This window comes from Anolis carolinensis, chromosome 1 (genome assembly GCF_035594765.1).
Source record: "Anolis carolinensis isolate JA03-04 chromosome 1, rAnoCar3.1.pri, whole genome shotgun sequence".
NCBI classification, from domain to species: domain Eukaryota; kingdom Metazoa; phylum Chordata; class Lepidosauria; order Squamata; family Dactyloidae; genus Anolis; species Anolis carolinensis.
The window spans coordinates 235,735,459-235,990,071 of record NC_085841.1 but is presented as its reverse complement, the minus strand read 5'-3'; the positions used below and the strand labels follow the sequence as shown (position 1 = coordinate 235,990,071).

Sequence of the window (254,613 nt, the reverse complement as noted above, 5' to 3'; positions counted from 1 at the left end):
TAGGAATTGTGGATTTTGATGTCCAAAACACCTGGAGAACTGAAATTTGCCCATGCCTGGGCTAGAGAATAGGTTTTGATAGTTTGTCTAAAACTCGGGAGGGATGGAGCCAATCTCTTGGTTGTTCTTGTGGTCAAAAGTTATGTGGCTTTTTAGATTAGTGGAAGACCTTTTTCTGTCAAAGTGTCCTTGCTTAGTTTCTTAGTAGGAAAATGTTTTGCCTGAAAAGCAGAACAGCTCATGATTTCTCCCTGTTGCTCCAAGCTCTTAAAGATCTCATGCTATAATTTCATGTCTTAAATTATCAGGCTTGTGTTGCACTATTTAAATGTCACAACTTTTATTTATACCAGTATAAATCTATACACCTAGAACACTTGGCAGTAACTCTTGCAAAGTAGTCCTATGGATGTCAAAGGCAAAGAGAGCAACAGATGAAGTCATGCCAACAGGACACAAGAAAATGTTTTCAACTTCATTTAGCATTTTATTTTCATACCCTCAACAAATGGAAGGTTATGTATTGTAGTGCCAGAACTGGCACATGCTTCTTACACTTTAGAATGACCATTTGGTTCCAGTTATGTCAAACTGAGATGGACTTCAGCTCCTATGGGGAGATATGTAAAAAAAACCAAAAAACCCTGGGATCCCAGAATTTAAAGGTCTTAGGCCACCAGTTCTTAACCTTTGCTTCTCCAGATGTTTTTGGACTTTCCCATTCTAGCCAACACAAGTTATAGTCTGGGGTATGGGAATATAAAGGTTAAGGATTTTAGACCTACCACCTTAGAACTTGAACCCTATTTTTCATATATAAAGGAATGTGTTGCTGCCTTTCAGAGGTCTTGCTCTGCTCTTTAATGTGTTCTATCGAACAAAAACAACCCTTAACATGTTTCAGTACTCTTCTAGTTTCTACCGATTCCTTTAAATATCAGAAACCTGTGTCTAGAGTGAGTCTATTAGATCCTCCTCTATCCTCCACTAATCTCTTGCTACATATTTGAGTGAATATAGCTTTGTTCCCTGAGACAGAGCTAAAACCCAAAGTTGAAATGAGTCTGCAGAAAGTAAGTCGCAGAAAAACATAAACTTTATTTGAACAAGTCACAACTCAACATTTATTCTTGTCCTTGCACCATCTATTCATCAGACTGTTCCCCACTTGCAAGCTTTGGGGTGGAAGAGGAGCAGCTTCATGGAGGTATGGGTAACTGAGCCTCAATACACCTCTTTGAAGAAGCTGCAAGCACAAAGAAGATGGTTTCAATGAAAAACAAGCAATTTTCATTTCATTTTAAAGCTCTTGGAGGGTCTTATCTATATAAGATACTCATTGTGATACTTTACTGTTCACTGCATCAGCTTTTCTGTACAGTAGGCCAGCTGTTGGGAATCCAAATGGCCAGCTCTAACAGAAGCAGCATGGCAAGGGAGTTTGCCTGTGGTAGTGCATTTTCTATGGTAGTGCATTACATAAGAAGGAACTTTGATGTCTCCAGCCAACAATTGCTTTAACATATAGTCCCAAAATGTGGCAGTGCTACACAAAGAAATGAAACTCTTAGCACGCAGTCACACTACTTGTGCTGCTGTTCTTAAATGCCCAAATGACCTCTGTGAAAGGAAGCAGGTATATGTCCAGACGGTCTATGGCATCAGTGGAACAAGGACACCGTATCTCTTCCTTCTGCCCTACTGCTGCCAGTTTGAACTGCTGAGTTAAGTCTAATAGCTCACTCACTTAGACTGGAAAAAGTCACCCTAACGGTGATGAATATGTGAAATAATTCCATCCAGCTACCTAACCATTGTAACATTTTACAGTTAGTCTATAAATGGAAGTGCAGGAATTTGAATAGCTGACTATAACCCTGCTATGTGACCCATATACCCTTTTTAACTCAGACAGCACAAGTGATTTTATCCACTGAGTTCTAGATCCATACATATTTTGGCAGGTATTCCCTTGTGTATAATGTGAGGCATTAATATGATCCGCCTTCCTTTCAGGCAAAGACAAAAACACAAATTAACAAGCGCAACCCTTGGCCAAACTGAAGTCTTTCTATATGCTGAAGTTTCAGTACTCTTCACAGAAGCAATGCCTGTAGGCTTCCTTTTTAAAGACCTGTGTTTCTATGTACTGTGCTGTATACAGTTATACATCTGATAGCCATGATTAGACCAGGATGAGAGGTGATGAAATAACCTCCATCCATGAATTGCAACGGAAACATTTCCTTCAACTTAAAACACCTCAGAATACATGTTTTTCTCTGTTCTTCTTGCTGCAGACCCATTAATATTACCTGCCATGAAACTTAACTGAAGCACCTGAGTGCGCCCTATATATCTCTAGACACAGTCAAGGCAACTACTTGCCTCACTAGCTTAGAACATCCACTTCAGTTTCAGACACTGGAGAGGGATCTGGCCGGACACACTCAATGCTAACAAAGAGTTCTTCTACCCCACCAACTTCTAGCTCTTCTTCTTCTAAGCTGGCTAAGAGGGGTAGTAGCTTGCAGTCCAAGTTGTGTTGCAAAGGGTTCCTCCGCACAACTTGAGTCGGCCACTGTGCTTCTGTACCTGAGATTCCTACTCCATGAGGCAGCAGCCCTTGGTCCTTGTTACCTGCCGAAACAACTGCCAAAGCCTCAGAAAACCTGCCAGTGTCATTTTCTAAGGCAGTCAATTGATGTCCAGGCACTGTCCAGTCGTCCAGCTCAGGCAGAGAAGCTGCTTTGCACAAGGCTGAACTATCATGACCTGGTTCCGCTGCCACAAGAGGAAGGGAATCAAGAACGGGGTTTGTCAAGAGAAGTCCATTCACTGAGCCATGAGTTTCTTCATCTATTTCTAGATTAGAAGCCTCCTGCTCCGTTTTTAGGGGTCTATCTTCAGACTTAACCAATGGCTGACACACTGACGTATCTGTGGAAGACCTGTCCTTTTCTTCATTTCCTGCAATTTCCAAAGGACTCTTTTTTTCTCCTAATGCAAGGCCTGATACATTTACACTACCTGGAATAGTGGTGCCTTGGGAGTCCCCAGGAGAATCATCATCTGCCAGAAGCAAATCCAACATGTGCTCCAATTCTCCATTTGAAGCCACACTACCATATTGTTCATCCTCAGTCAGATGTTCTAGTTCAAACACACTGAGTTCGTAAGAGGTTACAACACCACTGTCTGCTTCACCTAACACCTCTTTGCTTTTGTGCTCTTCCACCAGGTTCTTTTCACTATAAGGTGAAGCCTTCTGTTTTGCAGGAAGTTTAGGAGAGCTGGCTGATTCTTGTGCATCAACTCTTTCTGCCTTAGGAAAATGGGGCTGAGGCTGGGGGTCCTTGTCTTGCAAAACATACACAGTGTTTGCTCCCCCTGTGGGCTCTGTGAACGATTCCTGCACCACTTCCCAGCAGCTGCCATTCACAACCTTCCGGAGCTTCACCCGGCCAATCTGTCCTGCCTCAGGAGGAAGGTTAGAGCTGGCAGCTGGTTCGCTGACATTGCGCTTCCTGCCTTTAGCAGTCTTAGGAACAAGAGAGGGGCTCCGGAAGCCCTCTGAATGGCAGGTGTCTTCCCCCTCTTTAGTCCCATCCTTACTAGGGGGAATCTTCTGTCTCCAAAGACGCCTGGCAGACATTGAGGACTTGCTAGATGCTGTGGTGCTATGGTTTTTGGTTGTACAAGGTGTGGGTGAAAGCCGAGTTGAGAGCTTTGAGCGGCTGATCTTGATCTTTTTTGCCTCCTGGGAGCTAACTGCCTCTTGCTTTTCTCCACTCCCAGTTTCCTCTGTTTGCGAATTGTCAACCTCATCATTGCCTGATGTATTCCTTAACATACTTGCTGCACGTTTTTTGCCTTTTATTCGCAATGGATCAGTAGGAACTGTTGGGCCCTTAGGCATTTGTTGTTTGTCACAATTTAGAATTGCTGCCACAGGCTTTTGCTTCTTTGTCTCTTTCTGGCCAGCACCATTATTGCTATCTTTGGTGCATGGAAGTTTCGCTGCTGCACGTTGCTTGCGTGCAACCACCAAGGAAGTCAAGGAGCTACCATCAGAGACCGCAGGAGACTGCATCAAGCTTGCCTCCGGACTGAATACTGGACTGGAAAGCTGCAAGCAATTACGGTTTAACCGTGGGCCCAGTGACCTTTTGACTAACTTCCCTCCCTCCAGCTGAAGTGATTCGAGCTCTGACACCTGAAGCTGCCGCGCGGCTGCAATAATATCCTGGGCTTCCTCCCGAGACACCTCCATCTCAGAAGTGTAGAGGAAATCGACCAGTTTACGTAGTGTTCCGATCTTGAGGCCCCGGATCTCCAGCACCACTTTGTGTCCTTTGGGGGGCATTTCTCGCTCCAAGCGCTCAGTGAAGAAGGGGCTGCAGGCTGACAGGATGCAACAGTGTGCTGGAACAGCTTGTCCTGCAAACAACAGTGTCATTATCAGTTACTGTATCTACTGGTATTGCATCTGCTTTCAAAATACAGAATGTTCTCTATGGGCTGGCCTCAAAATGGTCCAAAATACTGTAGTAATTATATTATTAGAGATCATTTATAGTCTATGAGCGTGGGCAGTAGAGGTGTGTGCAGTAACCGTTTCTCCCATTCATTCATTCCTTCCTTTAATTTCATTTGGGAGCATGAAACGGGAGCTCCTCCCCCGGAAAAAAATAAGCCTGAGACAAAAGCAAGTGAGAGCGGGTACCATTGCTTTGCCTGCTTTTTATTAATCCCCCAGCAAACAAAAAGTAAACCCTCATTTACTTTCCTCTTCCAGGAAGTCATCACTCTTCCTTATCTGGAAGTGGGAAGCCTCCTTAAAATGCCTTGGAGGGTGTGTAGCGGCCATGCCCTTCTCCTCCCTCTTCCTTGGCTCTTGGAGTAAAGGTGCAAAGGAGGAAGAGAAGGGGGTCTGGAGGAGCCTTCTTTGCATGGGAAACTGAGGAGGAGAAGGAGAGGAAGGCGCCCAGCCAGGCAGCAGGAGCAGTAGTAACAACCCAAGGCGGCAGCTCCACGAGCCAAGGAGGAGAAAGGAGGAGAGGGCCTTGGTCGCCTTTTCCCAAGGAGAGTGCATATGTGGCGTGCAGGAGCACCCGCACCTACCAAGGCCTGCAACAGAGCTCCTCCTCTAGAGTAGAAACAGCAGGTAAAGAAGCTTCCTTAAAGTGCACGCCAGGAAGGGGAGCCTGGGTGGGAAGCCCCTCCCCCAAATCATAACGGGCTGAAAGAAAACAGATCTTTCGGACCCAGAGAGCTAAAATAGATATTTCCCCTCCCAATTTCGGGAGGCTCCCTAAAAACGGATCAGGGCCCCCACCAAAAGCAAGGACACTAAAGAGGTCAAGATTTACCCAAATGCACAACCCTAGTGGGCAGCTCAGTGAAACCGTTAACTCGTTTCTACAATTGCTCCTGAAAGTGCTATTAATTTAAAACACACCTCATTCTACCTCTCAGTTATGAAGACACTTTGCTTCTGCAATTCACTGGGAGGATAGGATATACAGTACTCTATATATTCAAGTATAAGCCTAGTTTTTCAGCCCTTTTTAGGGCTGAAAATGTCCCACTCAGCTTATACTCGAGTGAGGATCCTGGCTGGCTTATATTCAGGTTGACTTATACTCGAGTATATATGGTACATTTGTTATATTTGTCTATTATTACTGGTATATACGGTAATCAGAGTTGGACAGTCTTATCTTAAATTAAAGTTGTATGTAAATATTCAAAAATATTTATTCTACTGATACCTCAATTAATGCAATTTTATTGGTATCTATTTTTATTTTTGAAATTTACCAGTGGCTGCTACATTTACCACCCTTGTCTTATACTCGAGTCAGTAAGTTTTTTAAAAGCCCCCTTTGACTTATATTCGGGTCGGAGTATATACAGGTACTTTTGTTTGAGCACATGTGCATGCACAAGACTTTCCTCAGTACAAAATAAGCTCACTGTTTAGTGTAGACTACCTAGGGCAAATTTTTAATGGATTTGTGTTCATATTTGTGGACAGGTATGCTATAAGTCAAGAAATGTTTTTAATATACTAACACCATGTATTTATATACCCTGGTCTCCTCCAACTTGAGGCCCTCCAGAGTTGTTGGACTACAGCCATTATTCATATCTTGGGGATGGGGGCTGTCGCTCAACACAAGTGGAAGGTGCCATGTTGGGAAAGGCTACTCTACTAGTACTGGAGGTGCATATCATGTGTTAAAAGCCTAGGTATGGCCTAACCAAAGAAAAGTCTCACAGATTTCAACAGAACAGTTAAACATCCACTGGTCTGTTCAACTGAAAGAAGTAACAGGACTTCAAAGTTCTTAGGTTTGGTTGGACTTTGCCAGTTGCATCCATAACATACTCCTGTGTAACAAGATGGCCAATTGTGGCATTCCAGATGCTGCTGGACTTCAATGTCCATCAGCTCTACCCAGCATAACCAGAGGTATGAGGTTACGAGCGCCACACTCCATTGCAAACCTTCTGTGAAACCATCAATCTTCAGAATGCTGGGAGTTGTACTCCAACAGTAGAAGAGCCACAAAATTCCCATTTCAAGTTTTTTGAAAAAGATACCAGGGCCTACCTCTACACAAAGGCATACTCTTTGTACTGAAATTTCCTCCTTACTATCAGATGATTTGAAATGAGTGGCTGTTATCATTTGAAATTTAAAATCCCTTTAAACAATTCAAAGTAGGACCTTATAATGATGCTAAGGCATTTTGTGTTCTGTCCATTTGCAGGGAGTCTATTTTTGAAAAACCGCAATAACTTTTTTTAGGATTCATTATCAGAATTCTGAGTATTAAATGTCAGAATTCTCTTAAGATAATGAGCATGGAACAGAATTGATAAGCATCCAGATATCGGGTGTTTTGTAGCACCTTTAACAGGACTTCTTGCAGTTTAAAGACAATTACCTTCTGCTTGCAGGACAACATCGCAAAATAAATCAGCTCTCTGTTGGCGATGAAGCTGCAGAAACACCATGCGGAGCAGGCGGGAATTTCGGTACAGGATTTTGGGGCTTGCTGCCGGAGGGCTCATGGCAGCAGAGCCTCCCTTCCTTTGCCAGGGCCCAGATTTCTGTAAAGAAAACACAGTCTTTGGGATGTAGCCGTAAGCACTATTCTTCCCTTATATACACATTTTAAAGTTCCACTGAATAAAAAATACATAAATAAATAAGCATGCAGACCTGGTTATGTACTTTGAATTTAGACCTCAGCCTGCAAACTTGGGTACAGGAAAGACCTATGCAAGTTTTACTTTGTTGTTGCTAACTGCCTTCAAATCGACTTATGGCAACTCTATGAAAGAGAGGCCTCTAAGCTAACCTATCCTCAGCAGCCCTGCAGACTCAGGCCCATGGCTTCCCTGATTACAGCCCATCCACCTGAAACCCAATCTTCCTCTTCTCCTGCTGCCCTCCAAGGCTTACTCTGCCAAAGTATAACTCCAACAGCAGTACTTTTCCACCACATTTATCAATGAGACTTATTTTACTTTGTCTTGAATTAAATTGACGACCTGCAATTCAGAAGGATTTCCAAAAAGCCCAAAAGATCCAGAAGACAGTATCAGAAGTAGTGAAGTTTTATCTCATTCATTCTTGTATAAATGTAAGAAGACCACTGGAAATAAACAACTCAGTGCATGCTACCAAATATATATACATACATATATTTAGATTGTGCATATATGGAGGCTTCTCTCTCTCTCTCTCTCTCTCTCTCTCTCTATATATATATATATATATATATATACACACACAGGGTGTCTGTAAAGTCTCTTTACCATTTTAAAAATTTACTCTCGAGGAGTAGTCATTTCTAGGGGTTCACTTCATTTAACAGTACAGTACCTCTTTCATCAACAGGGTATCTGAAATACACTAATAATAATAATAATAATTTATTTATTTGTACCTCACCCTATCTCCCTGAGGGAACTCAGGGTGGTTGCCAACAAAAGTAACAAAATGGCAAACATACAATACCAAAAATAGACAATGATAAATCATATCAAAACAGTGGAGAAAACAGTATCAAAATAAACTTATAAAACTAAATAAAAATAATACATAATTAAACTTGATTTTTTTCAAAGCATTGGTTGCTTGCACAAAATGCCCACTTTATTTATTTGAGCTTTTTAATCACAAAGTGTTGAAAACTCTATCCAAATGCAATGTGTTCAAAAATTTTGGAAACCACTGAGTACATAGAACAAATTGCTGGTGGCGAAATGGGTTAAGGTCAGCAGTTCGAATCCAGGGAGTGAGGTTAGCCCCCATCTGTCAGCTCCAGCATCCCATGTGGGGACATGAGAGAAGCCTCCCACAGGATGGTAAAACATCAAACATCCGGGTGTCCCCTGGGCAACGTCCTTGCAGACAGCTAATTCTCTCATGCCAGAAGTAACTTCCACTTTCTCAAGTTGCTCCTGATATGAAAAAATGTAATATTTTTTAATGATAAAGAGACTGTACAGACACCCTGTATACTCACATAAATATATGCATACAGTAGACTCCCAGTTAACCGCAACTCAAGCAACTTGAACTCTCAAGCAACCAGCAAAAAATCAAAGTACTATAATACTTTAAATAAAAAAGCTGCTTTTATAATATGGGAAATCTGTATTACATTAAGTTTCTCTTCCTTTTTACTTCCTTTTAATCACGATTATTTAATATTAATATCAAGACAATACAGCATTTACAATCAAGTATGGGCTATAGTATTAGGCCTATTTAAATAGCAACTTTCAAGCAACCAGAAACAACATTGACCCTGCACCTACTAATCCTATGCCAGTTAACTGAGAGCCTACTATATATATGTATGATAGATATATGAATACAGGCTACGAAACATGTGTATACATATAACATAATATTTAACAATATATATGGAACAAAAATAAAACACAACATTATAAAATACATGTACATTGCAAAGCATAACCACATAAAAACATGTAAACCATCATTAAAAAAACATAAACTCAACAGCAACTGATACCAGTAGCCGAGGTCAGTAGATGAAGTCAGAACTAAAAGGCAAGCCAGGGCTTGTGCAGTATATTCCATATATGAATCCAGGCTACTAAAAGTGTGTGCATACATATAACATAATGTAAAAATTGTTTTGTATAAATAGATATATGAATACAGGATACTAAAAGTGTGTGTACATGTCATATAAGGTAATATTTTATATAGATAAATAGATATATGAATATAGGCTACTAAATGTGTGTGTATACATATAATGTAATATAATATTGTATAGATAAATAGATGAATACAGGCTACTACTGAATACAGGGGCCGGGCTGTGGCGCAGCTGTTGAGCAGCTGCCTTAAATCACTCTGACCATGAGGTCATGAGTTCGAGGCCAGCCCGTGGCGGGGTGAGCACCCGTCAATTAAAAATAAAAAATAGCCCCTGCTCGTTGCTGACCTAGCAACCCGAAAGATAGTTGCATCTATCAAGTAGGAGATAAGGTACCACTTATAAAAGTGGGGAGGCAAGATTAACTAATTTACGACGCTGGAATGAGGAAGTGCCGTCAGTGTGGATGATGAAGCAGCTGCTCCCCCCTGTGGCCAGAATCGAACATCCCCTCAGAAGAACGTTAACTTGCCTCTGCGTGTGTCTCTCAGTCTCTGTTTGATGTGTTTATGGGCATTGAATGTTTGCCCTATGTGTGTTATAATGTGATCCGCCCTGAGTCCCCTTCGGGGTGAGAAGGGCGGAATATAAATACTGTAAATAAATAAATAAATAAATAATACTAAAATGTGTGTATACATATAGCATAATATAATATTTATATATATAGACAGCTATAAGAATACAGGCTACTAAGAATGTGTATACATATAACATAATATTTTATATATACAGAAGTCTCACTTATCCAACATAAACGGGCCGGCAGAACATTGGATAAGCGAATATGTTGGATAATGAGGGATTGAGGAAAAGCCTATTAAACATTAAATTAGGTTATGATTTTACAAATTAAGCACCAAAACATCATGTTTTACAACAAATTTGACAGAAAAAGTAGTTCAATACGCAGTAATGTTGTTGTAATTACTGTATTTACGAATTTAGCACCAAAATATCATGATATATTGAAAACATTGACTACAAAAATGCATTGGATAATCCAGAACCTTGGATAAGCGAGGCTTGGATAATTGAGACTCTATTGTAGAAGAATAAAGGCTACTGAAAGTGTGTGTATACATATAACATAATATTAGATAGATATATGAATATAGGCTACTAAAAGTGTGCGTATACATACCGGTATAACAATATTTTATATATAGATATATGAATACAGGCTACTAAAAGTGTGCGTATACATACCGGTATAACAATATTTTATATATAGATATACGAATACAGGCTACTAAAAGTGTGCGTATACATATAACAATATTTTATATATAGATATATTAATACAGGCTACTAAAAGTGTATACATATACAGTAGTGTCTCACTTATCCAACATAAATGGGCCGGCAGAATGTTGGATAAGCGAATATGTTGGATAATAATTAGGGATTAAGGAAAGGCCTATTAAACATCAAATTAGGTTATGATTTTACAAATTAAGCACCAAAACATCATGTTAGACAACAAATTTGGCAGAAAAAGTAGTTCAATACGCAGTTATACTATGTAGTAATTACTGTATTTACGAATTTAGCACCAAAATATCACGATGTATTGAAAACACTGACTACAAAAATGCGTTGGATAATCCAGAACGTTGGATAAGTGAGTGTTGGATAAATGAGACTCTACTGTAACATAATATTAGATAGATAGATAAATACAGGCTACTAAAAGTGTGCGTATACATATAACATTATGTGTGTGTATATATGTGTGTGTTATGTGTATACACACTTTGAGTAGCCTATATTCATATACAATATCTACATTATGTATTCATATATCTATAAGCTATATTCATATCTCTATATGAATGACTTGGATGCCCTGTATCAGGCCAAGGGGCAGGGGATAAATATTGCAAAGCAGGAGCAGCATCTGACTTGAGGCGCGACACTTCCCGAGGCAGGCAGGCAGATGCGCTGCCCGTTGGCTGCTCCTGCCCTCTCGGCCCGCTTCCCTCCCTGCCCCAGTGATTTTTTTGGGGGGGGGGGGACCTGCGCGCGCCTCTTCCCAATTTCCCCTCCGGATTGGCCGAGGAGGTCCCAAGCGCGTGCGCCTTCCCACACCTTGGCTGCAGGGCGGCTCCCTCCCTTCTTTCTTCCCTCTGAGGAAGCGACGCTCCTGGTGCTGCTGCTGGGCCACTCGTAGCCCCACCGTCGCGCGGGCGGACGGGCGGGTGCCTTCCCCCTCCCTGGAAGGGACGAGCCTCGCGCGCTCTCTCTCCCTCCCTCCCTCTCCTCACTCGCCCGCGCGTGCGCACCACGCCGCCTCTTGCAACGTCTCCGTCCCCCGCACGCGCCGAGCACGCCTGCTCTCCCCTCCCCGCGTCGAGTGTCGGAAACAGCCCTCCCGTTGGCTGAGGCGCCGACCAATCACAGCGGAGGACGGCTTTTGGCGGGAGGATTTGCCATCTGGTCCCAAAAGGGGAGGAAAAAGACAGGCGGAGAGGTTTTCAGTCTTGTGTTGTCGAAGGCTTTCACGGCCGGAATCACTGGGCTGCTGTGAGTTTTCCGGGCTGCATGGCCACGTTCCAGGAGCATTTTCTCCTGATGTTTAGCCCACGTCTATGGCAGGCATCCTCACAGGTTGGTGTGTTAGAAACTAGGCAAGTGGAATGTCCAGAATGGGAGAAAGAACTCTTGTCTGTTTGAGGCAAGTGTGAATGTTGCAACTGGCCATCTTGGTTAGCATTTAATGACCTTGCAGCTTCAAAGCCTGGCTGCTTTCTGCCTGGGATAATCCTTTGTTGGAAGGCAGGCCTGTAGCTAGGATTTTGTTTGGGGGGGGGGGCTGGGATTTTGGTTTGGGGGGGGGCTGGAGCTGAGTCTGAGCAAACCTTAGCAAATCATTTGTATTGTTATCCCAATACCCCCATGCATATGAGATATTTTGAGCATGGTGATCAGATCATGATATGAATAAACGTAACTGTTTAAATAATAAATGTAAGGCCTTCTCGCGGACCACCCTGAGAATTTCGGGGGGGGGGGGGGCTGAAGCTACATGCCTGATGGGAGGTGTTAGCTGGCCCCCATTGATTCCTGTCTGGAATTCCCTTTTTTCTGTGTGTTGTTCTTTATTTACTGCCTTGGATACCACTCAGAAAACAGAGGAATTCCAGACATGAATCGATCAGGGCCAGTTAACACTTCTCAATAAAGGATTCCCCCAGGCAGGAAACAGCTAGGCTTTGAAGTTGCCAGGTTATTCAATGCTAATCAAGGTGGCCAATTGCAACATTCACACCTGCCTCCAACAGACAAGAGTTCTTTCTCCCACCCTGAACATTCCACAGATATGTAAACCCCACTTGACTAGTTTCCAACAGACCTCATAACCTCTGAGGATGCCTGCCATAGATGCAGGCGAAATGGCAGGAGAGAATGCTTCTGGAACATGGCTATGCAGCCTAGAAAATTCACAGCAACCCAGTCTTCAGCCTTCTCTGCCAAAGGAAGCTGATGCCTCTTAACTGCAACTCCTATGATTCCATAACATTGAGCCAATGCAGTTAAAGTGGTGTCAGACTGCATTAAATCTACAGTGTAGATGCACCTTATATCTGTCCCAGTGTCGGAAAGTACGCATTATAAGGTAGACTACAGCTAAGGGAGAAGATTCAATCTGTTTACTGTGGTTTTAATGGGCTATGGCTGGCTCTGTACTGCAGAGTTAATGCAGTTTGACACGACTTTAGCTTCCAAAGCTCAAAGCTATTGAATCCTGAGTGTTGTAGTTTGATGAGGCACCAGCTGTCTTTGGCAGAGAAAGCTAAAGACCTTGTTAAACTACAAATCCCAGGGTTTCAAAGCCATCGCAGTTTAAGTGGTGTCACACTGTTGTGTATTTTCAACCATTGTTGTCTGCCTTCAAGCTGGACCCACCGGGGGATTTTCTTGCTAAGATTTGTTCAGAGAGAGCTTACCTTTTTCCCTTATGAGGCTGAGAGAGTGTGACTTGCTAGTGGGTTTCTATGCCAAGCAAAGATTTGAACCTTGGTTTCTTTCCCAAATCACTATTCCACACCGGCACTAATTCACACACATGTGAACATGTATAGGATGCACTTAGAGCTCTAGTTAGTCAAGTCTTCCTGAATAGGAGTCATTTCCCTTTTCATTTTTTCAGATGTTGTTTCGTGTCAGTTTAATAATAGATTCATAGCAGAAGGCATAACTGTTGTGAAAATTAACACAAACAAATTCAAATGTCACTCCTTTTTATTTATTTTAATGTGTATTAGACGTGAAACCATTCTAACCTTGGCTTTCTTTTTTCCTATCTCTGCATGTGTCGTTTACAAAACAAGGTATATTTATTATAGTTTTCACTCCAAATTGTTATCTTTATTTATTGTATACCTCTATGGAGTCATGGGGGCTGTAGTTTACAAGGTCTTGGGCCTTCACCAAAGAATACTGCTGTCTCACCAAACTACAAATCCCAGCCTTGTGTAGCATTGAACCATGGCAATCAAATAAGAGATGACTTCCTTCAAATAAGTATATTATTAAATTGGAATTTAACCATTGAGGGCTATAACCTCTTTCACAGAAATAGAACAAAGGGGAGAGGAGGGGGAGTAGCTTTATATGTCAAAAACAGTTACGTTGCAGAAGAAATGCAAGACTGTAATCCGGGAAACCATCTGGATAAGAATCAAGGGAACCAGGACTCAAAAAGATCTTGTCGTGGGTGTCTACTACAGACCTCCGAGTCAGGATGAAGGACTTGATGAAGCCTTCTGTCAACAGCTGACCAAACAGGCACAAAGAAGAGATATAGTAGTCATGGGCGATTTCAATTATCCCGATATCTGCTGGAAAACAAACTCAGCCAAGAGTACAAAGTCCAACAAATTCCTCACTTGCCTTGCAGATAATTTTATGGTCCAGAAGGTAGAAGAGGCAACAAGGGGATCAGCAACTCTTGATCTAATCTTAACAAATGTGGAAGACCTGATCAATACAGTTGAAGTGGTTGGATCCTTAGGGGCAAGTGACCATGTGCTCCTGCAGTTTGCAATACAAAGGAATGCTGAAACTAAGACAAGTCAAACACGCATTCTGGACTTTAAGAGAGCTGACTTCCAAAAAATGAAGGAATTACTGAGCGGCATTCCATGGACGCCGATATTAAAAAAACAAGGGAGTTAAGGATGGATGGGAGTTTTTCAAAAGTGAAATACTCAAGGCGCAAATGCAAACAGTGCCAACAAAGAAGAAAAATAAGACAAGTGCAAAGAAGCCAGAATGGATGTCCAAAGAACTTCTAACTGAGCTAAAGCTCAAAAGTGACATGCACAAGAAGTGGAAAAGGGGAGAAATCACCAAAGAAGAATTCAAACGTATAGCCAACACCTGTAGGGAAAAGGTTCGCAAGGCTAAAGCGCAAAATGAGCTTAGGCTTGCCAGGGACATAAAAAACAACAAAAAAGGCTTTTTTGCTTACGTTGGTAGAAAAAGGAAGAAAAAGGAGGTGATAGGGCCATTGCAAGGAGAAGATGGGGTGATGGCGACAGGGGACAGGGAAAAGGCAGAACTACTTAATGCCTTCTTTGCCTCGGTCTTCTCAGAAAAAGAAAGCCATCTTCAACCTCAGCAACACGGAATGGACGAAGGATTGGGGGAAATCCAACCCCAAATAGGGAAACAAGTTGTCCAGGAACACTTGGCCTCTAAACGAATTCAAGTTCCCAGGGCCAGATCAGCTACACCCAAGAGTACTGAAGGAACTAGCGGAAGTTATTTCAGAGCCACTGGCAATTATCTTCGAGAGTTCTTGGAGAACGGGAGAAGTCCCAGCAGATTGGAGGAGGGCGAATGTGGTCCCTATCTTCAAGAAGGGAAAAAAGAACGACCCAAACAATTACCGTCCGGTCAGCCTCACATCAATACCAGGCAAAATTCTGGAAAAGATCATTAAGGAAGTGGTCTGCGAACACTTAGAAACAAATGCGGTCATTGCTAATAGTCAACACGGATTTACCAAAAACAAGTCATGCCAGACTAATCTGATCTCTTTTTTCGATAGAGTTACGAGTTGGGTCGATACAGGGAATGCTGTGGATGTAGCGTACCTGGATTTCAGTAAGGCCTTCGACAAAGTCCCCCACGACCTTCTGGCAAACAAACTAGTAAAATGTGGGCTAGACAAAACTACGGTTAGGTGGATCTGTAATTGGCTAAGCGAACGAACCCAAAGGGTGCTCACCAATGCGTCGTCTTCATCATGGAAAGAAGTGACAAGTGGAGTGCCGCAGGGCTCCGTCCTGGGCCCGGTTCTGTTCAACATCTTTATTAACGACTTAGACGAAGGGTTAGAAGGCACGATCATCAAGTTTGCAGACGACACAAAACTGGGAGGGATAGCTAACACTCCAGAAGACAGGAGCAGAATTCAAAACGATCTTGACAGACTAGAGAGATGGGCCAAAACTAACAAAATGAAGTTCAACAGGGACAAATGCAAGATACTTCACTTTGGCAGAAAAAATGGAAATCAAAGATACAGAATGGGGGACGCCTGGCTTGACAGCAGTGTGTGCGAAAAAGACCTTGGAGTCCTTGTGGACAACAAGTTAAACATGAGCCAACAATGTGATGCGGCTGCTAAAAAAGCCAATGGGATTCTGGCCTGCATCAATAGGGGAATAGCGTCTAGATCCAGGGAAGTTATGCTCCCCCTCTATTCTGCCTTGGTCAGACCACACCTGGAATACTGTGTCCAATTTTGGGCACCACAGTTGAAGGGAGATGTTGACAAGCTGGAAAGCGTCCAGAGGAGGGCGACTAAAATGATTAAGGGTCTGGAGAACAAGCCCTATGAGGAGCGGCTTAAAGAGCTGGGCATGTTTAGCCTGCAGAAGAGAAGGCTGAGAGGAGACATGATACCCATGTACAAATATGTGAAGGGAAGTCATAGGGAGGAGGGAGCAAGCTTGTTTTCTGCTGCCCTGCAGACTAGGACACGGAACAATGGCTTCAAACTACAGGAAAGGAGATTCCACCTGAACATCAGGAAGAACTTCCTCACTGTGAGAGCTGTTCGACAGTGGAACTCTCTCCCCGGGGCCGTGGTGGAGGCTCCTTCCTTGGAGGCTTTTAAGCAGAGGCTGGATGGCCATCTGTCGGGGGTGCTTTGAATGCGATTTCCTGCTTCTTAGCAGGGGGTTGGACTAGATGGCCCATGTGGTCTCTTCCAACTCTACTATTCTATGATTCTATGATTCTATATGATGCCAGAACAACTAGCTAAATCCAACCTAAGAGAAATAATATTTGCTGGAAATGTAATGCAGCAGTTGACTCCTTTTTCCATATGTGGTGGTTATGCCAATCAACTAAAAATATTGGAGAAAAATACACAAAATAATGGAAAATATATGAAACATCCAAATAATTTTAGATCCAGAAATCTTTCTATTAGGTCTCATTCCTAAACAAATTTCGAAAGAATATGAGACAATTTTCCAATATATGGGATCAGCAGCCAGGATGTTAGTTGCTAAATATTGGAGACAACAGATAACTGGAAAAATGGAAGACGAAGATCATGGAACTTTTCGAAATGGACAACCTGTCCAGACGGCTACATAATCAGGATGTAAATACTTTAAAAAAATATTGGGAACCATTAACCGTTTATTTGGAAAGTCTAAATATACCAACGGCTGGATTACTAAATTACATAAAGAACGTTGAACTGACAAAGGACATCAGTTGATGGAAAGTATCTTCTAACATTATTCAGAACACAATAATGATATTCTAACCATGAACATCAAGTTTCCCATCTTTTCTATTCCTATTTTTTTGTAAATTGAACAATATATTGAAAATAAATAAAAATAATATAAAAATAGGAGCTCCAGGTGCTCATGAAGCAGTTTCCCCTTTTGCTTTGGCTCAGCATTAAAATTATTATATTATGCAAATCTAATGCACACCCACATTTTGGTGAAGTCATTTAGCCAGTAAAAGTGAGCATTAGATTCGAGTAAATAGGGTATTGTGTTATATGTGGATTATATATTGCTGACATTACCAATATTACTTGGAGTGGAAGGGTGGATTAAAAACACATTAAGAGAAAGATAGAATTATAAGAAAATCAGAACAAATCAGGACTCTGGGTGGATCTACGCTGTAAAATTAATGCAGTTCAACTGAATGCTGTGGGATCCTGGGGTTTGTAGTTTGCTGAGGCACCAGGCCCCTTTGGTGGAGAGGACCAAAGACCTTGTTAAACTACAGCTCCCATAATCCTGTAGCTTTGAGCCATGGCAGTTCAAATGGTGTCAACCTGTATTCATTCTACAGTGTAATACATCCTAAAGTTATCTAGGTTTGCTATATTTTAAAGCAGTGGTTCTCAGCTTGTGGGTTCCCCCCCCCCCCCCGGTGTTTTGGCCTACAATTCCCAGAAATCCTTGTCAGTTTACTAGCTGTTAGGATTTCTGGGAGTTGAAGGCCAAACCATCTGGGGACCCACAGGTTGAGAACCTGTGTTTTAAGGGGTTATAAGAGATATTTTCCACATTGTACAAAAGGACAATAATATGCAAGCAATTATTTCTTCCCCTGCTTCTGGGTTTCACACAAGCGCATGCCTTTGTGCATGTATACTTAGTATCAGATCCTGGTTTTAACCCTATTTTTGGAAAATTATGAAAGCTTAACATGTGTCTAAAAATTAGTAAGAAAATTTCAGTGAGTCAACAACAAACTCAACAACTCTGTTTACTTCGCCATACACATCAGTTATACGAACTGGCCCTTACAGGAAACTGTAAGAAGAAAATTCTCCTTATGTCAATACAACCAAGTTCCCCTCTTGCTCAATATGTGGAAATATGTGTGTGTTTGTGAGGAACCAATGCATTTCCTCTGTACATGTATTTCTGATAGATCGTAATAGTACCCTTTTCAGAAGTTGTCCTTTAAATATTGCTAATGTCGTGTACTGTATCCGTATTTTTTTTAGAGTCACATCATTTTCCAACTTCTGTCTCCATGGCTTATGCTATGATTGGACTTTGGGGCACAGTTCCAGGGTCCTGACACCTTAAAGTATGAGTGGAGACAACCATCAAAGAAGCCAGAGAGAGCAGATGACGAGGGATGCAACAGCAGGAAAACGGCTCTGTGTCAGGAGCCAGCATGGGCACCCAGAGACTTGGGCTGACACCTGTCATCATAAGATAACACCTTATTTCTTTTCTGACGTTGAGATGGGCAGGCATGCTGTGCCGTACTGTGTCTCCTGCCAAGGCACCTGTCGTCTTCACATGGGGACCTCCAGGTGCATTCTGGGGAGATCGATCTTGGAGAAGAGGCAGTTGAGAGAAGGGGACACGATGGCCATGTTTGAATATTTGAAATGATGCCACATTGAGGAAGGGGCAAGCTTGTTTTCTGTGTCTCTAGAGAAAAGGACACGGAGCAATGGATTCAAATGGCAGGAAAAGAGATCCAACCCAGACATTAGGAAGAACATCCTGACAGTAAGAGCTGTTCGAAGGTGGAATATGGTGCCTGGGAGTTTGGTGGAGTCTCCTTCTCTGATGGTTTAAAAACTGAGACTAGATGGCCATCTGTCGGGAGTGCTTCGTTGTGTAGTCCTGCATGGCAGAGTGGGGAGTGTATGACTTTTGGGGTCTCTTCTAACACTAGGTTGCTATGACATAACAAGACTTCCACTGCTCATCATATATACCTCAATAAAGATTAAGAAAAATAAAACACATTTGTTTCTCTCACCTCCAGGAAAGAAGAAATTGTAGGTTGCGGAAGGAAGTGGATCAACGAAGATAGCAGAGGAAGGGGGGGAAAAGAAGGTAGTGAAACATAAGAAGAGAAAGGCAGGTGCCAATTGCACAGAAGCCAGAACTGCCAGGAGGTTTGGCAGAAGTACTGCCTGTCACTCAATACCAAAAGTAATATTCCATTCTGTGGGACAGTAGGATTGCTACATGGAAAAGGGAGTATGCTGTGTAGCAGAGGGCATTTCAGCCAATGACCAGCCACACATGCCAAAGTTAATTATTCATCTTAAACATTAGGAAGAACTTCCTGATAGTAAAAGCTGTTCGGCAGTAGAATATGCTCCTGCTTCAGAGCATGGTGAAGTCTCCATTCTCTGGAGGTTTTTGAGCAGAACCTGGATGACCATCTGTCAGGACGGCTTTGATTGTGTGTTCCTGCATGGCAGAATAGAATTGAGTGGATGGCCTTTGGGTTCTCTTCCAAAACTATACAGTAGAGTCTTGCTTATCCAATGTTCTGGATTATCTAACGGAGTTTGCCTCCCACTCGTATCCACAGCTGTTTCTCAAGGCAGCAAGGACTGAACTTTTTCTTTTACAGATTTAACTTCCAACAATGTTGTTACTGTAAATTCATTTTATGCAATTCTATCTTTATTTGTAGTCAATTTTTTAATAGTCAATGTTTTTATAGTCAATGTTTTCAATACATTGCGATGCTTTGGTGCTAAATTCATAAATACAGTACAGTAATTACTACATAATGTTACTGTGTGTTGAACTGCTTTTTCTGTTGATTTGTTGTAAAACATGATGTTTTGGTGCCTAATTTGTAAAATCATAATGTAATTTGACGTTTAATAAGCTTTTCCTTAGTCCCTCCTTATTATCCAACATTTTCACTTATCCAACGTTCTGCCGGCCCGTTAATGTTAGATAAGAGAAACTCTACTGTACTATTCTTCTATGATTCTTCTACAAACTACATATTACAGAAACAGGAATATTGCCCCCGTTTTCACACATCCACCCAACGGGATAATGGAAGTTGCTGGTGCTGTAAAATTTGGGAGCAGAAAACCCTATTCTCCAGTGACGTAAACTTTTGCTTTTGGTCAAACAACTCCGATTGGTATATACTATATACATACTAGAAAGAATGGAAAGAGCTAAAGGGAAATGTTTGGTGTAAAAAGCGGACAGGGTGCCTGCACCTTTAATGACTGTGTAGAAGGAAGAACTTCAGCAGATGTGGCTTGTCATGCAGAGTTAAATTTACTGGCATTTCTTCATCATAGCTCTTGAAGGGAGAGGAACTCTGATCAATTTTGCCACACTCATTTTACAACAATATCCAGTGAAACACTGAAGCATACATAAAATAATGGGCAGGATCAGAGAAGTGACAATTACAGTTTGCACATGCCATTATGGCAATCTTTATTTTCAAACATCTTAATGTTTGTGTTCATGTCTTTAAAAGATACCAGTATTACTGGGAACAACTGTGACTCAGCATTAACGAATAACATGGAAGGGTTCAAACGTTATTAGTGATGTTGGTTCCTTTGCATTTACCAGAAATGCACATTTGTGATGTTCGCCTTGTTTTGTTTTCCTAGAACCTCAAGATTCATCAGCCAAAGCAATGCTCTTTTGCTTGAGATAAAAGAATCCTGATCCCAGAAATTTGATTTTTGAGTAGCAGGAGTGAATTGGGTTAATATCTAGTTCCCTGACTCCAAATTGTCCTTAATTTCAGCTAGATAATGTAGGGGGTTGCCAAATTATTTGCTGCTGCTATTATCAAAGAAGTGGATGCCAAAAATCCTTGCTGATAATAAGGCGAATCAGTTTACTGTTCCAAGTATAAACTACAAATGTAAGAACAAGGGAATACAAAAGAGATGTCATAAAAAGTTGCTTCTCATCAAACTGATGTATAATTCTTTTTTCATGTTTTAACTTTTGCCAGCATACCCACCAGTCCCAATGGCTAGAATGATGTTGTCTCCTCCCAACTAGAGTCTACTCTAAACCCATTAAATTAATTGTTGAATGGTGAATAAACATATAGATAAATCCCAGGTATTTATTGTGTCTATTCTAATAGGGATAAAATACAGGACTTTGTCCTATTGCGCAGTTTCCCAAGCATACTTGCCGTGTATTACATGTCTTGGCTGTTTCGTGTTATCCTGCCTCCTTGCTGGCTATTGTAGGATCATCCAGATTGTGCCTGTGTTTATCAGTCAATGGACTGAAGATTTAACCTGTGTCCTAGAGATATTTATTTCAGAGTAAGCCCAAATGGACCTAAACAAACTTGCCAATTTATGCATTTACATAATTCCACAACATTGAGCCATGACAGTTAAACTTGTGTTGAACTGCATTCTACAGTGTAAAATAGTTGGAGCATGTCAGATATCTAATGGTAGAGCATCCCAGATAATAGATAGCAACACTAAATGCTCTACTCTGAACAATTGCCAAGTACTTCAAGGGAACCACTGATTGCATAGGGAAGCTGATGAAGAAACACAACCTACAAACTACAGACCCACTAAGAAAATCCACCAAATGCTACAATCAATAAAGGACAAGAGAGATCCTCACACCTCTGAGGAATCTACCGTATTCTGTTGGAAATAGCAACCTCCCAAGCCACTCACTATTTATTTGTTAATGTACGTATTTGCTAACCTGTATTATATATATATGTATACAGAGCCGGCCCTAGATATTTTTCAAGTGTAGGCGAACAGAATTTTGGTGCCCCTCCCCCCAACCAATAAATGAAAAATAAAAGCATTGGATAAGCGAAAATGTTGGATAATAAGGAGGGATTAAGGAAAAGCCTATTAAACATCAAATTACATTAAGATTTTACAAATTAAGCACTAAAACATCATGTTTTACAACAAATCAACAGAAAAAGCAGTTCAATACCTTGCGGAGGCAGGCCGCAGGAGATAGGAGTTGCCTCAATGGTGCCCCCAACAAGATGGCACCACAGGCAACTGCCTAGTTGGCCTGATGGTTGAACCGCCTCTGTATGTATATATATATATGTGTGTGTGTGTGTGTGTGTTGATTTGCTAGTTTGACTTACCTCTTTGCTGTGGGAGGGGTTATAGACATGTGATTGTACTGAGCATGTTCAGACTCAAGACTCCATTTTGTATTCAGTATGTGTTTGATCTTCAATGAAAGCAGGTTGCTGTTTGGATTTCAGTGTTATAAGTCTGCTGCAGTGAAGGTGGGTGCATGTATCTATTTAGACTTCAGTGGATGCACGTTTGCTTATGGACTTCAGTGAGTACAAGTATACTTAAAAACTATGGACTATTAAGAATGATAACCCTGTATACTCAAAATAGAGAGAAACCAACATCCTATCTATAACTGAACTTTAATAAGAAATGTGCCTATACAGTAAATTAATACAAGATGTTTATGAGTAAACAAGACATGTTATTTTTCAAAGAAGACTTTTTAAAAATCTCTGAGTGTATATTTTAAACTAAAAGGTTTCAAGGGAGTGTATATTTTTTTGGGCAATTACAACTGCAAGTAAACAACCATCCTTTGCTAACCAAATTTATTTTTCTAGTGGCATGTCTTTATTCTTGGTAGCTTAAAAACATGGTTTTTCAGTTTAACAGCTGACTTACCTGTGTGCCATTACATGAATGCTTGTGAATATCACTTGTTCAAAGAGTTGACTTCTAACAGGGATTTTTGACTAGTGGTTTTCAAAAAGTGGTCTCCACATATTAATGGAGATTCACATTTGCCAAAGGATATGTGTCCAGAGACTGGGTGCAGTTATTTTCCAATAAATACCATGCTGTGGATAAGTCTACATAGGGACCTTCAAATGCAGCACCCAAACACGAATCAAGGAACATAAAAGAAGGCACTCCAGACTAATTCAACCAGAGAAGGCAACCATAGCAAAGCACTTGATGAAACAACCTGGACACAGTATATTATTTGAAAACACAAAAATGCTGGATCACTCTAACAACCACAATGTCAGACTACACAGAGAAGTCACTGAAATCCACAAGCATGTGGACAATTTCAACAGAAAGCAGGAAACCATGAAAATGAACAAAATCTGGCTACCAGTATTTTAAAAACTCTAAAATCAGGACAGTTAATAAAGAAGAACCCTCAAAAACAGAGGAATTCCAGGCATGAAACAATCAGGGACAGCTAACACCTCCCAACAAAGGATTCCCCCAGGCAGGAATCAGCCAGGATTTGAAACTGCAAGGCTTTTCAGTGCTAAACAAGGTGATTAATTGAGATCTTCACATTGCCTCAAGCAGATAAGAGTTCTTTCTTCCACCCTGGACCTTCCACAGTTATATAAACCCCACTTGCCTAGTTTCCAGCAGTCCTCACAACCTCTGAGGATGCCTGCCATAGATGTGGGTGAAACTTCAGGAGAGAATGCTTCTGGAAAATGGCCATTCAGCCTGGAAAACTCACAACCACCTAATTGTGAAGTAGATCTTCAGAGCATATGTTACAAACGGGCCAGTGCTTGAAGTATTGAGAGAATGCATCCATGTAACCTCCCAGTCTTCTCTTCATCAAGCTGAACAAGTCCAGCTACTCATCCTTTCTTCATATGCTTTGTTCTCCATACCTCATATACTTGTTGCCTTTCTCTGAACCTGCTTCAGCTGGTTGGATAACGTCTTAAAATTATGTGCCCAGAACTTAGCACAGCGTTCCCGGTCAGGCTTGACTAGCAGAGAATACTGTGGGACTATTACTTCCCCCAATTTGGAAATTATCAATGCAGGTTTTTGCCTTTGAGATCTTCCAGTTTGAAGTGCAGCCACTGATGATGACTCTTTGCACATGGTTTCCCAACTAATTATGGATCCATCTGACAGTCTCCATCTATTTCACATTTCATCAGATTGCTAATCAAAATATTATGGGCGATTTTATCCAATGCTTTGCTGACATTCTGATAAATGACAACCACAGCATTTCCAACATACTAAACTAGTGATATAGTTGGGAAAAAAATATTAATGTTAGTTGGCAGGATTTGTTCCTGATAAACCCACACTGGCTCCCACCAATCACTGCATTGTCATCAAGATACTTGCAGACAGACTGCAATATAAATCTTTCTAATATTTTTCCCATTGTTGAAGTCAAGCTGATTGATATGTAGTTTCCCAGATTTTCTTTTTAGACATTCTTATTCTTATTTAGTAGGAGATGGAATAAATCAAGGACTAATTTATCCAAAGAGAGTTTGCAACTGAGCAGTAAAGAACTAGTCTGGGTGCAGAAAGTCTCATATGGAGGAGGGAAATCATAGGGAGGAGGGAGTAAGCTTGTTTTCTGCTGCTCTGGAAACTAGGACACGGAGCAATGGCTTCAAACTACAGGGAAGGAGATTCCACCTGAACATTAGGAAGAACTTCCTCACTGTGAGAGCTGTTCAGCAGTGGAACTCTCTGCCCCAGACTGCAATGGAGGCTCCTCCTTTGGAGGCTTTTAAACAGAGGCTGGATGGCCATTTGTCAGGGGTGCTTTGAATACGATTTCCTGCTTCTTGGCAAGGGGTTGGACTAGATGTGCCATGAAGTCTCTTCCAACTTTATTATTCTATGATGGTTCATGGCTCAAAGAGAGAACAATTCCGAAGTGAAGTGCCTCTCCTATGGCAGGATTGTGGACTGCCCCAGATCTCATTGAAATTAAACTGCAATAATTACATTAGAAGAACATAAGAATTTAACCTCATGGGATTTATAACTCTAAAATGTGGAGAATCTAACATGGTTTCAACATGAGGAAGTTGAAAGAAGAAAGATCATGAGTATAGCTGTGGGAAAAGGGAAGAGTAGAAGACGGAATAGCAGGAAGAAGGGGAAGAGGGAAGAAAATAATATCTAGGGGAGAAGGAGAAAAATTATGAGAGTGGGAAATGGAGCTATTTATTTATTTACAACATTTATACCCCCGCCCTTCTCACCCGAGGGGACTCAGGAAAGAAAGAAAGAAAGAAAGAAAGAAAGAAAGAAAGAAAGAAAGAAAGAAAGAAAGAAAGAAAGAAAGAAAGAAAGATGAGAATAAAAAGGGAAAGGAATAAAATGCTAAGGAGAGCTGAAACATACATTCACACCCCATTTACTTATTTGCTTCTGAAAACATTGTTTTACTATTCAAAGTAGTGATCCATTGGTTGCTACTGCCACTCCCTGATCAGTTCCCAGAAAATAAAGAAATAGTGGAAGCCAATGGTCATAAATACCGTGCTGGTCCCAGGCGTAACTGGGGGACGGGGCATCAGTTATTTTAAAAAGCAGTGGTATAACCAAGAAATCAGAAGAAAATTAGGACCCAGAAAGGCAGCTATTAAGAAACCAGACAAGATTCTGAAGCATAAAGATATTTATTTATTTATTTATTTATTCCATGGAACTCCCCTGAAGGTTGGGTTGCTGATCTGAAGGTTGCCAGTTCAAATCAGCGAGATGGGGTGAGTTCCAGTCTGTTAGCTCTAGCTTGCGGGAACATGAGAGAAGCCTCCCAGCAGGATGGAAACACATCTGGGCGTCCCCTGAGCAACATCTCTGTAGACAGCCAATTATCTCACACCAAAAGCGACTTGCAATATGTTCTCAAGTCTCTTCTGACACAATTAAAAAACTCAAAAAAAAAGTAAATTAAAAAAAGGAAGTCACTCCAGAGCAGCCTTCATCTGTAGTGGTTGGCAGCACACAGCTTAAATAAATGTATTTCTTCTATTCTAAGACACCATTGATTGTAAGATGTACCCCAAACATTCACCTGCTAATGTTGCCCTATAAATGAATTAAGATTTTTCTGGGACCATTTAGTAGGTGCAGAGCTGATCCAACAATGAGGCGAATTAAGCGGTCGCTTTGGGCACCAAACATACAGGGGCGCAGTCGAGACTGCTTTTTCTGTTGATTTGTTGTAAAACATGATGTTTTGGTGCTTAATTTGTAAAATCGTAATGTAATTTGATGTTTAATAGGCTTTTCCTTAATCCCTCCTTATTATCCAACATTTTCGCTTATCCAATGCTTTTATTTTTCAGTGATTGTTTTTTTTTGGGGGGGGGGGGCAAAATTCTGTTCGCCTACATTTGAAAAATACCTAGGGCCGGCTCTAAGTAGGTGATACTGTTTGATAGATAGATATATATATATATATATATATATATATATATATATATATATATATATATGTTACATTCCATTGTGACACTGTTGTATTTTATTGTCTGATATGTTATATAGGCAGTCTCTGAGTTACAAACATCTGATTTACAAACGACTCATAGTTAAGAATGGGGTTGAAACAACAGGAAGTGAGAGAAATCTATTCCTTGGAAGGGAAATTCACTCCGGAAAGAGTTATCATGGGGAAAATGTGCCTCAACTGAAACTTTATTATCACCCATGTATGTTTCCACAATTTTTTTTTTCAAAATCCAATTATCACAGGGACAGAAAGAGAAGTGAAATCTTCTGAACAGGGGCACAGACAGCAAATGCTTGGGAATAAAAGGTATCTTACACATCTTTTAATTAAACAAATTTAGGATTTTTTCACTCCAACATGAAATCAGCTCGTAAAGGAAATACAAATGAAGCATATTTTTATATCTAACAAAAGTGTGCAGTTTTGGATGGCATTTCCGTTTCTTCTAGTGTGGATTCTAATTGTATTTTGCATCTGGCTGGGTTCTTCACTTGCTTCTCTGTGAAGCATACAAATACATTTGAAACAGCTCCTGAGCTTCTTTATTCTAGCCTGCTCAATCCAAAATAAGTCTTTTCATTTGCACTGAAGAGTTTTGGATCAAGGCTTCTCACGGATGAAATGGGGAAAGTTTGCCATTGGAAACAACAAAGAATGCATTATTCTCCACTTTGTCACGGCAGTCTAAAACCATTAAGTCATGGCTGGCGACAAGGTTATTAAAGTAAATAAGGCTCTGAAAGTCAGAATCACCATTATGTTTATAAGGTCTGTAAACCACCCTGGAATAGGACAAGGAAGAGGAGGAAGAGACTAAATGTGGAGATGTAAAATGTTGTGCAACACAATCTCTACACATTTCTGTGGAACTAACTGCTGTTATGCCGGGAAGGCAGAGTCAAAATTGTTAATCCAATGAAGAATAAGTAATTTGCTCAAGAATGCAACCAGCAGGGCAGGCCTAAAAACAATTCATCTGCCTGAGGCAAAGCAGAAAAAGGCATCTCCAAAAACCATTCAAGTCAAAGTGCATGGAACACTGTGCCAACTAAATTAATTGGGCACAAGGCAGAAAGTCCCATAAGGAAGTAAAAACAATACAGTAACAACACATCACTAACAAACTGCTTTCTTTTCAATACAATCAAACTCTGCTGCCTGGAGAATTCATATTACTCTACCTAATCGGGGCCCATTGAGTCCACGTTATCTCACGCCCTTGCACCTTCTACTTTGGAATATTTTATTTACGGTGTTCAAATAACACCTTTCATCATATCTACCCCAGGGCAGTTTACAGTGCGCATTCTCAAAATACCTAAAGCTTTGGGTAAGATATTTGTTGATTCCAAAGGTTAAATCTGAATCATGTTAAGACCCAAAGAGTCAAACATAGCAGAGAGGAACCAGCAGGTGGCACACTTCTTTGCTAGATATGGGTCACATTTCAAGAAAAGTAATATTACTGTGTTATATTGATATCCATATCTTAACTAGCTGAAGGTGAAGAGCATAATAAATACAAATATATACTATCTATTTAAACACTCCTTCAAGTCACCTGTCGATTTATGGCAGCATAACATATTTATAGAAGGCATGGGCAAACTTCGGCCCTCCAGGTGTTTTGGACTTCAACTCCCAAAATTCCTAACAGCCGGTAAGCTCGCTGTGATTTTGGGGAGTTGAAGTCCAAAAAACACCTAGAGGGTCGAAGTTTGCCCATGCCGGATTTATAGGGTTTTTTAATCCAAAGATTTGCTAGTTCCTTCCTCTGAAATATAGTGAGACTTCGTTCTTTAAAGCCACTTGTTACTTAATGACCAGTTTTCACAAAGGTATAAATTATGTCATGACTGAAATGAAATGAAACTTTATTTATAGCCTGCTCTATCTCCCCAAAGGGACTCAGGGCGGCTTACAACAAAATATACATAATGGCAAACATTCAATGCCGACTAGTTTCTTATTAATTGTTCAGCAGCAATCACAGTAGAAGACAGTGATCCTATGTGGACAGTTCTCTCTTTATAAAAATTAAACTAGACTTCCTAAAGAAGACAAACTAGTACAGTCTCTCCATATTTGTGGTTATGACTTTTGCAGATTTGGTTATTCACAGATTTGATTGAAATATTCTTTCTAGGAGTGCATCTACACTGTAGAATGAATGCAGTTTGACACCGTTTTAACTTCTATGGCTCAGTGCTATGGAATCAAGGGAGTTGTAGCTTTACAAGGTCTTGAGCCTTCTCTGCTAAATGGTGTTGGTGTCTCATATATATCCGCATGTGTGCTGATACGCATCAGTATATATATATATATATATATATATATATATATATATATATACACTGATGCGTATCAGCACACATGCGGATCTGTATCAGTGAATCTCATCTAGACTTCATTGTTTCCCAACCCTTTAATAAAATATATCTTTCCTTGTAACTCTTTGCCTATCTTGTATCCTTTGCTCCCTGCTTTACGCTTATATGTATTAAATCTATATTAAATAATATTTCTGCCCAAGCGAGCCACAGGGGTCATCACCTCCTTGCTGACCCAACTGAGGAAATTCCAGGACATTTGGGCTGAGCAAGCACCCTGGACAAAGGTGACAATCAAAGCCATTATACACACATCTGGATCAGCAGATGGTTTCTGCTCCTGATCAGATATCGCTGGTGAATGCTTGCACAGTTGATGGTTTCAATCGGACTGAGAGATGGCTGGCCGTGGAAATAGAGACTCCAAATACCCTGTTTCCCCGAAAATAAGACTGTGTCATATATTAATTTTTGCTCCCAAAGATGCACTAGGTCTTATTTTTAGGGGATGTCTTATTTTTTCCATGAAGAATTCACATTTATCATTGAACAAAAAATGAACATTTATTATATACTGTACAGTAGTTGTCATCACAAACCAGCATAACCAGACAAACTGTGAATCCTATCAAGAATTTCTTGTTACTACCATTACTTCCATGTACAACAATCTATGGTACATGCTCTGGTGTTCTATTTGGCAGGCATGCTTCCAAACAAAAACATTGCTAGGTCTTACTTTTGGGGGAGGCCTTATATTTAGCAATTCAGCCAAACCTCTACTAGGTTTTATTTTCTGGGGATGTCTTATTTTTGGGGAAACAAGGTATGTACATTCCTTAAAATCTTTTATTTGTGATCCTAGACTTTATTACAGAAGATTATCACCTTTTAATCACCTATACCTCACAACCTCTGAGGATGCCTGCCATAGATATGGGCGAAACGTCAGGAGAGAATACTTCTGGAACATGGCCAGACAGCCGGAAAACATACAACAACCTTGGAAAAGGAATAGTTTCATGGCACACAATAGGAGGAGAATTCCAATGCGTCCTTTGCCTTTAAGAAGCATCTTTCTGGACAGATTGCTAATAAACCTCTGTGGCTGTCTTCACCTAGTCAGTGTGTTCTTCAATCAGGAACTTCAGATTTTAGCATGAACACTCACCAAGCGTGGACCCTCTGTATCTGCGGTCCTGGCCGAAATTCAATCACAAAACTACAACTCCCATGATTCCCTAGCATTGGGCCATGGCAGTTAAAGTAGTGTGAGAGCTGCATTAATTCTAGAGTGTAGATGCAACTTAAGAATTTCAGCCTCCAATCATATTGGAGGGCCTAGAGATTTATAGAGAGACCACTTCCCTAGGAATTCCTAGATCCTCCAATGCAATTCTATGATTAGCCTCCAGCTGTTTTTGTCCACAGAATCATGCTGGAAAACCTAGAATTCCCAGAGAGGTGTTCTCCCAGGTTTAAAAAATAGCAATTTCTTTATTTGCGGTTTTTCACTTTCACAGGGGTTATGTGCCCCTAACTCTAGCCAGTATGAAGGGCTGACTCTATATAGCTATATAATGAGATAGGACTGTTTCCCATGTAAAGGTTGTTGTGGCTTCTATGTATAGTGCTTATTCCAGCCTAGATGCGATCCAGCCTTTATTATTTGGTCATGTTGCAAAGGGAACCTTAGCAAATCCGTACCAGTATGTAGAGAAAGGATGTAGAAAAAAGGTGTCTCAAGATTGTCATCAAAACCTTCAAAGATTCAATCAATTCCAAATTTAAATATTTCCAAGTACCAGAAAGACTGACTTCCCCAGAAACAAGATGGGAATGAAGATCATCTGTTTTGTGGTGCTCCCAATATGTCTGGCTCATTGGGCAATTTCAAATGGCATTGGCTTCCAGGTAACGGCATTGCAAATATTAAATTCCACTTCAGCAGATATCTGGTTGTTTGCCTTGCTGTTGTCATATAAGGTGCATCTACACTGTAGAATTCGTACAGTTTGGCACCACTTTAGTTGTCATGGCTCAATGCTGTGGAATCCTGGCATTTGTAGTTTAGTGAGACACCAACCCTCTTTGGCAAATAAGACTAAAGACCTTATAAAACTGCAACTCTCATGATTCCTTAACATCAAACCATCGTAGTGTACTTCTGCAGTATAGATACACTCCTAGTCATCTGCTGAAAAGTTATCTTACAACCTTGCAAGGAATGTGTTTTAAAATTATGGTTTTGGTATTACTCTATTATACATTTTGGCTGATCTAGACAGAGCAGAATATAAATACAAAATATAAATACAATTTTAGCAACAGTGGATTAATTCCAATTCTAAGTATTGCAGCCATATATCCATGTGATCACTGAATGCACTGCCCTAGAAAAATCTTATGTCAAGGCAAAATTAAATTGCAAAATATGTACACATACGGCTATCAGTAAAACATGCTTTACTTGCTATTAAGCCACAGTCTATTACAAAAACATTCCTAATCCAGTCTTAGAGAATGCTGGCATCTCAATCCACTGGGACAAAGTTTAAATATTAACAAAACAAAAGATAATAACAAGCCGGAAGTTCCATTTGTAGAGAATAAGAAACATGGAACAATAGCGATTCCTCTTTCCTCCCACCTCTTAAGAACACAGAAATAAGGCAAATATTGAAACTGCATCATAAATATAAAAACTGCCATTAGAATTGTTTTCTGCTTCTAAACGATATTGAAATCACTTAAAAGAAAGTCATTTCTACCATTTTGTCCCAGTGCAAAACAACAATTATGCTTCAGTTATAACTCTATACTAGGAAATATAAAACAATGTCAGTGTAGCTTGTGCTATTTATTTCATCTAAAAAAAGAGATGACTTAACCTGTGGGGAGATGGAGGCGGGGTATAAAATTATTATTATTATTATTATTATTAATGAGTAAAGCATACCTGTGCATGTACTTTTTTTAAAAAAAACTAAGCAAATTCAGAACAGGTTTTTTTTAAAATAAAAAAAACGCAGGATGGGGTAGGTTTCAAGCTTAATATCTTATGTTGATTTTAAAACACTTCTAGGAAGCTACGTTCAGCATGAGTAAGGCCTGCACTGAAAGTCTGAGGTATTCAAACCCCAATAAAGGCTGAAACATGGATAACTAAGGACAAGATTAGAACTCAGAGCGAAAGTAGCTTACATCACTCTGTGATATCATTTTTTTTTATTTTGGAGTGACTGAAAGTATGTGAGGGTGGGTGGGATGCAGAGTTGGATTTGCTCTGTATTTACAGCCAGTCTGTCTGATAAACATCCCACTAGGTTGTTGCTGATGAAATTGTTTTTAGGGACACACCAATTACAGCCAGAGATACAAACATTATTTGGACAGGGGTTATCTGTCTATGGGGTTAATTACTGCCAAATACATTGCCATAATTTCTATCTATTCGCAGATATGTTTTAGCATAATAATTAAAATATAGGGTTGTTGTATGTTTTCCGGGTTTCAAAATTATGGGCTACTAGCTGTGCCCAGCCATGCACTGTTACAGCGAAGTGTGGTGGTATGGGAAATAAAGTATTGGGGAATTAGTGTTAGTTAGTATATGCTATTTCCTAAAGCTTGTGGATATACAATATTTCTGGTTGTTCCTTTTTTTGTCTGTTGGAGGCAAGTATGAATGCTGCAATTAGCCAGAATGATTAGCATGTAATGGCCTTTCAGCTTCAAAGCCTGGCTGCTTCCTCTCTGGGGGAATCTTTTGTTGGGAGGTGTTAGCAGGCCCTGATTGTTTCCTGTCTGGAATTCCCCTGTTTTCAGAGTGTTGTTCTTTGTTTACTGTCCTGGTTTTAGACATTATATTGTTCTGTTTTATTATACCACAGTGATTTTTATATTATATTTATAATCTTATATTATTTGCTTTGAACTGGAATATATGAGGCCCCTTCTACATAACTGTATAAAACCCACATTAAACTGGATTATATGGCGGTGTGGACTCAAGATAGTCCAATTCAAAGCTGATACTGTGGATTATCTGCCTTGGCATTCTGGGTTATATAGCTGTGTGGAAGGCCCTGAGTCTACATTGCCATATAATTCAAATCAGATAATCTGCATTTTACAGGCAGTGTGGAAGAGGCCTAAGTGAACTCTCAGCCATTGTGGCTGAGGGGGTTGCTAGGACATGAAGTGGGCGAGGCCTAAAGGGGATGGGGCCTACCCTTCTGACTGGCAGCCAGGGGGAGAATGGCTCTTCCTCGTCCTCTGTAATGTGGAATTTATTTTTCTAGGTTGTTTTGATTGAAAGACATAGATTGGATGACTATGTCTTTTGTGGCCAAATTTGGTGTGGTTTAGTCCAGTGATTTTGTCATTTACTCCATGGGAATTATGCACATTGCATTTTTATATATAGAAGATAGAATACATTATACAAGGGTGCATTGTTGCAGAATGAATGCAGTCTGACGCTACTTTAACTCAGTGCTATCGAACCATGGAATTTGTAGTTTGGTGGAACACCACCACTCTTGGCAGAGTAGGATTTTTTGTGTGTCAGAAGCGACTTGAGAAACGGCAAGTCGCTTCTGATGTGAGAGAATTGGCCATCTGCAAAGATGTTGCCCAGGGGACGCCCAGATGTTTTGATGTTTTATCATCCATGTGGAAGACTTCTCTCATGTCCCCGCATGGAGCTGGAACTGACAGAGGGAACTCAAAGACCTTGCAAAATGCCAACCCCCATAATTCCATTGAGTCATGGCAGCCAAAGTGATGTCAAACTGCATTGACTCGACCGTGTAGATTCACCCTAAGACATTTCCTTGGGCTACTGAGATAGCCAGCATGATGCAGTGATTTGAGCACTGAGCTACAGCTTAACAGACCAATGTTTAAATCCCCACTCAAACATGGAGAATCAAACTCACTGGGTGACCCTAGACAAGCCACACTCTCTCTGCATCAAGAGGAAGGCAATAGCAAACCTATAAACAAATCTTGCCAAGGAACCCCACCCACTATGATGGGTTCATTTTATGGTTGCCAGGTGTCCAAAACAACTTGAAGGCAAGACAGTGTACTTCCTGATGCGATTGCTAATCTCCAGCCAAGCCATGAAAGCAGCTTTCATGGCACCTGAGGGCACTGTAGGGTGGAGAGCAAATTACCTTTCCCAATCATTATCATTCAGCCCTTCCAAGACATGAATGCTCTTATATAAGCATAAAGTGTGCATAGAGATTTGAACAGTGGACTGCAGACTCTGGAAACCAGGGTTTGAATTCCTGCTTAGTTATGGAAACTCACTGGGTGACCACCGCCAAGTCACACTATCTCAGCCTCAGAGGAAGGAAAAAGCACCCCCTAATCTTAAAAAAAAACCCAAAAACCTATGAAAAGGTCATCTTAGAGTTTCCGTAAGTCAGAAATGATTAAAAGGCACACAATAAGCACAAGGTGTACATAGACGTCCTCTTTATGTGTTCAGTGTAACTTACTTCCAAGTAGTAATGCAAACAGCCTTTAATAAGGTTCAACTGTAAAAGTCACCTTCATGTGTGTGTTGCTGATAATTTAGTACACATCTGATTAATAATTCCCAATGAAGAGCAACCACAAAGTTGTGGTGGTTCAGTTCTGCCTGAGAATTTTAGAAGGAGCTACTAGTCTAGGAGATGGCACTTAAGTACCGTATATACTCGAGTTTTTCAGCCAGACTGATAAAGCCCCCCTCGGCTTGCACTCGGGTGAGGGTCCTGGTTGGCTTATATTCAGGTCGGCTTATACTCGAGTAACAAATAACAAAATAACATTTGTTATTTTACTCTATTATTACTGGTATTATTGCATTTATTATTTTACTCTATTAATTATTATTATAGTTATTATTTTACGCTATTATTATTGTTACTATTAGATTTATTTTACTCTATTATTATTATTAATAATACATTTATTATTTCACTCTATTATTATTAAAAGGATACATAAGCACATTTACATTGAAGAAGATGAGAATAATGATCTAATCAGAGTTGGACAGTCTTATCTTAAATTACAGTTTTATGTAATATTCCAAAACATTTAACCTACTGATGCCTCAATTAATGTAATTCTATTGGTATTTATTTTTGGTATTAAAGACACAAGAAGGAGCAGGGCCTTTTTTTTAAGGCAGCAAGGAACAGCACACATCCATGTTTCTGATCTTTAACCTGTCAAAGAATCCAACAATCTTGTTCTTTCAACTTTGCTGGGTAGCAGTATTTTTGTTTTGTTCTTTTCTACAACTGAAAACAGTGCCATTGCTTCCTAATGGGAATTATAATTGTCTCTGCAGAGAAAACAAGACAGGCTCGCTTTCTGCTCCAAGGCGCACCACTGTCAGTTAAATTTGGAGCTGTGGTTCTTAACAGTGTGCTGCTATCATTATAAACATTGATGAATACAGAGAAAGTATCTTACTTCTCAACATGTATTTTCTCATCCTGCCAAGCTAATATAGGAGTGGGCAAAGTGAGGTGCTTTGAATGTGATTTTCCTACTTCTTGGCAGGGGATAGCCCATGCAGTCTCTTCCAACTATGATTCTAGGTCCATCACAGCAGTTTATCTGGCTCTTGACCCCTCTGGACTCACAAGAACAGCCTTTTTCTTCCTTCCACCAAAAGGGTGAATTTATTTTCTTCATTTCTTCAATACTGCAATTCACCTTTTAAAATATTCCAGCCCCCCTCCCCACATCATTTCACTTAACAATATAGGAGCCCCCGGTGGCACAGCGGGTTAAACTCCTGCGTTGCTGAACTTGCTGACTGAAAGGTTGGCGGTTCAAATCCAAGGAGTGGGGTGAGCTCCTGCTGTTATCCCCAGCTTCTGCCACCTAGCCATTTGAAAACATGCAAATATGAGTAGATCAATAGGTACTGCTCCGGCTGGAAGGTACAGTGTTCCTTCACTACTTCATGGTTCACTTTTCGTGGATTTGCTGTTTTGCTGTTTTTCTATAAACTCTAAAAGAATATTATAAATCATAAAAAATTACAATTTACAGCCAAAGGAAGGGAGGAAGGAAAAGCCAAAGGGAGTGAAAAGGAGCCCAAGCGGCAACGGAAGGAGAAGGAATCGATTTATCAACACACGATTGGTTGATAAAGACTTAAAATAGTGTATAACTACTAAAATAATGTATAAATATTAAAATAAATATAGCATGTGCATATTTTCACTTATTGTGGGTGTTCCTGGAACCTAACCCCAGCAATAAGTGAGGGAACACTGTAACGGCGTTCCATGCAGTCATGCTGGCCACATGATCTTGGAGGTGTCTACGGACAACGCCGGCTCTTCGGCTTAGAAATGAAGATGAGCACCAACCCCCAGAGTTGAACACGACTAGACTTAATGTCAGGGGAAAACCTTTACCTTTACCTATAGATTTTTCAAAGCCATTAGTTGACTTCTAGCTACTTTCAGATTTGTGTGTCATTTTTGTTTGTTTCTTCTTGCCATATGCCTTCAAGTTGAGTCCATTTTATGGTGACTCTGTGCTAGAGTTTTATAGAATCATGGAGTTGGAAGAGACCACATGAGCCATTTAGTCCAACCCCTTGCCATGCAGGAAAAGCACAATCAAAGGCCCCCTGATAGATAGCAAGAAGTATTCACAGGAGGTTTTCATTGATTTCTTCTAAGAGTGAGAGCGTTGGCTTGCCCGAGGTCACCCAGCGGTTTCCATGATGTGGTGGGGATTCAAATCCAAGTCTCCCAATGTCTTAGTGCAACAATCAAGCCATTAAACTTGCTGCCTTTGTTTCTTGGGGATGTTTCTGCCAGTATGTGTGGCTCCACTAAAACCGGCCTACTATCTGGCCGCCCCCTCCCATATTTGCCTGCGTGTGTCTTTCATAAAGAGGCAAACAGATTCTTATAAAATCAAGAGACCTCTTTCCCCAACCTAAAAGAGACATTGTTTTAATTCTTCTTAGAAAGATGACTGATCAAGCCTAAGAACAATGGTAGAAATAAATTGGTAACTACTCATGTTTATCTGGCAAGTGTTTATAGACAGCAATTAAAATCCAAAGCACTTTTAGGCCAAGAATACACTGATATTCATTGACTTTCTTTTTGCATCTGTGTCCCACTTGAAACCTATATTGATTTACCGATTTATACTAATACTGTTCTTTTCTTGAACAGAGGAGAATTGTCTCTTGAGTGTATTTTATATATATATATTCATCCCACAGTTCTTCACTTTCTTCTTTCAAGTGGCCTGCAAGATAGCAATAAAAGTAATAGAGAAATATGCTAAGTATAACATTAAAACTATACAAATTCATTCCAATTCTACACAAGTCACAGTATCGCTTGTTTGAAAACCATGAAGATGGAATGCTTAAGGATGGAGTATTGCAGAAAGATTTTTATAGCTTAGGAAATTGGTACTAGGCTAAATTTGTACCTTAGTCTATCAAGTTGTTCATTCAGGAGCCATTATTATATTGGGAGGACAGGATCATGTAACACTCCAGATATTAACTATAATTTCCAGTATGCCTCATCATCAGCTATGCTGGCTAAAGTTCCTGAGAGTTGCAAACTAATATGTTTGCAGCATGAATTCATCCCCCTAGCTTCAATCCAGTTATTACTCCCAACTAGTTTACTGTTGTTAATAATTGTCAAATCAGACTCACTATCTGATGTTCCTATGAGTGAGGGACCTCTAAGACATCCTATTGTTAACACCTTTGCTCCCATCTCCAAAGTCAGGGCAGCCATAGTTTCCTTGGATGACTCTATCCACCTGTAATGTGGTCTTCCCCTGTTATTACTCCCGTCACAACCTGGGGATCACAACCACAGTGAAGACATCTGCCCTTGCGCTTTGCTACTCTGCTGCTGAATATGCATGGCCATTGTGGAACACATCTCACCACATTAAAACAGTGGATGTGGCTCTTAATGAGACATGCTGCATTATCACAGGATGTTTACGCCCTTCACCACTGGAGAAATTATACTGCTTAGCCGGTATTGCACCACCTGACATCTGCCGGGAAGTAGCAGCCAATAATGAAAGGTCCAAGGTACTGACATCTCCGGTCCATCTTCTGTGCAGATATCAGCCAGCACGCTAATGCCTTAAATCAATAAATAGTTTTCTAAGATACTTGCAGGAACACCTCAGCAAGCGAGAGTCCAAAAGTGGCAGGCTAAAACCTGGAACCTCAAGCCATGGCTGATACTGAATGAGAGATTCCCTCCTGGGTACACAGAAGACTAGGCGACTTGAAAGGTGCTGAACAGTCTGCGCTCTGGAACCACGAGAGGCAGAGCCAACGTTAAGAAATGGGGCCACAAAGTGGAGTCCACAACATGCGAGTGTGGAGAGGAGCAAACCACAGACCACCTATTACAATGCAGCCTGAGCCCTGCCACATGCATTATGGAGGACCTTCTCACTGTGACACCAGAGGCACTCCAAGTGGCCAGCTACTGGTCTAAGGACATTTAGTATAATACTAAGTTTTTAACTTTGTTTGTGTTTTTAAATACATTACAACTGTACCTCGGTTTAGTATAATACTAAGTTTTTAACTTTGTTTGTGTTTTTAAATACATTACAACTGTACCTCAGTTTGCTTCTGACACAATAAATAAATAAATACTCCCGTCAACTTTATCAAGCATTATTGTATTTTTAATGAGTAATATTTTGTCAAATTATGATAGCCTCACACTAATTATTTTTACTTCCAAAGAGTATTCAGACTTAATTTGCTCTTGGACCCATTTACTTGCCAGCTTTTTGGTAGAATTCTTCAATGGCACATTTCAAATAAATAAGACTCCCTTCCTGTCAGCTTTCTTTATTGTCTGGCTTTCCTCTATCTGTAATAAATTGAAATAGGTAAGTTAACCCTTAATTTAAGTCTCATTGTTTCAAGGTTTACTTCAGTTGAGGACTAATAATTGAGCTTAGAGAAATATTTTGATCTCATGGCAAGAAGCCTTGAAAGATCCTTGTTGAAGATTGACAGAATGGCTCCTGTCACATAATGCTGAATTTGTTTCATGCAATAAGATCAATTCCCATACATCATAATTTTTGTCTGCAACAGTCCTTCTGCAGAGAACTCAGGAGGAATGTTCAAAATGGATAGTAAAAACAGATTCACAAAAACCTTTAATATAAAGTGAATGAGAAAAAATTATATGAACAAGTTGATGTTTGTTGTAGTTATCTAACTCTGAGGTATAAACTGTGCCTTTGGGTATACAGTAGAGTCTCACTTATCCAAGCTAAACAGGCCAGCAGAAGCTTGGATAAGCAAATATCTTGGATAATAAGGAGGGATTAAGGAAAAGCCTATTAAACATCAAATTAGGTTATGATTTTACAAATTAAGCACCAAAACATCATGTTATACAACAAATTTGACAGAAAAAGTAGTTCAATATGCAGTAATGTTATGTTGTAATTACTGTATTTACGAATTTAGCACCAAAATATCATGATATATTGAAAACATTGACGATAAAAATGGCTTGGATTATCCAGAGGCTTGGATAAGTGAGACTCTACTGTATTTGGAAAGTAAGCAAATCATTCTGAAATATATGTAAACACACACATACATTTCCCTGGAATGAAAGATGGGCTGACCTTTCTATAAAGAGGGCTAATTGCTCTATGGTTATTTATATTTCCCACAGAAATAGTGTTGTACATGAAGCTACATGTAAATTAGCTGTTACTAAGGGACAGGATCAAGCAATTACCCCTCAGGAAATGTTACAGTTCTTTGGGTGGCCACTTAATGGAATATCACCTTAGAATTTCAATATATCTACACCTAATTCACAGCACAGATAAAGCGGAATCAGGTTAACACCTAGTAACTAGTTCTTAAATGCTGATTTAGTTTAATCCCTTAAAACTAAACAAATACTAGGTCTCTGTACTCAGCATGAGAGTTTCAAATTATTTGGCTAGATCCATTTAGAATCTTATTCGTTAACAACCTGCAAATGTTATGCCTCAGACAAATCCATATGGTGATCACCTGGTTAGTTATTCCAATACCAATGTAAACTCAGAATTGTTCTTGTAGCATCTGCAAGAAATATTAAAACAGTAATCATATTATGAAGAAGAGTTTGGGCACTATGTAGGAATGCACTTTCCACTGTTTTTTTTAAAAATTCTAGACCAGTGCTTCTTAAACATTTCCCACTCGTGACCACTTTCCACCCAAGAAACTTTTATGTGACCCCCAGGTATATAAGTATATAAAATAGATATAAAAATAGACATTAACAAGTTACATATCAGCGCTTGCAAACTTTGCTAAACAGGCTGATTTTCTTTTTTTATGGAGTCCAGCTGAAGCAATTTTTGTCCACTGTAAACACTGTATGCTGTTGCTAACAGATTTGTGTAAATGGGTGTTGTTCAAAAACCTTTTTCTGTTGTCAATTTTTTCATGGCCCCAACATTGAGCTAAGGGGTCCCCATTTGGGGTTGGGACCCACAGTTTAAGAAGCTTTGTTCTAGACTAACTGACTTGGAAAATATGAACTAGAGAAGAATAGTCTAGGCACTATGAAAAGTATTATAATTACCCATGCTTTATCCACATTCATTTATTGCAATCTCTAGAATAAGGATAGTAAAGGTAAAGGTTTTCCTCTGACGATAGGTCCAGTCGTGACCGACTCTGGGGGTTGGTGCTCAGCTCCATTTCTTAGCCGAAGAGCCGGCGTTGTCCTTAGACACCTCCAAGGTCATGTGGCTGGCATGACTGCATGAAGCGCCGTTACCTTCCCGCTGGAGCGGGTACCTATTGATCTACTCACATTTGCATGTTTTCGAACTGCTAGGTTGGCAGGAGCTGGAGCTAACAGCGGCCGCTCACGCCGCTCCCGGGGTTTGAACCTGGGACCTTTCGGTTTCCAGCTCAGTGCATTAACGCACTTCGCCACCGGGGCGAATACTATGATTCCATAGTATTGAGTCATGACAGTTAAAAGTGTTGTCAGATTGCATTAATTTTATAATATAGACACATACTTAGATTCAGTTCTACTGTTTCAGTGCTTCTCAAGCTAAAGTACTTGGGATGGGTGAGCACCAATGGCATTTCTTCCTGCCTCTGGATGGGAACTGGAACCATTCTGGGCCCTTCCAGACAGGCCCCATATCCCAGGATCTGATCCCAGATTTTCTGTTTATCCCAAATTATCTGGCAGTGCAGACTCATATAATCCAGTTTAAAGCAGAAAACCTGGAATTAGATCCTGGGATATAGGGCCTGTCTGGAAGGGCCCTCAGTTACCGAGGCCATAGTTCTGGGTTTTGCTTCCTTGCTTTCTGGGTTTTGCTGTGGAGTGCCTATTGATGCTTATCATTGCAGTGGTTGAAACAAATAGTAAAGCTATTGTTCACTTGTAGAACTGGCAACACTCACATAGGTAGCATTACAGATCAGTCTCTTCCAGCAAGCATATTCAGATGGTTTTTAAATTGCAAGTGTTTAAATGATGACTTTAATATGTATGTTTTTAAAACTGATTATGTGTTGTAATTGGTATTCATGTTTTTAACTCAGTTATGTGTTTATTTATTGCTGTATTTTATTTTGTTGTTTGCTGCTTTGATCCATAGGGAGCAGTGGGTAAGAAATGCAGTAGAGTCTCACTTATCCAAGACTCGCTTATCCAAGGTTCTGGATTATCCAATACATTTTTGTAGTCAATGTTTTCAATATATCGTGATATTTTGGAGCTAAATTAATAAATACAGCAATTACAACATAACATTGCTGCGTATTGAACTACTTTTTCTGTCAAATGATATTTTGGTGCTTAATTTGTAAAATCATAACCTAATTTGATGTTTAATAGGCTTTTCCTTAATCCCTCCTTATTATCCAAGATATTCACTTATCCAAGGTTCTGCCGGCCTGTTTAGCTTGGATAAGTGAGACTCTACTGTAATAACATTGAGAATAATAATTGTTTAATGTTCTTTTAAGTATACATATTACCAGTTTTATAAGAAACATTGCATAACATTGAATGTTACAGAAATTATGCACAAGCAATGATAAATCCTGAAGCTCCGTTACTCACCAGTTTCAGTGCCACACCTTCAATGAGAGAATCCCAAAATGCTGGGATCTGCAAAGATCAGTTTTAGGAAACAGTTTTTATCACCGCCAGCAGGCCTTTTGTAAAACGAATGGGTCTTAATAGCCCTTTCAAGAGGAAACAGTCCCCAGAAACTTAGCATTACAAGAGGGACAGCTCACAACAATACAATGCTATTGGGAAAATGCATTTTATCTCCCAGCGACTTTCAGGGTTACAGCTGAGCAATCAAGAGGGAACAATGAAGGGTGGGGAAAGATGATCTACTGTACTTACCCTTGCTAGTCAGAAAGTCCTGATACAGTGCTCTAATCCTGTTAACCTTGGTTTGTGATGACAGATTTCTTAGCTTATATTACAGGGATGTACAAAGTTCATACTAAAGTGATGAAATTAGTTCCAAATGCAATTAAAAAGTTGGATGGCCCAAGTCTTGTGGCCGGCATGACTGCATAGAGCACTGTTACCTTACTGTTATATACAGATCCTAAAATAATTCTCTGCATATTTGTTCAGCCCCCTTCTGTTTAGGATTGTAGCCTAATATTCCATCCTGATTAGTTAAATAAATTGCAATACCTTGTTCATTGCTTCTTCCCACCTGCAAGAGGACCCTGTAAAGTGTTCTTATTTAGTCACGGTTGTATTCTTTTCAATAAAATATTTGCAAACAGGGATGCAATTCTACGCCGTTACTTGGGAGACAGCATGTCACAATTTCGCAGTGACCCTTCATATTAAACCTGTCTCCTTATTTTTTATTTGCTTTTAAAATTTCATTTTTTTCTTCCTCTAATTTCCTACCTTTGTTTTTGACTTTGAATTTCAACTGCTGCAAACTGAGTTCAAAATGCTAAAGTAGTTTGCTCTCAATCATGTCAGTGAGGGGAGCATGAGGAGGATTGCCCTTCTCTGCAGAGTCAGGCAAAAGCAGACTGCTGCAGCCTCTCAGAAATTGTGTGCTCTTCCTCAGTGAAAACTTTTGGTTTTTTGTGTGTGTCAGGAACAACTTGGGAAACTGCAAGTCGCTTCTGGTGTGAGATAATTGGCTGTCTGCAAGGACGTTGCCTAGGGGACGCCTGAATGTTTGATGTTTTACCATCCTGTAGGAGGCTTCTCTTATGTCCCCGCATGGAGAACTGGAGCTGACAAAGGGAGCTCATCCACGCTCTCCCTGAGTTGGATTCGAACAGGCAACCTTCAGGTCAGCAACTCCAACCTTCAAGTCATCAGTCCTGCCAGCACAAGAGTTTAACCCATATGCCACCAGGGACTTCATAACTTTTAGAAATCTGACCATATTCTGTTGTTGTTTGGCCATATGAATCCTATTTTCCATCTGCGAAACATTGGGAGGATATGGTGTTATGGTCTGAGTGTTGGGCTAGGACTCCAGGAAACCAGAGTTTGAATCTTTGCTCAACTGTGGAAATCCACTGGGTAATCTTGGGCCCCAGAAGAAGGTAGAAGCAAACCTTATTTGAATTAATCTGGCCAAGAAAAATGTTCAATAGAACTGCCGAAGTAGAAACAAACTGGAAGCCGTGAGATAACAATAACCTGAGAGCAAAAACTGTTATACGTATATTTCAAGCTTTCTCTTTGAAATATTCAAGGCATAAAAAACATTGATGATATTCCATTTTGAATTACCAGTTTGTTGTTACAGTAGTCTCACTTATCCAACACTCACTTATCCAACATTCTGGATTATCCAACGCATTTTTGTAGTCAATGTTTTCAATATATCGTGATATTTTGGTGCTAAATTCATAAATACAGTAATTACTACATAGCATTACTGTGTATTGAACTACTTTTTCTGTCAAATTTGTTGTATAACATGATGTTTTGGTGCTTAATTTGTAAAATCATAACCTAATTTGATGTTTAATAGGCTTTTCCTTAATCTCTCCTTATTATCCAACATATTCACTTATCCAACGTTCTGCCGGCCCGTTTATGTTGGATAAATGAGACTCTACTGTATTTACTTTCCAGTTGTTTCCGACTCATGACAACCCTGAAAGGGAACCTACCATGCGGCTTTCCCAGCAAGATTCGTTCAGAAGGGGTTTGCCATTGTCTTCCTCTGAGGTTATGCCTACAGTGGCCTAGTAGGTTTCTGTGGCGGCACACAGAAACCAGAACACCATACTGGCTCCTACTTCCCTGTACTTGCCTATAATTTTTCCCTGTACTTGCCTAGACAATATTTTGTGTTCTATCAATGCAAAATTAAAATTATCTGCTACCATGAGGTCATGAAGAGTCAGAAACGACTGCGCAAATGAACAAGAAGCTACCATAACAAAAAAGAAAAAGAAAAGATAGGTCTCCTGCAACTTAGGTAAAAGGTAAAGGTTTTCCCCTGACGTTAAGTCCAGTCGTGACAGACTCTGGGGGTTGGTGCTCATCTCCATTTCTAAGCCCAAGAGCCGGCGTTGTCCGTAGACACCTCCAAGGTCATGTGGCCGGCATGACTGCATGGAGCGCCATTTCCTTCCCGCCAGAGCGGTACCTATTGATCTACTCACATTGGCATGTTTTTGAACTGCTAGGTTTGCAGGAGCTGGGGCTAACAGCGGGCGCTCATTTCACTCCCGGGATTTGAACCTGGGACCTTTTGGTCCGCAAGTTCAGCAGCTCAGCAACTTAACAATTGCATATAAGAGCGCGCTGCAGCAAGCGTAACTTGCATGACAAAAACGACATGAGCTGAAAATCCTTCTGTGCAACTACTGAAGTTGCAACACTTTTTTCTCTGACAGCCCTATGTAGGCGAAGAACGTCCTAAGAAATGTAAGGGGTCCCCATTAATCGATGGATGACAATCATTGTGCATTCTTGGAGCCAAAATAAAAAATATCTAAACAGATAGTTCAAATATACTTGTCTTATTAGTGACTATCTATCTATATATCTATATATATACAGAAAAGAGGTGAGGGGAAGGTGGGAAAGGTAAATTGCTCATTGTAATCTTGAATACATTTTCATAATTAGATGCAAAATAAAGCCTGCCAGTTGATGTCCATTAACAAGGCTTCTCAGTTCTAATCAAGACTTGATTGCACACCACAAATATGCTATACTATGTCTCTAAAGTAATAAATCTGACCGCATTTATAAAAGTAATAATATAAAGGCTGTAGGAATCTAAACTGGTGTTCCTTTTATTACAGGCAGTATAGCATCCTCATTTCTTTCCTTCCAAAAACCAAGGATACAAAGGAATAAAAAATACGAGAAAGCAAAAATAAACATTGGGATTAAAATTAATAGGATGTTAGTTGATATTTTAAAGCTTGGACTCAAATGAAATTAGAACTATTCTTATTGGGGATTAAGCCAAAACTCTGGGGAAAAACATGAAATAATTTATATTGGATTGCTATGAGTTTTCTGGGGTGTATGGCCATGTTCTAGAAGCATTTTCTCCTGACATTTCACCCACATCTATGGCAGGCATTCTCAGAGGTTGTGAGGTCTGTTGGAAACTAGGCAAGTGGGGTTTACAGTGTTCCCTCACTTATCGCTGGGCTTAGGTTCCAGGACCACCCGCAATAAGTAAAAATATGCAAAGTAGGGACACTATATTTATTTTAATATTTATACATTATTTTAGTAGTTATACACTATTTTAAGTCATTATCAACCAATTTTGTATTGATAAATCGCCTCTTCTTCCCGTTGCCACTTGGGCACATTTTCTCTCCCTTTGGCTTCTCCTTCCTTCCTTCCTTAGGCTGTAAATTGTAATTTTTTATGATTTATATTAGTATTTTAGAGTTTATTGAAAAACCACGAAATAGCAAATCTGCGAAAAGTGAACCATGAGGTGAACACTGTATATATCTGTTTATTGCTGTTTTTAAATTGCTTAGATTTTAGCTGTTTTTGTAAGCCACTCCGAGCCCTGGGGGAGTGTTTTTAAGATGTTTTAAAGATGTTTTAAAATTGTTAGATTTTAGCCTGTTCTTGTAAGTCGCCCCGAGCCCTAGGGGAGTGGCAGCATATAAGTTTGAATAATAAATAAAATATGTGTGGAAGGTCCAGGGTGGGAGAAAGAACTCTTGTCTGCCTGAGGCAAGTTTGAATGCTGCCATTGGCCACCTTGATTAGCATTGAACAGCCTTGCAGCTTCAAAGCCTGGCTGCTTCCTGCCTGGGGAAATCCTTTGTTGGGAGGTGTTTCTGATAGTTTCCAACGGGGCTTTACAGAAGTTGGGTTGCTGTGCCTTTTTCAGGCTGTATGGCTATGTTCCAGAAGCATTCTCTCCTGACGTTTCGCCCACATCTCTTGGCATCCTCACCACCTCTGAGGACGCCTGCCATAGATGCGGGCGAAAGGTCAGAAGAGAATGCTTCTGGAACATAGCCATACAGCCTGGAAATCTCAGAGCAACTCAGTGATTCCGGCCATTTATTTTTTTGTGTGTCAGAAGCAACCTGCTTCTGGAGTGAGAGAATTGACCGTCTGCAAGGACGTTACCCAGGGGACGCCCGGATGTTTTGATGTTTTCCCATCCTTGTGGGAGGCTTCTCTCATGTCCCCGCATGGAGCTGGAGCTGATAGAGGGAGCTCATCCGCGCTCTCCCCGGGTGGGATTCGAACCTGGCAGCCTTCAGGTCAGCAACCCAATCATCAAGTCACAAGGCTTTTATCCCCTAGGCCACCGGAGGCTCCTATTCCGGCCATGAAAGCCTCCGACAACACATTTTTTACGGACGTTGCCTCTCCTTGCCATTCATTGCTCCTCTTTCTGGGTGAGTCCTGTCCCATTCCCATCCCCCCCCCAATGTTACAATGGTATCTCCTATTGGACGGCGGGCTCCCTGATTGATGCCTGCTTCCCATTGGAGCCGGGCGGGAGCTGACATCACTCTGGGAAAGAGGGGGGAGTCCAAGTCCTCCCTGCTTCCCTCCCTCTTTGCCTCGCCTCGCCTCGCCTCGCCTCTGGCTGGGCGCAACTTCCATTTTAGGTGTTGGAGCCGAGCGAGGGAGGGAGGGAGGGAAGAAAGAAGGAAGGGAAGAAAGAAGGGGGAGAAAAGAAAGCCAAGAGAGAAAGGTCCCGCAGGAAGAGGAGAAGGAGGAGGAGGAGAACTAGATTGCGTCCGCCTTCCCATTGTTTTCTTTTGCCTTTAAGGAGAGGGGCGCTTTAATTCTTTGTTAGGAAACTGCACGCGCGGGGCTTGCAAAGAAAAAAAGGAGCCCCAGTCGGAGGGAAGTTGTCAATCTCAACTGCAGAGGAGAGGGAGAGAGAGAACAGAGTTGGTGGCTCTCTCTCTGCAATCTCGAGAAGTTCCAGCGCCAAAAGGAAGGAAGATTAGCCTTTAAAGGAAGACCAGAAGCAAGAGTTGGAGGAGGAGAAGGAGGCAAAGGTAAGCCAAGCGCAAGGAGAAGGCGGGGAAGTAGTGCAAAGCCAACTCTGCATTGGCATACAGTGCATTTGGGAGTGCTTTCTGTGGTGAGTGTAGCGGCTGAGGGGGAAAAGGAAGGGGCCTGAGGCTGTGAGGAATGCTGGGAGTTGGAGTCCAAAACACCTAGAGGGAGGGCCCAAGTTGGCCCATGCCTGGTGTAGACCCATAGAATTCAGATTGCCTGCTCTTCGCATCCTTGGCTCTTGTGGGGCCCCTCCTTTTTCTTTTCTTTGGGGAGAGGACTGTAAAGGCAGGTCCTGAGGAAAAGAGAGCGCCTTGGCTTCCATAGGAGAGCAAGGAGGAGGGAGGGTTTTAGTTTTGCAAACTCTTGAGCCTTCTCTGCTGGTGCCTCCTCTCCAAGAGTGCATCTATCAACACTGGGGAATGAATGCAGCCTGAAACAACTTTGCTGTAGAGCAGTGGTTCCCAACCATTTTTAACCTGGGACCAGTCGCCACCATTAGTACCAAAAGGGTTACGAATCTTTTTGTGGTCAACTTCAGGTTCGGTTTGGTTATTTGGGGTGCCATTCAGACAATTGCATTGGATAGACCACATCAGCTCCAGCTTCTGATACAGTACCTATGCCATCCATTAGTCACCATCTGCAAACACACAGAAAAAGAAGCCTCCGGTGGCCTAGGGGATAAAAGCCTTGTAACTTGAAGGTTGGGTTGCTGAGCTGAAGGCTGCCAGGTTCGAATCCTACCCGGGGAGAGTGCAGATGAGCTCCCTCTATCAGTTCCAGCTCCATGCGGGGACATGAGAGAAGCCTCCCACAAGGATGGTAAAACATCAAAACATCCAGGCGTCCCCTGGGCAACGTCCTTGCAGACGGCCAATTCTCTCACTCCAGAAGCAACTCAGGTTGCTCTTGACACGGGGGGGGACGACGACCCACAGAAAACCATATTAATTATTTAGAGCTGATTCTCCCCACATGTCTTGCAGACCTTATTTTAGGTCTCGCAGCCCACCGATTGAGAACCAATCCTTGCCCAAACAGGAATCGAGGAACAGGAAAGGCACTGCAGACTAACTCAACCAGAGCAGTCAGCCATAGCAGAGCACTCGATGAACCAACCAATTATTTGAGAACACAGAAATGCTGGACCACTCTCACAACCACTATGTCAGACTACGCAGAGAAGCCATTGAAATCCACAAGCATGTGGACAATTTCAACAGAAAGGAGGAAACCATGGAAATGAACAAAATCTGGCTATCAGTTTTAAAAAAAAACCCTCTAAAATCAGTAGAGTAAATAAAGAACAACACTTAGAAGATAGGGGAATTCCAGACAGGAAACAATCAGGGCCAGCTAATCACCTCCCAACAAAAGAATAGGCTTTCAGACAGATCTTGAAGCTGAAAGGCTATTCAGTGCTAATCAAGGTGGCCAGTTGAAACATTCACACCTGCCTCAGACAGACAGTTCTTTCTCCCACCCTGAACATTCCACAGATGTATAAACCCCACTTGCCTAGTTTCCAACAAACCTCACAACCTCAGAGGATGCCTGCCATAGATGCAGGCAAAATGTCAGGAGAGAATGCTTCTGGAACATAGCCATACAGTCTGGAAACCTCACAGCAACCCAATAAGACTGGTAGTTTCGCAAGGTCTTCAGCCTTCTCTGCCAAGGAAAGCTAGCTGCAACCTTCTCCCCAGACTACAAATCCCAATAGCGTGGAGCCAGGGTGGTGTCAAACTGTGTTCATTCCACAATGTAGATGCACACAAAAGCAAGTCGGTGCTGGTGGCTGAGCCTCCCTTTGGAGGGTGTGGGCCTCCTAGCCTCAGGCGCCAGGATGTGCGGGTCACTTTCGGGGTCCTGGGGTGGAGCTTGGCTTCCTGCATTGTTTCCTCTACCAACTTTGAGGCTCTGAAGACTCTCTTGCTTTGTTTCCCAAGTCTGGAGAGTTTGGCTTAGGATGGGACCCTTGTGAAGAGGTGCTCCTCCTTGGTGGCCATTGAGCTGAGTGGTGTTTTGGACTTTAATTTCCACAATTCCTGGCCTCAGGCCCTTTCCTTTTCCCCCTCAGCCGCTTAAGTGGCTGAGGGGGAAAAGGAAGGGGCCCGAGGCCAGGAATTGTGGAAATTGAAGTCCAAAACACCCAAAGAGGTGAAGTTTGCTCATGCCTGCTCTGGTGAAAGGAATGGTCACTGGCTGAGGATAATCTGGGGGAGGGTGTGTGTCTATATTACAGAATTAATGCAGTTTGACATCACTTTATCTGTCATGGCTCAGTGTTACAGAATCCTAGGAGTTATAGTTTGGTGCAACACTAGCAGTGTATGGAAGAGAAGGCTAAAAACCTTGTAATACTACAATCCCATAGCATTGGGTCATAATGGTAGTGAAAGTGGTTTCAAACGGTATTCCATGCATCCCAGGATTGTGCCTTGAGCAGTGGGAAGCCCTGGCCAGCCTGGACTAGCTTGAGTCTTATTTAGCTTTAAACATTTCTAGCCTCAAAAGGTCCTCTTATAGTATTGACCTGTATCTTTGTTGCCTGTGAGATCAGCCCCTGGTTGAACTGTCTCCTTACGACCACTCATCTTGTCAACCTCACTCTCCCTTGAATTTTGGGCTGTGTCTTTGTTAAGTGCTGATGCGCTAATAAGATCTGAGTATGTTCTCAAAGCCTTTCATGGCTGAATCACTGGCTTGCTGTGAGTTTTCTGGGCAGTATGGCCATGTTCCAGAAGCATTCTCTCCTGATGTTTCACCCGCATCTATGGCAGACATCCTTGGAGGTTGTGAGGTCTGTTGGAAACTAGGCAAGTGGGGTTTATATATCTGTGGAAAGTCCAGGGTTGGAGAAGGATGAGTACTTGATGAACCAACCTGGACACAGCATATAATTTGAGAACACAGAAATGCTGGACCACTCTAGCAACCACCATGTCAGGCTACACAGAGAAGCCACTGAAATCCACAAGCATGTGGACAATTTCAATAGAAAGGAGGAAACCATGGAAATAAACAAAATCCAGCTACCAGTATTAAAAAAACGCTAAAATCAGGACAGTAAATAAAGAACTTTCAGAAAACAAGAATTCCAGACAGGAAACAATCAGAGCCAGCTGATAGTTCCCAACAAAGGATTCCCCCAGGCAGGAAGCAGCCAGGCATTGAATCAGCAAGGCTATTGAATGCTAATCAAGGTAGCCAATTACAACATTTACACTTGTCTCAAGCAGACAAGAGTTCTTTCTCCTGCCCTGGACATTCCACTTGTCTAGTTTCCAGCAGATCTCACAACCTCTGAGGATGCCTGCCATAGATGTGGGCAAAGCGTCAGGAGAGGATGCTTCTGGAACATGGCCATACATCCCAGAAAACTCACAGCATCAGATCTAAGTATCTTTTCCCGGTGTTTGGAGGTTTATTGTGAAAAACTGGAGTTCCAGCTTGGTATAGAAAAAGCAGTTCTAGTTGATTCTGGATCCTGTGGAAGGTGTTCCTGCCAGACAAAGATACAAAGAGCAAGGGGACAATGGTCACAGCCTGTGCCTTCTACCTAATATATTGCAGCAAATGGACAGAACTCCAAAAGGAGGGGAGAATTTAGAAGACAGCTGTTGGAAGAGCCGGCTGCATTCCTGGACTGGCTCCTCCGTGCCATTTTGTGCCTTCTCTTGTTCCAGCCCTAGTCCTCCGAGGTGGATAATGCTGTGGAATTGCAGTCATAACTCTCTCATAGGGCCATACCAAGCCCCTTACAAAAGAGCTGGCTGTCTCCCTCCGGAGCCTCAACACAAAGGCACTTCAAAAAGGAGCAAGGGGAGGGGTTTCATACCTTCGGGTCTAACAACAGCACAGTGTGTGGTGGGCAGGTTCCAGCAGTCGCCCGACAGCATAATAATGTTTTCTGAAATGTTAGAGATCCTTCATTTCTGCCAGTGTGAGCAGATATATCTAAAGAAACAATCTCCTCCCTTAACACAAAGGAAGCTTGAGATTGTCAGCCTGTGCCTTCATTCTTTTCTGCTCCGCTTTCTCTGATGAATGTCTGGATGTGAGGCTGGAAGTAACAGAGGGTTTGTCGTCAGCACTGCTAACTTCTCATTCTCCCTTGTCCCCTTTATTACCACCCGGATTCTGCCTTACCAGAAAATCATGAGGAGAATCTGAGCCTTTTTCTCTAAAACTCCCCAAGCATTGGAAGGAAGGGAGATAAACTGATGATTGTTGAGTTTCTTGTAGGAACAGACACTAATTCTCTCTAGTCCAGTCTAGGATGTCGTTGTAAACAGGCAGCGCAATCGGCTACTGAATGACTAGTTTTTTCCGCACCTAGGCAGCTGTGCCCTCTTGGGGTGCACTGTGCAGGTTGAGCATCTGTTATCTGGGATTCCACAATTCAAAATACTCCAAAAATGTCGACATGGATGGCTGACATAGTGACTCCTTTGCTTTCTGATGGTTCAGTGTTACACAAACTTTGTTTCATGCACAACATCATTTTAAAATATTGTATAGAATTATATTCAGGCATTTTTTATCATGTCAGAAGCAACTTGAGAACACATTGCAAGTCGTTTCTGGTGTGAGAGAATTGGCCGTCTACAGAGATATTGCCCAGGGGACGCCCAAATGAGTTACCATCCTACTGGGAGTCTTCTCTCATGTCCCCCTCAGCTAGGGCTGACAGACAGAAATTCGACCCATCTCGCGGATTTGAACTGGCAACCTTCAGGTCAACAATCCAGCCGGTACAAGGGTTTAACAAGGGGTTAAAAAAAAAACCTTTGAAGCCCCGGTGGCAAAGTGTGTTAAAGCACTGAGCTGCTGAACTTGCAGACCAAAAGGTCCCAGGTTCAAATCCCGGGAGTGGAATCAGCGCCCACTGTTAGCTCCAGCTTCTGCCAACTTAGCAGTTTGAAAACATGCCAATGTGAGTAGATCAATAGGTACCGCTCCGGCGGGAAGGTAACGGCGCTCCATGCAGTCATGCCAGCCACATGACCTTGGAGGTGTCTACGGACAGCGGCGGCTCTTCGTCTTAGAAATGGAGATGAGCACCAACCCCCAGAGTAAGACATGACTATGTCAGGGGAAAACCTTTACCTTTACTTAAGAAAAACCTTCAGGCCATTATGTGTATAAGCTGTATATGAAGCATTTTGAAGATATTTTATCATGGGCGTATATACTAATATAGATATTCCAATATCCAAAACACTTTTGATCCCAAGCGTTTCGGATAAGGGATACTCAACTTGAATTGCTAAGGAAACTTGGCAGTTGCATGCGTTTATGGCTAGCTTTTGAGGAAGCAAAGTTCAGCTCCTGAGTACTTGAATAGTAGATTGTTTGCTTGTACTATGGGGTGGGGCAGAGCTCTAGTCTGGATTCACTATGAAAGGACTTCCCCTCACCTCCATTTTACAGAAAGCCATGACTTCTCAAAGAATAGCTGTAAGTTGGAAGTAGAATGCCACTTATTTGTTGCGGCTGCAGCTCCAGTCTTCAGGGAACCTCTTAATAAACTTAACTACCTGTAATTTAGGAATTTCTAGGCCTTGATTTAAAAAGAATATTTCACTGTTGGAAGGCGTGGGTTCAGAGTGCCACTTAGCCAAGAAGCCAGCAATAAAATGTATTAGAAGCATTGCCTCTTAGCCAAATCTGCAGTTGTGAGAGTTACTTTCTGAAATCTTATCTTTCAAGCTTAATGCCAAAACCTTGTGGATACCACCATGGAGTCCTGGGAGAAGGTTTGGGATGTGTGATGAGCATGGTTCATTCCCAGACAAAACACTTCTCAGATGTTTCCAAAAATCCCGAAAGAACATAAGTTTAGCACATCCTGGCTTGTTGCTGCATAACTGGTCTCTCACGATATGCAAGTGTCAACAGGCCGCTGGAGAAATCTGGAATGAACTAGGAACTGACTTCTGTGCTTAGCCAGCTAGCATAGTTAAATACTTGAGATAGGACAGTGTGATGCAAGGCAGAACAAATGTGTCTTGACAGCTCTGTGGTAAAAGGGAGGAGGGGGCTGAACTAGAACGAGCAATAGTGGCAGAACTGGCTATGCTGCTTGGCTCCTGCCCTCACATTGTCTCTAGACAGGGATCTTTCATTTTCCCACATCTAAGCAGTGTTTCTAACATTATTCCTATTTTTTTTTCAGAAGTGGCAAACTTTGCCAGGATGGCTTTTCTATTGTCAGGTTTAAAGTAAACTTGGCAAAAGAAGTGATAAGCTTTGGAGATTTTGTACTTCCTGACCACACAAAATACATGTAAATACAAATGTGCACCTTTATTTCAAACATAGTAGACTAACCTCAGACATTGCCTGGTTCAGGTGTGTTTGTGCAATTTTTTTTATGTCAGGAGCGATTTGAGAAACTGCAAGTCACTTCTGGTGTGAGAGAATTGGCTGTCTGCAAAGATGTTGCCCAGGGAACATCCAGATGTTTGATGTTTCACCATCCTTGTGGGAAGCTTCTCTCATGTCCCCGCAGGGGGAGCTGGAGCTGATGGAGGGAGCTCATCTGTGTTTTCTCTGGATTCAAACCGGCAACCTTCAGGTCAGCAACCCAGCCTTCAGGTCAGCAGTCCTGCCGGGAGAAGACTTTAACCCATTGCGCCACTGAGGGTTCAATGAAATTTGGGGATGGAGATTGAATTTGCCAAAGCAACCTTTATCCATGTTTTGAACTTCTACTCTCAGAACTCCTGACGATTAGCGAGGCTATCTGGGACGGATAGAGGCTGAAGTCCCAACCCTCTGGAGAACTGTCGGGTGGAGAAGGCTGAACTAAAGACTCTTCCGGTTGTTTTTGTTTATTCCCTTGTATTGGAAATTGGTTTGTAAACAAACTTTCTGTGGGCCTTCCTACCTGCTCAGATTTTTTTTCCAGGACCCTCATGTTTGTCATAATCTGTGGGAGCTGAAGTTGCATTACATACAGTGGCGGAGCAAAATGGTGTCCCTTATATAAAATGGCAAAATCAAGGTTTCCTTTTTGGAGTTCTTTTGTTAATACATATTTTGTGGATGCAGAATCTGTGGCTACAGAGGACCAATTGCATTTCTAACCTCACTGAGCAAGCAAGTGCCTGAACTTGCTGAAATTATAAGACACCTGTTTCTTATAATGGTTCTGATGAACCATCCTGCAAGGAGATTCCTTCAGCTGTGTTGAGTTCTATTTTAAATGAGAAACCAGAATGCCTTTCCAAGCATAAGAATTAAAATACTACTTCTTTCTGTGAATTAAACAGGTGCTAGCATTGGGAGTTAAAAGGCCAGCTAAGTTTAATGAAACGATTACTAGAAGAAGCTGTGTATGGCTTGTGGCAAACAGACAAAAATGGATTGTGATCCTATAATATGAATCTGATTGTACTTCTAATCTTGTCATAGGTTGAAATAGTGGGATCCATGCAATGCAGAACAGTGAGGGATGGATTCTTGGATTGGACCTATTGAAATCAATTAGTCTTAAATTAAGCTTGATCATCTTTTGTTCATTGATTCTGCTCTAAGCACATCTACATCTGGATCCAAACCTTTGTACCTGAATTTGAATCATGCTTGTTGAAAAGCATTGGCAGAAAAAGTAGTAAACGATTGAGATTTTGTTCCTGGATGTTCTAGTGATATTCAAATTCCATCTGAGGATTACATTTATCAGTATTGCGAGACTGGAAACCTAGACCGGAAAATCTGTTGCAGTCAGTGAGGTCATTGAGGTCATTAATGCTAAGTGATAGTTATTTATGTTATCAGTGGTGACTTAGATTATTCATATAGGAAACAGGATGATTTAAGATCTGCTCAGGTATTGGCTAATCAAGAGACTTGTGAGCTGGTCACAAAACTATTCTGGGTATTGGGACAGGAAATGATGGGGTGGAGTGGGTGGGAGAGGACTAGATGTCATGGTTGCCATTACCTGAGTCATCAAAGCATGGGCCACAGCTGATTTCTCTCAAAATTCCCTTTTCTAGTGATATTTCCGATTTTGTGGCTTGTTTGCAACCACAGGAACTGAAAAAAGAAAGACAGCACACAGGTGTTTTTGGAAGCAGTAATAAAGTGGGCCAAACATCTTTCTAAATGATCTCGTTGAATATTCCTTTTCCTCTTTATCTTCCCAATTTTGTTAAAATTTGTATTGTATGCTGTTCCCCTTATTCCTTGGTTGCGTGAGAAATGGAAATGGCTATCTGTATACCGAGATCAACTATACAATTTTGTTGTGTGCATCTTTTAAACAACACCAATTATTTATTATTATTATTTATTTTTGTATTTTATTACTTTATATTATATCTATACCCCACTTTTCTCCTGGTGGGGACTGAAGGCGACTAACAATCACACACTTTGGTCATAACTTAAAAACAAAGTGAATACAAAAATTAAAAAACACAATTAAATAGCGCAGTGTAATTTAAGTTAAAATACAATCTTTTTTTCATGTCAGGAAGGACTTGAGAAACTGCAAGTCGATTCTGGTTGAGAGAACTGGCCATTTGTAAGGACATTGCCCAGGAAACGCTTGGATGTTTTGATGTTTTACCATTCTTATGGGAGTTTTCTCTCATGTCCCCGCATGGAGCTGGAGCTGATAGAAGGGAGCTCATCTGCGCTCTCTCTGGATTCGAACTTGCAGCCTCTTAGCAAGATGTCCCTTATCCTTCCCCAAATGCCTGCTGTCAGAGAAAGGACTTTACCTGCTTGCAGAAGGCAAGCGAGATGGGACCATCCTGGTCTCTCTTGGGAGGAACCACTGAGGATGATAATGAGATATGTGTACCCTTCATAAAATTATTTTTATTAATTGTATTTTGTAACATATCCAGACAAGTTAACGCATGTTAGTCCAGTTACAAATCTGGTAAATGGACTGCTCAAATGAATCTTGGCTAATTCATTAAGGCTAACTCTTCTATTAGGCAGATGAAAGGTTTTGCCTCAGGTGGCAAAGTACCATATCTCTTGCTCTGTGCCTCCTGAACTAGTCTGCTGCCTTTAGGTGTGGTATTGGATGTTGTCCCAGTAGGAAGGATGTTGAGGCTCCTTTCAGGTTTTGACCATGGAATGAGAGGATGTCGTCTTATTGCTTTGCTTGGACAGCAAATAGTGTTGTCCTTAGGGACTTTGGACTTTGGTCTTTCATCTAGGATTTTCGTCATGAAGAAAGGGTTTTTTTTTTGGTTCTGTAGAGCACTACTTGCTATATGGATGGTGAATGTATCTTTTTTGTCTTTATATCTCTGGTTTCTAAAGTTCTAAGTTAAGTCTGGGAAGGGAAGACAGCCAGAATAATGATGGTTGGAAGAACAAACGACTACTGACAGCGAGACCATTTGTTCTTCCTCAAACCTAGTTTCAGGGCAGATGCAAAGAAAATACATGTGGTGTTATGGAAGCGGGTTCACTTCAAAACAACGAGATGAACTAGTGGCAATATTCTTTGCTATTAGTAGAATCGGTCTGCTTGCCTTCCTCCTACTAGCAGCTTTCACTGCTTTTGTGGCTAAGTAGAAGCAAGTCCATGAGACACACCCTTGCGCAGTTCTTCAGTTCACAGCTACTGCCAGCACCCACAATCTTCAAACAAAGCCAAATGTTGAGTAAGGCTTGCCAGACAGTTCATATGGCTGCTGCAGTCTCTACAAATAAAAGTAAAAAACATCAACAGAACACGATCTTGTTGAATCAGTCTGTAGAACAATTGTAGGGAGCCTGTAATTATCTGGAAATAGTTGGACCACAGCTCCCATATACCTGGCCATTGGCTGAACTGGCTAGGGCTGATGGGAGTTGACGTCCCGTGACATTTGGAGGTTTTATTGATGTTGGTGTTTTTTACTGGGATAATTGTTTTATTGCTTTGTTACTGTTATTTGTGTGTTTTATCGGGCCAGGCCCCATGTAAGCCGCCCCGAGTCCCTTCGGGGAGATGGGCGGGGTATAAAAATAAAGTTGTTGTTATTATTATTATTATTATTATTATTATTATAGGTTTCTTCTATAGCAGAGTTTCTCAACCTGTTGGTTGCCAGGTGTTTTGGCCTACAACTCCCAGAAATCCCAGCCAGTTTACCAGCTGTTAAGATTTCTGGGAGTTGAAGGCCAAAACATCTGGGGTCCCACAGGTTGAGAACCACTGGCCTATAGAATGTGCCCCATATGAATCTTCTTTTCTATTTCAACTGATCATTCATAACATTCAATAAATTTACATTACTGGTTTGAGTTCCTACGCTGTTATGGATCTAGGATTTATTATCATCCCCTCCTGTGCATTCATTGAAGGCTGATCCAGACATACAAATGTTACATATGAATATGACCCATGGTTTGGAATGCATTTCCTTCGGAAACAGTCATCAACATTGGCAAAAATAGGTCTCTTCCAGGTAGAGCAGCACAAGAGCCGGAATAACAGAAAAACTGCAGCATCTTGTTTTTCCCCCTCTTAAAATTAATCTTCATTAGCCAGAAAGAGGGCAAAAGAAGATCCATTGTTTTGGTGTGGGCTGTCCTCATTTTACATTTTGTCCTTGACAGTAAATTAGTTCTACTGAAAAAGAGTTCCTTTCTTTCTCGTCTCTTTCACTTTCCTTCCCAATCCACTTAGTTCAATACTCTTTAGGGTAGAAAATCTTGGTGAAGAACAACCAGAAGCCAGCCTTGTTGCAACATGAGTTGCTGGCCTTGAATCTCCTCCTCCTGCTGTAAGGCTTTGCTTAGTAGAAAAGCAGCACAGCACAGTTCTCCTTGCTCATTGGTGGCACGCCCCTTTCCTTGCCCTCTTGAGTAGTACATACATTCTTCTGAACATGTCGTTGCATGTATGATTGCTGCCCTTGCCTTGCTGGTGGATCAGGTAAGCTGGTTTTGTCTTAAGTGAGGAAGAAGCTTGTGATACCTGCTTCTCGTTGGCTCAGATGTCTTGTTTGAGCCACTCCTTTTCAGGAGATGGGAAATGGGTGACTGGGGTAATATTTCTCTCCCCACCCTCCCCTTCAAACACTTGAATGGCTTTCTCAATCAGTGACTCATAAGAGATGTCACCCCGGTTGACTCAAATCCTTCCTTCTGGGTTGAATAATATGTCTGCGACAAGGTTTGTTTCCCCTAGCTAATTCACAACTCTTTGTCTGTAGTAATTCTGAAAATAACCTGGCTGATTTCTCATAACGTGGAGGCTGACATAAGGTAGCAGCATAGAGTTGCATATCTTACTCATCTACAGGAGCTGATATTTCATGAGCACCTACAGTTGGGGAACGTTAACGTCCCATGCCTAATAGGGCACAGAGTATTTAAAGGTGGGTTACTTTTTCAAGTGGGGAGCCAGTTTTCATTCTGATAGCAGACTTCACCACCCTATCAAAATGATCCTGGAAATGACATGAAGTCATTTTCTTTTTCAACCAGTTTCCCACTGTATTTTGAAGTTTTAGGCGAGTGTGGAAGAGCAAAACTGCACTTTTGTGATGGTGGTTTTGAATGGTTTTGAATCGCCCTTTTGTAAGTGTGTAGCCTCACCTGCCTTGAAGCTAGAGGGGTAGCTTGAAGGGCTTTAGTGCCTGCAAAAAAAGGTGTTGGGGTGCTACATGCTGCTTGTAGGCCACCCTTTCCTCACCCTTGCTTTTTCTTACCTTTTGTGCCTCAGGGAGTGGGACTGAGATTTGACTTATGTAAGTAGGGAATGCAGCCCCCAGTGGCACAGTAGATTAAACTGCTGAGCTGCTGAACTTGCTGACTGAAAGGTCAGCAGTTCAAATCTGAGGAGCGGGGTGAACTCCCACTGTTAGCCCTAGCTTCTGCCAACCTAGCAGTTTGAAAATATTCAAATGTGAGTAGATCAATAGGTACCGCTCCAGCAGGAAGGTAATGGCGCTCCATGCAGTCATGCCGGCTACGTGACCTTGGAGGCATCTTGGGACAATGCCGGCTCTTAGGCTTAGAAATTGAGGTGAGCGCCACACTCCAGAGTAGGAAAACCTTTAACTTTACCTAAATAGGAAATGGCAACAATTATAGTTCCTCTTGTATTTGTATTTCCCACTGCCACTGGATTTGACATTATGGTAGATTTTCTAAGAAGGCGGGGAGGGAGTAGAGTACATCCTGTTTCAAAGGGAGTTGTGCTCAGGGGAGTGTGATTTCCTCTTTAAAACAAGGGAGCATTCCTTTTTTCTGATTTTTTTAAAGGCATAAGTGATGTTTCTTTTCTCTTCCTGTCACACCTCTGAATTCTGGCGATGGTTTTGGGAAGACCTCATCTTCCAGTGGAGAGGTGAATTTAATCCCCTAGATCAGAGGTCCCCGAACTTTTTAAACAGGGGGCCAGTTCACGATCCTTCGGACTGTTGGCGGGCTGGACTATAGTTGGCCACTGAGCAATAATAATAATAATAATAATAATAATAATAATAATAATAATAATAAAGAGGGTTGGAAGAGACCCTTTGGGCCATTGAGTCCAATCCCCTTCTGCCTTTGTGCACTGAAAGCACAAGCAAAGCATCCCTGACAGATGGCCACCCAGAATCAATGTTAATAATAATAACAACAATAATAATAATAATAAATGTGCCGTGCCAAAAGATCTCAGCCGACATTTGGAAAAATAGACATTGACAAAACTACGATCTGCCAACTGCAGAAGGCCATCCTACTGGGATCTGCATGCATCATCCAAAAATACATCACACAGTCCTAGACACTTGGGAAGTGTTCGACTTGTGATTTTGTGAAACGAAATCCAGCAGATCTATCTTGTTTGCTGTGTCATACTTATAATAAAAAAGTGGGTTGAAAGAGACCCTTAGTCCAACCCCTTTCTGCCTCTGTGCACCAAAAGCACAAGCAAAGCATCCCTGACAGATGGCCACCCAGCCTCAATGTTAATAATAATAATAATAATAATAATAAAATGGTTGTAAGAGAAGAAGAGACCCCTTGGATCATTTAGCACAACCCCCTTCTGCCCTTGTGCCATGGGGGCCGGATAAATGGCTTTGATGGCCGCATCCGGCCCCCGGGCCTTAGTTTGGGGACCCCTGCCCTAGATCCACCAAAGTTGTCCAGCTTTGCTGTTTGTGAAAAGCACAGAATGGTATACCTGCGGTCTGGGTGGAACCGTTTTTATATATTGGGATATTAGAGGTGGGTAAGAGTGAAAATTAAGCTTCTCATTAAAAAGAGGGAACATTGGGGAGCTCAGTTTTGTGTCCCAGCTTGATGGAAACGGGAGGACATGGAGACTAGGGCAATATTGAATTGTTTGAAGATATAACTGTTCAACTTGTAAGAGGAAAAGTAGATTAGAAATTTTTGGGCAAATATTCATCAGTGTCATTGCTAAACTCTCTTGTAATTCCCTTTCCCTTTATACTTTGCCTCTGCTGTATTCAGGTAAGGTAACACTAGCATTTGGTATCAATCTTGCATTCTCTTTCCTGCAATTTTCTAAACAATGTCATTTCCTGTCCGACCAGGAAATGCTTGCTTCCTTCCTTCCTTTCTGCCTGAACAATAAAGGACTTAAAAATCTGTTTGGATGAGGCCATTTCCTCCTCCCAGCTATGTTAAAGAGATTCTGCAAGGTCCTTTAGCTTAGTTCTGTTTTGTTGCAACTGTAGCTTGTTTGTGTCTTGCATTATGTGGGTTATTGAGAGTAAAATATGGAATGTTCTGACATAATTGAGCTGTCATTCGGGAAATATTTTTTATACATGCATGTACACTTGAACCCAAAATGTGTGCTCACTGGATAAAAACCATCAATGCGTGGTAGATTATCTGCAGTAATACAGAATCTGAAGTTGATCATCTTACTAGTGTTTATTTTTTTGGTATTTTCTCCCTCTATTGCCTCTTTGTTTTGTTAGGCTTTGTGTGTCTAATTGATCCAAGAGGAATGTGAGGCACATTTGCTTATAAGAACAGTGGTAAAACACAGAGGTATTACACAGAAATATCTCTGTGTATGGTGCACTCTCAGCCTTTCTACCTTGAGAGTAGGCATATTGCAAGGATAGAGACCTGTCATAAATAAATGTGTATGCACTTGTGCATGAGACCCACATTATGCTTAAATTGCTGTGTTAGGTGACTCTAAAATATCGTAATCGCCACTCCTAGGACAAACATCTTCTCAGTTTCTGAACATTTTCTAGGATGAAATGAGTTTGAGTAACTTATCAGGTATTCTGTGGGAGTCTTGTAAAGAACAAGCTTCTGAAAAGAGATGTGGCTTCTGACTTAACCCTCTCTGTGTGTAATACTAGTACTTCTCTGACTTTAATGACATAAGTTAAATCTGGGGTCTTGTAATGAGAATTTTTTTTACTAATATTTGAGAACAGAATTAATTCACAATGCCTAAAGATTTCTTGATCTCTTGTTCTTCATGTAAAAGTCAAGGGCAGGCTTTGGGGCCATGTTTGTGGATTTTGATATGTCCCATGAATAAGCTAAGGGTCATTCTGTGGAGAGACATAAGTACCAGTGGGCACTTGTAGTAGAAAAACAGATGCGGTCTTATTGGAAACATCAATTCTGGTCAGCTTAATTCCTTTTCTTTCTTTTATTGGATGTTAAAGTATAAATGCAGTGAAATTGACAAAAAAGAAGAGGGATGTTGGCAACGAAAGACACATGTTGGCACATGTTGATATACTTAAAATAAGCTCAATGTATGTCCAAAAACACATTTACTTCTAGGTATCACCTGTAAAATATAAATTCATATGTGGCTGAAGTGGTAAGATCTGACCATTGGGTAAGGGGTAGTAAAATTGGACTTTTAGCTCTTGAAATACAAATCATTTAGCTCAAGTAATTGCATTCAGGATCCAGCCGTGTGACTATCAGTTGAATTTTAGGTTGCAGAAACAACAGTAACTACATTTTTTTGTGTCAGGAGCGACTTGAGAAGCTGCAAGTCGCTTCTGGTGTGGGAGAATTGGCCATCTGGAAGATCGTTGCCCAGGGGATGCCCAGATGTTTTGGTGTTTTTATCATCCTTGTGGGAGGCTTCTCATGTCCCCGCATGGAGCTGGAGCTGATAGAGGGAGCTCATCCGCGCTCTCCCCGGGTGGGATTCGAACCTGGCAGCTTTCAGATCAGCAACCCAACTTTCAAGTCACAAGACTTTAATCCACTACGCCACCAGGGGATCCTTGTCTACAAATATCAAAGGTATTTCTAGTGCAGAATTAATATATTGCACTGTATCTAGTCAACAAAGGAAGTATTGCTTATATTTCATCGTCAACATTAGACGAAGGGACATTCGAAAGAGATTTTTTTCACTATTCCAGGTTGGGCAGTTGATTACATAAGGCAAGCTAATTGTTTCTTCCATTTCTACTATTGACATAAACCCAGACTTTCCAACAAACATTTGAAAATTATGGTACATTGTTTTTTCTTAAGGTTACAGTTAGTGATTCTAACACTGAAATAACGACTGAGGTTAATAGTTCTGTTTAACCGATGATGGAGTAGACTATAGTCCCCACTCACTGCAGTGTTGTGTCTGACTTCATCTTGTTCTTGTGTGTGGGTCTTTTGGTAGCACTTGTTGTTCCAGACCTATGCTATGCTATTTTGGTTTGCTACTTGAACGTGCCATGTTGTCTGTAAGTTGTTTAGGCATTTCTTTGATTTTACAAACAGATAAGAAAAAGGGGAAATGACTTGGACTATGCAGGAATGACATGACAAGCATTGCGGGCTGGGGACATGGAGTTATGCCTTATGGCCTGGTGCCTTGGCTTCCTCTTAGAGAGAAAACCACGTCATCTTCAAGGGGGAAGAAGGGATATTCTTTGTCTGGATGCCAGGCAGGTGTTGAGGGGCAGTAGTACAGCACAGGCTTCCCATGCTGGAGGTCCCATGTTGAATCCTGATAGTTAAAATAGGTGGCTGAACAGCTTCCAAACAGCCCTGCTTGAACCACTGGCAGTCCAAGTAAACAAAACCCGGATAGATACCCAGGCTAGATCTAGATTGACATACACTGCAATTTGAAACTGCAGTATATGGTCAATGCAGTAGAGTCATAATTATGTAGTTGAACTGTGTTATATGTGTCTACACCAGTGGTTCTCAACCTGTGGGTCCCCAGATGTTTTGGCCTTCAACTCCCAGAAATCCTAACAGCTGGTAAACTGGCTGGGATTTCTGAGAGTTGTAGGCCAAAACACCTGGGGACCCACAAGTTGAGAACCACTGGTCTACACTGACCATATAAAGCAGTTTCAGACTGGCAGTCTAGATCCAGGCACAGTCAAATCTGGCTTAAGGCAGCATCCTGTCTTGCTTCCTCGCATAATAAGGAACTCTTATATGAATGAGATCAGGGCTATTGCAAAGCGTAGGGTTATTAAAACTATACCCCTCACCCCCTTGGTATATTGCAAGCATTGGGGTCATTGCTCTATACTTTATATTAAGTACCCAGTGTAAAAGGTGACTTTGGTGCACATGGAAATGGAATGCCTTTGAAAGTTACAGAAGCCCCTACTCTAATCACTGAAAATCCTAGTCAACAACTCTGCTTTATACGATTAAAAAACAATGCCCATATGCTTTGTGGCTTACCTCCACAACTGTAAGGGCCAAAGAGTTGCATCTCTATTTTTCTTCTTTAAACGTAAGCTGGGATTATCAGGAGGCTTGATTCTGTACTCAATTTCTGTCATACTTATAATTCTGTAAATAAGTTTAGAGGACAATTTTTAACTCTTTATTCTGCATTTAGAATCAGCTCTGTCTGGTCGTGCAAGATGGATGCTTCCCCACCCCCACAACTTTGAAATTTCAAAAGAGACAGGTGGTAAACCACAGAGGGTGTGAAGACTGTTTTTGGAAAGCAGTCATGAAGAGCAATAAAGTGTCAAATCACAGAAAATTGGAAGCCCCCCTCCCCCACATCTCCCTTATGTCTTCTGAATATTTTCCAAGTGTTGCTGTCAGTTCATATGTATTTTATCTTAGTAGCAGAATACTGGAATCATGGCTTTTTTATAATCTATGAAAATCAATTTGCAGGAGGTACAAGATTCTGTAGTTAAGTCATTCTAGATACCCCAGTAATTGAGTTTGAAACTGCTTGATATGGTCAGTGTAAATTATTTGTAGGATTCCAAAAGAGACTTTTCTTTATGCCTTGGTGTAAGAAGTAAGAGAGAAAAATACTCTAAAGGTACTGCTTTCTGTGGTTAATGGTAAGCTCTCAAAATGTGCACATTAGTTAAGATGGCCGTGTAGTTATGGGTTTCTATGACCAATACAGAAGGTGCAAAATAAGCACTGTTGTTGGAAATTGGTCTACATCCACAAACCAGCATAGCAGTGCCAAGTAATGCTGAGTTGGAAATGCTTTAAGTACTTATGTGCCACCCACACACACTGATGAAGTTGCTTCTGCACCTTAACCTTGTATTTTCTCTGGCTTATATGCTTTGAAGAGTCCTGTATGCAGTTGCATGGAACTGAGCTCTGTTTTTGCAGCTGAAGAAAGTGTTGCAATTGGGGTTTACTTTTGAGGAGACAGGCCTGGATTTCAATTGTGTTTTCGATTCATGAAAGCATAGAAACAGGGAATTTTAGAGTTGGAAGAGACCCCAAAGGCCATCTAGTCCAACTTGATGCCAAGCAGAAACACACAGTCAAAGCACTCTCGACAGATAGCCACCCAGTCTCTCCTTAAAAACCTCCAGAGAAGGAGACTCCGTCACACTCCAAACAGCTCTCACTCTTTGAAGTTCTTTCTAATGTTAGCTTGGCCATTTGGATATACTCTAGTACAGTGGTTCTCAACCTGTGGGTTCCCAGATGTTTTGGCCTACAATTCCCAGAAATCCCAGCCAGTTTACCAGCTGTTAGATTTTCTGGGAGTTGAAGGTCATAACATCTGGGGACCCACAGGTTGAGAACCACTCCTCTAGTACAAGCTAACTAATGGTATTAGAGGAGGAAATGATGAAGAATTTGTAAATAAATTGCGGCTGGCATTTGTGTATCTGGAAAGGAAGACAAAGGTAGATTTGAAAGTAGCCACAAAGGGAATTTATTAAGAAATAAGGGTAGATGCTTGTTAGATCACACATAGAGTGGTATCGGAGGTCTTGGGTGATGGGTTCACGGGTGTGGGGTAAAAGGGGTAGGGGTTTGATAAGAAGTGATAATTGTACAGTCAATAATATTTTGTATATGATTGGCATTAGATAGCTGTGTAACACCTTGTTAATATTTTTATGTATGTTTTTTTCTTTTCTTTCTTTCTGTTTTTTTTCATTTATTCAACAAAAGAATAAATAAAATTTATCTGGGAAAAAAGGAAAAAAATGTTTACATGAAAGCTTGTGTCCTGCAGTTTGAATCCATTGCTCCGTATCTAAGTCTTCAGATCAACAGAAAACAATTTTCCCCCTCCTCAATGTGACATCCTTTCAAATATTAAACATGGCTATCATGTCTTAACCTTCTTTTCTGCAAGCTAAACATACCCAGCTCCCTCAGCCGCTCCTAGCAGAGTTTGGCTTCTAAACCTTTGATCATTTTGGTCGCCCTTCTCTGGACACATTCCAGCTTGTCAATATCCTTCTTGAATTGTGATGCCCAGAACTGGAGGCATTTTTCCAGGTGACGTTAACCAAAGCAGAATAGAGTGGGACTATTACTTCCCTTGATCTGGGGCTTACTAATGAGTAGGTATTTACAAAAGATTCAACTGCCCTTGGGTGAGAAAGCTTGCCAGTGTTAGGAATCGGAGTTTTATTACCCACCTTGTATTCTTCCTTTACCCCCTGCCCGCCCCTGGAATGCAGACTTGGTGACCCTTTCCAAATAGGAATTCGACCCCCAGGCCAGGAAAAAAACAACCTTATTTTAAGCAGCAGTTAATTGGCCTTTTCAGGACTGTGCCACATGGGTGAAAGCAGGCTTGCAAAACAATGTCAGCACAAGATCCTACATGTACTTAAGCCAACAAATTTCAGGTGGACCAGTTATGGACTGTTGGGGAAAATAGGTATAGAAAAAGTAGTTTTTTCCGTACTGTAATATCTTGATCAATTCCCCAATGGATATCATAATTCAAAGACAAGGAAGTGAAGAGAAATAGTAGATTATCAGACGTACATAATGAAATGATACCATTTGAAGCAGTTGCTTCACCTCCCTTCTCCCTTGCAGACTTGTAGGGGTGCTAGGTTAATGCTGGACAGATCTGCCTTGTTCTATGTATTGTGCATAAGGGGTCAGATTAGATTGTAGAGGTGGAAAATGTGTAAAACAGGGCAACTGAAATGTCCAACGCCTTGATTGGAGTTGTGAATGGTGCTTCAGCTTAGAAAAATGGTATGTGTAAGTCTCTTCCTGCTTAAGTGGCTGAGGGGGAAAGGAAAGGGCCTGAGGCTGATAGGAATGGTGGGAGTTGAAGTTCAAAACACCTGGAGGGCCCAAGTTTGCCCTGGCCTGGTGTAAATGCACCCTTACATATACGGGTCAAGTGAGGTTTGAGTCTGGGGAGGCAAAACTTGATTTCCCAACTGCACCTTGACGTGAACAAGGTCTAGGCACCCAGATCTTTTTAGGCAAAGCGGAGGGTTCGTTGTGCTGGCTGCCTTTCCCTCCTCAACACTCCGTCTCAGCGTGAAAACAAAATCCGAGTCAGCTGGGCGTTGGCCAGAGGACCGATCCCTAGTGGCTGCTTCCTCTGATCAGTATCCAGGGCAGGCTGTGGCTCTCCTGGAGAGCGCTGCAAAGGACTTTGCTCCCGTGGAGCTGATAGGCCTGGCCTTATCTCAGAGAACACCCAGATTGTATTTGCTGTAAGGCTGTAACTGAAAGCCCGAGCTGGCTGGATTTTTCTCCCTTCCCTTTCTCTCTTTGGAAGTAACTGCTGAAACAAGAACACCTGCAGATGAGGTAAGACCTCTTTGCTCAGGGTGGTGAGGTATTGATGTCACCAAGGAGCCTGGAAACTATTGTAGAAGGGATATTTTTGACAACCTGGAATGCATCGCATTGGTGGGTATTTTTGTGGACTTCTGTAGTTCATTGCTCTGGCTCAGTGTTTGTAGACTTCTGTAGTTCATTGCTTTGGCTCAGTGTTTGTGGACTTTTGTAGTTCATTGCTGAGTATCTGTGTTGGTGGAGTTCTGTAGTTCTTCACCGTGCGTCTGTTTGTGACCGTTTCCTTGTAATTGGGCACCGACTATATGATTGCGGCCCCTCTCCTGCTATCACCTCCCCTCCTTCCTTGATACTTTGTCTGCAAATCCTGCCTGGAGTTGGTGGGGGGGATTGAGGAGTGAGGGGTGGGGAGCGCGACTCAGGAAGGGTTGTTTTCCCTCTCATATGATAAGGAGCTGCGCTGGGCGAAGGGGGGTCAGCTCTTGCTGCTGATTGGTGGCCCAGCTGCCCAGGAATGCTCTGGCCCGCTTCCCAGAATCCAGTCCTCTGTGTTTGTTTGTTTCTGAGCCTGAGGTCTGGTGCTACTGTGACAGGAAATGGGGAAGCTGGAGGGGGTGAGAGGAGAGGGGAGCTGGGGGTGGCGTGAAGAGAGAGAGAGAAGGGAGACGTCTGTGTATGTGCCTGTGAAATCTCTTTGTCCCCAGAGCTCAGCTGCAAATTCCCACAGAGAAAAGAGTGGCCTTTGTGTTGCCTCCAAAGGCTTCCCAACTTGTCCGGCTCCTGCGCCTAGAGAGGCTGGGAGTGTGAATCCAGGCGTTCTTGCCCATTTCCTCCATGCACAGATTCCTGCCTTTTAAAAAGGAAATTAGGGCAGAGAAGACGGCAGGCTTGCAGGAGAGGAGATTTCCTCAGTGGCATTTTTTTTTCTTCTTCTTGAAGCTGTGCATCACAAACTAAATTAGGGAAGCTCCTATTGGATGTCGGACGTTTCAGATTATGCAGGAGACGTCACTGGCAGTGTACGTGTGCAGGTGCTCCAGATACATACGGGATCATTGCAGGAGGAAAAACACTCTTGCAGCCTCAGCTGTAGTCAGTGTCTACATTATCCAGCTACTTTCCACCATAGAGATTTTCTTTCCTCATTAACCCCAGTTGTCTCAATGACTAATGCCGTTCTGGCTTGTGTAAACCCTCTTAATAGGCATCCTCATCCTGGTGTGTAAATGCATTTTTGTTACCGCAGTGACTGTGCTAATCTTCTCCTAGAGCTTTAGTTGAGAGATATTTTGCCTTCAGCTTCCATCTATCACAACTAGCATAGCTGATGCAATATAGGATTGTGGGAGTTGCAGTCCATAGCCCCTGGAACCCAGGAATTTCCTACAGTTGCTCTTCCTGACGGGATTGTACTTTGTGAACCACATCTGACCCCTTGATGACTGTTTCTTTTTAATGAATATGTATGGCTTGCTATGGCGCAATGGGTTAAACCGCTGAGCTTCTGAACTTGCTGTCCGAAAGGTCGGCGGTGAGGTCTTGCTGTTAGCCCCAGCTTCTGCCAACCTAGCAGTTCGAAAACATGCAAATGTGGGTAGATCAATAGGTATCGCTCTGGCTGGAAGGTAACAGCGCTCCATGCAGTCATGCCAGCCACATTACCTTGGAAGTGTCTATGGACAACCCCGACTCTTTGGCTAGAAATGGAGATAAGCACCAACCCCCAGAATCGGATATGACTGGACTTGATGTCAGGGGAAAACATTTACCTTTTTATGGCTTACTACTCTCAAGCAAGAGGTGTTTGTGGTGTCGGACATGTGGAGCTCTTTTTGTGTGTTGGCTGTAATATCTGTTCCTTGCTATCACCAGTTATTACTTTTATTCCATGCATTTTTTAGCTGCCTTTCTAGGCCACAGTTTTCCTGCTTCTTTTGCATAGTTCCAGGGTTACTCAAGCCATGTTGGTGCTCCTTAAAGGCGATACTTGTTTAGTTTCTGTATTGTCTGGCTCCTAGTGGTGTTCTTGACTCTCTGACTCAGTAACACAACCTTACTTCTCCCCTACAATCGAGGCTACATAAAACGTGGCTGTGGATTGCTTGTGGCCTCACAAGCATACCAGTCTTTCCTCCTCTTTTGACTCAAAAAGGATCCTTATGCTTCTAATATGGCATAGGATGGGATTTTACCACATTTGTTCCCTCTCTCCAGACTTGCAGGTCCAAGGTATACCTTGCTTTTTTTTGGTGGTCTTGGATGATAGGAGTGGCTGTGTCCCCTGTGTATGAAATTCAGCTCCTGTACCCTAGTGAGGCAGCCCTGCCTCAGACATGCACACACAAACCCCCCTTTGACTTCCCAGAAGGACAGCTGCCCTCCAGCCAGATTTCTGACATACCAGTGGAACAATCCCTTCTCTCTCTCTCTTCTGCTGCCAACTCGGCACCATTTCCTTTCCTGTTGTGTATATCCGCCTCATTCTCTCCCCCCCACTCCCACCCCACTCCTCCCCAAAATCTCAGGGCTGCTACTCCCTTCCTGAGGTGTAACCCTTGGTCTGAGCAGGCCAGAGCTCATGTTTCATGGGATTCTGGTGTTTGTTTGCCTTGCCATTGTTTCGGGGAAAGCAATTGCCCTGCTTCTGTGTCCCATCCCCCTGCAAAAAAGCCTGTTCTGTGGCTGATAATGGTAAATCTGTAAACATACCCGATCACTGAATTTTGAATAGCAGCAGGACTCCCATCAACAAGCGCAGCCAGCATCCTGAATACAGAAGGAAGGGTGAGGCAGAAATCTAGAGCAAAGACACAAAATGACTAGGGATTTGCATTCTCAATGTAATGCCGCTTGAATGTGGAAGAGTTTGCACACTTTTTGTGGTATGTTAGTTAGGCCTAACAACATTTTTTAGCAGCTTTGTTTTGGTTTTGCCCAGACTAAAAGATTTCTTTTCCTCACCTACCATTTGGAAATAAACCCTAAAGTCAGTACCTTCTCAGCTACTTTCCTAAGCATGGTAAGGTATTCATCTTCATTAAGGAATTGTGTTGAACTGTCCTTGAGGCTTGCTAAGGTCTTGATTGCATTGATCTTGATGCTTCCTTGCCCAGTGATCTCATGTCTTCCGGTCATTCTCTCCAGCAGTATAAATTTTAGCCCTTCCTTTCCCTTGCCACCCCCCTCCCCTTATCTCTGCGTTCTTATCTTCTTCTCCTGGTCGCTTAGCTTTCCCCTTATATGGACAGGTAAGGCAGTCATGGGTATAAGCTGGGATACTAGTAATGTGCAAGTGTTCTGCCTGATTAGGTGTGTAATCTTCATCCCTTGAGGGTTCGGGGGTTGGCTGTAAGTAGGATGGGGAGCCAGACGAGCCTCTTGAAGAGATCAGAACAACTCGCTAAACCAGTCTGGTGTATGTGACACATACTGTTGGGCGAAGCTTTACCTTTCTGCCTTGGGCCAGTTCTACTTGGGTGTGGGACACACCCTGCTTTGGCTCAAGCCTTTTCTTTCCCTTTTTTTTTCTTTTGCTGAAGGCTTGCTGGCTAACAGGAAGAAAAGAGAGGCAGCCTTTTGGAAAGGGTTATGTCTTCCTGCAAAGGTCTGTAGTGCACTTAACGTTCTTCCTTGTGCAGGAGGAACTTGCTGCTCTAGGGAGTGGCAAAATGTTCAAAGTCCACACAACGCCGTGAACAAAGCTATCAAAGTGGATTTCCCACCTCTTCCTCATTTGGCAAATGAAGGCATCTTTCCAGTTAGAGTAAGAATCAGTGTGTGCATATTGAGAGTACATATTGGGGTAAGAGACATGTGAATGAAATACAAATTAGTAGGAAGGAACTTTTTCTTTGTGGCTCTCAAAAATGCTGATGTCTTTCTTTTCTTCAAAGCACTTGAATATTTTCCATTTGTTTCCTGACCTCTCCTTTATACTGCATTTTTGTAGAGAAGGGTGTGAGTATCCTCACAGCCACCAGACTGCTTGCTAAACTGAACAGATGTTGTTAACTGAAATGCTATCTATAGTCTACATTATATTGCTATGAAGTACATATTCTGCACCTAGACTAGGTGCATTCAGCAGTTTTTAAAACATTTCAGCTAAAGTACATAGAAACTATACACAAAAGGATATTTCCTTCCACTGGTTAAGTGTGAAGCTAAACACTGAAGTCTAGTTTGTATTGCTATGTGCCTTCACACTTTTGCTCTTCCCCATAACAATACATTACTCTTTTTAAAAGAATAATTTATTACATAATCACAGAATACATACAGACCCACCTTAAGCAAGAGATAGGCACCTGCCAGCCACTTTGGCTATAGATGTTCCGTAATCTACAACAGAATCTTGACTACCTTGATTAAAAACATTTCCTCACTATGTGGCTTTAGAACAAGTCTTGAAACATCTTTGTAACTGTAGGTACAGCTGGTAGTTTCGAAGATGGCTTCTCTGCCCAAAGCCTGTATCTTTGAAGGAGGTGCACCTTGGCAAGAGGATGTAGGGCCAGAATCAATGAATGGGTGAAGACTCTCTGGCCTGTGCTTGCCCAACAACAGCAGGAGGGAATATATGAGTGTGAAGCAAGGTTTCAACTGAAGTAAGTCTGAAAGGAAGTATTGAGTCATAAAGGAATATAGGGGCAGAGAAGGGTAGGTAGTTCAGTGAAAAAAACAGTGGGCATGCTGTTGGAGGCAGAAGGCCCACTTTGATATGTGGCAGCACCGATGTGGGGTTTGATATGGTACCCCTCAGTGCAGCTGCTATTTTCTTGTACAATGAACATGGTGGCAATCATTTGCACACAGAGATAATTAAGTGTACATTTTTTTAACAAAGTACAGAGATAACTTTCAGAGTATAGCAAGGCTAGGGCGCTTAAGGTCCCTTTACATATTTACAGTTTCCATACTCCACAACTAGCACTTTTCTTGGCTGAGGATTGCAGGACTTGTAGCTCAACACATTTGAATTGTGTCAGGCTGTCTACTCTTAAAGTGCACAATTGAAAGCTAGGAAAGAGGAGAAAGTGTAGGAGATCACACAGCACTGCTTGTCATGTTGTTCCAAACTATCTTATTCTCACTTTCTTGGAGTGACATTGAGGACAGTCTGCACTTCAGTTGCTTTGAATGCAAAAGATTCCCCATTCAGCCCCTCTCCCTAGAATATCTGGGAAAGCCCCACTTGCGAGAAACCCCAAAGAATTGCTACCAGTCAGTGTGAAAAAAATTGTGGAAGGTGACTCAGTCATTTCATTTTGATCTAGGGCAGCTTCTTATATTCAGTTTTCTTTGCATCTGAAGCTGAAGATGCATATATGCACTGCACTCCTGCAGTGCATTCAGAGGTCATGCATAGTTAATATGATCTTTTGTGCATGATTGTAAACAGAGCAGGATCCCTGAACACAAGGAGTCTAAACTCTATCCCCAAGTTGTGATGGTCATGTCAAGCTGATGACAACTACATTTATACTCATTTCTTCATTTCAGAATCTTGGAACCTCTTTCCCAAATACTTCCAGTTGTGGTTTGAACTGTTACTGATTGAACTTTAATGTGAATTATATATATAAAAAAAGGTTCATCAATATGCTGATGACTTAATGCAGTATGTGAAAGAGCTGTTACTTTATTACTCTGCTTTAGAATAGAGAAGAACGAAAACTGAAAAAGTATTTCAAGTACAGTAGAATCTCACTTATCCAACATTCGCTTATCCAACATTCTGGATTATCCAACACAGTCTGCCTCCCTCCCAGATCCACAGTTGTTTCTCTAGCCAGTAAGGACTGAACTTTTTACCTATCTAATTTCCAACAATGTTGTTTCTGTAAGTTCATTTTATGCAATTCTATCTTTATTTGTAGTCAATTTGTTAGTAGCCAATGTTTTTGTAGTCAATATTTTCAATACATTGCGATGTTTTGGTGCTAAATTCGTAAATATAATAATTACTAAATAACATTACCATGTATTGAACTGCTTTTTCTGTCGATTTGTTGTGATGTTTTGGTGCTTAATTTGTAAAATCATTACGTAATTTGATGTTTAATAGGTGTTTCCTTAATCCCTCCTTATTATCCAACATTTTCACTTATCCAATGTTCTGCCGGCCCGTTTATGTTGGATAAGTGAGACTCTACTGTAGTATATACTTGTTTTCCCCAATCCAGTGTCCTTAATGTGTGTTGGACTGCAACTCCCTTCATCCCCTCAGCCAGTATGGCTAAGCTGGCTGTTATGATGGCAGCTGTAGTCAAACTAGGTTGTGGAAGGTTGTGTAGCTGAAGGCTAGCCCACAAAAGTTAGTAAAAATGTTCACAGAATGTAATGCTTATTTGGGGAGTACTTTGAAGACACTGATATCCTTCCTTTGTAGCCAAGTATTGATTTTTACGTCAAACTTTAACATGAGGCAGGAGGGCTTGCAGGGGTTGCTGCCAGTTGCCTAATGCTTGGATATCAGGGGAGATAATCTCAGGAATGCATAATGGAATAGAAGGCTGCAATAAATGCTGTTGTTTTACCAAACTTTTGGCAGTTGGAAATCTGGGAGCAAGCTTTTTTTGCATGTGCACTGTTTTATTCTTTTCTGTGACTGCATTTTTTGTAAACCTTCAGGGAAGCATTTATTATCTTTAGTGTGTTCGTGTGATAAATATTGCCCCTTCCTCATGGACTCCCAATTATATATTCTTAAAGAGAATTTGCTGAAGTTTTTGAAACATCATTTGAAAATCTGGTTTATTATTTTCAGTGGTGAGCTTACTAGGGTGATTTCCTTGTTAAAACGCACTGTGTAAATTAAACAGAATGCAGATCTTTTTGTAGGAGCATTTTTCCGTAGATGATGGAGATTAGAGACCCTTATGGGCATACTGTGTGGATTTAATAGCTCTGCAAAACTATCTGGATCAGTATAGCACAATATCTAGTGGGATATTGGTCTGTGAGATAGAGAGATTTTGCAGTTCAGGAAGTCGTCGTTAATAGCAAGTGTGTTTCTTAGAACTGCTAACAAACCCTCATGTGGTCTCCAGATGGGGTTGACAGGAAAACTAGGCTGGGGACTTGTCCTAAATATCTGTCTACTGCTGTAATAAATGTGGCTAATCCATGTTTTTGGAGTATGGCACACAATTTATCTTGTTTCTGCTTCCTTTGCGGCTCTCTGCTCTAAGGAGAATTTACTTAGGGCTATACATACTTCAGCTTTTGGAATCTGTTTTGTTTTTGTTTTTCTAGAACCCAGAGATTCATCAACTGGAGTTGGATGTGAAAAGAATCGGTTCCTACAACAAGACTTACTTTAAGTAGTACCCAAACTAAACTAAATTTGCAATCCTTCCATAGAGAAATTTGTTCTTGGTCAGTCCAAGTTTTCTTTCTTTTAGCAGAATAATTTAGTGTGATATAGGAATGACTTTGCTACTCCCAATGTTAAATAGCTGGGAGTTGGAAATCCTTGGTGATATGCTGCAAATGAGCCATGGATTTATAGTGGGCTGGAATCTACTTCCTGCTCACTGCTAAACTAGAAATTTGATAGTACTGTAGTATGAACTAGAGTCTGAGAAGTCCCTTAATTTTACATGAGAAACCTTAGGCAGATCCCTGTATTTTGTCCCCAGACCTTAATCTGTATGTGAGCTATAGTTGCAGTGACATCACATTCTCAGATTGTTTTAAGAATTTCTGAAGCATAGCTAAATAATTTGCATTGCTTGCTTTTGAATTTGATGGATAAAAATGGAATTTGGTGTCTTTATGATGAAGGGCTGGAGAGATGCCCCATTTCTGGTCAGATGTAGAAGGGAAAGTGTTCCTTTGCCTTTTGTCTGTCACTCTTAGCTTGGAAACTGGTAAATGTAACTGTTTTGTGTTTTGAATCATCCCAGTTGTGCTGCACCCTGCATGTAATATTAAGGTCTGTTATTTAAACATTTCTCAAACATGGCTGCTTTTCCTACAGAGAAGCAACTATGTGGATCTGGTTTGGGAGGTGCTTTGTGTGTCATCTACCTGGGTCATGTTTGCACCCCAATGTGCTGTTTATCATATGGGACCTCCATGAATAGCCATGGAAATGCAGTTTGATAACAGCACTTTTCTTTCCCCCCAAAATGAAGTTCATTGTGTTTAAAACAACAGGTTTAAAGTTTTTGTTGTTTGACCTTGATATACTGGATAAGGAAAGAGAGGACAAGGTGTTTAGAAGAAGTAGCAAATCTAATTCTTACTTTGGAACATGTAGCTAATTTATAGGGATGGGCTGGGGCAACAAAAAAGTGTGTCTGGGTTTCTTTTGGCATCACGGTTAGAGAATCTCCCTATCGGGGCTTGAGCTGATATGCCAAATCTTTGACTCCTCTATGTTTCCTCCTCTAACACTTTCACGGCAAATGTATACTAATTATTAATACCAAATTCATTAAAGTAAATACTGTTATGTACCAGTGTAGTGTAGTGGTTTGAGTGTTGGACTATGACTGTGGAGGACAGGGTTCAAATCCTCACTTTGCCATAGGAATCCACTGAGTGATCTTGGATAAATCACATATTCATAGACTCAGCTCTGATTAATACTTGGATGGGCAACCACCAACAAATATGAAGTGCTTTAGGTTATTCTATAGAAGAAGGAACTCGCAGAGTCATCTTTTGAGTATTCATTGCCTAAAAAAAAAAGTAAAGGGTAAAAGTTTTCCCCTGACATTAAGTCCAGTCGTGTCTGACTCTGGGGATTGGTGCTCATCTCCATTTCTAATCTGAAGAGCCGGCATTGTCCGTAGACACTTCCAGGATCATGTGGCTGGCATGACTGCACTTCCAAGGTCAGGTGGCTGCTCCAATTAATCTATTGATCTACTCACATTTGCATATTTTCGAACTGCTAGGTTGACAGAAGCTGCGGCTAACAGCAGGTGCTCACTCCGCTCCCCAGATTCGAACCTGTGACCTTTCGGTCTGCAAGTTCAGCAGCTCAGCACTTTAACACGCTGTGCCACCAAAACACTATGGAATTCACGGGGTCTTGATAACCTGACAGGTAACTTGAAGGCAGATATATACAGACACAAAGTGGTAGTTCACGAGATTTCATCATCACTATGTGAATTATCGAAAACTGATAAAACATAAAACATTTATTTGCTTAAATTTCTTCAATTCCTTTTAATGTAAATAGGCAAAAACTAGGAATTTAATAAAAAGGGTGTAATAGAAGAATAAAATGTTATATTAACTGTGTATTGTTACAAACAATTCTTGAGCAGACCATTAAGCAGACAGGCTGTGAGTACTTAGAAAGGAATGCTGTGATTACTAAAAGTCAGCATGGGTTTCTCAAAAACAAGTCTGGATTTGTAACTGCACCAAACCCAAAGAGTATTCATCAGTGTTCCTCTATCTTGGAAAGAACTGGCTAGTAGGGTGCCTCAGGGCTAGGTCTTGGGCTCATTTCTGTTTATATATTTATTAATTATTTGGACAATTGAATAGAGAGCATACTTACTACATTTGCAGATAATACCCTAGAGGACATGATTAGAATAGATTGGATCACTGGGCAGAAATTAACAGAACCATTTTCAACAAACATAAGTGCCAGATACTGCATTTAAGGAAAAAAAATTAAAGGCACAAATATAGGATGAGTGACACCTGGCTTGGTAAAAGTATACGGTAAAAGGAACTAGGGGTCTTAGTAGACCACAAGCCTGTTTGTTCATTATTTTTATCTATCCTGTTTCCCCCAAGACTGGGACTCAATGGGGCTCTCGAAAACACCAATGCAATGCTGGACTGCATCAACTGAAGTATCGTGCCCAGATTAAAGGATGTAATAGTACCATTGTCTTCAATTTCAGTTAGACCTCATCTGGAATAGTGTGCCCTGTTCTAGGCACCACAATTCAAAAAGGATGTTGACAAACTGGAAGGATTCAGAGGAGGGCAGCCAAGGTGGTAATGGCTCTGAAAACAATGTCCAGTTAAGGAGCAGGTTAGGGAACTGTGAATGTTTAACTTGGAGGAGAAAAGACAGGGAGACATGATAGCCATTTTTAAATATGTGAAGGGATGCCATGTTGAACATGAAGCGAGCTTGTTTTCAACTGCTCCAGAGACAGTGGATAAATTTGCAAGAAAGGAGATGCCACCTGAACATTAGGAAGAAGTTCCTCTCTGTAATAGCTGTTCCACAGCGGAATAAACTGCATCGAAGAGTGGTGGTTTCTCCTTCTTTGGAGAAGGTTGGATGACTATCTCTTGAGATTACTTTGACAGCTTTTCTCTATGGCAGAAGTTGGACTTGTGTAGTCCTCTCCAGTCCTAAAATGCTACGATTCTGTAATTGTAATATTTAAAAAAGTTTTTATTTTAAAGTCAGAGTCGGATTCAGTTATGTTCTGATTTCACCCAAAATTGCTTATGACTCCAGTTCCACAGCCCTGCTTGTAATAACACACAAATTGTGTTTTCCTAAATACATGCAGGAACTGCAAAATATGACTCCTACTTTTCTCTGACAAGCAAATAAAATGCCGTAGAACTCCTGGAAAACTTATTAGATTGGCAGATTCCTGAATTGCTTCAAATTGCCATATAATAATCACTGCTGGTTGTACTTGTTGGCATGCCAGATATTCACAAGTAAGCTCTAGTAATGAAGTTCAGACTTAAAAGAACTCTTCATATTTAGTGACATGGAACTCATAGGAAGACAGCGGGCTCTTCGATGGCTTACTCAATATGTACTGAGACGCAATCACATTTCACCAGAAAGTTTAGAGAGAAGGCTTTTGAGATTGTTCTGACCTCATCTTGCCATGTGTGTACTCTGTTCACCAGCTGTTACACCAGGAGTGCTTTTGTCTCCTTAGAGACTTCACCCATAGAAATGTTTTTAAATTTGTGCATTCACCCATGCTGGAAAAATACAATCATACGCTTTTCAGGGAGGAATTCAGTGAAATACTGCCCTTTCCTTGCTTTATAGTCCACAGAGCTTTTGTATTGAAGTGTACCTGACTGAACGTGTGTAGAGTTGAGCTGTGCTTTATATGCTTAGTTAGAAATTGTCCAAGTTGGTAAGAATCACATCTATCTCTACCTCTGCCCTTGACCCCATCAGTTACTGGAAGGCCATCCTCAAGATCCTCCCTGTCTTGAAAAGAAAAAAAAAACACCAACAAATCTGTAGATTAGAAAGAGTTTAGGACCTGTGAGCTTTTGGCTCATGAAGGTACCTGAAGCTCTTTAGGTGGAATGGGGTCATATTTTTGAATACCTCAGCATAGAGGTGGGCATCTTCTGTGGACTGGGTGGGCTATATTGTCTCCCATGAGTCATCTCCTGTCTAGCCATGCAAACTTTACACTGCTAATTTTGGGAACAGTGGAGCAGAGGGTGAAGATCCATGGGGCTGCAAAAAGTATTTGAGGGGCACACGTTATCCATTCTTGCACGATTGAAATGCAAAACATGGCCTTGGAATCTGGATCTGTGCAGAAACATGAAAATAAGGCTACAAGAACAGATTTGTAAGCCTACCAGTGGCAGAGAGAGACCCCACATAAGGTTCTGGACTACAACTCCCATAGGCCGAGCCATTGTGGCCAGTGCTTAGGCGCTGTAGGAGTTGCAGTCCCAAATACCTGGAGGGCAACAGGCTGCCTATCTGTTGTTAATGTGTGATGCAGCTGATCTGAAATTACCTATTGCAAGGCACATGTGCCTTTCTTGGCATCAATTATAAAAGCTCCAGTCGGCTGTCTTAAATTCTTCATGACAAGCGGCAGAGTATTGCGTAAGTAGGCTTGCCTGTTGAAAGCCTGCTTGTTTTTCCATTTTTAAATGGCAGAGTGGGCTTCAAGGTGCTGCTCCTTTTATCTCTCTAGCTCAGAGTCCCAGCTCAGATAATTTCAAGATACCCAGAGGGATCTGGGCTTGCTCTCTGCCTTTGATCCTGGGAGTCCAGTGTGGCGTCTTCAGCACAGGTTAGAACATGATTTGTCCGGGTGTGTTAGAGCTGGAGCATGACAGTCTTGCATACAAATTCTATAGTTCTCGGTTGGGCGATGTGAAATCCAGAATATAGAAGAGAGATTTGAGGGAGTTTGCATAGGGATTTGTATATGCACAAATGGCTGTAGTCACATTCATTTGTGATGGCCACTAGCAATATTTTCTACTGGGGCTAGTTGTGTCGATTGCTATAGTCATTCCTCCACATTTGTGGTTTTGACTTAGGGTTTTGATTATTCACAGATGTATTAAGTTCTCTCTAGAAATCTCTGTGACTCTGTGGCCAACATACTGGAGGACCTAAAGATTTCTAGAGAACATTTCCCTAGGAATTTCTAGGTCCTCCAATGAGATTCTGTGCTCAACTTTCAGCGGAAAGTGTTTTCTCTAGTTTTAAAAAAATCACAATGTTTTTGTGATTTTTCACTTTCATGACAGGACTGACTATAATTGCTATGACTCTGTTAACCATTGGAAGATTGTGTGTATTTCAAATGCCAGGGATAAACAAGATCTTCCTTAGTCTAGTTTGGACATACGTAGCCAACTCCTTAACAATAATAGTAGGCATTATCTGATCCAGCAGGACCAATCTCATCTAAGGATTGTGCTACCTTTCTGAAGTGCAAACTGGATTTGACCAGTTTCTGGCATTAAAAACGCAATGGCAAGAAAGGAGGAAGGTTGTTTCTTCCTGCCCTGTATTCAGTAATGATGGCCTTCTCCTAGGGGTGGTTATATGAAAACATACACTAGTTGAAAGGCTTAAAAGGCTATTTGAGTTTGTGGCTAGAAACCATGGCAATTTCCACCCTTGCAGCTTGCTGTGGGCTGCCCCCTCTGTTGCTACACTCTCAAAGTTTGATAGCAAAATAGAAAAAACTTTTAACACAAACAGGAAAAATTAGTTGCAGAGAGGTTTTGCAATTGGCCACAGAGTTTTGCAACAAACAAAGTCCCATTAAATCAGATTCAGGGACCCTAGAGATTGAGAAGAATGGCTTGGGGCAGTTCAGTCCCAGAGTCTGTGTGTTGCCCAACCATGTTATGCATTCTAGGTGAGTTGAGCTCTGTATTAGAATTTTTGACACTACTTTCTTAAACAGATTACCTTGGGCTGGGCTTTTAAGGGACATCACACCTGGTTGTGGTGTTGGAGAATGGCAGTTTGACACTTTCCTGTATCATAGAGGACTTTCTATATTGTGTGATGATGTGGCTTTCTTGCCAAGATTGGTTCAGGGGGATTTTTGCCTTTGTCTTCCTCTGAGGCTTAGTGTGACTTGTGCAAGGCTAGCCAGTGGGTTTCCTTTGCCAAATGGGGCTTTGCACTCTGGTTTCCAGAGTTGTAGTTCAATGCGCAGATCATTGCACCATGCCGGTTCTCGCTAATTAGAGATTTTACTATTTTAGATATTATACAAGTGATGTGAATATGCAATCACATTGACAAGTCCTGTCCTTTAGCCAAAGGTGAATTCTCAGCTACCTTCCTTGTTTAGATAAAGGTAAATGTTTTCCCCTGACATTGTCTAGTCGTGTCCAACTCTGAGGGGTGGTGCTCATCTCCATTTCTAAGCCGAAGAGCTTCAAGGTCATGTGGCTGGCATGACTGCATGAAGTGCTGTTACCTTCCCGCCAGAGCTGTACCTATTGATCTACTCACATTTGCATATTTTTGAACTGCTAGGTTGGCAGAAGCTGGGGCTAACAGCGGGACAAACCCCTCTCTCCAGATTTGAACCGCTGACCTTTTGGTCAGCAAGTTCAGCAGCTCAGCTGCTTAACCCGCTGCACCATCAGGGGCTCCCAACCTTCCTGATTTAGTCATCAGGAAAGAAACAATACTACCTGGAGAGTATTGCAAAAAGCAAAAAACAAACTTTAAATGTTGGTTTATTGGAGGGATTTTCAGGAAATCTTGGAGCCCTTGGAAGAAATATCCATAGATAGTAGTAGTGTAGGGTGCTTAAAAATAATACGGACAGTCCTCGATTTACAAATATCTGACTTACAAATGACTCATAGTTGAGAACAGGGTTGAGATGATAAGAAGTGAGAGAAATCTACCCCTAGGAAGGGAAATTCACTCCTGTAAACATTAACATGGGGGAAAGGTGTCTCCACTGAAGCTTTCACACCATTCCTTGTTTGTACAACAAGCCAAATTTTTCAAAATCCAATTATCATAGAGACAGAAATGAGGTAAATTTTCTGAACTGGGGCACAGACAGCAAAACAAACACCACAGCGGTGTTAATACTGGTGTTACACTCAAAAATGTACTTGTTCCGACTTACATATAAATTCAACTGAAGAACAAACCTACAGAACCTGTCTTGTTTGTAACATGGAGACTGCTTGTAGTTGGGATTAAGGGCTAAGTGTTTTTGGACTGTGGCTAACAGCAACCCATGGCAGCCTGGGCACTGGCCCAAGAATGATCTGAATTGGAGTCTACCAGTAAGGTCCCTTAGGCTTAGTTTTTATAGGATTCAGGCTTTCTTCTTTTATTGTACAGGCAGCCCTAGTCACAATGGTTCTAGCGTGTGAGTGGAAGGGTTCCTTCACTTTTTAGGAGTTTTCTGATTCAGTAGAGGAATCCCTGCTGGTAGAAGCGTGAGGTAGAAAGTATTACAGTGTTTTCTTCCCCCCTCCCTTTGATTCCCTGTGTCTCCTAGGATCTCCTTAAGCGGGTTGAAAACTTTTAGAATAGTAGAGGAAATGGTGCCATAGATAGAAGGATGGGCTGGATGAAATTCTTCCTTGTGCTGTGAGATGTATTTGGGTAAACCTCCTTGGAGAGGATTATTCGTTTTTGGAGAGGGTGCTGGGAGGGTGGATGCTGCTCAGCTGTCTCCTCATTTGTATTGCACACACGTGCCATCTAGAAGCAGAAAAGCAAGGCTCTATTGCAGGAGTGAAAATCAGGAAGGCAGCTAGCTCTCTCTCAATGCTATTAGATTGCAACTTCCAATAACCTTAGCCAGTCAGTGGTGAAGAACACTGGGAGTTGCAATCTATTTACATCTGTATGGTTGTTGAATTCCTGCTATATTGCACGAACATTATTCTCACCGCACTTGAGAAAGCAAAGTTGTTAGTGTCAGTTCTCTTTATTTTTGGGGATGTAGTGCTCCAGTAAGCAGTGTCTAGCTCTACGCAGTAGAATTAATGCAGTTTTGACACCATTTTAACTGCCATAGCTTAGTACTATGGAATTCTGGGATTTGTAGTTTGTTGTGATATTAGCACTGCGACAGAGATGGCTAAAGACCTGGTAAAACTATAATCCCATGCCATAGCATTGAGGCATTGCAGTTAAAATGGTGTTGGACTTCATTGATTATACAGCGTAGATGCACCCTGAGTCTCCTCACCCTCTTTTTAAAGGAAGAAGGTGACACAGTAGCACAGGCTGTATTCAGTCTCCGTTAATGCAATAGCTAATAATCATATATATCAAAGCAGGCTTATAGGAAATAAAAAGCAGCTTTCTAATGTGAATTTAGTGTCCGGCACCCTGCTCCCAGAGTAGAGTATATTGTCTGTGAGTTGAATCCTAGAGGCCTATTTTGAGATAGGGATAAGGGTGGGGTCCTGCATTTGGTGGAGTTTGCCCCATGTTGGTCAGTGGGAGGGACGCAGCTATTCTGCCAGGAGCAACCCTGGCCTTTCTCTCAGAAAGTATTTTTTTGCTCATTGCGTGCAAAATGTGTTCCTCTGCTGGAATGGGAGGATGTGGTTCTACCAGTGGCCTGGCATTGCCGGCCTTAAATGCCAGTGGCTGCAGCTTTGCTTTGGACGTTTAGTCAGTGAGGTGCTCCGGGGTGTGGGAGAGCCCTGACTGTGCAACAATGCAGCGTCATTGGTTTGGGTTGCACAATTCATTACTGCTGATGGATCTTCCTCAGAAGCCCTAGAAAAGAAAGATTAGGCAGTGGGTCTTGCCACTTCCAGAGCTTGGGTACATCCTTGTTACAGATCTAGGCAGATATGTTTCCTTAAAAAACAGAGGAAGATTGCAGGGTGGAGGCCGTCAGATGGCAGAGCATGTGGCCATCTAAAGCAAACTAACAATCTCTTCTGGGTCAAAGTCCTCCTGGTGCCAAGGTGTCTGAACTGAAGTTGAAAAAAGTTCAGTTGACAAGTAATCCGTTATTTGAACATGTGACTAAAATATGACACTATGATGTGTCTTATTGTTGCAGTCCAAAGTTGCAATGCCTCTAACGCATGAAATAATGGAAACCATGGAGCATAGAAGCTAAGAGTAGAGTCACTTCTTGCTTTGATTCTATGGTCCTGTTTGTTATTCTTATGTTTCATGTCCTATCAAACAAAACATTTTTAATTATTTTTCTTTGATCTGGGTAGTTATGAAGTTCCGGGGCCATATTTCAGTTTGACCAAGTGCTTTGAGGCACACACTTTTGAAAAGGTATTTGAAGCACTTTTTAAAAAGTTAATATAGAAGAAACTCTTGAGTCCAAAACCTCATTTCTCTGATTTCCATCCAGTCCAAAAATTGAGCAAAAATGTGACAATGTTTGGGCCTGTATTGCTACTTTTTTTCAGCTGAGAGGAATGGGAGGGAAAGGGGCTTTAAAATTAGTTGAAATTAAAAATTCTTCATAAAACAATATTGAAATCATTCCAACTTATATTTATTTCCACTTTTATGTGTAAACTAGGCATCGGTGCACATAAATTGACTTTAATACTATGTGGACTATTGATGAACTAAAAGGGGATTTAACTAATTACCCTGTTGTTCAGTTTCATTGACTATAATACGTTTCATTGACTCCAGCACGTTTAGCAGTCTGCTGAAGAGATTTGGCAAGAAGCCATACATGGTGTTTTTCTTTTTTTAAAAAACCATGCAGGTCTCTGGGGATCTAAAAAACCCTCCACATGTTGTGTGTGCGCGTGCGTATGTGTGTCTATGCATGCAGGGGTGCATGTGACCTCTAGGATCCATTGTTGTTCCATAGACATCTTATCAGTATTTTTAATTTGCATCAGCAGATGATCGCTAGGAAGGTATGCTGTGTGTGTGTTCGTGCTTTTGTCCTGCTTACATAATCATGGCATCTAATTAGTGGAACAAAAGAGTCTCTAGGATTTGTACCTGGCAAGGTTGGAATCATTCTTCATGATCATCCTCTGGAAGAATGTGACTCAGGGAACAAATCTCTAACAAGGAGAAAAAAAACACTCTGCGTGTATTGGAGACTTCAGAGTAACCCACAACAGCTCTCTCCTAAAGTCTCCTCCAGCCAACTTTTCAGTCTTGGGGTGGGTCTTGGCACATGTGTGTTTTCAGGTGGGGATTACTAACTGAAAGACTCCTCAGTGAAAGCTGTGGGTTGAGTATGTTGGATTACTTCAGAACGGGACATCGTGTTCCAGATAATGGTCATGGGATTCAGCTGGATTTCTTTCCCTTGCTTTGTTATTTCTGTGTTCTTCAAAGATATTTCCTCTCCTCCAGTGGTTATGCCTATGGCCTTTCACTTGTAGGGGATGGTGTGTCACCAGCACCGTGGGAAAGTGGGTTGAGACGCTATCTGTCTTGGAGGCCTGACTAGTCCAAGCACGTCATTCCTGTCTTGGTTTTGTGTTTTTCCTTTCGCTAAATTTTAAAAAAAACTTTCAGCATGTTTTGGCAAGTTTTTATCTTAGGGTGGGATGTAAGTGCTAGAGGGAGCAACCCCTCTTGACTCTATCGTCTACCTGGGAAATGTGAATACTTGAAAGGCCTACTGAATTAGGAACTTTTGAGGGGAGATTGTACATTTCCCACTTGCATTGTAAGCCTAATCTTGTAAAATTCCAGAATGACACCTATCCACTAAAATAATAAAACAATGGATTCAAATATGGTAAGTTCCTGTGGGAGCTGGCATGGTATAGTGGTTTGAGTATGGGACTGTGACTTTGAAGAGCAGAGTTGAAGTCTATTCATCCATGGAAACTCATTGGGTGATCTTGGGCAAGTTGCCCTCTCAACCTCAGATGGGGGGCCAAGGTAACCTCCCTCAGGACAAATTATGCCAAGGAAATCTTGTGGCACAGATCAGAAATGACTTGAAGGCACCCAGCAACAAAGGTATTGTAGAGCCTTGAAATATTTTTCAGATTCTTTTCTGTGAAAACAGAATAGCAAGTCCTGTTCTTGGAAAAGAGGCTCAGCCTCACAAAGCAGCCAGTGCTGCATGACAGCACTCTTATTTCCATCAAGCCCAAAAATTGGGCAAAATTGTGCCAGGGTTTGGGCCGGCATTGCTTAGTTTTCTCCAACTGAGAGGAATGGGAGAGAACGGGACAAATCAAAGTGCAGGTGAAGGGAGAAAGGGACCTTGCCTTGCCTTGTCTTTGCTGAAGGGGAAGGAAGAGCTAATTCCATCTCTGTTTCTTGGTCAGCATTGATTTGCCGATAAATGAAAACCAAACAGTAACAGAGCTAATGGCATCCAGTAAGTGAAGGCTTTCAAAATATGTGTGGTGGTTAGTCTTGCATTCATGCTGAATTTGAGTGTGTATGTAGAGTTTCTGTTTTGGAATTTCCCTTCTCTCTTCCCATGACCTCTTACTGGTTAATGAGTTTACTAGAGTTTTGTAGATGTGTTGCAAAACTGTACTAAATCTTGCATCCCCTTCTGAACAAACAGTGGAGATTCTATGGTCTTTCAAAAAACAAATACTGTTTTGAATATAATTCCTTCCTCACTTGCCCCCCTTTGCTGTCTGCCTTTTTAAACTCACACTTGTATTTTTTTATCTCCTCTCTGCTGTTTCTGCAGCCTTTTCTCTCCTGCTTCCTTGCTGTTGGTGGCTGGGCTGTTTCTCCCATGATTTTCTGCACTTAGACCAAGCTGTGCCTTAGCCAATCAGTTCAGACCGGCCTTCTTCCTCCACAGGTGTGTATAATACGGAAAAATCCGTCTTTAAATGTCCTGTTGTTCTCTGTCAGTCTGGGTGGTGGTTTCTATTGCCTCTTGACTAACCATCTCAACATGTTTGGAATTCCTCCTGTGGTAAGGGGAACAGGAATTCCAGGCACAGTGGAGAGGGGAGAGGGGGATATGCAAATATGGGTCTCCGTTTCTAGCTTCCTCAAATCCACCACTTTTATATTTGTGTATGTGTGGGGATTTTATTAAAACAAACCAGTTCCATCAATTCAATATAAAGGGGTTGTTTCTCAAGATGCTTCTGTTGAACATAATGCTAATGCCTTGTTATTAATGTACATTGGCATCAGCCCTAGATCTAATGAGGAGAATTGCAAAATTGCTTTCTCTCCTCGCCTATCTTATTCACTTTATTAGGATTGCTGACAAACCCATCAGGGATTTATAGCCCAACACCTGTGGTTTTAGATTGATTTTAAAACGAAGAAGGAAAGATTACTAGGCAGAGAAATAAGGAATATGTCGGACTGTAAAATAAATTCAAGTGCTACTCTATCCCACTTTAAATTCCCAAATACACTTAATGTACTTCTGCATTGCTTCTTTCTCTGGGCAATACATAATGAGAATTTAAAAATATAACTGTAAAATTGAACAAATGAAATAAATATAAAAGTCACATATAAGTAGATGCACAGCCAAGAAAATGACTATATTGGACCAACTAGATAAGATCAAAAACCAGTGGTGAATTGTAAATATGTATTACTGGGAAGAATATAAACATCCTCATGTGGCAAATCTTTAATGTATGCACATAACAACATGTTGTTGTAGCTTCCAACCACATGTGTTTGTGTTTAAAATAAGATGTTTGGTTAGTTAAACACCACACCTTTCTCTTTCCCTGGATAGGCACTTCACTTTGCTACTTGATACAAGCACCGCTTTTGTGGACCCAAGTAACTTCTCATCCTCAAATAACATGTCCTTATAGAGGTAGAGAGTGTTGCACTCTGACAGGAAGTGCATATGAACTAAGATGACATTCAACTTCGTGTTTAGGAGACAAGGCCTCGGCTCTAGACAGGCCAGTCAGATTTGGAAGTGCTGATTCAGGAGAATTTAGAAAGTGCAGCCAGTTTGTGCTAGACACATAAATGGCATACATTGAAGATGAGGTAGCCTCCTATAAAGTCTGCTGTACTACACATTGTGAAATAAGGATTAACCAGTAATTGTTCTGTATCTTACAACAAAGGTTACTTTGACCAGACTTGCTTACAAGAAGAATTTCTATGCTAGAGATGTAGTCCAAACTGCTGCTTCAAGGCAGATAATCCCACTCTCATCGATTACATACTAAAATGGCAGTGAGAATTAGAAAATTTCTTAATGAATCCAGTAGCTACTATCTCCTGTTTTTTGTGTTCTTTTACATAAGATAGTAGGATTCGAAAATATTTTTCATTCCAGAAGGTCATCCACATAATTTGAATATAGGTATTATTAGATTAATTGTTCAGAACCTTAGTTCAGAGGAAGTAGAGAAGTCCTTAGCATGCCTGAGATGAAATGATTGCTTGAGCCCCCAGTGTGGGTGGGTGATAAAATGCTTGGTATTTAAAATTAAGGGAATAGATTATTTCACCATGTAGATGGGAATACCATGGGTCTCTTCTGCCCAGCGTTTGCCCCCAAAGTGGAGAAGAGCCTGCCAAAAAAACCAAAAAACCACATTGTTGGAAGAGTTATTGATACCTTGCTCAGCATACCCCTTTTTCCGTTGTTGAAGGAGAACCCTTGTGAATAAGATTTTTCTTTCTTAAACATACTGCTTGCTGTATTTAAATCAGTTAGCATGTTGCAGTTGTTGCTTTGAGAGGCTGGTGGCCTTGTTTTTTCCCCTGATCTGTTGATTTGGTGAGGTTGGGGGATTAGGTATAATTGGGCTTTACGTTTAAAAAACACCTCTTTCTTTTCCCTGACCTAAGATCTTTCTCTCTCTCTCTCTCTCTTTCTCTCTCTCTCCCACTTTCTTCCCAAATTGTGTATGAAGTGAGGGGTTCCTCTGCCCCTCAACAACACCTTTCTTTGTGACGTCCTTTCCCACAAACCCTGTGGCGTCTCCCTGCCTTGCGCCCACTTCTCCCCCACGTGGGGCCTTCACAACCATGGATGACTCGGAAGTGGAGTCGACCGCCAGCATACTGGCCTCCGTCAAAGAGCAGGAGGCCCAGTTTGAGAAGCTGACACGGGCGCTGGAGGAAGAGCGGCGCCACGTCTCTGCGCAGCTGGAGCGCGTGCGTGTCTCCCCACAGGATGCCAGCCAGACCATGGCCAACGGCACCCTCACCCGCCGGCACCAGGTAAAAACGCCTCAGGTGAGGTGGGCAAGCCGGATACTTGTCTTCCTCCGATTAAATGGTGCCCGCCGGAGTGCCGCTGCCTTGTATGGCTGCTGTCAGAAATGAATATATGGAGCAGCTTAGTCCAAGGACCTCCTATTTTCTGTACACTGAATATCTGAGTGCTTGACAAAGTGTTCTTGGCTGCCCATTCGTTCACTGGCCCAATGCAGCTGTTTTGTTTAAGACTGTTGCGAGAGGCTAAATAACACATGCTTGAACTGGGATGGGCAACATCCAGCTCCAACAGCCATCGAAATTCAGCAATAATGCCCAAAGAGGAGAGGAAATGCTTCTCAGGCTTCTTCTCCAGAAACAAAGAAGATTTTCTATGCTTTCAGATAGCATGGCGCTATGGCACTCGATGGCACTCTGCCATAGAAACCTGTGCAGCCACCACATCTTAGTGGCAGTGCAGCTTGCAGTAGCTTTTAGGGTTCAGTGGATATATGATAATCCTTGGTTTGGGGCAATTTTATAATTCCTTGCTCAACATATATTTAGAGATCTTGTTGAATGTGTTATTACGGTACACCTGAGAGCTCAAAGCTAATTTTTGTGTGAAGGGAGTGCAGCAGGAAAATGGAGCTAAGCCATCGCAAGCCACTGCTTGAGTATTTTGCTGTGTGGAGATTATTCTGCATTTTAAAAAATGGTCCTGATTTTTTTTTCAAGCTGCTGTCTGCCAGTTCCGTACACAAACTGCTGTATTAGCTCAAACAGCAATTGAAGTCTCCTTCTTCAAGCGGTTTGTCATCTATTTGGCAAGAAAAGATCTTTTAAAAAAGATGAGGCAGACAAAATAACTAATAAACTGAAGAGAAGGCCAGACAATAAAATGAAGCCATCCTTGTTCATAACAGTAATACCTGTCTTAGGCTTCGATAGTAAAATGTCCTCAAGTGTGGCTGCCAGCTTTTAAATCTGCAGGCAAACAGGAATGAAGTATGACAAAGGAAATATCTCAGTAAGCTGTAGGCGGAACCTCAGATGACTTCTAGTAAGCTTTTAGGACAAGCTCATATTTCTTTTCCCTTTCTGTTTGGTTTCTGCTGCCTGTTTCTTTTCTTACTCTTTAGCGTAAAAGATACAGGTAAGAAAACAGGCAATATCAGAGTGTAAGAATAGTTGTTTTAAGTTTAAACGTAGAATGTGCATGCTATTGTGTGAGTCTGTTCAGATCAGGAATTCAGAATTCCTGATCCACTAGAGATGGAAACTAGGACATGTGAAGGAAGAATGCATCCAAATAGACATGGAAATGTCAATACATTTAAGTGCTTCACTGCAAAGACTCTGCATTTAGTTCCTTTTAACCAAGGATGGGCAAAGTTCTGACTTGGGGTCACACATTTTTGCCGCTCTGGATGTCTCCAGATTTCCAGGACTGTTTCTTTTCTGCCCCTGTGAAAGGGCGAATTATCTCTCCTGGAGGCCAACAAGGAATGCACTGGGGGTTGGGGTCTGTTTCTGGTTCTTAGCCTATCTGTGTAGCCACCAGATGCTTTCTGGGGCATTAAATTATTGCCCTGGACTAAGTGATCCTCTGCAGCTGCTCATCCCTGCTTTTTAGTTTGCGTGGTAATATATCTGCTCAGATGTCTCACCCTAGAACTGTGAAGTGGACATTTCCTTCATTCTCTGGATTGTGTCTTTGGATGCCCTCCTCTGAGCTTAAATCAACTATTGTAGTGAGAAGCTAATGTGCCTTGGTGCTGTAGGGTTGCATAGGATCTCTGAGTCATTTCTGGAATGTGCCATTTTGTTCCTACTAGGCTTTGGAGGGTCCTTAGGAGAACCTGTATATGCTTTTTAAGAAGGTCAGAGCAGTACAAAACTCATAGGAGCTGTGTACACCTGGCAGCCATTATGTACCATACCACCTTGGTATGTTCACTATGGTTCTGGACAAACTCTGTGCCTAGCTTCTCAAGTGTATAATGAACCAACCATTTCTATGATCCCTGTGCTCTTGCTCGTGGTGGGATGTTTTGACTAGTTGAGCAACCAACAGTGGATTCTTGAGCTTTAACCTGTTGTTTCTTGCAGAACGGCCGTTTTTTGGGCAATGCTGACTTGGAAAGGCAGAAATTCTCAGAACTGAAACTCAACGGACCACAGGTAAAAGGAAGAGACAAAAGGCTCCCCTTTAGCCAGGAACTTTAGCTTTCTTAAGTGGTGGTGGTGCTGCTAATTCTTGTTTGAATTGATATAATCCAAGTGTGGTTGATTGGATTATTCTGCTGATGTTGTGACCTGTTCTGAGAAGTCATTATAATAGGAATGGAGCCATGTGACCCTTGAAATGTTGTTGCATATGAACTCACAGCATTCCTCACCACTGGCTGTGCTGTTTGGAGTGTTGGGACTTGTAGTCTAATAGCATCTACAGAACCCATCAGAACTAGACAAAAGTGTTTCCTCCAGATGCTTTAACCGTATCTCTCAACATTGCCAATGACCAGTGCTTATGGAGTTGGAATCTAAAACATCTAGAGGTATACAAGGTCTCCTAGTTCTTTCTTATCAGAGATGTACATTTGAAGGAAAGGAATTGTGGGTGACTGTAGAAGTGCAAGATGTTGTGAGAGAGGGGAGTTCCTCAAACTTCCAGTATTTTAGACTTAATGTCACCTAGTATTTGCATCCTGGTCCATAAGATCATGTTGGATTCATACCTCTGATGTGAATTACAACTTGAATTTGAATGCTTTGACCAATGCGCTGGAACCATAGTTTTCATGTAAACGGTGTAGCTTTAGAGAATAAAAAAAAACCTACCTAAGGGCAAAGAGGGAAGGTTTTTTCTTATTACTAGTGTTAGGGATTGAGATAATTTTGCAAGTGGTGCTGGAGCAAAGTATGGAAAAATCTACACTTCTTTAGATTACAACTCCCAAAATCCCCCAGCCAGCATGGCCAGGGGCCAATACTGGTTTGGAGATCCTGAGAGTTGTCACCCACTTTTTTAAGCTGCCTGCTGGGGAGTAAGCCCTTTTAGCATTGACTGGTCAGATTGAGGCTGATGTGCTGCTCCTACTTCCATTTTCTAGGACCACAGTCACCTTATCTACAGCACCATTCCCAGGATGCAGGACCCAGGGCAGATTGTGGAGGAGACTTACACCATGGAGGAGGACCCAGAGGGTGCCATGTCAGTTGTTTCAGTTGAAACCTCCGACGATGGGACAACTCGTCGAACAGAGACCACAGTGAGGGACTAGAATGGGGTTAAAACATTTAATGCATTCTCGAGCATGCCTGTCCCATGGAGACAGGATAGGGAAGAGATGAGGGTTGTGGGCATTGGTAAAGAACCTCTGGTAGCAAAAATAAAGACCGATAACACAGACAAGTGGCACTTAACATTTTTGTCTCTGGCAGTGATTTGAAGCTATTGCCACATGACGATTTGTTCCATTTGTTATCAGCCCCAAAGGTCAGTACAGTCCTAGCACTGACAACTAATCTGCCAATAGAGAGCGGGCAGCAGCATCACAAATTCCTGCCTCTTTCCCTTCCAAATAATTTCTGAAGAATGAATTCTGCCTGGCTGGCCTTAGCGTTACTAACGGCTCTTCTGTTAGTAGTTCTGTTTGACATCAGGGAGAGCAAAGACGGGCTCTGTGGGTGGAGGCTGTCTTTACACACATCCTGCGCTCTCTCCCCTTAGCAGACTGTACACCATTTTGAAAACAAATGTGATATGACATTGCTTCCAATTGTGTTTTTACTGATCTTCAGGTGATTTTCTTACAACTTTGCTTGGGGGTTTCTATGGGGTTAGAAAGCTGATCAGAACAATATGCATTTTGAAGTGCTTTTTATTGGTTTTTGGCATTTTACTTGTGCAAAATCTTTTGCTGGAAAATATATATTTTTAAATGAGCAGGAGCTAAGGGGCTTGGGAGATTTATTTATTTATTTATTTATTTCTCACATTTATATTCCGCCCTTCTCACCCAAAGGGACTCAGGGCGGCTTACAACAGTGGCAACAATTAGATGCCCAAACAAACCAATATAAAACAGCACATAAAACAGTTAAAACTATTAAAATACATTATGAATTAAAAATATACATTTCAAACATAAAATCAGATCCGTTCTTCCTCATGCTTTGTCCATAGTTCAGTCCGTGTCATTTTCACCATTTATTTATTAAAAGCCTGGGCACACAGCCATGTTTTTAGGGCTTTTCTGAAGCCCAACAGGGTTGGAATTTGACGCATCTTGCTTGGGAGGGTGTTCCACAGCCGGGGAGCCACCACCGAAAAGGCCCTATCCCTCGTTCCCACCAGCTGCGCCTCTGAGGCAGGTGGGACTGAGAGCAGGGCCTCTTCAGATGATCTCAGGGATCTTGTTGGCTCATAGGAGGAGATACGTTTGGACAAGTAGATTGGGCTGGAACCGTTTAGGGCTTTATAGGTCAAAACCAGCACTTTGAATTGGGCTTGGTAGATGGGTTAGAGCAGATTGTAGTCGTGTTTTCCCCACACCTTAGATCAGGGGTCCTCAAACCTTTTAAACAGAGGGCTGGTTCACAGTCCTTCAGACTGTTGGGTGGGCCGACTATAGTTTGAAAAAAACAACCCCATGATTTTAATCAACATAAACATACCAGTATTTCAGTGGGAAGTGTGGGCCTGCTTTTGGCTGATGAGATGGTCAAGTTAATTAGGATTGTTGTTGTTGTGGTTTGCCTTCAAGTTGTTTCAGACTTTGGGCAACCCCAAGTCTAAAGTTTAAGGTGGGGACTTGGTAAATGACCTTGGAGGGCTGCATTTGGCCAATGTGCCTTAATTTGGGGGCCCCTGCCTTAGATAGAGTGCTGGGTGACCTTCTGTAAGTTGTTTAACTATATCTCTAGTAATCCCTTGCCATGGTTTTTGGTAGCAAGGTTTTATGGAAGTTGTAGTCAAGCAGCATCAGGAGGACTTAAGTTATCAACTTCTTTAGAGTTAATCATAGATGAGGGTTGTTTCCTGCTTCTCCAGGACACAGGCCAATGGCTTCAAATTACAGGAAAAGCAATTCTATTTAAACATTAGAAATAAAAAAAAAATTACTGTAAGAGTTGTTCAGCAGTGGAATAGATTGTCTCTGAGTGTCAGGAAGTCTTCGTCTTTGGATGTCCTTAAACAGATGTTGCATAGCTATTTTTCAGGAGTGCTTTAGTTGTGTATTTCTGAATGACAAAGGAATTGGACTAGATGGTCTTTGTGGTCCCTTCCAGCTCTAGAAATCCATTGTTCTATCTTAGTGAATATCTGAGACTTTGGCTACTGGGGAGCTGGGAAGAGAGAGGGTTCCTCTGGCATAAGGAGAAGTGAGCATATGATTCTGCAACCAATTCCCCCCCCCCTCCAATTCTTGATTGCTTAATCAATCTCTATGTTACATCATTCTGCATCTTGGCAGTGCATGGGATGTGTAGGCATGGCACTGCAGTATATATTATAGCGCAGGGGTGGGATCATGCAGTCCTCCAAATGTTGTAACACTTTTAATTCCCAGCCATACCTCCCTTTTGGGAGGGCTGCTGGGGATTGCAATTCAGGACCATGTGGAAGGCATCACCATCACCATCTCTACTGTGTAACTAGGTGGCCAGGAACAAGAGAGTTTCTGAAACTCTGTAAGTATGCAGTGGACAGCATAGTGAGCACTGCCTTCTGGAATGAATGGGGAAATACACTACAAAAAAAGTATTTATTGTGGTCATAGACCGGTTAAGCTGCAGGAAATGAACAGTGATCCAAGCTTAGCACTTTGACTTACTAAGTGAGGACCTTCCGGATGACTAATTGCTCTCGTTACATATTCTATAGGTGAAAAAAGTAGTGAAGACAATGACAACACGCACCGTGCAGCAAGTTCCAGTTGGTCTGGACGGGTTACCTGTGGATGGATCTCCAGTTACTAACAGCTACATCCAGACCATAGATCGGAACTTCAGGAAAAACACCAACGGCGGCCCCGGTGCCTACATGAGCCAACCTGGCACAGCTACCCTCCCACGCAACTACCACTACCCCGATGGCTATGGCCGCCCGTATGAGGACAGCTACCATGGCAGTGAGCACAACTATGGGAGCCTGTCTCGTGTGACCCGCATTGATGAGCGCTACCGTCCTTCTATGGATGGCTACCGGGCTCCCAGCCGGCAGGATGTCTACGGGCCTCAGCCGCAGGTGCGGGTAGGGGGAAGCAATATGGATTTGAACCGCTTCCACGCAGAGCCTTACGGGATGGAGGATGACCAGCGCAGCATGGGATATGATGACCTGGATTATGGCACAATGCCAGATTATGGTACAGCCAGACGGACCGGGACTCCTTCTGATCCTCGTCAGCGACTCAGGTAATAACAGCGTGGCCCATTAGAGCCAAGGATGCATTGGTGCATTTATGCCCTTTCCTTAGAAATATAATGGTGACGAGTATTGGTTGCTTCCTACTTTTTGATGTGGCATTGTAATTTTGGCTGAGGACGCAATTCTAGAAATCAAATTCTAGAAGTCCGATGTGAATTCTACTCTGGAGATTTAAGGAGGAGCAGAATCAAGAGGATTTTTTGTTTATGTAATTTTGAATTTCACTTTTTGAGAGAAAAATTGGTCAGCAAAATAAATACTAGTTCCCTTCCAACTTGTCCCACTTCCACCCAACCCACTGCAGCCTGAACTCTGTGAAGTATTTATTCTGTAGTATCACGTATTCTTTGCTGTTCTTGGGAATAAGTCAGATCCATATCAGGAATACAGGAACCTTAGGGGAGGGGGGGATGTTAGTTTTTGGTCACCCTGCTAAATGTTCTTTCCAGAAAGGTTTCCTTAAAGTGATTATGTACCCCACCCTATGTGTCCAATCATATGTAGCTGAGTAGTTGGGTATGTTAGATGGTACTGTGTCAGGATGTGAAACTGGGGTTGTTGGTGTTTTTGCTCATGCTTGAGGCTAATGTTGGAATGGAAAGTTCCACTGCTGATCTTGCCTCATCTGTACGCTTAGTAAGCAACCTTACACACATCCCTCACCTGTGCTGATTGAGATCATACTATCTTTCTCTTCACAGCTGGCATGCAAAATGTGCCCTAAAGTACCCGGAAGTGACATGACAGAGTACCTTTCTCTCTCTTCCCTTGTTAAAGGTGTTTAGAGCAGCCAGACTGGCTACAGTAGTAGAAGGGTATCCTGCCCTGGTTTGGCAGTGGTTACTGCCTATGAGGGTCACGGGTGGCATGGGTGCGGGAACAATAAATTCTGCTTCAGGCAGGTGGCACTGGGATGCTCACATCTGCTAAATTCCAGATCCAGATTCTTAACCAAGTGTGGGGAACCTGCAACTTTACATATGTAGCTAAACTGCAAGTCCCAACAGTCCTAGCCAACATAGACAATGCTGGGAGTTACAGTGCAACATCCTCTGGAGGGAAACTTGACTCCTACCTCCCTTGGAAACTAGGGATGGGACATTTTGAGCTCTCCAGATATTTGGATTACAACTTCCACGTTTTTTGCCATTGACTGTTCCTAGTTGGGGCTTTGGAGGGAATAGAATTCCCAATATTTGGAGGACCACAAGTTCTCCATCTAGATCTAAACTAGATCACCTAACTTAATTGACAAAATAATGGACTGTAAATATGTCACAATCTGTGGCTGTGGTAAGATTCTGGGAACATGAAATTCGTTTGATTTTTATTTTAAAAAGGCAACCTCCCTGCACACTTTCTAGCTTGAATGATGTGTGTGTGATTATTTATCAGCCGTAGAGATGTGAACTTGATCATTTTTCCTAAGCATTCAAGTGAAAGAGGATGTGGTCAACACTTCTAGTAAAATAGGACTGGACAGTGGCTATTTATTTGGAATCACTTCCCTCCCTCTTCTGTGGTCTCAGTCTGTCTTCATGCCAATTTGTGCTCCCGGTCTCCCCTTTGCCCAGTGCTAAGGTCTGAGCTTCTAGTCAAGTCAGTTTGCATTTTCATCAAACCAATGGCCACAGCAAATTTAACAAGTACAGGACATACCAGCAAGCATGACCAGCATTAAAGGATGTGAGTACTGATACTTCAGCGAGCATATATCAGAAATATATCTCTTATACTTAAACTGGAGAACCTTGACAGACATATGAAATCTTTAGAATTCATTTCACACAATCAACTTAAAAGCACAATAATACTAGACCAACAGATATCAAAATATATTTCTGGTGCTAAAATTGACAAGCCATAGCAGGTCCATAAAATCACTGAATTGATTTAAAAATAAAATGGTACATTTTAAAACTGGAGATGTGATTTACAGACTGCATTTTAACAGCACTTGCTGAAATGTTTGCAGTTTTTCATTTAACCACAGAATCACAGCCCTCAAGGAGGAAAAATCACATAACAATCAGCTGAGTGCCCTGCGTGAGGCCCCAGTAAAGGGGAATGTGCATCTGTATACAAAGAACAAAATAATATTAAAACTGGGCCACTGTTTCAGTATTTCTGCCTCCAAATACATACACCTGATTCTGGAATCAGATTTTCCCATTTTTAGCTTTCAAGTACTGCTGAGGAATAGCACATAAAGACGTGTTTGTTGAGATGGCTTTCTTTGTTAATTCACGATGATACCAAAACGTTCTAGTTCTGCCCACCATTTCTGCTTTACATTCTGCAACTCTAATGAAGCGCATGCAGATTAAAGATGTGCTAATTGACCAGCTTGTGTAATAGTCACTATTTGACTTGTTATCAGAGAGGAAGAATTCCACCCCCGCTCCCTTTGTTAATCCATAACATATGCATCTAGTTCAATAGAGCAGTCTGTCAAGATAGCTCTTGATGCCTTGTGTTGAAGTCTATGACGGCTGGCGGGTGTAGTCTAGAAGAGGTGAAGGCATGTCATTGTCTGATAATCTGTTAGCTTGCCTCTTGTATATATTCCACTGGTGGTTCTTTCATCTGAGTATTTACTGATTTGATTTGTATTCTTCTTTCCTCCCATGAATGGGACTCAAGGTAGCTTGTAGCCAATACATAAAACGAATACAGCACAACAGATTTAAAGCACTGTTTGACAGCACGCTAGTAAAAGAAAAAAAAAATAAAGCACCCATTCAGTTGAAAGTCCTTTCTGTAGCCAGGGAGGTCAGTGTAGTTTTCATTATTTATAGAGTCAATTTGACAATTATAGATAGCACCCACAAAACCATGCATGGCATGGGTCCAGACTACCTCAAGGACTGTACTCTCCCATATGCGCCACCTTATACATTTCTGTTTGGAAGATAGCAGGTCCAAAAGAAGATTGATGAGCTCAAGGCCCAGACAAATTCATATGGGAGAATGCTATTTTTCAGATAGTCTGGACCCAAACCATGTGGGGCTCTATGTGTGCTGACTACAATGATCAGATTGACTCTACAAATAATCAAGATGAAAGTTTACAACAACTGAAAAAATGACATTCTGATGCAGGACTGAAAACCTGCAAAGATACTGAATCTCTTATATGGGTCAGTAGATTACTTCCAACCAGCTTTGGTCCCGTTTTTCAACTAAACCAGAGGTAATATGAGACTTGTGTGGTTAGGATCTCCCTAAAGTTCTAACATTCTGTATTAGCTACACCTCCCCTCCCAGATCCTGTTGAGACTGGGTTTCCTGTTTTAAACTACTCCTGAGCTCATGTTTGCCTTGCTGGGGATTGGTGTGGCTAATCAGCATTTGAGTAACCTTTCCCCTGCAACAGGGGGGAAAAGTCAGCAATGTGGGGAAAGAGTGAGGATCTTAGTTCACCAACCTTGATGCACTTTTGATCTTAATTCAGGAGTCTGTCTGCAAGCTTTGACCTTTTTATGGCATGTTCTGATCATGGATCTCCTATATTGCATTGCATCCAGTGTAGCCATATTGTTCTGTTCAGAAGCCACACTATCAAGCCTCTCCCATCAATTGTCACCCAGCAACAGCCATTACGTCAGACTGGGGCAGAGGGAGTGGAAGGCTATGCTTTGCTCAGAAGCCACCTCAGCAGGTTCTGTTCTCTGCCATCTGCTAGCTTGCAGTTGCCATTGCGTTGGCTGTCGAAGAACATTAGCCAGATGCTAAGGGTCCACAGTCGAAAGAAAAGAAGAATTGTTTGCCAACATCATTGTGAAAGAGGACAACAGAACCACCCACAAGGAGCCTAGAGCCTTCAGTTTTTGGCTGTTCAATCTGGACTTGGTGTTGTTAGTCAGAGCAGTTGCCAACTGCCAGGAACGTACACCGCAAATCACTGATCAAGGAAGGCAACAGAAGGCTTGTGGCCGTTATCTCCTCCACCCGCTTCCCCCTAGGCTTCCTGAGCACTGCTGTGGTGAAGATTAGTGGTTTGTCCTAAGCTAGTACTTGCTTTTCCTCATGGCATATAATTGTGCATGTATTGTGTCCAGTTCTTTGGGGGAAATAACAGTGGATGCACTCCTAATGACTAATGAGTGGTTATACTGGACCTCTCAACGACATTTGATGTTATTCTGGTTCATGTGGCTGGGATTAGCCTTGGGGAGATACCATTGTACTGTGTTTCCAGGCTTGTGAAGGGCCACAGTTAACGCATACACCCAAGGATTCAGACTTGAAATTGGATTCCCTATTATTCTAGTATGCAGAGTCATTCCCTGAGGATCATACCATGATCATGGTAGCACCCGCCTTAGGGATAGGCAAATATAGCTTTCCAGATTTTGTTGGATTGTCGTTCCTGTAAACCCATGCCATCATAGCTAATCATAAGGAATTATGGGAGTTTCAGTTCAACGGTATCTGGAGGACTACAGTTGCTAAATATGCTTCTGTTGCATCTTCATTGAGTGGCTATAAAATTATCTTTTGGTGGGTTCACTGTCAAGAACAGTGAAGCCAAACTGACTAGGAGTAGTTATGGGGACCCCTGTGTTCAAACAGGTGTACTGGCTCCTAATTAATTTCTAGACATAGTTCAAAGTGTTGGACACGATCCTAAGAGCCCTGTGTGACTCACATGCTGGTTATCTTGGAGACAGTTTGATTTGATGGAAAGATGGGATACAAATCTATATTAAAAGAATTTGTCCCTAGACTCTAAGATCTAAATGCCCATCCTGAAAATAAAAATAAACACCTTGAGGTGAGATTGCGGCCTTTGTAAGAAATCTGCCAGTAATAATACCTCTTATGTTTGTCCAGAGGACTGAAAGATTAAACAACATGCTAGCCTTTGGCTGTAGTAGAAAAATGGTATTTGCTTTCTGTACTACATCAGCATGACCCAGAACCACATAATTAACACTGCTATAAAAACTGCTCTGAAAAGAATCTGCATGTGTGGATTTCGACCTCTTAACTTTCCAGTTGTGAAACTGCTGTGTCTTGTGCAGACTGATAAAGATCTCAGAAATCTGTGGAATCCATGTATTTGTTGCAGTTGGCTCCTCTATCTACTTAATTACCATCTTGACTTGAACAGTTCCCCGTGCCCCCAACTTCCATCCCCTCAAAACCTCCTTCTGTTTTTAGGGAAGGTAAGTAGGAACAGAATGGCTTTGTCTGCTTATGCTGACATAATAAGGTTAGTGTTGGTAAGGCTTTCCCTGGCTGGCCCTGTGACAACTAGGCCAGTATGGCTGCTCTCCTGTGACTTGGGCAGTTTGCCCTTGTGGAAGAGGGCCTTCCCAATCTTTTGTGTGTGTCCAGGATCCTCAGTCTTAAATGTGCCGTGAGGCTTGGAGAGGCCTAACTGTGAAAGTTTTGTATGCAAAGAGATTCGGGAGACAACCTGGTCTTGGTAGTAAATTTCTTGCGTAGAAGAGCCTTTTCCCCTTGCACTCACATTTTCACATAGATTTTGGATTGTTGTTGTTAACTGTTGCTACTCCTGCTTTGAGAGCATACAATGCATTTTGATGCAGTTTCTCAGAGTTGTTTTCAGACCCGAGTTTAAAAAGATCCCCTCACTTCAAATTCAGTGGAGGAAAGGGGAAGCCAGGAGGGGGCTAAGCTTGAACAAGTACCTCCTGCATGCTCTGTGATCTCAGAGATTAGGACAGGCAGGGAGCAGTAAGTGCGGCTTCAAATGCAAGCCGAAACTATGTGAATGTCTTGTATGAACACGTTTCCAAGATGGATAGCATTTGTAACAAATGTCATCTACCTTTGGAAGGCACCCAGGACACTTGGACAGGTAGTTTTGTTTGTTTCTTCAGATATCATTTTGTAGGACCAAATGGTTTCATAAGGAATGCTGTATGTTATAATTAAGGTGACAGAGGAATCCATTTGTAAGTCGCTGTTATTGTCAACTGAATTAGAAATCATTGCCAATCTACTGCAGCTCATGGAGAGATATGCCAATAGATCTGGATCTACATCCAATCTTCTTCTGCTTAAGAAAGAAGTGAATGCCCCTTCTCTCAGTCATGCATTGCAAAGAAGTGACGTAATGCTAGAGAGTGAAGGGAAGCCAGCCTGCTATCACATATCTATCTCTGATAAGCTTTCCAGGAAAATCAAATGTCTGACACATTATGCTCTAGTCTAGAACCAAACTGGGCACCATGCAGCCTCTGAATGATAGCCTTTTGAAGTGCATTCAAATAAATGCTTGATATACGTTAACAATAAAATAGCTCTCTGATTCAGTACAGACTGGAAATAGTTATAGAATCAGAATAAGGTTCTAAGGAGGCAAAATACATCCTCATAGCTCTCCAATAGCTTTGAAAGTCAAACAAAGGTCTTTTTGTAATTCACAATTGAACAGGGATCAGTAGAACAGGGATTCATCTGGAAACACTCATCTTTTTGGAGCTGATGGTTGGCAGGAAATAAAAACAGGAGTCTTAACTAATCTGCAGATAATCTGAAAGCAGAAAGTCTGGTGATCTGTTGGGTGAGGTGGTGCCCAATGAAAGTTTCCAGGGCTGTGATATTTTGTGTCCAGAGACTGCTAACTTTCTTGATTCTTCTTAATTCTGATGAACTCCTAAAACACTGAGGAATACATGAGGAGCCAGCCTTTCGTATCCTGATATATACCGAAACTCTAAAATGTAACTAAGTGTATGGTAACTGCTCTTTAAGACATGAAATACTGTATATACCAGCAGTCCAACACAAAGAGGTGGTGTGGCTCAAAGAAAGCAAGTCCACAAGCTGAAAATATTGTTATATGTGGATCTGTTTGCCCCACACCGCCCACCCCATCTCCAGTAACAACTGTTCATGGTTTCAGACTTTCCTGGAGTTAGAGGTGCCAAGACCTAAATGTGTGCTCATATGCGTGTAATACATCAAGATCATAGAACCACAGAGCTAGAAAGGGGAACCATAAAGGTAACATGCAGCAATATACAGCTAAAGCACTCATGAGAGATGCACATCTAATCACTGTTTAAAGATCTCCCCAAAGGAGTCTACTGCTTTCCCAGGCAATCCGTTCCACTGTCAAACAATTCATCTATCCAGGCATTCTTCTTAATAAACACATGTAATCTTTTTTCTTGCAACATGGATCCATTGGTCTATCTCCTAATCTCTGGAGCAGCAAAAAACAAACTCACTCATCTTCTGTGTGACATCCCTTCAGGTGTTCAAATATAGTTGTCAGTTTGCCTCTCCATCCTCTTTTCTTCACGCTAAACTTACCCCTTTCCCTAAACTGTTTCTTTTAGGTCATGGTTTCCAGACTTTATCATCATAGTCACCCAGGATGCATTCCAGTATGTCATTATCCTTAAAAAGTGGTGCCCAGAATAGGATACAACTATTTCAGTGAGATCTGACAAAAACAGAACAGTAGTGTCACTTCTTGTTGGTACATCATGAGTTCTCACATTTTAGTCCTCCAGATGTTTTTGCCTGTATATCACAGAAATTCCACCCATTATCATCAAATGCTCAGGAAATCTGTAAGTTGAAGTTGAAAACACCTGGAGAACCAGATTTTGGGAACTGCTGAATTAGGGGCTTCTTGGTTCTATAAGAGCAGTGGTTCTTATCCTGTGGGTCCCCAGGTGCTTTGGCCTATAACTCCCAGAAATACCAGTCAATTTACCAGCTGTTAGGATTTCTGGGAGTTGAAGGCCAATAAAATCTGGGGACCCCAGGTTGAGAATCACTGCATAAGAGACTGATAGCATGCGCTCTCTGCTACTGGGTTTTCTTTTCCCAAACTAGATGTCACAAGAACAGTATAATAATAATAATAATAACAATAACAACTTTATTCTTATATCCTGCCACCATTTCCCCGAAGGGACTCGGGGCGGCTCACATGGTTGTCGATCTTTGGCCTGCTAGATGTTTTGGTATCACCTCTCAGAATCACAGTCCATTGACTGTGTTGTTTGGAGACTGATCGCTGAAGGTTAAAACATCTGGAGGACAAAAGGTTGAAAAACATGAGACTGGGAGGGAATCCTTGCTTCTGTGCCGCCTTCCTTTCAGCCCAGTGCCCCTATGTACAGAACGGCTCCAGATGGTAAGCAGAGGAGGCTTTAGCTGTAAATTCATGGCACAGCCTCTGTGTGTGCATAAATTACAAGTCATGTAAATGTCCAGAGCACTTCCTGATAGCTAATGCTAGCAATGTGTGTGTGTTTTCCACTCGCATATGGAAGAGACCGCAGGGATGTATTTCCCTGGTGTCTCACTCTGTGCCTCCAAGCATAGAAATGAGTACATTGGCCAAAATGATTTTCAGTGTCACCGAAGAGCAGGCAAAGTTCGTTTTGAGGGTGGGGAGAAAAAATTGCAAAAAAGCTAGGCCATGGTTAGTTTTTCTTGACGTCAGCACACTTTTTCCTCTACACTTGTGATTGACTGGCTAGTATGCTCTGCATAGTAATGACTTCACTAGCTGCCTTTAAAAGTATGCAGTGCGATCAAGGATATGTAAGAACCTAGATTCTGCATGATCAAGTTTTGGCATTTAAAGGAGAGGAATAGACTGACAGCCCCTCCTACAAATATGGAAAGAGCACAGCTGAAACCTAGTACATTCTTCTCCAAAACAGTAAAATCTGTTTCTGGTGTCAATTAAATGGCTCCTTCTTCTGCGGCTTCCAGCAGTAAGGTTGAAAGAAAGTCAGAGGCCTCAACAGTGTTAAATTTGTGTTATCTGATCTCTGGAAAACCTAGCTCTGTCTTTTGTATGAATTAACCTCATGGAAAACCTTTTTCACAACCAGTGTACAATGGACTATAAATCTTGTGTGTGCATGTGTGTGAGAGAGAGACTGAGAAGGGAACATGAGAAAGAGGGAACACATTTCTTTGCACACTGAAAGCTTCAGTGCTACATGTTCCTGCTCCTGTTTAAGCATAGAAAATACTCACAAGTGTTCATCTTAGGTCTTTTTTCTATGCTTACAAGAACTGAAGCATCTATTGATCATTGTCTTGTAACTTTCTGTTGTTGCAAAGTTTGGTAATGAGAGTGGCTTCTGTTTTCTTTGGTGCTCTAAAAGAAAGGTCTTTGCCACCCTGTCCACTCCAAACAGGTCTTGCATTATTTCAGCAGCACTTTCAAAAGATGGATAGTCTGTTTTAAGGGTCTTGATACCCCCTCTTCTAAGAGGCAAGAGTGCCCAGGCAGGAATTCTTATGGCAGGGCAGAGTTTCCAGAACAAGCCAGGTGTTATCTGGGCATTGTCCTTGCAGACGGCCAATTCTTTTTGGCGATTTGACATGAAAAGAAAAACCTTTTCAGACTTTTTCGATGGGAGAAGGCCTTCATGGTGCCTGCCCTCAGACTTTGAGACTTCCTAGAAAGGCCAGGATGGCTCTCTCCTTGATCTCTTTTGGCCTGCAGATAGTTTAGTATGTTATCAGGCTCATAAAAACTGACCAGGGCTAGGCTTTTAATGCTGTGTGGTGCTGTTTTTATAAGTATTTTAATTAGTTTTAATATTTTTAACTTTGTAAATGGTTGGATTGCTTTTTAAATTTTATATTTATACTTTTAGTAACGTATTTGAATTGTTTTAATTTGTTTTAAATACATTGTTAGCCACCCTGAGTCCCTTTATTGGGGGAAAGGCAAGAGATGAGTTAATATATTATTGATGGTGGTGATGATGATGTTTGGATCAGAGGGACTGGGCTGGATGACCTTGGATAGCCAGATGTATTGTATGACAACTCCCAGCATGTCCAAGAAGTCTGGCCCAGGAAATAGTATGGATTAGGCATGAAATAAGAAGCCCCCGGTGGCGCAGCGGATTAAACCGCTGAGCTGCTGAACTTGCTGACCAAAAGGTCGGCGCTTTGATTCCGGGGAGTGGGGTGAGCTCCCACTGTTAGCACCAGCTTCTGCAAACCTAGCAGTTTGAAAACATGCAAATGTGAGTAGATCAATAGGTACCACTTCGGCAAGAATGTACAATGCCAGAGATGAGTACCACCCCCCAGAATCGGACTTGACTAGACTTAATGTCAGGGGAAATTTTTTACCTTTACCTAGGCATGAATTACACTAACCTGCCCCCTAGTGGCCAGATTGAAAACTATATTTTTCTAATGCTACTTAAACTTTGTTTCTGAAAGGTACTGTACTGGAAAAATCCCTCCAAAATCCCAAATAATAGGATATGCCCATTAAAAAAATAAAACAAAAAGTATTCGAAATTTTCATTCTCATCATTCTTGAGGATCAATTACTTTGTGCTTTGCTTAGCTACCTATATAAATGTCTCACATTTCTAATTGGCCATTTCTCATTCAAGCCCAGACTTGAGCAATGAGTTGATAGTCTAACCCTCTTGTGCCTCTAAATGCTTGACACATAAGTGAGAATGATGAGAAAGTGGCTACTCCCTTGCATGTTTTTGGATCTAGGAGAGAACATTAAAGTGGTTCAAGGGCTGGTGACTTATCATAGGATCAAAGAATAGCAGGGTTGGAAGGGACCCCATAGGCCACCCAGCCCAATTCTAGGCAAATCACCAACAGAACCAGCCTCTTTTGAAGTCTTGCTAGATAATCCTGGAAGTGCTGCCACCTTCTTTGTTCCCTAGTGGTGCTGCAGGAGTAATGGCCATAAGAATAAAACCCTTTTGATGTTATGTGTGCATTTGGAATAGCTGCCTCCTGTTTCCCTGATTGACTGACACATCTAGGACATTCTCCTGGTGCCTAGGGCTATGGCAGGAAGAATAAGATTTCCTAATTCTGCCCCAAATTTCTAAAACCAAAGCTTTGTACTTTTAAGCGGATAAAATCTCATTGCTTTCCTTATATAGTGGCAGTGCTGCCTTTATTTTTAAGTAGGGCATAATACCCTAAAGTCACCTGGTCCTGACTGCTCTTGGAAACTAAGCAAGTTCAGCCTGAATGGGAGACCACGAATGAATCCTAGGTGCTACAGACTATATTTCAGAGGAAAGAGCTGGCAAAATCACCTCTTGAGTATTTCCTGCCTGAGAAAACGCTATGCAATCTATTGGATTGCATAAATCAACAGGCAACTTGAAGGCAAATACACACGCGCATATTTATTGTTGTTTAAGAGCATGTCCTACTGTTGTAGTGATGCAGCCAGTGTCTACCAACAACACCAGCAGTAATGGTTTGGTCTACTCACCAGCTGCCTTTCTTTTCTCTCTCTCTCTTCCCTTGTTTGCAGGAGTTATGAGGACATGTTGGTAGATGATATGGCTAGGGACCAGTATTACTGGGCCCCACTAGCCCAGCATGAGAGAGGCAGCTTAGCTAGCCTTGACAGCCTGAGGAAAGGAGGCCAGCCTCCGGGCAACTGGCGCCAGCCTGAGCTCCCGGAGGTGATTGCCATGCTGGGGTTCCGCCTGGATGCAGTCAAATCCAATGCTGCAGCCTACCTCCAGCACTTGTGCTTCCGCAATGACAAGGTGAAGACAGATGTGCGCAAGCTGAAGGGCATTCCTGTCCTTGTGGGGCTGCTGGACCACCCCAAGAAGGAGGTGCACTATGGGGCATGTGGGGCCCTCAAGAACATCTCCTTCGGGAAGGACCAGGATAACAAGATTGCCATCAAGAACTGTGACGGTGTCCCTGCCTTGGTGCGGCTTCTGCGGAAAGCACGTGACATGGACCTCACGGAAGTTATCACAGGTAATCACTGGGAGAGCTCTGAATGTGGAGGGGTGAGCTTCTGGGAGTCTTCCCATGCTACTTTGGACTCCTGATTCATGATCTGCTCTCTGTCATAGGGACGCTATGGAACCTCTCTTCTCACGACTCAATAAAGATGGCCATTGTGGATAATGCCTTACATGCCCTCACTGATGAGGTGATAATTCCACGCTCTGGCTGGGAGAGGGAGCCCAATGAGGACTCAAAACCCCGCCACATAGAGTGGGAGTCGGTGCTCACCAATACCATTGGCTGCCTTAGGTAAGCTGGAACCATCTTGCAGCACACCTCTGTGCTCCTAGAGGCTCTATTGTCCTGTAGGAGCAATGTGATTTTTTCACTGATTTGTTTTTTGTGGTACTCCCTACTACCTGTAAAGTAGTTTAGACCTGGAAGAGAGTGAATGACAGGCTCGGGATTATCTGGTGAATTCCATGGCTCAGTGATCACTAGAACCTGGATCTTCTGAACCCATCACTCTTAATTATGGCACATGGTGGCTCTTTTATCGAGAAGAAGCACTGTGGAGAAATATTACAGTAGCTTTGGTAGGTCTAAGATGCAGTCCTGGACTGAAGAGACAGTGTTGGGGATAAATTTTCATGTCTGGACTCTTACTCTTAATAAGTCTAGTTATTAGAGAGGAACTACTGTTTGCTTTATTGTCAGATTTCCAACTGTAGGCCACTGGTATCCTAGATGCTGGTGTCTTTCCCTATAATCTGAGGCTGAGGAACAAGCAAGGCTAAGTTGACACTGCCTACCCGTTATTGCAAGCAGTGAAAATGTGTAAGGTGTGTGAGGGCTGCAGTGGCCCTGCTTCGATTAAGAAAGCATTTGACCAAAATGAATCACTGCTAATAGGGTATTGGGCAGTATTGGCTAAAATATCTATATTCAGCATTGTGGTGTTTGTGGAAGCTTCTGTAAAAGACTTCTGCTACATTATACCAAGTTTAACATGGCAGCGATAGAAAGCACTCCACACACTTCTACCCATCCAGCACCCTGGAGGCTTGGACATCTTAAAAAGGGAAATAGTTGTTTTGAAAAGTCTCACTGGTGTTTGTTATTGTTTGCCTTCTAATGGTTTTCCTTCTCTTATGGTAGAAACGTCAGCTCTGAGAGAAGTGAAGCCCGCCGTAAGTTGCGAGAGTGTGACGGACTGGTGGATGCCCTCATATATATTGTTCAAGCAGAAATCGGCCAGAAAGATTTAGACAGCAAGGTAAAAATAGGGAGCGAAGAAGGCAGCGTGATTCTTAGTATATCTTTTGGGCTGGAGGAGTATGTGTTGTCAGTGGGTTTTCTTCCACCTGAAGCTTAAAATTATCTGTTATCTCTCCTCTGATTAACATTTTTGGGACAGAGGAAAAGCAATGGATGGGCATAGAGCCAAGGATTTGTTAGCTTCAGGGATAATCTCTGATCTTTAGAGGTCCTTCATACCATATAGGTGTATTGTCCATTTTTCTGTTTCCTTGCCCTCAGATCATGCAAAATAGAAATAGCACAGGAGAGAAAATTGGATCTCCCCAGTATTCTTAGGAAAGTCTGCCTGATATTGGAAGAGGTTACCTATCCCTTTACTCTTGAGTACCCCTGGAAAAAATGGTTGTGTGGGAATATCCCCCCTCTTTAGGACAACTTATGCAATCGGTGACACAATTGGTTAAACACTTGTGCTGACTGGACTCCTGACCTGAAGGTTGGATTGCTGACCTAAAGGTTGCTAGTTTGAATCCGTGAAACGGGGTGAGTTCCCGTCTGTCAGCTCTAGCTTGCGGGGACAGGAGAGAAGCTTTCCAGCAGGAAGGTAACACATCTGAGCATCCCCTGGGCAACGTCTCTGTAGGCAGTCAATTCTCTCACTCCAGAAGCGACTTGTGGCATGTTCTCAAGTCGCTTCTGACACGATAAAAAATACAATATGGGTGTATTTTCAATTTCCCTGTTTCCTTGCCCTTAGATCATGCAAAATAGAAATAGCCAAGAGAGAAAATTGGACTTCCCGAGTATTCTTAGGAAAGTCTGCTTGATATTGCCTAATATCCGTTTACCCTTGAGTACCTCTGGAAAAAATGGTGTGTGGGAATATTCCCTCTCTTTAGGACAACGTGTATGTACCCATTTCCATCATCTCTACTAGCAGTCTCTCCATTTAACTGTGATGGATTGATAAAGGCTTCTCTTTCTCTCAGACACTGGATTCTATCCTGAGTGTCACCATTACAGTGTGTGTGTGTGGCTGTGCATCTGCACACTGTGGACTTATTGAATGCCATGGCTAACTTGAGGAACTATCTTGTCTCGTATCCAGCTTGTGGAGAACTGTGTCTGCCTCCTGAGGAACCTGTCATACCAGGTGCACCGTGAGATCCCCCACGCAGAGCGCTACCAGGAAGCCCCTCTCAATGCTCCCAACAACACTGGCCCTCATGCAGCCAGCTGTTTTGGTGCCAAGAAAGGCAAAGGTATGGTCCTTGGTTCCCATGACCTGCCTAGCCCTGCAAGGGAGTTTGGATGGGTGGTGAGACAAGAAAGGGAGGAAGAAAAGACAGTTTCTGAAGGCTCCCCCCCCCCCCCCAGCTTCAGAGCACAAGCAACTGCTGTTGCTTTCCAAGGAAGCATTCTGTAGCTGTGGTAACCTCTTGGCTCTTCTGCTCTTTATCTCTCAAGGCATAATGGCTTGTAATGGTGGGCTTTTTGTTTGGTGTGTCAGTCGTGGTGATGGATGGCTCTTCAACTAATTTGTGGCCTGTCTCCCCTCCTCCTTGCTTTCCCCCCTGTTTTCTTCCAAATGGGCTGTGGTCCTGCTGGCATCTCTTCTCTCTTGCCTCCCTCCTTCCCTGTCCTTCTCTCCTGCCAAAAAGACGAGTGGTTCGCAAGAGGTGAGTCAAGCTTTTTTTCTCTATTTTTTTTGGCATGCTTGTTTTCATTATACATATGACATAGCCTCCTTTCAAAATGTTGCTGCTTTCTTACCGCTGTGTTTCTATCTATCATGTATGTGGGACACATGCCGTTGTACTGTTTTGTCCTTTCTTGTGGGATGATGACCTCTACTCTCTTCTCACCTTTGTGCTCCACTTAGCAGGAAATGTCAGAATGACTAACCAAGGGGGAAAAAAGTAGTGAGTGTAGGAAGGATTAGTTTTCAAACCATTTTATGCACTACAATCTTTAAAGAAGTAAACCCAAAGATGTTGAAAGCATGTATGCAACAGGTCTGTTTTGAAATACATATATTATGCATGCATGCTTTTCAGGAGGGTTATTTTGACTACATTTCTCTGTTGGTAGCTCTGTGACAAACTTGGGTAATCCACATTGATAAGTCCATGTGAAATGCCCTTTATATGAAATCATGATGTGTGCGTGCCAGAAATAATGCCCATGAAAATTACTTTCTTGCAGTCTTGCTTGGCTTCCAAGGCTGCTTCCTATTAGCAGAAAGTCTTCTACTAATCAAAAGAGTTTCGGCTTATGTTTCCCAGTGTTTCCCCTGCCATCTTTGTTACCTCTCCTGCTTCTGACTTTCTGCCAGTTTGTGTTCCCAACCCCAACCCCCCAAACTTTAGGAAAGCATGACTTTGGAACAGAATAAATAATGCCAACAGAAGTAATGCCAGTTTGACCTTATCTTCGTTTGCTGTTATTGAGGTTCTTTGGATGCAGAACCCAAGTTGATCTTAACCCAAAGACTTTGCATGAATTTGCATGCTACATCTTTTGTGGTCTGGATGAGAATAATGATGGAATGGAAATCCTCTTTCCTCTGAACTTGAATGGGACAACAACAACCATTTGAGGGAAGGGAACTACACTGACCTTGAAACTCAAGGGGCATGGTTAAGGGTGAAGCAAGTAAGAAATCAGATATGTTCTGCTTGACAGTATAGAAAGACTACTAACCCAGGAACTTCTTGAGAGTCTGGGTTAAATTGGGAGAGGTGACCATCCAATGGCATGTTATGACATGTAAATACCCTCCATTCATGACTGTTATTTCCATTTCAAGAAATCTTGAGAAAGGCCTACATCTCATTTCCCCTTTCTCACTCAGATATTATGAGGGAGTCATTATCAATTCCCCTGTGGGATCCTGTGGGCAATGTGGAGCTTTTTGTAATTGATTTTCCTCTTCACTCACTCCTAATGTTGTTTGTTTGTTTCAAGGTAAAAAACCAACAGAGGATACTTCTGCTGATATTGTGGACTTTCCCAAAAGAACAACACCTGCAAAAGGTACTGTTGTGTTGCTTTTTATGCAAGAGGCAATATGATATCTCCCAGAAGATCTGAAAACATGGGAGGCATATGGTGCTTCAGATAACCTGAGACTGGCCTGTATAGGACTTTCAAAGGCTATAAGAGAGCTTCTCTATTGAAGGGCTCTTTTTTGCCCTGCATAAGCAGGGTGTGTGTGTTTTAGCATTTTTAAACTGTTTGGAATTTCCCCTGTCTGTGTGCCAGCATCATCTGTCTCCCTGCTGTTCATTGGCAAGTAAAAAAGAAAAATAATACGATACAGTGTTCCCTCACTTATTGCTGGGGTTACGTTCCAGGACCATCCGCAATAAGTGAAAATCCGCGAAGTAGGGACACTATATTTATTTTAATATTTATACATTGTTTTAGTAGTTATACACTATTTTAAGTCTTTATCAACCAATCGTGTGTTGATAAATCGCCTCCTTCTCCTCCTGTTGCCGCTTGGGCTCCTTTTCTCTCCCTTTGGCTTCTCCTTCCTCCCTTCCTTAGGCTGTAAATTGTAAATTTTTATGATTTATAATATTCTTTTAGAGTTTATTGAAAAACAGCGAATCCGCGAAAAGTGAACGGCGAAGTAGTGAGGGAACACTGTATTTATGTTAGAGATTCAGTGTAGCATGTTTCAAAGGTCTACAGTTAGTGCCTGTAATTAGAAAAAAAGATTTATTCTTTGAAAGTTTAGGTTTATTCCTTGATTCCAAGTAGGATGCAATAGCAGAGGAAGGGAAATTATCTGACACTTTGGAGAGTCATTGCCAGAATGGACAATGTCCCGCATGGTACAGAGACAGCTTCCAATGCCTCTAATGTTGGTATGGACAAACTTGGACCCTCCAGGAGTTTTGGACTTCAACTCACACAATTCCTAACAACCTCAGTCCCCTTCCATTTCCCCCTCAGCTGCTTAACTGTTAGGAATTGTGGGAGTTGAAGTCCAAAACACCTGGAGGGCCTAAGTTTGCCCACGCCTGTTCTAATGAGTGCCTCTTCCACTTCTCCTGGCCTTTTGGAGGCAGAGGGGTTAACTTGTTCTTTAACTACGTCACTTCTTGTTTGACTTATTGCATATACCTCCCTGTGTTCAGCCTTCAGAAAGAGAAATGTTTTGCCACAACACGTTTATTTGGGATTGGGTGGAGATGCGTATATTTTTTTCCAGCTTTAAAAACGATTCCAACTATAACAAAGGTGTGGCAGGCAGGCGTGTGAGGGAAGGAGTTTGGTTTTGTAGCTCCAGTACCTGATCTCAAAGAAATAGTTTCCATCATTGTATTTAAGTATTAAAGAAGTGGGTTGGGGGAATAGAGAGGAAGAAAGCATAATGTTTGTGTAGCACAACGGAAGCTGCGGAGTGAAATGAGAGACCTGCCAACCTATCAAATAAAAAAGAAGGGTTCTTTTGGATGGTGTATTATATTAGATGACTATCCTTGAGGAGCTACTGGATTTAAAACTTTTTAAAAGATCTGTAGCACTATTAAGCTAATCTTCTGAAGCAGTTTATGAAAATTACTCACACTATGTAAATAATAAGTGGGCCTATATCTTAATCTTACTCCCAGTTGGGTTTGTTGACTCAGTAGTGCATTGATAGATGTTTATTCATGTCAGAATCATTGATTGAGTGGGTCTCCTCTAGCTGAGTTTAGCAGTATGATTAACAATAGGCCATTAAAAGTATGTTACTAGTGTTTGAAAATATATATTCAGATACTTAAGAGAGTGAGAACATAACCTATTGGCACTGAACAGATATGTTTGGGCACCAGGCAGATTTCTGTGGAAAGGCTGCATACCATGCTTCACTGCAGATTGCATACCATGATTCACAAAGCTGAGTTTCTGTTTATCACCAATTTTATCTTGAATGAGAAATGGAAAGGGTCAACAAACGTGAATGAATTTCATATATAATGAGTGGGAATCCTGTGGACCTCCAGGAGCTGTTAGACTATAATTCCTGGCAGCCCTAGACACCTTAACACAGTGGTTCTCAACCTAGGGTCCCCAGATGTTTTTGGCCTGCAACTCCCAGAAATCCCAGCCAGTTTACCAGCTGTTAGGATTTCTGGGAGCTGAAGGTCAAAAACATCTGGGGACCCCAGGTTGGGAACCACTACCTTAACAAATTGGGAAGATTTGGAGGGCTGCATAATTTATTTTATTACAATATTTATATCCCGCCCTTCTCACCCAACAGGGGACTCAGGGCGGCTTACAATAAAACACATATATAAAAATTGTACAATGCACTATAAAACAGTTAAAAATTATTAACTTACATTGGATATTCATAAAACACATTCTAAAATACAGATGGGCGTGTTCAATTTTAAAGGACTGCGTCTGTTGATTGAGTTCCAGCGTAGCCCTCTGATCTGTAATGTAGTTTTCATATCATTTTCTAGGTTATGAACTCCTTTTCCAGCCAGAAATTGTCCGTATTTACATTTCATTGTTGAAGGAGAGTAAAGCCCCAGCTATTTTAGAAGCCTCAGCCGGAGCCATCCAGAATCTCTGTGCAGGCCGTTGGACGGTGAGTGACCATAAAAAAGAGAGGCAATGCTTGCAAATGAAGCATCTGTGATCTTTAAAAAACCCACTAATGTGTTGGGCATCAGGCAATGGGCAAAGCAGAAAAAGGGTTTCATTGTGTGTGCAGAGGCGGAAGCTCACATTATTTACCCTGAAGCATATGGAACTGGTGCAAACAAGTATGGGCCATGGAAAGTTGGGTTTGTTTCTGGGGGTGGAAAAGGAGAGAGATATGCAAAAAGAACAAAAAGTGACATTTTCAATAATGCAAGAGAATGGTTGGGTTTCCTTGCCCATTTCTCTGTGTCCCTTTGGGCCCACCTGCAATAAATTTTCCTTTGCCACTGATGTAAATGGATCTGCCAGTTTGTTTTCATTATAACTCAAGAGTTTCTCTTCATTTGGGCTCCTGTTCTGGTTGCCATAAGAGATCCAATCCACTTTGTGGCAATGGGGAAACTTTCTCATGTGGCCTCTTCACTCACCTGTGTGGGAGTTCACTGTCATTCACCACCTATTGCTTGCACAAAATATCTGTTTGCTGGGAACTGAAAGAAGATAATGGCCTGTACTATTAGTTATTCAGTTAGTTCTTTGATTAATTTTATTTCTCTTGTGGTAGAAAGGCGTGCTTCACTAAAAAAAAGTTTTCAAGGCAACTAAACGACTGAGCAGCAAGGCATATTGTTAGAAACACATTGTTCAAATAAAACCATAAAAATGATAATCTACTCCAAAGTGAAGCACTTTCTTGTTTATTTCTTGCTTTAAAAGCTTTTGAAAGCAGTATTGACAAATTGGAAAATGTATCGGCTTGTAAGATAGCTTCAAGAGTAAAATATTTAGGATTATGGCTATCAAAAAAATTATATTAAAATAATTATGAAAAAATGTGGAAGGAGATTAAAGAAGATTTGGAAAAACGGGGCAGGGTATAAATAAAGTTTTATTATAATATTATTATTATCTTTAGATGTTTTCTTTTTTGTTTTCTTTCTGCCATTAACCCACTCAATAAACACTTTTAAAAAATAAAAAAAGGATAGCTTTAGAAAGAAGGGACCTATTTGCAAGCACTGAGGAGAGTATTCCTGGTGCATTACCCCTCCATACAAGAAAAGGATTATGTGAAGGTTTCTGTCCCCTTCATTTCTGTTACTGTCCTCTCAGTGCTCCAGTGAGTCTTCCTCCTCAGTCTCCACATAATATACATTCCTTTCATCTTCATTCTCCTTCCACCTTCTGTTCTCTAACTTCAAAAGGTCACTTAGCTTAGTTTATTTATGGTTGCCAAGAGGTTCTAACAGTAGAACAATGGAGGGTTTTCCACCCTGCAATTGTGGCCAAAGACTGTTTGGGGAGGGAAAGAATGCACCAGATATTGACATCCAACTAAGGCCTGAAACATTTTTCACAGAAGATGGAGTCTGTGGCAGGCAGAGAAGTCAAGTCCTACATGGCAGAGGGTTGGATTGGATGGCCCTTGTGGTCTCTTCCAACTCTGTGATTTTATGATTCTAAGAATCAAGCAACTCTCTACTAATCTTTTCCCGTCACCACTCTGTTCACTTTCTTCCACAGTCCTAGCAGTCAGAATGTACATTCTGACTGCTTTTGTGGTTAGCATGTTGAGTTTTGAAGTCAGCAGCCACAGAAAAGTTAAAAATGAACCAGTGCTTCTTCCGTGGCTGCATAACCTTATGTCCCAATCTTCTCTGGATAAGATTTCAGATGGAGACTAAAGGTTTCTTCTGTCTCTCCTCCAGAGCCTTGGGGCAATGTGGAATTTCCGGAATTGAATACTGAAGTCAACATTGTGGTAGAAAGGCATGCAACTAGTTCTGTCTTTAACTGTAAAAATAGCCAACTGCTCTCGGGGAAAATATATATTTGCTGTAGCTTTGAATTGACTGGGGACTTTGGTTGTGGGGATTTGTATGGAAAAGAAACCCACCCTGTTAGGGACGTTGTAGGCAAAGTTGGATATTTCGTTTGGGCACCAAGAGCATATGGGGAAAAACCCCTTTCAAGCTGTGTTGTCTTTTTAACAGTATGGGCGGTACATTCGTGCTTCGTTGCGCCAGGAGAAAGGCCTCTCTGCTGTTGCTGACCTCCTAACACACGATGGAGAGCGTGTGGTGAAAGCGGCGTCTGGAGCTCTGCGCAACCTGGCAGTGGATTCCCGTAACAAAGAGCTGATAGGTGAGAAAAGAAAAGGGTGAATGTGTTGAGATGTCTCTGGTTTAAAGTGTGAGTAGAGCAGTGGTTCTTAACCTGTGGGTCCCCAGATGTTTTGGCCTACAACTCCCAGAAATCCCAGCCAGTTTACCAGCAGTTAGAATTTCTGGGAGTTGAAGGCCAAAACATCTGGGGACCCATAGGGTTGAGAACCACTGGAGTAGAGTGTCATTGAAAAGAGACCTTGGAAACATTATATTTTTCCACAACTTCCAGAAATTCCCCTGCATCATGGCTACTACCATGCTGCAGGGGAGTTTCTCTGTGTTTTGAAAATGGTTTTTTCTCTGTGTTTTGAAAATTGGCCATTTGCTTCCTGAGAAATTTTAAAACAGCAGTGGACAACTGTGGAAAGGCAGGGGCTACATTAGCTCCCTTGTCCCCCAGAGAGCATTTGGGAACAAAAAAAGTTGCTTTTTTGGTAGAAGCAGGTGGGGTGCATGGAGGAGACTCCCCTCACCACACCCGCTTCTTCAAAAATATCCCAACTTTTTTGTTCCCAATTGCCCTCTGGGGAACAAGGGAGCTAATCTTGATTTTAGTATTTTTAAGTTGCCTTGGGTTTCATATTAGACGCAAGAGAGCATATACGTGAGACAGATAGATGGATGGACGAATATAGAGCAGATGGCCATCCTTTAGCCTTCCATATGTTGTTAGACATATGGCCTTCCATATGTTGTGTGATTGATATTATGTATATTGTTTCCTCTTGTTGTAAGCTGCCCCGAGTCCCCTTGAGGAGAGGGGGCGGAATATAAATACAGCATCATCATCATCATCATCATTAGAATGCAGTTCCCAGGGTTTTTCGCCATTAACTTTCGTGGATATTGCTGTTCGTACTTACAATCTTACCGTAACTGCAGGGCTACAAAGTTATTAACTTTGAATTAAATGTCCCTGCTGTTGGCAGTAAATATTTTTATACTATCTACAACTTTCCTGATTGCAGATATTGCATTTTAGCTCTTGTCAAAAATGGCTCCACTTTTGGCAGGAGCTGCCTCCTATTCGAGGCACTCAGGCAAGATCTGTAGGTTTCATAGCTGCCTTGCTTTTCTGTCTTCTGCCCAACTCTATTCATAGTGTCCCCTCCAACTAACTGTAACTCTGATTTGCTCTTACTCCTAGGTAAACATGCGATCCCCAGTTTAGTGAACAATTTGCCGGGGGGACAGCAGACGCCAGCCAAGAACTTCTCTGAAGACACCGTGGTGTCTCTGCTAAATACTATCAACGAGGTTATTGTGGACAACTTGGAAGCGGCAAAGAAACTGCGGGAGACACAAGGCATTGAGAAACTTGTGCTGATCAACAAATCTGGGTGAGTGCAGCCCCCAAGTCGGGGAATGGGGTAGGGTGTGCCTTCCTCCATTTTTGTCCACAAAGATTCCCTCATGGATGCTTGTGGACCAGGTGGGAGTAGTTCTTCTGTCTTACTCTCATACTCTTCTGTCTTTCTAGGAACCGTTCAGAGAGAGAGGTCAGGGCAGCTGCTCTTGTATTGCAAACCATCTGGGGTTATAAAGAGTTGCGGAAGCCACTGGAGAAGGAAGGGTGGAAGAAATCTGACTTCCAGGTATTGGACAGGAGGGAATGAACAGGGGAACTGTGGAGGGGCAGTGATGGAGAGCATAAGAAGTTTGGAGTAAAATATGAGTTGGAGTTGGGCTTGATGACCCATCCGCACGTTATGCTATTAGATCTATCTTTGGATGTTCTTGGAAGTCATTTAAAACCACATATAAAGTCTTAGGTTTAGAAACTAGGCCAAGTCAAAACAGAAATGATTTTCAGTGGCTGCTTTGTGGAACCAGAGGATCATGTGAGTCCTGACTTCTCATTGCCCTTCTCTGTTGAAATGCATGAGAGTACAGCACTGTACAAACCTATTGTGTATCACATGTGTATCTTGCCTTTTCTTGAAGCAAGATACGTAACACACATCCTTTTTTTTCTCCTGACAACCTTGTGAAGTTGGTGAGGCTGAGTGAGAGACGTGCCCAGGGTTGCCATGGCTGTGAGGATCATGGCTGAGGAGTGATTTGCACGTTAGTTTTCCTAATCCCAGTGCAGGAATGGCCAAAGTGTGGCACATAGTTTGCATAAAACTTACTGGAACCCTCAGTGCACCCTTCCTAGTTCCCTGATACTCCAATGCTAGCAAAAATATGGTGCAATGATGGCCAGTCTTGCTTTGAGCTGGTACAGTCAGCCATGTAAAGGTAATACAGAATAGCTCCTCTTGTTTCATTTCAGTCTGCATCAGTCTTTAAAAATGGAAGCGAGTCTACTTTTTTTGAAAAATGTGCAGGTGCAGCAGCTTGCCAGTGCCTGGGGGAGGGCATAAATGGCCGTCCAAATTTGTTGACCTCTGCCCTGATTGCTCTACTGCACTAGCTCAGGATATTAGAAGGAACAAGCCCTGTAGATCCAGAACTTGAGTCGAGGGTCTAGTTTATAGCATCTTGTAATTGTACAAATAATTATTTTGTTGTTGTTGTTGTTGTTGTTGTTTCTTTTACCTATGCATGTGCTCCTAGTACCCCTCCTTGACTCTAAATGGCATTACTTGCTGCCATGTACCGAGAAAGTACCTAGCAGTATGTGCCCTGTATCTTGAGAATATAAGCCTCTGAAGAAATCCCTTCATTTCAGGTGAATCTGAATAACACTTCCAGAAGCCAGGGTGGCAACTCCTTTGATGACAGCACCTTGCCTCTCATTGATAAGAACCAAAAGGGAGGTAAGATGAGGAATGGCAGTTGTGTCTATCTGAAATCCACAGAGAGAAAGAGAGAGAAAGAGAGAAATAAAAAAACTAGGCTTAAGGGAAGAATTATATATAGTCAGGTGCCAAATGGTTGAGTTTATGAATAAGGTTTTTGTTTCTAACTGTTTTGATTTTTATACTTTGTCTAGACAAGAAATCTTCTCGAGAAGAGATCCAAATGGGCAACATGGGACCAGGTATGGGCAAGAGCAAAATAATATTTGGGAATTTTGACATGTTGAAGATGGGTGTTGCTGAATAAATCCCAACACCTCAGCAACAAACCCCTTTGTTCTGTATAGTTGCAAAATGGCACTACACCTGTATCCTAGACCTTCTCTGCCACAGAGCTAAATCAGTGGTAGGCAAGTGAGAGACTTCTGATATGTTTTGCCTATATAATTCCGATTGTCTCTAATCTGCAAAAGCTAGTGATGAAGAAGTATGGAATTTGCCATCCAAGAAGATTGGACTGTTGTTGATGCTGCTGCTTTGTGCATTCCAGTTGTTTCTGACTAATGGTGACCTTAAGCAGCCCTATCACAAGGATTTCAGGACTTGTTCAGATAGGATTTGCTATTGCCTTCCTCTGAGGCAGAGAGAGAATGACTTACCCAAGGTCCCCCAGGGGGATTTGAACCCTGGTCTCCCAGAGACTTAATTAAACACACAAACCACTGTATCACACAGGACTCTGTTACTCCTGAGATAAACCCTTTGTCTACATACTAGTAATACACTTCCAACCCATCTCCTTTCTGATTGTTACTAGGTGCTGCCCTGGCCAGCACTGCGAATCACGCAAGGTGCCGACTTTCCTGCAAGCCAGGAGTTTTGCCTGCCTGAAATAAAATAAATATGCCAGAGCCCTTGCTGCTAGAATGCAGGGAGATGTTGCAGCTTTTGGAACTGCTGCAGTCTTATTTTTCAATTTGCTTGCATTAATAGGTGGGCAACTATACAGCGACTCTGTGGAGGCCATCTTAGCCCCTGAAACCTGCTTATGGATACCATTGTGTGTCTAGGCACATGAAAAGTGATGCATGCCACTCTGACTGTCATTTTGGCTGATGTTTGCTCCGGAGAAGGATAATTTGTGGGGTTTGGGTGTGGCCAAAATTGCTGCTTTTGAGACTAGCTTGGGGCCACTTTGGGTAGTATTCAGATCACAAATGGCCAAAAAATGGGTCCAAACGTTTTTTTTAAAAAAAGAGGAGGGCCCTCTAGTGTCAACAGAGGGACTTTGGGGCTGGAAACTGACATTTGGAAGCTGCATTCATTCCATAGCCCATACTTTCTTACCTCAATCTAAATACTAAATAAAAACATATTTTACTATAAAAATGAAATCACATTATCAGTTATATGGAGAATAGTTGACTCCCAGGGAAGCCAAAGACCTCTGTCCATGATACAGCTAAAACCTTCAGTTGTTCCCCCTTTTGACAATACTAATTTCTCTTTCAAATGTCTACAGCTAATGTATACATATGATCCTCAGAATGAGATTCATTTCTTATAACCTTGGGCAGCTTTATTACACCCAGGACAGCATTTACAATTTTGGTGTGTTTTCAACTTTTTAATTCTACACCACTACCTATGTTAGAATGGATTGATGAAGGTATACTCTGAGGTTGTAAATAATTCATTAAAATAGTTCATCACCCCATATGTGGTTTAGTTGTCAGCAACCACTTTAAAAAATTGATAATTTTGTTAAAGTGCGAGGAGCAATGTCTCTGACAACCTTTAATGTTTCATGTCACTTTAGTTAACATGTTTGAGATAATTTCAGGCTTTTAAATGATTTGTTCATGATTTAACAAATCAGTTGATGAATTAATTTTCCTTAACAGTTCATTATGAACAAGCCAGTCTTTGACAATTTTTATGTTAATTTGTTAGTAGCAAGAGCATGTTTCCAAGCTGTGTTTGCAGTCCACAATCCTTGGAGGCACCAAGAGTGAAGAAAGGTCCCCCCCACCTTTCCTAGCTGTGATCTGTTTGAAATTTTCTCATATGAAATTTTCTTCAATTTTAGACAACTATTCAACACTGAACGAACGGGACCACAACAGGACATTGGAACGATCTGGAGAAGAAATGGACTCTATGAAGGGAGCACCACTGATGGTAAACAAATGGGGTTTCTATTGATTGAGCCTCTGAGATATTACTATACAGTATGAAGTAGCATGAAGCAGTGGGGAAGGGTAGGAAAGTCTTAAGTAACTGCTTTCTGTGATGGGAAAGCTTCAGAGACACTCACTGGCCAAAACTTTTGAAAAGTAGCAGATGCAGAGGGACCAATGCTGTTACTTGGGAGCTAATCTTAACCTTGTTAACTTTTCTGCCTTTAGTTCATCCTCTCTTTCACTTTTCCTGATGACTTTCTGTTTAGACTCCGTGTTCCCTTTCCCCCTTCCCTACGTCACATGCCACCCTTACTAACAATACCTATGTCTGCAGCAGGAGGAAGGGCAGGAATTCCTTGAGGAGCATGACCAGTTGCTTTATCCTCCTATGGTATGTCTTTGTTTTCTGACAGGGTTCTTCTGCTTCTGCATTTAGACTCGGGTGTGGTGGTGGTGGTGGGGGCGCAGGGGCAGGACAGAAAGGAAATCAGACTTATTTCTCCATTTGAAAATGTTGTAAGGTGACATCTGATTTCTTGCTTAATCAATCTGCTTTCCAAGACTTATGGCACCAAGATTGCATGATGATTCTCTGTTTCTGTTCTGCTTCTCTGTGTAGACCTGTTGTTTGTGGGAATTGTATTGAGCCCAACACTAATCATGGCTTTTTTTTCATCTCTCCACAGCAGAAGATTTAGCGTTACCACTGTCTGCCTTCTCTGTTTTGGGTTTATAACATACTACGTATAACTCTTTGTGGTGAAATGGACTTACTTTTTTTTAATCTCTTGGCACACAAGTCCAGCCACCCAACCAAATCGACTGGCCCCCTCTGCCCACAGAGCTTCACACCTCCCTGTGGATCGCTGTGCATCCAGTCTTCTGGGCACTTCCCCCACCTTTCTTTTTGAAAAAAAAAAATCCAACAGCAATTCCTGAAGACCAAATACGACTCATGATGGATCTCTCTTGAGCAACTTAGGCAGATGCTTGAAAAAAAGTAGAAGCTTCTACTGTGTCCACAGTGGAAGATAGAAGCCGCCAAGGCTAATGGATCTCAGCTGAACTCAACCATACTGGAACTAGGTTTTTTTCTCCTTTCTGGTGATGTCAGCTTTCTTCATAGAGAACTGGAAAAAGAGAACCTATCTCCTTCTTCTCTTAGCCTATAGAATATATTTTTGTGTGTGATTCATTTTCTTTCAACAAAGGATGCTGGAATACTGGAACATTCCTGGGGTGGGGGTGATGGTGGTGGTGGATGTGAGGGAGACGGGTGGGGATAACGAATGACAAAGGAGGGACAACTTGTAAGTGGCTGCGTCCAGGCCATCTGGATGCAAGATGGCCTTCAAGAATAGTGCCTCTTTGAGGTGACAGCCCTCTGTATCCTCATAAGCTGAGGAGGAATGTGTGGGTCTGCAGCTGTTTTCTCCATTTCTTCGTTGTTTCTTGAGGGTCTAAGATAGGTTAACTCCAAGTATGGGGAGCTATTTATTTGTGGGAGCCAAGCAGCTTGGAGTGCAGGGATGTGAGGGAAGGGGAAGAGGATGGAGTATGTTAAGTGAAAGTTGGTAGAGAGGGACAAAAGCCTTCAGACCTCTGAATTGGCAATTTAGTTCTCCAATGTGGAGGACAACACAAAGGTGGCAGGTTTTGGTTTGCTGACAGACAGTTTTGACTTCAGTGGTGGCTGCCAAGGCAGGCTGTATAGTTCCTGGTGGTGGTGGTGATGGTGACGGGGCTGATGAAGTGGGAAGCTTGGTGATGCGAAAGGTTGTGTGAGGGAAGGGAGGCCATTTGTAAATATTGCCCAGATCCTCCCATGCAGGCAGGGGAATCGAACGATTATCTGTCACTATTATCACGTGCCTTTCTTTGCCACTGTGAAATAGCTTGGTGCTTTTGCTAGTTCGAGTGAAGAAGGTTGATAGCTGCCTAAACTGGAGAGAGGCATTTTTGACGCAGAACTCATGATCTTCCTGCTCTCTCCCCATTCTCCATGTTGGAGCCATGTTTTGACAGAAGGTCTTGAGAAGTTTGTATTGGGAGCTGAGTGGGGGGAGACCAGGAACTCAGATCTGCCAACTCCTAAAAGGCTGTGGAGAGAGAGGTAGAGTTAATGTGGGGTAAGAATTAGTATGTGCACCTTAATGGCTCACCTCTTCAGGAAATGAGAGGATTTTTGGTTCTGAGAACAGGTTTTTATCCTTATCAGCAAAGCAGCCGTAAAGGAGACAGTAGTGACAAGCTCTGTGCACCATATTGGTGACTCCATCTTTTTCTGTACTGAAGAGGATTACAGCCTTGACCCTCATCTCTCTCCCAACCTCCCAACCTGTTTTCAGCCCAGCAACTAGAGGGAACTTTATCACCCTTGACTCCTGGGATGCTCTCCCACCAACAGTCCACATTGCGCAGGCATGAAGGCCAAATAAGACGGAATATTATTGTAATTCCTTGCGTGCTCCAATCCGAAGTGTTTTTTAAACCCCTTTGGGGGCTTAGCAGGAGGGATTGAAACATGTAAATCAGCCTTCTGAGGTCAGATTCACTCAACTTTTTCTAATATAAAACACTATTTCCTTTTTAAAATTCCGGTGAACCAAAAAAATACCCTTCCCCACTGACCAATTCAATGCTGTAGGAAGAACTAATAAACTCACTTTTTATTTTTGGCTTTTCCTTTGCACCCCTGGGGAGGGGAACATCCTGCTGTTCTTTGAGTCCTGCACTCATTCTGTAATGCTTTTAAATGAAATGATTTTTATATAAATAAAGTTTTAAAGTGTGTATTTGTTAAAATGGAATTGCCTTCTCCAAATCTTGTTAAGTATGTCTTTCATTCAAGAATTCTTGCTAAAAATAAGGTTCACTTACTGCTGTCAGTATCTTTGATGCATTTGTTTTCTGGTGTTTTGGGGGGTGGGTTTGTACTTGTCTGTATGCCTTTGAGTTCTGAAAAAGAGATTATCTAGCTAGCATGTAGCAGGCAGATCGCATGTCCCCCTACACAATTAATAAGCCCTTCCAAAAGCACCAGAAATCTTGAGAACTGGCATTATATTGTGAAACTAATTTTGTTTCTACTATCGTATTTGTCAGGGCAGGGTGGCGTTTTATACAGGATACTTGAGGAGCACGCAGCTTGTTTTCAAGAAGACACATTCATGGAAACCCTTTGTTACAGTTTTGTATCTTCAAGACAGCCTAAGTATTCTAATACATTACTGCTGTTAGCCTTCTTAAACCACTACTGTTTAAACTAGCAAGATTGAAATGACATTTTGCTCCTTAATTTCCCTTTTGTGTCACCTTAGCTTTGTTTTTAAATCACTTGATCGCGTATTTACACATAGCCCCCCTAACTTTTCTCTTTTGTAGTTCTCACAGTGTTTAGAAGTTCGATAATCGTTTTCTGTTTTTTGATGTCTCATATTTCTTGCATCCATCAAACATTTGAATGAAGATCATTTGCAGAATGCAGTGGGAAGCGAAAGAGAGCTTGTGTCCTGATCTTGGGAAGCTTAAATTCTCTGTAGCATTCTGTATAAAATATAGGTGCCATGCAAGCTGTCAGTGGATTATCCCTGGAAGTTTGCACGCTTTTCCCTCTCTGTTCTTTGCTTGCTGGTCTTCTGGTCCATTCCTCACCTCTTGAATGTTGGTTGTCCAAAGAGCTCCTAAAACAAGGAATCAACCCTGAAAAGAAGTGGGAGGAGCAAAAGCTATTACTGAAGCAGAATCACAAAACTTTTGTTTCAAAAATAGAAGAATTGCTCTATTTAGGTGAGGGAGGGTGTACAATGTGTGGCCATTGATGTAAGTTGCAGTTCCACAGAGGATCACAGGTTTTCCTCTCCCTCCTCAACCTCATTAGTCTATACCCTGAGTTGCAAAAAGCTTAATGAAGAATCTTCTGAGCTGCCTTTGGGCTTATTAAATGCGTTTCTTTGATCTTCAGCTAGCACTTCCTCCGGTGAGCACTTAATATCCTTTCCCTTGGGAAATAACATCAAATCATTTGCTGATAAAGCTTAAAACAGGGAGGAAGGGAATAGTCCAGCATTGCAAGCTATTTTATGTAGCTGATGGGCAGTTTTTTCCACAGCATGTCAGAAACCAGTACCATCCGTTGCTTGTGGACCAATAGCATTGACCCATGGACCACCACTTAAAATGGCACTGAACTTTACTAAAACTCTTCAGCCCCCAGCCCTGTGCCCCATCCCATTCACTCACAAACGTGTGGTCCCTAAATGAGTTACAGAACTAAGTTATACAATGAACAATGAGTCTTTTTATTGTCTTGTGAAGTTTTTTATGACTTGTGGGAGACCAGGTATGGGAAGGAGAGATGGGTTGCACTATTAGTTCAATAACATGACTACTAACCAACTGGAACTGCTCCAAAGTCCAGTCAGCAACCTAAAGGATAATTCATGCTGGCAGTTTCCCACTGGTATTTAAGAGGAGGGGGGTGGCAGCATAAAGGGAAGAGTGGAATCCAGATTTCCAGAACTGCTGCTAGTTAAACAGAAACAGACACATTCCATACATTCATCTGTTTTAATAAGGTCTTTTTCAGCCCTACAAATGTAAATATTAGTGTGAAGCTGCGAGAGAGCATACATACAAGCATGCTACCACATAGTGACTGGTAGCAAAAAAGACCTTTAATAAGTAACATGAGTTGGACAAACAAAACTAGCCCTTTGCTAGTTATTAAAGGGCAGTTGCAAATCTTGAGTTTGAGAATGTGGCTGGGTGTTTTACCTGAGAGGTGGCGTTCCAAAAATTGGGCTACTTATCCCATCTTGGAGCAGTGATGACTTAGACCCTTTCCACACCACTGAGTAAATCCCACATTATCTGCTTTGAACTGGAATATATGGCAATGTGGACTCAGATAACCCAGTCCAAAGCAGGTATTGTGGGATTTTCTGCCTTGATATTCTGGGTTACATGGCCGTGTGGAAGGGCCTTCAGCCAGAGTCCAGTTGCCAGAAGGCTGTTTGGTTGCTCACTCTCTTTCTCTTCGTGCTGTGGGTACCCCTTTGCCTTTCAAAGGCACCGGGTTTTAGGGCTTTATGTAAGATTGTGCAAAGAGCCTCCACACAAACTCCATTTAAAAGAAAGAGAACTACAAGTCCCACTTCAAGCAGCTTTTGCAAGGCCTGAGGACTACTTGTTCATTGAAGGACAAAAAACAATACACCCCTAAACAATACTTTTCTGAAAGATCCATTGGACAAAGAAGAATTGATTCAACTGTTACATCCTTTATTTGGTAGAAATAAGTTAAATGTTTAAATGTTTGTGGTTCATGCCAAATAACTCCAAATCAGCATTTATGTTGCAACACTGCATTTCAATGCTGATTGTATGCTTATTTGGTGAGGGGTCTGCATTTGTGAGTGCCTGTCGATACTCTGAAGTCTTTAGCAAAACACACACAAAGAAGAACAACATGGTTTTATTTGGGCTTTTTGTATCCCAAACCTGTTAAGTTCCTAATATTTTAGTTATGTCTACTGTTCAATGATGGAATTGCAGCTATGCTTCCTTAAGAGTTCAAAGATTCCTTTAACTGGTCCAGTGTCCAGCACTTTCCTGGTCCAGCGAGGCAGCAAGACACGCTGTATGAAGCAGTGAAGGAAGTCCTTCAGGGGAATCGAACAAAGACACTCAAAATTCTTGGAGACTGGAGTTGCAGATCAGTTTGAAAAACGATGACCCACAGAAGGACAAGCATTTTTCTGGCACCATCAAGCTCAAATCTGCTCAGTGGCCAAAGTATTCAGTCTTGTTGTGTGATCAGCAGCATTGTGGCGAGGCCAAAGCAGTTGACATCCCTCATATGGACATAGAGGGTCTGAAGAAACTGAATAAGAACAAGAAGCTGGTCAAGAAACTGGCCAAGAAATACAACATTTCCCTGGCCTCAGTGTCTGATCAAGCAGATTCCTCAAATCTTAGGCCCGGGACTGAACAAGGCTGGCAAGTTTTCTACTCTCCTCACAGTGAGAACATGGTATCAACGATGGATGAGGTTAAATCCATCATCAAGTTTCAAATGAAGAAGGTGCTGTGTTTGGCTGTGGCTGTTGGCCATGTCAAGATGACGTGAGGATGAATTGGTCTACAACAGCCACTTGGCCATCAATTTCTTGGTATCTATGTTGAAGAAAAACAGGCAAAATGTGTGGGCCTTGTACATCAAGAGCACCATGGGAAAACCCCAGTGCTTTTATTAATAATACAGTTGGTTTTGACTACCTAAAAAAAAGTTAAAGCTTCTCTGGTGACAATTTCCACAAATTAGATGTTTCTGTCTACTGGATGAATTTTACATTTAAGATAGCTTCCAGAATCTGGGATGTAAGGAATGTAATGGAAAAATGGGATAAAGGAGGAAAATGTGGAAATCAAACACATCACCTGTTCACCAACTGTTGTACGGATATTGCAGCATATTTTAAAGGGTCCCAATGGGGGAGCCAATCTAGCCCTATTACCCTAACTTCAACACCAAGTGTGAGTTTGAAATGCACATCCTTCAGAAAAGAAGTAGGTGCTTTGTATTCTCCAGATGCCCATTTCAGCAGATAATTCTTGTCCTTCTACAAGTCCTTATTTACAAAGAAGGTAAGTTTGACTCCAGCATACCAATAGATTGGCATGTTCATGCAGATAAGGCTGCAATGTACTGGTAGTGGGTAGGCAACAAAATAGGGACAGTTGGCGTGCCTGGGTCCTATATATCTTAGTTGAGAAGTTCATTTGTAAATTGATTGCTTGAAATATTTGAAATATGGAGCCAATTATAAGCCTGGAGGTGATGCCATCCCTTGGAGAGTGCCAAGACTGTCTAGATGTAAGAGGGATCTTTCTGCTTTGATGTGAACACAGCTGGAGTCTTCTTATCCCAGGAAAAATAATCTATCTTCATTTCAGTACATGCTGCAAGCTTAGCTAAACAAAGGATGTATCTCCCTAGAATGGATAGGATAGCCCCTTGTCTGTTATCTGTTCTCCAAAAGGCCTTCCTCTGTGATGATGTGTATATCTGTCAGTCTCCCTAAGTAGGGATTTCTATATTTTTGGGTTTCAATGATGCACATAATGGAAGATGTTCCTTTTGATGCAATGATAAATGGATATAATTTGAATTAATAAGAGTTAGGAAAATTTCGACTGGTACTGAATCAAGAAAAGGTCAGATGTCCTCGTAAGCAATGGAGGTGAACTTTTTAAAAACCTGGAGTTGCACATTGTAAGCTGGCTGATCAGTTTGTGTAGCCTGTTTTCTCTCGACTGCAGACATCTGGAAGAAGACACTTAGAAGAACGTATGCTGTGTTAAATTAAGGCGTGTAGTGCATGGTTCTGAGGAATTTTAAAACCAACATGGAAATGGAAATGGAAATAGAAATAGAGGGGAGCATTCAAAATGATGTCTGTGGGGGAGGGGGTTGGTCTCAGCCAACCACTACATTCTTCATGGCATCTAATACCAGCAATCCACAAAGTCTGACCACTAATTACATGGCCATTAGTGGTATGAGAGTGAGTGTGTATGGATATGGGCAGTCCCTCTTCTTTCCTTTATTCCCGTATCCGCTTTTTATTTTTGAAAATGGGAACAAAGGCAAAAATATCTGGAAACATTTTTTCCCATGGCAGGAGCAACTTGATAAACTACAAGTTGCTTCTGGTGTGAGAGAATTGGCTGTCTGTAAGGACATTGCCCAGAGGACGCTCATATGTTTTGATGATTTACTATCTTTGTGGGAGGCTTCTCTCATGTCCCCGCATAGAGCTGGAGCTGATATAGGGAGCTCATTCCCGCTCTCCCCGGGTTGGATTCAAACCAGCAACCTTCAAGTCATCAGTCCTCCCAGTACAAGGGTTTAACCCACTGTGCCGCCAGAGGCTCCAGTGGAAAGGTAGAAAACGTCACTACGGACCTTATCATGCCGAAACTGATTGTTTGCACATGGGATTCCAATCGTGTCTTTTGAAATACTATGGATTTTTCCATTGTTGAAGTGCTGTTTTTATGTGTGATCGGAAAAATCAGATTTCATCCTGTCAGCAACAATATGACTTGTCATTTGGATGCGTATTCAGATACAGAGTCTCATGATCACAGACGTTTCATGACGGAAGCAGCTGCCATTTCTGTTTTAGACGTTGAAGGGGAAAGATCTCAGGGATTACTGAAATTGGTAATTGCCACTTTACATCAGTTTTTTTTAAAAATTGCCAGAATCTGTACAAGTTCTTCCCTTGGTTGTATCTGTATGTGTAACATACGGGCAGTATGCAACCAAGTGTGTATTCATATAAAAAATACAGGATGCATACTGACTGAAACGGAATATTTCTTAAATGTGATGAGGTCCGGAATCATAATAAAAGTTATGTAAGGGCACAGAAAGCTCTCTTTGAACAATGACAATAGTGTTGGATAATATTATCGAAAACTTAAACATAGTATGAGCCTCCGGTGGCTCAGTGTGTTAAAGCACTGAGCTGCTGAACTTGCCGACCAAAAGGTCCCAGGTTCAAACCCGAGAAGCGGAGTGAGCGCCCGCTGTTAGCTCCAGATTCTGCTAACCTAGCAGTTCGAAAACATGCAAGTGTGAGTAGATCAATAGGTACCGCTCCGGCGGGAAGGTAACGGCGTTCCATGCAGTCATGCCGGCCACATGACCTTGGAGGTGTCTACGGACAATGCTGGCTCTTCGGCTTAGAAATGGAGATGAGCACCAACCCCCAGAGTCAGGCACGACTGGACTTAATGTCAGGGGAAACCTTTACCTTTACCTAAACATAGCATGCCTTAAATAATGGGTATACAGTACAACTTTCTATATAAATATCTAGTTATATATACAGAGATCGCTGTAACTGTAATTCCATAGTAAGAATAACAGGGAGATGCTTTTAAACTATTAACAAAAAGCTTGAACAGAGGAGTGAGAAACCTTTTGTCTACCAGGTGTTTTGGCTTATGACTCCCACCAACACTGCCACATTTGGTAAAATTCTAGGTCAACATATCTAGAAGGCAAAAAGTTTCCCATCCCTGAAACTTATATACTAGTTTAACGGCATAATGGAACATAAGAAGACTTGGACTGTGTCTCTGAATCTGGATGGTCTCCCAAGTTGCCCCAGCTTGCTAAGCAGGGGCAACTTGGATAAAGTGATATCTTGCTCAGTCTTTGGTCTGTTAATTGGAGATGCTAAAAATGGATCCTACCCATCTGAATGCATATGAGTAATTGACTCTGCCACAGAGTTTAATTTAGATTCTGGACATAATAGTTTAGTGGAAGTGGGTGGTGATGAGTCTTGCAGTAGAAATTACTTTGATGTTTGGGTTATGTTATTTCGTATCAAAAACATTGCATAAATTAGTATAAAACTGATAAAAATAGAAGAAGCACAAGTGGCTAAACTTCTTTTGACCGAAAACGGGCAACAGCGACCACATTATCTATAGTCCCAAACAATTCTTCCTCTGTATATGAGGCCGGACATTGTGGACAAGCATACAGATGCGGAGTTGTCTGTTCCGCTTCACAGTTGCACAAAGCTAATGATGTTTGGGTAATGAACAGCTGAATAGAAATGTCTGTGTGAAGGAATGGTCAAGGGACCTCCTGCTCATAACTTGTAAAGATTTGCTAGTAAACAAAGCTAAGTTAATAATTTCTAAAATAGATTTACTGCCATCACTCTTGAGACTTAGAGAAAAAATGTATGATTACATTGTGTCTGTTATGGAATTTGCTGTATTTTTGTAATGCATGACTGAAAGGTTGTGTAATATGAAATTTAACGTATGTGTAAACAATGTAAGCTAGTGTAATTGAAAGGAGACAGAAAAGTAGAGTAGGGCCAGATATAGTCAGAGCACGCAAGATTAAATTTTCATAACAATGTCTAGCCTTGCTTGGGGATTCTGGGAGTTGTAGTATGGACAAATAACATTCCAAGTTTTGAATGTAGTTCTTACCAATGTTTCCTATTCAGTACACACAATTTAATTCTAGGTATATCTACTCTAGAGTAAGTAAGTCTCAATGCAACAGCTGTTCCTTGCCTGCAAAGCAGAGCTCTGATCCATGCAAGAATTTCCGGGGCAGCAAGTTTCATGCATAGCTTCCCAGTTTTTAAATCGGGGTAGAAACTATATGGTCCATTGGCCAAATGTGACCCCCAACAGGGTAATTTAGGGCAAAAAATGTTTGATTCCAGGGGGCAGGGGCAGAGGACACTGCCTACATGATACTGTGCTTAGGAAGAGATCATATCAGTTCTAAGAAGCAAAGTGGCACTTAAAGCAGGGATGGGCAATTGCAAACATTTTGAGGAGCGATTTTCTGTTTCTAGTGCTCTGCAGAGACCAAAACACACTGAACAAACAAATAAACAAATATGGAAATAGCTGGAAGTCCATGGTTGGATTTGTAAGTGATTTTTAAATTGTCAATTTGTGCAGGACTCCCAATTGTCTCACAATCAGAGTGGGGTTCAGCTGGTATATTGGTCTGGGACTCAATAAGTTACTGACAGTGCCTCCCTCAAAGAAATCCCACCCAACCCCAGCACAAAAGCAGTGTTTCTTTTGGAGGCCCTGCTAGCAATCTAGTTAAAATCAATTTCCATGAAAATGTTGAGGACTGCAAAAACCTTCTTGGGGTTGTACTTTATCTGCCTGTTCTCTGAGGCATGCCAACTTGGTTAAAGATGTCCTCTGAATCAGTAGATAATCTTTACCACGGACGCAATAAATACAAGGCTACTTCTAGTCAGAAAGCTTCTAACACTTCCAGTGAAATTGCATTGTGACACTATTCCACCTTTCCTTTTAGTGGTAAACAGAAAGGTGGAGGAAGCAGCAGGAGACAGACAATGGTTTCAAACAACAACAAAGAAGTTTTTACTCTCTACACTCTGTAAAAGAAGTTCAAGTGGCTGCAAAATTTTAAACATGTCTGCAAGCACCCCAAGGAAGAGGTGATGGGCTTTTGCTCCTCCTCTTCCTCTTATCCCACCACCACCTCGTCTTCCTTTTCATTTCCTAAAGCAACTTTTGTGACTTTAATGGTTGCAGAAATCTGATATAGAGATAGCGTGCATAGAGTTTTCTCATTATTGAAAGTAAACTGATCAATCTGTAGTTGCCTGGATCACTGAGTGGCTCTTTCTTATAAATTGGAACCACAATGGCTTGCTTCCAGCTAACAGGAATTTTGCCTGTGTTATTGATTTTAGTAAATAGGATGACTATAAACATTGCCCACTAGTGTTGATTAGTTTTAATAAGTTAGCGGGGACATGATCAATTCCTGGGCTTTACCGTTCTTCAACTGGTGAATTAAGTTCAGAACAATGTCAAGAGACACTGGGTACCAAACAGGTGAGTCCAGAAAATTGACATCCTGGTCTTTCTTGGAATCTAGATTAAGGCAGCTAGTCTCAGTGAAGCTAGATCTAAAATGATCTTCCCATACCTGTACTGGAATTACACAACTTGGAGCTCTATTGTGAGAAAGTAGGACTCCTGATACAAGCTGCCAAAAGATTTTAGTGTTTAGAGAAACATTCAGCAATAGAGCCCAGGTGTTGTTTTCATGTTGCTGTTTCTTTTGCCCTACAAGGAACTTGTATTCTCTTTTTAGTTGAAAGAGGGTGCTGCTGCTCAGTTGTTTAGTCATCTCCGACTCTTCGTGAAAGAGGGGGTGGATAACTGGATCCAGAATTCCTGTAGCCAATGTAAGTATCTCTTAAGCCTCTTTTCTTCAGCTGGCACTCCTTGTCAAACCGCATAGGGCTTATTGACCTGTTTTTTTATTTTGAGAGTAGCTTGACTTGGGGACATAAGTTAGGTCTTCCTGAAGAAGATGGATTAGATCTTCGTATGCTGCCAAGATAAATGCTGCTGGTCGGTCCAATAGGATTATTTATCTTAATCTGGTTGCTGATTCTGACTTCATCTAGCTGTCAATTGGTTACATTCATCTTCTGACCACTTGATTCTTAACTTGAGTAGGCTCCCTGTGAGTACCCTTGATGCACAGGGTCATCTTTATGACAGGTGATCTTTATGCCCAGAAACAAGTATACCAAGAATCAGATGTTGGTGATCACTGTCTGTTCTAGTGCCAGTGCTAAAATGCTGAACACAGTGAATGGCATTTATGGAGGCCAAGGCATAGTCCACTGTACTGGAACCAAATGGGTTCGAAAAGGAGAGTTCATCCCATCTATCCTGGGGGCCAACCTATTAAGAATCAGAAGGTCCAATTTAAATTGGTGTTGTGACAGGCAAAAACTAGCAAAATTTGTTTTCTGGTCTTTTGATTTTTAAGGGGGAATGCCCTCTGGTCCCTTAAGTCTTGTAATGCTGGATACTTGTTCAGTATTATTGGGACCGATTCTTGCATTAGGATCATTCAAAATGTATAAATATCAGTTGGGAAATTTTGTTAGTAGTGGAAAGAGATACTCCTGTAGCTTTGGATTTAAGTGGTGGGATACAGACATTCACAATTAAAAGGCTACTAGCATTGTAACTTAAGTGAATTCCAAAGGCCAGGGGTTCACACTTGACTAAGGTATTTACCTTGGCCATTCATGACATTGACACCATGACTACAAGCCCCCCCCCCCCCCCCGCACATCCTTGTGTGCTTACCTTGGTAGCGTTTAAGGAATAGGTGACAAAACTGTTTTAAACAATAGAATCAATTGCACATGTTTCCTGCAGTAGGATCACATCGAAAGTAGAAATAGATTTACTAAAATAACTATCCCCACATTTATTTGCCTAACCAACAATGTTCCAGGAGATAACTCTTAAAAGAGAATTTTCCTGGGGCCACTCACATTAATCAGCAACACTAATCAGGTCTAAATGATACTCATGATCCCTCCTGGTGCACCCATTTGCTGTGGCTTTGGTTCTGGGGATCAACAGGGAAGAATCAAGATCTGGATCTATAATATTGTGAGGGGGAGTCTCAGTTTGCATAATAGCAGGTTTAAGGGGTATGCAAACCCCGGCGGGAGTTTAGGAGCTCCCATAAGGATTTTAAAGGGTAATGCAGTAGTGACATTAAGATCAGGTAGAATAGAAGATATCTCGAGTACCATGATAAAGGATAACGAGGTCTGGAGATTCTGAGGTGTAGTCTGGCCCAACGTCTTTGGAGTGCACTTGAGAATGATGTGGGTTCGGCAGGGGTTCAAGGGTGTGAAGTGTTCAGAATTCTGTCGCTTGGGATATTTTTGCTGGGGTAGATGAAAACTTGCTGACTGGCACTTTCGAGTTAATGAAGGCAGCCTTGAGGAATTGTCATGTAAGTGTGCCTCTGTTGACACCTTTACAGCTAATGAGGACTCAGGTGTAGGCTTTGTAGCCCAGGGTTTTTTGGTAGTGTGATTCCACAGCTGGGCAAACAGGACTGCAGGACCCCTTATTGGAATTAGTTGTCTGGTGCACGGTCTTTAAACACCCAAAAGCTCCATAAGCTTGCAGTTAGGTTCCCCCCCGCCCCCATTATCAGGTTGAGTATGGATGAACTGGTGAGACATAACTGAAGTTGTTTATAGCCAAAGCAGGAGCATAACAGTTTCACAGATGACATAGGGGAACAGCTGATGTTTAGTAGCTGTTTGAGGTTCAGATTTGCTCTTTGAATTGATCCTCAATAGGGTATTTGGCCATTCAAAGGGTAAACATCAATCACAACTTTAGATGACTATAATATCAGACTAGGGTTAGTCTGCCTCAATGTTTTTATCTCTGGACCCCTTGAATTAAGATCAATTATAGGATTTCTATGGTCTACAAAATGTGGTGAGTTTTCCAGGGCTTTTGTGGGGTCCGAGACTCCAGTTTAGATAAGTAGTTCAACATTGCTTCTGTTTTAGAGTTGATTAGCTGCAAAGTATGTGCCATTAGCAAGCAGTGTTCTGATAGTAGTTCAAATAAAGACTTAATTGAACTACCTCTGCAGGAGTCTACTGTATACCATGCAGCTGTGGACAAGTCTACATAGGGACAACAAACGCAGCATTGTCCAAACACGAATCAAGGAACATGAAAGGCACTGCAGACTAACTCAACCAGAGAAGTCAGCCATAGCAGAGCTCCTGATGAACCAACCTGGACTCAGCATATTATTAGAGAACACAGAAATGCTGAACCACTCTAGCAACTATCATGTCAGACTACACAGAGAAGCCACTGAAATCCACAAGCATGCAGACAATTTCAACAAGAAGGAGGAAACCATGAAAATGAACAAAATCTGGCTACCATTATTAAACAACTCGAAAATCAGAACAGTAAATAAAGAACAAAACTCTGAAAACAGAGGAATTACAGACAAGAATCAATCAGAGGCAGCTAACACCTCAGAACAACGGATTTCCCCAGGCAGGAATGAAGCTTGCAAGGCCATTAATGCTAATCAAGATGATTGATTACAACATTCACACTGGCCTCCAGCAGACAAGAGTTCTTTCTCCCACCCTGGACCTTCCACAGATATATAAACCACCCTTGCTTAGTTTTCCAATATACCTCACAACCTCTGAGGATGCCTAACATAGATGTGGGAGAAACGTCAGGAGAGAATGCTTCTGGAACATGCCTGTGACTGATTGTCTATTATATAGGACGTACGCTTTACGCCCAGCGGGAAGCCAGGGTGCCTAAAGAAAGGTTGTTGAGGAATTTCCCTGAAAAGATGGCCTTGAAGTCTTTAAAGAAATAACAGTCTTTATTGATGAACAAATAATAAATCTTCAAGGAGTCTTGTCCCCACGGGACAGGCGATTGGCTTTGAATAACTGTGAAAACCCTCTTATAACCTCTCCCAGGCTATCTATTATCTGGGCCTAGCTGGTCTGGGACCCACTGCCAACTCCAAGTGCGTCTGGTTGTCGAGTGGACCTACCAGCCAAGGCCTGCAGATGTTTCTGTGCTGTTGTTCTGTATCCTCGGACGGTCAATATCCCCGGTGTTCTGGTATATGAAGCTTTTTATGGGACGAGCTGGTCTACGTCCTATAGCTGAGTTTCCTAAGTGAGACTAACTTAAATATGGCTCCTTCCCTCCCAGAGCCCTGAACAAGGGGCGGAACCAAACTTAATGGTGATTGACAGGTGGCCTGTCCTATGATTGCAAACATTTGCAGCAAGAAAATAAAGTTGAAGTTTCTGGTACAGCTGTACCAGCACAATGCCCATACTGCCCGGAAAATGCACAACAACCTAATTAAAGACTTGTTAGCTGGCTTATTTTCCAGGGAACTCTGAGGGCAACTCGGAGAGCAATTGCTAGCGCCTCTAGAGGAAGTCTCCCTTTCCTCACCTTCCTCTTTAAAGGACCCAGACCTGTTTGAAGTCATAGTTTCACTATTTGCACCAGCACAGAGGGATAGCTGCATAATGAACTCATCTAGTTTACTCTGTTTGGAGCGAGGCAGACTTGTTGCTTGAGGGGAAATTTGTTTCTGCCGAGAAATGTATCACCGTTTGGATTCCAGCTGTTAGAGGGGTACAACCTTGTCCATAAAAGGGTATCAAACAACCATATTGTGTGTGAGTATGGGTGAGTACGGAAGCTCTTGCCCATTTTGAATTGTTCTGCTGTTGGAAGCAATAACTAGTCCTTGAGAGGGATATTTTAGAGATTGTGCAATACCCACAGAGATACTCAGAAGAATTACTATATAGCAGTATTACAACAATAACTCAAAGGGATCAGGGAACCTGCATCCTTAATGAGACAGGAAATTGGTTTCTGCACAATTTCTTTATCCTCAGGCTAGAAAATATGTATAAACCTACCTTTCAAATCTAGCAGCCTTACAGTATCTTTTCCTGCTGGTATTTAAAAAAAGCCTATCAGAGTCATTGGAGACTTAGCAACTTTGCTTGGCCTCCTTTGTTCGGCTTGTACAAGATCTTCCCATAGAGATCTTACTGCTGCTTGTGTGAAGTGACCTTTGGTCCTCTGCTTCTTGGAATCTGGAGGAGATAAGAGCTGCTGGGAGATGCTTGAATTTGAAGTTCCAGGAGTGTTTTCTCAATCAATTCTGTTTCCCAAGCCTCCCTTAATATTTTATACTTCCTGCCCTTCAACCTCCCATTCTCAACAGGCTCCAAAGTACATCAGGGTTCTCAAAGAGGCATGAATTTGTCTCGCAATACAAAACAGTCTCACAATAACTTCTGTTCTATAGAATTCTTGGGCAATTGAAAGTAAAGAGATTTTTCTCATTGTACATTTGGAATAAGGTGGTGCTTGGAGTTATGTATAGATGTTTGTTTGATGTTGTTTCTGTATATGCATATGACCATTGGTCGGAGCATTAATAAATTGACTGATTGAGTTAACCATTCCAGATGATGCTGGAAATTTGTGGGTTTTCAAAGCCCCATGGATAGCGGGGGATGCCTGGAAAGGTTTGCTAACCGCGGATGTTTCGGATCAGAAATCTCACCAGGTTGAAGGCAAACGACATATCCTTTATTCAATCTGTGCAGAAGGGACACTTGTACAACGATTGGTGCTCAAAGGGCACAAGTGTAAAAACATAATCATAAGCAAGCGTTTTTATACACAAGAGTTTTTATTTATTAACATTGCTACGTTTTGAAACTCTCTCCCTTTCCTCTGATTGGCCAGTGCCAGAAGCCAGCCAGCGTTTCCCAGGCTTTTGACTGGTCAGGAGGCAGGTCATAGCTCGTTCCCATTCATATGGCCTCCCGTCCTTGGGAAACTATAACTCCCTTGAGAACTGAATCATATCTCCTTTTCATTACGGGTGGGGTTGGGGGGTCTTCAATAACAAAAACAATGGACAAGAGTCCACATTCATATTGATTCAGATTAGTTTGAGTAATTGTTCATCTCACATAAACAGCGGATATTTGGGTTACGTACAGAGCTTGGAAAGCTGAAATCAATTCATTGTGCAACTCAGTGCAAAAAAACCCTCTATTATTTGTTACCATTAATGTGGGGGGAGATGCAATGCAACGGAAATACAATAATGTTTTTCAGATGGAATGCTGTAGAAAAGAAAGACTATTGCTGGAGCTCTATATATGACAAATGTATTAAATAGATAGCATCTTGTCATTATTACATGCCGTTAAGTCAACTAATGGTGAACTCTAATAGGGTTTTCTTGGCAAATTTTATTCAGAGGACATTTACATTGCCTTCCTCTAGAGCTGAGAAACTATATAACCTGCCCACTGCCACCAAGTGAGTTTTCCAAGGCGGATGGAGGATTCAGGCCTGGTCTTCCAGAGTCCAGTCCAACACTCAAGAGTATTTCACCAACCTGATTTGAGTGGTGACAAAGCATTATCTCTTTAAAAAAAGTATTAAGATTTGTAAGAGAATTGCAATGGAACTGGAATATTCTGCTCAAAATGACTAAATTTGCTATTTTAAAGTATCTTTAGAATTTAGGTGTAAAACATGAGTTGTTGAACCAAAAGAGTAACCTCATTCCCATTTATCACTGAACTTTTGAAACCTAATTTCATCATTCCCTGGCTCTCTGACGTAATGGTTGACAATTTGTGTGTAACTTGTTGCTTTCCATTGAACAACATGAGCCATAAACTGTATTAATTGCTCCATAGAAATAACAGTCTTACAGTTATTACTGATCAAAACAGTCTCTCTGTGGATGTAGATGTACAACAGTTTCCTCCTTGGTGGCACGGCATTGACAATAACACCACCAACTCCACAGGATCACATTTAGACTCAAACAACAAAACTTCTTAACAAGTCCCTTTGGGATTCTAAGTTATATTCAGAATCCCAAGAAACTGAAGTTTCACTCTGGAGAAAATGGAAGATATGTCTCACTTTCTTGTTCAGTCCTGAGAGGATAAATTCCACATTTGTCCCTTTTGACAAGTAGCATCTTCAAATCAACACAACAAAGAATAAAAGGGAACAGAGCCAAATTCTTTTTTTCTATCATTTTAGTTGAGTGATAAAATTGGGAATTATAAAAAGACAGGTATTGGTGATGTATTTGGATTTACAATGATAAAGCATTAAATAATCATTTTTGAAATTTTATTTTTTTCTTATTTTTTGGATTCAATAAATTCATAAGTGAAAGGTATAACCTTCAGTATTACATTTCTGAATTTTCATTTGTACTCATAAGGCAGATGCATTTTCTTTAGTATGCATTATTTGCACCATTCAAAAATCACCAAAGTATTTTAAAGTTGTAAATGCAGAACTGTAGGACTGCCTTTTTCAAAAATTATATGTGTTTGTCTGTGCAAAGCACGATTTATTTGTCCTTAGAAACAAATTATTCAATGCCGTATTATTTATTTATTTATCACATTTGTATCCTGTCCTCACTCTGAAGGGGACTCAGAGTGGCCTTACAAAGGCAACAATTTGATGTCACATATAGGAGGGTTGAATGAAAAGTAATGCCTCCATCTTCGTTACTTGGGTTTGGATGGGAATATTTTAATAAATCAAACACAGAAATAATCCTTAGAATGTGCTCTTTAACTATCACTATTGACATTTCCACATAATCAGCAGACAATTGGATACATTTCTGCCAACGATGAACAAGTTTTCTGAAGCCGTCACGGAAGAAGTCGACACTCTGTTTCCGCAACCAGTGTCTCACAGTTCTCTCAACGTCTTCATCAGAAGCATAATGATGTCCCCGCAGATCTTCTTTCATTATCGGGAACAGATGGAAGTCAGATGGTGCTAAATCTGGACTGTATGGAGGATGCTGTACGGTGGTGAGATCCAGTTCTGCTGTGGTGGCATGTAAAGTGTGTGGTCTGACATTGTCATGCTGCAGGAAAACATTTCCCTTTTCCTTCGGACCCTTGTTAGCCGTTGTTTCAAAGTTTGCAGCATTGTGATGTAACATTCTGAATTTATTGTTGTTCCACATTCAAGGAAATCAACATAGATAACACCATCTGCATCCCAGAACACTGTTGTCATGATTTTTCCAGCTGAGGGCTGTGTCTTGAATTTTTTTTCTGGGGCGAGTCTTTGTGTTGATATTCCATAGACTGATGCTTTGTCTCCGAGTCGTAATGGTGTACCTACGTTTCGTCTCCTGTCACAATTGAATGGAGAAAGACATCACCTTCATTCTCATAACATATGAGGAGTTCCTGGCAAATTTCAAGTCTGTGCACTTTCATTTCATGAGTCAGCATCCTGGGTACTCATTGTGCACCGATCTTCCGATAGCCAAGTGTAATGAATCTTACCTGGTAGGCCGGAAAGGGAGCCTGGATAACAGTATGGCAGGCCTCCATGTTGTGAGAGAATGCCAGCAAGGCAGCCATCTTGAGTGAGGAAGGTTGGAAAAGGGGAGGAGTGAGGAGGCTCCTAGGATTGGCCAGAGGAGTGGGGAGGGGCCGAGAGGAAGAGAAGAGGAGAAGGTGGGAAGTGGAGAGTTCGGAGAGAGCTGGTGTGTGAAGGTGTAGGGTTTAAAACAACTGGGTTCACAGGGAGAGAGTAGAGTGCTGGAAAAGATCAGCAGTTTGATTTCTTGTGAGAGTTAACACAAGAGGTTGACTCTCCAGGCCGGGTTAGTTAACAGGAAGAACTTTAAGGTAGAGTTAGTTAAGAACCCAGGGGGCTAACTAGATAGGTTAGTCAAATTCGTCATTATTCTCTGAAGTAGAGCGAGGGTTTTGTTAGTAACAGTTAGAACGGTTTGTTTAGATCTGTCTATAACAAAGTGAAGAAAACTGAACAAGCAACCAATTCAAGCTGAAGTGCTTTTGTAACAAATCACACTTTTTTTGTACCTCTCAGCAGTGGTTAGTTGTCTGTTTTAAAATAAATAAATCTTATTCTATTTAACTGTCAAAAGGTCTCTACAGCGCATCATTCCATCGTCAAGCCTTTGTGATAGTTCCAACATTAGTAACATCCAGTTACTACAGAAAAACCTCTTAATAAACAGTTGTTTGGGAGCCAGGGGTGAAAGCAGTGTTGGCAGGAGTGGGAGCAGTTTACCTCAAATATCTTGGAAAATTCCTAAAACCTATTAGGTTGGTGGCAGCTTTAATTCAAAAGAAAGTTTAAAAGACAAGCAGGGTTCACTTTACCCTAACCCATATCTATCACCGTCCTGCTATCATATTGTAGGCAGAGGTGGAATCCTATAGGTGTGTGAAGAGGTCTGCCCTGCCTTAATTATAGTTGTTCATGTCCATGATCTCTCTTCCCCTTTGTGATGCCAAGCAAGGCAATAATGTGACCCACACGTTCTTGTGAAATGCCGATTATGCTTGAAATTTCTCTCTGAATGATACGACGATCGTCCTGAATCAATCTATCAATCTTTTGTTTGTGAAACTCGATGGTTGCGGTCACATGTCCAACTCTTTGTTTGTCACGTAAGTCAGATGTTCCCACCTTAACATCTTTAAACTTACTTGCCAACGACACACAGTACTCACATCAACACAATCACCATAAACAGCTGCATTCTCTGATGAATCTCCTTTGGAGTGACATCTTCTGCTGTCAAGAATTCAATGACTGCACGTTGCTTAAGTCGCATTGACCGACCATCTGCGCAGACCTCCATACTTTGCACTTTAACAACACAACCGTTCAATGCTAAGGCTTCCCACCAAATGGAACTGTAGAGGAGAGTCTACTGAACAAGCCAGTACCTGCCGCATATCAGGACTGCCATCTGTTGAGTTACAAAGGTGGAGGCATTCCTTTTCATTCAACCCTCATACATATACATCAGTAAATAATTAAATATGTTAAAATCCAAAGTAATTAAAACATCAAACATTAAAACATCAATTAAAATCACACAAGCCAAATCATACTCCAGGGCCAATCCAAGTCGTCATTATGTTATTTTGTGATCTTTTATTGCACTGCTCCAATTTACTTGGTCCCAAAGCCATTTTTTCCTGAAGGTCAGAAGGGAGGGGGCCGATCTGATTTCATTGCAGAGGGAGTTCCACAGATGAGGGGCCACCACTGAGAAGGCCCCGTCTCTTGTCCCCACCACTCGCACTTGCAAAGGGGGTGGGACCAAGCAGGGCCTCTCCCAACGATCTTAACCTCCCAGGTACTGTATACCTTTGCCAATTGTTAAATATTTTTAATTTGGTCTCAATTGAAGTGCTTGAAATAAGATAAAAAAACCAAGGAATTTGAAATATTTAAAAATAAATAAATAAATAAATGTAACTAAGGTAATTGACTACAGAAATGCAGAGCCTGAACTTCATGGAATAGCACTAGTCTGGAGATCACCACTCTGAGTAGGACAGTTATTTCTAATCTTTGGAGTGAGGACATGAATTATTTCCCCAAATTTATTTTTGGAAAAGCTAAAATAAACACACCCAATTCAAGATTACCAAATGCTTTCAGTGTATCTAATGACAAAAATGCTTTTCGGTTTGAATAAGTATGTTGTAATAAACTTTACTTACTTACTTTACTTAGGCGATCCCTCGTCGTTCGAGGATGATAGTCTTCCAACCTTGGTATCTTGGGCGTGTGTTCTTAGGTGACTGAAGAGACCGATTCTTGACCCGCATATTCTCCCGCAGTGAGGACATCGGTTTCCAGGTGGAAGGCGGTCCCGGTCGGGGTTAGCTTGACGCTCCTTCCTCTTGGCACGTTTCTCCCTTAAGCCCTCCATTCGTGCCTCTTCGAACTCCGCAGCACTGCTGGTCACGGCTGACCTCCAATTAGAGCGCTCAAGGGCCAGGGCTTCCCAGTTCTCAGTGTCTATGCCACAGTTTTTAAGGTTGGCTTTAAGCCCATCTTTAAATCTCTTTTCCTGCCCACCAACATTCCGTTTCCCATTCTTGAGTTCGGAGTAGAGGAGCTCCTTTGGGAGATAATAAACAGAGCACATTAAACAGCCAAATTCCCCTCCTACTAAAACTGATTTGGGCTGGATTAACACAGTCACAAATGAATATATTTATGCAATGACTGACCAAAATATATGGTACTTTAATTTCAATCTTTCTCACAATATCATACTTATTTTAAAATAGCTTCCCCAACCCAACAAACAACCAATACAAACCGATAACTCTCTTTCCCAGAAATAAGGCAGCCAGTTATGGATGGAAACCATATCGATTGCAGACTCCAGTGGGAACCAAACTGACATGCTACTCTTTGCCTACTTCCAACTATTTATATTATACAGTAGTAAATAAATAATATCCTAAAGCCATAAGGTTTTACCAGCAAGCAAGACAATGATTAAATTTATTCATCTACCTGCTAACATTAACCTAGTATTTGCAAGAGAGTACACAGAACGTTCAAGACTGAAGTATTATTTAATTCAAAGTTCTCTATTGTTTTCTTCTTTTTCTTCTTTGCTGGTTTCCATCTTAGCAGTTTGCTTTTCATTCTTCTCTTTCTGCTGAGGATCTTTCTCTTTCTTCCATGCCTCTTGAGCCCCTTCCACACATCTGAATAAAATCCCACATATTCTACTTTGAACTGGAATATATGGCAGTGTGGACTCATATAATCCAGTTCAAAGCAGATATTGTGGGATTTTCTGCCTTGATATTCTGGATTATATGGCTGTGTGGATGGACCCTTGGAAGAGAGATGTTAAGCACTTCACAGAGAATTATTATTACTATCTTAGTAGATGCAGATAATGTTTTGCCCCCTGAGTGCCATATTAACAAAAAGGGCATTCCCATCTGTACTTTATTCCTGCCTTACAATGTAATTTAATGTATAGTTGTAAATCTTTTTTCCCTCCAAACTCTTTTCTTCCTTCTTCCCCCAAAATCTTGAAAGCAATTAAACGATCTTTATATTAAACTTTTGGAAGACTATTGAATTTGTTAAAGATAGTCACTTTATAGAGATACTTGGAAAATCTGATGATTATGTCTCTGGAGAAACTATGTTTGTACATCCTTGCAAAATCCTTATGAGTTATGTGTCACACAGGATCAATAGTTACCAGTTAAATAAGAAACATGATGAGGTTGTTCTTTTTCTGGAAAACCTATTATATGAATGTTAAGGCTACAAATTGCCATTTTTTTTTTACATCTTGAGGCCATGGTGGTGCAATGGATTAAACACTTGTTCTGCTGAACTGCTGACCTGAAGGTTGGCAGTTCAAATCCACAAGATAGGGTGCGCTCCCATCTGTCAAGCCCTAGCTCCTGTCAACCTAGCAGTTCGAAAACATGCAAACGTGAGTAGATAAATAGGTACCAATTCTGCGGAAAAAGGCAAAGAGACTCTCCAAGCAATCTTGCTGGCCCCATGACCAGGAAGTGACAATGCAGGCTCCTTGGCTTGAAAATGGATAAAAACACCTCCCCAGAGCCAGAGATGAGCACCATCTCCAGAAAGCCAGAAATGAAAGAAGAAGCTTTGCTTTTGTCTGTATGTCTCATTGTATTTGACTGTAAAAGGCATTGAATGTTTGCCTATGTAAATATTGTAATCCACTCTGAGTCCCTACGGGAGAAGGGTGGAATATAAACAAAGTATGCTGCTGCTATTATTATTATTATTATTATTATTATTATTATTATTATTGTTGTTGTTGTTGTTGTATGACACAGCAAACAAGATAGATATGCTGGATTTCGTTTCACAAAATCACAAGTCGAACACTTCCCAAGTGTCGTAATTTTGTCAATGTCTATTGTTTCCAAATGCCGGCTGAGATCTTTTGGCACGGCACCCAGTGTGCCCATCACCACCGGGACCACCTGCACTGGTTTCTGCCAGAGTCTTTTTATTATTATTATTTGAAACACATTTGCTGGGTGTTGAATTGGATCATACGCCGGACACTTCCCAAGTGTCTAGGACTGTGTGATGTATCGGCGAATAATGCGAGCAGATCCCAGCAAGGTGGCCTTCTGCAGCTGGCAGATGGTAATTTTGTCAGCGCCGATTATGTTTAAGTGCAGGCCAAGGCCTTTAGGTACTGCACCCAGTGTGCCGGTCACCACCGGGACCACCTTGACTGGCTTCTGCCAGAGTCTTTGCAGTTCGATCTTTAAATCCTCATATTGTGTCAACTTTTCCAGTTGTTTCTCCTCAATCCTGCCGTCACCTGGGATTATTATTATTATTATTATTAATCTTCCACATCTTCTTCTAAAGTATTAGGGTTATATCTTACAACCTTTAAACATTCTGTCATGTGCTACAACCTTGTCGAAGACATCACATTTGTTCTCTCGAGGTCATTAAAAGACCTTGACAGTTTGATAAATGTAGATATTTCTGTGTGCCGAGGTACTAGCACCTCTTGTTGAAACTCTTCTCTAAGCTGAGGATTGAATTGCCTGCCATATTTTCTATTTTAGGCCTGTTATTTTTTGTCCTCGTATCTTGCCCAGGTGCCACTGCTAATATTACTTTATGGAAAGATGTCAAGTTTTTATATTCCAAACCTTCAACCATCTCCTCTTCTGACTTAATTTCCATAATTCTTTTCATTCCATTTATTCATTATGATGATGATAGTGGCTTGGGTCACTGTAAAATTGAATTTCATAGGGCTAGGGTGGAGTTGGAGATTGATTGGTTTGTGCTGCGATTTCTTCGTGCAATGTGCCACAGCCCTAAGCAAAATTATGTATTTGAAAACCAGCTTTTAGCCTCTGCTAAATATTTAATTCTGAGGCTGGCAAGAGGTTTTTGATTGTCAAGAGAAATTAGCAAGCAAACAAACAGTCCCCTCGGGTGAGAAGGGCAGGATATAAATGTTGTAAATAAATAAAAAATAAACACCTTGCTTACCTATAGAATAACATTTAGGGCTCTTCCACACAGCCATATATCTCAGATTATCAAGGCAGATAATCCACAATTTCTGCTTTAAACTGGGTTATCTGAGTCCGAACAGCCATACAATCCAGTTTAATGTGTGTGTAAGGGACGTTAGATTATCTGGCCAAGTAATCTAATCTGACCTACAGGTAGTATCACCTATCCCAATCCAGTTTGCAGTAGAGTAATTTCACACCTTTGAAAAGCAGGAATTGGTAAGAACAGTGGAATTATGTTGTATTCAACATCCTAGTTGGAAATGGTGTCTGTATTGAATTCTAAGAGCTGTTTCATCAATCTCTGCCACAATAGAAGTCAAAGCTTTAATATGTACTATACCCTCATTAGAAGGAAGAGAAGGTAGAAAGAGATGAAGCAGTATTACCTAATGCAGCCATCTTCAACTTGGGACCTCATCACACTAGAGCTTGAATCCACTTTAAATCCACTTTAGGGAGGGGCCTTTAAACAACTCAGCCAGACAGGTCCTAGGCCTCACCAAACTACAAACCCCAGAATTCTGCAGGAGGCAGAAACCGGATTTAAAGTGGATCCATGCTCAAGTCCAGTGTGATGAGGCAGTTGGTCACATGGGCTAGGATTGGCTGCTGGTAGATATAATACAACTCAGCTGGAGGGCACCAAGATAGGGAAGGCTAACCTAATGGTTAATTTAATGATGAGATACTTTGTGATTTGAGTGCTGAGAGCCAAGCAAGCATCTGGGAGCCCATGGTAGTCTATCTTCCTTGCATGTCCTCTTCCTCCACCCTTTATTTCCTTCTCATATTTCTAACCACTTTCTGAAGTGCAACTTAACAGGTTGGCCTTTTGGGTGCATGTGTAAAGTTTTGTCCCAAAGTTTTGTACAATTGAGCTTGATCCATTTTCCAATTATCTTACCAAGGGATAATTGGCATGTAAATCTGTCAACCACTACCAGCATGCTGGAGCTCCCTAGGGTCCCTTGCTAGAGAGTTAGAGAAGCACAGCACTTTCCACCAGTGGCTCTAGTGCCACACCATGCCATCTCTGGTTGTCTCACTTTGTCAGCTGAGACAACCAGAGATCTGTAGTCAGATCTCGATTTTGGTTGTGTGAAAACTATTCTGGGCCGGTTGGGAAAGCAATGCTGAACGGGCCAGCATGTGGGACTAAATTCTAATCCTAGTAAAGCAAGAACTCGCTGAGGTTATGAATACATTTTTTCTCTCCACTTAAAGATCACCAACTGGGAAAATATTATTTTAATCTGATTTCTTCCTCTGTGAACTAGACTGAGCTAGGCTGGTGCAGTATAGCATATGAATTCTTTAGCCATTTTGGCAATGGCTAAATTTCAGTGTCTGGGAAACTGACTTTGTGATTTAAGGTAAGTAGCAAATATATCTCTGCATCACTGATCCTAGCTTCCTATGAGAAAAGTATAGCATGCTTATTTTTTTAATGACAGCAAAGGAAATTTTGGAGATGTGTAGGTAATCTGAATAGAAGGTTTGGAAAATCAGAGAAGTACAGTGTTTCATCACTTATCACTAGGGTTATGTTCCAGGATCACCCGCAATAAGTGAAAATCCGTGAAGTAGGGACACTATATTTATTTTAATATTTATACATTATTGTAGTAGTTATACACTATTTTAAGTTTTTATCAACCAATTGTGTGTTGATAAATCGCCTCCTTCTCCTCCCATTGCCGCTTGGACTCCTTTTATCTTCCTTTGGCTTCTCCTTCCTCTCTTCTTTGGCTGTAAATTGTAATTTTTAATGATTTATAATATTCTTTTAGATTTATTGAAAAACGGTGAAACATCAAATCTGCAAAAAGCGAACTGCGAAGTAGTGAGGGAACACTGTACCATACATGAGTATGGACATAGGGATATCTTCTTTCCATGGATATCTTTCTCATGGACTCTCATAGAGTCTCACTTATCCAACACTCACTTATCCAACGTTCTGGATTATCCAACGCATTTTTGGAGTCAATGTTTTCAATATATCATGATATTTTGGTGCTAAATTCATAAATACAGTAATTACTACATAGCATTACTGCGTATTGAACTACTTTTTCTGCCAAATTTGTTGTCTAACATGATGTTTTGGTGCTTCATTTGTAAAATCATAACCTAATTTGATGCTTAATAGGCTTTCCCTTAATGCTTCCTTATTATCCAACACATTCGCTTATCCAACATTCTGCCAGCCCGTTTATGTTGGATAAGTGAGACTCTACTGTAGTTATTAATAAAATCTAGTACAACAGCAGCTATAAAACTAAAGCTGTACATCAAGGTCTAAATTCAAGAGCTAGTCCCAACTAGAGTAATGTAGATCCATTGAATTAATAGAAACTTGGTGAGTCAACCATGCACATGCAATTCCAATAACTCAACAGGCTCAATCTAGTTGGAACTAGCAATTGGATTTAAGCCTAAGAAAACAACTGTGCATATTTTATTTCATTTGCTAGAAACTAAAGTAATTTTTGTTACACAGTCTGAATAGTTCTTTGCTTCAGAATTGTATGCCAAATGCATAGAAAATGCATGTTTGAATGTGATACACACATATGGGATGGATAGGGAATGGAAGATGGGCTTGATGTAACTTGGTCAGCTTTTTCAACCAGTGAATGAACAGAGAAGATAAGTGGATGGACGAACAGAGACGATGAAGTTAACTGATTCCAAGTATGTCCAGGGAGTTTCATCTTTAAGATTTTTAACTGTATTGCACATTAAGTGTGGGCTTCAAAGCCCTTTACCCCTCTACTCTAAACATTGGCAATATTGGCTTTAACTTCAGTAAAGCTTAATTCTTAAATAAGCTTAAATCTGCTTTAGATAGTGGCAGTGTTCTCTGTTGAGCAAACTGGAATTCCTAGGAAATGGTCTTTATACTAAGCCAAATTACTGGCTCATCTAACTGAGTATTATCTACACCAGTTCTTTAATCTAACTCAGTTATCTGATGTGGTGAACCAGCAATTTTATTCCTCAATACAACAGGAACTAATACTGTAACTATGTCATATTGACTCATGAACATAGCTCCCTCTAAAATGTTCATATACAGACAACAGATGGGTCATGGACTGATACCAATTCATGGACAATTGCTTCGAGTAACAATTATCTTTGCTGTCTAGCAGTAACTCTCCAGTTTCAAACAAGGACTTTTCTGGAGATTCAAGGAACCTCCTGAATTTTCCTTAGGATCATCTATGCTGTTTCTATGAGCGATAACCCTTCTCCCCGCATTAAAGACTTCAATTCTTTTAATACAAGCTTCAACTTTTTAAAAAATCTTATTCTTTAATTTTACGGGCCTACTGTCATTTCTTACTGATTTTAGTCTCAGAATAATGTTGATTTCTGCAAATTCTCTAACCACATGTGCCAATTCTCTGGAGAAATCTGCTACTTGAAATCAAATATCAACATTGGGAAAGTAATTTTGAGGTTCTAGAATGATAATATGTGAAATATTTTGCACAAAATCACTGAAACAAAAGGGAGATTGACATGGAGATTTGAATAAATCCTGTCTATTGTAAAATCCTGCTTACAACATCACAAGGTGATTGAGTGCTGTTGAATCAAGTTTGGACATCAAAATGATTCACACAACCATAATCTTGCTGCTGAACAGGTCCTGTGAAAATTTCAGCATTTGCCCACTTCATTTTGAAGACTATAAATGGGCTCAATACATTTACTATGGGAAGTATAAGTGAACTTAAATTTGGGCATGCACGCTGCAACAGTTTAGCATCACAAAATGACTAGAAGGCCAAACTGGACTGACTTCAGAGTCACAATATGTAAATATTGGGAATGAAGCACTAGTAAGTTCATTTATATCATGAGACAGAAGGATCAAATCCAAATATAGCAGTATATTCCAAGTATCCTTGATGTGCTTATTACATCTCTGTCCATTGGCAGGCAAAGGCCTTATTGTTTACCCAGACCTCTGATGATTAATTATCCATTTTAATTAGGGCAGACTGTATTTTTGTAATCAGCATTCTTATGGTGTAATTACTTTTTAAGCTGTTTATGTTTTTAATATGTTTGTAAAATTCCTTTTTAATTTTGTATCATCTAGGGTTTTAACTATATTTGGTTTTAATCTTATATTGTGAGCTATTAGGATCCCATTCTGTGAGAAAAGGAGAGATAGAAAATTGTGATGACTCATGGGCCTTGTAGTCCTGTTCCTAGTACTATTGTGGCAGACGAAGAGGAAAACATGGGATTTTCGCCGGTTCAGCAAGAGCCGGAGTCTCTTCACCTGCAGGATGTTGATGTTTGCCCTCAAGAATTCAGCCAAACAGGCCTTGGGCAGAACTCCCCCCCGTTTTCCAGGAGGGAAAATTATTCTAAAGATAGGGGAGTCAGGGAGGCTAATCGGAGAAGCCTGAGAATCGCTGCCAAACAAATGGCTGATTAGGTCTGCTTCCCTTGGGAAATTCTAAGGAGTCATGCATCTGGACAGAGTTGGGTTTCGCTTCTCGTTCTCTAGGGAAAGAGTTCTGTTGGCGGGAAAACGAGACCCAATATAGGTGTTTGGCGCGAGGGATTCTTTGCGGAGTCAATTGATCAGCTTGAGGAGAGAGATCGTGTGTGGACTTCGTAATCCCAGTTCCTTGCTTCCCGGATCAAGCCTCAAGCCTTGCCTTGTCTCACGGTTTTACCACGGACTCTGTTTCATGCTTCATGTTCGTCTTGCCTCCAGTCACGGATCTAGTCAAGAATCAAGTTTATTTCCAGCCTTGTTGTCAAGCTTCATTGGACTTTAAAGACTCTGTTATTTCCCCACACTATTGCTTGGCAAAGTGTGTGTTTCGGTCAAGTAGATTAAAACTTTGAACTCTAATATCTTATATTGGACAATACATTTCTGGACTATATTTGACCTTATCTGAAAGGTCTGCTTCTGAACTATATTCTTCACTTGTTTTTATTGATTTTATATATTTCTTTAATAAAGATATTAGATAGAGACTGGCCTCTGTGTAAGGTTATTGGTGCTCTGCAGCCAGGGTCCTGACAAAAATGTATGTATGTATGTATGTATGTATGTATGCATGTATGAGAGTGAACAGTGACTCTGAGTTGCTATGTTGTGTATTGTTCTTCGTCCTGCCTGAGGTCTCTTTTATCAGTCACACTTTTGTCCCATATGTGCTTATTCTCCTTTCCATAGTTCCTCCCTGCTAGGCAACACCAAGAATATGCTGAATGGCACTTCAGCTCCAGAATTCATCCTGCTGGGCTTCCCTGGGCTCCAGAAGTTCTGGTTCCTCTTATTCATCACTTTCTTGACAGCCTACCTCTTCATACTCCTTGGAAATGTTTTGATCATTATTATCATAAATATGGATATGGACCTACGTATCCCCATGTACTTCTTCCTGAGCAATTTCTCATTCCTGGAAATATGCTACACCTCGGTCACTGTCCCTCGGCTTCTGGTGGACTTCCTCACTGGCTCCCGTGCCATCTCCTTCCAGAGGTGCATCACCCAGATGTATTTCTTCTTCTTCTTTGGTACCACAGAATTCCTCCTCTTGGCTACCATGGCTTATGATAGGTATTTAGCCATCTGCCACCCACTGCGGTATCCAATACTCATGAATGGCCGTGCTTGTGTACGCTTGGCCTTGACTTCCTGGCTGGGTGGCTCCATCACCCCATTCTTACCCACAGCCATCATCTCCCAGCTCCGCTTCAACAGCAGCAACCAGATCAACCACTTCTTCTGTGACACAGGCCCACTGATTGAGCTTTCAACTGGTGACACCCTTGTGGCTCAGACTTTGGTTTTTCTTATCTCTGCAGTGATTGTGCCCATGTCTTTCCTTCTGACTTTGATTTCTTATGCCCTGATCATTTTTGCCATCTCTCACATCCCATCTGCTTCTGGAAGGTACAAGGCCTTTTCCACATGTTCCAGCCACCTCATGGTGGTTACCATCTTCTATGGCACAGTCATCTTCATGTACCTCTGTCCACGTTCTGGCCGGTCTTCTGACATGAACAAAATGATATCTGTTTTCTATGCTGTAGTCACTCCTATGCTGAATCCTATCATTTACACCCTAAGGAACAAAGATGTGAAAAGAGCTCTGGAGAAAATTCTCAACCAAGTAAAGGACAAGTGGTGGATGCATGGAGGAAAAGCTTTCCTCACTAAGGAGACATAGGCCACGTATTAGATGAGGGCTCTTTATTGAAGGTGACTTCTTACTGAGGAATTTTGCAAGGCAGATATTCATTACATGTGCTTTTGGTTGGTGTTCCAGCTACATTCTCAGGCTCTTCTAATGGGCCACAGCTGTCATCTACCAATGTTAAGCAATGTTTTCTGAGTACAGTACATGATTTGTACTGAAAAAAGTCTTCAAAGCTGTTTTCCTGTTGCAATGAGAGATGAAAAACTAATGTAGCAAAGCCATATGAGAAAAGGAATGTGTGTGGGGTTTTTTTTTTTTGTATTTATGCACTAAATTGCAGTCTACGTACTTTGGCTATGGATAAGTGACAGTTATTTTGGTCAGATATTTTAAGCATTTGCAATTAATCTAAATCTCAATTTTCTACATGGTTTTCTTTAAAAAAATATTTCAAGGCTAGTTCTCTGACCAAACTCATACCAGTTTTCCTGATCATGCTAGAGCGTGGATCCACTTTAAATCCAGTTTCTGCCTCCTGAAGAATTTTGGGGCTTGTAGTTTAGGAAGGGCCCTTTAAACTGTGCAGCAGGTCCTGGGCCTCTCTAATAATAACAATAATAATAAAACTTTATTTATATACCGCCCTATCTCCCGGATGAGACTCAGGGCGGTTTACAGGCATAAAAGCAACACAAACATTACATAACAACGTAATAACACATTATTAAATAACGTAAAATAATACAATTATAACAATAAATAACACTTAAACTCCAAGCCCCAGAATTTTCTTCAAGAGGCAGAAACTGAATTTAAAGTGGATCCCTGCTCTAGTGTGATGAGGTTGCAATAAATGCTTTTATGACAATGCTTTCCCAGGTTATGCCACTGACAATCCAAGACATATATTACAACAATGCACAATTTGTAGGTAAGATGCATGTATTTGACCAATATTGATGAAAGACATTGTCAACTATATAATAATTTGCTCTATGTACAGGGATTTAGGAGAGAGATTTTGAAACTCGTACTAACTCATGTGAGTAGAAATGCTCTTGCAAAATCGGTTCTGTAGCAACCTTAAGTGACATTTTTTATTTCTAAGGATGCTTCTGGCTTCACAATATCCTCTGATGCCTTAAACCCCTATGGCTGTTAAAGTGGAGTCCCAGTACTGCATTTGTGTGATGTGAAAGTGCCTGGAGACAACTCCCCATTGATAACAAGCTACTTAAAGCTAGAAAGTTGTGACATGAACTCCAGTTTGCAGCCCTGTAAAGCTTTCCTTGGAACAGGACCTCGAGTGTGATGCCCCTGTGTCAACGACTATAAAGAAGTAATGTACATCCCAACCTTCAGTGCAACCAATTAAAGAATTATACTGCAACACGATCACTAATGAATTATTCTCTTATTTTTATTTATTTATTTACAACATTTCTACCCCGCCTATCTCTACCCCGAAGGGGACTGTTGAAGCTGTTGAATGAGTTTATGAGATTTTGAAGTTGGGTTGGGTTATTGTTGCTGATTGAGTCATCATACATAGAAGAGAACCTGAAGGCAAATAACAGCATTAACAACAAAATTATATATTAATTTAAAATCCAGAGTTCCAATACCTGACAAAGGGATTATGACCCCTTATCTAACAGCACTACTATTAGTGATTGGGGGGAGGGTTGATTAACATTATGGATCAGAACTCTGGTCTTTCATCTTTACACTTTAAACATGAGGCTGAAGGAACCACTGATTTTGAATAGTACAGCATTATATATTTAAGGGTTTTTCAGCTTTTGCGTGATATGTTGTTTTAACTGTATTTTAGTTTTAACTTATACCATAAGCTGTCTTGGGCCACATGTATAGAATACATGTATAAAATACACATGTATAAAATACATGTACAGTATGTATGTACATATAATGCGGTCAGTATTTTTATCCCCAAAAAATAAAAAGCGAAATTATAAAACACATAACTGTAAAGGTAAGTTATCAATTCTGGGCCCTCAGCACTATACTTGCAATTAATGAATTACTATTTGAAAAAAACATTCTGTGATCTGGATCAAAGGCACTGCTGCTCCCATCAGGTTCTGCTGATGAGCACTGGGCATGATTAGAACCCGCTCATCTGCCCTGACAGATGTGTTATATCAAATCCAGTGAATCCCAGATGTGCATTGTTGTGCAAATGCACGCACATATCTGAATTGCTGGATCAGGGCCACACCACAGACTCTGCCACATTTTCTTCAAGTTGTCTAATTCCTCCAGTAACGTTAATCCCAAATGCTGGTACATTCTTAATGGGGAAGTGGGTGAGTGACTTTGTTTTCTGGTAGAATATATCCCCATTAGACTTTCTCTCTATATTTAAAAGAATGTATTGGTTTGCAATGACTTTGGATGTTTAATGGTTGCATTATGTTTTAAGTTTTCATGTGAGGGTGTTGACACACATCACAATAATCAAAGCATAATTCCTACTTATATGGCTTTATCATGTTTGCAACTAGAACTCCCTTGGAGCACCTGGTGGCGAAGTGTGTTAAAGCATTGAGCTGTTGAACTTGCAAACCGAAAGGTTGCAGATTCGAATCTTGGGAGCGGAGTGAGCGCCCGTTGTTAGCTCCAGCTTCTGTCAGCCTAGCAGTTCAAAAACATGCCCATGTGAGTAGGTCAATAGGTACCGCTCCGGCGGGAAGGTAACGGCACTCCATGCGGTCACGCCGGCCACATGACCTTGGAGGTGTCTACGGACAACGCCGGCTCTTCGGCTTAGAAATTGAGATGAGCACTAACCCCCAGAGTCGGACACAACTGGACTTAACGTCAGGGGAAAACGTTTACCTTTCCTTTACTAGAACTCCACTGATCAAACACAGGTTGAAATTCAATGCTACATGGGAAGGTTTCCCTTTTATCTTTGACTCCTCTGACCACACTCTCAGGACTTTATTCCACCCCCCATCCCCACCCCCCCATTTTAAAACAGTTATAATTCATTTCGGCAATTGAAAGTGATGGAGCCCATCCCACTGTTATGTATCATGTTGATGGTGGTTGGGGATGTCAGGCCTAGTAGTTGGTGATGGAAGGGGTTAATATAAGTCTGAGTTCTACAGGGCTGAGTAATCTGTAAGTAGGAGTTACAGGTGAAAGCAAGTAAGTGTGGAGGCATGCAAGAGATAGGTTGCAGTTCGGTTGCACTGGATATAAGGAGCTAGCCTGGAGAGTACTCTTTGGGGAGAAAAGTATTTGTTTTACTTTGGCTGTGGATGCTGCTGGTTTTTTCCCCCAAGTTTGTGGTTTTTCGGTATCCTGACCTGTCTCCTGAACTCTTCGGACCCTGGAACCTCTGGATTGGCCATTGACTACGGTATAGACTCCTGATCGTTGGACTTTACTCATTGAACTCTCAGCATTTGACTGTTGGACTGGACCTTTTTTGACTATGTGTCTTGTACCTGATCGGTGTTCACTATCAGTTTTGCTTTGATTCTGTGACTGAGTGCTATCTTTATGTTTTACGTTGGGACTTTGAAAACAGCTGGACAGTAAGTGCTGCTTTACTTAAACAGTTTGACACAAGCTTGGTGTTTGTTTTGGTTCACCTCTGCCTGCGTACTGTTAGAGCCCTGGCATCATGACACCCATGATGCAGGGGACTCCTTGTCTGCACCTGTCACAATTTGTTATGTAAATGTCAGAAACAGTCCCAAAAAAGGGAGGGGGGAGAAGACGGTCTGGGATCATCTCAGAAGTATGGGATCTGTGATATTCCATTTCGAAAGTACCAAAAACACATGGGATGAGAGCTGTTGGAATTGCCCTCATTGAATTGAGTAGGATGATGTGGGCAAATGGACTGTCCTGTGGTCTCCTAAATGGCAATGAGTCCTTGGTAATTTTTTAAAGTAAGAAATATCACAACTTCATTCGATTTCTATTCTTTTTTGCCTTTTATGTTAGAGTTTGATCCTTCGCAATGTCAGACACATTTTTTAAAGGGGAGAGGGTGAAGAATCCACTCACTCCTGGGATGAGGATGAAAATATATAGTGATGGGTAAACCAGCAAATTCAGACAACATGTGATAAGTTATGAATACAGAACGTAGTGATTTGCAATGCTACAGGACTAAACACCACACTTAGATAATGCCCGCCCCCCAAATCATGAGATCAGACTACTGGCAGAAATTTTTATGCGCAACAGGATGGAGATTCATCCACACTGCATATTCTTTCAGGTTTCTACTAATAACAACTCTACACAGAGGCTTTTGGTGTGAAGTTAATTCCATCCTTTTTCCTTTATTCTGGTCTGGCCAAGCTCCATCTCAGATGTTGATTCCCCCCCCCCCCCCCCAAGCCCAAGACCTGACAGAGAAAAGAGAAAAAATGCAGGAGGACTTTGCTTGCACAAAGTCACAGTAAAAAGCAGAGAACCCAGATGCTTAAGTGCTCACCTTCCACACTGCAGGGTGGGCGCCTTGGAAAAGACCATGATGCAAGTGTAGAGTGACCCAGGTGCCTGAGTTCATCTCAGAGAGAACGAACAAAAAGAAATCCAGGGGATTGACAGGGTTCCTTCCCCACTACTTTGCTAAAAGGATGAGAAGTGTGGTGACAGCTGGGGAAGCTAAAAGCCTATGTAGTCATGCATTCTTTTTGCACATTAATGAACCTGTCAAGCCCAAATGCAGGACATGAAATGCAAGATGATTGGACCTTTCTGTTTTTTCTCCCCAGGAAAGGGGATACTGGAGGAAACCCTTACCACGGTAGGAAATCACACACTCACACATTCATTGCAGCATCTGAACTTGAATTAAGTCATTGCATTAGTTGGTCATCTATAGATAATGGGGAGGCCACCTGGATTCAAAAGATTATTTTTAGGAGCTGTAACTCCAAGAATGCCCCAGTCAGCATGGAGAGCCTGCACTTCAGAAATACTCATTTTCCACACTCTATCATCCAGGTGAAGTAGAGCATAGCCATGTATCCAGCAAAGGCTCAATTTACCGGTCACACTGGCAAACCATCAATTGGGGCACCTCCAGCACTCATAGCAGCAGCTAGCTTTGCCTTGCAAATGTATCTTCCTGTATCCAGGCAGACAGCTTTTTGTGCAGAATGACTGGAGCACCTGCTTGGAGGAGAGAAAAGAAAAAGTTTATATTACTGAAGGGACCATAAGCCAGAAAATAGTAAACTTTTGCCTATGTGGCTTTACCGCTGCATATGCCCCTTCCTTCTTCTGAGCTGGTGCCTTTCTCCAGAAAGTTCTAAGGAGAGAAGATAGCTCAGAGTAAACAAGTTAGGTCATTGGTATCACTTGTGCCAAAGTAGGTGTGGAAAGTGAGGAAGACCCTCAGCCATTGGTCAATTTTAGATAAGCCAAGATATATGTTCTTTGTTTGCTGCAACATGCTGGGCGGCAGCAATTTGCTTAGTACAGACCCATTGAAGAGGGTGTGTACGGCTGTTTGCCTTACCATAGCTGTGATAACAATAAACTTTGCTTTTTGCATCTCTCATGAAACTTGGTTTTCTGCCTGATATCCCTCCTAAGCCAGGACCCATTGAAAGTAATTGTCTTACATTACAATTCTTTCCCAGGTTAGAACATATAACTCCAAAGGATTTGATTATGTGAGAATAAAACATTGCCAATCCTTTGAGAGGTTGAGAAAATACAATGCAGACTGCATAGTCATGATGGGAGAACCTCAAGGTATTGTCATTTTGATTTAGCTGAAATAGCAAAGTCTGAGAGGGCAACATACATTCTTCTCAATATCAGTGATCTTTGAACTAGTCAAAAGGGCCTAACTCATGATTTTGACACTCTCTTTCTCCACACAAGATTGGCTGCTGCTGCTGGAATTGTGCCCTATAAGTTGTGGATGAGAGAAGCTATTTTCTGCATATGGCCTAGAGAGAAAAATAAGATGGAGTTGGGCTCATGCCCCAATGTACGAAAGGGTTCAGTATATGCAAAGTAATTACCTGAGTATTGCTCTTTCCCCACGCAGTAGCTGTGTCCTGAATGACAAGAGATCCAGAGTGAAATTGTCCAATATTCACTACCTGTAAGGAGCCGTTGGGTGAAATCTGTAGGTTCATAATGTCAAATGCGGCTGGAACCTCACCATTCTTGGAGAAAATCTCCTTAGATGAAAAGGTGAAGTTGATGTTCTTTGCATAGTGAAAGGCCTGAAAAATGGGCCAGAGTAGTTAGTTCATACATGCCATTCATACAGTCTTGACGTGACCAGGTTTTCATAAATCAACAGAAATGCTTTTTTTATAACAGGAAACATGCATATACATTCTGAGTTGCTTTGGTAAAAAGGAGCTTTTAATTGTCCAGGTTCTGGATTTTTCAGTATCTTTCCTTTCATAATATCTGAAGGGTGTTGTCGACAGCGTTTTTAGGGGATCGGGCCCCTTAAGGAGAGAGCCGATCCGGTCCCGAGAGAACGGACCTTGGCGGAGCCAATAGGAGAATATGAGCCACAATACAACCTGAAGCCGAAATGAAGAAGGTCCGCCAAAGTTGAAGGAAAATCCGCCAAGGAGTCTTTATTGAGCGATTCAACTGAAAAGGACACTAGTAGTGATCATTCAGTCTACTAGCGTACCATATAACCCAAATAAAGCCATATTTATACAATGTTTCAGTCTGACAGCCCCTTGAATTTCCCGCCCCGCTCCCCCGCCCATCTGATCGTGGATAGGCTAAAGGGTTGAACGAGGCGGGCTTTCGTTTCCCGCCTTGCTCTGCTGGCCCAATAGGGAGTTGCTTTTTGTCCCCACTCGGGCCAATCAGAGAGGAGAAGGCGGGAGTTATTGGAACAATGAAGTGACTGAGCAGGAAGGATCGGATTAAATCCTGCCCGGCCGAATTCTAAAGGGATTAATGACAGCAATCAAGGGTTCCTGTCACGTACACAGATTTCAGATATGCCTTGGGGTGTCAGAGGTGGAAGTAAGGATGGGTGGCGATGGGCCCAGCAGGGCGCCTTCCTGAGATGTCCTTTGGAGGAGATATGACAATGTCTGCCTTGAGGGCGAATCACCTTTAGGTCAAAATACTCCGAATTCGGCGACTCAAGCCCTATATTGTCCATGCAATCTGAATCTGATTAGGTTAAGCGGCAGCGAATTAACCTTTTGTTTTTGGGAAGGTAAGCCTGGGTCATAGGAAATGGGGCAGGTCCTGGGGTTCAAGTTGAGTTCGAAATATTCCCTATCTGATTTCATGAATTGGCAATTATATGAAATAAAATGAAAAATAAAATAAAGTTGGAATATAAACCCAGCTGGGAAGAATACATATTTTCCGGGGATCCCAAAGAGTACAAATACATATAGGCAGATAGATAGATTTCAAGGAAGTAAGGGAGAATCCATAGAGGTGGGTTACATTGCATGAAGGGGAATCATGAATGATATAAACAATTTGAAAACATTTGATAAGAACGAAGTTCACAACATCTGGGGAACCCAATATGGAAATTCATAAAAGTGGAGTTTTAGCAGCATGATCTCACAATTCATGAAGTTAGCCCAACGATTAGAAATTCATACAACAGTGATTCATGAGGGTGTCCAGGTACATAGAATATGAAAATTCACGGATACATGAGGAAAAGAGTTCATCTGTGGTGGAAGGAATTCATAGAGATGGCATGGGGAAGAGGCACATGTGGGTTGCAGTCTTTGGAAGTATAAGATTTCATAAGTCCAGGGATAGGTCTGGGGAAGAGTGTTCTTCTCCTTCATAAAATTATGAAGGTGTGAATGAAACGTGGAGAGCGCCCGTCCAGGCACCCTCCTGGCAGGCTGTAGAGAGGGCGAAGGTCCTTGGAGAACTATGTCTCCCCAGCGGAAGAGCGATCCCCCCATCCCCAGTTCACAGAAAGGGGCCAGGGATCTCCTAAAACCATCCCGCGGGTCGCGGAGAGAGGAAAGTCCGGGATAAGGCTGGAGGAGAGCAGTCTGGCTTGAAAGGAGCAGTCGGTTCCGTTTGACAGTCAGCTGATGAGGTGCCGAGAACTGGACCGATTTTGGTTCCGCTGGTGGTCCTTGAGTCAGGAGCCTTAGAAAGGATTAGGACTAAAAGAAGAGCGTGCCAGGGGTAATTTTGATAAAGATATGAGCCAATTTGTATCGTCCGCTGTATTAACCTATGGCGGGGAAGCCTCCGCCAGGGTTTAAAGATCAGACGGGTTAGTGAGAGAGAGAGAGAGAGAGAAATTGCATGCAAAGGAAGGAGTCAGAGAAAGACACAAAATAACCAGATAGAGAGTGTTACTGCTAAAATAAATGCTACTTTTATTGGGGGATTTGTTACATAGTTCAGGGAAGGGGAAAGTGAAGAAAAAAAGATCTTTTAATAATAGTCTGCTGCGGTCCCGCTCCGTTCCTTTTGGTGATGGATCTGCGGAACTCTCTGCTGCGGGTTCAAATTAATTTGAAAGCCGGGGTCTCGGTCATCAAGGGTAACAGCTATGACTTATAGATTTGCAATATTACCTGGTTCATTGGAATCAGTCGTTCAGTCAGAAACAGCATCTGGCAGCTTTCTGTTTTGACAGGCTTTCTATTGTCTGTTCTCTTGTTTTCTCACCTATAGACTTATAGGGCTGACTTTACATCTTCCATGCTGTCTTCTTTCATTCTCTAATAGTCATGTTGCCAGCAGACTCTTCATGTCTTCTTTCTTCCAGATCTAATCTTAATGGAAAACACACTATTTGGGGTATTGTTTCATTATCCTGAAGCCCCGGTGGCGAAGTGCATTAAAGCGCTGAGCTGCTGAACTTGCAGACTGAAAGGTCCCAGGTTCAAACCCCGGGAGCGGCGTGAGCGGCTGCTGTTAGCTCCAGCTCTTGCCAACCTAGCAGTTCGAAAAACATGCCAATGTGAGTAAATCAATAGGTACTGCTCTGGTGGAAAGGTAACAGTGCTCCACGCAGTCATGCCAGCCACATGACCTTGGAGGTGTCTACGGACAATGCCGGCTCTTCGGCTTAGAAATGGAGATGAGCACCAATCCCCAGAGTCAGACATGACTGGACTTAACGTCAGGGGAAACCTTTACCTTTACCTTCATTATCCAGGCGAAAGCCACAAGGGGGCGCTAGACAGAGAAGGATAGTCCATTTCATAGGGGGGGGAGTTGAAGAAGGAAAACCATTTCCCCCGTTTTCAGTGATTACCCCCCCCCCCCCAACACACACACACACACACACACACACACAACTTCCCATGTTTTAAACACGGATTGTTTCCACGACTGCAACATGAATGGGGGGGAATAATAGGAAAACAGAGGGAAATAGTTTTACTCCTTCAAACCCCCGTCCCGTCCCGTCCCGTCCCCCCCAGAAATGGACTATCCTTCTCTGTCTAGCACTCCCTTTTGGCCTCCATCCAGATAATGGAACAGTACCCTATTTGGAAGCTAGTTTGGATTCATTAAACCAATGAGCTGTAGAACTTGCTGACCGAAAGGTCGGTGGTTTGAATCCGGAGAGTGTGGTGAGCTCCCACTGTTCGCCCCAGCTTCTGCCAACCTAGCAGTTTGAAAAAATGTAAATGTGAGTAGATCAATAGGTACCACTCTGGCGGGAAGGTAACGCTGCTCCATGCAGTCATGCCAGCGACATGACCTTGGAGGTGTCTATGGACAACGCCGGCTCTTTGGCTTAGAAATGGAGATGAGCACCAACCTCCAGAGTAGGACACAACTAGGCTTAATGTCAGGGGAAAACCTTTACCTTGGATTCATCAGCAAAAGACTTAACAGGTTATGGGGACCAACCCATAACAAGAAAGGAATTAAGATAATCACAATAGAAACCTTGGCAGGAAAATGGAAACAATGGTTTTTAACATGAATATTGTATTTAGCACCATATTTACAGTAGCAATCTTCACCTTTGCCAATTTAAGGTGCAAATGCTATTGATCCAAGATGACTTCTTTAAAGTCCTGCGAATAGAAAGATTTATCATGAGTGTGTTGAGAAAAGATAGCCATGAAAGGAAAACTAGAAAATGAATAATAATATGGATGATCAATTCAGAGCCTAAAGCTGAAGATGTTTGGAATGCACTGTGGGACTGACAAGAAAGGCTGTAATCAAAAATTTATTTTACGATAGTGTTATGGTATAAAATTGCCAGAAGGTGATAATCTTAATCCCCATCTTGCTGCTGTGCTTGAACTGACAGTTGAGCATCACAAGACAAGTCAAGGAATAGAAAAGGAAGAATAAAGCTGATACTCTTTTTTCGCCAGAACCACCTAGAGCTCTCATAAATATGACTGAAGGAAAATCATGTTTACAGCTGATTATAAATAAGCTACAAAAAGCACCTGGGCAAAGGAAGAGAAGTTAAAGGGAAAAATTATTGTTGGAATGCTCTGGGAATAAACCAGAGACATTGTCCAGAGGAAATTAAATAAAACAAGCCAGGATCAAATCAAGATAGTTGAAGATTTCGCAGCTACCCCAATGAAGATGTCTTCTCTGGATCACACATGAGTAGAAAATTAAACATATATTTGGCAAATTCGTAAAAAAAATATTACCATAATTCACTGTGCAATATTGTACTGAAAAGTGCCAGCAGATGGCACCAGAAAGATAAATAAAATGTGTTTCCTGTCACCCGGCTCTTTGAAACGTTAAGGCAAGAGACATGTTTTGCATCTTTCTGGATCCTATTACATTGCAGCCCACTCCCACAGCTGTATAAATATGCTTTATACCTTAAAGCTTAATGCCACTTTATACTGCATCCAAAGAAGTGGGTTTATATCCAGGAAAGCTAATGCTAAAATAAAAACCAGTTTGTCTTAAAGGTGCCACTACATTTCTTTTTTATTTTCTCCACCTCGCTCCCTTTTTAAAATCAAGGGAGTTTATTATCATCAGTTAACCGTCTCTCAAAATAAGGCCGCATTTGGAAGTTCAGGAAACTTCAGAGTGTAGTGAGCTTGTGAGGAAAGGGGCTTGCAAAAGGCTTTGTGAGTGAGGATTTGTTCGTGATGGGCTGTCAGAATGAACCAGACAGAGTCACCAAGCACTGACCAAGTGAAAAATGCTGAAGTCTATAGGATAGCAGATGGGACACACAGATATGTCATAAGTGAATCTGAAAAATGGGAATGTAATGTAACTGGACATGAAAGTGCCCAACTGAAACTAGACATGTATGCGCTGTTTCAGATGTATTTCTTTTGTCAGAAATAGAGAAATCTGCAAGCAAATTTGTCCAAGCGACTATGATCCTACAGTGGGGTAAGAGAGACAGAGGCAAGTAGTTATGATTATCTGAAATGTTTTTTTTTAATCTCCTTTGTTCTGTAGATTCTTTACCTCTTACTGATACGCTTAGGCTTCACTTGACTTCCTCCCTCACACCACCTTTCTCTCTTAATCATTTTGCTCATTATAGTGAATTCCAAATTTCCCCTCTCTCTTTCCTCATGGGAATTTCATCATAGAAAGCAGCATGGACTCCTGTTTTAGCATTTTTGTCAAAGCAGTTTCAATACTTTATCAATGACATTTGATTAAATGACAATTGGCACTGTTTAATGGGTTCAAAGCCAAGAGAAGATCCGGGGTCTCTTTATTTTGTTGATGATTCTACACAACTACTTCCATACAGGCTAACAATTAAAAGCATATTTGTCTCAACTTGTTGGACAGAATTTTCCTCTGGCTTTGAATTTTCAAAAGAGACATTCATAGAATCACAGAATCATAGAGTTGGAAGAGACCTCGTGGGCCATCCAGTCCAACCCCTTGCCAGGAAAACTGCATTCAAAGCACCCCTGACAGATGGCCATCCAGCCTTTGCTTAAAAGCTTCCAAAGAAGGAGCCTCCACCACACTCTGGGGCAGAGAGTTCCACTACTGAACAGCTCTCACAGCGAGGAAGTTCTTTCTAAAGTTCAGGTGGAATCTTCTTTCCTGTAGTTTGAAGCCGTTGTTCTGCATCCTAGTCTCCAGGGCAGCAAAAAACAAGCTTGTTCCCTCCTCCCTATTTATACATGGCTATTATGTCTCCTCATTGTTCCTTAGTACCTATATTCTTCAGAGGTTTGTCCTTTCTGACTTTTGAGTATGCTCCAGTCAATACCTCTAAAGCTCACCTGGGCTCAGGCTTGGTGTCATTCATCTGTATGGCACAGGTAACAGACCTGTTTAAATCAGCAGCTGAAAGGAAAGGTGTAATTGGCTTACCTGCTAAGGCTGGAAACCCATTGCTGTGGCACAAGACCTCTTGAGGAAAGGCCCTTTGCCCATGGTACAAGACATCATGTCTTGATAGACAGTGATGTAGGCTCTGGCAGCAAGATAGGCCTGGTAAGTGGCAGCCCAATAGCTCAGGTTAAAACGGCCCACAGCCATCTCCTTTGCCCCAGAGCAAACATGGAATTCAATCGCTCCTCCTCCTTTCTCTGTACCCGGCAAATACACTTAAACAATAATAATAATAATAATAATAATAATAATAATAATAATAATAATTTTATTCTTATTCCCTGCCTCCATCTCCCCACAGGGACCCAGGGTGGCTTACAAATACAAAACAAGCATACATACAATAACTTCAAATACCGAAAATGCACGAATGAAAATTAAAACAAACAATAAAATCATAACCATTAATAAGATAAAGTTAAAACGCAGCAATAAAACGTAAGGATGGGCTGGTCAAAAGTGCACTAAGTGAGACTTGTAAACATGGAGGAAGTTAAAAGTGCTATAAGATCATGGGGGAGAACTCAAAAGTGAATTGAACCCTGAGGCTATATCAAGAAATTACCCATGTGGATGCAACCGATCAGGGATAACCATTAGTATGAGAATTTAACATTCAAGTGGGCGGTACTTATTCAAAAGCCTGTGTGAACAGCCAAGCTTTCAAACAACTTTTGCCAGAGCAATTTCACTAAATGGCTATGAGGATAAGTTGCAGGGTGAATGGTGACCAGGACTTTTTTCAAAGCCTACTATTTTATCAGAATGAATCCTCAAGTCTAGGCTTCCATTCAGGAGGCTCAACATCTCACTGGTGAACATCTCTGGGATCACAGCAAAACTGGTGGTCAGGACCCACAACTTGCTAGTAATGCTTTGTTTCGGCAGTGCACTGGCAAGCAACCTAAAGTGACTGTGATAGCCATGGCAAATGAACATCCTTGCAGATGATTTTCCAATCTTCGTGGCCACTGGGTAGATCTCAAGGTGCGTGTCTAGATCATGGACTCTTTTGGACAGAGCAAGGCAGCCACCAGCTTTTTCCAAATACTTTTCCAAAGTAAGCTCCATTTCTATTTCTTTGTTGCTAAAGTTTGCCAGACCTACCCATATCCAATTGAAAGGCATCAGGAACTGAGTGAGAAGGTAGGGTTGGTGGCTCCTAGCGGGTACAGTACGCAGGAAGGATGGGAACTGGACGTGGTCAGAAAATTTGGGATGTTGAGACCCATGGCTGATCTGAAGGATCAAAGACCAAAACACATTATTCCTTGTGACTGTTTTTTCCCCCTTATCATATATTTCTGCTCATTCACTACATTTCCCTTTTAATAATAAATAATAATAATTAGTTTATTTATATCCCGCCTCCATCTCCCCCGAAGGGGACTCAGGGTGGCTTACAGCAAAATCAAAATACAGGCGATGATAAAATATGAAACATCAAAGGACAACAACAAAAACCAATAATAAAATATACACAATAGGCGAAAAACACAACACAGAATTAAAACATCTTAGTTTTGTTTAATGCCCTGGTTTTGTTTGTACCCACCGGTACATCTAGATTTTTTATTTTTTAAAAAATTCCTTTTATGACTGGACTTTTAAATAATACACAAAGGAATCATGGTTGTACTGAACAACAGATCAATGACAGTTTTAAGAACTACAGCAACTTGTGGTGAACTGGAAAACTAAATCAATATATCCCTTGCTCACAGGCTTATAGACTGATGTTGGCGTAACAAATGTGGAAAATAAAGCATGAAGAGTGAGAAGGAAAACAGAAGACAAATTATTCTGAGAAAGGCAGGAAGATGAAAGAGCAGCACTTCACATAGCACTTCAATATGAACTATTTTAAGCATAAAAAAGGTGTTTAGACACCTTTTTGGAAGAGACAAGACTAAAATCAAATAAGGAGGGAATAAATTTCAGACAAAACATTAGTAAAAACTAATGGTAAGACCTGAACATGGTGATGCTGACTGCTTTGAGAATCAATGGGATCCCAGTTGGACTATTTAAACAGAGGATGGCTGTCCAATAGAGATGTATCTAGCTGCCTTATTTAAGTTTTTGTTCAAGCCAATAATGTGGTTTTGTGGGGAGAGGTGACTGCTGTTTTGAAGGAGTCTGTAATGCACCCTCTTCTGATAAGACATCACCAAGATACCTCATTATGTCTGCATATACAAAAATGAATAATGCAAAATCTGGGGAGGGGGGGGAATCTGAAACTCAAAGCATTTCTGACCCCAATCATTTTGGAGGAGTGATACTCAACTTATATCAAGTTAGCAACACTATTATGGAATATAATGATGTTTGTAATACTAAAGTTTCCCCAATGCCTGATTATAATACTAGTGTTCTTATGCTAATGATAACTTTGTCTCAGCTTCAAGCTGTACATTTAATAGCTTGTTTAGAAGCTAGAGGATTAACCTGTAGTCTTATTTCCCCTGTGCCTTCTTTAACTAGTTCGGCCTTTGCAGATAATTGTAAATTTAAAAGAATAACTGTTATCATCTTATTATTATTATTTCATGATGTTACTCTTGGGTTTATCTAGTATGATTCTAGCATGGATCTCTCTGTTCCAATGGGTATTTTCTAGAAGAAGGAGTATTATACCCCTGAATGCAGGAATGTTTTCATTTTAATATAATATAGTGTTTTCTCTCCCTGCTCCCTAAGTACATTTCTTGCAGTATTTATATATAAAATTGCATTACTCCCTAGATGATGCTAGGTTTGTATTTTTTTTTCAAAATCTGCATGTTAAATGGAAACATCCATTTAGCATTACACTTAGTTTAGCCCTTAAGTTGTTTGTTTTGACAGAGCTTTAGAGAAAATGTTTTCCAGTGGGCAAACCATCTACTGGTGATCCCAGAGCAATTTAAATGTTATATTTCAGTTCTCAAATTAAGCCAAGTGAATGAGACTATTGTAAACCTGTATCAAGCCCACAAAATAGTTTATGTTGAGATATAGGAAAGCCATCAAGACTCCTGTTACAATTAAACTAGACATTGTTTCATTACCGACATCTCACAGATGAAAATATGGTTGGATGTAGCCAAGCAACATCTATTGGTGTTCAAGATAGCAAAAGTTATTGATGTAGGAGAACATAAAAGCTAGAAGAGACTGATTTGGTTTGCTTTTCTCTGAGACTGCAGGGAAGGGAATATTCTGATTTTCCTTTTCTCTCTTCTCTGCTGATTTAACTGAGAGCAAGCTTCTTTTTCACCTTGAAATCTGTTTATAAGCTAAGGGCAAAGGGATAAAAGAGGGGCAGTTGAAAAGGTGGGATGGCAGAAGACTATCCCTGCCAAACAGGGATTTGTATTGCTGCTTGTATTCCATATCTTTTTATGCTTACTTTCTAGTGCCATTTAATACAGGTGAAAGCAGGTGCTTTGACTGTGCTTTTCCTGTATGGCGAGGGGTTGGACTAGATGGCTCATGTGGTATCTTCCAATTCTATGATTCATTTTATCAAACCCTCTAGATTTGGGGTGCAAGTAGAACATTCGTACTGTAAGAACATCACCATAAGGTGGGAGAAGCAAGTATTGCAGGTCTAGAGCTGCCTCATTCTTGAAGGCATTTGCAGAATGTTCTTGATAATAGAAATGTATGCAAGAACACATACATTTCTGCCAACAAACATAGCAATCTCCTCAAAATCAATGTTAGTACAGTAGAGTCTTACTTATCCAAGGTAAACGGGCCGGCAAAACATTGGATAAGCAAAAATGTTGGATAATATGGAGGGATTAAGAAAAGAAAGCCTATTAAACATAAAATTACATTATGATTTTACAAATTAAGCACCAAAACATCATGTTTTACAACAAATTGACAGAAAAAGCAGTTCAATACACAGTAATGTTATGTAGTAATTATTACTGTATTTACAAATTTAGCACCAAAACATTGCAACATTTACTACAAAAACATTGACTACTAAAAGGCAGACTGCCTTGGATAATACAGAACATTGGATAAATGAAGCTTGGATAAGTGAGACTCTACTATATTTGCCAATTTCAGCTGTTGTTCTGCTTCGCAGAAGAAATGTTCAATCTAGCCAGGAAAACGAAAAGCAAAGAACAGGACTGCAATTTCCAAAGACAACAGTCCTCCAAGGACCAGTGCCATGGCCACTAGCCATACTTATTTCTGCCAAGTCATGACATGTGTATAATGCAGAGGGTGGCAGATGGCAACATAGTAAATAAACCACCAGAAGGAAGCTGATCATCTTCTTATTTAATAAAATATTTGCTATCATCTGGGGTACCTCAGATATTGTCAAAGCTCTGTTATGGAAAGTAATGATAAGAAGGGCGTGGAAGTATGGAAATTAGAATCTTTCTAGATAGCTATCATAATCCTGAGAGTGCCTTGGACCGCAAGAAGATCCAACCAGTCCATCCTCCAGGAAATAATGCCCGACTGCTCACTAGAGGAAAGGATATTAGAGGCAAAGCTGAAGTATTTCGAGGATCATGAAGAGACAGGAAAGCTTGGAGAAGATCATGGTGCTGGGGAAAATGGAAGGAAAAAGGAAGAGAGGCCAACCAAGGGCGAGATGGATGGACAGTATCCTTGAAGTGACTGGCTCGACCTTGAAGGAACTGGGGGCAGCGATGGCCGACAGGGAGCTCTGGTGTGGACTGGTCCATGAGGTCACGAAGAGTCGGAAATGACTGAGCGAGTAAAGAAGAAGATCATGATGAACAGATTCCCCCAAATGTTGACAGTCTAGACTAGAAATATGTTTATGGAGATGAGGGTTTGCAGCTATCTGGGAAATCCAGGAACATAAACTCAGTCACTGTACTGTGGCTCCCTGGCATTATCATGGTTTTTCCTCACTGATAAAAGGAAAGCAAATGGTAACAAGCCCCAGCAGGCTTTTTGTAGATAATTTTGCTTTCAGATAGAAAGTTTCAAATGCTTATAAAGCAAAAATCCTTGTCAGCCTCATTGTTACATCATGGATTTTTGCCTTGGGGAGAGAGCACACATCTCAAGTCATCATGCAAACCAGTGATTCTGTTCTCCAAGTGGGAAATCCCCTACCACCACTACACATCTCTGTGGAGGATTGGTAGAGGTTTCCTGAGAGACAGGACTCCCATCAATTGCAGATGCTGCTGCCCAATAAGTTGGGACTGTAAACTTTCATGTTCCCTATGTAGTCTAGGGGCTACATAGAGATTGTGAATATATAAGTCACAAGTGTATAGCTCTAGGGTATACATTCATAAATGACTTAGTAGATTCTAGTTATTCATAACATATATGAGTGTTTCTCTTGTTGTGCATAAACATTTATTTTGTTCCACTGCCATCTATGGTTGAACAGAGGATCTGATTTATTTTTAAGCATTATAAAATCTCATCCACCAGATGAATCAGTGGGATGGGTATGTGCACACGATGGGTCACAGCAGTTTTCTCAGGCTCCAAAAGCCAATGATGAAGATAGACATTTTTCATTTGGAGAGCAGAGGCAAAGACTGAAAGAACAGGCGGCTTTGGGGATAGCTTGCAATAAAATAGGTAATAGGTTTCTGGGGAATGCCTTTAATAAGTAAACATGTCATTTTGAGATCTAATATCCTTGGAAAGTTACAAATGATTTCATTTTTTCCTTTTTCATCTTCATGTTAAACTAATAAAATTAATTTTAAGAACAGCAAACCACTTTAAAAACACAATGGCTGGTATATATTACTTCATTGTTATAGGGCTATTATTCCACTTTAATATACCATACCATAGCAACAACCCAGTGAGAGCGTGGATGAGCTCCCACTATCAGCTCCCTGTGCGGGAACATGAGAGAAGCCTCCAACAAGGATGGTAAAAAGTTCAAAAACATCGGGGTGTCCCCTGGGCAACGTCCTTGCAGACGGCCAATTCTCTCACACAAGAAGCGACTTGCAGTTTCTCAAATTGCTCCTGAAATGAAAAAAAAAGCAACATGTTATCAAATCCTGCAATTGACAGTTGAGAATGGGGGCAATTAGAATTCTCAACCAGATAATATTCAGATTCAGAACTTGTCACCATTTTTCCAACTTAAAATTTATGGAACTAGTGTATGTCCACAAATATATGTCCCTGATCCCATGTTCACAAATGCACATTTCTGATGTCTTCTGAGATGGAGCTGACTGAAGTTCTGGGACCCTTCAAGGATCAGTTTCTAATTGAAAGCTGAAGTACAGCACTACTTAAAAGATCATCTTTATTGCTGATAAAGGATGCAGCAAACAGTCTACCATTGATTAAGTATTACAGCTGATGGGTTCTAGTGTCCCCTCACAGAAAGTGGCAGAATCAAGCTACTAAACTGTCAGGGGGACATTACAGATCTTTGTGGCTGCATGATGGGTTGCTTGAGATATGTGCACCTCTTTCTAGAGGCAAGGCAACTAGAGGTGCATCTATACTGTAGAATTAGTGCAATTTAACAGCACTTTAACTGCTACAACTCAATTCTATGGAATCCTGAGAGTTGTATTTTTGTGAGGTACCCGCACCATATGGTAGAGGAAGCTAAAGACATTGTAAAACCACAGCTCTCCTTAAGTTAAAGTGGTGCCAAATTGCGTTGACCCTGCAGGATAGATGCACAATTGAAGATTGATCTATGGTTATATAGGGCAGAATTAAGCAAAGGAAATTGAACGACCTTATCACATGAGTCAGCCAAAGCGTCCCACTTCAACGCTGAACAGAGGAAGCAGGGTAAATCCGCCATCCCACGTGCCACTCGCTCACAGCGACACGTCCTCCATCACACATGGGAAGCGTCGCCCAAGTAGCGAGAATCTGTACTGGATCCATTTGAGCCAGCACAACAGAGGTAGAGGCTCCCATGTTGAAAGGGAAGCATTGCCTGACACTTCCACTCTAGTTGTTGGCGGGGTTGAGCATACTCACCTTGCTTGCAAATGCTCTTCTGCAATTGCCCTCACCTCCCTGCCATGAGAATAAAACATAAAATTGAGAACCCAATTCTTTCTTTATAATGTATTGATCAATTTTTAACCATTGTTCCTGGTAATCATCTTTAGGTAAAGGTAAAGGTTTCCCCTGATGTTAAGTCCAGTCATGTCTGACTCTGGGGGTTGGTGCTCATCTCCATTTCTAAGCCGAAGAGCTGGCGTTGTCCGTAGACACCTCCAAGGTCATGTGGCCGGCATGACTGCATGGAGCGCCATTACCTTCCCGCCGGAGTGGTACCTATTGATCTACTCACATTGGCATGTTTTCGAACTGCTAGGTTGGCAGGAGCTGGAGCTAACAGCAGCCGCTCACACCGCTCCCGGGGTTTGAACCTGGGACCTTTCGGTCTGCAAGTTCAGCAGCTCAGCGCTTTAATGCACTTTGCCACCGGGGCTCTGTTTAAGTCAGTTGTATTCACACATGCTGATCTACTGGTAAACCTAGAAGAAATTATTGGGTACAAGAGTTATAGTCTTTTTGTCTTTAAGGAATCAGATTGCCCTTGTCCAGTGGAATCAGATTTCCCTTGGAAGATTTAGTAGCTAACCAACTTCCTAAGGGCTGATTTGACTTCTCTGTTCCTCAAGCTATATATGATGGGGTTGAGTAGTGGTGTGCCCAGAGTGTACACCATTGATAGTATCTGGTCTTGCATTGGAGAGAAACTGGAGCTTGGCCGCAGGTACATGAAGCTGCAGCAACCATACTGCAGGGCTACCACAGTTAAATGGGAGGAGCAAGTTGAGACAGCTTTTTGGCGACTGTCCACTGAATGGATCCGCAAAACTGCCACAGCAATGAAAAGGTAAGAGATGCAGATCAATACAAAGGGAACAACAATAGCCACGATCGCAGTAAGGAATACCCCAACCTCTTCCAGTTTGGTCTTGTTACTGGTGAGCTGGAACACAGGAGGCACATCACAGAAGAAGTGTTCAATGTCATGCCCTTCACAGAAAGGGAGGTGGAAAACCAGCCAAACTAGTATTAAGGAGATCATGAAACCACTCAGCACAGAGGTAGCCACTAGCTGAACGCACAATTGCTGTGTCATGATGAGTGTGTAGCGCAAGGGCTTGCAAATGGCCATGCAGCGGTCGTATGCCATGATAGCCAACAGGAAACAATCACAGCTACCCAACCCAATAAAAAGGAACATCTGAGTGCAGCAGCTTTGGAAAGAGATGGACTTCTCCTCCTGCAAGGTGGTCTCCAGGATCTGTGGGATTATAGTTGATGTATAGCAGAGCTCAACTACAGAGAGAGTTCCTAGGAAAAAATACATAGGTGTGCACAGGTGAGCATCTACCCAGATAACAATCAAAATGAGTAGGTTGCCTGCAATTATGGATATATAAACCAAGCAGATGCCAAGGAAAAGGGATGTCTGATGCTCCGGTTGGTTGGGAAAAGCCACCAGCAGGAAGTCCAGTCTTGCAGTGCAGTTCTCCTTCAACATTTAACTATCAAGCTCTCTACCCTACAGATGAATGAGAGAGAAGAGCATATATGTAAAATCAGAGCTTCTTGTGCTTTACGTCTCAAACAAAGAGGAATCCTGAAAACAAGGTGAAAAGAAACACATTGTATCAGGAGTAAGCAACTGTGGTGGATCTGGGTGCCAATTTTCAACCCTAGATTCTATCAGAGCCTGCAGAGGATGCCACAAATAGCACCCCCCCCCCCGTATTATTCTTTATTTAATTCATTTATATCCACCTTTCTCCTCAAGGCAGCTAACAACATGTAAACAATATAAATTAAAAACAGTTAAAAGTCTTGCATATTATCCTAAAACAATAAAGTTAAACAGTGAACATTAAACAATGAAAATGTATTAAAATTGATTCCATACAAACACTTAAAATTTAATGCCAGTACTATGCAGCATTAAAAGTTCTACTTAAATCAGTAATTTAAAAGCCTGGAAGCAGAGCAAAGATGGGGCTATCTTGCTCTTTCTAGGGAAGGAGTTCCAATGTCTGGGAGCAGCCACCAAGAAGGCCTCTGCCTTGTTCCCACCAACCAAGCCTGAGAAGGAGGAGGGAGGGAGAAAATACCTTCTTCAGATGCTCTTACAGTTATATTGAGCTCATACAAGGAGATACGGTCCTTCAAATAACTTGGACCCAAGCCGTATAGGACTTTGAAGTTCCTCAGATTTTCTAGAGATTTTTTTAAATAAAAAGGTAAAGGTTTTGCCCTGACATTAAGTCTAGTCGTGTCAGACTCTAGGGGTTGGTGCTCATCTCCATTTCTAAGCCAAAAAGCCGGTGTTGTCCATAAACACCTCCAAGGTCATATGGTTGGCATGACTGCATGGAGTGCCGTTACCTTCCCGCCGGAGCGGTACCTATCGATCTACCTACCTTTGCATGTTTTCAAACTGCTGGGTTGGCAGAAGCTGGGGCTAACAGTGGGAGCTCACCCCACTCCCCAGATTCGAACCACCGAGCTTTTGGTCAGCAAGTTCAGCAGCTCAGCGGTTTAACCTGCTGCGGCACCAAGGGCTCGATTTTTTAAATAGGGACTTTAAAACTCCCCCAATCCCTACTCACTAGGCAATAACAGCTGTCAATTGTTGATAGTCCAACAACAATTGCCAGTATAAGGGGGAATTGCAACAAAAGTTCTGATTTTGCTGGTGGTCACATCAGAGATCACTCCTGGGAGGAAATGGGAATGTCAGTTACTTCCTGATTAACAGGGAACAGACTCTTATTATCATCACAGTAGCTGCCCAGTAAATGGGGATTGGCGGTATGTGGACACATTTGTATGTTCCCAACAGGATTCCAGCCCATGCGTTTATATAGATGTTTGCAGTTCTTCAACATATCATATACAATATATGAGGCTGTAATAATTGTGGTAAAAAAGGAGAAAAATAAATAGCTGCAGTCACACAGCTATTTATCGTTGAAGTTAAAGAGTAATGGATAGCAGGATATGTTTATATTATGCTAGATCAATAATAATTATGGAAAGTTGAAGAAAAGTATGCATTGCCATGCACTGCTTGGGTTATTTAAAAAAAAGACATCCTGAGCAACAATAAGGTCTAAAATGTCCCATTGCTTTAAAATGGGAATGGGGTAGATTTGAGGTTGTATTGTTGTTAAGAGTTGATTTCAACATGTTGCAACCCCATCAAAAGGTTTTTTCAGCAAGATTTATGCTATTGCCTTCCTTTGAGATGGAGATATTGTGACTCACATATGATCAATCAGTAGGTTTCTATAGCTGAGCAAACCTAAACTCTGATTTCCCCAAATCTTAGCCCAACACTCAAATTATTACACCATGCTCACTCCTCTGACTTTGGGCTTAGAAGATTTTTTTAAATAAAACATTACAAACTTTACATACAACACACCAATATACAATCTAACTACTGAACTAAAGTGAAAAATGCTGGCTTGGGGGCCAGATATAGAATTAAAATAAAGAGTCCCTGTGAGTACACTTTCAGCTCAAGAACTGGTTTCCATCATCAGAACTGAACTCTGTGTTCTTTCATCCACAAATCCATTCAGGATTGTGCCCAAGAATTCTTCATTTCAACAACCTCATTTGAAAGGCTGGAAATGCCCCTTTCACTTGCTGCTGTCATTAAACAGTTGCTGATGTGACTCACTAGTGGATTCAATGTCAATAGATCTAGTATCAGTAGATACAGGTGGATAACCATTTACAGTACCTTTTGTCCACTCAGGTATTTTATAAGGTTTTCCTAGGCAAGGAATACTGAGAGGTGGCTTTTCCAGTTACTTCATCTGAAATACAGCATGCAGCACCTTGTATTCATTGAAGAACTCCCATCCAGGAAAGGCAAAATCACATCTTGATATCCCTTGCCTAAGAAAACAATGTGAACTTCATGAGGGTCACCATTAGTTGATAGGCAACTTGAAGACAGACATGCACATACACATAATAATAATAATAATTTTATTTTTATACCCCGCCCCATCTCCCCAAAGGGACTCGAAGCGGCTTACATGGGGCCAAGCCTGGACATAAACAATATAAAAACAAAGCAATAAAACAAGTCAATCAACAATAAAAACAAGTAATAAAAGATCACATACAAAAACTGTAATGATAAAATACACACCACACATAAGCCTCTCAGTGCAAGCAAAACTTAGTATTAGCAACCTTCATCATGAATTTTATGCAAGATTTACTTCCAAAATTTAAATGCAAAAGCCCATAGAATAGAAGCAATTTAGAGCTCCCTCATCTCCTCTGTCATCCCACCTTCTTAAAAGATTATTGATGCTCCTGCAATGGAAAAATAGTACAATGTAAGAACACCAAACTCACCACAGAAGGACAAACTGGAGATTCCAACGTTGTGTATGGCTTTCCTCGTTTTTACTTGAATTGCTGAGATGTAGTACTATATATTACATCAGTGGAAGTGAATCGAAGTCTTCTTCTGAAAGCAGCTAGAGGGGAAAGTGAGAACTTACTGACACAGGCAGTCCTGGCTCTCACTGCATATCCCTGCTTTAGAGCAGATACAACTAACCTGAACAGTGTTGTGACTCTTTGGATGAGCAAGCAGAGCTTCCCCCAGAGTGGGTCTGTTTTATCAATGTGGCTTGTCACACATGGTATGCAATCCATTTATTCCCCTGGACTATCCTGATCATTCTCTTCTCAGCCCTGGGAATTGCTCTGATTTTTTTTAAAATCACCACTTGCATTTTATTCACTTAAAAAAAAGTATGTTCACTATGTCTGTCTCAAGCCATTATTAATACGCTTTAATATCCAGCATCAGATCTTCATCTACTATCTGGTGCAAGGATGGAAAATATAGACTTGTTGCAAATATACACTTGTTGTGAAGACACAGTAGTCAGCCTCCCATTTCTCTTCCCACTTAAACGAAAATGGCTATATTTTGAACTTTATTCTGCTCCTTTGCTGGAAATAATTTGACTTTCTATCCCATTCCAAATCTCTCAGAGAACAAACACTTCAGCACTTTCTCAATTCATGCTCCCTAATGGTATTACAATACATATCTTTGCACTTTTGTCTAGATTGCCCTCCCATTTTATTCACTTTGCCATTAAATAGTGGTCTTTTGCATTTTATCATTATTTTATTGTTTTATGATTGTATTATATTGCATTATTGTGATTTTGATGTGTTTTTTGTTTGAAGATGTTGTCTATACATGTATTTTATTTTGCTTATTGCTTGTTTTTTGGGCTTGGCCCCATGTTAGCCGCCCCAAGTCCCTGCAGGGAGATGGAGGCGGGATAGAAAAATAAACAAACAAACAAACAAACAAACAAATAATAATAATAATAATAATTCATACTTTCAGTCTTGATATACAAAATATAAAAAGATGCTCCACATCCCCCAAAGTCTGGACTGAGCAGTTTACAGTAAATGGGAGCAGAACTTGACAACATCAATGCTAATATGTCAATTTTCAAGTGAGAAAATGTTGCTGTTAACTTTTAGTGAAAACTTTTTTTACTGAAACTTACAAATAGAAATTGGATGACTATGGCAAAAGAGAACATTAATTTGTGAAGTTAATCCATAGGACGTTATCCCATGGAGCCTCCCCCCTCCCCCATTTCTAGACACTCTTAAAACAGAAAGATAACCATGTATGACTGTTAACTGTTTTATTGCTGTGTTTTGATATCTGATTGTTTTATCGGGCAAGGCCCCATGTAACCCGCCCCGAGTCCCTTCAGGGAGATGGGGCGGGGTATAAAAATAAAGTTGTTGTTGTTATTATTATTATTATTATTATTATTATTATTATTATTATTATTATTATTATTATTATGACAGAGCCCATCCCATGACGGAGGAGGACTTCCTGTCTGGGCCCATCATAGATTGTCAGGAAAGTTTCTTAAAAGTCCAAGAAAACGGGGGAAATAAGAAGGGCAGAGATTATCTTCCGAGTTCAGGAATGGCTATGAAACTGGAGAAAAGGGGGGAAACCATATGGATCTGTCAAATTCGCCCACATTGAATTGCTTCAGTGACGAGGGGTCCCTTACCAAGCATTGACATATCTATCCCAAAATTCTGCTTCATGAGCTTGGCATGATTTTTTAAAATTAATTTATTTTAAAATTAATTTAATCATTGGAAAAAGCAAAATGTCAAAATATCACCATTTTGTTTTTCCTGTAATTTCTCTTTCATAGTATTCTTGGCTTTCGAAGTTGTGGTACTGCTAGTTTTTTAAGTTTCTGACTTCCACAATGGAGAGTACTGAGATCAAGAGGAAAGTGGTGTCTAGTTTTTAAACATGAATTTTAAACATTTGTCCTTGTTTAAATCTCTTTTTCTTTGTATTTTAATACATATTTTATAGAAATACATTTTAATATGAATCTTTTAATAGAAATAAATTTTAATATATGTATTTGGCATTTTTACAGTGTTTATGTGTTTTAATTATTCTGTAACCCACCTTGAGCCACGAGGAGAGGTGGGTAAGAAATACAATTATTATTTTTATTATTATTTTACATGTACATAACAACACAGCACACATGCACATTAGGTCCAAGTGTCTGGGATTCATCTCTGCAGCATGTGGATTGATGTTCTGTCCAAATTAAGGCTTTTCAAGTGCTTTTTGAGATTTCTTGGAATTTCTTGGAATACCTCCAAGAGCACCAACCCTTATTGGTACCTTTGTTCTCTTTTGCCATAGTCGTTCTTTGTTCTATTTGTAAGACCTTGTATTTTGTTATCTTTTCCAGCTCTTTGTCCTCTACTTAACTGTCTCCTAGTACTGCAATGTCTATAATAAAAACATGTTGCTTTTCCACAACTGTTATATCTGGTTGTTATGTGACAGGTGTTTATCTGTTTGGATTTTAAAATCCCAGAGTATTTTTGCTTCTTTGTTTTCTGTGGTCTTTTCCGGCTTGACGTGGAGCAGCCCTTTTCCTCCTTCAGCACGGACGGACATTGCAATGGTCGTTGGACTTCGTTCATTTTCTATCTCAAATCTTAACAAAAGCTCAGAGATTTTGTGGATTATCTGTTCATCATCATCTGTACATAACTGAGTTTCAGATTCTGACTTTGACAGCTCAATTCTATCGTTTTCAAAAATCTAACTTAAACTTCTCAAATAATCGTAAGGTAAGAAAACTACTGAGATTAGTATCAACCCAATAATTGTTCTTTTATATTCATAGTATATTCTCTTTGGAAAATCTCTAAGATCTCCATCACAGTGCTCTTTAAAGGCTGAAAGAAGATTCAAGGATAGAAAGGGATTTGAAAAAACAGGTTTTATTTATATAGAAGATCTATCAGTTTGGCAAAGAGAAGAGGCAAGGTTGTTTGTCCAAAATATATGGCACAGTCCACCATTGTGCTTTTGTATTACTCTGTCACCCCCAACATTACATTGTTACAATAAGAACACTGAGATTAAAACAAGCACTTGACAAGGAAGACCAATTTGCTGTGATAGCTGACCATTAAATAAACCTTTAGTTCTACTGGCTGATGCGGCCATATATCTGGAAGAAGCCACTAACAGAACTTGGGATGCATAGCACATCCATAAAATACAAGATAGCAGAACTGCCTCAGCTGGTGGAGGTATTTTTCTGGTGAGGACAGTGGTTCCCAGCCAGTTTACCAGCTGTTAGGATTTCTGGGAGTTGAAGGCCAAAACATCTGGGGACCCACAGGTTGAGAACCACTATTCTAGAACCTCACTGCATGGAGGTTCAAAAGTCTGGGGACAGCAGGTGAAAGTGGGAGACAACCGGGGAAACTGTGGGGCAGCGGTCAGCTTTGTCCCCTTACCGTGATTGGTTGTGGGCTGCCGTCCCACAATGTTTTCCCACTGTTCCCAGTTTCCTGCTGCGCTGTCCCCGGCTTCTTCAATGAGGAGACAGATAGTCACCCATCTCCTCAGGGCGCCCTCTTAATGTGATGCCAGCACACTGCCAGGACGGAGCCCAACGGAGCTCCGCTGGAAGTAGCTCTGTATCATATGATGGGCTCTGGCAGACTCCATCCCAGCAGCAAAAACCCCCATCTGATGAGGTGAATGGCTAAAACAAAGTGAAAAGCAAGTATGTAATGGCTCTTTACATCAGCTGTGTTGCTATAGAGTTAGCCTTCTCTTGAAAGAATACTTGAAGACGCGCAGGAGATGAAGATACCAAACATCTTTATGGCCAGCTCATGTCACCTTCCAGTTTCCTGTCCCGTTTGTCCCTGTGCCCCTATGTCTGTACCGGGAATGTCATAGTTGCATGACATGAGTGATTATGACATCACAGTGTCTGATCACCCTTTCCCGCTGCAACTAGAAACACTGTTGTACATGATGTATTGCTTTGCCAAGCTATTATTCTATGCACATTTACCTGAATGTAAGTCCTAGTGAATTTGATAGATTTATGATTTAGTAGACATGTACAGATTTTGCTGTATCCATTCATGCTATTACTCATTTTCAATGAATACATAGATATGAATGTAGATTGAAATTGAAATTTAGGTCTAGATATATAGAGAAACTAGTTGTGCAGAAAAGAGAAATCATAAACTGGTGTTACCTGATTGACTAGAGAAATTACATTCATCAAATAAGCTACTGTTATTGACTCAACTGCAATAATGGACCAGATCCTCAACCAATGTGGGCTGTTTGAAAGACACTGCAAGAGGGTTATTGCTTAACACTTAATGAGCTGGATGCATTGAAGCAGATTGGTATATTAGTGGAAATGGTGGTTACAACAATATTTTATTTGCATTTCTTGCAGTTTAATCCAATGTATCTTTAATTAGGAGTAAACCCTATTAAATTTAATAGGATTTTATCTCACTTTCCTTAGGGGTTTGTTCTTGACAAAGTGGAGGGGGGAGGCCTGAGAAAGCGTTAAGTTGCTCAAATTATCCAGTTAAGCAAAAAGTTTGTTAAAACAAGGATTACAGTAGGTTTTGCCATTCTGCTCCTGGAAGATGCCATTGTGCAACTGGGTAAGGCAGAAAGCACAGACAAAGTGCTCTGGGTGGAACTTATACCCCATGGCACTAACACAACGGCCAACAATGGGCTTCCCACAACCCTGGCACACAGTTCCCTGGTGATGGTGGAAGTGAAGCTCACAGAATGGACGACCATTTAATTCAAAGAAGGAGCCATTCTCAAAACTGCAGAAACAGTCCTGAAAAGAGAAGAAGCTTTGTTAGAAGTGCAAAAAGAATGCCTCGGAGAAAGCAATAGTAATTGAGTGTAGCTACATTGAATTATATTATATGAGTCTGCACCTGAGGGTCCCCTGATGTTTTGGCCTACAACTCCCAGAAATCCCAGCCACTTCACCAGCTGTTAGGATTTCTGGGAATTGAAGGCCAAAACATCAGGGGACTCACAGGTTGAGAACCACTGGTCTAGACTGAGAGTAGAATGCAGTTTCAAATTGAATTATATGTCAGTGTAGATGGGGCCTCTATCATAGGGGTTCCCTGGCAAAATGTATTCAAAGTGTAGCTAAACTTTGAGGCAAATATGAATTTTCTGCCAAACTGTTTAGACTGGTTTCTAATGACCTCATCACATGGAGCATTTTCCCTGTTGTAGAACACTTCATCTCCATTTCAAGGACAAAGAGGCATGTTTGCCTACTTCCGACCATCATCCATTGCCCTTCGTCCTTGAAATGGCAAGAAGCATGCTGACAGGAGGGAGCTCACAACATGAGTGAGTAATCGTGTTCTGAGCTCCCGGCGTGTGGCAAAACCATTGCTAACGCCAAAAAAACACATGTGATGGAATCTGACAGATTCACCTGTGTTGAATCACTTTAGTGATATGAAGGAATGGGAGTTCCTCACCACTTTGCTATCACTGTATTTTCTCCTTAACACTGATCTAATAGAGGGAAGGAAAGCCTAGCAGGAGGGGATTATGGTAAAGTGATTTATAATTACATTGATCCAATGAAGGGGAACACAGGCTTGAAAGAGGGGATCATTGCAAAGGGGTTATAATTACACTGGTTCCTCCCTCCTTGTTTCCCTCCCTCATTCCCTTCCTTCCTTCCTTGCCCTCTTTCTTTCTTTTCTCCTTCCTTCCTTCCTTCCTTCCTTCCTTCCTTCCTTCCTTCCTTCCTTCCTTCCTTCCTTCCTTCCTTCCTTCCATGGCAGGAGTTCCCTGATTTAAATAAAAAAAGGAATACAGAGAGGGAGGAGAAAAGGATTCTCTGTGTGATGGTTCTAACACGGGCAACAACGGGGGGAAAACTAAAGAAGAAAACACATGTGATGGGAAGACAGAACTTGAAATGGGATGACTGAGGATCAAAAGGTACAATTCTCTTTGCTAGACAGACTGTCTTCCCACACTTCTCAAAGTTCATGCAATGAGGTCCTAACTGCAACAATCTCTAATTCTATCGAGAACAAGCTTACTTACTCCACACACAAAACACTCTGGGTGCCAAACAGCATTCAGAGCTGACAAATACTGGTCCATGACAGGCCGATCACATCCTCTGCACTTGGGTGAGAAAAGGGCCAGGAAGTCTTTTTGGCAGTATGGCTTCCCATCCTTCTCATGGAAGCCTGCAGAGGGAAGCATGAGAAGATAAACATGGACCTTTTTTACAGTAGGGAACTGCTTATTCAGCATTGAAGATGGAAGAAAAGGAACCTTCATTTTGCTATGAACTCGTCTTACTAGTATGGAATGACTAAGTGAGACCTTTCCTGGGTTGTTTTCGGAGAAGTAGCCATGCTAGTCTCTTGTAACATACAAAGGAGGAAGAAACTGGTTTTCATTTTAGCATGAATACCCATTTGATGCTACGAAAGCAGGGGTGCCTACTTTAAAATGCTAGTCTGATAAAGCCCTTAGCACTGCATCCAAAGATGTGGGTTTATATTCATGAAAGCTCATGCTACAACAAAAAGCAGTTTGTCTTAAAGGTGCTGTCACATTTTTTAATCCCCCTCCCAAAAAACACCCCAAATTGAGTTTTCTTTGTGGAGAGAAAAAGCAGGGTATAAATAACAACAACAAGAACAACAAGAACAACAACAATAATGTATTTCCTTAGAAATGTGAAGTCATGGTCATGATCTTTACGGTTCTCTCTCTGACTTGGTTTCAAATATATTTTCTTTCACTAAGGTACAAAATTGCAAAATTACCTCCTCATACCCTTCAAACCAAAATATAACTACATGGGCATACCTTTTCTTTCTGATGGTTCATTATTAAAATATTGGGTATAAAATTACCTTCAAACTATGTGAAAAGTGTACATGAAACAAACATGAATTTCATGTTTAGACTTGGGTCCCATCTCCAAGATATCTCATTATGTATATGCAAATATTCCAAAATCTGAAAAATGGCAAAAAAATCTTGTCTCAAGCATTTCAGATAAGGGTTACGCAATCTGCACTTGTGGCCAACAGTAACGAAGGTAGGAGAATACTGGAAAGCATTGCCAGAAAAGAAACTTTAACAAGTTCTGCAGCAGACAATCATACTGTTCATGTGGTTAGGCAGTTAGCTACAAAAGTGTTTACTGCTTCAGATCATAATCTGGTTCAGCCACAGGCAGGTCACTGCATGGGCAGGTCATTGCAGGGTCACAGTGTGCCTTGCGAAATTCTTGTGGCCATAGTTCCTCTTAAACGTTTACAGCCCAAGAGGAACAATCTGTGATTGCACAAAGGAGTTATTGTACCAGAAATGGAGCCCTCACACCCTGGATGAAGAAATGGCTTCTAGCGAATCCACATTTCTGAGTTGCTTTGAACAGTGTGAAGCAATAACAGTGAAAGTTGTTCTTAGTGATGATGACAGAAAAGAGTTGCCAGGAGTTGGCAGAGGGTCCAGTACACTTATGAGACCTGTAATAGAGGCAGACTTCACCCATAAAACTTTCTGTACTTTATAATTAATAGTTTGGGGAGATGAGTGCAACGCTAAGTACTCCATAATCCACTGGGGGCCCAATTACTGGAGCAGGACCCTGGGGAGTACATTAGTGCTACTCTGTGATCAATGTCCCACAGTGAGTAGCACTGTGTTTATGCTTTTCTCAAGGTCATTTGCAAATAATAAGTGCTCACGACATACAGTCTAGTTGGCAAAAAACTTAAAACATTTCCATCCTCCCCAATTCCAACCTCCCCACAACATATTCTGTCCTTATTCCGTAGGGGCCTTGAGTACAGATGTTGGAGTCATGCACCTCTCCAGATATTGCTGGAATCCAAACTGCATTGTCCCTTCCTATTGGCTGTGCTGGCTAGAGCTCCTGGGAACTATATTCCAATAACATCTGAAGGGATATGAAAACTAAATTAAACCTCACTGATTTCAATGGATCTAGCCTAGGGCTGGAGAAAGCACAGCCCGTGGGACATGTCCATTCCTCAAGACTTCCCAAGTGCCCCACAAACGTGCTCATTTCCATTAAATATTTTTGAAAACCATACCTTAATTTTGTCATTTACTTTAAGGGCTACCATGTTACCATGACATTGTATGTACAGTAATGGGACTTGAACATCCACAGCTTTTGATGCCCAGCAGATATCAAAAGCATTACATTACATTAATGCATATTATAATATTTATAATCATCTTGTATGTACACAAACAATATTACATTTACTTATTTAGGGGTTTTTTAAGGAAGTAAACTGGACTTACTTCAGAGAAGCATACATGACTGACAGTAGGATTTATGCTTGATTGCACCTGGTTATGTATTTTTGTCTGCTGGGTCAAAACTATGCTGAATCATCTGTATTCCACATTGCCACTGGGGCTTGTATTAAGTCAACTGTCACATATGAATGTGTGTGAGAGTTTATTTTTAAATAAATAAACAAAATAATGTATTCTAGGGATGATAATATGTCACATATAGCCTTGGATCATTGTATTAGCTCAATACATTGTCACGTAAAGGAAACACTCCCATTCCTCTTCCCAAATACCCATTTACTTGATCTGCCTTATTTGAAAATGTTGCAGTGCTAAGCTATAAATTGGAGTTCTAAGAGCTGAACCCAAAACATATTTCCACACCCTGGAAAAGTGTATGGCCATGTGCTGTATAAAATAGATCTGGAAGAGGAAGGTGTACCTGCATTGCCAAACACTTTCCCACAATGGGCACAAAAGAAATGCTCAGGATGCCAAGTCCGATCCATGGCTGTGAGGACTTTCTGCAACAAAAAGAGCAGAGTCAAATTAGATGCTAGCAACTTTTCATTGTTAGAAGAATAAAGATAAGAGAAGCAAGAAGAGCAGGTAGGAGAGAGAGGACAGACTCCTTACTTGTCCCCACTCTGAACCAGAAACGTTCCCATTGAGAAACAACAGCTGGGTGGTAGAGCTGATATTACCTACCTCCTGGATGGGTGCAGAACAGTAAGCACAGCGAGGGGAGAAGAGCTGATGGTAGTCTTCTTGGCAGTAGGCTTTGCCTTCCCGTTCATAGAAAGGACTGGAGCCCACTTCTTTTCCACAGTGGCCACAGAGGAAATGTTCAGGGTGCCATGTCTTTCCCAGTGCTGTAATTACCTAAAAACCAGAAATCCCAGCAATTATCCTGTAGAAAATATGGTTCAGAGGCCCACTTTCTCATGCAGTAGAAAACCCAGTCTCAAAAGGGCCATGTTTTTAGGAAGACAAGAAGCTACTTTATACTTAGCTAGACATCCAGCTTTGCCATTTTGGCTGGCCCCATAGGCTGTCTAGCATTTCAGGCAGGATTCTTCCTTGCACCCAGCTTGTGATGCCTGATGGTGTCCCATCCAAATACTAACCATGTCCAATTCTTTTGACTTCCAAAATTACATGAGATCACATTTGTTCTAGGTCATATGGCAAAACATATTTTAACAAAGGCCCCTAGTTGCTCATCAAGCAGCAGTGGCTCTGTGGGTTGAGAAGTCAGGACGGTTAGCTGTATGTGACCAAAATAGTGAAGGTAGGCTACAAGATAAAAGGCCTGCTAGCTGCCTTTCTGGTAAGATAGAGAGACAGCTATCTGGCTTCATGATCTACTCTTTCTCTCACCTTTCCAGCAATGGGCTTGTGACAGGAAGCACAGTGGCCCTTGGGTACTGTGGCAATACCAAGGTCCTGCAAATCATGTGTCAGGCCCTTCAGCATACTATCGAGATTGTCTGTGGTTTTCTGCTGTATTGCAGGTGGCTGTCCAAAATCATCTTCTGAAAGCTACAAAAACAAAAGATCCCCCCAAGAATTGTCAGTATTCTGTATGTGACTTGAAATGGAATGCACACATTCTTTTAAATCTAATTCTTGTCTTTCCCAGTAAGAATTCAATCATTTATACTCAGAAGACAAGATGCACCACACTAACAACTGAACCATGTCTTTTTCTAGCTGGAACAAGAAAGTTATTACACATCCCTCATCATCAAACTTCTTGTGTTTAAATATAAACCACCTTACTCTGTCCTTATTTAACATCTCATTTTACCTTTCCTACAGAGATACTCGCATGAACACCTCAGCAAGTGAGAGTCCAAAAGTGGCAGGCTAAAACCCGGAACCTCAATCCATGGTTGAGACTGATGAGAGATTCCCCCCTTGGGCACACAGAAGAATGGATGACATGGAAAGCACTGAACAGACTGCACTCTGACACCACGAGGTGTAGAACCAACCATCAGAAATGGGGCTACAAAGTGGAGTCCATGACATGCAAGTGTGGGGAAGAGCAAACCACAGACCACTTACTACAATGAAATCTGAACCCTGCCACATGCACAATGGAGGACCTTCTCACAGCGACACCAGAGGCAGTCCAAGTGGCCCTGATTCTGGTCAAAGGACATTTAGTGTAATGCCAAGTTTTTAACTTTGTGTTTCTAAATACATTACAACTCTACTCTTGGTGCTTCTGACACAATAAATAACTATCTTTCCTTTGAAAGACCCATTTTCACTGTTTTTGGGAGCAGTTACATTACACTGTCACCTAGCCTTCACAGATTAGTTCATGTCTCTTTTATTTATTTTTAATGAATTATACCCATTTTTCTCATAAAAGTTCAAATGGCTTATTTATGAGAAAATAATAATAATATAAAATAAAAATAATAACATACTTCACAATTTAACGCAAAATGTCAAAAGGTGAAATAGATGTTATACTATGCAAAACAAATATTTTCCCCAAATCTTCTGTTTTGCCATTCCCCATGCTTATCGGAGCCACCAGTTAGTTGTTTGGGGTCATTCCATTTGAAAACTGCTTCTCTTGTACTCAGAAAGATAGTGGGATGGCATTATTATACATTCTTTTGCACCATCACTGCATTTGTGCTTCAGTGTCACTGACTTGCAATGAAAAATAACAATATGATTCTTTGATTCTAATATCATTTATATTATCTTGTGTGCTCTATCTTTTCCTCCATTATTGGCATTTTCTTTCAAAAAAGAAAAGAAAAGAAACACCAGGAGGCTTATTTGTGCAGTTGTTCAGTTATGTAAGCCATCCACACTCCATTACTAGACTTATTTTTTCTTCTTGTAAACTCACATCGGCCTGTTTTTTGTTTTGTTTTGTTTGTTTATTTGTATATGCACTCTTTGAATTTTTCCTGGATCATGTGTTTTCTCTAGACATTAATCCTGACAAAGAATTTACAAAATATTCTCTCTGTGTTGGCTGCCTCTTTCTTTACGTGCACACAAGTCAAATATTCAAAATATAAAATATAATACAAATTCATTAATTTTTCCTATGTATGAAGACTTGTATTGCACCACTCCCTCTTTTAAAAAATATTTTAAAGTGTTGGACAGAGAATAAATGTGCAATGGTTCTGTTGGGAATGCCTGAAAAACTAGTTGTCTCTCCAGCCTAACCCCGGGAGGTAGTCTGGGGTTTCTTGAGGGAATCCCAAGAAAGGAGCCATGAAACCACGCTCACATCATATGCACCATGCCTCCATATCAAGCAGAATGAGTCATTTACACCCCAAATGATTACTAAACCAAAGCAGGATATGGGGCCATTAACAGATTACATCAAATGGGTGGGTGGGGGAAGAATCACTTCTCCAAAAAGCTGACAGCAGTATAGCCTGGTATAATACTACACTATCATACAATAATCTCAAGGCAAAGTTGGAACAAACATAATACAACTGTGGTATAACAGTGTTGGATGATAAGCTCTTTTATATTGGTCGGGTTCTTTAGCCTTGTCACCTAAAACCTCCGAACTCATTTCTTCTGCAAAGCATTTTCTGAGCTATTGTTGACCTATTCTGTGTTGTCCAGTTTACTGTGTCTGAAATAGTCATTGGAGGAAATTGTGGGATTTGGAAAGAAGAACACTCCTGTTATGATTGAGCCTCGTGGCTCTGTTTCTGACAGGCGTGGGCGTAAGACTCCTCGAGAGTCGGATACTCTCGAGGAGCGAGAGAGAAAAAGACTGCGAGACATATTTGCAGCACCATCTGACGAAGAGTCTTTCGAAGGGTTTACGGAGAGAATGGAGGAAGGGCTGGTTAGCTCAGAGGAGGATGAGATGGATTGGACTCGGGTAAGGGAGGAATTGGGGGCCACTGGCCATGATGGGGCAGAAGATGAATGGGGACCTTCAGGATTAGACCCATGGCTTAGCTGGAGGGATGGGACGGGATCCACAGCTGGAGATGCTGTTGGGCGTAGTCAGAGATGTTCCAGCTCTGACGAGGAAAGTGATGAGGAAACGCCCGGGTTAAGGAGGACAGCTGACAGTGATGAAGATTTGTAACTGGCATAAAATGGGGCTTGGGAGCAATTGCAAATTGCGTCGGGCAAGGTAATCTGGGCAAACGCTTGGGATTCGTGTGTGTGTGTGGGACGCTTCCCTGAAGACTTGTGTACTTTCCTGTGCTGAGACGTAAGTTGATTGGAATCCAGGGTCAGACGGCGGGAGGGATTGTGTGGGCATTTGTTTGTGCAAACCTGTGCTTACTCTTATTAGCTTGACCTTCCGTCGTCTTCTTGACGGACGCCATCTCCTGCTTTGAGAACTCGGACTGAACTGACCACGGCTTGTCTTCCCCCCCTTCTTGGACTTGGAAAAACTACAAACGTCTGCTTCTGGCTTTGATCTACGGAACGGAACTGGTCTACTCTACTGCTAAAATCCCTGGCTGAATTGTTCGTGTTGGAATCCTGTCTGCTGTGTGTGTGTGTGGGAGCGACGCAAGTTACTCTAAAAACAGTGTTGGCAGCAGAGAGGAATCTGCTGCCAATTAGTTGCATTCTTTATCTTTTGTTCCTTGACTTTCGTTTTGTTTATACCCAGGCTGAAGAAAGCAGTTTGTTTTTACCCGGATTAAACTCCGGTTTAATCCGGTTTATCTTTTGAACATTTACTTTTGCTTTTGCCCCTTTTTGCTCCTAAAGGCAAAAATTGCCTGGCCCTTGTGTTTTACGGGCATTTTTGAGTTCTGTAATCTAATAAACTCTGTTACTTTGAATCTTGTGGCGTTCTGTCCTTGACAGATTGCCCGACGCCCATAAAAGGTTTATTGCAGCAATAAACCCGTCAGGAAGACGATGGATGAGTTAAGAGCCAAATTAGACCAATTGCAAACGGCTTTTACCGTTAGCCAAACCGCTCATGCCGTGAAAGGACATGTTTTGACTCCTGAACGCTTTGACGGAACCAGGTGCAAGTTGCCAACCTTTTTGGCACAAGTGGAGCTTTATTTTTCTCAGCTCAGTGCTCATGCTTTTCCCACAGACACTAGCAAGGTGGCCTTTATTTTGAGTTTGTTGACCGGTCCCGCAGGACAATGGGCCACTAATTTAATTTTGGGAAATGACCCAGTCAAGGACAATTTGAATAATTTCAAAAAGTTGCTAACTGATACTTTTGGGGATCCTCTCCGCACGGAGAACGCTGGGTGGGCTCTGTATCGGTTGAAACAGGGAAAGGGGACTGTTTTGGATTACTTGAATAAGTTTAACCTGTATCGCCACCAGCTGGATTGGGGGGAAAATGCATTCATGCTTTTATTTACTGCCGGGTTAAATGATATGCTCCAGGATGAACTAGCACGCTTGGAGCCGGCTGAAAGCTGGGACGCCTTAGTAGCTAAGGTGCTGCGTTTAGACGCAAGGTTCGAGGCTCGTAAACATTCAAAAGCAATGTGTGTGCCACCCATGCATGTAACCAGGGCACCTGTGGTGATGGGGGAAGAGCCCATGGAGCTTGGGGTCTTTAAAAAGCTGTCTACAGAGGAAAAGAGCCGTAGGAGGCAGCTGGGCTTGTGTTTGTACTGTGGGAATGCTGGGCATTTTGCCAAAAGTTGTAATGTGAAACCTTCCCAGCTTTCGGGAAAAGGCCAGCCCTAGTGCGACGTGAGTCCAACGCACTAGGGCTCCTCAAGCAGTCAACTGAGGGGAGGAAGCATGTTTTCGTACCCATTACATTATCTGTTGGGGGAAGGGAACTTGTTTCTACTCTGGCACTGCTGGACTCAGGGGCCACGGTCTCTTATGTAGATATTGAGTTTGCTAAGAAGCATGGCATTCCTAAGGTGCGCAAAGCATGCGACGTGTGGGTGGAAGGAGCAGATGGGAGACTGCTGGAGACTGGGGTGGTTAACCAGGAAACCTCAGCAGTAACGTGGGAGGTGCAGGGAGTAACGGGAACGTTTGTGTGGGATATTACGAGCTTGCCTAGATATGATGTGATCCTGGGGATGGATTGGCTAGCTGTAGTAAACCCACAAGTAGATTGGGCAACACGTAAAGTGATTTTAAAGAGGCAGGATTGTTGCACTCTAAATGTTACTCATTCTGATATGGAGGGAGTGCCTGCTGAGTATGGGGAGTTCTCTGATGTATTTTGTAAAAAAGAAGCGGACAAATTACCACCGCACAGGCCATATGATTGCGCCATCAAGTTGGCAGAAGGTGCGAAACTGCCAGCAGGGAGGCTGTATGCCTTGACTGTACCGGAAAGGCAAGCTTTGCGGGAGTTTCTAGATGAAAATTTAGCCAAGGGGTTTATTCGCCCATCTAGTTCTCCAACTGCGGCACCAGTATTCTTTGTAGCCAAAAAGACTGGGGAACTTAGGCTGGTCTGCGACTATCGGATCCTAAACAAATACACCATTCGGGATAGGTACCCGCTCCCTTTAATCTCGGAACTGTTATCAAGGGTGCAAGGGGCTAAGGTCTTTACCAAGCTTGACCTGCGGGGGGCCTATAACTTAATCCGTATACGGGAAGGGGATGAATGGAAGACGGCATTTAACACGTGTTTCGGATGCCACGAGTTCCGAGTCATGCCTTTTGGGCTTTGTAATGCTCCTGCGGTCTTCCAGAGGTTCATGAACGATGTGTTCAGGGACCTAATTGACCAATTTTTAGTGATTTATTTGGATGATATCTTGATTTTTTCTAAGGACGAGAAAGAACATCGTCAACATGTCAAGCAGGTTCTGCACCGACTGCGGGCTAATGGGCTTTTCGCCAAGGCTTCCAAGTGCGTCTTTCATGTGCCTGAAGTGGAGTTCCTAGGTCATGTAGTGTCAGGTAGGGAACTTAAAATGGACCCACATAAGGTTGACGCCGTCAACTCATGGCAGGAGCTGAAGACTAAGAAGGATGTACAAAGGTTTTTAGGTTTCGCTAATTACTACCGGGAGTTTATTCCGAATTTTGCAAAGCTCACGGTACCTTTGACGCAGCTTCTGCGCAAGAAACAGCCATTTGTGTGGGGGCGGGAAGCTCACGAGGCGTTTTTACAACTTAAGTCTAGTTTTCAATCGGACAACATACTAACCCATCCTGATGTTGACAAACCGTTCGTGGTAGAAGCGGACGCTTCTAGCTACGCGTTGGGGGCTGTATTGTCTCAGAAGGATTCCTCAGGGACCTTGCGTCCCTGTGGATTTTACTCGCGGCAACTAACACCCTTCGAGCAGAACTATACCATATGGGAGAAGGAGTTGTTGGCGATTAAGGTGGCGTTTGAGGTGTGGCGGCACTGGCTTGAAGGGGCACGGCATCAGATCGTGGTCAGGTCTGATCATAAGAACTTAGAGCACTTGCAAACAGCAAAGAAGTTAAACCAGCGTCAAATCCGCTGGGCTTTGTTTTTCTCCAGGTTTAACTTCAAGGTGCAGTTCGTGGAGGGGAAGGCAAACTTGCGGGCCGATGCTTTATCCCGCAAGCCAGAATTTAAGACCAATGAGCAGGTAGTATGTCAGACCATCTTGCCTACTGCCTCGCTGTGTGTTGTAGATAATGAGCTCGGGTTACATGATCAGATCCTTGAGGCTCAGAAAGATGATGTGTGGACACAGGAGCAACTGATGCTGCTCTCAGCAGGTAACCGTACCATACTGCCGCATCTCCAAGATCAAGACGGGGTATTGGTGCGTAGGGGGCAGGTTTACGTACCAGTGGGGGCCCTCAGGTTGGAGGTGATTAGAGCCCACCATGACGAACCCATGGCTGGGCACTTTGGCAGGTTCAAGACCGTACAGCTTATCACCAGGAGCTACTGGTGGCCAAAGATGCGGCAAGACATTCTGCGCTTTTGTGACAGCTGCGCCGTTTGCCAGCAGAGTAAGACGCCTGTTGGGCGCCCTAGAGGGTTGTTGTCGTCTTTACCTGTTCCGGAGAGGCCATGGCAAATCATTTCCATGGATTTCATTTCAGATTTGCCTAAATCTGGGGGTTATACTTGTATTTGGGTGGTGGTGGATTTATTTAGTAAACTGGCTCATTTTATTCCTTGTTCAACCATTCCGGCGGCCCCTACGTTGGCCTTACTATTTACAAAGCACATCTATCGCTTGCACGGAGCACCCGAGGTGATTATTTCCGATAGGGCTCCGCAATTTGTGTCACGCTTTTGGAAACACTTCCATGAGTGCTTGGGGACTAAGTTAAACGTGTCGTCCGCCTTCCATCCGCAAACGGATGGACAGTCGGAACGGGTTAATGGGCTCTTAGAGCAGTATCTGCGTTGTTTTTGTTTAGATCAACCCACGGCTTGGGTGAAGTGGTTACCGGTGGCGGAATTTGCTTACAACAATGCGGTGCACACGTCTAGTCAGCATACGCCGTTTGAGCTTACTTATGGCTTTCACCCACGGGGAGGTGTGGCGCCGTCGACCAATGTGGTCTCTTCGGACCCTGTGTACCGCTCTACGGAAATGGCTGCATTGCATGATGTTGCCCGTCGCTTACTGTTGGAAGCTAAGGCAACGCAGAAGACTCAGGCTGACCGCCACAGGCAGGCAGGGGAGGAGTTGGAAGAAGGGGATTTAGTGTGGTTATCTTCCAAACATATTAAACAGGCTGGGGGAAAGTTTGCGCCTCGGTATTTGGGTCCCTTTCCTATCGTTAAAAAGATTTCTTCTGTTGCGTTTCGTTTGCGTTTACCGTCTAGTTTAAAGGTCCATCCAGTCTTTCATCGTTCGCTGTTGAAACTTGATACCTCTAGTCGTCGTGGTGCTATAGCGGAGGGTATCACTGCCACTTCTCCGCCATCGGGGGAGGAGGCCTTTGTGAGAGGGGATAGTGTTATGATTGAGCCTCGTGGCTCTGTTTCTGACAGGCGTGGGCGTAAGACTCCTCGAGAGTCGGATACTCTCGAGGAGCGAGAGAGAAAAAGACTGCGAGACATATTTGCAGCACCATCTGACGAAGAGTCTTTCGAAGGGTTTACGGAGAGAATGGAGGAAGGGCTGGTTAGCTCAGAGGAGGATGAGATGGATTGGACTCGGGTAAGGGAGGAATTGGGGGCCACTGGCCATGATGGGGCAGAAGATGAATGGGGACCTTCAGGATTAGACCCATGGCTTAGCTGGAGGGATGGGACGGGATCCACAGCTGGAGATGCTGTTGGGCGTAGTCAGAGATGTTCCAGCTCTGACGAGGAAAGTGATGAGGAAACGCCCGGGTTAAGGAGGACAGCTGACAGTGATGAAGATTTGTAACTGGCATAAAATGGGGCTTGGGAGCAATTGCAAATTGCGTCGGGCAAGGTAATCTGGGCAAACGCTTGGGATTCGTGTGTGTGTGTGGGACGCTTCCCTGAAGACTTGTGTACTTTCCTGTGCTGAGACGTAAGTTGATTGGAATCCAGGGTCAGACGGCGGGAGGGATTGTGTGGGCATTTGTTTGTGCAAACCTGTGCTTACTCTTATTAGCTTGACCTTCCGTCGTCTTCTTGACGGACGCCATCTCCTGCTTTGAGAACTCGGACTGAACTGACCACGGCTTGTCTTCCCCCCCTTCTTGGACTTGGAAAAACTACAAACGTCTGCTTCTGGCTTTGATCTACGGAACGGAACTGGTCTACTCTACTGCTAAAATCCCTGGCTGAATTGTTCGTGTTGGAATCCTGTCTGCTGTGTGTGTGTGTGGGAGCGACGCAAGTTACTCTAAAAACAGTGTTGGCAGCAGAGAGGAATCTGCTGCCAATTAGTTGCATTCTTTATCTTTTGTTCCTTGACTTTCGTTTTGTTTATACCCAGGCTGAAGAAAGCAGTTTGTTTTTACCCGGATTAAACTCCGGTTTAATCCGGTTTATCTTTTGAACATTTACTTTTGCTTTTGCCCCTTTTTGCTCCTAAAGGCAAAAATTGCCTGGCCCTTGTGTTTTACGGGCATTTTTGAGTTCTGTAATCTAATAAACTCTGTTACTTTGAATCTTGTGGCGTTCTGTCCTTGACACTCCTGATCTTCTATTCTACCACTTTCTCCCTTTCTCATATACAGGTTATAGCATCTAGCTCCCTTTCTACTTTCTGCCTCCCAGATCACTTCTCTTGCCTGGGCCATTTTCCTGCAAAGACTGTTCCTAAACTGTTGTTCTCAACCCCTTTCATCCCACCCTCTGAATCCACCCTTCATTTTCCTTCTGCCCATGCTGCATTTGTAGCATACAAGTTCAATAGACACTAGCAGGACACTTCTGTCCCTAATTATGAAGAGCCATCATACTGTGCCACTTTAGATTTTAGAGTGGTTTTCCCCAAACTGTTGTCCTTCAGATGTTTTGGAACAGATTCCTAATCATTGGTCATATTAGTTAGAACTGAAGGCCACTGCATTAGGTCAGCACCAGGTTAGGGAAGACTGGCAAAAGTATCCATACATCACCTTAGACTGAAGTGTCCCCAGGGAAGCCAAAAGATCATCTAGCTGTTGAGCAGTTGAGGTGGACGAAGCTAAAGAGTACAGCGGCTGTGGAGGGGGGACCTTGCTGTACAAGAGACAAAGATGCATTTATGAGTGAAGAAAAGGAAATTTTATTTTATAACATTAGTAATTTCTCATCTCCCACTGTGCAGGTGCCCAGATTCACTGCAACCAATTTGGCTGAAGAGATTCTAGGAGTTGTCATCCAAATACGTTTTCTCACTTTGGTCAGCAACTTATTGATGATATACGTATGCATAAGTTGCATTACATATGCAGAGTGAGTGTTTGGGACAATGTGAATTATTGTCTATTGCAGTGATTCCCAAAGTGGGCGCTGCAGTGATCCAGGGGGGCGGTGATGGCCAAGGGAGGGGCAGGGCCTCTTTCCAAGTGCCAGAGACAGGGCTGAGCCCCTGAGGCGCCTGTTAGGACACAGGGGGCGGAGCTAGAGGAGTGGGCATGGCTTCTTCCCAACAGCCTGAAACAGTGCTGAGAATATATACCTCTCCTGAGGCACTTGTTGGGGCACAGGGGGCGGAGCTATGGAAGGGGGCAGGGCCTCCTTCCAAGAGCCCAAGATAGGGCTAAGCCTATATACCTCTCCTGAAAGGCCTTTTAGGACTAAAGGGGGGGCTAAGGGTAGGGACGGGGCCTCTTCCCAAAAGCGTGAGACAGGGCTGAGCCTGTCCCCTCCCCTGAAGCGCTTGTTAGAACATGGGAGTGGGGTATAGAGGTTCAGCCCTGTCAGGCACTTGGGAAGAGGCCCGCCCCCTCCTCTAGCCCCACCCCCGTGTCCTGGCAGGTGCCGCAGGACAGGCCTGCCTCAGAGCTTGTAACTCCTACCATCCCAGTCCTGGTCACCCATTTGTGGCCCCACCCACCTCCCCCTCCCAGCCCTGCATCTTGGACTAGGGGAGAGGCTCAGCCCTGCCCTCTTGAGTGGGAGCCATGCCCACCCCTCTAAGCCACGCCAACTTTCCAGGGGGCACTGAGTAATATTTTTTCTGGAAAGGGGGCGGTAGGCCAAAGAAGTTTGGGAACCACTGGTCTATTGTAAGGCTGTTCTGAGTCCCCTTCAGGGTGAGAAGGGCGGGGTATAAATAACTCAAATAAATAAATCCAACAAATTGTCACGGGAGTGGATTTCTGGGTACTGAGCCACTGTATGTATCCAGAGTAGTATGTCAGTACTCACTGATATACTACCCCTGTCCATTGCACATTTTATATTCAGGGACAGTGCTATGCATAATCATTTCTCACTAGTTGTGCTACAGTGGTATTCAATATGAGTACTGCACAGTACTAGCATAGAATGGCTCTGCTGGTAGATCTTTACACTAAGCTGCAATGAAGTAGCATATCAGTAAATGTACCTGAAACTAAAGTCTTAAGAACAAGCAGATATCTCACTATCTCTATTCTGGGACTAAATTCAAAGCCATCACTATGTTGGTCTGCAAAGGGATCTTGTAGACTGTGTGAAAGAAGTTGGTAGCATAAACTTTTGTAGATTTAAGTCCACAAAAGTTGATGCTACCAATTTCATTCTCTGTTTGTCTCAAAGGTGCTCATGAAAGATGTCATGGTATTCTGTGACTGGTGTGTTGTTTAGGTGCTACTGCATCATGTAAGTCATATGAAAAATTTCCCTGCCTATCTTCTCACCCTAATTCTCTCTATTTCACATGGAAAGTGTCAGTGTGGAAACCACACTCATTCTGTGAAATTTTGTATATCGGAGAAACTGCCAGAATGGGAAACTACACTTAAGAAGTAGCCAAAAGGTTTCAAGAATGATATCAAAGAAGTATAAATCCAGTCCTCTTCCACTCACTTAGTTGAATTCATTCATTTAAAACATGAATCACAGAATCATAGAGTTGGAAGACACCTCACGGGCCATCCAGTCCAATAATAGGCAAGTTGTATGCCTCCAGGTATTATTGAAATCCTCATCAATCTCAGACAGCAGAGCCAATGCTGGAAGGATCTTTGAAACTGTTGTCCAACAACATCTGGAGGACCATTGTTGCTTGTCTAAAATCAGGTTAAAAGCATTATCTTGGTAAATGCTGTATTTATATAAGCTTCTTTTATGGGAAACAATAATTGTGTTTCTTTTCCAAATAGTTTTCACATGCTTGAAGAATCCAGAAATTACCATATATGTTGAATTACTCAGAGGTTCTTGGAAATGGATTGAATAATTTCCAGCTCAGTGAAATGACTGACTCAGTAAAATTAAAGCTATGAGTATGCAAATATATTCCTTCTGTTTGAAATATTAATACTATTATGAAAAATCATGCCATGCTTAAATGAATCAATCTGCCCATACAGATTTTTAGGAGCGAAAAATAGCTAATATCACAGAATTCCAGATATTTAAATCAATAGCTGTGGAACAAAGATGACCAAAGAAAAACATGAATGGACAGTTTCATTAGAGGAAAGCCCACAATGTTACTGGGAAGGGCTGCTGATCAGTGTAATGGGATGCATGATTGTGGTCTCTGCGAATGACCAACATGCCCAATTTATCCAAATAAAATCAGGCCATCTGGATCAGACTAGACTAGGATAGCAACTATATTTAGAAGCATATCCACCACAAGATAACAATAATGATTGATATTGTGTAGGGGTTTTTGTTTTTTGCCTGGTAGTATAATAAAACTGTTTGTTTAATTTGAACTTGCCTTACATGATACTCAAATAGCTGTAGGGGTAAAATGTGTCAAAGTATTTCTTAACATGACACATCCTGCTCTTATGTTTCATATTTCTAATCCAAAAGCTGTTATACTTATCAAGCATAACTATTTCTAGATTATCAGTAGAACTGATTGCGTATAAAAAATAACAAGAGTGAAGCTTCTAAAATTCCCCATAAGACAAAATGGAGTACAAAACCCCATACATGCATATAATTTCACTGTGGTCTTTTGATCTGGAAACTGAAAATTAGCTACAACCCAAGGGACAACCAACTGTGTAATTGTGGGGAGAAGAACTACGATTTGAGATCTGGTTACCCTTTATTAGCAGAATTTTTGGACCTCTTTTTGCAGCACAAGCAAAACATTTTGGTTGTGTATCCATTAATGGCAGGTGGCTGGAATAGATGATTTTTGTAGTCTCTTCCAACTCTAAAATGCAGCCATGTGAACTGTCATGGCTACATTTTATGGAATTCTGGGATTTTTATTTTCCGGGAATCACTAGAGAACCTTGGCAGGGAATTCTGAATAACCCATGAAACTGAATGTTCAAGGATACCATTGGATGTAGCCATGGCAGCTAAAGCGTTATCAAAGTGCTACAATTATGCAGTGTAAAAAAGACCAAATTCATAATTTTCTCTCTAAAAAAGTTTTTTTTGGACTCTAACTCTCAAATGCATTTGAAGAAGGAATTATGATACCACTGACTGGAGATAAGTCTGAATTTCAAACATATCTCCACATGGATTAAGTAAATTTGGCTGTAATTGCGTATTCATTTATCTGGGACAAAGTCCCGAAGATCTGAATGGGACTTATATGGGAATACTAGCGCATATGACTGTACTGATTGCACTGACATCTATAATAACTTTTGAGGTAGTGATAGCTACAGTTTCATTCTTTTAAAATGTATTTGAGAACCAAAATTTTATCATTATTCAAGGAAAATACACGAAGCAGGAAGGGCCAGCATAACCTGAATGCTGGGCTGCCTTCTTGCTGCTGCATTTACCTGTAAATATTATCCACATCTTCCTCCTTGCGTTCAGCCCCACATCCTGATAGCACCTGGAAATAATAGAATAGATTTTCAAAGAGAACACTGCCTACTTTAAAAGCTATTCAAACACTAATAATCTTACTCAGAGGGAATACATTCTTGGTTCTCATTTCTGAAATTATTCAAGGTGGTCCACATAGGATTCTTCTAGCTAGGGAGCAGCGAGGCTTTGATGCTGCAAAGGTATTATAGATTTATATATTTGTATACAGTAGAGTCTCACTTATCCAAGCCTCGCTTATCCAAGTTTCTGGATTATCCAAGCCATTTTTTAGTCAATGTTTTCAATATATCGTGATATTTTGGTGCTAAATTCATAAATACAGTAACTACAACATAACATTACTGCGTATTGAACTGCTTTTTCTGTCAAATTTGTTGTAAAACATGATATTTTGGTGCTTAATTTGTAAAATCATAACCTAATTTGATGTTTAATAGGCTTTTCCTTAATCCCTCCTTATTATCCAAGATATTCACTTATCCAAGCTTCTGCCGGCCCGTTTACCTTGGATAAGTGAGACTCTACTGTACTTACTCAAATATATCTCAAGATATTTATCTATTCATATCCTTATTCATAAAAAAAACTACAGGAGGAAATGAAGTCATAAAGTAATGAGAAAGTGCTGGTCAAGGTGGCCAACTAAAGATTCCCCTAGGTAGGAAACAGCCAGGCTTTGAAGCTGCAATGCTATTCAGTGCTATTTGACCAAGCCAACAAAGGATTTCCCTAAGTTGAAAGCATCCAAGCTTTGAAGCAGTAAGGCTATTCAGTGCTATTCAACCTGGCCAACCAAGGATTCCCCTGGGAAGTAGCCAGGCTATGAAGCTGCAAGGCTATTCAGTACTATTCCAGCTCACCAAACAAGGATTCCCCTAGGGAACCACACAATCTCTACATCAACACAGACAAAGGAACAACCAGAAATATTGTTTATCCACAAACAAAAAAGACTTCCCCGAAAGTTGTAATTCACATATATCCAGAGAGCACTGTGAACACAAACACCAATGGATCTGGACCAAACTTGGTACACATACCTGATGTGTCGAAATGTGTTTACCAGAGGGGTCATTTGATTACTGGGGGAGGGAGCTTGGGGGGAACTGACTATCCTTTCTGAGAAATGTAATTCACTCACAACCAGAGAAACTGTGACCTTCACCCATGATGGACTGACTGACCATAGTGGGAGTTGCAGTTCACCCTATAGCCAGAGGGCAGACTGAACCCCACCAATTATGCATCTACAGCAAACCTGCCCAACATAACAGACTTAAATACTGATGGAGTTATTTGGGGTTAACCTGGCATAATGTGAGTTGTAGTTCACAAACTACCATATGCATTATGTACACAAGCATATAACACACTAAATACCACACTTCCTCATTACTTTCTTTTCCATACCACCAGACTACGCCACAGCAATATGTAGCTGAGCACAGCTAGTACAATATAAAATACAGGCAGTCCCTGACTTACAAACATCCGACTTAAAATTAGAGAAATCTGCCCCTAGGAATTGAAATTCACTCCTGGAAGAGTTATCATGGGGAAGAGGTGTCTCCATTGAAGCTTTATCCCCAGTCCTTGTTCCCACAACAAACCACATTTTTCAAAATCCAATTATCACAGAGGCAGAAAGTGAGGTGCAATCTTCTGAAGAGGGGCACAGACAGCAAAACAAACACCACGGGAGTTTTACCCACATTTTGTGCTTTCTGACTTTTAATGTAAATATTACAAAGCACATATTTCAGCCAATGGCTGGAATGAATGTTCTCATAGGGACAACCTGCCATGTAATTCACACTGGGAAGGCCCCGCTTTTCCACAACTGGCAACTTTTTCAGTTTACCTTTGGGGCCTCAAGGGTCTGCTTCTTTTGCTGAGCTGCATTGGTCGCTCCTGATACTGTTGCTGGTTTCTCTTTTTTGTCACGTTCCAGAAGAATGCAAACTTTTGCTGGTTCTGTTTCACTTACATTCAGACTCAATGAGGTTTGCTCCAGTTCTGCCAACAAAGCATCTGGGGAAAAAAGTTGGAAAATCCTTCTTTTTCTTGCGCTTTTGTTTCCTTTTTGGCCTTTGATATTTCCCACCTTTTGACAGTGCTTTGGGAACTAGAAGGATTTGTTGCATATTAATATATGCCCCTGGTGGCGGCGCAGTGTGTTAAAGTAGCTGAGCTGCTAAACTTGCAGACCGAAAGGTCCCAGGTTCAAATCCCGGGAGCGGAATGAGCGCCCGCTGCTAGCCCCAGCTCCTGCCAACCTAGCAGTTTGAAAACATGCAAATGTGAGTAGATAAATAGGTACCGCTCCGGCGGGAAGGTAACGGCGCTCCATGCAGTCATGCTGGCCACATGACCTTGGAGGTGCCTACGGACAACGCCAGCTCTTCGGCTTAGAAATGGAGATGAGCACCAACCCCCAGAGTCGGTCACGACTGGACTTAATGTCAGGGGAAAACCTTTACCTTTACTTAATATATATTAAATCTCAGAGAAATGGTATAAAGGGTCTCAAAAGGCTTAATTTAAAAGGATCCAAAAATGCTAACGGTTTCTAAGGCAGTTTCTAAGTCTCTCTCTCTCTGAAGGACACAATCTTTAGCTATCTGACAAGGCGCTTGGAACAGAGAGAGGTGAAACTCCTTTGTTTCCCAGCATCTTATTACATTCATATATTCTGTTTCTTCACTCTGAACTACAACGGGCAATATAATGCTTGTTAAAATAGCAACAGAATGTAACTCCACTTGCTCAAATATTTCTGCCTATTGCAAATAACTTGTGATTTTGGAAAGCAAAAACGTAAGCTTTGTATAGAGTGCACATGTCAGAAAAAGTTTATATCAAGTCAGCACACCCAATTTGGGTGTGGCAGTTTATTTTTCCCCAGCACAAGTTGGAGACTGTCACCACCCTTGGCCAACAGTAGACTTTCTTAAAATCATCATCTACTGTCTGTCTTTCTTCACCCACGTCCAAACAAATTTCCCTAACAAGAGGCCTTTAAAAGCCACATCATTTCTTCTTCCTCAATTTGGTGTCTGCCACTGCTAGTTTTGTCATGTTTAAATGCCCCCTTTGCCTTTAATAGATATGATTTTGTTATCATACAGCTTCCCCACTCCCAAAAGAAAATGACAAAAATCAGTGATGTTTGAAGGTATGACAAAGAAGCTGTTATTATAAAGTTTACATCATTTCCTTATATACATTATATTTTTTGCTTGTGGAAAGGTATAGTTATGAACCCTGTAAGGCAGAATCTAAATCTGCAGGTTTGCACTTCAGGGAGAAATAGTTCTCTAGGAATTTTCTAGGTCTTTCAGATGATTCTATGGCATACTTCCCCTACAAGTTGCAATAGGGTTATGTTGGGGGAACTAGCAAATTCATAAAGAGGACATTTCTCTCAATTTCTATGTCCTTCGATGCAACTCTATGCTATGCAGGAACCAAAAGTGAGGTAATGTAATGGCATTCAGTTGTTGTAATTGTAACTGTTTCATTGTAACTGTGTTCTGTCCAGGAATGCAAGTCTTACTGTACTTGCTACCTTCCTTATCATATATTCCAGCCTCAGCCTACATGTTAAAATAAATCAAGATGAATATCTTACTCACATATAGTTCATATTACATTGTTTTTTATTGATACTGATATTAATTAGTTTTAACAGAAACAAACTAATTATAAAAAAAGCTGTCAGCATTCAAGAAAAGCAAGATAAAGGAACTTTTCATATATGCCATAACTAAGCTTAAATGGCTCAACACTAAACTAAACATATGACACATTACTAAAGCATTTATACATTACAGTAGGCATAACCAACTAAACATAACAAGACCACAAAACAAACAAAAAAAACCCCTCCCCCTCAGAAGCTGTAATGAAATGGGGAAAACAATTAGTAAAAAAACAAAAACAAAAAAAACAAAACTGTTGCAGATTTAACAAAATTCCACTTGCTGACAAAATTAATATATTCACTAATTATATAATTATGATGGCAAAGAAGAGGTACATGTTTAGTTGTATCCGTAGCTGGGGCAGAGGAGGCAGGGGCTAGGATTTTTTTATTTAAAGTGAATCCAAGCTCTAATGTGATGAGGTCCTAGGGTAATGATTCTTATTTCTCTAGTTATTCAAGTTTTTCTGTTCATTCTTCTCGAACCAAGCAACTCAAGTAAGGTTGTGTCACTTCCTCTAGAATTTTTTTTACTTTTATAAACTGCCTGTGAGGAAGAAATTCAGTTTTTAGGGGCTTATTTTTTGTGTTGGAAACAAATCAACCTGATTAGTTCTTTCTTGTCACAAAGCTGTCAAGGACTCAAAATCTCTGACAGAGAACTTTGCTGCAATAAATGTTTGATTTTTTTTCATCTTCATAAGTCTCCTCGTTCCCTCCCATGAAAGAGAATTTAAGTAAAATGCAATATCCTTGAATATTCTGCACTGAGATTAAAAATCCTATTCCTTTAGCCTTTGCTCTTTGGCCATTGAGGAGAAAGAGCTACTTACCTAAGTCATCCATTTCTTATTTGTACAGGGCTTGTCTGTCTAGCCAGCTTGAGGGTCCCCCCAAAATGATATGCCTCCTGGGCTGTAGAACCAAGGTGGAAATAAGCAAGATGGTGAATGCGTAGAGTAGTGGATTCTACAGAATTCTTTAGTTCCTCTCTCTACCAGGACTTCCCCTCTTTCAAAGCTGAGCACTTTTCTCCCCCTCCCCATGAGTCACATTTTGAAAAGCTAAAAAATGCATTTAAATGGTTGAACAGGAAGTGGTAGCAATCTGATTGTTTCAAATACGTGCAAATTCAACATGACAGTTGGGTTATCTTTCTTGTCGATAAAGAACCTATCCTGCTGTATCAAGTAATGGCATTTTATAAACAGAGGTTAAAGCACTTCTTGATTTTTTTTTTCCTGTTGGGATGACTTACTTGAGAAAAGGAGGTTGTTGCTTGATATATGCTGAAAACCTAAAGATGTCAGTTTTTATACACAGTTTTATATACTAGCTGTGCCCGGCCACGCGTTGCTGTGGCGTATGGGAATTCTTTGTTAGGTAGGTGGAATAACAGTGAATAGCTTTGTAGCCTGAAAGCCTGGACATTTTCTTATGTGAATCCTTGTTTGGTGAGGTGGAATAGAAAGGAATAGGCTTGCTGCTTGGAAGGTTAGGTAGTTGCCTTTTAGGGGAATGTTTTTTTTGGGGTGGTAGAATTGTAATGAATTCAGTGATGTGGTACAAAATTACCAAGGAAAGGAAAGGCTTTGGATGGAATCACACAAGGCTGGTACAGCATGATTGCAGCTGTATAATAATGCCTGCAGTTGTTCTTTATCACACAACTTCAAGAGGCTCATGTTGCTGTTTTTTTACATGACAAGTAGATGACATATAGAGTTCAAGTGCTTGTTGCGACCCATGAAGTCTTGTGTCTTAGGTATAGATTATCTGAAAGTTCATGCCTACCCATGTGAGTATGTCTAAGTATTACACTTTCCAAGAGATTGATTGCGTTCTTAATGGTTTTAAAACCATTAAAATGGCTAATGGCCATTTCTTGAGTCACCTTCTAATAGCCATGTTATTTGGTTGAAACCAAAATAAGAGCCCTTGTTTTTAATTTGTTGTAAACTGCTATCAAAGTTGGCTTCAATTTACTGTGACCTGATGAATTAATACGCCCTGTCATTTACAGCCCTGCAAATTCGAAGCCATTGCTTCCATGAGGATGGACGCTATCTCACTCTACACTCTCCCCTTTCCATTTATAAACAATTCTAAAACATCAAAGAGAAGAAGTAAAACTGAGACTATCACATGACACAAGGAGACTTCCCCCTATCATTCCTGATGCTTCATTAGGGAACTGTTTTGAAAGTGTAATGAAACCTTGGGGGGGGGGGCAAAAGATGGGGAGCACAGAAATTGTGGAAAACATTTTCAAACTAGAGTTAGCAATCCATTAAAAAATAGATGTTTTTAAACTTGTTTTAATGTATTGTGATTTTATTGTATGTATGTTGTGGCATCAATTTGTGCCTTTTGTAAGGCCGCTCTGAGTATCCTGCGGGGCGAGAAAGGTGAAATATAAATGTGGTAAATAAATAAATAAATTTGCTTTTTAATGCAACGGGACTATCATCATAGGCTATCACTCACGGCCGAGTATGATTGCATTCCAAGTGTAGAGTCTTGGCAGTAGGTCTACAAATTACTATAGAGACCTATTCTAGACCCGCATGGTCTTTAGCAGTGAGGACATCAATTTCCAGATGGAAGGCAGTCCCGACAAGGGTTAGTTTGATGTGCTTTCCTCTTGATGCGTTTCTCCCTTAAGCCCTCCATTCATGCCTCTTCGAATTCTGCAGCATTGCTGGTCACAGCTGAGCTCCAGTTAGAACACTTGAGGGCCAGGACTTCCCAGTTCTCGGTGTCTATGCCACAGTTTTTAAGGTTAGCTTTAAGTCCATCTGTAAACCTCTTTTCCTGCCCACAAGCATTTCATTTTCCATTCTTGAGTTGAGAATAGTGTAACTGTTTAGAGAGATGGTGATTGGGCATTCGGAAAACATGGCCAGTCTAATGAAGTTGATGATGGAGGATCATAGTTTCAACACTGGTGGTCTTTGCTTTTTCCAGAACACTGACATTTGTCTGCCTGTCTTCCCAAGAGGTTTGCAGGATTGTTTGGAGACAATACTGATGGAATCGTTCCAAAAGTTGCATGTGACATCTGTAGATGGTCTACGTTTCACAGGCAGATAACAGAGTTGGGAGGACAATAGTTTTATAAACAAGCATCTTGGCATCCCTACAAATATCCTGATCCTCAAACACTTTCTGCTTCATTTGAAAAAATGCTGCAGTGAGAGGCCAAGCTTTGGAATAAACTGAAGACCTCTATCATTATAACCTGTAAATAAACTATTGGATACCAAACCAATAAACATCAAGACTGGTTTGATGAAAATGATAAGAAGATCTAACAGTTAATCAATAAGAAAAGGAAATACTAAATGTCACAGTAATATGACACTTCCCCCCCCATGAGATGAGGTCCTTAATCTACCCACTTTTCCCATTGCCTCCCATTTGAGCTAGCATTGCAGTCATCTCATGATATGTCCAAAGTAGAACAGACCCCAAAGAGAACACTATGGCACTTTAAAACCCAATGGAATTATGATGGCATAAATTTCCATGGACTGAACAAAATTTTGAAATAGCTAGCTCTCCTAGGCTTCATCTACATTGCCACATAAGTTTGAAATTGCATTGTATGGCAGTGTAGACTCATATAATGCAGTTCAGTGCATTAAACAACATTATATAGCAATGTAGATGGACCCCTAGGACTGCTTTATGTAGTGGTGGAAGGTTTGGCCTGATTTTCCTCATAACCTTGTTTTTTAATGAATAAAATAACTAACTTGCCTTCTTTAAACCGGCCACTGGGTGTCAGTGTCACCTTTCAAATGAGGAGCGTCTCATAAAGGCAACCTTGCAATTCCTACTTGAATTGTGTAGTCTGACATGGTAGTTGTTAGAGTGGTCCAGCATATCTGTTATCAAATTATATGCTGTGCCCAGCTTGGACATACGTTGTGTTAAGGCCATTAAATGCTAATCAAGGTGGCCAATTGCAACATTCACACTTGCCTCAGGAAACTAGAGTGCTTTCTCCCAACCTGAACATTCCACGGATATATAAACCTCACTTGCCTAGTTTCCAACAGACCTCACAACCTCTGAGGATGCCTGCCGTAGATGTGGGAGAAACGTCAGGAGACAATGCTTCTGGACACATGGCCATACAACCCAGAAAACTCGCAGCAACTCAATAGTAATACAAATTGAATATCCTTTAACCTTGGGACCAGGTTGTTTTTTTCCTTCAAATTTTGGAATATTCCCATACACACAGTGACACATCTTGGAGATGGGATCTAAGCCAAAACACAAAATTTCTTGAAGTTTTTATACACTTTGATCTGAATGTATTGCACTCGTGGGTGGTGACCTGAAAAGCAATTTGGTTCCCTGTGTTGTCGAAGTCTTTCATGGCCGGAATCATTGGATTGCTATGAGTTTTCCTGGCTGTATGGCCATGTTCCAGAAGCATTCTCTCCTGATGTTTCACCCACATCTACAGCAGGTATCCTCAGAGGTTATGAGGTATATTGACTAGGCAAGTGGAGTTTATATATCTGTGGAAAGATCAGGACGTGAGAAAAAACTCTTGTCTGTTGGAGGAAATGTGAATGTTGCAATTGGCCATCTTGATTAGCACTGAGTGGCCTTGTAGCTTCAAAGCCTGGCTGCTTCCTGCCTGGGGGAATCCTTTGGTTTTTTCTCTCACCCTGGACATATGTTCTCAAACAGACAAGAGTTCTTTCTCCCACCCTTAACATTCCACAGATATATAAACCTCACTTGCCTACTTTCCAATATATCTCACAACCTCTAAGGATGCCTGCCATAGATGTGGCCAAAACATCAGAAGAAAATGATTCTGGAACTTGGCCATACAGCCTGGAAAACTCACAGAGACCCAGATTTGGGTCACTGTGAATCCTTGGAAACCCCCTGGGGGTCTTGCTCTGGTGCTGAGGGGAGTTGAGAGACAAGCTGAAGAGACAAACTGAACAAACCGTTTTCGAAAGGAAGATAGCTCTAACTTTTTATAAAGGCCAAGGAGAGTTGCTGAAGAGAAACGCCACCTGCTCACTTGAACCTTCTGCCTGAATTTCTCACGGTTGTGGTAATTCAGGCGCGACAATACGGAACCGGAAGTGCATCGAAGTCAGGGCACTGAAGAGACTGAAAAAACCTCACTGCCTCAGGATGTCTTGCGCATGCGCACTCCAATGCCAAGACCGGAAGTGCGTGCCTTTTCCACAACTATCACCTCCTCCCCCCGCTCGGACGCCATTTTGTCGCCGACTTTCACCCGCCACTCGGCTGGGCTTTTTTTTTTTTCTTAAAGGAGAAGCTGCAATGTTTTTTTTTTTTGTAAACCTCCTCTGAACTTCAAACTCCGGACAGTGTGAAAAAGAAAGAAGAGGCTTTGGAAGGTACTGGGCTCGTTGTGTTTGTTGTTTTTCCCCCCCTTTTTGAAACCAAGAGGCTGAAGAATTTCGGCTTCGGCCAAGCTACGGAGGTCAGTGTTGTTTTGTGTGAGGGAGGGGAAGGAGCGCCTTTTAAAAGGACATTTATTATTATTATTAGGCAGCTTCAAGCTCTACGTCAAGGGCAACAGCGCGGAGGCGAGGCGAAGCACTTTCACTCCGAGGCGCGCGCACGCTCGAGAGAAACATAACGAACTGTCCAAGCGGGCTCAGTCTCCCCCCACCCCCGTCGCGCGCGCCACGGCCAGGATTTTCGACAGCGCGCGCGCCCCTCTTTCTCTCGTGCTCGCGCATGAGGGGACTCGCCCGTTGATTGGCCAAGTTCTTCGCAAAGCTCAGGCTCTGATTGGTGGGCTGCGGCTAAGGGTGGGGTGTGTGTCTTACATCTCCTCTCCCGGTTGGAGGGCCTCAATTCGTGCCTGCTCCCTGAACCCGTTTTTCATTGGAGGCGCGGGCTGAGCGCCGGTCGCCGTTGCTGGCAGGAGTCGCCCTCCGCCAACTGCTCTGATGCCGGGGGCCTCCGAGCCGGCGGAGAGCCAAGACGGGGAGGCGCAAGAACAGCCGCCACCAACGGAAGAGAGGGAGGAAGAGAAGCAGGCCGCGCCTCCCACCGCCCACAGCCGCCGCCGACCCCCGCCCAGGGAGGAGTCCAGCGGCACCCGGGTGCTCCGAGGAGGCCGCGAGCGTGGACGGGCTGCCGCCGCCGCTGCTGCCGCCGCCGCCTCCCGCCGAAGGAAGGCCGAGTATCCCCGCCGGCGTCGCCACGAGCCTGAGGGAACCCCGACCGGGACTGGAGCCCAACCGACGCCCAGCGACGCCCCAAGGAAAGGGACCCCGCGTGCCTCGTAAGTGCAGGCCTGTCCCCGCTGTGAAATGGCCCACCTGCTGCATGGGAAATAAATGCCCTTTGACCCCAATTTAACTCTCTGTCTCTCTTTCTCTCTCCATGCTATGGGGTCCTGGTGTTGGGAGTTTAGGGAGGCTCAAAATCATCTAATACCACAACTCCTATGATACTGTAGCAGGTCTGGGCAAACTTGCCCCCCCCCCCCCCCCGGTGTTTTGGGCTTCAGCTCCCACCATTCCCAACAGCCTCGTGCCCTTTCCTTTCCCCCCTCAGCCACTTAAGGCTGTATGGCCATGTTCCAGAAGCATTCTTTCCCTCACAGGTTGTGAGGCCTGTCGGAAACTAAGCAAGGTAGGTTTATATATATATGGAATGTTCAGGGTGGGAGAAAGAACTCTTGTCTGTTTGAGGCTGGTGTGAATGTTTCAATTGGCCACCTTGATTAGCATGGAATAGCTTTTCAGCTTCAAGGTCTGGCTGCTTCTTGCCTGGGAGAATCCTTTGTTGGGAGGTGTTAGCTGGCCCTGATGAATGTCTGGAATTTCTCTGTTTTCTGAGTGGTGTTCTTTATTTACTGATGTATTGTACCATACATAAAGGGAAGCACTGACTGCACAGGGAAGCTGATGAATAAACACAACCTACAAACTATCTCCAGACCCACTAAGAAAATCCAATAAAGGACAAGGGGGATCCTCTCACCTCTGCAAGAGTCTACCAGATACCACGCAGGAGTTGACAAGTCTACATAGGGACCACCAAATGCAGCATTGTGCAAACATGAATCAAGGAATGAAAGGCACTGCAGACTCATCCAACCAGAGAAGTCAGCCATAGCAGAGCACTTGAAGAACCAAGACTTGAGAACACAGAAATGCTGGACCACTCTAACAACCATCATGTCAGACTACACAGAGAAGCCATTGAAATCTACAAGCATGTGAACAATTTCAACAAAAAGGAGGAAACCATGAAAATGAACAAAATCTGACTACTAGTATTTAAAAACTCTAAAATCAGGACAGTAAATAAAGAACAACACTCAGAGGACAGGGTAATTTCAGGCATGAAACGATCAGGGACAGCTAACACCTCCTAACAAAGGATTCCCCAGGCAGGGATCAGCCAAGCTTTGAAGCTGCAAGGCTAGTCAATGCCATTCAAGGTGATCAACTGCAACATTCACACCTACCTCCAACAGACAAGAGTTCTTTCTCCCACTCTGGACCTTCCACAGATATATAAATCTCCCTTGTCTAATTTCCAATATACTCACAACCTCTGTGTATGCTTGCTATTGATGCAGGTGAAATGTCAGGAAAGAATGCTTCCGAACATGGCCATACAGCCTGGAAAACTCACCGCAACCCAACATTTTTATTGTTCCTTGGTTGATTCAGTGGACTTTCTGTAGTTATGTTGAACCAAGTGCATTGAGCCACCTTGAGAGAGAAAAGCAGGATATAATAGTAACAATAATATAGATTTAGGGCTGTTTGTTTCCCATAGGGCCAATCTAAATACCAGCACACCAAAAAAATAACCATCTTGTATATTTTTGGAGTCCAAAAGAATACGGTAACTGCATGCCATTATATTGAGCCTAGTGTTAAGTACCATGCACATGCCCTTCCAGCATCTTTCTTTGTACTGTTCTCAATAAGCACTATGACAGAATCAGCTAGGTGTCCTGCTGCTGTATTCAGTTAATAGTGTCATTTTTCTCTCAAAAGGTATATAGTGAAACAAGGATGCTGAACAACCCTAAGTACTCCAAGCCTTGTAGCTAAAGTGAAACAATTTAAATTCGTACTTGTGAGACACCATGACTGTGTATTTAACAATGGAGAACTACCATATTTAAGCTCTTCGTGCAGTGGTTTGATCCTCAACCTTTCAGGTGTTTTTGACTTCAACTCCCAGAAATCCCAGCCAGTTTACCAGGTGTTAGGAATTGTCTGCGCTGAAGACCAAAACACCTGGAGGTCTAAAGGTTGAGAACCACTGGCCTAGTGTATCCTAAACTCTTGCTATCAGTGTTGTGTATTATTGACACTGGTGTTAGAATTAGCCTGAAATATCTGAGATGGCATAAATTGTTCCTTTTTAATATTGTTTTCATGAGAACTTTTGGCAGATTGGTTCTGATGTAGCGATTTGATCAAATTGAGTTTTATGGCTCACTAGGGATTTGAATATGGTCACTCTATCCCTAGTCTAGCATTTTCATCCCTATAGTCTACACTGAAGAATGAATATGGTTTGACACCACTTTCATTATCATGGCCCAGTATTTTGGAGTCATGGGAGTTGTAGTTTTACAAGCTCCTCTGCCAAAAAAATGCTGCTGCCTTACTAGCTAGAATTCCCTTGATTCCATAGTATTGAGTCATGGCATTTAAAGTGCTGTCAATAACCACATTCATTCTACAGTGAAGATGCTCCCTATGACACTTGCTAGTCTAATGAGTTAACTTTTAAAACTTTTCATCGTGTTGCCAAAGCTGTTACAGTGCTTAGAGTGAGTGTTATTTTTCATGCTTGTGGCTACACAGAAATTCATGTTTTGTCTTCAACTTTTATTTCAGATATTCAGATAAAGCTGCAATCAAAGGTAAGACCTGAAGGTTCATAAAAAATAAAGTATTGGTAGACTAAATGTCTGCTTAATAAAAATCCCTAATCAATTAAGGGAACAACCATCTATACATGAGCATAGGCCAGCAGGGGGGCCTATTATGATGGATTTTGCTTATGTGGTGCAATTCCATTTGTATTTTAGAATGTGTTTATGAATGTTGATGTAAGCAAATAATTTTTAATCTGATTTATAGTGTATTGTACAATTTTTATATGTGTGTTTTATTGTAAGCCGCCCTGAGTCCCCTGTCGGGTGAGAAGGGCGGGATATAAATGTTGTAATAAATAAATAAATAAATTCTAACTTTGAAGGTGTTCTGTTTTGGAGTGATTTCAGCCATAATGATTGAGTTGATAGTCTATGGAAGTGTGCCACAAAGTGGCAGTGTAGGCCTACTGGGCCCACCCCCTTCAGGGCCCAAGTCAAGGGCCATATGACTTAACTAGCACAGGTCTCATTTGTCCTAAATCCAGCACTGGTGATGAGTGTCATTTATTCACAGTGTTTGGTAATCAAGAAGTATCGTGTTTGGGCGATGGTTTCATTGTTAGTTGTCATGTGAAATCATGGTGATAGGAACTTGTTTAGTTCTATAAAAAACAAATGACTGTAGCTAGCAAAATTGTTCATGGCAGTGGATTCCATGAATTAATCCAGGTTTATGTTATGTACTGTCTCCTTGCAGTCCTGAAATGACTTCCAGCTTCATAGCACGATGCATTACTATGTTATCTGATTTTTGAATTATATTTTAAATTTTAGTTCAATTTCCATCTTTTTTTGCCCTTTCAAAGAGGATAGTTTAGATATAAGTATAACTCTAGCACCATTCAATTAAATTTTGTGGAGACAATGGATGAGATAGATTTGCCTTTTGAGCATGGGGGCGACACAGGGTGAGGGGACACACACACAGAGGACTCCCTACTTGATGGAGATATTCCAATATTTATATGTATATTGCAGATCCCAAAGAAGAGACAGAAGAGGAAGAAGTCTCCACTGTTATTGCTACTGGAATCCCAGTCAGCTCAGCTAGACCCAGTCGGGGCTGGCGTAGCAACAGGGCAGCTGCTGCTATTAATCAGTGTGATGCAGAAAATTCACGGAGTTCTAGATCCAAGACTGGGTCACTACAGCTCATCTGCAAATCAGAACCAAATGCAGAACAACTAGAATTTGGTACGGCGGCTTTTAGCCACTGAAAAATAAAAATGTTGCTATTTTCAGTGGGTGAATGTAAAACGTATCATTTCTAAGGGGGAGCTCTTAAACACTAAAGTTGTGTTATTTATGCTGTAAAGTTTTCTGTCATTAAATATGTTGAACCATTAGTATGCTAGTATAGTTCAATAGTTAAAACAGAAACAGTTCATTGGGGCAACAAACATTTTATTGCCATGGATACCCATATATTTTGGGTGGGTGATTTCCATGTTTGTTTCTATTGTAGGAAATTGATAATAGTTTTGAACTATTTAACCAGTTTGAGTAAGTGCAGATGATATATTGTTTTTATATTTCACTGTACTGATACATTGCAAGCTCTAAGAAGCAAGTAGAGGTGTGCATTTGTATAGAATTGCTGCTCGTTTTGTGTAGTTTCATTTGTGTCATCTCATTTTAGTATTTGTGTCCGCTAACGAAAATGGGCTGTCTATCGACACAAGTTTTCGTCTGGCTTATGAAAAAACTCAAATTTTCAGACCATTAGCTGCAATGGGAGGGCTCACTCCCCCCCCTCCCCCCCAGCTCGGATTTTGGCCTAGAGGGGTGATCGCCACACATGGAGGACATTTCGACCCCTTTTAGCCCACCAACTTTTAAAACGTTTGGGTCTTCCCCAGAGTACTATTGTTCTTAATATAAATGTTACTATGAAGACCCATTGATACACATCGGATGTAATTGGGAGGCACTCCTCTTCCTGATGCAGCTTATGGTACCAGAGTAACTGTTGTTATTTATATTAATATTATTAACACCCATTGGTACACATCAGCTGTAATGGGAAAGCAGCCCTCTGTCAATACCTGCTTATTGTTAGGGGGTCAAAATGAAAGAAAAACGAAAGCAAGCACGATGAATGTGCGACTTTTATTTTTGTGTCGCCTCTCATTTCCTACGAAAATGTCATTTGTTTTGTGTAGACAAATGGTCGAAACGAAACGATAGCACAAAGGAAACGAAGGAAAGAATTTCGCACACATCTCTAGAAGCAAGCTAATCTGTCTATACGTTTATGTATTACTAAAGAAGTTTTTCTTTTTTAGAAGTCACAGAAGAGCATTCATCTCCAACTGGAATTAGGTAAGAAGATCTAATTAAAAGCCTTCATATGACTATCTGAAATAGTGCTATAGTATAACAAATATTTTGCAGAGCATTTGGTTGTTAAATTGTATAGAATGAGTCAAATGTTAAGTTTTCAGCATACTGGACAATGAACCTGAAAGATGACCCCCCCCCCCCCCCCCCGGCCAAGATATTACTGTAGTCACTCATGTTGTTTTTCAAATAATTGAGTCAGATGGGTATGGATCCATGGCTACCATGAGTTGTATGCTGCTGCTTCAGAAATTTAAATTTTAATGGCAGTGTGTTTTATGATGCACCTTTATAATCTGTGGCAATGATTTTTCTCTAATGTCAGAAATTGCTATGGGAGTCAGAATTGTCAGAAAGATTCAGTTCATTTGATCAGTTTTAAGCTTACACCAGATTTCTCTTTCTTTATGGTAATAGCAGTCTTTCTCAATGGGGGAACCTTGGGATTACAGTATGACCAATACCTGGGGTTGTGCTTTCCACATCTAACAAATATATCTTTTATGGTCCACCAAAAGCTACCATGGAATGTGTTGAAGGACCAAAACATTCTTATAGAGCACAGTGGTTCTCAACCTGGGGTCCCAGATGTTTTTGGCCATCAACTCCCAGAAATCCTAACAGCTGGTAAACTGGCTGGGATTTCTGGGAGTTGTAGGTCAAAATCATCTGGGGACCCCAGGTTGAGAACCACTGTTATAGAGGTATCCTCTCTAAGAATTTTCTATGTCCTCTAAGACAACTCTGTAATTTTAAAGGGATGTGTGCCATTTGCCCATGATTGTTTTCAAAATCTGGAAATAACTTCCTGCTTTATTTAAAGGACTTTTTCTAGATTTAAGCTGAAACTTGGTAATGTAGTCTAAAATGAGCAAGTTGCCACAGAAACAATTTTAGAATCAATACCTGTTGATTTAGAGGTGTTCATGTTTGCAATGATATTTTAAACAGTTTCTGACACACAAATAGTATGTCATCTTTTGTTACATGTTCTGTATTGAATCTGCTTCTTCGCACAATACTGCCTTTTGTTCAGTTTGCATAATAGTCTGTGTAAGACACAGAAGAAGAGTGCAGTGTTTATACTGTGAATTTCTTTGTCGAGGAATACATTGATGTATCAAGAATTTCCCTTTTCTTCCTCCTCTAGTGATGAAGAGGAAATGCTCATCAGTGAAGAAGAAGTTCCCTTCAAAGATGATCCCAGGGATGAAACTTATAAACCCCATTTAGACAGGTGCTATATCTTCTATTTTCCAGGCTCAGAGAGATTGTCTTCTCATTGTAATTCATAGTAAATACACACAGTATTAAAATCTCTCCATCGCAAGCATCTGGACTGTTGTTTTTGTTTTTAAATTAAGGTCAGGCATATATGTACCTTTTAATTACAGGACTTGTGAACATCAGAGACTTAAATATCTCAAAATCCTTATTGAGAAATGCTCAGACTGGATTTGTAGAGGAAAGATTTCCTTAAGGATGCAAACATGTGGTGTCTGTATTTACAGGGAAATTCCAAAGCAAAGGAAAAAATCTGGGAAGGGAAAAGAAGAAAAAGAGAAACAGAAAGAGATTAAAGTGGAGGTAGAAGTCAAAGAAGAAAGTGAATTTCAGGAAGATGAGGATCCACCTAGGAAGTGAGTACTGTTCTGTCTCTGTATGTAATGCTCAGTGCAATCAAGATTCCAGATGAAGCCGAAGTCCATGCAAGTGATTTAGAGAAACTCTTATTCAGATACACAGGTTTTTTTTTAAAAAAAATTACTAAACAAAGTAAATTTTATATCTTTGAACTACGTTTTTTCTCATTCCCAAAAGTTTGGCCTCCCGTACCATGTACTTTTACAGGGTCATTTTCTATCTTTAGTTTCAAAAGCTATTTATCACTTTTTAATTCAATAGTCATCATTGTTGCATAGCTCTAATTAACACTCATTTTCTTAAAACTCAATGGCTGCTTTTCTCTTATCTTGATAAAATATGTCTTTAAGTCACATATGAGCAAACCAGTGAAGATATTTCCTTAAGAATTATTTCTTGATTTAAATTGCTGGCTTTCTGTTCAGAATACAAAATATGTTCATAAATTAACTATTTCTAATTCTATCCTTTTTAAAAAACGCTGCAGTGAACTGGCTAATAATATATTATGAAAAAGTCTGTGCTTGTACCTATACCAAATTCATAGGATAGCTTTTCTTTCTACAATGATTTTAAAATTCAACATGCCATTCAAATTTTAATTTATGACTTTAAAGTTCTAAGAGTCTCCCTTTTTCCAGACATACAAAACAACAGGCCTTGTAATATAACACTATGTAACACGATTTTTGTTCCTGGATTATCTATATCATTTCCTAATTGGTTCTGTCATATAAACATGGAAAAAGTTCATTAAACTGCAAAAACATTGTTTTTGCGGGACATCCTGCAGCACATTTTCCTATAGTTTTTCAATGAATATCTCATCGAGTCTAAAACACTTCAACATAGCTTGTGGTAGCCACAAAAACAAAGTTTCTGGAGTATAATAACTATTTTCAAAGTAAGTACTGCACAATTAAATAGGAATTACATTTTCAAACCAGGAACATAATTTTTTTTCAAATTAGTTATATAGTGTAATTTGACATTAGGAACTGCCAGGTTGCCCCTTTCCTTGGCATCATCATTTAAATTTTATTCTGAATTACTTTGCATGCCACATACATTTGTAAAGTTTTTTTCCTGCTTTTGCATGAAAGGTATTCCATTTTTATTATAGAGATAGTTGGAAAAGAAGATAAAAGACTTGGTGAAAGATCTGCTTTTATTGCAATTAATAGCTGGATCCTCAGTACTCTTTCCAATTTTACTTGAATGTTGGTTATGTTGAAGTGAGTTTTGAACAGGTCAGAACTTTTACTGATTAGGTCCGATCAGCCCAAAAATGCTTTGTGTAAGAATCACTAGTTCCTATTCTGAAACTATTTGCACTAGTGTATGTATGTTTGCTTTCACAGCTGCAGGTATGCAGTATTGTCTTTTAGCTTTTTATTTTTTTTCTGTCATGTCCTAGGAGAGGAAGGAGAAGAAAAGATGACAAGAGCCCACGACTTCCAAAAAGGAGGTGAATCCTTTTTGTCTTTCTCACTTAATCAATATAGTACAAAGTGACTACTGTATAGTGGCCATTTAAAGATACTGTGGTTTTAGTTTTTCAGCTATAAAATGGGATAATGTGCCTCTTTCCAATAAGTGGTAGTATAACTTAGGAGAGCAAGCAGTATATGCCTATCAGTATCGTTCCCCTGCTGTTGCTGACTGCTAGGAGTAGTAATGAACGTGTTGTCTAATAAGACTGAAAAAATAAAATTGTGTTACAGTCTTGCTTTGAGGTTGCCAGCTCCACCTTTTTATTGTGGTCTGTTTGATAAAAATTGAAGTTCCAATCTTGGTTCACATTCTTTCTGTGCTTTATCTACATCTCATTCTGATTGTATGTTCAGTAAAGATGAGGTTTTGGAATACATTGTTTTAACATTTATCTAATTATGGAAACTTAGTCAAGATGTCCATATATAGTAGTTGTAAAATAATATCTGCATTTAAAAACAAAGCATCAGTTATGCTGAATACAAGAAATATTTGTGTCTTAGACCTATCTGTAGATGGTTGTTTTGAAAGAGATAATGGTAGTCTTGTGTTACTGATTTTTTTATGCTTGATGTTCTGAAAAGTTGCTTCTGGGTTGCTTCTAAATGACAAATCATTCCTTTAAAACTCCTATCCAAAAGGATTAATACTAGAGTGGTTTTGGACCAAATTCTGCAATGGATTTTCAAAATTATATTGACTTGATCATTCTATGATATCCTTAAAACTTTATGGGAAAGTATTTGGACATGGCTCTTGACAAATTAAGGTGACATTGTATTTTTCACAGTACTGTAGACAAAAGCCATCCTCATTAGTCTATCAGGTAACATACATTGGTTATCTTAGCATACCCTTTCCTTATCTCTTTTCTCTCCTGTTCCTTTTTTTCTAGGAAGAAGCCTCCAATACAATATGTACGCTGTGAGATGGAAGGATGTGGCACAGTTCTTGCACACCCTCGCTATCTACAAGTGAGAATTGTAGTAGCAAACAGTTTGTGTTCAATTGTGTAATTTCTCAAGGAGATTAAAGGACTTGGCTGCTTTGTCCATTATGAATCAAGCTGGATAAGCATCTCCACATCTGTGATACATATGTGGCAAGCATTTGAGTTGGCTATCCTATCATCCTCTAACCCAAACATTTTAAGCAGAGGGCTGGTACACGATTCCCCAGGCATCAGACTATAGTTTGATAAACATGAACCAATTCCTATGCACATTGCACAGAAAAAGAAAGAACAATACAATATTTAAAATGAAGAACCATTTTAACAAACATAAACTTACCAGTATTTCAAAATAGTTAGTGTTGTTCTTGTGTGACTTCAAGTTGTTTCAGATTTAGGGTGACCCTAAGTCCAAAGTTTAGGACAGGGGGCGGGTAAAGGACCTTGGAGAGCTGCATCTGGCTCGTGGGACTTAGTTTGGGGACCCTTGCTCTCACCTATTCCACACCTGCTTGAGCCTGTCAGTTTGGGTTGTTGTTTCTCCTACCATTATTCATCCTTTTTCCTACATAACCAATGTTTTTATTATTGCTCTTTTTGTTCATCATACATGCATGTAATTGTTTCCATTTAAAAATATCCTTTAGCCCATTCCTCTCCTTGATCTATCGCCCATTTTTTCTTCCCTTTATATCTAAATTACTGCACAATGCTTTGAATCTGTAGTGTTTCAATGTTTTCACTTTAAACTCTATTTTTGATCTATTTGGCGATGGTTTTTGCCCCAGTGCATTGCTGAAAATGTCTATACCAAAATACTGACAGTCTCCTCATAGTCAGATCCAAAGATCTGCTTAGGCCTTTAATTTTTCTACCCCCCCTCCCTTTCCCTTATTAAAGTTGTTATATTTTGTAAAGGGATTCTGGGAATCTTTACATACTTATAAAATCTTTGCATACTTTCATAGGTCTCTGTTTTTTAACAATAGCAAGATGCTGTTTGAGCTCTGATTGAAATTATTCTTATTTGAAATAATACTGTCTTTTTGTAAAACAAAACAAAACCCCAAAACAGTTCTGAGTGAAAGCATAAATACAGAGAAAATACAATTATCCCTTCATCTTTGTATCTTTTTTCAGTCATTCGTGAAACCACAAATTGTAAACTCAGTATTTTATATATATATATTTTACAAGATATAAGAAATTGCTAGTAATGATTTTGGGGTGTATCATTGTTCTAAATATGTTTAAATCAGGGCATTGAGATTAGCTATTTGAATGCAGGGTTTAATTTTAACAGCTTTTTAATGGTGTATTTATAATTTGTCAGCCTGAAATTACTTTGTTTTCAGCATCACATCAAATATCAGCATCTGTTGAAAAAGAAATATGTCTGTCCTCATCCTTCATGTGGGCGATTGTTCCGGCTCCAGAAGCAGCTTTTGCGTCATGCCAAACACCACACAGGTAATATGGATTGTAGATCAAAGCACACACTTTTCATTTTATCTAATCCTGGTCCCTAACCCCACACATTCTTAAACCACTTAAACCAAAGGAACCCATTTCAATTCCAGGTTGTAGCACAACAAGATGTGGAAAAATAGGGAGGAAAATGAGTGCTTCCATGATGGTGATCAGTGCTGAGGATCCAACTATCTTAAGAGGAACAACTTCTTAAAAACTAAAGTTTTTCTTGCCAAAAAAATCCTAATGATAGGGTTACTATATGACACAGAAAATGTTCCGAAGGAGTATGTGAAAGTATGCACATAATTCTTTCTAAATGTATATGGCATACATTTTATATAAGAATAATGTATAATGTTTGTAGTGAAGAGTCAGTAGTGGTTCTACTAACAATTTAAAATGGACATGTGGAGCTTTTCTGTTTGCCTATGGTTTAGCACAGTATGTAAACCATGGAACATTGTTAATGAGTATTGTATAATTATCCCTTTAGTGTAGAGTTTGCAGAAGAAGAAAGGTTAGAATGTATTAAAAATGAATGGCTTGGAAACAAATATAGGCATGTTGACACTTGATAGACTTCTAAATATTTTCAAATTTGAAAGTGAGAAATATTTCCTTGTGATTGTTAAAAAGTTACATCACTCCTTTAAAATATTTTCAATTTTCAATTGTGTGCTTGTGGATCTGACTAAATTATTTTGTGTTGCTTTACAGATCAAAGGGATTACATCTGTGAATATTGTGCCCGTGCTTTCAAGAGTTCACACAATCTAGCAGTACATCGAATGATCCACACAGGAGAGAAGCCACTACAGTGAGTAGGGTTTTGTTCTTGTTTTGCTGCTACCTTTCCTGAGAAAGCAAGGCAGTGTATCTCCTGTCTGTGTTTAATTCTGTTTCTTCTGCATATTGCAAACTGAAATAGTCTTAGATATGCTGACCAAGAAACATAAGGGGGTGGTACTTGGATGTCTTCTGGATTCTCTTGGTGTTTTTGGTACCATTAAACATTTGTTTTTGTGTATAAAAAAACATAAAAGAGTATAAAATACAAGCAGTTCTTTGGGATAGTGGTAGGAGGCATTGTGTTACAATTGCTTGACTCCGGTTTGCAGAGCTGATTCCAGAAAGTGGCTTGAGGAGATTCTTGTTTAGATTCATAGCTCTATAGCTGGGGGTGCCAGGGGGTTCCATTGTATCCCACAAACTGTTTAATATCTATAAAGATCTGGTGGGTGAGGTCACAATTGAGTGACCTCAATATGTTGATGACATTCTGCTCTTATTTCCTCTTGTTATTTGATTCAGTTGTGGCTGTCCAGGTGCTGACAAGTGTCTGGATCCCTTAATTTTTTGAATGAGGACTGGTAAATTGAAACTCAATCCCAGTAAGATTAAGGGTCTATGTATTGGCCATTCCTGGGTCTGGAAGCTGGCAAGTAACTTGCCCTGAATGACTTTATACTTCCTTCAAAAAACTAGATATGTCCCCTAAGAGTATTTTTTGGATCTATCTCTATCATTAAAAGCCCAACATTGACTTATTTCCCTCACCAATATACAATACTGGTTTTTAATTGAATGTTTTGGGGTCTAAACCACAGGCCTCTTCAACCTGCTGCCCTTCAAATGTTTAAGCCTCCAATTCCCAGAATTATTGACAATTGAACAAGTTAGCTAGGGCTTCTGGAACTTGGAGCCCCAAACAACTGGAGGCTGAAGAGGCCTGGTCTAAACACTTCGTTAGGTTTTGTGCAGGTACTTGGCTTTTAGCTTGTTTCAAATTGTTATATTTTTTTTAATATTTTCTTAAGTTTCAACAAAATACATTCATCATCTAAAATGACACTCTTAAACCAAACAAAAGTAACATAATACAGCAGAGTCTCGCTTATCCAACATAAATGGGCTGGTAGAACGTTGGATAAGTGAAAATGTTGGATAATAAGGAGGCATTAAGGAAAAGCCTATTAAATGTCAAATGATGTTATGATTTTACAAATTAAGCACCAAAACATCATTTTTTACAACAAATCGACAGAAAAAGCAGTTCAGTATATGGTAACATTATGTAGTAATTATTGTATTTACTAATTTAGCCCCAAAACATCGCAATATATTGAAAACATTGACTACTAAAAGCCAGAGTGCGTTGGATAATATGGAATGTTGGATAAGTGAGACTGTACTGTGCAATCAAATAATAAAAATAAAGACACTATGTCAGTGACTTGTTTGGATTTCCTACCTTCCCTTTTAGATTGTGGTTCTTCTTTAATTTTTCATTTGGTGAAAAGAATACTTAATTACTTAATATTTATTTTTGTTCACAGATATTACTAGTACTTCCTTATTTCATCTAACTTTTGAACTTTTGAGATTTTTAGTCCCTTTTCTATAGTTACTTGCTATTTATATAAATTCCCTGTTCATATTTTATTTATTGATATAAATTTCCTATACTTCCTGTAGTAAGACATATTCCTTAAAACATTTTTCCATTTTCTCCCACTCTTTCAGCACCTTGTTTGTATTGTTCTATTTTTAGACTGTTTAAATTATTCTTGCTATTTTAAATTTAAAAAAAATATTTTACATTTTATTTTATTTATACACTTGAGATCTTGTGATATAAGATGTAGCAGAAAAATTGAAATCCATGCATTATCTTTCCCTCTTTTACCCACCCCTTTGTTTTTTAGATGCGAGATCTGTGGGTTCACCTGCCGGCAGAAAGCCTCCTTGAACTGGCACATGAAAAAGCATGATGCAGATACCTTTTATCAGTTTTCTTGCAATATCTGTGGAAAGAAGTTTGAGAAGAAGGACAGTGTTGTAGCACATAAGGCCAAGAGTCACCCGGAAGTGCTTATTGCTGAAGCACTGGCAGCCAATGCAGGGGCCCTCATCACCAGCACTGACATTCTGGGTACCAGCCCAGAATCCATTGTCCAGCCCAGTGACAACCAGGGGCTTCCCCTTCTTCCCGACCCCCTTGAAAACACCACTCCTGGAGAGTGTCTACTGCTGAACCCTGACGGGATGCCTAAGACATACTGTGACGAAGGCAACCAGGTCAACCTGATGGCTGATGGCAAGATTTTTGTTGGCAGCGCTAGTGGCGAGAATGCAGAAGGGCTGGTCATGAACCCGGAAATCCTTGGGGCTACCACTGAAGTGCTAATTGAGGATTCTGATTCTGCAGGACCTTAGTAGGAAAGGAGCACATGTGTGTTGGGACAACATGGACTTGTATTTAAAAGAATGAATTGGGGAAAATTTATTCAACATAGATGGACTTAAAAATTAAACTACTCAAATATTACTAAAGGGCCTGCTCCCCTTCAGCCCCCCTTCCAGAATGAATCACTACACATGCTTTCCCAGTACCCTTGTTAGAGAGGAAAGTTGCCTTTACACAGACTGGCAAAGCAAAAGAATTATTGCAATGCAGTGGAGGGATGCAGCCAGAGCCTATCCCTCTCCCTGCCCTCCCAAAGCAAGCAGACCTCCTGCTTCTTGACATCGTTGCAAGATTAAAGATGTTTGTACTCTGGACCAGTATCTTTCTCAGAACCTCCCTATGCTCCTCCAGTTGCATCAACCTGTTCTATGCATTACTGAATTGTGACCCTTGCAGGCTCTTCTGTTTCCCTCTAGGGCTTGGGAATATAGCTTGGCACTTTAGAACCCCTCAGCAGGATGAGCTGTAAAACAGCATATACCTTTCCCATTCCCCCCCCCCCCCCACAATTCCTTTCCCCCTGCATCATTCCTTCTGCTTTGGTAAGGAAAGAGAGGGAATACTGGCACTCTGGTGCTCACCTTTTCAAAGAGGAGTGCCATTATTTTGTACAGTTGCTCTGGCTGCAAAGGTTCTGTATGGGAGAGGCAGAGAGAATGGGTGCTAGGCTTGTAAAAAAACTTGCACTTTGAACATGTCTTGTTTTTAAGTTGTGATAACAAATTCTTTATTTATTTGCTTTTTTAAAAAATTGTTTTAGTTGCTGTCCAGGAGGGATTTTCTTCCAAATTTGAAAGTCCTTAGTAAAGAGTATAAAATGGAATCAGCTTCTTCAGCTAATCACACTTAGGAACTGCCCTCACCTAAAGTGAAAAATTCATGGAACAGTGTAGACCGTACAGTGAAGCTCCTGTTTGCTTCATCATGAGTTGTTTGCTGGAAAAGGATTTCTTTGTGAAGGGGTGACATCTGCTTTAAAGATTTGACCTTTTTTCATCGTTCATCCCCAACTTGTCTAATGTTTCCTTCTGTATGTTGTATTGTTAGTTTTGTGTTTTACTCTAACCTTGATGAGTAAGCAGAAAACTTTTTCTTAAGGAAGTAATATTAACTGCTAAACAGCATGACAGCTGCCCTCTGATATATTCTGCCTTTAAAACATTCTAGTTCCATCCTTGAAAACACATTCGGAAGCAAAACTGGCATCAGCTAGTGTCCATTCCAGCTTTCCTCAGTAATGCAGCTAATGTTTGCGTGTAGACACAGACCATCTTGTTTCTGTGAAATTGATGGTTTGAGTGTCTCCAGAAGGTGAAAGATGACTTGCATTTTGGGCAGAATGTGGGAAGCTGTGTGACTTTTCAAAGATTTACTTATGTCACAACTTGTTTGAGCCCTTGGTTGTTACCTAACAGCTTGTAGTGTCACTATATCCCAGGGGTGAGTCTTTTCTTCTCTTGGAACTTACCATAACTAGGGTTGTTTTGCAGTCTGTCCTGGAGCAGTGCTTATCATTAAAGACAGGTACCTTTTAATCCAGAGCTCTACCTCGTGTACCACAAGCTCATATTAACTATGCATTTTCCCAGTCATGTATTTTGCAATTTCATTGTCTAAAATGAGTCCAAATACACTTCTTTACTTGGCTAGAAAGTCAGTATCAATAGAGGGTAATAGAACTTAATCTGTGGCAGCCCTCTAAGGGTTTAATGTACCCCACACCTTCTATTTCTGCAGTCTGGTTGAAGGTGTCTTAGCAACTAGCTAAGGGCCGTCTGTGATACAGGTTGTTTTTTATATTAAGGTTGGCACTGGGCAAATACTTGCAACTGAAAGTTTGTTTTGTGTGCTGCTTGAAGAACATCTTCCTATCTCAGCTATACTGCATTTCACTTCTAAAAATGGATGTTATAATACACATTCAGTTTTACCTCTGTAGGAACTTCAATCGTTCAGGGAAAAGTCTGAGCTGGCAGTGTACTTGAAGTCCTTTCTTAGCGAGTTACCATCAGCCTCTGGTCTGTCTTTCCTGGATGGCTCTGTTTGTTTCTTTTTTCACCCTGTGTTGGGGTATGTTTGTATGCAGTTTTGTTTCAAGCAACATTGTTTTGTGTTTAACTGGGTCGCCCCTTGTACTCTAGGTTGAATAATTTCTGGTTTTAGATTTATGAACTGAAACCCTTTTGTCTTTACATGGAGCATTTCTGCTGCTTCCCTATATGTCTCTCCCACCATACGCATGCAGTTTGGCTTCAATCAATTATTATAGTATTCGCAATAAACTATTTTTTTTCTTCTAGGAAGCTCGTTTCCCATGGGAAGGAAGCATGGTGCTGGGAGCTTGAAGCTAGAGTCTCCTTCCCACTGTAATATGGGATAGTTTACAGTAACGAATCTGACATGAACCCAGCACAGAATCAGTTGTGTAATTTTGTCCTCTTTATAAACTCATTGATTCTGTAAGTTTAGAATCCCTTCCTGATAACTCTAGGGATGATTTGAATCTCTTCCCCCTTTTTTCAGGAGCTGATACAAACTTCTTTCCCAGTCAGATGACCACAGATTCTTTTTTCAGAATTTTATCTGAACATTGATAGAATAGAACAGAATGGGAAGAGGAGCTCAGGAGTTTAGTATGCTTAGTGTGTGAGAAATGGTCCGTCTAGTTCAAATAGTTTCTGAACAATGGCACAAAGCCTTGGCAGGGGCAGGGCGGGGGTGAACGGTAACTCTGTGGAGAAGTTTTCCAGGGTGACAGTGGAGACCTGGGTGGAAAACTGCACTAGCATTGTGAATCCTACCAGAGAGAAGGCAGGATTTACTATACTTAGCAGAGCTACCTGAAGTAGTAGCCACTGGGTGGCAACAGAGCTGTGTTGCATTGTGGCACACCCCTATTTTTTAGTGTTAAAGTGAAAGGATGGTTAAGTTGACAAGTCTTTGATTGCTTAAAAGCCTTGTTGCATATAAATTTTTCCACAAAGCAATGGAGATTTGGGGTGGGATGCCAGGGGGAGGGGCAGTGATCCATGTTGATAAAAGGTTATGTATACAAAAGTCAATAAAACAATAAAAAGGGAAATTGCTTTTTCATCTCTTGTCTTTAAGCTGAGTAAGCCATAACAAAAATAAATAATTAAAGGGGGAAAATAATCTTCTGTGTCTTATTATGCATGCTAAGTATATGGAATATGTAATGTGAAGGAGGCTACTTAAATGAGGCGGGTTAGAGTAATTCTATTCCACTGGTAAATTAGCTTGAAGCAACCATGTGTTGGGACTAAAGACAACCTCTTTGTCACTAGCCCACTGCAGGAGGAAAGGTGCTTCTAAGATGGTTGAGGGGTATCTCAACCATTTTACCTTATTTAAATTATGAATTCATTTATATAATTCATGAAACAGTGCATCGTTACATTGGTGTTTAATTAGTAAACACTACTATCCCATGATGTTCTGGGAGAGTTCCTATATTTTTCAATTATTTCTTTTCATGTATTTAATGGCAAATGTACTCACTCAAAGCAGCTATGTGGTCCTGTCCTACATTTTTTATGCTTAAAGAAAAGGCATCAAGTTGTATTTTGCAGTTGTTTGACACTCAAGTCAGTGTAGAATTTTAAGGCCTCTTAGGGGGCTCTTAGAAGATGCTTTTGTTGTGCAGTTCGTGTTCATTTACACAATTTTACAGAAGTATCCTGATACCTGTTTATAATTTTCCATCATGTTTTCTTAGTACTGCTTCTATCTTCATTGTTCCTGTAGCTGGAGGTTTCTGGAAATACTAATTCAAAAAGTAACTTCTTTGAGCTTTGGAAAATGAAACTTGGTTGACAAAGTAATCTCTCTGACCTGGGAGCTCAAAAAGGTACAGGTCCATCACTGAGGAGTTTCTGGCTACGTGTTGTATATATGCTCACTAAGGACACTACCAAATAATATGTGGGAAGTGGAAGTTGTTAAGTAATCTTCCTTTCAGTTGTCCCATCTTGAGAAAACAGGTTACAATTGGCTGGTTTGCCGAGTAATAAGTAGTTTTTCCTACTTGTTGAAAGAATTTAATGTATACATCTTTTGTTTAAAAAATTGCAATGAGTGGTCCAGAAGGAACTGTGAGCACTCATGTGTAACACGTTAATGTTAACATTGATGCATGTAAAGTTGATAAATGTGAAAATAACTTACCTAAATAGTTTGGTAAATAGAACTTCACATGTTTAGTCCTGATATTGCTGCTACCTTTGTTGGCGGTGAAAGAGCATTGCTGTTGAGCCAAGGCAGTATTAATATCTTGTTTTATGTACCATTTCCTATGAAAACTTGCAGTTCTGCTGCAGGGAAATGGAAAATGAGGAGAACTGGAAAGGCAGACTGTATGTCTGTGAATTAGATAAATGACTAAGGATATTGGGGTTCAGGTGTCAGGAAGGATCAGATTCATGAAATGGGCTAAAAACCCTCTGTGCAATGTATGGCTGTTTCAGAAAGAATCAGATGTGGAAGGGACCACAGAGACCATCTAACCCATCATATAGGAATATGGTACTAAAAGGAGAAAAATTAATTTCCTCTTCTCTGCAAAAGCCAACACTCCAAAGCTGTGTCATCTGACACTACAGTGTCTTTAAAATGGGGTCCTTTTCTCTCCTCTCCCTCAGACCTGAAAATTGCTGTTGTAGACTGTCTGGAGTCCTTCTTAAGGGTATCTGGGAACACCCTGCAATGTACATGTATCAGCCAAATAGCCTGTACAATTCCAAAAGCAAGAGAGGCATCTGAGCATAAGCTATTGACTGAGACATTTTTGATATCTTTGTGTACTTGTACTGGGCTAGCTCATCTAATGTGTTGCTCCTTACTTTAGACCACCTCAACTGAATACCAAATTAACAAAGGGTAACGAGATGTATTTGGAACTAGAGCTCGGGGAAAGTCACCATAGTATGTGGAGGAATGCTTGTCCAAATGAGAACAAAAGATACTTATGAAACCAAAAGCAGACTGCCAAACAGCCATTTAAAAAACTATACACAACTCCCATAGGTTTGCTTCTTGGAAGCCCCTTTAGAATTTCAGTTATCTACTAAAATTTTGACCGTGACCAAAAATTCATTACAATTTTGAAATGTCTATTGCAGTTATATGTGGCAGATATCACACTATTGTTTCTAGGAAGCTCCTTCCTGGATTTCCCCTTTTTGACATGAAAATGTATCACGGAATGAACAACCTAAAAATTCATAGATGTGTATGCAGATGTTCTCTTTGTTAGAGATTATTCACTTTTGCATTTCTTGGCAGTACAATGCAGGCTAACATGCAACTACTGGATTGCTAGAATTAATTACATGCAGTCTAATATAGAAAGTGCCACACAGAACCTTCTCAAACTGTATAGGAGACAGGGTTGTTGTATGTCTTTCGGGCTGTGTGGCCATGTTCCAGAAGCATTCTCTCCTGACGTTTCGCCCACATCTATGGCAGGCATCCTCAGAGGTTGTGAGGTATGGATAAACTAAGTAAGGAAAGGAAAGAATATATATCTGTGTCCAAGGTGTGGCAAGAGTCCTTTGTCACTGGGAGCCAGCATTAATGTTTCTGTTAATCACCCTAATTAGCATTGGAGATGTTTTGTCCCTTGCCTGGGGGCATCCTTTGTTCAGTCAAGCCTTCATTGTGTTGGTTCCCATCTACTGTTTTGATTTTGGAGTTTTGTAATACTGGTAGCCAGATTTTGTTCATTTTCATGGTTTCTTCCTTTCTGTTAAAGTTGTCCACATGCTTGTGGATTTCAATGGCTTCTCTGTGTAGTCTGACATGATAGTTGTTGGAATGGTCCAGCATTTTTGTGTTCTCAAATAGTATCCTGTGTCCAGGCTGGTTCATCAAATGCTCTGCTATGGCTGATTTCTCTGGTTGAATTAGTCTGCAGTGCCTTTCATGTTCTTTGACTCTTGTTTGGGCGCTGCGTTTGGTGGTCCCTATGTAGACTTGTCCACAGCTGCATGGTATCCGGTAGACTCCTGCAGAAGAGAGAGGATCCCTCTTGTCCTTCGCTGACCGTAGTATTACAAAACTCCAAAATCAAAACAGTAGATGGGAACCAACACAATGAAGGCTTGACTGAACAAAGGATGCCCCCAGGCAAGGGACAAAACATCTCCAATGCTAATTAGGGTGATTAACAGAAACATTAATGCTGGCTCCCAGTGACAAAGGACTCTTGCCACACCTTGGACACAGATATATATTCTTTCCTTTCCTTACTTAGTTTATCCATACCTCACAACCTCTGAGGATGCCTGCCATAGATGTGGGCGAAACGTCAGGAGAGAATGCTTCTGGAACATGGCCACACAGCCCGAAAGACATACAACAACCCTGTGATCCCGGCCATGAAAGCCTTCGACAACACATTGTATAGGAGACCTTTCGCACTAAACAGTTATAGCACTATGGACCCACTTCAACAGTCAGGGCTGCATCCTATAGGGTACTGGGATTTATAGTTTGGTGATGCTTTAGAGCTCTGTGGCTCAGAATACTAAGTACTAGGCTGGTGCAGAAAAGTAGTATCCTGTTGCAAGTCGTAAGAAATTTGTTAGCTTTGTACTTACAAGATATCAGAGTGGTCTGTGCCAAAAATTTAAGAATCAAAGCTTAAGAGGGCTTCTATTCTTAAGTTCTGATATTTCTGAAAGTCTCTGTGTGTGACACAGCAAAGAAATCACAGAGAACCAAGTCCTGCTGAGAGGTGAAGCCAAACGTATTGGAATGCCTCTCAGCCAATAGGTTGAGGAAGGGGGAAGGTGGAGTGGCCACCATTTTTGCTTTAAATTCCAGAACGCACTGGCACAGACTCCATTTGGGCTCTGGAAGGGATTCAGAGAGGAGGTACAGCTCAGGGCAGGCAGGCAGGAGGAAGACAGACAGAGAAGGTAGCTTCTTGCAAGATGGAGAAGACCATTGGTAACTGCTGCCTAGGCGTTTTCCATTTTGAGTTATTGCTGGTGGCTTCTGCATAATAGTTGCTTGCAAAGGCCATACACATCTATTTTTTTAGTTTAATTAATATAGCATAGCATTAATAACTGCTGCCTTGTACACACACCATCACAAAGGGGCAACCGAACTTGGAAACTTAAATTATTTGGAGTCAAATATAGTATAGCAATAGCTAGCTGCCTTGGATGGATGCACCCAGCATAAAGGGACAATCCAGCTTGGAAATTGAAATACTAATTTTGAGTCAAATATAGCAAGCATAGCATTAATAGCTGGCTGCTGCTTTGGACGCTGGGCGCTGGCTGGCTGCTGCTGTGGCATATTAGCACAAACCCTACTTGGACATTTAAATCCTTTTGAGTCTATAGTCTAATATAGCATAGAATTAATAGCTGACTTGAACACAGTCTGGCTGTGCTGCTGCCTTTGACACACCAGCACAAAGGGGCAACCCTACTTGGGAAATTATTTTGTGTCTAACATTATAGCATAGCATCAATAGCTGCCTTGAACACTGGACACAGTCTGGCTGCATTGCTGCCTTTGACACAACAGCACAAAGGGGCAACCCTATTTGGAAATTGAAATCCTTTTGAGTCTGATATTATAGCATAGCATTAATAGCTGCTGCCTTGGACACAGCTGCATTTTTGGCCCTAGGGTTACTGCCTGCTGTTACTACCTTTTCTTTCAGAGAATAACACAAACACAAGTTGTACTATTACATTCTGACCAAAGTTGTTCCAGAGATAAACATGAAGCGTTTTGGTGGCAATGGTTGGGTCGTACATCCTCTGGGTCTACACGTGGTTCCTGAGGGAGGAAGGACGGAGGGGAGCACCCAGTAAGCATCTACGGACAACTTTGGGTGGTGATGGTAGTACCAGTAGAACTGCTGTGATTCAACCCTCTCAGTCACCAGTTCCTGTTTCTGTGGTAGAGGCAGGGCTGAATTTGACTATACAGCAAACACAGGAGGAGGATGTCTTGGAAGCTGAAGTGGGGGAACTAATAAAACTTGTTTTCCTCCCTGGGTCTCCCTCTGAGTCCCCAGCTGGCAGTGAGAAGGATGAGGAGCCTGCAGAGAAGGCTGCACCATCAACCCTCCATTCTCCTCACCCCATGACCACCACCACACGCACTGTTGTGATGGGAAGGCTGAGGTCAAACTTTTGGGATCATTTCCAAGTACATCCTGAGTTTGCCATGGATGCAGTGTGCAGGCATTGCAATGGGAAAGGAAGTAGAGGGAAAGATTTGAGGCATCTGGCTACAATAGAGTTGAGGATGCACATGAAGTAACATCGCGCAACGGTTAGACTGGAGGGAGAAATCGGCAGAAGCCAGACTACTCCCACTTTCCCCTGCTGCTGTTGCGGCGAAGAAGATGCAGACCACCATGGAAATTCGGGTGGGGCATGCCCACCAGGGGCAAGATCAGATGGGGGGGGGGGAGCCGACTACTGCCAAGCAGATCACCCAGCGTGTGGGAGAGATGCTGGCTCTTGACCACCAGCCTTTTCAGATGGTAGAGTAGAAAGGCTTTTGTTGCTTGTTGACACTCTTTGGTTCCCCAATGCAAGTTCCCCTTGCTCACCACCTTCTCTCAAAGGATGATACCAGCCCTGTATGAGGGCTGCAAGGAATGCATGCTGAAGTTGTTGGAGGGTGCCCATGGAGGCTACATCCTCCATGGGTACATTTGGACATTTGGTCCAGCATAGAGGTAGGGCATTCATAGCTTCCCCTTACAGCACATTGGTGGGAGAAGGAGAGATGCCTGGAGACAGGGCATCGCTGGACAAGTACCACAAGGCAGATATGATCTGCCAGTACTTGGAAGACTTGATGGAGGAGTGGATGCATGAGAGGCAAGAACACATAAAGATTGGGTTCATGGTGACTGACTGTGGGGAAAATATGATAAAAGCATTGGAAAACACTGGCTTTACGAATGTTAGCTGTGTGGCACACTTACTCCACAGCACCATCAAATGCATTTAAGGGTTCTGAAGAATGGAATCCCCAGCACATAAGTCAACTGATTGACTGGTTTTGCAAGATCGCAGGCTGCTTCCACTAAGGCAGCAAGGCTGTGAGACAGGCAGGCTGTGAAGGGGCTCCAGCATCACAAGCTCCTGCAAGATGTTTACACCCGCTGGACCTCAACTTTCCTGATGCTCCAATGCATAGTGGAGCAGCAGAAGGCAATCCACATCATCTCCTTGTCACTGATAGTGAACAAGCTGGTCCTGAACAAGCAGGAGTGGAGCACCATCTCCCAGCTGGTCTATGTTTTGAAGCCCTTTAAAGAGGCCACCTCAGCCAGGTGATCCTTCTTCTTCCAAGGCCTCAGGAAACACTTGGATAGGCTAGGGGGCTGGGTCGCTGACACCCCAGGTACAGGAGGTTGTGAGGAAGTTGACTTCTGCCCTCAGGAAATGCCTGGAGCCATTGTTAAGCTGCAAGATCCACGTGTTGGCAGCTATATGCAATGCATGCCTAAAGGGTACCATCTGCTCCAAAGAGGTAGCTAAATGGAAGGCACAGCTTGTTACCCTGGTGAGGGATGCATACAGCCTTAGGCTGGGAGATGTAGTCCCTGACACACTAGGAGGTTGCATCATAACAGCTAGGCTGGTCATCTCCAGCACAAGCAGCAGTGCTGACAGTGGGGAGGTGCCATCTGTCCTCACACCTAAAATGCATCGACAGTCACTGCCGCAGCAACAACAGCAGAAGTAGAGGGGGTTGGTTGCAATGCTTGTTGGATTGTTATCCTACCAAAGCACGCAAGGTAGACTTGGCAGAGGTTTCTCTTAATCACTACCTGGAGGAGGCGGTAGAGGCTCGGATCCTGTGATCTGTTGGCCTAATGGTCTACCTAGAGCCAGGTGTGGCCGAATCTGTTGACGATTGCTCAGAAGTTTCTCAGCTGTCCACCTACCAGCATGCAGAGTGAGAGGGTTTTCAGCCTGGCTGGAGATAATGTCCCCCCTCAGCCGAGCTTGTTGGACCCCGCCTCGGTGGAACTGCTGGTCTTCCTGAAGTCCAACCTCCCATCCTAGGGTTCCTTGAGCTGTATCATAATGCTTTAAATTCACAATGTTTAGCACCACAATTTTTCCAGAAAACAATAATTACGAGCTGCCCCAATGGCCATGTGGCACGCGCCAGTGTCATGCAGCCAGGATGGCTGTTGCAAGCAACCTCTCAATGTTTTGCACCACAATTTTTACAAAGAACAATTTTTACCAAAAGCAATTTTACAAGCTGCTCCATTTCCCCAAAAAACAATTTTTACGAAGTGCCTTGGCGGCCATCGGGAGATCAACCAACTACCTCATTCCCTCACCCTTTCCCTACCTCACTTTTCTGGGGGGTTTTTTTGTGCAATTTTTAAAAGAGTTCCATCAATTGTGAGGGAGTTCTGCAATGGAAAGAAAACCACAAGTCTAATACTATGAGTGAACTCTAGGATTTCCACTAAACTACTACTTCTCAATAGGAGCTCCGGTGGCGAAGTGCGTTAAAGCGCTGAGCTGCTGAACTTGCAGACCGAAAGGTGCCAGGTTCAAATCCTGGGAGCAGCTTGAGCACCCGCTGTTAGCTCCAGCTCCTGCCAACCTAGCAGTTCAAAAACATGCAAATGTGAGTAGATCAATAGGTAACGCTCCGGCGGGAACGACGCTCCATGCAGTCATGCTGGCTGGCCACATGACCTTGGAGGTGTCTACGGACAATGCCGGCTCTTCGGCTTAGAAATGGAGATGAGCACCAATCCCCAGAGTCAGACATGAGTGGACTTAACGTCAGGGAAACCTTTACTCTTACTACCTCTCAACTCTGACATGGATGCCTATGCCATGGGGCCACTTCTGTTCTATAACTTGTCAGATGTTCCTTTTTGGCATTATTTTCTAACTGGCTAAAAGAAAACCAGTTCTGTCATCTCCCAAAAGATAATCTGTTTCAGGTTCTAAATAATTCCCTCTCAGCAAGAAACCACTTGACCAATACTTTATTTTGTTGGATCTGCCCATAGACCTCTATTAGGAAGTCAATTCATGGAGATAGCTCTTGTATTTTTTTAGATGTTGTTTATAAGAATTCTGAAAATTCTTCAAAAAAAGTCGATAAGTGACACGTCCTGAAATTTGGTAGGCTAACAGTGGTAAATGTGTTCTACCATTGTAGCAAGGTTCACCCCAGTAGCTGTAAAAATGAGGGAGAAAGGAGCCACAGAATTTTCCTCAATGCACAATTACTGTAACGAAATTGTAACGAAATTTCGTTACTCTCGTTACAGTAATGAAATTTTCACTAATAATACATTAGAAACACTTTAGAAATGAAACGGCAGCACCCCCATTTTTGTAATTACTTTTGAAACTTTTAATGGATCACACATGCCTGCTAAGTACCTTTCCCTAACCCGAAGATCCCAGGATTCCAAAGAATAAATCCATGGCAGTTAAAATAAGATGCCAGTGCTATAATTATGTAGTGGGAAAGGGTCCTAGATGAAGGCAGCCATCACAGTTATCCAAAGGAACATGTTATCATAATTCCAGATACAGTCATCGCACAGCAAGGAGAAACATCTAGTTACCAAGAGTGCAACTTTTTTCAGCCATGGTTATTTTGTCTAGGATCGATGGAAAATGCAGTCCAGGTACATTGATGAAAGCCTGGAGAGTAAGCATGGTATAGTGGTATGAGTTTTGGACCATCACTCCAGAGCCCAGGGTTTGATTTCCTGCACACATACCTATATACATTTGTTCTCCACATATCTATAGTAAGTTTCATACATGTTTCTCCATTCTTGTGAAGAATGCAACTAAACAGTTAATTTAAAGTCCTTACTGAGTTGTGAAATTTTCTGGACTACCATAGGCCTGTTTCCCTCAATCTGACCAATTTCACAGATCTGTTGTGATGATCAAGTGGGGAGGAAGAAGTTACTTTGAATTCCCCGGAGAAAAGGCAAAGATGTTTGTGAACTAAACCAAAATTCAGATCAAAGGAGATGTATTCAGATTGACACCTCCCTAGCTGTGTCAATTGGCCCCACAGTTTCTGAGCAAAGGAGGAGGAAATATTTGGACAATATAGCAACACCAATCAGAGGCAGTTCAACCACCAGGCCAACTAGGCAGTTGCCTGTGGCGCCATCTTGTTGGGGGCACCATTGAGGCAACTCCTGTCTCCTGCGGCCTGCCTCCACAAGGTATTGAACTGCTTTTTCTGTTGATTTGTTGTAAAAAGCAATGTTTTAGTGCTTAATTTGTAAAATCTTAATGTAATTTGATGTTTAATAGGCTTTTCCTTAATCCCTCCTTATTATCAAACATTTTTGCTTATCCAACGCTTTTATTTTTCAGTGATTGGTTTGGGGGGGAGGGGTGCCAAAATTCTGTTCGCCTACACTTGAAAAATACCTAGGACCAGCTCTGACACCAATTAGACCAGGCATTCCTGAAATAATTTAGATTATAAATGATCTCCCAAAACAATGTGGCAAATTGCATTACATTTGATAAAGCAGAATGCTTTCACAGATTTGTTTTGGCTTTTAGTTGAAAGCAAAAGGTAAGACAGAGATGCGAGTCAGTTTCTTTTGTGTTTTCAGGGTTAAGCTTTGCTGCAGCTGAATTTACAAGGATTAAGTATGTCGCTGACCTGGCTGGTAGCAAATTAGAGACAGAGCAGTGGAAAATCATGCAGGGAAAGGGAGGATACAAACAAGCTGGAGGGTGGGAAAGAGAGAAAAGGCTATGTGTGGGAACAGGCAGTGTCTACTGTGCACAGCCTACACGATGAACAGAGTGGGTTGGAGAGCTGGAAACAAAAATTGCTGGTGATAATTTCCAAGGGTTAAGCTCCACTGCCAGGACTTTGTTGTTTCTTCTCAGGCCGCAGGGGACAGAAGGTGGGAGGGGAGAGGGAGAGAAGTGCCAGGCACACAAGTGGAGGATTTTCTCCTTGTCTGGAATGTATGAGCTGAGCAAGGGATTTTTGTGTACACCCGGCTGTGTGCGAGCCTCAGCTGCAGCTGTCACCTCTGGGCCAGCCGGACGGGGCGATGGCTTCGACAGAGCGGCTGCCTGGGGCCTCCCAGCACCACGAGTTCTGCCGCCCCACCTTGTACCTGCTGAGGAAGATGCGCTCGGATGCCAGTCTCCTCCTTGAGTCTTATGTAAGTCTTTTTTTCTTCCCCGTGCCTCTGTCATAGTTTTTTCTTAATCTCTTGTAGGTCTCTTCCTTTACATCTTAAACATTCCAGTCACTTTATTTAGATGAATGAGAAGCTGAAGCACTCTGTTTCCCAGGTCTTATAGGAAAAGCATTATTTTCATTTCAATTTTGTCAGGCATGTTTATTTATTCTTTTCTATCAGTTGTCATATTTTTTTCTTCTTCTAATGAGGCATCATGAATGGCTCTCCTTGTTCCTCACAATAAATAACAACTGTGTGAGGTAGGCTAGGCTGAGGGTAAGCGCCTTGCACCAAAATGAGTTTTATGGCTCTCTTTCAAATCCCAGGCCAGGACTAATCACATCATACCGTCTCTTGGCATTTTGATATTAGTGTGCCCGGCCAAGTGCAAAGCTTTAAGAAAATGAGAAAAATGGCTCTAAATAAAGTACTGTACACTAGACCTATCAGTGCTACCAGCCTGTCTTGCACTTAAATAGGATCCCTTGTTAGATTCATAATTATAGAGAGATGTAAAGATTTCTTGTTGGGATGAGGTAATCTTTATTCACATCACAGGTTACTTCATTGATTCAGTATGAACCTGTGAAGCTTCCCCTCACTCCATGTTGTTTTGTGTTGAGCTAAATCCAATTTTCTAAGTGTCTAATTGGATGGCTGCCTTTAACCCCTCCTTTCCCTGCTCCCATTCAAAACCTAATTTCTAAAGTTTTCCCTCTAACAACAGAGATGACTCACTAAAGCACAGAATCAGATAACTGGCATGAGCAACAATATATATACACACACACTCATGCCAGTTATCTGAGATACACACACATATATATACACCCACTCCGTGCCCAAAGGCAAATCTATCCACCCAGCTAGCGCTTAATTGAAGAAAGAGGCAGTGCAGAGCAAATGGGTTTAGATCAAGCAACCATTTTTAGAACTATATATTGTAGAGTGGATGATAGAAGTCAAGAAATTACACAAGGTTTGCTACCTACCCACCCTTTTGGAAAATCTTGTAACAATCAAACAAAACCCATTTATTGATTCTTAAAAGGAATACTTTTGAGCAATCTGTCAATGTAAGAAGTATAGTTGCCATCCTTATTAAATTGCTTGGACTGAGCTGAAATCCAGAGTAATGATATGATGCACCTGACTGGAGTTGAGGATGGAAAGAGAAAGAAACTAATCTAATTGAAAACAAACTGTCCTTATTATACAGTGCCATCTTGTGGTAACTGTATAACGGCAGGGTTTTCAAGACTGAATGGAGATTTGAACCCTGGTCTCCAGAGTTGTAGCTCAGTGCTCAGACCATTACACCATGCTAACTCTGATAATTTAAAATAACTGCAAGTATGGTTCTTATGTGTCTTCAAGTCAACTCCAATTTATGGGGACTGCTTTTACATTTCTCTGAGGCGGAAAGAGTCTGACTTGGCCAAGGTTTTTTTTGTGTGTGTGTGTGTGTCAGGAGCAACCTGAGTCGCTTCTGGTGTGAGAGAATTGGCCGTCTGCAAGGACGTTGCCCAGGGGACGCCTGGATGTTTTTTTGATGTTTTTACCATCCTTGTGGGAGGCTTTTCTCATGTCCCCGCATGGAGCTGGAGCTGATAGAGGGAGCTCATCCGCGCTCTCCCCAGTTGGGATTCGAACCTGGCAGCTTTCAGGTCAGCAACCCAACCTTCAAGTCACAAGGCTTTACCCCTCTATGCCACCGGGGGCTCCTTACTTGGCCAAAGTCAAGAATGGGGATTTCAACCTTATCCTTCTAGAGTCCTAGGACTTCATCAAACAGGCAAAATAGCCTGTTCTACAACACTTGGACCTCTCTTCAGGCACAGAGCCCACCAGATCTCATTACATGAGGTCGATCTACTTTCAATGGGGCTCAGTGCTTGAAGAGAGGACCAAGTGTCGCAGAAGGCAGCACTCGCAACAAATGAGGCTTCCTGTGTTGCATAGACAACAACGGGGGGAAGCTGGTCAGAGATGCTTCCCCTTGTGGGATAAGGTGAGGGGTAATGCAGTACGGGGTGCCAGGTTCCCTATGCCCCATGCTGGATTTGCCACAATCCATGACGAATCCCCCCCCCCCATTGCCCAGATAGATGACCTCAATGTGATGAGGTTCGTAGTCCAGCACCGAAATCATTACACCATACTGATTACAAGTAGAGGTGAAATATCTCCTTATTCATTTTTCAGAGAAATAGACATGTTAGTCCAAGAAAGTATTTTTAAAATAATTCTTGTGAAACTCTTAAAAATCCTTCTCCATACTCAAGTTATCCTTGATTTAATACTGAGTTACCTGGGGCTGGTGATGGAATCATATTGTCAACATGAAGTCTTAAGATCAAACGAGAGACATTTAATCTGCAGACAATGAAATGAGTCTCTGTCACAGAGTTAGGGATCATTTAGTTCTCTACATGATGTTAGACTGGACCTCCAGTCATCCTACAACATTGTCTATGGCAGTTAGGGCTGCTGAAACTTGTGGTCCAGGAATTTGAAAGCCCATAGGATTCCCACTTCTTCTTCTAGCTGATGATGAAATAATTATACCTTCAATTTTAAAGAATACTGGGAGAGAGAATTTTTAAAAATCCTCCTTTTTCCATCCTGGGTGAAGCTCACCAGCTCCATTAATGATGAAAAAAGAGGAAGCTACATTTTGTCTTAAAAACAATTGTTATCTAAATTATTTGTTCCTAATTTTAGCTGGCTTCAATATAAAATAGTATATCTGTGGCAAATGAGGAATGCTTCTTTTGCAACTATTACCCAGCAATAGCATCTGATCCTATTTTTCAGAACCAGAAAAGGGGAGAAAGGCAGCTCCTCTCAAGGACTGCAAACAATGCATAATGCTACCAAACTCTGTGGTCTGGATGGGGATAAGACAATTTCTTATGAAATGCTCATTGAAGAAATATCTTGAATAGATAAATGAAGGCATTCAGAGGAAGATATTGGGGAAATGTTAGTTTGTATCTCTGATTCGTACGTCTCCCACCAGATCTTTGTGGCTTTTTGAACCTTAAACATGTTCTTAATCCATTTTCAGTGGAACAGAGTGCATCAGGCACTTTCAGAGAAAGAAGTAGGCACACAGTTACTGGTTTTATAAATAGCTGTGTTGGTTACACAGACAGTGGGAACATCACATTCACTCATAGTCCATACATTCATACTCACCTTCCCTCCTCTGTTCAGACCTGAAGAAAGGCGGGTGAACAAATACTGCATCCCTACAGATCTGACACACAGTCAATAAGGAAGAGGGTCTCTTATGTAGAGCTTTTGGTTATTCATTATTTGTTTGTTTAGATAACCTCTGTCATTCAGCTCAGAACATCTTTAACCTCCTTAACTTAAAGAGTCATTGCCTTTGACTATACAAACATGGGTTGTTTGCACCCAAAGATCTCAGTTCAATTCAGTAGTTTTTCTCATCAGCACCTTTCTTGCCAACATTTATGAACTCTGTAATTCTTCATCTCTTTTGCTCTCCCATAACACAATTTTCATATTCCATTTTCAGGATGGTAACTTCAGTTTTGCCAGGTGTAGTATCCTCAGCCAGACCTCAGGCATACAATGACTTCAATCCATTAATTACAGCTTGCCCATAATAATTAACTTAATGCCTTTTCTTAGTGGCCATAATACTTCTTATTTAAAGTAAGTATGGTAGTTGACATATTGCCAGGCAACCATTGGTTTATGATGGTTTCAATGTCTTTTGGAAACTACAGAACTAATTGTTAAACTGATTACTTCCTTCTAGGTACAGTAGAGTCTCACTTATCCAACACTTGCTTATCCAACACTCTGGATTATCCAATGCATTTTTGTAGTCAATGTTTTCAATACATCGTGATATTTGGGTGTTAAATTCATAAATACAGTAATTACTACATAGCATTACTGCGTATTGAACTACTTTTTCTGTCAAATTTGTTGTTAAACATGATGTTTTGGTGTTTAATTTGTAAAATCATAACCTAATTTGATGTTTAATAGGCTTTTCCTTAATCTCTCCTTATTATCCAACATATTCGCTTATCCAACGTTCTGCCGGCCCATTTATGTTGGATAAGTGAGACTCTACTGTATATGCATGCATTTCTTTTTTGTAAGACGAACTGTGGTGGGTGAGGTTGCACTGACTATATACCAGATATATACCCCCAACTATAAACCAGATATTTTTGAAAATCATTCTCTTCCCATTATCCCTTTCCAACCTCTGTCTTTTTAGGCTGAGAAGCAGGGACTGGACACTAACTTCAGCCTTGACTTAATTGACGGTGTACCTGTAGCTGAGACAGAGTGTTGGGCTGAGATTTCAGATGCTGAGAGGCTGCAAGATAATCTGAAAGCCTATTGGGCATTTGAGATTTTGCTAGAGGAAATCCTGGAAGAGCAGAGATCCAATCTGACACCTGCTGATGTTGCTTTCCATGAATCTATCAAGTCGGTCATGCTACAAGTCACTGCATTGGCTTACCAATTGGAGGAACTCATGGTCATCTTGAATCACAATGTGCCAGCTAGAGAATATGAAGACAGAAGGAGCCCTGGTGAAAATGGATCATTTGAGAAGAAAATCAGAGGCCTGAAGGTGCTGCAGCAACTTGCTCAGTGGACTGTTAGGTCTATCAAGGACCTCCACCAAGTCTCCAAGTCTCTTCAGCCAGGCACTGTCCTGTGTGCTGCTTCATGCACGGCTCAAGCCCAAGAAAAATGAGGCTGCTCTTCTCTGTGGGATGCTTACAGACCAAATTCTTCATCCACAACAACTATGGTCTATTCAACTGAAACAATGTGATCATAGCAAGTCCTCTAAGAGGTGGAGTGAGTAGTGCTTTTCCAGTGTTAGCATTATTTTCTTTTAAATAATATTTAAATTGAAGCTGTTTGACAATACTGTATCATCTTGGACACATTTGCAGAATCATGTTTGCTTGAATGTAAATTCTGCCACCACCTGATTCACCCAGTAAGGCTGCAACAACCACATGTGGTTGTTATTCATTCACATTTTCCCACAAAGAATCGGTCACATTACAACAGTGGTTCTCAACCTGTGGGTCCCCAGGTGTTTTGTCCTACAACTCCCAGAAATCCCAGCCAGTTTACCAGCTTGTTAGGATTTCTGGGAGTTGAAGGACAAAAAAATCTGGGAACTCACAGGTTGATGAGAACCATTACATTGCAACCTTATGACAGCTCTGTCTGAATTTCAGCCACAAGTGGTTGGAAGGCATGTTTAATAAACAACCAATTTCAGCCTGACCTTCTTTTCTCTAAACATCCTTCTTGCTGAACCATAATGGATTGTTTGAAATTTCATCAACATATCATGTTAAGTTTTAGTATTGCACACTGTTGGTGGGAGAAAGGTGAAATGAATTCGCTTATTAATTGCCCATTTGAGATGTTTCCATAAACCTGCAAGGGCCAAAAAGTGAGTAAAGCAGGAGTGGGACTTCTGACTTCATTCAGATATTGTTGTATTGCAACTCCCAACAATTCTTACAAATGCCTGCTGGCTAGGCTTATGGGACTTGCCATTCAGCAAACTGTGGAGGGTATATCATTCCCGTTAGTTGAAGTAAAGGGTGGTGGTGAGACCAGTGTTTCATTCCCATGGATGTGTATTCCCCTTTGGATCGCTGCACTCTTCAGTAGTCTGAATTAGACTCAGTTGTATACGATAGCACCTAGATTTCTGCTCGAATGTTAAAATTCAGCACTTGTCAGAGACATTCCAGAATAAATCTCATGGCTTTCTTTTTGGTAAAGTGTCAAGTTGGTTTGGAGGTTTGGTGGAGTTCCACCACATGGAGTAAATAATGATAATATCATGGTGTCCAAGAAATGGAAAGAATTTGGCCTTTCATTTCCTCAATTTTACCACTGCTGGTTTCAAGTTACTTCAATCTACATTCCAGGAATGCTTAGTTCTGAAGCTGAACTTGATGACAGGGTAAGCAACCCTGCAGGCTTAAAGGTGCACCAGGGGGAGGAGTGGAAGTCCATCTATGCTCAGAGTTCATGCTGGCAAGAATGTAGAAGAGGGCCTTGTCGGTGGCTGCTGCCAACTTGTGTAATTCACATCCATTGGAGACTGGTTTGGCCCCCTCTCTGCTCTCCTTCCACCAGCAAGTGAAAACCTTTTATTTAAACAGTTCAAGTCATCTTTTTAAGGGAAGGTGCTTCTGCCTCCCCTGTTTCCTGTTACACTTTTAAAGCTGCTTTAACTGTTTGATTTTAACCTGATAACTTATTTCTTTTTATTCATTCTTCTTCAATGTATTCACTGAGTGGTTTCAATCTGTATTTTGTTTTAATTCATGTTGTAAACTGTTTTACAACATGAATGAATAAATGGGGAAAAAAACATGTACAGTAGAGTCTCACTTATCCAAGCTAAACGGGCCGGCAGAAGCTTGGATAAGTGAATGTCTTGGATAGTAAGGAGGGATAAGGAAAAGCCTATTAAACATCAAATTAGGTTACGATTTTACAAATTAAGCACCAAAACATCATGTTATACAACAAATTTGACTGAAAAAGTAGTTCAATATGCAGTAATGCTATGTAGTAATTACTGTATTTACGAATTTAGCACCGAAATATTATTGACTACAAAAACAATTACTACTAAAAGGCAGACTGCGTTGGATAATACGGAACGTTGGATAAGTGAATGTTGGATAAGTGAGACTCTACTGTATTGCTAAATATCCACAGTTGCCCTTGTTTGTTCCCATTAGATTACAGTAGAGTCTCATTTATCCAAGCTAAACGGGCCAGCAGAAGCTTGGATAAGCGAATATCTTGGATAATAAGGAGGGATTAAGGAAAAGTCTATTAAACATCAAATTAGGTTATGATTTTACAAATTAAGCACCAAAACATCATGTTATACAACAAATTTGACAGAAAAAGTAGTTCAATACGCAGTAATGTTATGCTGTAATAGCTATATTTACGAATTTAGCACCAAACTATCACGATATATTGAAAACATTGACTACAAAAATGGCTTGGATAATCCAGAGGCTTGGATAAGTGAGACTCTACTGTATTGCTAAATATCCACAGTCATACCCTCAGTCGCCCTTGTTTGTTCCCATTAGATTATATCATTCTTTGTAAAATAATCTTTGCAGTGTTTATAACAAGAAAAGGCAACTTCTGGGCATTGGTACAGGATAGTACAGACATGGGCAAACTTTTTTGCATCGGAGCCGCATTGTGAGCCTGTCTGGGAGGACCAAGCCAGGAGGGATAGGGGCCAGGTACACACTGGTTGGGGAGCTGGCCCCCTATTTGTCAAGGGATGACCTAGATACAGTGATCCAGGCCACGGTCATCTCAAGACTGGACTACTGTAACGCCCTCTACATTGGCCTTCCTTTGTCGGTGATCTGGAAGCTCAAGTTGGTACAAAATGCAGCTGCTTGACTTCTTGCGGGAGCCCCGATGAGATGTCATATAACACCAATCTTACTACAGCTGCACTGGTTACCAATTGAGCACTGGATCACTTTCTGAGTGATGGTGCTTACCTTTAATGCCTTACATGGTCAAAGGGCCAATGTACCTGAGGGACCGCCTCACCCCCTACCAACCCCAGAGATCCCTTTCTGAGGACCAAGATCTATTGGAAGTTCCCAGTTTTAAGGGCCGGGAAAGGACAGGGCCAGGAGCAGACAGGGAAGGGCCCAGGTCATCCTCGGGTTGTCCTCTCAGCATAAGGACGGGGCTGTTCATCCCATCCTTATGCTGGGAGGAAGGTTGGACATGCGGTGACTGCCCCAATTCTCCTTCCCATCCTCCTTCCCTGATCCTTGGACTGTCCTCTTGGCATTATGCTGGGAGGAGGGCGAGACAGGCAGTGGCTGAGTCTGCTCCAGGGGAATCTCACCCACCAAGTGCCTTCCTCGAATCATCCTCTCAGCATAAGGATGGGGTCACTCACACCATCCTTATGCTGGGAGGATGAGATACGCAGAGGCTGAGAGCACCCCAGGAGCTCTCAGCTGCTACATGCCTTCCTCCCCCATATTTTTGGCATAAGGATGCGGCAGGCCATCTTTGTGCCAAGAGGACAGGGAAAATGAGGAGGGCCTGAGATAAACGCCCAGGGCGCTTCATCCGGTCTCTAGGCCTTAGTTTGCCCATGCCTGGGATAGTGGGAGTTTTAGTCTGACACCAGTGAAGAGCCAATTGTTCCTCCTCTTCCTTACATCTAATGCAGGCATGGGCAAACTTGGGCCCTGCAGGTATTTTGGACTTCAACACCCACCTCAGGCTCTTTCCTTTCCCCGCTCAGCCACTTAAGCTTAAGCACTGAGGGGGGAAAGGAAAGGGCCTCAGGCTGTTAGGAATGGTGGGTGTTGAAGTCCAAAACTCCTCCAGGGCCCAAGTTTGCCCATGCCTGGTCTAATACATGTCTTGAGCTACTTGGATCAGAAGCTAGGAAGTGACGGGCATCGCGTAATGTAGCTATCTGTTACCCATTTTTGTAAAAACGAGGATAAAATAAAATAGAGTAACATTTCAAAAGAAACACGCTAAATAGGGATGTTACTTTACTAGTTGAAATAGTGATGTTTTCTAATTACTTTTGAAGTTGCGTTTAAAATAGCATTTTAAACATCAGGAAATGTTCAACAGGATTTTTTCAAGCTGCATGCCATTCTCTGATCAATTTTGTTTTTTTAAAAAAGTCATGAAAGGTACCATAGCATAGAATAATAAGCAAGACAAAATGGAAAATGCTACAGATTATTCCAAGCAGTGTAACAAGTAATTGCAACAAATTACTTTTCAAATGCCACAGTGAGATAAAAAGAATAAACTACTTTGAACAAGCAGTCATGTTTCAAAGTCTGGAAGGATTTGTAGGCTTGAAAGCCTCTGTAGCTGCTTTGTTGTCATGTTCCAAGGGGCAAAACATTATTTCATAAATGTATTTTTATTTTTGATGGAAGAGGATCTATTAATTTTCAGTAAGTCCTGCACTTGCTGAAAAAGAAATTCAACTTAAAATTATGCGAAATGTGAAAACTGTGTGGAAAAGAAGATTAATAAAATTCTTTGGAGTCTGACTTGCCAGACTTAGTTGCATTACAAGCAAAGTAGTAGGTTTTTTTTTTTTTTTGCTCTTCCTCCTCTTCCAGTCCCGACTCCTCCGGCTCGTTATTTTAAAGCCACAATCCTAACTAGTCTAGGGAAATTATAATATAATTATAATACTAAAAGTTTTTTTTAAACTTCTGAGTAACTTTGCATAGGCTTACTGCATGACAATGATTAACTCAAAATACACTGCAATCCTGCACACGATTAGGTAAAGGTTTTCCCCTGACATTGTCTAGTTGTGTCCAACTCTGGGGGTTGGTGCTCATCTTCATTTCTGAACTGAAGAGCTGGCGTTGTCTGTAGACACCTCCAAGGTCATGTGGTTGGCATGACTGCATGGAGCGCCGTTACCTTCTCGCCAGAGCGATACTTATTGATCTACTCACATTTGCATGATTTTGAACTGCTAAGTTGACAGAAGCTGGGGCTAACGGTGGGAGCTCACTCCGCTCCCCGGATTCGAACCTGCAACCTTTTGGTCAGCAAGTTTAGCAGTTCAGTGGTTTAAGCCCCTGTGCCACCTAGGAATAAATCTCATACAACTCAATAGGAATGTTTCCTAGGCAAACATGGATACGGTTGTGGAGTCACTTAAACGAACTGCTGTCTATATAATAAAAAGTGCTTCTCTGAGACGGGAGCACATTTCAATCCAAAATGTCAATGTTAGGTTATATCAAGACTGCTAGTTAAACTAAATTAGAAAGGAAAGAGGGATTGTTGTTCATAAAATCTGCACTGGTTCTTGTTTTAGGACCACTTTGCATGAATAAATTAATCCACAGAATCGCCCCTCGGAGTTTGAGTGCAGCAACTGGGAATCAAAAATCAACTGGGATTTTTGGAATGCTTATATGCCATTCTCTTGAAGCCGGGAGAACAAAACAAAACTTTGTAGTCCCCGGTCTAAATGAGTCAGAGCCTGTGGCATTTTAGTTGTTAGGGACAGTTTTTGATGGATGACTTTGGCAAATAGAGCAGAACAAAGGCAACACTCAGAGCAGTTTCAGATGGAACTTATGCTATGGCACTGTCTCCTTCCCAGAATTTTCAAGGGCTTCTTCGGATAGCACTATACTCCACTCATTGTCTGCTCTTATTTTTCTCAACTGTTTCTGCAGTCTTTTTTCTGTACTGTTCCATTATTTGGGCATAAGATTTTTCAGCACACCTTTCTCTCTAACTGGATGGATGTTTATGTTTGTGGAGATGGATTTGGGTATGTAGTACAATAATGGTTCTCACCCTGTGAGTCCCCAGATGTTTTGGCCTTCATCTCCCAGAAATCCTAACAGATGGTAAACTGGCTGGGATTTCTGGGAGTTGTAGGCCAAAACACCTGGGGACTCACAGGTTGAGAACCACTGTAGGACCCTATACTAAAATAGCCAATATGTTTTGCTCTCAGGTTAAATACAAATATTTTTTAAGCATGTACGTTGTTTTACCAGCCAGAAATAAAAAATAATTCAAATCCTGTTCAACTGATAAGTTATTTTGAATTGGGAGTATTCTTGGTAGTAGAAAGTGAGAGACAGACAGGGAAACTGGTGATAGAAAGAGAGAGGGAGGGAGGGGAAAAACCAACAGAAAAGGTATACGAGAAGGGACTATGAGGAAGGCTGCGACAATGAGAATTTTAATTGAACTCATTGGGCTGAATCTCAGCTTTGCCCTTAGTCTAGGCTTGTTGACTAAGTTCAAACACATTGATTTCAATATATTTATTGTAAGAAATATCATGATGTCCGCATCTGGATCTGCCATAGTGGGGCTTGCTTCTGAATAAAATATTTGGCCAAAAATATAATTGCTAGTCCTAACAACAGTAGACTTCTGGTTTGAAAAAACAGGGGAAAGGTTCACTTCAGATATGCCCATCTGCCAACCAGTGAATTTAAATCCATTGGCTGGTGATTTCCTGCTTCTTCCTGAAACCCATGCAATTTGTATGGACCTTTGGGAAGAAGACAATTTCCCACTATAAGAATGTTCCACAATGTCTCGAAGCTACAAATTCACCACATAATAAGTTCCTTTGCTTGTCTCCAATAGTTGTTTCATCTGGAGGAAAGATCAGAAGATATATTTTCCCATTTCCCCTGAAGTACAGAGGGCTATCATCAATGTAGCATTAGGTGGAGGGGGTGAATATACGAGAGTTGAATAAAAAGTAATGCCTCCACCTTTGGTTTGGATGGGAGTATTTTAATAAATCAAATGCAGAAATAATCCTTAGAATGTGCTCTTTAAATACCACTATTCACTTTTCCACATAATCACCAAACAATTGGATACATTTCTGCCAACGATGAACAAGTTTTCTGAACCCGAAACGGAAGAAGTCGACACTCTGTTTCCACAACCAGCGTCTCACAGTACCCATCGTGCATAGATCTTCCGATAGCCAAGCAAAGCAATAATGTGTCCCACACGTTCTTGTGAAATGCCGATTATGCTTGAAATATCTCTCTGAGTGATACGACGATCGTCCTGAATCAATCTGTCAACCTTTTGCTTGTGAAACTCGGTGGTTGCTGTCACAGGACGTCCAATTCTTTGTTTGTCACACTAGTCAGATGTTCCCACCTCAACATCTTTAAACTTACTCGCCCAACAACGCACAGTACTCACATTAACACAATCACCATAAACAGCTTGCATTCTCTGATGAATCTCCTTTGGGGTGACACCTTCTGCTGTCAAGAATTCTGTGACTGCACGTTGCTTAAGTCGCATTGACCGACCGTCTGTGCAGGGTTCCATACTTCACATTTTAACAACACAACCATTCAATGCTAAGGCTTCCCACCAAATGGAACTGTAGAGGGGAGTCTACTGAACAAGCCAGTACCTGCCGCATACCAGGACTGCCATCTGTTGAGGAGTTACGAAGGTGGAGGCATTACTTTTCATTCAACCCTCGTAGAAGAGGTTTTGCAGAGGGAATAAGGCACTGCCTTGCTACTTCTTGCCATTCCCCCAAGGGATATCCTAGTGAGCAGAATTCTGCATTGTGTAACTCTGGATCTAAGCTGTTAAAAACAACAATAAAAGGTAGCAAGAAATATTTTTCTTTCTTTTTCAAGGGCCACTATCTCTTCCAAAATGTTTAAAACTTGAAACTTATTTATCCTAATTTTTAATGTGAATTATTTCCTCTAGCATATTGTGTTACCTTCAGAAGTATCTCAAATCTAACAATGATGAGTGTTTTCTTATTTTTCTATATTATTGGAAGGGCACAGCTACTAAACCTTCATTTGTCTAGGCAGATGTTGTGTCTCTCACCACAGGAAGGCTTATTGCCGTGGGCAGAATGTTCCAACATGTGATGAGTAATTGATTGAAACATGCTTTGACTGATTTTAAATAAAGGATCCCATGAGTCAATAGGAAGCATAAAACAGGACTGGTAACTTCAAGGAGCCCCAAATACTTCCATTTTCTTTTACAATCTTCTTTTTTAAGCCAAGGGTCTGATGTTTGTAGATTTGATTATTCATGGATTTCATTAAAATGTTCTCTCTAGGATCCTCTGGATCCTATGGTGCAATTCTATTTGAGGACCTAGAAATTTCCAGAAAGGTGTTATGTCAAAGAAAGAAAAATAGCAATTAAATTATATTTATTGAGATTTATGTAATCCCAATAGACAAGAAATTATCTCTTTCACTCTTTCTCTCTCTATATATATATTGTGATTTTTCACTTTTGCTCCTAACCACATCTGAATGTATTTGGGCATAGTATGGTGTTCTTTGCTGTGTGTGAGGAGGGGAGAGCTGCAGAAGCATCTTTACATGTTTTCATGTGTTTGGGATACATTGAGGGTGACAACAGGGCTGGAGGTGGAAGAAGAGGTCCACTTGCACAATGTTGGAAGCGGCCCACTTTCTAACCTTTAACACAAGTCATTATGGAAACTGGGGACAGTGAGTGCTGTATTAAAAATACAGTCTCCTTTCTAACATGCACTAGAGCAGAGCTTTCTAAATATTTCATGTTGGTGACACATGTTTTAGACATGCATAATTTTGCAACACGGTAATTCGGTTTTGTTAGTGAACCGGAATTTAAACCAAAGAAACGGACACATACATAAATTGTAATAAGAAATGTTTGGGGACCCAACATATCTCATGAAAAAAACTTACATTTGAATTTTAAAAATATATGCTTTATTACTTATTTGACATAGATTCAGAAACTCCTCATTAGATTTGCATAACACATCTACACGATGCAACTGACATGCTAATGTGTCACAACACATAGTTTGGAAAGCTCTGCACTGGAGAGAATGCTTTTCTACAATTATTCCAGCTATTGCAGTATACACATTCAACATGAATGAAGTGTGGTGTGTTGGTAACTCACATGCAGATTTACTCTGCAAACTCAACAAAGCTTTCATTAATTTATTGACCAGATTTGCACATGTGTATTCAGAATGATGTTATTAAATAAAATGTCTTTTATTTTTAACAGATATTGTGGTGTTTGTGTTTTTTATGATAGTGTATTTGTATTGCTCATTCCAGGAGCAATTTCAAAATAGGGAATATTTCAGGCTGAATCGTCAGTTGACTATGGAAATGGGAGAAAGTATGAGTACAGATCTTTTTGTCACCAGCAGGGAGCAGTGCTATGAAAACGTTCAAATTCACATTTTCTATTTATGGAATTCCATCCATTGCCACATTGTGTGCCATGTGTGCCTTCAAGTTGCCTGTTGACTTAGGGCAACCACATGAATTTCATAGGCATTTCTTAGGCCAAGAACCCTAAGATAGTTTCTTCCCTTGAAATATCTAAAAGCTTTTAAAAGAGGTTTTAAAGACCATGTCAGGGGGTGCTGTGGTTTTAGCTTTGAATATGTTTCAGATCCGTTTTTAAAGAATTTTAACTGTTTAGTTTTTAAATTGTATTGTATTTGATTTTAATGTAAGCTTCTTTAAGTCTCTTTTGTACAGAGAAGGGTAGGTAAAGGTAACAAAGGTAAGGCTTCCCCCTGACATTAAGTCTAGTCGCGTCCGACTCTGGGGCTCATCTCCCTTTCTAAGCTGAAGAGCTGCCGTTTTCTGTAGATGCCTGCAAGGTCATGTGGCTGGCATGACTGCATGGAGCCGTTACCTTCCTCCTGGAGCAGTACCTATTGATCTACTTACATTTGCATGTTTTCAAACTGCTAGGTTGGCAGAAGATGGGGCTGACAGCGGGAGCTCACCCCACCCCCCTGATTCAAACCACCAACCTTTCGATCAGTGGCAGAGAAAGCAAGGTATAAATAAACATCATCATCATAAATATTGCCTGCAGCACCTGATATTTGTTTGCCGCCTCCCATCTAAGTAATAACCAGGGCTGATACTGCTTAACTTCTCAGACAGGATCTGGTGCCACAATGTTCAACAGTATTTCCTCTACAGCTTCAAGGCCAGGCTTACCTTTAGTAATCCCACCCTCATCAGGGTTTTACCGCTACTTCTGTTTCCACTGACAAAGTGTGTTAAAGTACTGAGCTGCTGAACTTGCAGACCGAAAAGTCCCAGGTTCAAATTCCGGGAGCAGAGTGAGCGCCCGCTGTTAGCTCCAGCTTCTGCCAACCTAGCAGTTCGAAAACATGCTGGCTCTTTGGCTTAGAAATGGAGATGAGCACCAACCTATAGAGTCAGACATGACTGGACTTAACGTCAGGGGAAACCTTTCCCTTTTTACATATTTAAATCCAATCTGTTAACTCATCACTGAGAAAATATGAGTGAGAAGAAGACATTTTCAGAGGCACAACTTATAATATACAATTGAGAAAGTGTCCTTGAAAATTCCCTCCTCTACTCAATGGGGGAAAGGAACTCTGAAATGTATATTTACCCATTTTATCTCGTTATCTTAGCTGTTCCACAAAGCATCAGCACTGACAAAAAAACCCTTTCTTTCTCCTGTGTCATGCTTCAGACAGGTAAACACACTGAATGGGAAATTACAAAAGTGTATTTTAGCCACTATGAAAAGGTATCTAAAGTCACACAACTGTAAAACAAACTGACACCCTGAGCAAGACAAAATAATAATAATGTATAAATTTCCGGGTGGAAATCATAAAAAATATCACAGATACATCACTAATTCATAAAACACATTTCCTGGCATATGCGTATCTGGCAAGCCACACAGGCATATCCCATAATGCTCCTTTATTTTAATCATTTCTAAGTCATTAGCATTGTAACCCTGTATCTAGAAGTGTGCATTTTATTAGGGTAATGAGGTACAAAGGTTCAGACACGTTTCTGTGGCCTTGTTGTGCCAGCTCCTATCCAGCCAAAACTGGTGCTATCAGTTTGTTACATTACATCCCTTTCAATTCTAAAATAAACACAACCCAAGGATGCAGAGCTTATTCTTTCAATGTGGGGGATGGAGCAGGAGAAACAACCTTTTTGCTTAAGTCAACACTCCTAAGCAGGAGCACAAATCCCAATGTCTCCTAGATCTGGCTCTGGATTAAACTGGTAGGGCTCTGAATGGGACAGATTATTTGACAAAAACTCCCTCCTGGGAAGAGTGTTCTTGCTTCCACTTAACTATCAACAAAGAGAGGGGAAAATCTTGAAGCTCGTATCCTGCCATTATTCTGCAGGGTTAGGAATTAAGTAAAAGCGCAAGGAAAAACATGGACTGTCAATGGGGCAGCATTATCCATCATGCCTTATAATAGCCGGACAATTAAGGAAAGAGAAAACCATGTGATACATACAAAAATATCTGGGTTCAGTGCTCAGAAGTGAAGTCAAGAAGCTAGTTCCCCTTATCTAATGGTAGCCCTGACCCTCATCCCACTCCATTTAGTAACAGAAAAACACAAATTCTTTGACTGATAAGAAACTAGTCTTGGCAAACACACAGGGAGAGCCAAGTATGTAGTAAACCTTGCTGAGAAGCCCTTTGGTAAAACAATGCATCAGTGAAGTTGGCAGTTTGTGAAAATAACTGTAATTTAGCTCAGACCTGATTAGCTTTAAAAATGTTCCCATGGACAAAATCTAACTTCATTAAATAGACTGATTCCCATGTCTGTGCTTGCATTCTATACACTTGTGGCTTTATTTATAGGATAACCTTCCACAAATTATTTTCTGACTACCACTGCCTTTCGTGGTACCTCAAAAGGAGTTGTTGCCTGGCTGGTTTCATTTAGAAAAAATACAGACTCAAAATGAGACTGAGCTCTTCTGTCTGATGAACAAACACAACACAAGCCTGTTTTCCAGTTTATGAACAGGTACAAGTGTGTCCAAAGAGTTATCAACATCAGAACAGTCTAAGGCAGAATTTCTCAAACTTATCTGCAAAAAAATTCCAAGTGTTCTGTGAAAAGGTAAGAATTAAAAAATATTGTTATTGTTGTTGTTGTTATTGTTATTTAGAAATAAATTGGGGGATATCTCAACATCGTGATTTTTTTGCACCTATGTGTGGCATGTAGAAAAATATTGAGTAGATAATATACCTTAGCACCTGTTATGGTTGAGCCTTCTGGCTCCGGTGAAACAGAAACAAAATGCTATGAAGAGACCATCCAGACAGGCCCTATATCCCAGAATATGATCCCAGGTTTTCTGTTTGTTTCAGATTCTCTGGCAGTACGGACTCATATAATCTAGTTTAAAGCAGAAAATCTGGGATCAGATCCTGGGATATAGGGCATGTCTGGAAAGGCCCGAAGACTGCTGCTGCTATCATCCTCATCAAAAGTTTTGTGTTTGCAGGTTCAGCTTGTTTTATTGTTTACACAGTCAGTACAGCTGAGAGATTAGTGTTCAATTGTCTCAAAGCATCCTAGCACTGTGTATATGTACTAACCAAGCATCTGAATGTTAAGAGGGGGATTTCTGTGACTAATTCAGTTTTAGAGTTTTTCATGTTGTGATTGGAAGCGATGGTTTCGCTCTGTTTGCAACATGTCTAAAAAACCCAACCAGTGTTTTTGTGGTAGGCTTGACACTTAATAGAACTTTAGTTCCTCTTTTCTGTGTGTGAACGTTCAGCCAGGCTAATGTTTAACAGAATTGAAAACAGAGAAAAAAAGAAAAGCTTTCGGAATCCGATGTACAAACTATGGTAGTGTAAGCCATGTAACAAAGGGTTTGCATGTTGAGAGTGAAGACTGTAAGAAGGCATCAGCTTTCCAGGCATGGGGTGATGAACCTTTTCTTGCCGACATGATGGAACTTATTGGCTGTCATTGCAGGTTCTCTTTATTTTTCTTACTCCAATAAACAGTCTTTACTTTCTTAAAGAAACATTTTTTTCTGTTTTAATTAGAACAGTAATGAAATTTACTTCATTCTACTTGGAATCAGCTTCTTTGAGAAAATAAGGATGGTTTATCGAAGCAGGAGAAAATGACTGTGTATGTTTTAGCTCACCACAATGCTGAATTACAATGGTGGTGTTGCACAATTTGAAGTTACATTCTTTTACATGGCTGCAATATTGATCTTCCTCACAGTTGTGTGCATATAAAGCAGATAAGGCCTGATTATCTCATTGGCCTTCTGTATGATAGAACTCCTTCGTAATCCCTCAGCTATTATTGAGACAGGCCCAAGACATGTTGTAGCCCAAAGTGAAGGACAAGATGGGGGTCCATCACCTCCCATTTCCATGTGCAAAGGCCAGTTGGACTGACAATTGAATCTTCTTCGAACAATGACAAAGGAGCTGTGAAATCAAGTTCCAATCTCTTATTAGCTCTAGAAGACCTGGAGCACGTCTTAGCTACTATACCATCACTCCATTTGTTGTTTATTTGTTCAATCATGTTCAATCTTTGTGGCCTCATGGACCAGCCCATGCCAGAGCTCCTTGTCCACCATCGCCACCCCCAGCTCCTTCAAGGTCAAGCCAGTCACTTCAAGGATCACCACCTTACATATGGAAAATATGGCAGAACTGGAAGAGAAAAACAAACTGCATAGGTGTTAAACCAGCTCCATTGCTCTGTCCACCACCATCTCTTATTCAACCTGTTTTCCTTTTCAGCTTATTGTCAAAAGAATAATTGTTTTATGTCAGAGGTTGGTTGGATGAAGGCTCCAGAATCTGTCTTCATTATACATCTCAGATGACTAACTGGTTTGATTGATTTAACATGAATTTATCTAACCAATTTGCCTTAAATGTTTTGGGGGTAAGAATGCACATTCTTCTAGAGTTGAACACATTAAGCAAATGTGATATATCAGATTTATAGTGTGTTGTTATTAAAACTACTCAACAGATAATTATCTAGATAGGGATGATGAGTGTATGTGTGTGTGTGAAGATACCAATGACTTATCCTTTAAATCTTGACCACAATAACCAGCATGGTGTAGTGGTTTGAGCACTGGACTATGACTCTAGAGACAAGAGTTTAATTCCTCACTTAGCCATAGAGATTCATACCAGATGACCCAGATAACCACCATAGGTACCCTATCACAACTTGAAGGCATACAACAAAAACATTTCATAAGTTTCCATAATCATCACTGAGTGTTATTTCATGTTCAATGAAAAAAGCTATGGTATGGGAAGTGCCATCCCTATAATTCCATTATTTCCATATAAAGTGATTATCCAGATAACATCATCTTTCCTAACTTACACTCCTGTTGTAAGGGTTGCCATGATACTGTTCTTGAAGCACTTTGAGCTCTTACTGAAAGTGTTATTTGAATCTGGACAAAACAATTCTAAATGGAGTGTGAGAAACTATGGTGCAAAATCCCTAGCCCTACGCATGATAGCAAAGCAGAAAGTGTGCTTGTCTGTGCATGTCCTTTCTCTCCATCTCTGCTTTATAGAGTTCTTGCTCCTTCTTTAAAGCACTCTGCCATTGGTTCCAAGGGGGAGAGAAATAGGTATATCAGTATATCTTCAGCATTGGCCCACTCCTACCCCTGATATGAGAGGCACATGCCCAGGAAATGAGTGGCATTGCATTCATTATCACAAACGCATTCTTAATTGGACTTTTTCTGCTGCTTTTGCTTCATTAGACAAGTATCTTTCAGCCGTGTATTCAACGGTAGCAACAGACCCTCTGCCATTGCCCAAGGGACAGCCAAAGCTAGGCCTCCCTCTCCTTCTACAGAGGAACTCCACAATATCCTATGGCTTTTGGCATGGCCCGCCAAGAACCAGAGAACCCAAAGTGGCAGTGCCTTGCTTTACAGTTCACATCATGACCAAATAACCTGGTTTTCCTCAGCAGTAAAGGTAAAGGTTTCCCTTTGGCAATAAGTCTAGTTGAGTCCGACTGGGGGGGGGGGGGTGCTCATCTCCATTTTTAAGCCGACGAGCTGGTGTTGTCTGCAGATGCCTCCGAGGTCATGTGGCTGGCATGCCTGC

General features: G+C 41.4%; 7 protein-coding genes, 2 long non-coding RNA genes and 2 pseudogenes across 25 annotated transcripts; 5 read left to right on the top strand and 6 right to left on the bottom strand.

The window, feature by feature from the left end:
* Positions 1–1,078: 1,078 nt before the first annotated feature.
* btbd18 (BTB domain containing 18) lies at positions 1,079–11,582 on the bottom strand. Of its 2 annotated transcripts, none has more exons than XM_008110926.3 (4): positions 11,307–11,582; positions 6,957–7,122; positions 2,389–4,440; positions 1,079–1,246 (listed from the first exon to the last, which is right to left on the bottom strand). In XM_008110926.3, exons 2-3 carry the CDS (start codon positions 7,081–7,083, stop codon positions 2,393–2,395), a joined length of 2,175 nt encoding a protein of 724 aa, XP_008109133.1. In that variant the 5' UTR covers positions 7,084–7,122; positions 11,307–11,582; the 3' UTR covers positions 1,079–1,246; positions 2,389–2,392. The 2 variants fall into 2 exon arrangements, with proteins under 2 accessions (XP_008109133.1, XP_008109138.1); XM_008110931.3 differs by having other exon boundaries at positions 2,596–4,440.
* A 26,851-nt stretch (positions 11,583–38,433) lies between these two features.
* Positions 38,434–43,477, bottom strand: LOC103278877 (uncharacterized). The gene is made up of 3 exons (XR_001729966.2): positions 41,769–43,477; positions 39,701–39,751; positions 38,434–38,525 (listed from the first exon to the last, which is right to left on the bottom strand). It is a non-coding gene; the product is annotated as an uncharacterized LOC103278877 (long non-coding RNA).
* Positions 43,478–46,744: 3,267 nt separating this feature from the next.
* Positions 46,745–123,402, top strand: ctnnd1 (catenin delta 1). 15 transcript variants are annotated; one of them, XM_062967150.1, is made up of 21 exons: positions 46,746–47,170; positions 85,979–86,095; positions 88,149–88,458; positions 90,547–90,618; positions 91,551–91,709; positions 94,328–94,860; positions 106,146–106,609; positions 106,708–106,891; positions 107,741–107,858; positions 108,951–109,104; positions 109,504–109,521; positions 110,810–110,878; positions 113,314–113,441; positions 115,492–115,642; positions 116,813–117,005; positions 117,146–117,260; positions 118,340–118,427; positions 118,604–118,651; positions 120,499–120,590; positions 120,927–120,983; positions 121,282–123,402. In XM_062967150.1, the coding sequence occupies exons 3-21, from the start codon at positions 88,264–88,266 to the stop codon at positions 121,288–121,290; spliced, it is 2,847 nt and encodes a 948-aa protein (XP_062823220.1). In that variant the 5' UTR covers positions 46,746–47,170; positions 85,979–86,095; positions 88,149–88,263; the 3' UTR covers positions 121,291–123,402. The 15 variants fall into 15 exon arrangements, with proteins under 15 accessions (XP_062823224.1, XP_062823220.1, XP_062823219.1 ...); XM_062967149.1 differs by having other exon boundaries at positions 121,279–123,402; XM_003214955.4 differs by lacking the exon at positions 46,746–47,170 and adding an exon at positions 66,950–67,142 and having other exon boundaries at positions 121,279–123,402.
* LOC100566468 (large ribosomal subunit protein uL1-like) lies at positions 121,805–130,121 on the top strand (annotated as a pseudogene).
* A 7,009-nt stretch (positions 130,122–137,130) lies between these two features.
* LOC134295281 (uncharacterized) lies at positions 137,131–140,404 on the bottom strand. Its single transcript, XR_010001804.1, has 2 exons — positions 139,921–140,404; positions 137,131–139,763 (listed from the first exon to the last, which is right to left on the bottom strand). It is a non-coding gene; the product is annotated as an uncharacterized LOC134295281 (long non-coding RNA).
* A 9,232-nt stretch (positions 140,405–149,636) lies between these two features.
* On the top strand, positions 149,637–153,677 carry LOC100566279 (olfactory receptor 11L1-like). The gene has a single exon (XM_016994343.2). It carries the CDS (start codon positions 150,729–150,731, stop codon positions 151,698–151,700), a length of 972 nt encoding a protein of 323 aa, XP_016849832.1. The 5' UTR covers positions 149,637–150,728; the 3' UTR covers positions 151,701–153,677.
* Positions 153,678–154,801: 1,124 nt separating this feature from the next.
* Positions 154,802–171,344, bottom strand: LOC134294158 (extracellular calcium-sensing receptor-like; annotated as a pseudogene).
* Positions 171,343–175,701, bottom strand: LOC100566080 (olfactory receptor 10W1-like). Its single transcript, XM_003215008.3, has 3 exons — positions 175,350–175,701; positions 174,721–174,878; positions 171,343–172,500 (listed from the first exon to the last, which is right to left on the bottom strand). The coding sequence occupies exon 3, from the start codon at positions 172,477–172,479 to the stop codon at positions 171,556–171,558; it is 924 nt and encodes a 307-aa protein (XP_003215056.2). The 5' UTR covers positions 172,480–172,500; positions 174,721–174,878; positions 175,350–175,701; the 3' UTR covers positions 171,343–171,555.
* A 2,605-nt stretch (positions 175,702–178,306) lies between these two features.
* On the bottom strand, positions 178,307–206,982 carry lpxn (leupaxin). Of its 2 annotated transcripts, none has more exons than XM_008110807.3 (10): positions 206,714–206,982; positions 202,568–202,649; positions 199,893–200,062; positions 197,980–198,035; positions 194,197–194,299; positions 185,107–185,268; positions 184,435–184,608; positions 184,169–184,250; positions 181,474–181,622; positions 178,307–180,223 (listed from the first exon to the last, which is right to left on the bottom strand). In XM_008110807.3, the coding sequence occupies exons 2-10, from the start codon at positions 202,578–202,580 to the stop codon at positions 179,957–179,959; spliced, it is 1,176 nt and encodes a 391-aa protein (XP_008109014.2). In that variant the 5' UTR covers positions 202,581–202,649; positions 206,714–206,982; the 3' UTR covers positions 178,307–179,956. The 2 variants fall into 2 exon arrangements, with proteins under 2 accessions (XP_008109014.2, XP_008109024.2); XM_008110817.3 differs by having other exon boundaries at positions 206,783–206,982.
* Positions 206,983–207,009: 27 nt separating this feature from the next.
* zfp91 (ZFP91 zinc finger protein, atypical E3 ubiquitin ligase) lies at positions 207,010–224,969 on the top strand. The gene is made up of 12 exons (XM_008110833.3): positions 207,010–207,136; positions 207,291–208,035; positions 210,626–210,651; positions 211,645–211,860; positions 212,952–212,988; positions 214,157–214,243; positions 214,518–214,646; positions 216,068–216,118; positions 217,040–217,118; positions 218,452–218,566; positions 219,287–219,386; positions 221,275–224,969. Exons 2-12 carry the CDS (start codon positions 207,698–207,700, stop codon positions 221,783–221,785), a joined length of 1,689 nt encoding a protein of 562 aa, XP_008109040.1. The 5' UTR covers positions 207,010–207,136; positions 207,291–207,697; the 3' UTR covers positions 221,786–224,969.
* A 9,082-nt stretch (positions 224,970–234,051) lies between these two features.
* cntf (ciliary neurotrophic factor) lies at positions 234,052–248,701 on the top strand. The gene is made up of 2 exons (XM_003215005.4): positions 234,052–235,023; positions 239,312–248,701. The coding sequence occupies exons 1-2, from the start codon at positions 234,910–234,912 to the stop codon at positions 239,798–239,800; spliced, it is 603 nt and encodes a 200-aa protein (XP_003215053.1). The 5' UTR covers positions 234,052–234,909; the 3' UTR covers positions 239,801–248,701.
* The last annotated feature ends 5,912 nt before the right edge of the window (positions 248,702–254,613 follow it).

Coding starts and splice junctions, on each gene's coding strand:
- LOC100566279 (XM_016994343.2), top strand. CDS start 150,729: ATGCTGAATGGCACTTCAGCTCCAGAATTCATCCTGCTGGGCTTCCCT.
- zfp91 (XM_008110833.3), top strand. CDS start 207,698: ATGCCGGGGGCCTCCGAGCCGGCGGAGAGCCAAGACGGGGAGGCGCAA. Junction 212,989..214,156: donor TCATCTCCAACTGGAATTAG/GTAAGAAGATCT, acceptor TTCCTCCTCTAG/TGATGAAGAGGAAATGCTCA. Junction 216,119..217,039: donor CCACGACTTCCAAAAAGGAG/GTGAATCCTTTT, acceptor CTTTTTTTCTAG/GAAGAAGCCTCCAATACAAT.
- lpxn (XM_008110807.3), bottom strand. Junction 184,609..185,106: donor ACAAGCCCATTGCTGGAAAG/GTGAGAGAAAGA, acceptor TCTGGTTTTTAG/GTAATTACAGCACTGGGAAA. Junction 181,623..184,168: donor GAAAGTGTTTGGCAATGCAG/GTACACCTTCCT, acceptor TTCCCTCTGCAG/GCTTCCATGAGAAGGATGGG.
- ctnnd1 (XM_062967149.1), top strand. CDS start 88,264: ATGGATGACTCGGAAGTGGAGTCGACCGCCAGCATACTGGCCTCCGTC. Junction 106,610..106,707: donor CCTCACGGAAGTTATCACAG/GTAATCACTGGG, acceptor TCTCTGTCATAG/GGACGCTATGGAACCTCTCT. Junction 118,652..120,498: donor AATGGGCAACATGGGACCAG/GTATGGGCAAGA, acceptor CTTCAATTTTAG/ACAACTATTCAACACTGAAC.
- LOC100566080 (XM_003215008.3), bottom strand. CDS start 172,479: ATGTTGAAGGAGAACTGCACTGCAAGACTGGACTTCCTGCTGGTGGCT.
- btbd18 (XM_008110926.3), bottom strand. CDS start 7,083: ATGAGCCCTCCGGCAGCAAGCCCCAAAATCCTGTACCGAAATTCCCGC. Junction 4,441..6,956: donor TGTTGTCCTGCAAGCAGAAG/GTAATTGTCTTT, acceptor TGTTGTTTGCAG/GACAAGCTGTTCCAGCACAC.
- cntf (XM_003215005.4), top strand. CDS start 234,910: ATGGCTTCGACAGAGCGGCTGCCTGGGGCCTCCCAGCACCACGAGTTC. Junction 235,024..239,311: donor GTCTCCTCCTTGAGTCTTAT/GTAAGTCTTTTT, acceptor CTGTCTTTTTAG/GCTGAGAAGCAGGGACTGGA.